Source organism: Monodon monoceros, unplaced genomic scaffold, assembly GCF_005190385.1.
Source record: "Monodon monoceros isolate NGI ecotype Baffin Bay Population unplaced genomic scaffold, NGI_Narwhal_1 Super_Scaffold_21, whole genome shotgun sequence".
Lineage (NCBI taxonomy): Eukaryota > Metazoa > Chordata > Mammalia > Artiodactyla > Monodontidae > Monodon > Monodon monoceros.
In genome coordinates this window covers 119,961,952-120,250,309 of record NW_021703778.1, presented here as the reverse complement: position 1 = coordinate 120,250,309, position 288,358 = coordinate 119,961,952, and the positions used below count along the sequence as shown (strand labels likewise).

The window sequence follows — 288,358 nt, the reverse complement described above, 5'->3', positions numbered from 1 at the left end:
TATCATTTCATCAAATAAATAACATTGTCATTCTTTCAACACAATTTTGTTTAACTGCCACAATAGACTTCAAATGATATCATATGGAAATTGTTCTGTCTTTTATGAAACAAACCAAAACCAAACAAACAAACAAATCATTAGTCTTTTATACAAACAAGGGAGAGAGTCCTGAGAATATAAACTAATAGCATAGGTCACACCTAAATGTATTCTTATTATCTTAGGCAGCTCCCTCAAGGATGAGACCTCTCCTCCATAAACCCAATAAAAACCCTCCTCATAACTGTTCTTCAGCCCCTACCCAAGTTCCAAGTAGCCACAAAGTAGAAAAAAGCCTGGACCAAATTCCTGGAATACTGCTTCCTCTTCCTCAGCAGAGTATGTCTCTCTGCTCCTTCAGGATTTGCCTGACACATCTCCCAAACCCTTTATCTGACCCCAACGCCTCCTTCCAACTTGGTTAGGTACGGCTCCATCTTAGCACTTACCACAGATTCATATATATCTGTGTGCTTGTCTTCCGCTCCACGAGAATGTGAGTTCCTTGAGGTCAATGACTGTATTTGAGTCTCTGTATTCCTAGTTCCAGCCACGCTGCCTGAAACATAATAAATGCTCAGTAAATGTTTGTTGACTGTAAGAACCAAGAATAAAAGAATAGAGCTTTTGAAAGATTAGCTTTTGAAAGATTAGTTGGGAACACCTGTTCTACCCATTAACTCCTTGAAAAACTGGATACATCACTACAAAATGTGGGCTTATCTTTAAGTTTCAATCATTTTGAACAACTCCCATAGCTTGGTTATCTCAGTTTCAAGGATGATCGTATGTGGCGAATTCCTTTAGTTCATTCAACAGTAATACCTGTCACATGCCTGGTCGGTCCAGATGAGCCAAGATGGTATAGAATGCTACCTACAGTTTTTCTTATGGAAGAAGCTAGCAGCAGGAATAGTTACCAATTAACAATTTATCTGTGAATTTCTCAAATCCTCTAAATCATTTTCTTGTCATCTTGGCTTCTAAACCCTTAAAGTCCTGAGAAGCTTACTAATGTAACATGCAGGCAAAATTATCATTTCTTCTCCTTAGTCATTCATGTTAATTAAAAGAATATGTTTCACAAATATTGTTTCCTGACTATTTGCTTGCAGTTAACCACATGGACCCTTACTTTGTTAAGCTCTTGAATGAGTTTGCAATTCAACCTCTGAGCACAAATCTACGTTCATGAAAATGGACAATGTTTATGCCCATGAAAATTGCATTCTGTTACTTTAATGAAAAAGGATAAATATATTATATATTGCCTTTGAGTAGGCTGCCTTTGTGTAGATTTTGTGTGTGTGTGTGTGTGTGTAGATTTTTGAAAAATTGGCAACTCTATAAAAAGTTGAATCTCGATGTTTCTGTCTTACAAACCTGTACAGTTCTTTGATCTCCAGTTTGAATCACTAAGGTAAGCTGCTCATGAGCTGAAACAGCAGGCGCCATCTCTCCATCTGCTGCACAGTGCCCAGGAGACGTCATGGGCCCAAGGAAGGTAAAAGACAGGAAGGAAAAGAACATTTCTGTTTGTTTTTTAACTTAAATGCCTGGAGCAAATCAAGCCTGAGTCTAGCTGCTAAGGGAAGAGACAGAATCCATCAGCATTTCCATGGGAAGAGGTGGGTCAGTTGCCCAGACACAGGAAGATACTGTGTGAGAGAGAGAAGGGAAATAAAATGGAGCACAAAGCAAGTCTAAATCAGTGGAATGATAAAAATTTTAAATGATAAGGTAATCATTAAGGACACCTCTTTTTAAAGGCTCTCTCTCCCTTCTTGTGCTGTAAAATCATTTTTCCTGAGAGTCTCTGCAAGTGGACCAAGAAAATATGTCCCAAAACAGTGAGAAAGCATTATATTCAATTTTATGTGATGTGAACACACCACTTGATGTGTGTGGTTCCTCCACCAGGTCATCACACCATGCAAAGTAAGAAATGAAATCCTAGGTGTCATGTGTCCAAATTAAAAAGAAATCAGTCTGCTGACTCTTTAAAGAAGGTTGACAAGCTCTCCAGACTGAAGGCTGTGGCCATTAGAACTGCACCTGTCTATTATTATGCCTTCTCTGTATTATTATTCTATTCTTAGCTGGCAGAGTTACTCTATCAACATGAAAGCATCAGTCAAACTTCTGACTGACCACAAGATCATTCACTAATTTGGACCCAAGGGGAGTTCTGTTAAAACTGCAGGATCTTCCTCCAAACAGTGCAAGTACACAGAGCCAAACTTGCTACCGCGGTAACCAGCGTACACAGCTTGTTATTTTTAATTACATCCCCTCCATAGTTAGGTCTCTCCTTTGGAACAGTGGATTATTATTCAGCAACTTCTGAACAAGCAGGGTGTGCACTGGAGCCAAGAGAGTTCTCGATGCCTCCCCTGTTAGACTTGCTAATCAATTCACTGTGGCTAAAATGAAAGTCAAGGTATACAGTGGGTATTAGGATCTTAATTTTAGGCAAACAGCATTACCCACACAACACAACACAAATCTAAATACATGGAAGCTGAGAACTTACATCTCAAAGTTCATGGACAGTTAACAAACTGTACGTTCAAAGTGAATTCTAAATGTTTTTGACACGTTGTTGATTGACATCTGGAGAGCTTATGCACCTCTATCTTTTGCTTGTTTGTTTTTATGTTAGTTTTGTGTAGATTTAGAGCAGTGGCTCTCAATAGAGGGTCAATTTTATCTCCCAAGGGATATTTGACAATGTCCAGAGACATTTTTGGTTGGGGTGAGGTGGAGGGGTGTTACTGGCACCTGGCAGGTAGAGACCAGCAATGCTGCTAAACATCCTACAATGCACAAGACAGTCCCCAAAACAAAGAATTATCTGGTCCAAATTGTCAATGGTGTCATGGTTGAGAAAACGATGGAAAGAGAAATAAGAGGGAGAGAGAAATATTTTTTTTAATTTTTTAAAAATAAATATCCATTTAGTGCATGTTCATAGTTTTAAAAGCTAAATAGCACTAATAAAACTTCTCATGAAAATTAGCCATTATCTGCACTACTTCTTCCCCTTTTGAGTTTCCTTTCCCAAACAAAGGAAATCATTATTCATTATTCATCTGGCTACCCTTTATTTCTGAAGAATATACTTACATCAATAGTTGTTATTTAGGCAAGTTTAGATATTGTTATTGACACTTTATTTTGCAATGGAAGAATTTAGCACTCTTTCAACACCTCACTCCTTCACTAATTTATTCATTCTTCTCTAATTTATTCTTTTTTTTCTGTTTCCCATTTCTCTGTGGAAGGTTTTCCTGTCTTTATTTCCAACCTTTTTATTAAACTTTAATTTCAGCTATTGCACTATAATTTTTATTCCCAAAGGCTTTTTCTTGATCTCTTTTTAAATAACAACCTGTTTTTGTTTCATGGATAAAATATCTCCTCACATTCCCCTAAGGTTAGAACTATATTTTTTTAATTTTCTGTTGCTCACTGCTTTGTTTCTGTTTCCTCTAAGATCATTTTTTTGTTTGTTATGGTCCCTCTTTTTAATGTAAGAACATTTACTTAAATATTTGGTGCTCTTTGCTGCACATTCATGTTTAAAAGTGAGAAACTAAAAGACATATATGCATGGTAGGTCTTGTCCACTGGGGACTTCATGGGGTACAATCTGGTGGCAGTTGGCCATACTGATGATAGTTCCAGCTGCTGGTATGTGTATTAATCAGGATCAGCTATGCCTAAAAAACACCCCAAGTTTCCACTGCTCAACACACTGGAGCCATGTGTCCACTATAGGTCAGGTGGTCTCTAGGGTAGCTGTGCTCCTCGTGGTAGCTCAGCCAACTAGGCTGCTTCCAGGTTGCAGTTCCTCAATGCCAACATACAGTTTCCAAGGTCACCACTGAAGAGTGATCCATATCACTTCCCTTCATAGCCCATTGGCCAGAAACAGTCACCTGACTCCATATAACTGCAAGTGGGTGGGGAGCATATGATTATTTTGTGAGGGGCCTTTCAGCTTCTCCATTGATCTGACTCACATGTGCAGATTTTAAAAATGAGCAAAGCATGCAGAAATGGGTTTTAAATATTAGAAATGTTTAGAACATTCAAGAGGAATATATCTGCCTTCACTCTCACCTAATTTGACAATTCTTTGCTTTTTTTTTTGTTCCCTTAGGGTTGGAATTGCTCAGGAGAGGGGAGAAAGGAGAAGAAGTTCATTTTGTCTCTTCATTTGTATCTCTATACATGGAATTACCTTTAGAAATTCAAATCAATACAGAAATGTGATTAATGTGGCTGTGACATCAAATGGATCGTTAAGGAAAGGGAAACAATGTTTTTACATTTTCAGACATATATTTTTATACCTCAATCACTACATTTATAAAATTCACTACCTTTAAGATGGAAGAATAGACATTTACTATAGTTATGTATTTCCTCTTAACAAATCACCCCAAACTTAGTGTCTGTGATGGCTAATTTAATGTGTCAACTTGAGTGGGCCATGAAGAGCCCAGATATTTGGTTAAACATTATTCTGAGTATGTTTAACATAATTCTGAGTATGTCTGTGAGAGTGTTTCTTGATGAGATTAACATTTGAATCTGTAGACTGAATAAAGCAGATTGCCCTCCTCGGTGTGGGAGGGCCTCATCCAATCCATTGAAGGTTTGAATAGAGCAAAAAGGAAGAGTAAAGAAAAATTTGCTTTCTCTGCCTGACTGTCTTTGAGTTCAGACATCTAACTTCTCCAGCCTTCAGAATCCAACTTTTAGACTAGATTTCCTACTTGTGGCCTCTCTGTGCACCTGAATGCACTTCCTCACAGCCTGGTTCCAAGAGCAAACATTCCAAGAGAACAAGACAGAAGTGTGCTATGTTTTTATGACCTAATTTCACAGTCATCTAGTCTCACATAATAGCATCTACCTTTGTGGTCAAGGCCACAAAGTCCAACCCAGTTCCAAAGGTGGAGGACGTAAACTCCGTCTCTTGATAGGGGAGTGACAACATTCTAGGAAAGCATGTGAGATGAGAGGTATTGTTGCCTAAGATAGAGAAACAAGTGTTTACCATCATAGTCCTGCCTAACAACTCAGACAAGAACTTTACTAATGAACAGACTTTATTATCATTTACACAGTCTCACCATATCCTGCTGAGTGGAATATTTGAAGGTCTAGGATTCCAGAAATCAAAACCCAGCCATTTAGCAGAAATACAAAGCCAAAACTCATCGGAAAAGTGAGCAGTAGCATGTAATACTCAAAAGGTGGCAATGTTATCCATCGTCTCACTCTGGCAGTGATGAGGAGAGGAAGGAAGAGACAAATCTGTGTGTGTGCCAAGTATAGATATGATCTATTTTACCAAAGGAAGATCTACTTTTTCCATTTCCTCCAATGTCTAAAGGTCACCAGGAGAATAATATAAGGAACAGGATTTCACAAACAGATCCTTGAGTGGAATTTAGTTGCCAAATTCATTCATTAAATTAATTTTTTAACGTGAGTTTCTACAACATAGCCATAAATATAACAGAAACAAGAGACTTCTACTACAGTAGGTAAGACAGCAATTCATTGTAGTAAGTGCTATGTGGATAAGCATGGGGGCTCCTCAGGACAGGTATTTAGCTGGCTGCTGATAATCATCATCTATTCTGACTGGGTTGTTCTCTGTTTTGATTGCTTGGTGCCCATACCACCGCAGGTGATAAATATTTTCAATAGCACCACTGGTGCTATTGTAACAAGTGAGAGGGGCACCTAACTGAGTGTCCAGACTGTTCAGGGAAATACAAGTAATACACTAGAGCTGTAGCCTAGAATGCAAAGTGAAGAATGGGGATAAGGAGACTGGAGAAATAAACTATGATCAGCTCCTAAGGGTCTTCTTGGGAAGACCTCTATATGGGGGTAAATGGGGAGCTATTGAAGGGATCTTAATCAAGAGAGCAAGCCGATCAGATTGGCCTTTTGAAAATATTATTCTATCTGCCTGTGAAAAATGGAGGGGCAAGATGGTAAGAAGATACTAGAAAGAAATTTCAGAATCAAGGGAAGAGAAAAGCAAAGTTAAATATGATGAGGATGGAGGAAATTAGACAAATTTCAGATATTAAGAAGGTGGAATCTAAAGAATTTTGTGATTGATGTGAAGGAGAGAGGAAGGTGGGGGAGGTCAGTTTTCAAGGATGACCTTCAGATTTCTGATTTGGCGACTAGGATAGCTGCTGCCACAGGTACAACCCTGGCTGACCTATGGCCACCGGCCACTGCGAGGCAGAAAAACAGCAGTGGCAGCTCAACTCCAGCTGAGACATCCAAGGATGACAGGAAATCATCAGGATGGTGCTCAGGTCTGGCTTGGATGGGGAAGGGAAACCAAGAAGTTTAGGCAGGCGGGCAGGATATTGTTCCCTCTTCCCCTCCACATACACCCTGCCATATACAAAAACATGAATATTACACTTACTGTAAGAGGGAAGTGTTGGGTAAAAGACATGGAGGTTTCTTTAGGGGGACTTGTGTAGATGGGACCAAAATGTGGAGAGACTGAGCCCAGTTGGAAAGAGCACCAAAATCACCAGAAAGAATAGAACCTAGGTCCTGGACATTATATCCTCCCTCAAGGAATACTTTACTAGTCCTTCTATGCCAAGAAAATTGTACTCAGTGGAGCAAGATTTAAAGAGAGGCAATAGGCTAGCATGTCCTGACCAGGAAATTAAAATTTTTATAGCTCCATTCCTTTCAGCAATTGAAACCTCCTGAAATTAAAAACTCTCAGCTGGGGTTGTGGAAGTTCAACCATAATAGAGTCTTCAGGGAAGAGCTTACAGAAAAGTATTGTCTCAGGTCTTAGAGCAACATCAATAATGAGGTTCCTGTGTGGCAGTTGCTTGTTCAGGAATTGTTTCCTCTGGGCTGTCTCTAAGTTCTAGAGCCATCCAAAATGCACTTACATCATCATGGAACAGCATCTGATATTCTCTCTAATTCTGCAAGTTTCCCTTGAAATTATCTGATTTGCAAGCCTTTTTCTTAAGTAATTCTTGGTTATATCCCAGTTCCAAGTCTATTTAATATCTAAAAAATCTTCCCAGGGATTTTGCTATTTTTAGAAGAGGTCATTCTGAAGCATTGTTTCAAAGTCTCTCCAAAATTTCTGCTTAAGTCATTCACCAGATATTTCCTTCCAGTATCACTTTAAATAACCTATACAGATTGTGTTTAATGTCTTTTTCATAGCTTTTGAGCAAGTACCATTACAATTTATCAAAACATCCCTCTTCAGAGACAACTTGGGCGTTTTGTGTGTCTTGATTACCTAAGATGTGTCTCAATTTTGAACAAGAAAGTTTAATATTCCAAAAGCAAGACACTCTATCTAAGGTATTAAAATGTAAAGTGTGTCTAAGAACATGTTATTGTTTCACAGAATTGTAAAACTAACAGTGTCTAGTACCCCAACCACTTCTTCTCAACCTCTCCTCTGATTTCAGCTGTGTATGAGGGGTCTCCATGGGTGGCTTGGACTTCACACTGACAGTATCTTACCTCAAACATGTGCTATACATCTTGGCTTTCTGCTCCCTGGAAGCTCAGTTCAAAAGCTTATGTGTACAGCTCAGAAGTGCAGGGTAGGGGAGTTTCCTGGTGGTCCAGTAGTTAGGACTTGGTGCTTTCACTGCCATGGCCCGGGTTCAATCCCTGGTCGGGGAACTAAGATCCCGCAAGGTGCAAGGTGCAGCATAAAAGGAAAGAAAGAAAAAAAAAAAGAAAGGAAGGGAAGAAGGAGAAATGAAAACAAAGGAGGAAGAAAAAAAAAGAAGTACAGGAAAGGAAGCACCCCCATGAGCAACCTCAGCCTGGTGGGAGATGGGGCTGTGGATAAATGTTCCCACCTCCCTTCCTTTGGCAGACAATTCTTGGAGGGAACCCAAACTAAGACAGCTATTCTCTAGTGAAACCCATTCATTTTAATGATGAGGAAACATCTTGTACAAAAGTACAATATTTAGTCACAACAGAAACTAGATCTCAAATCTCCTGGCTCTCAGAACGGGGCATTTTATTTTATTGCCTAGGGCCCCATCGAATGTCAAATAGTATGAGACAATGAGTCCTGACTTATGGTGGAATAGACCTTCAGGGCAGCTGGCACTCAGAAGGGACTGCCGTCAGTGAGCCCTGGTGCAGGCAGGGAAGGCTTCATAGAAACAGAAATTAAGTTGGGCCTTAAATAATTGCATAGGCATGTGTGGGACACTTCAAGAAAAGGCAAAGATGAATGAAAGTTTTAAAGTCAAAATGTGTGTATTCTTAGGACCTTTTTTAGGTTAGCCTCACAAATTGCATTGAGGTATAGAGGAAATGTTAAATAGGTAAGATGGTGCCAGGTTATAAAACTTTGCAAGGCAAGCAAGGGAATTTAAAAATCAGCTAATCAAATCCTTTAGTTTCACACTTGAAATGTTAAGACATCTGCCCACCAACACTGAACTAGGAACAGGTAAAGGTAGAGGCTGATCCAGAACCCCTGTCTCTATACTTTTAAATCCTGCAGCTCTTTCTTCACTGTCCCACTCCATCAAAGTTAGCTTGTCACATCTAAAAGCTGAGGATACTTTTTGTATCCTTTGTAATGTGAACTCATGGGATAAATCCAAACTCCTAAGCCTAGTTTATTAGACTCTTTGCCAACTGGACACTGTTTAGCCCTCTTGCCTTACTAAATTCACTCAGCCCATACCCTATATTCCCGAAGTAGTCCTCATGGTCACTTAACACCCTCAGAAAAATTCCTTCCTCCCTTGAGGTTGTGCCATTCTGTTTTGCCACATCATTCCTCTCCTTCTTGCTCTCATTTACTTAACTTCAGCTGATTCACCCTCATTGATTGAGAACTATGACCTGGGCTCCCAGGTTCTTTTTACTTCCAATCTTCCTGAGATCCTGTACAACATTAATACCCATGCAGAAGACCTATATAATACCATGACTTCACATCTTCATGACCTCCTGGATTTCAAGTATCTTCTACCCACTTTAACCCCAGCCTGGACGTTGTCATCAACCAGAACTGCATAATCTTTGAAATCTTAAATTACAAACTCATATTCTTCCTTCTCTTTCACTGTCTTCTCATACTTATTTATTCATTCAACAACATTCAATTCAATACCTACATGTGCCAGGTATTGAGTGGGACACTGCAGAAACAATGATGAATAAGACACGGTTCTTGTCCTCACAAAGCTGGTAGCCTGGTGAGAGCAACTAGCCAAGAAATTAGTAGAAAGAGCTATGAGAGAGGAAGTACAGGATACTATGATGGTTTATATGGGGGACACCCAACCCAGACTTGGGAGCTACTGGCTTCTCAGGAAATAATATTTAGGGTAGGCCTTCACCAAGGCTCTTCAGAAGTTCCATCTCTCCATTTTATCTTCAATTTATCACCACACTCCATGGCTTTACTTCCTTCCCTCACTAACCTAAACTCCATAATACAATCTTTTAACTAGCCTTTAAAAGAGCTAATCTTTTAGCTCTTTTCCTAGAGCTCTCAATATACTAGTCCCTTAGTATATTTCTCCCATAGCCACTCTGCAAAACTCAAAAATCAGCCTTCTCTGACCTTATACCTGGGATGCTGAGACCTTCTAGAGGAAAAACACACAAATATGCAGAATGAATGCACTATACTCTGTCTCTGATCTCTGCTGGGTTCCTATTCACATGACCTTTATCCTACTCAGATCCTCTCTGGTTCCAACATCAAGTATTTCAGTAATTCACTGTTTCACTAATGCTGCCATCACACATATGCCAAATCCTAACAACTCACTGCAAACTTCATCTTCTATAACCTCTTTGGAGCACTTAGACACTTGGGACTTCTCCCATCTTCTTTAAACTCTCTTTTAATTTTATTTCAATGACATCACTCTCTGATGGTTCTCTGACTGTATGCTTAACCATTCCATCTTAATATTCTGTTAAGCTTTTACTCTTCTAGCCATTCTTAAAATATTGGTATATTTCACAGTTATATCCTTGGTCCTCATTTCTTCTCCTTTGACATACTGCCAGAGAGACTTCATCTGCTTTTATAACTGATTGATTACATATCTGGATCTTCAACCAAGGCATTGTCCTGAACTCCAGTCCAACAGCTACAGATGTCTCTGCTTGATTCAACATGTGTAAAACTAAGCTTAACTATCCTTATTATTTCTCCCCAATCCAATATTACCTGTTTTTTTTCCTCTCATATCCACTCTCTTTCAATCTGCAATCAGCAACTGCCCAACCGATAAAGACAAATCTAGGAATTATTGTATATTTTTCCCTCTTTCCCTCACTCCCACATTCAATGAGAACCAAATCCTATTTATTCTACTCCCAAAACATTTCTTCTTCTCCATTCCCTGAAAAACAATCATGTCATTCTCTATACCTTAGTCACACATAATTACTGGATAATGCCTCCAAATCCAGGCTATTTTATATCTCCATAGCTTTTCTTAGTTTGTTTTATTATCTGGAATGCCCATCCCTTCTTTTTTCTATACTCATTTATCAGGACTCAGGGAGTGTCATCTCCTCAGTTAATCTTTCCTTAAGCATCCACTGACTCCCCATACCCACCAAAACTTTATCCCCCTACTGAGTCCCACATATATCCTTAACAAAACACCTATAATACACTACTTATTTAGGCCACTGTTTTCAATGCATAACCATTCTATTAAACCAAAAGCTCCCTCTGGAAAGAGACCATTTCTGAATTTGCCTTGTATGCCTAGGACCTAGCACAATGCCTGACTCAGTAAATGTTTGTTGAATGAATGAATGAATTAGTTAATTAATTAATTCAGAACAATGTGAAGTTCCTATAATAAATCATTTTGTGCAGCAAAGTAGACATTGAGATCATGGGCTTTGTAGTCACACAAACATAGGATTAGGTTCTCAGTTTAACAATGTGTAAGTTGTTTGTTCTTGGCAAGTTAGCCTCTCAAAATTTCAGTTTCCCATCTATAAAACAGGGATAACACTACTACCTCATCCACTTCTTGTGAGGATTAAATGGGGAAATGTATGAAAAGAACCCAGGAGTCAACTGACATAGAAAGGACTTAATACATGCTGGTCATTATTATTATTATCCTATCCTTTTGTCCATACTGTTCCCTCTGCCTGCACTCTCCTCCCCAGGATACCCTTCCTTTATTTTTTAACCTAGCTAGCATCTTCTCTTGTTGTAAAAGTCAAGTAGGCTATTGTCTCCTCTAGAAGTCTTCCCAGAATGCCCCCACTCCATGTGATTTAGGTGGTATTCTTCTTTTTCATCTTTCTCAAAGCACCTTATACTATCTCTCCCACAATACACATCATACACAGCAAGTGTCTGTTTGCTTGCCCAACTCTTGCATTAGACCATGAGATTGATAAGAACAGGAACTGTGCATTTTACCCCCAGAACCTAGCAGTGTACATACAGATACTTTGTACTCAATAAATGATCACCGAAAGAAGAAATGATTCCTATTAAAATACCATGAACACAGTGGCCACGCAAATATTTCTTGATGACTTGATGGGGTCAAATGTGCAATATAATGTTACTTGGAATAGATTAAATCAATTCCAGATTAATTTAAATGATGCCACCTATTACAGAAAGAAATTGGATGGTCAGCTATGATATTTCATTTCAGTCTATATGGGGATATTGTGTGTAGCACATGGTATCAAGACCCCTTATGAACAAGCTCTCGTTTGGATATATTTGCAGCTCTACCTTACAGCTAAGTTCTAAAAGTAACCAGAGGAGCCTAACTCAACATAAGCTTTATTAGAATAAAGCTTAATAGTAAACTCTTTCAGTACCTAAGGCTAGGTACTGAAAGAGTACCTAGCTTTCTAGGCTTTTTAAAATTTTTAAATGTTTATTGCTTTATTTTCTAGTCTTCTTAAAACAAGTGAATTAAGACTGTGACTACAATGAAACTTGCAGAAAACAGCAAATTTTAGTTAATGTAATTTAAGGTTTGATTTCTATTTGATGAAAAATAATTCTTCCTTGAAAACAGCATGGAATCCTAAGATAATGGCTTAAAATATTTATTTATATTTGGGAAGGCAGACAGACTCTTAATCATGGCATGGCTTAATTATAGCAGCATAAGCATAATTAGCACTGTTGTAATATATTACTAATTTATAAGATGAATGACCTTTCTCCGGTTTTCATAATAGAAAGAGTTCTACATATTATCATATGAATACTTGGTTTAAATTATTTTTCTTCTGTATCTTGTCCACTAAATATTAAAAAATTTATTTCTTTTCTATACATTAAGTTAATATCTCAAAGTTGAGAGTAGAAAAGCCAAGAACACCAACCTATTAGTCATTTTAATTTGCACTATTCATTTGGCATCAACTTTCATTATCTATTTATTCACCAATTTTTAAATTTGTTTCAAATAGTTATCAATACTTGTTATCCTTGTCATTTATATATGAGCAGAAATCAGCATTATGGATTTATGCCTAAGGTAAGGTGAGGTGTAGTGAGAGGAGAGGAGAAATGCCTTGAAGATTATACAAGTTAATGACTAAAAAGGTACTTCAGAGTTAATTCAAATTCTTCAGAAGAAAGTATCATTTGGTATTACTATAACAATGCCTTGCTTTTATTTTTAGGCTTAACATTTAAAATTTATTTTTAAAGTAGCATAATTTTCTTTTAGCCATCATGCTTTAGAAAAGAGACCATGAAAGGAAAATATCACTATTTTTAATGTCACTTACTTCCAATAGTTTTTTTCCCTTCATTACTTTGCCATTCACTATAGATTATATTCCAGTAATAAACTCTAGGCCTGACATACATAGTTGGAGAAAGACGGCTATTTTAAGTTCCTTTTTCAATATGATTTTTTTCCACAAATTCTAGGCATTTTTTTTTTCCTTTTAAAAAGACAGAGCTCGGGGAAGAAGAATTTGCCAATGTTGATCAGAGACCAGAAAGTCTTTACAAAACTAAATAAAGGGTTAAAACAAATTTCAGGATTATCTATATTCCAGTATATCCAAGCAAAGTGGGTTTAAGGAGTTTGAATTTGCCTGAAAGTTGACTCAGTCTTTCCAACTCACTTTCAAATTGTAGGGGCCAATATATAATGGAAGAGTTTATATATTCAAACCTTGAGAAATTAAGCATGTAAGTCTGGGGTTCTGAGGTCATTTTCTGAAAACAGAAGTGTGATCCCCTCATTCTGGTGGAGTGTTCATTGCCAGTCTGCCTCACTTCAGAACTGCTCATCAGTTTCACATCAGCTCTGCAGATAAACCTGATATACAGGCTCATCACAGATGTCTCTCAGATCAGCATTAATGAGACATTTGCCTGTGCCAGGAATTCAAGAATCCAGTCTCCATGACTCAGTGCTGAAATAATTTGCTACCATGGAGATACCTGGAGAATCAAAGGAGAAAAACTGATTAAGAAATTCCATTTGAGATAAATTACAGAAATTATAAAATTGACAGATATTAACCTAATTAGATAGTTTCTTTGATTTTTTTCCTAGAGTAATATGCCATGACCTAGGCTAACTCTTCTGAATATTCTCATGATAGAGTAATACCCACCATTTATTGTAAAAAAAAAATGTAATTTCATCTTGAGGTACAAATATCAATTAAATATTTTCATTTGAAGACAAATTGAAATCTGTATTGTTATTGATCTTTTACTTAATCTCCTCCTAGACAATCTCATGGCTTCTTCTTAACAGTAACACTCTCAGAGGCATCAGTTATAACAACGAAGTCTAGCTTACATGTGTGAGGAAGAACATAGCTTAAAGTTGACATAGTCATATCATTGACCTTGAGTTGCTCCTAAAGAAAATGAATTGGCTTACTGAGGCAGTCAAGTGGAAAGCAAAAAACCATCATTTTCTAAAGGTTTTCAAGGTAGAAATCCACAGGGACAATCTTCGTCAGTGTCTAAGGCTTAATTAACTGTCTTAGTTCACTATGATTAATGATTTTTAAAACTCTGGGGCACCAAGTTTCTTGTATATTGTATTATATAAACCTTTAAGTGGGATGTCCTTCAAATGAACATCATAACCTACACACAAACCACATCAGAAACTGCAACAGATAATTATGCATTATGTCACTCTGTTAGTATGAAAGACACTTCCAGGTGAGGGCCCTCATTCATTTAAATAGAGATGTCAATTTCTCACCCAAAATACATATCTCATCACACAGATAATTTTCCTTTATCAATAAATGACTCTCCATTCTTCCTGTTTCCACAAGTGAAGTAACTACGTCACTTGGAAAGCCCACTAATGATTCATTTTTGTCAAACTCAGATTCAAGTCATACTATTTAAAAACCTCTTTATTTCTTAACTGCTAGTGACTAGAAAATATGAAGTTGAAGAAATGAATATGAATGCATATGGAATGTCAAATCTCTACATATTCTTTTGCTGTATGCAGGACTCTCACTGTTGTGGCCTCTCCCGTTGCGGAGCACAGGCTCTGGACGTGCAGGCTCAGCGGCCATGGCTCACGGGCCCAGCCGCTCCACGGCATGTGGGATCTTCCCAGACCGGGGCACGAACCCGTATCCCCTGCATCGGCAGGCAGACTCTCAACCACTGCGCCACCAGGGAAGCCCTCTGCATATTCTTAAAGATAATAAAGTTCAAGTTCCAACATACAATGCAAATTACATAAAATTTGGTGGACTGCTATTATCTAAAGTGGATAGGACAAAGTCTTCTGTCTTTAATCGAAAGTAGGATCAATCACAAGATTTTGCCACAAAACCTGTGAAACTGGTAGAAAAATTGTATTAAAATGTCATAGTCTTTCTCTGTGGGATGGAGAGGATGAGAACCTAAAACTTTCTTCAGACTTCAGTAGAGTCTTCAAAGAGATGCCAACAGTGACCACACTGTGGTGAACCACTTGGTCTGCCACTTTAGTCTCATTTACTCTCAAAGAGTAATTTTTTAGGTCCACAAGCACTGGGGAAAAGCAAACATGCCTCATGCTTCCAGGTTCTCCTAAGTATGTCAGTATTACACGACTCAAACTCTAGGACTTACTTATCCTCTCATGCTTTAAGATAAAGTCATATCATGACAAGCAACCAAAATTAGTCAGGCACCAAAGCATTACCCCACTGATACTACTGCCTTAAAGGATTTGTTCCAAAAGCATACACTAACTTTAGAGAGAAAGGGTTGTGTCCCACTTAGGTCACAACTGGTATGATGTGTATATCAGATGATCATAAGAAGCCTTCAGAAGTTACTAAGATTGAAAAACAAAGACAGGGGAATATTTTAAAGGAAATAAAACCCTCATTCCACCAACCTCCTTCCCTTAACAAACTTAAATAACTCTAGCTAGTGAAATAATTATAAATTATAACACAATTTTGATGAGTCAAGTAATTTAAATAGAAATTACCTCCTCTCTGAAGTTTGTGCATTTCATTCTGGATACAGAATTCATCATTTGAATTATTTTTCTTCTTCCAGAGTGAAATAACAAATTTAATTTTACATGTTTAAGATAGCTTAAAAATATCACAAGAGGCCTTTATTCATGGAAAATGAAATTGTTTCACAGAATACATTGGATGGTCATTAGTTTTTTCCCTACATTTCTTTTCCATGTTAAGCTTACTTGATAATGTAGCTCAGCTCTTAGTAATGCAAAATTTCTTTGATGTCAATTAAAAAAGACACAAATGAATTCACTGGGGAAAGAAATGAATACATATACACATGATCTTTAGGGTGTTGATAGGTGGTCATTAATCATTCTAGGAAGATTAAAACAGTACGGCTCCCAGTAAAAATCTGCAACATTTTCTTTAGCATAAGGTCTGTGGCAGATGAAAAATCCATTCAATTTCTGTCCTTGTTAATAAAATGCATGAATTATACTTCTGAAATCTTTATAGCTAAATCTTTAGTGACTGATTTTCTGTACTGTACATAAAGAGAAAATGTACAGAAGTGGAGCCTTGAGAGTAGATGACCTTGAGGAGTTTATTCATTGGATTATCTCACTCTTTAAGAGTATCATTTTGAAGAAAGTTAAAGGTCCATGTTAAATAAATGTCTCTCCCTTTGTGTAAAAACCTATATGGCAAAAACGCTTATGTTAATAAAATAATATAATCCCCATACAATACAAGATGTAAGGGACAGTTACTTTATACATTTTATTAGCTGGTAAAAGATACAAATGGAGATTATCATTCTTGAATTTGTTAGCTATTTCTAGGTTAAAAAAATACAACAAAACTCAGTGGCTTATAACAACAATCATGTATTATTATAGTTCACATGTCTGTGAGTTTCCTAGAAGTTAGCTCAACTCAGCTGGGCTCATCTATGCATCTGCTGTGCATGATTCATGCAACTAGAGGTTGTCTATGGACTCTGCTCTAGGTTGGCCTTGTCTGAGGCAATTTAACTAGTGCAACTCTGCTCCAATTGTCTCTGATCCTCCTCCAAGGACCAGCAGGTGAGGCTGGGCATGTTCTTCTCATAGTGGTGGCAAAATTACTAGAGAATGACTGAAACACCCAAGCACTTTTTCAATCCCTTGTTTATATCATGATTTCTAGAGTCCCATTAACCAAAGCAAGTAATATAACCAAACACAGATTCAATGGAAAGGGAAATATATTCTGTCGCTTGATGGAAGGAGTGATAAACTCAAGTGGCAAAGAGCGTGGCTAACAAGGAAAGATGAGGAATGGGGGCCATTAAAGCAATCTACCACACAATTGATAAGAGCCATGGACAATAAATGGGATTAATATGAAATCTACAAAGCAAACTAGCAAACATTTAGAAAATACTGAAAATTAGGCAAATTTCTTTTTTGCCTGATCATAAGAGCTACACCACGCCTTATAACCTCTGAAGTATATACCCCTCATTACGTTACTTCAGAGAGTAACCAACAACCCCTGGAATGTAAATTCTGATTAGGGTACCTCTGATGTTAACTAACAGCCCCTTAGCTATAAAACAAAATTAACTTACAACATGTACCGCACAGTTTGTACAGAAATATTTTAAAGTAAATTACAGACAATACAAGATATAAGGAACAATCTTCAAAATAAAGTCTGGCAGAATAATTGTATAACATTCAATAAATCCCTCCTAATACTGCTCTTTTTCATCTTTCAATACTCAGAGTCTCAATTTTTAAGACTGGCTCTTATGCTGTATGATTCTATTTTGTTCATTTCACAAACTCTTCAAACTACTGATAAGTGCCATCTTCATTTCTTCAGTGTCCCTCAGTTCCTTAAAATCTTGCTTCTACAGTCTGAAACTGATATCTAAGATCCATTCTTTTTTTTTTTTTTTTTTTTGGCTGCGTCAGGTCTTAGTTGCGGCATGCCGGATCTTCATTGAGGCATTCGGGATCTTTTGTTGCAGTGGGCAGGCTTCTCTCTAGTTGTAGCGTGTGGGTTTTTTCTCTTCTCTAGTTGTGGCACACAGGCTGCAGGGCACATGGGCTCTCTAGTTGAGGCACGTGAGCTCAGTAGTTTTGGCATGTGGGCTTAGCTGCCCTGCAGCATGAGGGATCTTAGTTCCCTGAGCAGGGATCAAACCCACATTCCCTGCATTGTAAGGTGGATTCTTTACCACTGGACCACCCAGGAAGTCCCATAAGATACATTCTTAATTCTCAAACAGAAATCTCTCTGCGCCATTTGATATTGTTGATCACCATCTCTTTTTCAACACTATCTCCTACAGACTTCTAACGGGCTCTAATGGCTCTTAAACTAGCTCCTCTATCTTTACCCATGCAGACCTCAGCACATTTGCACCTTTGGTGCAAATTTGGAGAATTTTTCTCCAAATTCACTTTCATGGAGAGTTCATCTGTCTCCTCAAAGCTTCAATTATCACCACAATGTTGAAGACCACTAACTTTGTCTCTCCCACACTGACTGCAATTAAACTTCAACCCCATGTCTTCAAAACATCTTCTTTTCTCTTGAATCCTTCCCACCAAATTAGCTACCATCAAGTCCTTTGCTGTCCTTTCCAACTCTGCCAATTCTCATTGCTCTTTACTGTTTTAATAGTTTTTCTCTTTCTCTGTCAACACAATCATTTGACAAGTATTTGCTGAATACTCACTACATGTCAAGTACTGCTCAAGAGGCTAGAGATACAGCAATCACAATTAATAAGATCAATAAGATAGACAACTTCTCAAGTTTGAATTCCCTCCTTCACTGAGATTTTCCAGTTCCTACATTTCTTTCAAAGTGCCTTCTCATGTCCAGAAAGCTATCCTATTCAAATTCCACACCCCAGTGGTTTTTAAACTCATTCCCATTTTTCCTGTATACAATCTGTACCTATCATCTAGTCCTTGAGTTGCATGACTTTTATAGCTGATGCACACATATATAGTTTATTTGTATATATGTATACATATTTAATATATACATTATATAACATAATATGTATAAAGGAATATGGAAAATTTCCCAACTATTTTGTAAGTTTCTTAATGGGTGACATATTTCCAGCTAATGTTCCTAGCATGCAGTAAGAACATTAAAATATTTAAGGAATGAATCATTGAGAATACTATAAGAAAGAGAATATCCATTTGTTCATAAATGGAAGAAAGGAAAAACATCAACTTAATTCTCTATAATAATAATAATAATAGGTAACTCTTATTGAATGCTTATTTGTGCCAAACACCACTGTAAGAGCTTTACACACAGTTAATCCTCAAGGAAAAAAATCCTATGAGAGAGGTACTATTATTACCACCATGCTTAATATGATAAAACTGAGGCAGAGAAAAGTTAAACAACTCTTCAAGGCCAGTAAATGGTGGGGTCAGAATTCAAATCCAAGCAAATTTGATTCCAAATTCAGTACTTTCATCTACACTGTTATACTGTCTTTCATGATTCTGAATCTACAGATTTAGATTTTTGGCATTATCAAATGCTTCTGTCCTGATAACCTTCATAAGTGTCTGCATATTAATGTCAGAGTGAAAGCTCCAACTGTCAATAGAAGAGAAAAATCCCTAATAAGCTCATGAACTACACTTCTGTTAATATAACAGATTTACATAAGGTGACTACAATTTTTCATCTAAATCAAGACACTTTTGGGAGTAGAGGGGTGCTGTATTTATTATATATTGCTACCTAACAAATTATCCCAAAAGCTAGTAGCTTAAAACAACAAATACTTGTTATCACACACTTTCCCACAGTCATAAATCCAAGAGAGGCTTCACTAGGTGTTTCTGTCTCAGGATCTCTCATGAAGTTGCAGTCAAGACATAGGCCCAGACTGTAGTCATCTAAAAGGTTGTCTGGGCAGGAGGATAGGCTTCCAAAACTCCAAATGGCTGTTGGCAGGAAGTTTCAGTTCCCCACATGACCCTTTCCATTAAGGCTGCTCCTGAGAAGGCATCAGGCTTCCCTAAGGGTGAATGATCAGAGAGACAGAGAAGGAAAGAGAGAAAGAGAAAGAGAGAGAATCTAACCTCAGAAGTGACATACAATCACTTCTGCCTCAATTCTACTGGTTAGACAGACCAACTTTGGTGCAATGTGGTAGGGGATTACACAAGAGTGTGAATACTTGGAGGCAGGGATCATTTGGTACCATCTTAGAGGATGGCAACCACAGGTGTTATTAATAATTAAGCCAGGCCAAGAGACATAAATGAGGATGGCCCTTGACAAATCAAGGTTTATGGTCACCCTAACTTTACTCTGTCTTGATTTACATTAATTATATCAGGAAGCAATTTTCTATCTATAAAATTATTTAGTTCTATTATTAAGCCCCTGAAACCCCATAATATCAATAACTGCCACAACCCTGTTCTCACTCCCACCAAATCCCTCTCATGACATTGCTGTGGAAGCCACCAGTAGTCAACAACCAATAGCTTCTCAACCAGCTCTCTTTTCTACTGAAATACTGGATTGTTGCTCCTCTCAGTCCCTCACAATGTCACCCAGGCCCCCAAACATCCATATATGTTTCTTCAACAATCTGGTTGATTCATAAATAATAAGAGCTTCAGGGACCCTGCACAACATTAATAATATTGAAAATAAAGTACTTTATAATTTAAACAGGTCTTGATAAGACAAATCCTGAAATTATAACCATGATATTTTCTATAACAGATCAATCTACTGGGAGAGGAAAGCACTGAAATCACAACAGAATTTGCTAATAATTATTGGTACTGCCTACCCTGAGCATTTTCCTTCAACAGTTAACTCGGCCATTGTGCTATCTTAATAACTTTCAGTGAACTTGGCCCTGGAGCTAAAGTCAACTCTAACTCACCTTCTGAATCTTTAAAAACAAGAACTAAAGCAAAGGGAACATAAAAATAATAGTGAGTGGCACTGTATTATTATTCATTAGAACTAAGTTAAGTAAACCAATCAGGTCAGAAAACAATTTTTTCCTTCCAATAACCATTAGAATAAAGGCAACAAAAATTTAAATTTGTGCACATTAGAACTATTTGGGAGGAACTCAAACTATTCTTTTCCACCCTGTGCATATTACATAAGACTATTTATTCAGAAGTGAGCCCATTAAAGCTGGAGAACGTGGTGGCTGTCTGAAATATAGCAATAAATATCATCATATCAAAGTCAGAGTCATAATTTGGGAGCCCAGCTTAAAACCAGAGATTCCATTCATAATTCAGTGCCATTGATATGTTGATAAGCTGAAAAGATAGAATGATTGAGAGAGAGAGAGAGAGAAAACAAGCAGAGACTATATCTCCTTCCTCCTAATTGTTTTTTTCACCCTCCTGACCAGGAAAGTCAGGAACTGACTATGTGAAGAATGAAAATGACTGTAAACTTCCCATGAAAGTCAAGCAAAAAACAATGAGCCAGGAGAAATGGAAATAAAGCATTTCATGTCTATCATGATTCATTACTTACATTTATCCAATTTCCAGACCATCTTGACAAGCCCTGTTAGTAAGGATAAAGGAAAGTAACTCTTTGACCAGGGTACATTAAATCGTTCTCCTTCCTCCTTTCAGCTGTGTTGGAGAAACAAGTTGGTTGCAATTTTCTGATTTTTTTCCCCTGTTGATAATATATGTTCCCATCATTTGTAAGCCCAGGTCCTTTTCCTCATTTCAGTTTTAAAACAAACCTCCTGCCAGTTGAAGCCTTGCTAAAGGCTGGGTAATTCCTCTAGGCAATAGAATATCTCATTAGTTACCTGAATGTTGTTTTCCTTAGTGGAGTCCTGTCAGCTAAATTTTTTTCTTGCTCATCTATTCCCCTCCAGTTCAGGGACCACTGTCAGCTTACACTAAGTTAAGTCAATTTACTCTGAAATTTTTCTAGCTGTGATTTGGGAATATTCATTCAGTTGCACAGAACACCTGCCATGAATCACATTTACATGTGTCTTTAATCTTAAACCTTTAAGCATCTGCTAGAGTTACTTCTGCTTCTCTCTTGTTTGCAACACACACACACACACTCACTCACACTCACACACACACTCACACACATACATACACACACAAACATGTTATTTAATGGAGAAGTAAATTATAAACCTTCTCTTTGTCTAGAAAAGTATATAGATATTTCCATGCCAAGAAAATGTTTTGTTTCTTTATAAACTGCATAAAAGAAAAGAGTATTCAATCCTATTTGAAAGAAACTGCAACTAACATTATTCCTTAGATTGTGTTTTCTAATCAAACTGAAAGAGTTACTTTTCTAGTCTGTTCTTAATTGCTCAGTTTTTCTGTCTAGGTTTCCTGGACTTTATAATAATATAGCTTGTTCCTAGACTGAATTTCTGATTATGGGCACAAGTCCAATAAAATTAGCTGCTGCCCATCAAACATAGTCCACTTTGCTCCTCACTCCTGGCTATCACCAGCTATATAGAATTGAAACCTGGGCATATCAACATAGAGAGGGTGCCTTGTACTTTTGCATTTCCTTCCCACATGCACATTACAACTATTCGATTCATATGACAAATATGTATGGAGTACCTGATATATGTCGCACAGTAAAAAGACAAAGAGACAATGTCCTTTCTCACCAGGCAAATAAAATTTTGGGAATTTTCAGTTTATTTTCTTTTCAAGCTTAACCCAGTGGTTTTCAAACTATTTTAGCTGGATTGTCATTTTCAAAAATCTAATATTACTTAATATATACAACAGATATAAACTGAAAAGCTGGGTTAGCAGCAGGCTCAGTGGAGAGCAGCCATCTGGAGCCCTGACACTCAGCCTTCAAAGCAGACAATGAAGCACCTCTGAGAATCCTGCAGCCTCGTAGAGCACCTTTAAATCCAGGGACATAGCCAATTCACTTATTTTTCAGGTTATAAGATGTGACTTAGAGGCACTGTATGAGTTGCCCAAAGTCATCAGCCAGCCAGAGGCATACCCAAAACTATCCGTGTCTCCTGATATGCAGGTTCCAGGTTCTTTCGAGGGAGCCATAACCACTTCTTGCTTTAAGTAATGTAGATACTTTGTCAGAAATATTTCTTCTAAGGCTTGCTGAATTCTTAAGACAGATTTGATTACATCCTAGAAGCAAAAAAGAAAAAGCCTCCAGAATTGCTCATCTCTGATGTTAGACCTTAAAAATTGATTTTTAAAAGTCTTCTCTCCCATAAAGCAGATGAATGAGAAGAAGGTAGTTCACCAGCCCCTCACAAGTCAGGGCACTAACCACTATAGCTCAGAGGAAAGAAAAGATTTATTCACCTTCGAATCACTGGAAGAAATTCCTATTACTAATGCCTCTCCTAGCAAATAGCAATCCTACATACCTCCAGGAAAATAAAAAATGTAAAGGGAAACACTGTTGCATGCTCAAGGCTGCTAGCCATCCCAGCCTATTTCTCTTCTTCTGTTGCTTTACCCTTTGTATCATTGCCTCTAGATGCTTCCTCACATGCTCTTTCAATACTTAGGGTGAAGTTATGATGTCACAACATTTGCCCCCACTTGCCCATGTCATGTACCCCACTGCTAATAATGCATTCCCATTGTTAAGAATACAGTGGCAGCTACAGCACAGTGGTCAGAACAGGAAAAGTGCCTCCCATTACATCATTGTTCATTTTTTTTTTACAGTAAGAATTTGTCATTTTATTATTGTAATATTTAAAATATTTTATCCTGAGTATTTTTATCTGCTGTCAAACTTCCTATCATTGTACTTAAAATTAATATAACAATTCAACGTGTTCCATGGGATAAATGAAGTATGCTGTTATTAAAATAATTAGATTGAACTCTATTTTATCATTTCTCATACTGGATGATTATGCAGTATTTCTTTTTTTTTTTTTTTTTTACATCTTTATTGGAGTATAATTGCTTTACAATGGTGTGTTAGTTTCTGCTTTATAACAAAGTGAATCAGTTATACATATACATATGTTCCCATATCTCTTCCCTCTTGAGTCTCCCTCCCTCCCACCTTCCCTATCCCACGCCTCTAGGTGGTCACAAAGCACCGAGTTGATCTCCCTGAGCTATGCAGCTGCTTCCCACTAGCTATCTATTTTACGTTTGGTAGTGTATATATGTCCATGCCACTCTCTCACTTTGTCACAGCTTACCCTTCCCCCTCCCCATATCCTCAAGTCCATTCTCTAGTAGGTCTGTGTCTTTATTCCTGTCTTACCCCTAGGTTCTTCATGACATTTTTTTTTCTTAGATTCCATATATATGTGTTAGCATACGGTATTTGTCTCTCTCTTTCTGACTTACTTCACTCTGTATGACAGACTCTAGGTCCATCCACCTCACTACAAATAACTCAATTTCTTTTCTTTTTATGGCTGAGTAATATTCCATTGTATATATGTGCCACATCTTCTTTATCCATTCATCCGATGATGGAAACTTAGGTTGTTTCCATCTCCGGGCTATTGTAAATAGAGCTGCAATGAACATTTTGGTACATGACTCTTTTTGAATTATGGTTTTCTCAGGGTATATGCCCAGTAGTGGGATTGCTGGGTCATATGGTAGTTCTATTTGTAGTTTTCTAAGGAACCTCCATACTGTTCTCCATAGTGGCTGAACCAATTCACATTCCCACCAGCAGTGCAAGAGTGTTCCCTTTTCTCCACACCCTCTCCAGCATTTATTGTTTGTACATTTTTTGATGATGCCCATTCTGACTGGTGTGAGATGATATCTCATTGTAGTTTTGATTTGCATTCCTCTAATGATTAATGATGTTGAGCATTCTTTCATGTGTCTGTTGGCACTCTGTATATCTTCTTTGGAGAAATGTCTATTTAGGTCTTCTGCCCATTTTTGGATTGGGTTGTTTGTTTTTTTGTCATTGAGCTGCATGAACTGCTTGTAAATTTTGGAGATTAATCCTTTGTCAGTTGCTTAATTTGCAAATATTTTCTCCCATTCTGAGGGTTGTCTTTACGTCTTGTTTATGGTTTCCTTTGCTGTGCAAAAGCTTTGAAGTTTCATTAGGTCCCATTTGTTTATTTTTGTTTTTATTTCCATTTCTCTAGGAGGTGGGTCAAAAAGGTTCTTGCTGTGATTTATGTCATAGAGTGTTCTGCCTATGTTTTCCTCTAAGAGTTTGATAGTTTCTGGCCTTACATTTAGGTCTTTAATCCATTTTGAGCTTATTTTTGTGTGTGGTGTTAGGGAGTGTTCTAATCTCATACTCTTAAATGTACCTGTCCAGTTTTCCCAGCACCACTTATTGAAGAGGCTGTCCTTTCTCCACTGTACATTCCTGCCTCCTTTATCAAAGATAAGGTGACCATATGTGTGTGGGTTTACCTCTGGGCTTTCTATCCTGTTCCATTGATCTATCTTTCTGTTTTTGTGCCAGTACCATACTGTCTTGATTACTGTAGCTTTGTAGTATAGTCTTAAGTCAGGGAGCCTGATATCTCCAGCTCCACTTTTTGTTCTCAAGATTGCTTTGGCTATTCGGGGTCTTTTGTGTTTCCATACAAATTGTGAAATTTTTTGTTCTAGTTCTGTGAAAAATGCCAGTGGTACTTTGATAGGGATTGCATTGAATCTGTAGATTGCTTTGGGTAGTAAAGTCATTTTCACAATGTTGATTCTTCCAATCCAAGAACATGGTATATCTCTCCATCTATTGGTAACATCTTTAATTTCTTTCATCAGTGTCTTATAATTTTCTTCATACAGGTCTTTTGTCTCCTTAGGTAGGTTTATTCCTAGATATTTTATTCTTTTTGTTGCAATGGTAAATGGGAGTGTTTTCTTGATTTCACTTTCAGATTTTTCATCATTAGTGTATAGGAATGCCAGAGATTTCTGTGCATTAATTTTGTATCCTACTACTTTACCAAATTCATTGATTAGCTCTAGTAGTTTTCTGGTAGCATCTTTAGGATTCTCTATGTATAGTTTCATGTCATCTGCAAACAGTGACAGGTTTACTTCTTCTTTTCCAATTTGGATTCCTTTTATTTCCTTTTCTTCTCTGATTGCTGTGGCTAAAACTTCCAAAACTATGTTGAATAAGAGTGGTGACGGCTTCACTGGTGGTGCGGTGGTTGAGAATCTGCCTGCCAATGCAGGGGACACAGGTTCGAGCCCTGGTCTGGGAGGACTGGGAGGATCCCACATGCCACGGGGCAACTGGGCCCGTCAGCCACAATTACTGAGCCTGCGCGTCTAGAGCCTGTGCTCCGCAACACGAGAGGCCGCGATAGTGAGAGGCCCACGCACCGCGATGAAGAGTGGCCCCCACATGCCGCAACTAGACAAAGCCCTGGCACAGAAACGAAAACCCAACACAGCCAAAAATAAATAAATAAACAAAATGATGGAGGAATTAGGTTTAAAAAAAAAAAAAAAAAGAGTGGTGAGAGTGGGCAACCTTCTCTTGTTCCTGATCTTAGAGGAAATGCTTTCAGTTTTTCACCATTGAGGACGATATTGGCTGTGGGTTTGTCATATATGGCCTTTATTATGTTGAGGAACGTTCCCTCTATGCTTACTTTCTGGAGGTTTTTTTATCATAAATGGGTATTGAATTTTGTCGAAAGCTTTCTCTGCATCTATTGAGATGACCATATGATTTTTCTCCTTCAATTTGTTAATATAATGTATCACATTGATTGATATGTGTATATTGAAGAATCCTTACATTCCTGGAAAAAAACCCCACTTGATCATGGTGTATGATCCTCTTAATGTGCTGTTGGATTCTGTTTGCTAGTATTTTGTTGAGAATTTTTGCATCTATGTTCATCAGTGATATTGGCCTGTAGTTTTCTTTCTTTGTGACAACCTTGTCTGGTTTTGGTATCAGGGTGATGGTGGCCTCGTAGAATGAGTTTTGGGAGTGTTCCTGTCTCTGCTATATTTTGGAAGAGTTTGAGAAGGATAGGTGTTAGCTCCTCTCTAAATGTTTGATAGAATTCGTCTGTGAGGCCATATGGTCCTGGGCTTTTGTTTGTTGGAAGATTTTTAATCACAGTTTCAATTTCAGTGCTTGTGATTGGTCTGTTCATATTTTCTATTTCTTCCTGATTCAGTTTCGGCAGGTTGTGCATTTCTAAGAATTTGTCCATTTCTTCCAGGTTGTCCATTTTATTGGCATAGAGTTGCTTGTAGTAATCTCTCATGATCTTTTGTATTTCTGCAGTGTCAGTTGTTACTTCTCCTTTTTCATTTCTAATTCTATTGATTTGAGTCTTCTTTTTTTCTTGATGAGTCTGGCTAATGGTTTATCAATTTCATTTATCTTCTCAAAGAACCAGCTTTTAGTTTTATTGATCTTTGCTATCATTTCCTTCATTTCTTTTTCATTTATTTCTGATCTGATCTTTATGATTTCTTTCCTTCTGCTAACTTTGGGGTTTTTTTGTTCTTCTTTCTCTAATTGCTATAGGTGCAAGGTTAGGTTGTTTATTCGAGATGTTTCCTGTTTCTTAAGGTAGGATTGTATTGCTATAAACTTCCCTCTTAGAACTGCTTTTGTTGCATCCCATAGGTTTTGGGTCGTCATGTCTCCATTGTCATTTGTGCCTAGGTATTTTTTGATTTCCTCTTTGATTTCTTCAGTGATCAGTTCGTTATTAAGTAGTGTATTGTTTAGCCTCCATGTGTTTGTGTTTTTTACAGATCTTTCCCTGTAATTGATATCGAGTCTCATAGCGTTGTGGTCAGAAAAGATACTTGACACAATTTCAGATTTCTTAAATTTACCAAGGCTTGATTTGTGACCCAAGATATGATCTATCCTGGAGAATGTTCCATGAGCACTTGAGAAAAATGTGCATTCTGTTGTTTTGGGATGGAATGTCCTATAAATATCAATAAAGTCCATCTTGTTTAATGTATCATTTAAAGCTTGTGTTTCCTTATTTATTTTCATTTTGGATGATATGTCCATTGGTGAAAGTGGGGTGTTAAAGTCCCCTACTATGAATGTCAATTTCCCCTTTTATGGCTGTTAGTATTTGCCTTATGTATTGAGGTGCTCCTCTGTTGGGTGCATAAATATTTACAATTGTTATATCTTCTTCTTGGATCGATCCCTTGATCATTATGTAATGTCCTTCTTTGTCTCTTGTAAAAGTCTTTATTTTGTTGTAAGAGTGTTTATTTTAAAGTCTATTTTGTCTGACATGAGAATTGCTACTCTAGCTTTCTTTTGGTTTCCATTTGCATGGTATGTCTTTTTCCATACCCTCACTTTCAGTCTGTATGTGTCTGTAGGTCTGAAGTGGGTCTCTTGTAGACAGCATATATATGGGTCTTGTTTTTGTATCCATTCAGCCAGTCTGTGTCTTTTGGTGGGAGCATTTAATCCATTTACATTTAAGGTAATTATCAATATGTATGTTCCTATTCCCATTTTCTTAATTGTTTTGGGTTTGTTATTGTAGGTCTTTTACTTCTCTTGTGTTTCTTGCCTAAAGAAGATCCTTTAGCATCTGTTGTAAAGCTGGTTTGGTGGTGCTGAACTCTCTCAGCTTTTGCTTATCTGTAAAGGTTTTAATTTCTGCATCAAATCTGAATGAGATCCTTGCTGGGTAGAGTAGTCTTGGTTGTAGGTTTTTCTCCTTCATCACTTTAAATATGTCCTGCCACTCCCTTCTGTCTTGCAGTTTCTGCTGAAAGATCAGCTGTTAACCTTATGGGGATTCCCTTGTGTGTTATTTGTTGTATTTCTCTTGCTGCTTTTAATATGTTTTCTTTGTATTTAATTTTTGACAGTTTGATTAATATGTGTCTTGGCGTGTTTCTCCTTGAATTATCCTGTATGGGACTCTCTGTGCTTTCTGGACTTGATTAACTATTTCCTTTCCCATATTAGGGAAGTTTTCAACTATAATCTCTTCAAATATTTTCTCAGTCCCTTTCTTTTTCTCTTCTTCTTCTGGGACCCCTATAATTTGAATGTTGGTGTGTTTATTGTTGTCCCAGAGGTCTCTGAGACTGTCCTCAGTTCTTTTCATTGTTTTTTCTTTATTCTGCTCTGCAGTAGTTATTTCCACTATTTTATCTTCCAGGTCACTTATCCATTCTTCTGCCTCAGTTATTCTGCTATTGATCCCTTCTAGAGTATTTTTAATATCATTTAGTGTGTTGTTCATCATTGCTTGTTTCATCTTTAGTTCTTCTAGGTCCTTGTTAAATGCTTCTTGCATTTTCTCTATTCTATTTCCAAGAATTTGGATATCTTTACTATCATTATTCTGAATTTTTTTTCAGGTACACTGCCTATTTCCTCTTCATTTGTTAGGTCTGGTGGGTTTTTATCTTGCTCTTTCATCTGCTGTGTGTTTTTCTGTCTTCTCATTTTGCTTATCTTACTGTGTTTGGGGTCTCCTTTTTGCAAGCTGCAGGTTCGTAGTTCCCGTTGTTTTTGGTGTCTGTCCCCAGTGGCTAAAGTTGGTTCAGTGCATTGTGTAGGCTTCCTGGTAGAGGGGACTAGTGCCTGTGTTCTTGTGGATGAGGGTGGATCTTGTCTCTCTGGTGGGCAGGTCCACGTCTGGTGGTGTGTTTTGGGGTGTCTGTGGACTTATTATGATTTTAGGCAACCTCTCTGCTAATGGGTGGGGTTGTGTTCCTGTCTTGCTAGTTGTTTGGCATAGGGTGTCCAGCTGTGTAGCTTGCTTGTCATTGGGTGAAGCTGGGTGTTGGTGTTGAGATGGAGATCTCTGGGAGATTTTTGCTGTTTGATATTACATGGAGCCGGGAGGTCTCTTGTGGACCAGTGTCCTGAAGTTGGCTCTCCCACCTCAGAGGCACAGCACTGAGCCCTGGCTGGAGCACCAAGAGCCTTTCATCCACACAGCCAGGTTCGTGGGGAGTTTCTCGCCTTTTGGCGAGGTCTGAGGTCTTCTGCCAGCGTTCAGTAGGTGTCTGTAGGAGTTGTTACACGTGTAGATGTATTTCTGATGTATCTGTGGGGAGGAAGTGACCTCCGCGTCTTACTCTTCCGCCATCTTCCCCCTCTCTTCCTATGCAGTATTTCGGCTAGTGTGGGAGGGCCTCCTGCAGAGGCGGGGGTGGCTGTGCCTCACCGTGAGGACAAGCCATTGTTCATTATTGATCACTGCTATACCTGTACCTGAACTACTCTAAAAAGTAATTTGGGCTGGCTTCATCTCTAGCTCTTAATCACAATAAAACATCCTTTCTCACCTAATCATTTAGTATATATTCATAGCCAGGAGTCTAGCCCTTTTTTTAAAAAGTTAATTCCAATCCTTTATTTAAAATAAAAGCATTAACTGTTACCCCATGCTATGCTGGTAAAACATTAAATCCAAGCTCCCGAGGTACACTGCTTTTATACTGCAGGTATTGAAATGTGACCCTTACCATTACAGATTGACTAAAAGTGAAATTTTATGGCATCCCAACATGCAGTCTGCTTTTAAAGATTAAAAAAAAATGAAGAGTGAAGAATAATGAACTACAAAAGGCAGTTGAAACTATCAAAAAGTGCTTAATTTAAAAAGCATTTCCCATAGCAGTGGTTCAAGATGTTGATGCTCATAGCAAAATTAGTTTACAACTCACCTGCATTAAAATCGCTAAGTATTCAATTATTACCATATATACTGTTTAAAGAGGTCAAATAGCTTTCAGGATAATTGCTTTCTTTTTGTTTTTAATATACACTTAATTCCTTGAAACTGCTGATCAAGTATATCAACAGATTTCTCCAGTAAAGAGCTTGGTTTTATGATAGAGAGCCAACATATTTTGGAAAATTTTCCAAGCATATTCAGAAGTCATGTACCTTAATACCCATTGATTTATTATCCTTGTTGCACAATTATCTGATGTAAGGAATAGCCTGTTCGTTTTCATATTTGTATAAAATAAATCATAACATCATTTATCATAAAAGTGTCCTCTATATTAATGACTTCGGTTTTTAACTGAATACTTAATTTTTCATGATTTTGCTACCCTTACTGGTTTAACCTCATATACATACAAATTAGGTCTCTCTAACTGTTTTTGATATAGAAAAAGAAGATATGCAATGTTTCATGTAAACAATTTTAAAATAGACCCAAACTATGTTATTATGTAAAGTAGCCTTACAATAAGATAAAAAGAATACATAGTCATTCAAATGCTTTGAAAATACTATAGGCCTTTTTCAAACAAGGATATGTCCTAAGACCTTCATGAATCCCAAATTTGTGAATATACTAAAGCATATCATTTCCTTCATAAAATTCAATGAAGTACAACTGAAGATTTTAGGTGATTACTTTAGACTCTTAATGATTCCATAAATATAAGACTGGAGTCATTTGTAAAACTATTAAAATGAATTCTGCCTCTAAAATAAACTCAGTACTACATTACATCATGTAATTACTATAATAATGTGACACAAAATTAACTGAGTCTCTACATTCTTATAGCTTAAATTGGGCCTTGCCCAGGCATGCATAGCCAAGTGCTTGTGTGGGAGATGAAATCCACTTGCCAGGCTGAGTATTAGACATAGAGCTGCATCAGGCCAGCATCACCTTAGTGGAAAAGGATATTTTTTCTAATTTTCACAAAGGCTCTATAAATTCTACTGTTGATCCTTCTTCTCCTACTAACACTGGACAAGCCAAAGTTCAGTAATAAATCACATAGTTAGAGCCTAGATTATCTTTCTTAGTCTATCTGTTAGCATTATTGCTTACAAGGAAACACCAAGTACCTGGAATCCTGGCCTGAGGGAAGATGACTGCTGTCTGGTTTACTCCTGTACAAGGATTCAGAACAACCTAGACAGACAGAGCATGGATTGTTCATCCTCCATGCCCCAAGGAAGGATGGGTGAGTCACTCTATATAGTACCAGGTAACACAGCTCACTGACCTGCACTGAAGAGGATGGCAGAACTAGAACAGTGCTGGTATATTCTCTGGGATGGAGTTTCCCAAAAAGATAATGCTAACTGTAGGCCATTTTATATTTGATCTATTTTAGAAATCACCAGGGGTGAAGCAGTGAGGAGATCGGGGGAGAGAGTCTTTGCAGGTCCCCAAGAGAACTTTGGGGGAGATATTCAAATAATGAAACTAAATGAGTTTTCCCCAGGGCAGGAAAAGAAGAAAGGCTCAGCATCCAGGTGCCCAAAGCACAAAGGTTCTTCTGTAAGCTTTGCCCATGGTACTGGCCAAAAACATAAAGGATTGGAAGGCAGAGAACCAGGAGTCTTTTTGCAAGTTTTGGCCATGGTAATAGCCAGGATAGCTGCAGAATTAGAACAAGTGTAGAAAATCTGAAATGTAATGAGGCTGGGACATATAATCCCTGTGCACTCTTGGCCCAAACCATTTTGACAGCAGTAATGAAAAAGCAACAGCTAACCCTGCTGAAGAGGGAACTGTGCCAAACCTCAAGGAGATCACGGAGGACAAAATGAGAAGGAGCTTCAGGGGACGCTTAGGAGAGCTTTTCTGAGCTCTTTCTGCTCAGAGGAGAGGGTGACTGTTATCACTTTGGGTACTGGGATGATGGGGCAGATCTCCAGGTAAGGTACCCAGGGGTTTCCAAGTACCCCTGGCCACCAGTCCAAGGTTGATAAATCATTATTCCAGGGAAAATGATGTCACAAATATTAGAAACCTAGACAGAAACTTGAGGCAGATTACTTGAGGAGTGATCCCCCGGTTCTGCGTTCAGTCCTTGATGAAGGAGGAATGGGAGAAGAGAGAGGCTAAGGAGGCAAGCAAAATTTTCTGATTTTTTTCAGGTAACTCCGCCCTCAGAGACAAATGGGAGAAATCTACGTAAATTGTCAGAGATACAGAGGCCCAAAGAAGCACTGAATAAATGTCAAATGTTTCAAATGGAGGAAGTATAATTAAAGCTTTAAACAAAAGGTAACTATTTTACTGATGTTTTCTAAGCATAAATGAAGTTTCCAGGTAAATGTTTTTATCTAGGAGCAACTCTGTATTAAAAATGCAGGCACTGATATTTAAGAAAGATAGACAAGATGAGAAGGCAGAAGGCTATGTACCAGATGAAGGAACAAGATAAAAACCCAGAAAAATAACTAAATGAAGTAGAGATAGGCAACCTTCCAGAAAAAGAATTCAGAATAATGATAGTGAAGATGATCCAGGACCTCGGAAAAAGAATGGAGGCAAAGATGTAGAAGATGCAAGAAATGTTTAACAAAGACCTAGAAGAATTAAAGAACAAACAAAAAGAGATGAACAATACAATAAATGAAATTAAAACTACACTAGAAGGAATCAATAGCAGAATAACTGAGGCAGAAGAACGGATAAGTGACATGGAAGACAGAATGGTGGAATTCACTGCTGCAGAACAGAATAAAGAAAAAAGAATGAAAAGAAATGAAGACAGCCTAAGAGACCTCTGGGACAACATTAAACACAGCAACATTCATATTATAGGGGTCCCAGAAGGAGAAGAGAGAGAGAAAGGACCTGAGAAAATATTTGAAGAAATTATAGTCGAAAGCTTCCCTAACATGGGAAAGGAAATAGCCCCCAAGTCCAGGAAGCACAAAGAGTCCCATATAGGATAAACCAAAGGAGAAACACACTGAGACACATAATAATCAAATTGACAAAAATTAAAGACAAAGAAAAATTCTTGAAAGCAGCAAAGGAAAAATGACAAATAACATACAAGGGAACTCCCATAAGGTTAATGCTTGATTCTCAGCAGAAACTCTACAAGCCAGAAGAGAGTGGCATGACATATTTAAAGTGATGAAAGGGAAGAACCTACAACCAAGATCACTCTACCCGGGAAAGATCTCATTCACATTTGATGGAGAAATCAAAAGCTTTACAGAGAAGCAAAAGCTAAGAGAATTCAGCACCACCAAACCAGCTTTACAACAAACGCTAAAGGAACTTCTCTAAGTGTGAAACACAAGAGAAGAAAAGACCTACAAAAAAAAAACCCAAAACAATTAAGAAAATGGTCAAAGGAACATACATATTGATAATTACCTTAAACATGAATGGATTAAATGCTCCAACCAAAAGACACAGGCTCGCTGAATGGATACAGAAACAAGATCCATATATATGCTGTCTACAAAAGACACACTTCAGACCTAGGGACACATAAAGACTGAAAGTGAGGGGATGGAAAAAGATATTCCATGCAAACAGAAATCAAAAGAAAGCTGAAGTAGCAATACCCACATCATATAAAATAGACTTTAAAATAAAGAATGTTACAAGAGACAAGGAAGGACACTACATAATGATCAAGGGATCAATCCAAGAAGAAGATATAACAATTATAAATATCTATGCGCCCAACATAGGAGCATGTCAACACATAAGGCAACTGCTAAGAGCTATAAAAGGAAATCGACAGTAACACAATAATAGTGTGGGACTTTAACACCTCACTTACACCAATGGACAGATATCCAAACAGAAAATTAATAAGGAAACAGAAGCTTTAAATAACATAATAGACCAGATAGATTTAATTGATATTTATAGGACATTCCATACAAAAACAGTAGATTACACCTTCTTCTCAAGTGCGCACGGAACATTCTCCAGGAGAGATCACATCCTGGGTCACAAATCAAGCCTCAGTAAATTTAAGAAAACTGAAATCATATCAAGCACCTTTTCAGACCACAATGCTATGAGATTAGAAATCAATTACAGGGAAAAAAACCGTAAAACACAAACAATGCTATGAGATTAGAAGACAATGCTATGAGATTAGAAATCAATCAGAGGGAAAAAAACGTAAAAGCACAAACACATGGAGGCTAAACAATACGTTACTAAATAACCAACAGATCGCTGAAGAAATCAAAGAGGAAATCAAAAAATACCTACAGACAAATGACAGTGAAAACACGATGATCCAAAGCCTATGGGATGCAGAAAAGCACTTCTAGAGGGAAGTTTATAGCAATAAAATCCTACCTCAATAAATGACAAACGTCTCAAATAAACAATCTAACCTTACACCTAAAGGAACTAGAGAAAGAAGAACAAACAAAACCCAAAATTAGTAGAAGGAAAGAAATCATAAAGATCAGAACAGAAATAAATGAAATAGAAACAAAGAAAACAATAGCAAAGATCAATAAAACTAAAAGCTGGTTCTTTGAGAAGATAAACAAAATTGATAAACCATTAGCCAGACTCATTAAGAAAAAAAGGGAGAAGACTCAAATCAATAGAATTAGAAATGAAAAAGGAGAAGTAACAACTGACACTGCAGAAATACAAAAGATCATGAGAGATTACTAAAAGCAACTCTATGCCAATAAAATGGACAACCTGGAAGAAATGGACAAATTCTTAGAAAGGCACAACCTGCCAAGACTGAATCAGGAAGAAATAGAAAATAGGAACAGACCAATCACAAGTAATGAAATTGAAACTGTGATTAAAAATATTCCAACAAACAAAAGTCCAGCACCAGATGGCTTCACAGGTGAATTCTATCAAACATTTAGAAAAGAACTAACACCCACCCTTCTCAAACTCTTCCAAAAAATTGCAGAGGAAGGAACACTCCCAAACTCATTCTATGAGGCCACCATCACCCTGATACCAAAACCAGATAAAGATACTACAAAAAAAGAAAATTACAGACCAAAATCACTGATGAATATAGAAGCAAAAATCCTCAACAAAATACTAGCAAACAGAATCCAACAACACATTAAAAGGATCATACACCATGACCAAGTGGGATTTATCCCAGGATTCTTCAATATATGCAAATCAATGAGATACACCATATTAACAAATTGAAGAATAAGAACCATATGATCATCTCAATAGATGCAGAAAAAGCTTTTGACAATATTCAACACCCACTTATGATAAAAACTCTCCAGAAAGTGGGCATAGAGGAACCTACCTCAACATAATAAAGGCCGTATATGACAAACCCACAGCAAACATCATTCTCAATGGTGAAAAACTCAAAGCATTTCCTCTAAGATCAGGAACAAGACAAGGATGTCCACTCTCACCACTATTATTCAACATAGTTTTGGAAGTCCTAGGCACAGCAATCAGAGAAGAAAAAGAAATAAAAGGAATACAAATTGGGAAATAAGTAAAACTGTCACTGTTTGCAGATGACATGATACCATACATAGATAATCCTAAAGATGCCACCAGAAAACTACTAGAGCTAATCAATGAATTTGGTAAAGTTGCTGGATACAAAACTAATGCCCTGAAATCTCTTGCATTCCTTTACACTAATGATGAAAAATCTGAAAGAGAAATTAAGGAAACACTCCCATTTACCACTGCAACAAAAAGAATAAAATACCTAGGAATAAACCTACCTAGGGAGACAAAAGACCTGTATGCAGAAAACTATAAGACACTGATGGAAGAAATTAAAGATGATACCAACAAATGGAGAGATATACCATGTTCCTGGATTGGAAGAATCAATACTGTGAAAATGACTCTACTACCCAAAGCAATCTACAGATTCAATGCAATCCCTATCAAATTACCAACAGCAGTTTTTACAGAACAAGAACAAAAAAATCTTAAAATTTGTATGGAGGCACAAAACACCCCCAATAGCCAAAGCAGTCTTGAGAGAAAAAAACGGAGCTGGAGGAATCAGACTCCCTGACTTGTAGACTATACTACAAAGCTTCCGTAATCAAGACAATATGGTACTAGCACAAAAACAGAAATATAGATGAATGGAACAGGATAGAAAGCCCAGAGATAAACCCATGCACCTACGGTCAACTAATCTATGACAAAGGAGGCAAAGATATACAGTGGAGAAAAGACAGTCTCTTCAGTAAGTGGTGCTGGGAAAACTGGACAGCTACATGTAAAAGAATGAAATTAGAACACTCCCTAACACCATACACAAAATAAACTCAAAATGGATTAGGGACCTAAATGTAAGACTGGACACTATAAAACTCTTAGAGGAAAACATAGGAAGAACACTCTTTGACATAAATCACAGCAAAATCTTTTTTGAGCCACCTCCTAGAGTAATGGAAATAAAAACAAAAATAAACAAATGGGACCTAATGAAACTTAAAAGCTTTTGCAAAGAAAAGGAAACTACAAACAAGATGAAAAGACAACCCTCAGAATCGGAGAAAATATTTGCAAATGAATCAATGGACAACGGATTAATCTCCAAAATATACAAACAGCTCATGCAGCTCAATATTAAAAAACATACAACCTAATCGAAAAATGGGCAGAAGACCTAAATAGACATCTCTCCAAAGAAGACATACAGATGGCCAAGAAGCACATGAAAAACTCCTCAACATCACTAATTATTAGAGAAATGCAAATCAAAACTACAATGAGGTATCACCTCACACCAGTTAGAATGGGCATCATCAGAAAATCTACAAACAACAAATGCTAGAGAGGGTGTGGAGAAAAGGGAACCCTCTTGCACTGTTGGTGGGAATGTAAATTGATACAGCCACTATGGAGAACAGTATGGAGGTTCTTTAAAAAACTAAAAGTAGAATTACCATATGTCCTAGCAATCCCACTACCGGGCATATACCCAGAGAAAACCATAATTCAAAAATACACACGCACCCCAATGTTCATTCAGCACCATTTACAATAGCCAGGACATGGAACCAACCTAAATGCCCATCGACAGATGAATGGGTAAAGAAGTTGTGGTACATATATACAATGGAATATTACTCAGCCATGAAACGGAACGAAATTGGGTCATTTGTAGAGACATGGATGGATCTAGACACTGTCATACAGAGTGAAGTAAGTCAGAAAGAGAAAAACAAATATCGTATATTAACGCATATATGTGGAACCTAGAAAAATGGTACAGTTGAACCAGTTTGCAGGGCCGAAATTGAGACACGGATGTAGAGAACAAACATATGGACCTCAATGGGGGAAAGTGGCGTGGGGCGGGGGGTGGTGGTGTGATGAATTGGGAGATTGGGATTGACATGTATATACTAATAAGAGCCTGCTGTACAAAAAAATAAATAAAATAAATTTCCAAAAAAAATGCAGGCACCAAATCTTTCTCCCTTAGTCTCTGAGATTGCACTGAAAACCAACTGGTTTATATGTGTCCAGAGATTCCAATATTTGCTTCACTGGGAATATATCTTTCCTTTGATGAAATCAGAAACAAGCTTTTTGAAATTTCTGCTTGGAATAGAGATATGTGGTATATATGGGGCCTGACCAAATCGACTGTTTAGATATTTGGTCAAGGTTTACGGAACAGTGAAGATCTCTACATTTAATTATTTCCAGGATGGTTCACTTTCCCATGTATACTGAATTGTAATGGGCTTGAGCAAATTAAATTGTTGGTAAAAATATGATTGATTTAAATTACTAACATTTCTCTTTCAGGGATAAAGTGTTTTGACCTAGACCTGAATTACACACAACAGAAAGAGATAAGAAGGATATAATTTGACAGTAATATGCCCAGAACCAGGATTTGCAAAATGTTCTTCCAGAAGCTAAGACACTACCTCCACAGCCCTTCTTTAACAAAGAGTGATTTGTTAAGAAGGATTACAGTTGTCCCTCAGTATCAGTGGGGGATTGGTTTCTGGACTCCTTGTGGACACCAAAATCTGTGGATGCTCAAGTCTCTCATATAAAATGATGTAGTACTTGCATATAACCTACCTACAACCTCCTGTATACTTTAAATCATCTCTAGACTACTTGAAATACCTAATACAATGTAAATACTATGTAAATAGTTGTAAATATAATGTAAATGCTATGTAAATAGTTGCCTGCACAGGGACTAAATTCAGGTTTGGCTTTTTGAAACTTTCTAAAATTCTTTTTCTTTCTTGAATGTTTTTGATCCGTGGTTGGTTGAATCCGAAGAGTCAACCAGGTTGGCGGAACCCAGGGATATGTAGGACCAACAGTACAGTTAACACATCGGAAAGGTTTTCTACTTGGAACTCTTTAGTATGAAAATTTTTTAATATAAATTAAGGATAAAAGATGTAATAAAAGTGAAAAGGCAAAACTTTTTACTGCTGAGATTTTTTTTACCCTGTCCTTCAAACTTAAAATGGAATAAAAACATTGTTATATTTGACTCTTTCATCCTTTAAATATTATTTTCTTTTTTTTCACTGAGTGACTATGCAATTACCACAGAATACAACATTGAGGATATGACATTTTTAGTTAAAATTATATGCATATATGTATATTTTATATTATATATAATATGTTTTATAAAGAAAATAAATTTGAATAATAGAGTACAAATAGAAAAAAACTGGGAAAAGATATTAAGTAAAACTTGAAAGCCAGTGTTTGTCTTATTTTACCTCTCATTATTATCTTTTATTCAGTGTGCAGGGGCTCTGTGAAACTGGGTGGTGAAAGACCATTCTACACAGTCTCCTGTGTTTCTTGTAAGCAAGGGCGCTGACAGCTTTTGCTATGGACTACCTTTTCAAGGATGCTTGTATAAGAAACATGCTGTCCAGTAAAATAAAGAGATCTCCTTCTAGGGCAAAGTTTGGGCAGGTTTGCTTATAGTTCTTTACAAAAGATTCAGGTTTCTAAACTCACATTCCTCAGCCCTGATACAAACCACTGTCTATGTAGCATCCATGTAGGCCCATCTCCATGTAACCCCTGTGGGATTTGGGGGGTAAGGGGAACTGAGGGGAACATGAAGCTCATGCTGACAGCTGTGCTATAAGTAACAATGTCCTTTGTATCTGACTCAGGAAACCTGTGCCTTCTGCCAGCATTGCTAAAACTGTGCAGGCTAACCTGTGAGCTTGCAAACAAGGTAAAACGCTTAAAGCCTGCACAGTTCTTGATACTGGACACACTATAATTTGGGGATTCTCTTGTACTCACCTGGAGAGAAGTTGGAATTTTTTATTATTTTCGTTATTTCAGAAAGCTTAGACTTGAATGATGCTGACAAAATGTCCTTGGAACCACTTCCAGGATGCTGGAGCCAAGACTCAAAAGTGAAGAAAGAAAAGAAAATGGAGACTTCAAAGCTTAAAGAGCAATACAGTAATTTAAACTTATGAGTTGAAGGGCCAAGAAGTAATATACTATATATTAAAATTAGCTGACAAGGGAAAAAGCAGTAGTTCATAAAAGGAAAGAAATAAATAATAAGCTCTTAAACTTAGTAAGAGCTGAGATAAATTGGACCCATTTATCTCCAGTCACATATGTGATCTCTTTTCTTTGAACCTCACTCTTTGTCTCATTGGGCACTGGTTTCTCTCTTTGTGATCTGACATTCCTTCTAGGCTCACAACCTTACCTAGGGACTTGAACTGCCAGCAAGAGCTCTTAAGATGTCACAAGGTCAGTAGACTTTCTTTGCCTGTTTGGTTAATGTGTATTTCATTTGTTTTGACATGACCTTGATTTCTGAGCTATCAAAGAAAACTATAGAATGTGATGGTTAAAAACAGAGACACAGAGAGTGAGAGACAGAGAAAGAGGACAGATTCATCAAGTCTACACCTCTCATTATAAAGATAAGGGAAGTAAGATCTAGAGAAATTAAAGTATATTATTCAAGTTGATATTGCTGTTATTTGAAACTCATTATGACAATCCAAGAATCCATATCATAGAGCTCTCTGAAACAGGGGAAAGCAAGATATCACTTCCAATGTCTTTATTTAACAGTATCACTGAATTATTTTTGCAAATATTTCTTTTTTCTAATATTGTCTTCAGAGTGAAGTTGCTTACATTTCAGCTACGGAAATGCTGTTTAAGATCTTTGAGATTTGAAATGTTTTTGAAAGAGTTTTTGTTTATGGAATTATTTATTCTAATAATGAACATTGTAAAATGGTAAGTTTCAAATAGTTCTTAAACTGTGCTAAAAATTGTAAGAAAATTTTAAAGGTTGCCATTGGGTCAAGAAGGATCAGTCCTTTAAAACAATGCCAGGTTATTGTTTGAATCAGCCCCATGATTGCTCTCACATCCCAATCTCCCTGAACCTTGAGAACTTTAGGTGTTTTCTGATTCTCTTCTGGTCTACAGTTTTCAGTACATCACAGCATCTACTTATGCTCTTCAAGGTCACTTTATTTTCCCATTCACCGTCTTACCTCCAAGATCACAAAATAAAACTATCGCTCATGCAGTAATTTGCAGGGCTGATACTTTGCACCAATGACTGTTAACAAAGCCAGGTCAAATGCCTTTCCTAGCTTCTCTTCTTTCTATTCTTTTTCTGTCAATGTCTTTTGTTGGATGCTTCTGACTAAATCTACCAACTATCCAACCTTAGCTCAAAATCCAACCTATTCAATTGTTTATTCTGCAGTAATACCTCCACTTTAACTTACTCAACGCCTCCTGCCTTAAGAGCAGCTATCACTAGTGAATTAAGATGCACCCCAATGTTCATTGCAGCACTATTTATAATAGCCAGGACATGGAAGCAACTTAAATGTCCATCAACAGAGGAATGGATAAAGATGTGGTACATATATGCAATGGAATATTACTCAGCCATAAAAAAGAACAAAATAATGCCATTTTCAGCAACATGGATATACCTAGAGATTGTCATACTGAGTAAAGTAAGTCAGACACAGAAAGACAAGTATCATATGATATTGCTTATATGTGGGATCTCAAAAAAGGGTGCAAATGAAGTTATTTACAAAACAGAAGTAGAGTCACAGTGTAGAAAACAAACTTATGGGTACCAGGGGATAAGAGGAGGAGGGATAAATTGGGAGATTGGGATTGACATATACACACTACTATATATAAAATAGGTAACAATAGGAACATACTGTATAGCACAGGGAACTCTATTCCATACTCCATAACAGCCTATATGGGAAAATAATCTTAAAAAAGAGTGGATATATGTATATGTATAACTGATTCACTTTGCCATACACCTGAAACTAACACAACATTGTAAATCAACTATACTCCTCTAAAACTTTTTTTACAAAAAGATATCAGGACACCAACAGCAGTTTAGTTCTTTGTCCTCTCAAGGTTATTTTGGAAACTGAATTCACTTGAAGACAAGTAGGCATCCTCTTACAATCTCTTCACTTTCTTAGGCCTTTAGATTCCTCCTTCAAATATTTGTTCTATCCTTACCAGTTACAACATCATTTTCCTCACAGAGAAGATAGAAGCAAAATTGGATTTGTGAATTCTTTTTCTTTTTCATCCATCAGCTTTCCCATCAGTCCTTGGGAAAGACATGTCAGTTCTTTGACTTTCTTACACCTTATGTTTCTAAAAAGCTTTTTTAGCTTCATCATACTTTTTTTTTACAAGACTCAACTTATTTGAAGATACAGTCCTTCCAATTCTATTCTTAAATGTCTGAAACAGTCTCACATTCATCCTCAGTCATGTGCTCTTCTTTCTCTTTTGTTCATGGCTTTTCAAATCTGAGCTCATTAGAGAATCCTCAGTGTATCAGTGCTGATTTCTTTGGGTCCTTCTTCCTCTTCTTCCTCATTTGTTATCATGTGGCAAGAATTGCCTCCTTGATAATATTCTAAACCTTTAGCTCATTTCTCTTTCAGGGGTTCATGCCATGTAATTATGCCTATTTTTTTCCTCTCAACTTTGTAAAGTCTTGCTTCCTAAAATCTAGGCTGTTTTCATGCCCAGTCTTCCTCTTACTGGTTATCATTAACTTTTCAGTCACTGTAGTCACAGACAATTGGCTTAGCGAGAGAAAAATCTGGATTGTAATCTCATGGTTTATTCATATCATAATTTGATCATGGAGACCAGTTCTATAACTTCTCTGAGCCGCAATTTTGTCATTTGAAAAGTAAAGCTAATATTCTAATACCTACCTCATAAAATTACTGGGAGAATTAGCAAAAATATATATAGTGTATATGAAGTGACTACAATGTTGCTTGTTAAATATCCTCCCTTACTCATCACCAGAAATTTTCTATTGTTGATCAGAATTAAGTTCCCACTAGCAGATCTCTTAATTAGTTAAAGTTATCAGTAAAGCCAGTCAAGAACATGTCAAATGTCAAAACATGTCAAATGTCCTTAGTTTAGAGGTTTAGAATATTTTTAATAGCTGAAAGTGCCCATCACTACCACAGGTTGCCTTTATGGATGGTTTCTGTGATCTGATCATACACACCATCCATTTGGCATTGTGATAGATCGATAGTAAAATTTTACTATAATATTATTTCTCTTCTTTTTTTTCATAGATCTTGTCATGGGTGTATTTGTAATTGCTTGCAGAATATTTTTCCTCCTCTTCCTAATAGTCTATTATTTTAATTACATATTCTGTTACCTGACTATATTTAAGTCCTGAGTTTCAAATCACCAATGCTTATAATTTATAGCAGGCCCTCCAAATACACAGTTTTTCTGTATCCCCAGCTCTCTGCGGATCCAACCAACCACAGATTGTGTAGTACTGTAGTATTTACTATTGAAAAAAAATCAGAGGTTTCCCTGGTGGTCCAGTTGTAAAGAATCCACCTTCCAATACAGGGGACACGGGTTCGATCCCTGGTCGGGGAACTAAGACCCCACATGCCACAACTACTGAGCTCGCGTGCTTCAACTAGAGAGTCCATGTACCACAAACTACAGAGCCCACTCGCCCTGGAGCCCATGTGCCACAACTAGAGAGAGAGAAAAAACCCACACACCACAACTAGAGAGAAGCCCATGCACCACAACGAAAAGATCCCCCATGCCGCAACTAAGACCCAACGCAGCCAAAAAAAGAAAAAATAGGAAAAAAATCAGCACGTAAATGGACCCACGCAGTTCAAACCCATGTTTTTCAAGAGTCAACTGTATTTTAATCCATAGGACATATATACAACTCCTATTCATGATATGCGTATGCAGCTATTTACCTCCCCATTCATTTCTCTTTCTATGTATCAATATTAAGTAGGAATAAGTCTATAAATTAACAACCGAGCTCCTAATTCCTTCTGCTTCTATATGGTTAGATATTATACAAAGGGGAAATTTTACTTTTATAATCAGGAAAATGTACAAATTGTATTTACATTTTAACTCTAAGGACTTTAGAGAAGTAATCCCCTTAGAAAAGCAAAAAAGCTTTGCTAGAAAGCAAAAACAAAATCCTGTCCAGTTGAAAGTTCATGATTTATCTTTGTACAGCTACTCATAAATCAGCAAAATATCAATACCTGCAGGAACAGTGGCTGATTATCATTTTATGTTAATATACAAAGAATAATAAGAATGATAATTGGTAATATACCTACTGTATAGGTCTCATTATCTCCAATCCTCACTCAACCCCAAATGGTGGATATCATTCCCCTCATTTTCAGCTGAGGAAACTGAGACTCAGGGACATAAAGGGACTTACCAGTTGTTGCTCAACCAGTTATACACAGAGCCAAGATTTGAACCAGGTTTGTCTAACTTATACTCTCTCCAGAATGTCACCATGCCTATCTGTGTATTGAAATGTAATATAAGATCTTCTCTGACTACTACAGACCCATCTTTTATGAGGCTACCAAGAAGTTTCATATAAAAAATATCAAGAATCAGAATGGACAAGCTTCTCAAGTGCCATACTAGAAGCTAAAGGTCAGTGGCACAATGCCAAAAATTATTTCCAATGATTTATTACTTCCTAAAATTATTTGCTAGAATTCTACAGCAGCCAAACTTTCAGTTAGATGTGAAGATAGAGCATATTTTTAACCCTTTGTGTGCATCTTCTTAAGAAGATGATATATATGGAATACTTGATATGTTTGAACATGTTTAGAGGAGATAAAGTTATAAGTACAAAGAAAACAAAACAAAACCAAAAATGACAATTATTAACCTCAAGGAAAACAAAAAGTTGTGTATTCATGTCTACTGCATGGTTTATCTTTCAATAGCATACACAAGGTCACAGCAATGTAAACACCAAATTTTGAACTAGCCAAAATTACAATATAGCTCTATGGAGAGGATGAGGGAAAAGAAGTGTATGAGAGTATATGTACACACTAGTTAATGTGTGTTGGGGGTAGGGTTTTTTGGTTTTTGTGGGGTTTTTTGGCCACACCACGCAGCTTGTGGGATCTTAGTTCCCTGACCAGGGATCGACCTGGGCCCTCTGCAGTGAAAGCATGGAGTCCTAACCACTGGACCACCAGAGACTTGGGTATTTTTTAAAAAACAAAATCCTTCATTTAAATAGCTATCATCTTTCATAGGAGGGCGTCAATAGATAATGCCTAAAACTGAAAAATTGAGAAGTAACAAAATAAGCTTATTTGGAGAAAAATGATAGAAATAAAATGGTTAAATTGTTGAAAATGGTTGCCTATGAAAGTGGTTGAGAAGCAAGAAGATAGGGGAGTGTGCTCTTTTTTGATGCAAGGCTTGGTTTACTGTTTGACTTTTTAAACTGTGTGATTAAAAACAAAACTGAAACTAATAGGAAGGAAGGAAGGAAGGGAGGAAGGAAGGGAGGGAGGAAGGAAGGGAGGAGAGAAGGAAGGAAGGCGGAAGGAAAGGGAGAAAGAAAGAAGTAGTTGCTCTTGCTCTCAAGGTATCCATGATTTAATGGAAGACATCAAATGGTAATTGGTTTAGTAGTATTAGAGGCATGTACAAGATGTTTGGGGAGAACATAAGAAGATTCGATCATTCTTCTTCTTCGGGCAGAAACACATGGTGAGAGGCGGCACGTATATTAGGTCTTCTTTGGTTAGAACGTTATAATTTTTTATTAGTGATTTTCCAGTCAGAATAAGAGGGAAGATATTCTAAACTAGCCAGGGAAGAACAGCATTAGCAAAGGCATTGAAACATGAAAGTATTTTCAATTCTCAGGAACTCTGTGTCATTACTATAGCTGGGGCTGCTATGTAATCCAAATAAATGGCAGGTGATGGGGTTAGAGAGTTTATTTGAGTGTAGATTGCAAAAAGCCTTATATATCAATTTATAGAAAAATATTATTAAAGTCACAAATCCAAGTATGTATGGTGAATGACATCGCCATCTATCTAGTGGCTTAGTCTATAACTCAGGAGTCATCCTTGACATTTCCCTGTCTCTCAATCCACATTTCTCATCTATTGCCAACTGGCACTCCCTCTGAGTGGGTAAAGCTTTGTGGGCAAGTGGAGATGGGAGCTGATGTGCAGTGCATTATCTACACAACTGTAGGGGGCAGCCTTGTCCACCTTAGTCCAAATGCAAACCCTCTCCTACCTAAACACTCACAAGAACTTCCTCACTAGCTTTGAAGGATGACTCCTTCTCTTTCATTCTCCACTGCCACACAGAGTGATCTCATCAAAATGCAAATCTTACCATGTCAACCTTCCTACTTAAAATACTATTGTGACTTTTCATTTCTCTTAAGATAAAGACCAATATCCTTAATATGATCTTCAAAGTTCTGCAGGGTCAGATCTGAGCATGATCTCTACCATGTCCCCTCATGATATGGATCTCTGTCCTCCATCCACAATGGCCTTCTTCCAGTAATTTTAATCTTACATATGTCCTCAACCATTGGTCCTTTGCATGTAAAGCTCCCTCATCCTTGAACACTCTCTTTCAGTACTTCCCACCATTCCCATCACCATTTTCACATCTGCCTAATTAATTTCTACTCATTCTTCAGATGTGTGCCCTCAGGCACCAGGTACATATTTGTGGCACTGATTATGACTGTAATTTTAAATTCACTTATAAGATTATTTGACTAAAGACTATTTCTCTTCTTGACTATAAGTTTAAAGTGAACAAGATACGTATTTGTTTAATTCATAAATTAATACATATTTGTTTAATTCATAAATTAATAAATAGCATGCTTACTGAAATCTAAAAGAATTTTGTGAAGGCTTTAGAGAACAATAGATAAATTTTTCTTACACAGCAACAATTTCAGGGAAAAGAAAAATGGCTCTCCAATGCCATGAATGCAAACTAAAGGGACAAGCTGTTCTGAAATAATGTCAATATAAGAAACACAAGAAAATACACAAATAAACATAAGATATAATTGGAAGTGAGCTCTGAAATGGAACACTTAAGATTTTATGTCATCTAAGAAATGCAGCAGATTTTTACCATACTATAGGTGACCTACCATTAATACTCTCTGATTTTTATTTTTGTTTTTTAAATATCAGCCCCATGCTGAGAACAGACTCTGAGGAGGTTGATTAAAATACAAAACTTATTCAATAAGTAGTTTCCTCTTCCATTTTCTTCTGAGTAAAAAGAAGTGTCGTTCTCACAAAGCTTCTAGCCATCAGTCAGCAGGCCAGATAATCCATCTGTTTTTTTAATTAAACAGACTGAACACTGCTTCATTTGAATTGGACACTCTCCAATCTTTCTAAAGTTTTCCTATCCACAGAACAGCTTATCTATTAAAAGAAATCCATGAATGATACCTCCTTTTTCACTCTTTTACCAAAATTAGACACAATGATTTGCCAATATATTTATTTCCTTAACCCATTTTCAACCAGATGCTATCTCCAGAAAAACAATGAATAATGTTTTAATTTAACTAACTATGGGTATTATGTCTTCCATTTTTAGCTGAGTAGCAAGAACAAAGTTACAAAGTTATCAGTAAATAGCAGGAAAATTCCTTTATTCTATTAACAATAAGTCATGTAACAGCTGTCATGTTCATAAAGGAATTAATTGCCCACCTTCACTCATCCATTTGTACAAAAAAGGTTTATATTAATGTCAGGCACTCTACTTAACTAGGGGAAAAAGATGAAATAACTTCCCTGCCTTCAAGGAGCTCAGAGTCTAGTCAAGGAGAAAGAAAATTAATACAGATTGACAGGTGCCAGGGCAGATTTCAGTCATGCCAGACAAAAGAAAAGAGTTGTCTTAACAAAGGAGGAGATAAGGGCAATTTAGGCTGAGGAAACTGCATGAATCTTTGAAAACTAAAGAGCTATAGAAACTGTAAAAGATGAAAGTAAAGGCTGAAAAACTAAGTAGGATTTATGTAAAAAAAAAATTGTATATCATGCTGGAGTTTGGATTTTATCCTGAAATTGAAGAGAAAGGATCATAAGAAAACCTGTGACATCAAATTTCTCATTTAGAAAAATTATCTTTGCAGCTATATGGAAGATGAACTTGAAGGGAGAAAAACTTTCCATACAGTCTTAAAACAGTGGCTCCTAAAATAGAAGACAGTTTCATATTACCATTAAAATAAAAAGGGTAATATTCCACTTAAGCTCACTATCTAGATGTTTGAAATGCTCTTCCTTGCTATACAAATAATTTGCTATAGAAACTTAATAACCCAAGCTCTTTAAAGATTGAAAACTTAATCTGAAAATTATCAACAGTTAAAATCTAACTTTATTTTTGTGTGAACAAGACTGCCTTAACATTCCCTTTAGTAGGTTTCTTCCTGAACTTAGACCCCTGACCTCTCTTTTTCTTAAGAGTATTTACTTTAGGATACTTGAAATTGAAATTTTTTTCTCTGCCCCTTTGAGCTATCTTCTCCCAGCCTCTTGCCAGTTTTATAACCCAGGAACTGTCTTTCTGAAGGATCTGAGAGCCACCCTTTGAAAAGTAATCATCGAGAAAGATAGTACGCCTATCTCCTAGACTCTAAGGGAGGGTAGCCTAACTTCGAAAAGTACCAATTAACAGACAAAAATGGCCTAATCATAGTGACCAACTTCTACTCAAATGTCCCCAGGACTTCTCCACTAGCTCACCCTCAATGCTTAAAAATGCTTAAAAAACTCTCCTGGTGGATAATGGTGCCATCCACAGAGATTAGAAACATAATAGGGGTAGAAAGTTTGGAAGGAAGATCTTGAATAGGGTTTTGAGATATTTTAATGTAAGATAACTGTATAAGAAACAAATAGAGATAATGTGGTTGTTGGGTTTGAGTTAAGAGAGACTTGCAGCCTGGCAATATAGATTTGAGGGTCAGCAACATATAGGTAATTCTTAAAGCCATGATAATGCTGAATAGCACCCGAAAGAATGTGTAGAATGAGAAAAGATGGATGACAAAGCTTTGAGGATTACCTAAAGAATGATAAAGATTGGTCAAAGGAGACTGAGAAGGAGCAAGACAGAGAAACTGGATAAAAAATGGAAGAGTGATGTTTCAGAGCAACTAGGGGAAGAGAGATTTTTCAGAAAGGAGTGAGTGGGACAATGGGTCAACAGTGTCAAATGTTACTGATAGGTCAAGTAAAAATAAAAAGAACTGAAAAATGTCCATTGGATTCAGCAACAAGGAAGTCAGGACATTGACAAGAGTAGTTTAATGAAATGAAAGGATGCTATCTGGCAAGAGATGGAGAAGTGAATGCAAGTGAGGGAACAGTAGCAGGAAATGTAGGCAATAGTTTTTCAAGAGTTTCAGATATAAAGAGGAGAAAAAGGAAGAAAAAAAGGCAAGATTAGAAGAAGTTGTACATTACAGGGAGGTTTTATTGGATATGATTGTTTAGTTGTTTGGTTAGTTTTTTATTGGTGGTGGTTTCGTTTGTTTTAAATGGGAGAAAATTGAATATGTTTAAATGCTTATGGAAAGGTATGGTAGCCAGCCACCAAGATGATCCAAATAATTCCTGCATCCTGATATTCATATAGAGTCTTCCACATACACATTGAATAGTACAGATCTGTGTAAGTAATAGGAGAGTATGGAAATACTGGTGTGTGACTCCTAAAACTAAATGATAAAAGACACTGTGACTTTGCCTTGCTCTCTTGAATCACTAGCTCTGGAAGAAGCCAGATGTCATGTTTTGAGGACACTCAAGCAGCCCTATGGAGAGGTCCATGTGGCAAGGAACACTCATCCTTCTTATAGCTGGCAAGGAACTGAGGCCTCCTGCCAATAGCCACGTAAGTGAGCCATCTTAGAATAGATTTTTCCAGCCCCAATCAAGCTTTCATTTGACTGTCAACTGAGGCTGACATCTTGACTGCAACCTCATGAGAAATTCTGAGCCAAAATCATTGCATTTAGCCACTCCCAGATTCCTGACCGACAATAACTGTGTGATAATAAATGTATGTTGTTTTAAGCTGGCAAACTGTTAAGTGACAACAGATCACTAATACAGAACTAATACAGAAGGTTATAGTATTAAACAGGAGAGGTTTAAAAATATAAAAGAAGGAAGAGATCATTGATATGCAAGATATAGAGGTAGAAGACAGTGTTTCCTACGTGAAAAGACCAGCTTCACATAGGAGAAATGATGCCTCTTTCACTTCACAGGAAGGAAATAAAAGGACGGCTATATGAACTCAAGCTGTTGGTCAGTGGCAGGGAATGAGGAAGCATGCATCTGATGTTCTCAGTTTTCTCTGATAAGAAGAAAATGAGGTTATCTGTTAAGAGTGATGAACAGGTAGGGAAGTTTAAAGTTTGAAAAGGATAGGAAATTTTATGTAGCTGCTGTGGAGAATTGAAAAGAGGTGACTAGGGGAATATAGAAGGATTTCTCAAAAGCATTGAGAGCCCAGCTGCTGTCAAAGATCATGAATTTTTTATGTAACCAATCTGTGAATTTTATCCAAAATAAAGGTGAGCTACAGGAGTACCTTTTGGCAAAGTCTCACAGGGCAGCTTTGGATCACAGTTCAAATTGAGATAAAGTTGCCTGTTCTATGGTCTAATCACAGCTTGATGTTTAAAAATGGCAGGTGTGATTGAAGAGAAGTCCAGTGCTTTACATTTGAAAGAGATGGGAAAACTGCGTGGCTAAGGAAATTAATCAAACCCCCCAACCACTGTTGTACAGACCTATGGCTATTTAAATAGCTTTTTTAAAAGGTCAACCAATCTTATAGTATAGGAAATTATTAGAAATATTTTCTGGGTATTGTTAATGATTTATTATTCCTCACTTTTCCATATAAATACCTTTCCCTTCTCTTCTAGCCTTTTCTATTCCTTTAATATGCAATTATTAATAGAGTCTAAAGGAACTCTCTAAAATATAAGCCAAAATTACCTCCCTTCATGCTTACATGTGATAAACTGCATTCTTCAGATTTGGCCCATCAGATATGTTTTACCCATTGAACAAAACATATACATAAACTTAATCTAACAAATAATTTGAGAAATAATTGCTATGATTTAACCTACAAAGTAAACTTTTCTCCCTAAAAAAAATACCTCATTGGAATTCAAATAGCAGAGTCATAGTATACAAACCAACTTCATTCTAACTAGTTCTAGTTTGCCTCTTTAGATACTTTTTTTAAATCCCAAGATAAACCAGGCTTAGAAACATTTATACAATCCCACCATGTATTAGGCGACCAATAAGCCATGATACCCTAAATATGAATGCAGCTCCCGTGTATTAATCATATTCATTAAAGGATAAAATATTTCATACAAATAAAAGTTTTTAGGCCGCAAGGTATAAAATGCAATATTTTCCAGCCATGACTATTTTTAAAGAGGCATATTTCTGAAAATACCTTGGGCTTCATTTCAGTAAACAATAACACACACTAATGCAAACAGATACACTGCCAAGTCATTATTCTCATACTTATTAAGGCAAATAGGCAGCACCACAGACAAACCTGAAGCACTGTAAATAATGAGAGTGTTAAACTGAACCTAATGAATGATTCATAAAACCTAATTCTTCCAGTTTATTTGGCACTTCTCTCACAGCCAGCTGAAACAATGCAGAATGATTACAAAGATGTATCATCTGTACTGCTAGGGCATACGCCTTATCTATTAAGCTAGCTCATTTATTTAAAAAATCATCATCATCTCATGGCTACTTTGCATTCTAAATGTTTGCTTTTGTAGGATAACGTGATGCAAATGTGCCTTTCTGGAGTTTAAAAATGAGATAATGTCCAGAGGATGTCTGCTTCACACTTGAGACCTGATTTACGGGTGAAGTGGAGCTTCAAGAGTAAAATGGCACAGACTGTGACTCTCCGAGGCACTGTATTGCATTCCTGGTCCAGCATTTTACTAACATGAAGGACTAGAATATCATCAAAAGGATCCTGGAGCTAAGTAAGCTGAAACACTGGTTCTATTTCTGGATCTGCCATGGCTTGATTTGACCTCAGTCATGTAAAAAAACTTCAGACGTCTAGACTCTCTTCCCTTACTTTATCACATTAGAGTATGGACTGGAATAACTGTGAGGTTCCTTCCATTCTTCATATTCAGCAATCTACATCACCAACAAACTGATATACCAGCTTCCAACCATATTCTACTAGATTATAAGAATCACGAAGGCAGAACTAGGTCTGCTTTGTTCACCAGTGTATCCTCAGCACCTAGCACAGTGCCTGACCCATCGGAGTATTTCAATAAATACTTATTAAATAAACAAATGGGCCTATTCCAATTGAGAAACACAGTATTAATCATAAGTTTGTTTCCTCCTTCACCCAATATTTGATACAGCAAAAGTTTGGGATAGCCAAAGCCCCAAATTATTGACAGCAGCTAAAGATAAGAGAATTATTACATTCAGCAGCAAACACAGCATTTGGTTTTCTCACCAAACTACCGGAGCAACATATTTTCCAAAGTCTATTATGGAGTAATGATTGGAATATGTTTTTCTATTACTCAGTGTAGCTAGGTTTAGGACTAGCATTCTGATTAATCAATGGGCTATCATTTTCTATAGTAATCCTATTGTAAAGGAAAAAAACCTCTCCCTCCCCCAATACACACATATAAACACATATGCACATTTAAGCCTATATCTCTCCTCAAAACACAGACTCAAAGATTATACACACTAAGGAGAGATTTAAAGTAGATACCATGGAAGATTCTAGGAGGGAATATTCTGTAGCTTCTACCAACTTCTTGCTTTCCACAGTCTATCTTGTGTTTTATATCCATTGTTTGATTCAATCTCTGTCTTATGGAATTTGGGCATTGCATCAACAGTTGAGGACTAGCACTCTGTTCCCTCCCTGAGGATTCCTTCCTGACTTAGGACAGAGTAGAAGAAAGAAGCATTTTAAGTTTTGGATTCCAATATATCTGAAATTTATTCAAGCATACTATTGTAACCATTCAAAATATGAAAGACATTTTATATCTAATAAGCCTCTGTAACAGATGCTTTGTACTATATTGTGCTTTGTACAATAATGATACAGTATGAAAAACTATACTGTAAGCCATAAAGTAGAGCAGATAACCCCAGAACAATTTAATAAAGTAATTTTAGTGACCCTTATAATATTTAGATACTCAATATTTATTCTCCCATTCTCCCATTTAGTAATAGAAATGTGGTTTCAGAAATTTAAGCTCGGATTTGCCAATGGTTGGTTCAAGAATGAGTATGTAGTATAATTATTATCAGTTAGACACAAGAAGAGAAATGCTAGAAATTTCTAGAAATATTATTCTTTCTTTCCAAGGCAGTGGCAAGAAACTGGTATCTCTCTATAGCTGGACATGAATAAGAAAACATGTAGCCCAGATTTCAGTCAGTTAAAATCACAAACGGAACCAGCCTTAGTTTGAAGTCCAACAGTACTGGTAGCATAATGGAAAAACAGAAAGAGCCTAGGTCCATGATGACATTAATGAGCACTAAAGCAGTTAAATCTATAGCCTACTCTACTTCTGGATTTTCTTTTATTTGAGATAATAAATGTTCTTATTGTTTACATTAGTTAAGTTAGGGCTTCTGTTAATTGCAGCCCAAAGAATCCTGTCTGATACACTTAGTTATCTATTTGTGGAGACCATCTACTATGTAATTTTTTTTTATTGGAGTAAAATTGCTTTACAATGTTGTGTTAGTTTCTGCTGTACAATGAAGTGAATCAGCTATATGATTCCTATACCTATACCTATACCTATTCCTATACCTATATCCCCTCCCTCTTGGACCTTCCTCCCCAACTCCCCCGCCCCCCATTTATGTCATCACAGAACACCGAGCTGAGCTCCCTGTGCTATACAGCAGGTCCTCACTAGCTATCTATTTTACACATGGTAGTGTATTTATGTCAAACCTAATTAAGGTGATTTAAGACAATTTTAAAAAAACAAACAGACTTTGAAGTCCTAGTATTGGAAGTCCACACAGTATTGGTAGTCCTAGCCAGAGCAAGTAGGCAAGAAAAAGAAATAAAAGACATTCAAATTGGAACGGAAGAAGTAAAACTGTCACTATTTGCAGATGACATGATACTATATATAGAAAACCCTAAAGACTCCACCAAAAACCTTTTAGAACTAAGAAACAAATTCAGTAAATTTGCAGAATACAAAATCAGTCTACAGAAATCTGTGGCATTTCTATACACTAATAATGAAATATAAGTAAGAGAAAATAATAAAACAATCCCTTTACAGTTGCACCAAAAAGAATAAAATACTTAGAAATAAGTTTAACCAATGAGGTGAAAGATCTGTACACTAAAAACTATAAGACCCTGAAGAAAGAAATTGAAGAAGACATAAATAAAAGACCTTCCATTCTAATGAATTGGAAAAATTAATATTGTTAAAATGTTCATACTATCTAAAGAAAATGACAAATTCAATGCAATCCCAGTCAAAATTCCAATGGCATTTTTCACAGAACTAGAACAAATAATTCTAAAATGTGTGTAAAACCACAAAAGATCCCAGATAGCCAAGTCAATCTAGGAAAAGAAGAACAAAGCTAGAGGCATCACATTCTCTGTTTACAAACTTTACTACAAAGCTATAATGACCAAAACAGCATGGTATTAGCATAAAAACAGATACAAAGATCAATGGTATAGAGAATAGAGAGCCCAGAACTAAAAGCACACATTTATGAACAATTTACAACAAAAGAGCCAAGAACATTCAGTAGAGAAAGGACAGTCTCTTCAATAAATGGCACTGTGAAAACTGGGTTGCCATATGCAAAAGAATGAAACTGGATCACTGTTGTACACCATTCACAAAAACTAACTCGAAATGGCTTAAACACTTGAATGTAAAACCTGAAACCATAAAATTCCTAGAAGAAAACCTGGTCTCCTTGACATCAGTCTTAGTGATGTTTTGTGGCTTTGACTCCAAAGGCAAGGGAAACAAAATAAAAAATAAACAAGTGGAAGTACATCAAACTAAAAAACTTCTGCACAGCAAAGGAAACCATCATCAATGAAACAAAAAGACAACCTACTGAATGGGAGAAGATATTTGCAAATGATATATCCAATAAGCCATTAATATCCCAAATATATAAAGAATTCACATAATTCAACAAAAAAAATCAATTAAAATATGGACAGAGGATTTGAATAGTCATTTTTCCAAGAAAACACGAAAAGTTGTTCAGCATCACTAATTACTAGGGAAATTCAAATCAAGATTGCAATGAGAGGGACTTCCCTGGTGGCACAGTGGTTAAGACTCCACGCTCCCAATGCAGGGGGCCTGGGTTTGATCCCTGGTCAGGGAACTAGATCCCACATGCATGCTGCAACCAAGAGTTCACATGCCACAACTAAGGAGCCAGTGAGTCACAACTAAGGAACCCATGAGCCACAACTAAGGAGACCACTGGCTGCAACTAAGGAGCACACGTGTCACAACTAAGGAGCAGGCAAGCCGCAACTAAGGAGCCTGCAAACGGCAACTAAGGAGCTTGCCTGCTGCAACTAAGACCCAGTGCAACCAAATAAATAAATAAATAAAATTGCAATGAGATATCACCTCACACCTATTAGAATGACTATTATCAAAAAAGACAAGAAATAAGTGTTGGCAAGGATGTGGAGAAAAGGGAACCCTCGGGCACTGTTGATGGGAATGTAAATTGGTGCAGCCACTATGGAAAATAGTATGGAGATTCCTCAAAAAATTAAGAATAGAACTACCATATGATCCAGCTATTGCATTTCTGGGTATATATCCAAAGAATACAAAAACACTAATTCAAAAAGATATATGTACTCCTGTGTTCATTGCAGCATTACTTACAATAGTAAGGATATGGAAACAACATAAGTGTTCACTGATGGATAAATGGACAAAGAAGATGTGGTATATATACACAGGCATACCTCATTTTATTGCACTTCATTGTCCCTCACATATATTGCGCTTTTTATAAATTGAAGGCTTGTGGCAACTGTGCATCGAGCAAGTCTATCAGTGACATTTTTCCAACAGTATTTGCTCCCTTCATGTCTCTGTGTCACATGAAATCTTACTACTTGCAACAACATGGATAAACCTTGAGGGTACTATGTTAAGTGAAATAAGTCAGACAGAGAAAGACAAATACCATGTGATTTCACTCATATGTGAAATTTAAAAAACAAACAAACTCATAGATATAGAGAACAAATTGGTGATTGCCAGAGGGGAAGGGGGTGGGAATGGGCAAGTAAGTAAAGGGGGTCAATTGTATGGCAATGTTGTACACCTGAAACTTATAAAATGTTATACACCAATTTATATCAATTGAAAAATAATTATACACAATAGCCCACTCTAAGAACATAGTATACTGAGCAAATATTTCCTATTTGATTTATCAAGTTTTTTATTTGATTGTTCACAAGGCACTTTTTTAGAAAAGTTAAGAATTAAAGGCATCCTAGGAATAAAACTTTATGTTAGTCTGTCACTGTGGAAAGAACTTTATGGAAGTAACAGATAGAAAAGTCCTTTCTGATTTGTCCCTTTGCCAAGGCATGAGTTTCTTACAATATATTTTCTCATTAAAATTATACAAAGGGTCTCAATCCTGAGGTTTTAGTGAATAAGCTGACTTCTAACTGGGATTGAAATGAGATTATTTTCCCCCCCTGAGGAATAGTACTACAAATGTGATCAAGTGAATTACTGAGGGATTTCAACCTCCTCTATAAGACTCCTAGTCTGTTCCAGGGTGATAATTTAATGTTGTGTATATTTAAGAGTAAACTGGAAACTCAAAAGAGAAATTAAGTTCAACAGAAAGAGTAGCTTAATGCTCTCAGCTTCCCGCCACAGCCATGGACTGATATAGATTCTGTGTGGAAGCAGACTTTCTAAAAGATCATTCCAATTATAAGGTCCATAAAAACAACCTCAATAATCTAACTTGGCCTCACTTCCCTAACACATATCAATCACACAGCAGTAGTCAAGCACCACAGTTTCTTACAATATATTTATTCTTCCATGTTTCTGTTTGTGAAATCTCCTTTCTTTGGGATAACTCCCTCTCCCCCCATCTCTTCCACCCTTTTCTCCTCTCCTTCCTCTCCTCTGTTCTTCTCTCACCTCTTCCCTAATTCTCCATTTCTCTTTCCCTCCAAATTCCCATGCACCATTTCAGGTCTAATTCAAGTCTGACCTTCTGCAGGAAGCCCTCCCTGAGCATTTCTCGCCTCTGAATTCCTATGAAGGAAAGTCTGCTGCATAGGATTCTAACATGTCCTGATTTAATGAGGAAAATACTATAATGAAGAGCATAGTCTTCAAGAAAAAACAGAATTCAAAGCTCAACTTTGACACTCAGTAGCAGACCCTCAATAAAATAGTACCGATTATTATTAATAACAATAACAATGAACAAATATTAAAACTTGATTCTGCTATTTAGTAATTTTATGATCTGAGCAAGACATTTAACTTATTAGAACCACAGTTTCCCTGTCTGTAAAATGAATAACATCTGCCCCACTAACCTCATAAAATTGTGAGAATTGAAATGAGGTCATGTGTGTGATAGTGCTTGTAACAATTATACAAATATCTACATGATAGAGTCTAAGAGAGCTATTAAATATATTCATTAAAAGATTATTAATAATGGGGAATGCTTATGTTGTAATATCAAATGGACAGAAAAAAAAGACACAATTGTTCAACAATATGATTAAAAACTACATTAAAGTGTATTTTTAAAAAGATTCTAAGGAAACATACCAAATCATTAAAAGTTTTCAGGGCAGGGACTAGGGTGAAGCAAGTGAGGTACCTAGGGCACAAAATGTAAGGAGGCACTCCCTTACCTCCTGTAAGTGAAATGTCAGCCTCCTTACATTTTGTGCCCAAGATAATATTTTGGATACCCAGATAAAGTTGCAATGCTGGGGCAACACTGATGGGGCAACAGCAAATAGGAAAGAGCAAACACTTCTCCCCACCTCCTGCCTTCCAATCTCCCTCTAGCACCTCTGCATCCTCCAGCAGATCCTAACAACTGAGGGTGGTTAGGCAGTCCCAGTCCCAGCATTACCAATCATAGAGGATCAATTTGGGGCTGAAAAACAATGGCTAAATAATTGGCACACCAATTAACTTAAACTTCCAATAGGAAGGCTATGTCTTAATTGCTTTCTTGTAATCAAATAGTTTCTAATGATAAATTCTGACAAAGGGCAAAGTCCTAACTCCCAGCTAGAAGAGAGCACAGAGCAAAGACAGGGGCCTCTAATGGATTTTAAGGCAGTCAGAGGGCTTGCCTTGAGCTAGAAGCAGAGACTGCCTAGAATTTTTCTAGTCAATATATGATTTCATGGACCTAGAATGATCAATTTTCCAAAGAAATAACTCAATGACAATACAGTTAGCATAATATTGTGGTTGATAGCATGAGTACTAAAGCCAGATCTCCAAGTTTCAACTCCCAGCTCCACCATTTACGGGCCTAGTGACTTAAGGCAAATTACATAATTTCTTTGCGCTTTAGTTTTCTCAACAATAAGACAAATATAATAATAGCACTTACCTGATAGTGCTACTGTGAAAATTAAATGATTTAATCTACATACAGTGATTAGAGCAGTGCATGGAACATAGTAAATGTTTAATAAATCTTGGCCACTATTGGTAGTTAATGATTAAAATTCTTTCTTTGGTTTAAAAAAGCATAAATGCCTCTGGGGATAACACTGTAATCTATGATTAGTTATTTATATTAAAGTGTAAATAAAAGATCTGAGGGCAGATTTGGAAGAAAACATGAGTAATCAGGAGTGGAAATTTAGGAAAACATGAGAGTACTAGCTTTGTAAAAAATAAATGGTAGAAAGAATACATGGTAAAGTCCACGATATTTTGTGCTTGGTTTTACCCTCACATAATGTCTGACATACAACAAATCTTGCTAATCATTTGCAGAATAAATTACTTGAATGAATTTAATTATTAAGGAAAATTAAAAGTAAACAATGTAATTGACATTTCTGCTTCAGTTTAATCTAGAAGGAAGTTGTTCAATGCTTGAGGTGAGTCCCTAATAGCTACTATATATCATTGTAGGTTGACTGGTTTAAATGTGGAATATAAGGACCTAATATTCCTTCTCTCCCTTCCACTAAATCAAATAGTAGGTATTTAGAGGAAATCTAATAGTTACCTAGAGCTATGCAAAGAATAAAAATTAAATAAAAGGTGCTCTCAGGAAATTCACTGTAGGAGACACAATTCATAATCATGAATTAGAGATTATCATCAGAGAGCATATAGCAAAGAACTAAAATGTCTTAAATAAAGAGTAAATGCCATAGAAGTTTAGAGGTAGAAGAAACAAATCATCTACCTTACTGAGGCTACAAGGACCCATCTCTCCTGCCCCATACAACACTCCCCTGTAGCAATGGCTCCAAAGGTCATGGGGCAACATAGATTAAGTCAGAGGTAATCTGGCAAAATCTGAGATTTTATTGGCAACATAGCATACTTCATACCATGGAGATCAAAGATATAGCCTGACACAGACACAGAGAGAAACTTTCATGAAGATCTTCTAACTCCCCACATTACGATAACTTTATAAGTTTTCCCAATGCCCCCTCCTTTCACTATAACACCAACATCCATGTAACATGGAGAGGGGAGGAGAAGGAGGAGAAGAGGGAGTTTTGTCAGGAAAGAAAACTTACTGTCTTTTCTCCAAGAGGTTTCTAAACCTATCTGGCTCAATGGCTGTATCTTATTCTTTGATCTTTCAAATAGGCCATGATGAGACTCCTTGATCTCACAAGACAAGCCTCACAAATCTTAAATGTATAGATAGTGAAGGAAATCAGTCTTCACCATTCCCACCTTAGTTAGCCTTGTTTTCAGAGGAAACCATAACTGATCATAGGAAAATGAGCCTCAAGATCTCAGCTAACTGGTTTTAAATTAGTAAAGTATTTTTCAAACTGCTTTGCAACTATTTAGTGGATCATGAAAGTTGTTTGTTAAATTACATGATATATTTGTATTTAGGCTTACATGTATTGGGTCATGATATACAATTATATGAATCACAAGTCAAAATATTTGAAAAACACTGGTCTAATCTATAACAGGGAAAGTGATGAACAAAGAAAACCCACCATATTGACACCTAACCATAGTCACAAAATTTTCAGGAAACAAGTAGAGGAGATCATCTGATCTTCCAGGCCTCTTTATAATATCAGAACATTGTCAATTATTAATATGATAGTTCAACTTGCCTTGTCTCATAGAAGGAGCTGGAGAAAACTCCAGACTTATATGTTGGGTTCACTCTCCCACACCATTTACTAATGTAATGGTTGTCATTTTCCCAGATCTGTAAATAAAAGAATATGTCTATGGGTGCTGATGAGTTTATGTGTGTCTATGTACAAAATATGTAGGTGTAGAAGTTATGTATCTATGTACAGAATGTGTAAGTGTAAAATGGTATTTCTTGTTAATATGGGCAATACTGGATCTGTCCATAATGAAGTTTGTTAAGGAGACTTTATCTGGTGGAACACATGCAGCATAGGCATGTGGGGGAGGATGCCCTAAAGAAACAAGCTACAAGTTATGATGAGCAGTCTGTAAGCACTGGATAAAAGGCCGGCAGCCAGGTGCCCAATAGGATAGCTGACAAGGAATACTGACCAATGTATGTGTGAAATGGCTTCCTCGTTCATTCCTATTCTGCTGTTTCTTGCTTACACACCCTAGAAAGGTCAACCCCACTGGTGCCCAAACTGCCCTGAATATTAATCCAGGAAAAGGTGGAGCAGTTGCCTTCACTGCCACTTCTGCTCATTATTTTACCTTTTGTCTTTCTCCCTTCTTTTAGATGATGTGTATTATATGTCATATACATATATGCTAAAATGACAAATTCATAAAATTGTTTGCTACATTTTCAGTCTGTATATATATTCAAATAGCATCTTCATAAAAAAATCATTTTCTCATCCACACATTTTTCATCCACACAAACTCTAAATCTAAAGGAAATGGAAATGCTAAGGGAAGCATACAGAACTTCCCACAGAGCAGAATAAATCGATTTCACTTTAGTCTCACCTTTTTATCCCCAAATGTGGTCATTACACTACCTGGAACTGACATAAATAGGAGAAAGAAATGCATGAGGGAGGAGAGGCTGGGTGGAATAGTATTAAATACAATTTTCATAGCTCTTAGCAATTTTACAAAAGCACTTACATATACATCATAACATTTAATTCAGACTATATTTTGGCTCTGTAGACAATATTATTTGTCTTCATTTTTCAAATAAGGAATGGAGGCTCAGAAATGTAAAAACAAAGCCAAGATTCAAACACAGTCCATCAGATCCTTCCATTTACACACTGCTTCTCTACTGCCTCAAGACGTTTGGAGCTTGTTCAAAATGGATGAATTGAAATCCTTAAAAAATAAAAATTTAAAAAATGTATAGGCTATATATCCTTTCAATCCCCCATTTGACTTTACCTATAATTCTACATAATGTTACAAAGGCCTCATTAATATCTGCTCTGGTCACAGGTCTCTGCTAACTACTAATTATCATCTTCCATAGCCATCCAAAGCAGTAGTAATAACTGTCTAGAACAGGGCCAATACTCTACTTTCCCCTGTTCTCAGCAGCAAACCTAATTTCTATATATGAACCTAACAATTAACTAGATATAATATTCAAAATTCAGCGTCAAGGGACTTCCCTGGCGGTCCAGTGATTAAGACTTCGCCTTCCAGTGCAGGAGCTGCAGGTTAGATCCCTGGTCAGGGAGCTAAGATCACACACGCCTCACAGCCAAAAAACCAAAACATAAATCAGAAGCAATATTGTAACAAATTCAATTAAGACTTTAAAAATGGTCCACATCAAAAAAAAAAAGGAAACTTTAAAAAAATTCAGGGTCAAAATCAGGAAAATTTTTCATGTTTATTCTATCTATAAATATAAATACAGGGTAACCAAAGAACCCAAGTTAGGGTTGCCCTAAGACAATCCTCCTACTTACATGAGTTTATTTACTAGGAAAATCGGTGTAGATGTGAAAAGAAACAGCTTCCCCAGCAACTCAATCTTTCCCAATCTCCTATGTCCAAGAATGTGAAGGAAAAATGTTAAGCTATTGAAAGAAGATCACTTTGATGAATATGGCATTTTACTTAAAAAATTATTGAACATCTCTAATGTGTATGCAAGGCTGTGCCTGTCACATCACCACAAAAATAGTGATAGTGGTAGAGCTTCAGAGATTCTGTGGTCCAAGCTCCTGGCAAATGGACAATAAATGTTCTTTGATATCTTGTCCTGATGCTCCCTTTTTTTCTCACTCTCTTGCTTTCTTACCCATAATAACAGGCTATAAATCTGACTGAGAATAAAAGTTCCTATTTGGGACCACTCATATGCACAGTGTCACAAAAAGAACAACTCCGAATCACCCCCTTGCCCTGATTTAACAGGTAACATCTCCAAAGGGTTTTTTAATTATGTTCAGTTATCCCATTTGGGGGGCATGGGAGGTTTGTTTGTGTCTTTGTTGTTGTTGTTTGCTTTGATTTTTGTTTATTTGGTTGGTTTTGTTATTGTTTAGTTTTTTTTTATTTACAAATGGAACGCTATACAATAGAGTTTAGTAATAGAAACAAATTCCCAAGAATGACATATGAGATTACATACACACAAAATATTACAAATTCAAATTAATCAAGATCTAAAAGGAAAAACATAAAAGAGACATCAGAGAGTAAAATATACTTATTATAATTAATAAAGTCTTTATTTTTTCTTTCTTACCATATTGATATTTTCTGTCATATTAGGGATTATTCATCCTGTGATACTATTTAGTCTTTAACAAACAGAAATACTATTGTTTGAAAGCAGTTTTTATTGTGCATTCCAAACAAATTTTCTATTCTAATCATTTTAAATGAACTCATAACACAATACTTAAAGTTATCCTGTGGTAAATATTTTTGCAAAGTGAATATTTAGCAAGGTATGAAGTTGAAATTTCATATATTGGATTTCATGTTGACTGTGTTCATAACTGACGGGTCATTTTGAAGTTCCATATTCACAACCAGTTGCTACACTACAAATAGGGTGGACTGTGTGTCCATAAACATTTCATATTAAATTGACCGAAAACACCACATAACTGTCTTGATCCATCTCATTATTGCTCATTCCAAGTGGCCCAGTAATGCGTTACAGATGCAACAAGGACTTCAACAACTCAGTATCTGCTTCTTACAGATAGTATTCCTCACAAGAAAATAAAAACTGACAACTTAAGTTGGTGTGAAAAGGCACAACCTAATGGTCTGAAATACTGCTCTTTCTTTCTGACCTCAATCTATCATCCAAAAACATTATGTTACCATAAGTGAACCAAGACTGAGATTTATGCATATTGAAAATTGCTTCTCATTTCTGGAACAGCACATGCCATAATGATGTGCATGCAAACTTCTCTGATTTAAAAGGCTCAACTTAGAGAGTAACTCTCATCAGGCTTAGGTAAAGTTAGATTCTAACCCATCCACACCTTATTAACTGAAAGTCTCAAAAAAAACCAGCCACTTGTTTTCTTTCTTGATTCTTTCCAGAGAGGGAATGAGAGATAATAAAAGGAAAAGGGAATGGGCTATTAATCTCTCCCTTGACGATGTTCCTCAGTGGTCTAGAGAGAGGCTGATTTTTATGCCTTAAATTCTGCTTTCCCGGGGCTGAAGGGAAAGCAAAGAGAATGAGAGAATGAGAGAGAGCATTTCATGAGAAGAAGGGAAAATTCAGAATTCCTCAGAAGCTTTCCTACTTCTCTAGGTCAAGTACAGATTAATACAAAGTGATCTTAAATTAGAAAGGGAAGAAATCTAGTGTTGGAGAAAAGACAGAAAGAGAGACCCTAACACCAAAAGAGAATACTCCTCCATCATTCAGCTCCTCTTAAGGCCATGGCACATGCAAAGCCCGCTGGGCCAGCAATGAAGCAACATCCCAGAGTCGCATCTGCAAGGGGAGCTCAGGCCCTGATTTGTGCCTGACCTTGCCTCAGTGCTGCAACTGTTTGTCTCCCAGTCTGAAGTGAGCTGGGCTGATATGTTTTACTAAGTAGCAGTCCCACTTCTTCAAATGAGAAAAATCTGGCATTTGGTGCCTAAATCACAGACACCAGATTAATGACAAACATCTTCTCTCTGCTCTGCAGGCGTTGCATACACTGCAATAATTCCATAAGAGCTTTTCAATCTCTCTCTTTCAGTAAGACATAATTATAAATTTAACAAACAATTATAATCAAATAAATCAGACTCTCAAACTTTTTGTTCAAATAAGGAATCCAGTAGGTTTTATGTTTTCTCTCTCAGCGTATGAGAGGTGAAGGAAGTAGCAATAATTCCTTCTGACGTCATTTTCAAGCTTTTCAATTTTCAAGTATTTTTACCTTTCAGAAAACAGAAATGTTGGTTTAAATATTATCTTCAGAACAACAAATTCTTATGTAAGATTAACAACATAATTACAGACTTTTTAGAGGTTTACTTTCCAGAACAGAGCAACAATGCATGAAATTCAGACATTTTACAAGACTCCTTTGTTAGAAATAAAATTTGCAAGGATAGTTTTATGGCAAAAACAAAATTCTGTGCATGTTTCTGCAGATATAGAGGAAGAGGGAATATTTTATCCTTCTTATCTTGCTGAGATTTTCATCAGCTGTTAGAAGTCCCTACAGTTTTATTGCTAGTATACCAGAATTTCATTAATTAGCATCAAGAGAAAAATAAAGACTAGGGTGAGAAGCTCAAAACTTACAAAATGGAAAAGGGAAAGGACCATATAAGATTATTAATAAGTGAAAATTGGGGCATGTAATATTTTGCATCCTCATCTGGCAACTCGGTAATATTATAGTTAGAAAAATAAAATAATAATAATTTCTCATATAAAGGGGACCCTCTTACATGGGAGAATTACGATAATTTGCATGGATATCTTAAGCTTCAAAAGTCTGACTTAACCACAGAATCTGAAGTTAACATATTAACACTAGACATCTTTTGTAAAAAAGTTGGGAAAAATATATAATGCCCTCATCTGAAATATAAATGAATGTTTAATTCCTTAAAGGGATTCTGAGTTATATAAAAGGAATTTGAGGATTAGTATGCAATTCTGAGGATCAAGGCCCTTTCTAGAAGCATAAAATATTCAATTAACTATCCTGTAGAATTTTTAATTGTGACACTGAAATGCTAAGCAGAGCATTAACATCTATTATTCTTTATGAATTAGTATTTTCCAGGACTACACACAACGTTGGTTTACAAAACACGTTAGGGCGCTATTTAAGGTTTTGGTTACATTTCTCAATCCATGTGGAAGGCTAGTATTTAATTCTTACTAAGCTATCTTTCATAACCAATGAAGCATTGTTTCAAACCAAGAAAACATTACATATGCTTAATTGTAAAGGGGGAGTATTTTTTAATATATTAGGACAACTTCTTACAAAACTTAAAAATCATTAAGATATTCCAAATTCCCAATGCTGTGCTATAAAAAACTATTACCATAATGTGCTTCCTGGCTCATTTGTTTCCTTCACAACAAAAACAACAGGTCCTCTACCCGACTGCCAGAGGACAAGCCAGTTCTTCATAAAAGTGTAATCAGCATAAATTCAGTGTAACTCCAAGATAATGAATATAATAGGTTTGAACTTATATATAGCTGCCATCAATCGGCAGCATCTGCTTGGAGCATTGTATTAAGAATTACCAATAAAAGATAGTTTCACACCAAGGAAAAGTTATATTTGCTTAATGAAAGAGCAGAGTATTTTTAATATATTATAACAACTAATTACATAATTTCAAAATCAATACGATTCTCCAAATCTAAGTCTGGACTCAGGGAAAAAGAGTTATCAATTAATACTCTCTACTTAATGGCCCAGAATGGGGTAATAGCCATGTTTCCATTCGCAGTATAGCTAAGTATGTGCTGTTATATAGGTAATATTTCCTGTTGATGAACATTTTTGCTTCACTTAGTTTACCTTCGTGTGAATAGGAAAATCTATCCACAAATGTAAACAAACAACTGTGAGCAAATCTGCAGAAAATTACTAAATCAGCTTTGGTCCAGGATATTCCAATTCAACCTGCCAATAAAACCTGCCAAGAAGGTTCAGCTGACTGACAAATCATCACAATATACGATTATATTTTAAAATAAATACATATGTATAAACATTAGGTCAAAATGTTGTACATATTGAAAAATAATGTGTGTGTTCCTTTCTGAAATGTGTGAGGGAAGCTGGAGATCACTTGCATTAAGTTAGTTTTTGAACAGTGGTGATTTTTCAAGAAATGAAATAAACATTCAAAAGAGATCAGCCATAAGCTCCACATTGTACCACCCTACTGCCAACTTCTTTAGTTTAAAAATAGGTATGATTTTAGAAAAGCAAGCATGCAGAAGAGAACATAATTTTTATAACAACTTTAAAAACAGAGCTCATCTGCTAAACTCATATTAAGTTCATTAGATTTAGAAAAAAGATGTTTTCCAACAGTTCAAATTGAACCCTGTTCAATATTTATCTTCAGCTACAAAGAATGTATCAAAATATGCATTTTGTTTCCATTAAAGTAGCACAGTTAATTACAGCATCCAGTAAGACATGAAAGATTAAGCTATGTTCCCACAAAAATCTACATAAACAAAAACTCACATACCATGTTTAACTTATCAACTGAAAGTTATTGCTAATTCTGAGGCCACATCCAGTATAATACAGGGGTTTTATTACAATACAATGCTACCACCCCCAGTTTGGCTAATATGCATTTTCTTTTCAACTTTTCTTATGTTGTAACATCTTTTTTTGGTATATGAGCAGAACATTTCTACTATCACCTACAAATCTATATTTTCTTTATGAATGGCCCTATGAAGTACTTATTATAAAGAAAGTGGTCTAAGGAAATTTTTATGCAATGCTTTTCACTAAATTACTATTTTGAAGAGAAGAAAATTCTTGTATATTAGCATTAGAATAGATATTATCTAAGAATCATAGAATCTTAAGGTTGGAAGGCTGCTTAGAGCAGTGGTTGTCAACGTTTTTGCCACTAAGGACCCCTTTTTAATTTTATCTAATATATCTCATGTTTGAAAGTTTTCCTATATCCAAAAAAATGCATTTAGAGAAGTGATTAATTTTCCCACTCTTAGTAAATATATGGAGCTATAAACCCCCACTTTCCAGTGGGCTTTAGGAAAACTGAACATAGCTCATGGGCCAGTGTGAGCACGACATGCTGATAAAGGGTGTGATTTCTGGAACCAGATGTCTAGGTTCAATCCTAGGTCCACTGCTTACTAGTTGTTATCTGTGCTTGTTTCCTTAATAGTATAATGGAAATAATAAGAGTAACTATGTCATAGGAGTAAACACTAACACACGTAAAGCCCTTAGAACAATGCCTGGCAGGTAGTAACTGCTCATTCATTTTTATGTTGATATTACCACTGTAATCCCTGAGAAGGGAACTATTTTTGGAATTTATTAGTCTAAAATCAATCCAAGTATCCTTTTCTATAGTAATCTTGACAGACAACCAGCCATCCCCTTCTTGAACAAGACCTACCAACAGAGAATGTGTCAGCTATCTATTACAACAATAATAGTGCATAACAAACCACCTAAAAATAGTGACTTAAAACTATAAGAATTTATTTAGCTCACAGTAAACAACTGGGACAGCAATTTAGTCTGGGCTTGTCTGAGCAGTCTTGGACTTAGTTGTATTCAACTCAGATGTCTGGTTGTCAGCTGGCCCTCAGCTAATTTAGGAAGCCTCAACTGGATGACTAGGATGACTCACTCTGCCTATGTGTATCTCATTCTCCAACAGTCGAGCCCAAGCATGTGCTCATGGTGCTGGCAAAGGTGCAGGAGAAAACAAACCCAGTGTGCAAGCCTATTTCAATCTTCTGCTGTGTAATGTCTGCTAACATCCCATTGGCCAAGCAAGTCACGTGGTTCAGCCCAGGGTTAGGGGGCAGGGAAGATTAACCTTCCCACAGTGGGAGGAACTGCTAAGTTACATGGCAAAGGATGTGGATACAGGGAGTAGTGAAAAGTTACGTCATCACTGCTATCATACACAGGGAGTTAACTAGGTCAAAAGTCAGTCCTTTGCAATTTATCAGACAGTTATACTTGGGGCTGAGCCAAAACTTCCCTCTCTTTAACTTCTCTTATTTGTTCTAGTTAATTCTCCAGAGCTACAACTATGTAAGTCTAATCATTCTTCCACATGACATTAAGTACCATTAAAATATTAGATTAGGTTCCTCATAAATCATCTTTTGCAGGCTAAAAAAACCCTACCATTCAGTTCCTTCTATTGTATTTCATATCATTTGAAAAATGATATTGCTTATACCATCAATATTCCCCTTTAAATCATAGTACTTTCTAGGTGTCAGATATGGTCTTATGTTACTTCCATTATTCTCATCATTCTCATTTTAAATACATCTATTGTTTCATTTTTAAAAGCATAGGGTTTTTTAGCTGCCATATCACACTGTAAACTCACACTAAGCTTGCAGGCAAATAAAATCCCCTGGTGTTTTGCATGAACTGTTGTTAAGGGAAGATCCTCTTACTACAAATTTTCCACAGACTGACCTTAAAACACCTTCTTGAGTATATGCGTTAGTTGGCAAAAAAATCAGTACAGCATCATCATGATTTTCTTGTTGCCAATTTGAATTGTTTGAATTGTTGCATGTTTATAAACTCACTTATCAGTCTATCCCAAATGCTGACCCCTAGTCAACTGCCTACCATATACTGCCAAAGCACTTACCATGGTGTGCTGTGAATTATTTTTCTATATTTCTGTTCCCATAAGAATATAAGCTCCAATAGGCAGGAATTACATCTTATTCATCTCCATCGCCAGTACCTAGTCTAAGATCTCATACATGGCATTTTGTTGAATGAGTGAATGAATGGAAGACATTCTACACCACCCTGCATCATCACCCTCCTCTTCACCTCAACCCCAGCCTGCCACATAGGCTGACTCTTGGCAACAATCGCATAGGCGAGAGTTGGACTTGGTGCAGTCTCTTAGTGCTTTCTCCTCCTGGCACTATTTCTCCCTAACTCCAAGCCCCTATTTTGTGTCCCACTATTGACTGGCACCTCAATCTCCTTTAAGATGTGTATTCACAACAGTACAAAGCATTAAACATAGAATATCTTCCACAAGATCCCTGACAAGTAGTTGACAAGTCTCTGTGTAAACACTTGAATTTTTAGTGATGGCAGACTTTCTCCTAAAGCAACACCTCCATTTTCAGATAATTCTTTAACCAAAGTATCCCTCTCTCTCCAACACTCTCTTGTACTTCTAGGTCTGCCTCTGAGGCTTCCCAAAATAAATTTAATTCTTCTACATGACAGTCTTTCAGCTACGTAAAGGTAGAATCGAGTCCATCTAAGTTTTTCTCCTGCGTTATGTACATTTTTCATTCCCTCAACTATACCTTGTATGATGTAGTTTTAGCTCACACTTCTCTCAATATACTCCTGTTTGTCAAAGTCATTTTCAAAATATGACACCCAGAACTAAATACAATCCACCAGATGTGAGCAATTTACAAGGTAGGGAGGGTATTATTTCCTTGTGATAGGACCAATGATTACTAGTTTGTTTTGTTTTGTTTTTCTGCAACTACATTACACTGTCAACTTATTTTAAGCTTACTGTCAACAACACCCCTAACGTTTTGTTGTCCTTTTTTTTGCTTAAGTGCAGCACTTTACATTGAGTGTTAGGAAATTTCATTTTCTTAGACTTAACCTTCCATCTCCCATTCCAACTAGTCAGGATCATTTAGATTTTAATTCTATCTTTTGACATATTAGCTGTCTCCCAGCTTCATCATTTGCCAGTTTAATGAGTATGTCATTTTAATAAAATAATTCTAAAATATTGAATCTAACATTTTAAAAGGCACATTACCAGAGATATACCTTAGGCACTATTTGAGCACAGCCTTCAAGCCAGTTACAAATCCAATCTCTGTGTTTTTAATGTACCATGCCTTGAAAGCATGTTTGTATTTTAGTATAAAACCTTTAAAAAACCAAAAGCCTACAAGGCCAATAGAAATTAATTATTAATGATGAAATTTTAGAGTTGGAGGAGAAAGTTTTCTACTGGGAGAGTTCTATTTTAGTTGTCTGTCTATTCATAAGCCTATACTAGCTAATATCATCCTTGCCAAGGTTGTTGATCCTTCTTTTCACAATGGTAGTTGAATTGTGAAGATTTATTAAAAGTATTGCCATGAGTGAAACTGATTTGGGGGAGATATCACCTAATGATTTTTTTTAAACATAAACTCTAGTGCATGTTATTTCTCATGCTAACATCTGTGGTGAGCAGCTCCACACAAAAAATCCCTAAGGGTTCCAGGTAATCATGCCGGCTATAACAATACAACATCAAAATGATTTCCTCATGTAAAATCTGGAAGAAGAGCTTACAGATACTAGGCTTGGTTCGTGGCATACACAGGTTGCTATGATCATCGTCTAAATTCATTTTGGATTCAGCAATTTTATTTCCATTTTTACAACTCTCTTAGTCACTGAATCTTCCCTACAATCTACAACCCTGACTCAGTGAAAACGAGGTGAATCACAAGCTATACTTGTTTTATTTTTAGTGCGAAGCATAATCTTGAGGGAGTTGCAGATGTTCAGAAACAAAATAAAACCTTGTAAGGCCAAAATAACACTCCTTTACATCATAGAGTGTCTCCCATTGCCTGAATTTTAATACATGTCAACAGAGAGGGGGCAGCGTGACACTTTCAGGAGAAACTCTGTACTCTGCACTTTTCTGATGCCTTTTTCAGTGTGACAAAAGGCACAAATGGCAAACGAAGAAACACCACATTCATGAGCCAGGTGAGGAGTCTACCACACAATTTCATTTCCATTACTCATAGGCTGTCTGTGAGATGCATGGGGGAAAAGAAAACCAGAGTGTCTCTTTTCCAGACAAAACAAACCCTCTTATCAGAGATGACAAAAATGTGCTAAAATTATGCTAAATTAAAGCATGTCAAAAAATGCATTCCAAAAAATACTCTAAAGCTATTTTTAAAGTGCAAGCTACCTACTTGGGTAACAAAATGTTTGCCAATAATTATTTCTACTTTAGCTATCTTCTATTTGCCAGACTGTGGTAAGAATTGAATATAAATTAAACCTGAACTTAAAATATTACTGTACAGTTCAAGTGGTTTTCTTCCCTTCAAGTGAATTTCATATGGATGAAATCACATAATATCAGGCTTTATTTTTACATCACAATGAATGTTTATTTGTAGGTACCCTGAGACAACTATAGCTCAGTAAAAGGTTTTTCTTTACCTTGGGAAAGTATGTAACTACATGGGCCCAATAAGTGATGGGGACTGACCCCCAAAAAAGACAGCCTCAGCTGCCAGAGAGTGACATCATCTCAAGACACTGTGGGAGGAAAAAAAGAAATCACTCAGTAAAATTAACTTTAGTGTAACTTATAAAGCAAACACAATACTCAGAAGAAAATGGTTCATTTTTAATTTAAATGGCATACTATATCAGTAACATTTCCGGAGCTACCTGTTGGATTCATGGCTCATCTGCAAGATATGATCAAATAGAAAAGTTTTTAATTGTAAATATTCATTATATAATTACAGGAATAAGATATTTGGGTATTTTTACCTGTATCATAGCGCCTTACTACTCAAAGTGTGATTTGTAGACCAGTAGCAAATGGCTTCAGCCAGTGGCTTCAGCTAGAAGCTTGTTAAAAATGCAGAATCTTGGACCCCACCGCTACCTCCTGAATCAGAATCTGCATCTTAAACAGATGCCCAGGTGATTACCATGCACATTAAAGTTTCAGAAACACTGTCACAGTAGACTTTAAAAGTCTCTTCTAGCTCTGATCTCCCACAACCAGAACCCGATACTCCCATTTAAATATTATAACTGGAACATATTAATAATAAATGTGTTGTTGAGTCCTGCATTCTTTTTAAATTAACTGGAATAAAAATTTTTAGGAAGTTGTCAAATAATGAGTAACTGATTGTAGTGACAAGAATGAGGGTTACATGAAAACTGTAGTTGACCAGGGAAAACAAATCTGATGGATGTAACATTCAGTGTGCTTCGTACTTGTAAGTCGCAAAGGATGCTACTAAATAAGATCAAATGAAGCAGCTATACTGAAATCAAAGAATCACATCAAAGACAAAGGCAAGAAGAAAATCATACTGTCAAATGCAAAGTTTCATTTGAAATAGGAAGCAGAATTTTTATGCAGATTTTTGTGGAAATTATGGTGGGATAGAAAATTATGAGATAGGTCTTACTAACATCCCTCCCTTTTGTGTTCTGCCTCAACCTGCCTGTATGTTGTAGGGAGAACCCTGTGTCCCAGTCTCTGGGAAAAACTGCTCCTAAACAACCTCAAATAATTGACCACTTCAGGATTTTGTACAAACGTCTTTAATTCTTCTCTATACTATTGCCAGAGTGATTTTTTTAGTGCAAAAAAAATTATTTCCCAGATTAAACTCTTCAGTGGTCCAAACCACTTAGCAATTACACAGATCCCTTCATGAGAGGCTCATGACTTTCCAGGCCCATATCCTGCCACTTCCACATGCCCCACCACACAGCCATTCCACACTGCCAACTCAAATCACTGAGCCTTTATACTGTTCCCCCTTCCTCAAAAAGTCATTGCTCTTGCTTTCCTCTAATCTTCTGGATGCTCATCCTCCACGTCTCAGATTTCAGTGGATAACTCTTTCCTCTGTTCTACCAGTGTAGCAGCACTTAATATGTTGTACTTGAATTTATTGACATCTTCTTTTCTTCCACTAGGCTAATAAGTTCCTTGAGCACAGAAATGCTTTACTCATCTTTGTAACCCCAGTACCTAGTACACTGCCAGGCACTAGGTGTGTGTCTCCATTCCTGGGTCCTCTATTTTGATGAGACCTTGGTGAAGCTTTTTTTTTTTTTCAGAAACAACCTAAATGTCCATTGACAGATGAATGGATAAAGAAAATGTGGTATATATATATATATATATATATATATATACACACACACACTCACACACACAAATGGAATATTACTCAGCCATAAAAAATAACAAAATAATGTCATTTGCAGGAACATGGATGGTCCTAGAGATTATCATACTAAGTGAAGTCATACAAATATATGATATCACTTATATGTGGAATCTAAAAAAATGATAGAAATGAACTTATTTACAAAATAGAAATGGACTCACAGACATAGAAAACAAACTAATGGTTACCAAAGGGGAAAGGGGGAGGGTGAGAGAGGGAAAAATTAGGACTTTGGGATTAACAGATACATGCTACTATATATAAAATAGATAAATAAGGACCTACTGTATAGCACAGGGAACTATAATAGAAAAGAATCTGAAAAAGAATATATATATATTCTATATATATACATATATATGCATATATATGGACATGTATATATATAACTGAATCACTTTGCTGCACACCTGAAACACTGTAAATCAACTATACTTCAAACAAAAACAAAAAGATGTATTGGTTAGGAGAATAGGCTCTGGATCAAACTGTCTAGGCTTAATCCTAGACAATTTATCTTGGGCTAATAATTGCTTAATCTCTCTAAGCCTCAGTTTCCCAGTCTCTAAAATGAGACTAATAAAAACACCTAATCTCATTGCTGGGGTAGGGGGAAGTAAATGAAACAAAGTATGAAAGATACATATGAGGCATTTAATGTTTGTCAAATGAATGAATGAATATATATTCTCCAAACAAAACATTTAAACATCACAACATATTTTCCATTTCAGTTTGAATAAGTTGATTCTACATTTGACTAAATTCGTGAATCAGGGTCTTTGTCATTTTTTGATACAAGTGCCTCTGTCTTGTGCAAAGACTAGATTTGAAATAGCAGCAATTTTTTAGCTTGATGAAACTGAGAAATTGAAAGAGAATGCTTGCCATCTAGTGGAAACCTGTTAAATTCTAGTGTTGCTTCTGAGTTCTGGTAAACTCTTGGTTTCAGGTGAATTGTTCATTCTACATCTTTTGTGAGAAACTTCCTTCATATATTTGCTTGCATAGATTTATAGGGGGAAAATGCTCTGTGGTAGAGCAAAATAATGATGATGAGCATCAGCAGCAGCAACATAAGTCTCAAACTATCCTTTGATCAAACAGGATCTGCTTTATAAGATAACATTATGTATATTACAGTATTTTTAAGTCAGGCTTGAAAGAAAATTCCAGGAAATAATCAACAATAGAAAAGACTCATACTTGTTTAAGCAGTTACCAGCATTTCTTCCACAGTCCTCATGTAGAAGAGCCAAGAATATAAGTAGATTTATGCTCCCAGGTTTCTATCTGGTTTTAAGGCCCAGTTTTTCTGTAAGTAGTCTCCATTTTTTTCTTTCTGCACTTATCTTTTTGTGAATGAAAGTCTGAACATAAAGTGCCAACTGATTTTGTCTTTTGAGAAATCACTTCCTTTTACTATCAAAACATACCCTAAATAATTCTTTTTTCTTAACAGATATCATATTTAATAAGTATTTCTTGGTTTGAGTTTAACAGTACTCCTTTAATCACCATAGAGATAAAACCCTGAAGTAGCCAAGTCTTATGAAACTAACTCACATCTCAAGAAACAAATTACACTTGTAGGATCATGAGCTGTGGCAATGATGTACAGTTCTTGGGTCAAAAGTGTAACTAATCTACATGTTGAATAAGGTTCCTTCTCTCTAAAAATGAAAAAACTTGACAAAGTTATGGGTGATAATTCTTAAAAGAGGCAAGTAAGTGGATTCCATAAAACTATTTGAAAGGTTAATAGTTTTAAAATATAATGAGGCAGGAGCTATGGTTAGGAGGGAAAAAAAAAGTGCCAGTGAGACAGGTAGAAATGTATTTGTGCAAAGCATAGGGTAGACAATGGTTCCCAGGACCATGTATCTTTCAGCATGACCTTTAAGTGAGGCTATTTTTTACTTTCATCTACATACTGAACTGACTTATCCATAAACCAAGCTTGAGCTTTTTAGTTACCCTTCAGGTAGTCATAGAGAATCCCACAAAGAATCATAGGCATGAGATAAGGGAAGGGCACTGATATCACTACGCCATGGGGGGTCTATGATACCTACTCATGAAGCATGTTTATGCCATCTGGTCATGCTTATACTTACTCCCAAATGTACCACTTCCATCTTGCAATGTACTGTTGCTGGGCCTGTCTGACCTTATCATTTGGGGAGTCTGACAGGGCTCAGTTCTAGACAGAAAGTCACTTGATGCTCCATGGCCAGGCATCCTGCCTCCACCAGGGACCTGGGCATATCAAAAGGCACATAATTCTCCACTGAAAATGGCATGGCTTTGCTCCAGAACTCAAAGGGCTTACATTATGATTTTCCCACTGGGGCCTGCCACAAACTCCATGCAGCATCTTTTCTCACCAACACCTTTAACATCATACAGTCTGCCCAATTGTATGACCCAAGTGGCAGGGCTGCTTGCACCACAGCCTGGACCTGTTGCTGAACTCTTTCTTACTCTAGATCCCAATTAAAGTTGTTAGCCTTTTATGTATATGGGCCAGAGAAGTATTCCTAGGTATAGAATTATGCTGCCTCCAGAACTCAAGAGCCCACCAGGTACTGTGCTTTCTTCGTAATATAAAGATGCAATAATTTGTCTTTTACTTTGGAAGAGATATCCAGGCATACCACTGATCAAGGATCTCTAAAATATTTACAAATGTGGCAGGCATTTGAATCTTCATAGAATTTGTCTCCCACATTCCCGCACCATGTCTTATCAATGCCCCCACTGTGCTATTTCTTGCAAATCCAATCCAATCAACATCATGTCATCAAAGTAATTAATTAAAGTTGTATAGTTCAGAATGTCAGAATGGTCCATATCTTCTCAGACTATATTATGACAGAAGGCAAGAGACTTAAAACGGCCCTGGATAGGGACATCCCTGGTGCCTCAGTGGTTAAGAATCCGCCTGCCAATGCAGGGGACATGGGTTCGAGCCCTAGTCCGGGAACATCCCACATGCTGCAGAGCGACTAAGCCCGTACACCACAACTACTGAGCCTGCGTGCCACAACTACTGAAGCCTGCATGCCTAGAGCCCACGCTCCACAACAAGAGAAGCCACAGCAATGAGAAGCCCATGCACCACAAGGAAGAGTAGCCCCCACTTGCCGCAACTAGAGAAAGCTGTGCGCAGCAACAAAGACCCAATGCAGCAAAAAATAAATAACTAAATAAATTTATTTTTTAAAAAGACTGCCCTGGACAAACCTATAAATGGATATTATTATCCATTCCATATGAATATAAACAGTTTAATTTTTTTCTGGTTTTTTTCCTGGGTAAAAGGAAATATTTTGCATCACCTTTCTCCTTTGGCTGAATGGATGTTTCTTAGTTCTGTTCCTCATTACGCCTGGTCAAAGAGTCATTAATTCTGTGTTATGTAAGTCCCCCTATGTGTGTATCACACTTGCTAATACTACTCAGACCCAATTATCATTCAAAATATGTCAGTTAATCACAAGAGGGACCATCTGAGATTAGGAATAAAATAGGTCAAGTGTATAACTACCAGAAGAAAAGAAAACTCAAAAATATTTCCTCTACTGAAATTATTACTATGAGATACCTCAAGATCTTGAAACTCGCAAAGAAATGTTTCAAGTCCAAACATGACTTTGACTTTTATAAAAAGTATCTTATTTAATTATCACAACAACTCTACCAAGTAGGTATTAACATCCCTAATTTATAAATGAGGAAACAATTTTTCTATTTTGCCATGCCGCACAGCTTGAGGGATCTCAAATCCCCGACCATGGATTGAACCCGGGCCATGGCAGTGAAAGCCTGGAACTCTAACCACTAGACCACCAGGGAACTCCCAACAATTTTTCTTTTTGGCAATATGCTATTGTTTTATTCTTTGCTTTGGAAATTTCCTCATATTTTAGTGCTTTAAATTCTCAAATAAACCCATTAATTTATATAGTTACTGAATTACTTTAAGAAGACAGAATAATTCTTCTTGCTGTCGAACATAAATTAAAAATACAGAACAGTCCAGGGAACGCAAAGAAAACACGACAACATTTCTGGAAACATTAACAAATATCTTAAGTGTTCAGTATACATTTGACATTAGAATTACAGAGAAATTGTACAATATCAATGTTGTAAAAATGTAAAGGATGTCTATGTGTGTCTTGATTCTTTTATGTTTTTCTTTTTAAAAAATTTTTTTCACACATAGATTTCACAGTCAGAGCCTAGATATTAGTGCATGGTTGTTCTCTAATTTCCCAGGGAAATTTACTCCTTACATGGTTCCCTCTAACATAGCATAATCTAACACTAATCATAATTGTGGGTCTCCAAATTAATTTTTTCCTTGAAGTGGTTTTGTTTTATTTTTTAATACCCCTTCACCCATTTGTCCCACCTCTTCAGCCCCTACCTCTGGCAACCAGCAATCTGTTCTCCGTATCTATGAGCTTGGGTTTTTGAGGGGAGCGGGAGGGTGAGGAGGGAGTTTAGATTTCATGTATAAGAGAGATCACATGGTATTTGCCTTTCTCTGACTTATTTCACTCAGCATAATACCCTCAAGCTTTATCCATGATGTCTCAAATGGCAAGATTTCATTCTATCTATGGCTGAATAATATTCCATCATATATATTTGTGAGTGTGTGTGTGTGTGTGTGTGTGTGCACACACATGTGCATAATCACAGTTTCTTTATCCATCTATCCATCAGTGGACACAACTCATTTCCATGTCTTGGCTATTATAAATAACACTGCAATGAACATCGAGTTGCATATATGTTTTTGAGTTAGTGTTTTCATTTTCTTTGGATAAATATCCAGCAGTGGAATAGTCAGATCATATGATGGTCCTATTTACTTTTTTAAAATTTTTTGAGGACCCTCCATACTGTTTTCCATACTGGTTACTCCAATTTCCCACTAACAGTGCATAAGGGTTCCCTTTTCTCTACATCCTTTCCAACACTTGTTATTTCTTGTCTTTTGATAATAGCCATTCTAGTAGGTATGAGGTGATAACTCACTGTGGTTTTGATTTGCATTTCCCAGATAATTAGTAATGTTGAACATCTTTTCACGTACCTGCTAGCCATTTGAATGTCATCATTGGAAAAACATCTGCTTCAGATAGCCTGCCCATTTTTTTAACAGGTTCTTTTTTTTTACTAGTAAGTTGTATTGTATGAGTTCTTTGTACATTTTTACTATTAACCACTTATCAGATAAGTAACTTGCAAATATTTTCTCCCATTCAGTAGGTTGCTTTTTCATTCTGATGATGGTTTCCTTTGATATGCAGAAGCTTTTTAATTTGATGTATTTCCACTTGTTTATTTTTGCTTTAGTTGTCTTTGCTTTTGTTGTCAGATTCAGAAAATCATCACCATGACCTATGTCAGGGAGCTTACAGCCTATGTTTACTTCCAGAATTTTTATGGTTTCAGGTCTTAGGTTTAAGTCTTTAATTCAATTTGTGTTTATTTTTGTATGTCGTGTAAGATAGTGGTCCAGATTGATTCTTTTGCATGTGTCTGTCCAGTTTTCACAACTCCATTTATTAAACAGACTGTCCTTTCCCCATTGGATATTCTTGGCTCCTTTGTCATAAATTAATTAAACATATATGCACGGGTTTATTTCTGGGGTCTCTATTCTGTTCCATTAATCTATGTTTGTGGTTTCTATGGCAATACCACACTGCTTTAATTACTATAGCCTTGTAATATAGGTTGAAATCAGAGAGCATGATTCCTCCAGCTTTGTTCTGCTTTCTCAAGGTTGTTTTGGCTATTCTGGATCTTTGGTGGTTCCATACAAATTTTAGGATCATCTGTTTTGTTTCTGTGAAGAGTGCCATCAGAATTTTGATAGGACCTGCAATGAATCTGTAGGCTGCTTTGGGTAGTGTGCATCTTTTAACAATAGTAATTCTTCCAATCCATGACCAGAAAATATTTTTCCGTTTATTTGTGTCTTCTTCAATTTCTTACATTAATGTCTTATACTTTTCAGTATTCAGGTCTTTCACCTCCTTGGTTAAATTTATTCCTAGATATTTCATTCTTTTTGATGCAATTATAAATGGGATTGTTTTCTTAATTTCTCTTTCTTTCATTTGCATTTTATTTTATTTTTTTATACAGCAGGTTCTTATTAATTATCTATTTTATATATATTAGGGTATTCCCAAACTCTCAATTCATCCCACCACCACCACCCCCCCACTGCTTTCCTCCCTCGGTATCCATATATTTGTTCTCTACATCTGTGTCTCTATTTCTGCCTTGCAAACTGGTTCATCTGTACCATTTTTCTAGATTCCACACATATGCGTTAATATACGATATTTGTTTTTCTCCTTCTGACTTACTTCACTCTGTATGACAGTCTCTAGGTCCATCCACGTCTCTGCAAATGACCCAATTTCGTTCCATTTTATGGCTGAGTAATATTCCATTGTATATATGTACCACTACTTCTTTATCCATTCATCTGTCGATGGGCATTTGGGTTGCTTCCATGTCCTGGCTACTGTAAACAGTGCTGCAATGAACATTGGGGTGCATGTGTATTTTTGAATTATGGTTTTCTCTGGGTATTTGCCCACTAGTGGGATTGCTGGGTCATATGGTAATTCTATTTTTAGATTTTTAAGGACCCTCCATACTGTTCTCCATAGTGGCTGTATCAATTTACATTCCCACCAACAGTGCAAGAGGGTCCCCTTTTCACCACACCCTCTCCAGCATTTGTTGTTACTAGATTTTCTGATGATGCCCATTCTAACTGGTGGGAGGTGAAACCTCATTGTAGTTTTGATTCGCATTTCTCTAGTAATTAGTGATGTTGAGCAGCTTTTCATGTGCCTCTTGGCCATCTGTATGTCTTCTTTGGAGAAATGTCTATTAAGGTCTTCTTGACATTTTTGGATTGGGTTGTTTGCTTTTTTAATATTGAGCTGCATGAGCTCTTTATACATTTTGGAGATTAATCTTTTGTAAGCTGCTTCATTTGCAAATGTTTTCTCCCATTCTGAGGGTTGTCTCTGTGTCTTGTTTATAGCTTCCTTTGCTTTGCAAAAGCTTGTAAGTTTCATTAGGTCCCATTTGTTTATTTTTGTTTTTATTTCCATTACTCTAGGAGGTGGCTCAAAAAGATCTTGCTGTGATTATGTCAAAGAGTGTTCTTCCTATGTTTTCCTCTAAGAGTTTTATAGTGTCCGATCTTATATTTAGGTCTTTAATCCATTTTGAGTTTATTTTGTGTATGGTGTTAGGGAGTGTTTTAATTTCATTCTTTTACATATGGCTGTCCAGTTTTCCCAGCACCACTATTGAAGAGACTGTCTTTTCTCCATTGTATATCCTTGCTTCCTTTGTCATAGATTAGTTGACCATAGGTGCGTGGGTTTATCTCTGGGCTTTCTATCCTGTTCCATTGACCTATATTTCTGTTTTTGTGCCTTTACCATATTGTCTTGATTACTGTAGCTTTGGAGTATAGTCTGAAGTCAGGGAGTCTGATTCCTTCAGCTCCATTTTTTTCCCTCAAGATTGCTTTGGCTATTCAGGCTCTTTTGTGTCTCCATGCAAATTTTAAGATTTTTTTGTTCTAGTTCTGTAAAAAAATGCCATTGGTAATTTGATAGGGATCGCATTGATCTATCCATTGAGGTAAGTGGGGTATTAAAATCACCTACTATTATTGTATTGCTATCTATTTATCGCTTCAGGTCTGTTAATATTGGCTTTATATATTAGCAAACATTATAAGAACTGTTTATTATTCTCTTTCCTAATTGGAATAGAAAAGAATGCATTTTCCAACTCAATGGCCACTCACCACATACCTGAGGCCAAACTAATCTATTCTAGCAAAGGTTCTTCATCAAGCACATGAAATTATCTTTATACTTATAGTACACTTTAAGCCAAAACATACTCACTATTTCAACTTTGGACAATAGTTGTCTCTGGCTTTTATTTTGCAAGGGAAGAAAAACATCTGCAGAAGAAAATCCCCAGAACTCAGCTGAAATAAATTTTACTTTTGTTCTTTTCTCAACTCCCAAGGTTAGATAATCATAAACAAAACCTAAGGAAATTCCTTCTACAAATACTCTTTTTAAGATGACTCAGGTTAAAAAACATGCAGTAGGTGAAAAGTGGGGAGAGGCTTTAAAAAGTAAAACAGCAAAAGATAAGATGTATTTAAACATTTTTTTAAACTGCACAAGGGCACTGAAATGGCTGAGTGGGACTGTGTTGAACAATTATTTGGGCATGCATAGATATGACAGTCATTGATATTCTAATCTAAACTATTGGACAGACATAAACCATTTCAAAGAAAAGAATTCCCTGACTTTTTAAAGCCCTCCAAAAGAAAATACCTGTAAGTTTCATGTCATCTGTCAGGAAGCTTCTTTTTTTAATAAGGGTGTCCACTCCTTCTGTCACTAGGAAAGTGTATACTGACCTGTCTGAGTCCATTCCCAGAGTATAAGCCTTAGCAGGAAACAGAAGGGGCACTCAGCTGAGGTTTGAAGATATTTTAATAAAGAAACTATCTACACATGTGTGAAAAGAGTTAAGCGATTCAATAGGCATGTTGAATACTCTGGGACTGTTACCACTTCTAGGCCTGAAGGGACAGGCTGGAGCTGGAATGATGGAGGAATTGAGAAAATGGAAACCTGTACTTGTAGAACTGCAGCCACAGCCAGAACACAGCTCCAAGGCAGCGATGGAGAGAAGGAAGGGATATCCTGATCTCTCCTCTCTCCCTCCTCTTACCCTTCAACCCCTTGCTGGTGCTTCCCATTGCCCAAACCAACTGGAAGCAAGAGGACAAGAAAGTCTAGGAAATGCAGTTTATCTGGATCCATCCCCAGGGACAAAGACTAGGGTGGAGAAGTGTGGAAAATAAACCTGGGAAAGGGGAGCAGGGAAAACAGAAAATAACCAACCCAGCACTCAAATACCTTACCTAGTAATGGCTAATTGTAGCAAGTATAAAATGACCCATGTCCTGTTCTTCTTAAAAGGTGTCCCTGAGGAGTATCATCTCCAAGGTTCAATGATGCACATGTCCCAATATTGAGTTGCCATCTCTCACCAGAGCAGAAACAAACTAAGTCTCTAACAGCATTCTGACATCCTTTGATTACATTACTCAACTACCTACTTGCCGCATCTACTCTGCTTCAAAGGGACAAGTCACAACCAACTTTTTTCTGAATCTCTCCATTGCTTTGAACATTAGGTTTTAACTAGATACTCTATTGTAAGCTATAATATTTTATGACAAAGTAGTTATATCAGTTTGGGGAAACTAAATATTTTAGGGTGGGAACTAAATCCAACTCACATGTGAAAACATTAACCAGAGATAAATGTGTATGGATGCCACAAAAATATAGCATGAATTAAAAGCATCAGTTCTTAAAAACCACTTTTACCAAAAATAAGCATTCACGTCATTTGAAACAAAAGAGCAAAGGAAAATCAAAAGAGCTATTTGATAGGGAAATGACTCAAATAAACATACTTTAAGACATATACATTATATGGAAAAGAATATGAAAAAGAATATATATATATGTATAACTGAATTACTTTGTTGTACAGCAGAAACTAACACAACACTGTAAATCAACTATATCTCAATTTTAAAAAGGCATATACATTATATAAAATAATGGGAGTTTTCTTTCCATATTCAAAAAATGGCACAAAAATGTAGTTATTGCCATTTAAGCTACATTACCCGTTTGAATTATTTTACTCTTCACATAATAATCACTGAAATAGTACATTCTGTAGGACACTTTTGTTGACAAATTAACAACTGAAATTATCATTAATTTTGCAAGTATGAAGTACCTGATGGACTTGGGTCCTAGGACAAGCACATTATACTATTATTTGCTTTCAGAAGGCTCCCTGTGAGAGCCCTGTTTGCAGAAAGTGCCACATCATGGTTAAGAGCATGAACTCTGGAAATAGATGCCCAGCTCTGCCAGTTGTGTGTCCTTAGGCAAGGATACTTAACTTCTCTGTACCTCAATTTCCCCATCTATAAAATGGGTAAATAACTGCCTCATGGGAGGTTGTGAAGACTAAATGAGTTAATTCATGTAAAGTGCTTTCAGCAGTGTTGTGAATAAATACACAACACATATTAGCTATTGTTATCATAGTTACCCTCTCCCTCATGTTTAAGACTACTCCTTGGAAGAGCTAAGTGATTATCAGGGAACAGGATCTCTTTTTGCCATATTCTCATTTCTTTATCCTACAAATTAACCCTACTCTCAATACAAGCATCGATTTCAAAGGAGAGCACAAATATTACTAAACAGAAACATTGATTCTATCAGGAACTGCAGCTGGGCTACAATAAGCAGACATAAAAAAGTTTAAGCATACAAGGACTTGTTCTTTCCTGTAAGGATACAGAGCTGTTATGGTGACTCCACAAAAAGCATCAGGCATCCTGCTCAATTCTATCATCTCAACCATCCTCAGTGAAAGGCTTTCACCCTCAAAGTCACCTCATGAACTAGGATGACTGCTGAGCTCTAGCTATCACATTCACATTCCAAACAGCAGAAAAGGCAAATGAGTCCTCTCCCAACCAAACCAGTTCCCACTGAGAAACTTCCCAGAGGTCCCACACATCACTTCCATTGAACTTAGTCAGTTGGTCACATCTAGCTGCAAATAAGTCTGGAAATATAATATTTTAGCTGGGTGTATTGCTCCTCTGAAAAAAATTGGGATTCTATTTCCTTGCTTCAAGGATTCAGACTGTGAGATCCAGTTTCTCTTATTAGAAAGACAGGCAGACAGATAGAAATAGCTCTCAAAAATATATCAGTGATGACTCTATAGATAAAGAGTTGATGACAGTAATGCTACATAATACTCAATTTGCTTATTTGGTTGTTAGACATGTAACAAAGATGAAAAGGGAGAGTAAACTACAAAGTTTAAAACAAGAACATCTTTCTTTTAATTTCATGTACATGTTAGGTGAAGGAGGTTTTATGACCTAAAAAAGTCAAAATTTTCTTTTTTATAGTGCATGAACAAAAGGAACCTAAAAAACAAGATCTACCCTTTAGAAAATCATAGAATTATAGTTGAAAAGGAACTTAAGGTTACCTGGTACACATACCATTCTGGTATTTTATCCTCATGATATCACCTTCTCCAAGTGACCTGGCCTATATTTGAACTTATGTGAGAACTTAATGTTTCTTGAGGCAATGCACTCCATTCTTAGAAAATTCTGACTTTGAACATTTTTTCTTATGTTTAGCCAATATCTCTCTATAGCTTCCATTCACTAGTTTTAATACCAACCCTAGGGGCCATGCATAGCCTTGGAGCTATACAAATACTTTTCTACAATGTACCATGTGCCCCTGAATCTCTTTTTCAGTAGACTTTGATAATAAGTTCTTATTCCTTATCTTTTTGTTTCAAAATTGGAATAACTTTGTTTTGCTCAGTATAAAATATATTCTCACTGTAAAAAAATTTTTTTAATATAGATTATATAAAGCAAAATTCTCCTTCCTAATCCCACCTCCTTGAAATAACCATAATTAACATTTTAATGTATACAACAGACACAACTGGCTTAGCTGTGCAGTTCACAACTATTGCCTCAGTGGCCATGTCCATATTACTGTTTCTTATAGAAGCAGTCCACTCCCCTGACAACAGGCTGGCCAATCATAGAATATCACCCTCATATTAACACTACTTGGTCAAAAAATGTGAGCGTATGACACAAGACTAATCAGAATCTTGCCCTGAGATTTTCACAATGGGAAGCTGAGAAAGAGGAATCTCTTTTGCCACACTGGTTTTAGAGTTGTACCATTTGTATCTGTAGAAGTAGCTGGCAGCCATGTTTCTCACAACATGGAGGAATCCTGTCTGCAGTAAGAGAGAATGAAGCCAAAACAAGATAGAGAGAGAAAGAGATGAAAAAGTAAAAAAAAAGGGCTGGCAGTGTTCAGCCTCCACAATCTAGTCTCTGAATTCCCTAAAATTTCTTTGGTTCTGGAAGCATTTTTTTTTTTAGTGTGAGCTACCTCAGTCATTTCAACAAATCTCCTTTTCTACCTAAACTAATTTGACTAGATTTGGCACCAAAGGAGTTCTTGGCTAATTCAAAGAATATCCTTTCAGGCATCAAAAATATAGTCAAATAAGTGGGGCTATAGTATAATTACTGTCCTTTACCTTGTTTTGCTTCTTAACTTTAAAATAGTCATGGACTAGGACTTCCCTGGAGGTCCAGTGGTTAAGACTCCATGCTTCCAATGCAGGGGGCACGGGTTCGATCCCTGGTTGGGGTACTAAGATCCCGCATGTCACATGGTGCAGCTAAAAAAAAAATTAAAAATTAAATAGTCATGGTCTTCCTTCTATGGAAGACCTTCCTTCTACTGCTACATGTCTTAGCAGTTTTAATGGCTGTATAAGCATTCATTTGCATAAGGTACCATTTTTTATTTAATCAATCACATTGAAAAAAATTTAGATAATTTTTCATTTCATTAGTACAAATAATACTGTGCTTATCCTTATATATATATTTTATTTCATACTTGCATGATTATTTATTTAGAATAAATTACTAAAAGTTGGATTGTTGGTTCAAAATATATGTACATTTAAAACTTTAATAGTTATCAAATTTCCCTCTAGAAAAGTTATAAACATTTCTATTTCTAGCAACTATGTAGTCAAGGGTCTACCACTACACACCCTCACCAGCACTGGACATAATCACAATTTAATCTTTATCTATATGATAGTCAAATGTGCTGTCTCATTGCTGTTTTTATTTTCACTTATTTAATTGTTAGGAAAATTGAGCATTTTTTCACTTTGACCATTTATATTTATACTTCTTTCTCTTTGTTTTTTTTTCTTCCTATTCTTCCTCTTCCTCCACCTCTTTCTTTGAGGAAAGATGAGGCCCAGATCAGGGCAGGGATATCAATCACTGCATTTATTCTAAATACTCCTGAAATTTAGAATAATGCTGCCAAATATTATATGTGGGGTTTTTTCCTCCAGTTTTATTGAGATTTTTATTTGACATACAGTACTATATAAGTTTAAGGTGTACAGAACAATGATTTGACTTATAACATGACATAAGTTTAGTGAACATCCATCATCTCATATAGATACAAAAGAAAAGAAAAATATATTTTTTCTTATGATGAGAACTCAGGATTTACTCTCTTAACAACTTTCATATATAACATACAGCAATTTTTATTATATTAATCATGTTGTACGTTATATTCCTAGTACTTATTTATCTCATAACTGGAAGTTTGTACCTTTTGACCACCTTCACCCAGTTCCCTCTCCTCCTACCTCGTCTACAGTAACCACAATTTGATTTCTTTTTCTATAAGTTTGTTTGTATTTTGAAGTATAAATGACCTACCTACAATACTATGTTAGTTCCTGGTGCACAACATAGTGATTAGATATTCCTATACATTACAAAATGATCACCATGATAAGTCTAGTTACCATCTGTCAACATATGAAGATATTACATTATTATTGACTATATTTTCCAGGCTGTACATTACATTCCTGTGGCTTATTTATATTATAACTGTAAATTTGTACCTCTTAATCTCCCTCACCTATTTCACTCATCTTCTCCTATCCCCCTCCCCTCTGGCAACCACCTGTTTGTTCTCTGTATCTGTGACTCTGTTTCTGTCTTGTTATGTCTGTTCATTTATCTTGTTTTCTAGATTCCACAAATAAGTGAAATCATACAGTATTTGTCTTTCTCTATCTGACTTAATTCACTTATCACATAATACCCTCTAGGTCTACCCATGTTGTCACAAATGGCAAGAAACTGAAGATGACACAGACAAATTTAAAGATATATCGTGTTCATGGATTGGAAGAATTAATATTAGTAAAATGGCCATAATCCCCAAAGTAATCTACAGATTCAATGCAATCCCTATCAAAATACCAGTGACATTTTTCATGGTATTAGAACAAATAATCTTAAAATTTGTACAGAAACACAACCCCGAATAGCCAAAACAATCTTAAGAAAGAGGAATAAGCTGGAGGTATCATATGCCCTGACTTTAAACTATACTACAAATCTACAACATTCAAAACTGTATGGTGCTGGCACAAAAACAGACACATACCTCAACAGTTTCCAGTCCAAAGAGCAAAATCAACTGGATGCTCCACATCAGGGACCAGAAGGAATCCAGAGAACTTGGCATCTCAGTCAGGACTTGTATCCCCTCCTTCTCTTGAAAATGGAAAGAAAGAAAAAGAAATAGGAAAAACAGAGAATTCACTAGAAAAACTAAGCAAAAAGCAGAAGTTCAGAGCACGATTTTATTGAAGATAATAAGGAGAATGTAAGCTCCCCAACCCCCACCTCCCTCCCCATGCCAAAATCCTTGGATTTCCTGAAGTTAAACAATAGAGTATAGACTAATTTTATTTGACTGTTAAACAAAAGGGTAACCCCAGGAGGCTGGTGATAATATTTGAGAATATTTAGGATACACATGTTACCTTTATGCCACTTTTCTATCTTATAGTTCTGCAGTTGGTTATTGTTTTGAGGAACTCAAATATAAAACCTTATTTCTACGCCAGTAAGACCCATAACTATCCCATTTAAATTCTATTTGGTTTATTTAGCTCATTATTCAAGCTTTTAGAAGATATTTTGGATCCTAATTTTATCGTATAATATACTCTCTACCCTAGAGTCATAGTGATGGCACATTTGATTAGCCTTTCTTTATCATTCTCATCAAAATATTTAATAAAAATGTTGTTAAGTCTCACAAGGTTGTGGAAGAAAGAGCTGTCAAAATAACCACTAGTGGGTATCATTCAGACAGTTGTTATTTTAGAAATTATACACATATCACCCCATGTTCTTAAATTTAAGAAGTTCTTGTCAAATGCCCATTAATACTGCTCTAGCATTTTCTTGATCTTCCTGATGAGTCACCCCATCAATTTAAAGATGTTTGAAATTTGTCTGAGAATTTTCTCTGCAGATAATGACTAACAGAAAGGAATCCTGAGCCAGGATTATTTTCCCTGTCAGCATGATGGTTCTAAACCACTTTACAGACTAAGATATCATTTAAAATGATATCTTCTTGATCCCAAATAGCCAAAGCAATCTTGAAAAGAAGAACACAGCTGGAGGCATCACACTCCCTGACTTCAAACTATATTACATAGTTATAGTAATCAAAACAGTAGGTATTGGCATAAAAACAGACACATAGATCAATGGAACAGAAGAGAGAACCCAGAAATAAACCTACATACATACAGTAAATTAATTTACAGACAGTCTCTTCAATAAATGGTATTGGGAAAACTGGACAGCCACATACAAAAGAATGAAACTGGACCACTGTCTTACACCATACACAACAATTAACTCAAGTGGATTAAAGACCTGAAACCATAAAACTCCTAGAAGAAAACAAAGGCAGTAGCTCCTTGACATCAGTTTTGGTGATGATTTTTTTAATTTGACACCAAAAGCAAAGGCAACAAAAGCAAAAGTAAACAAGTAGGATTACATCAAACTAAAAAGCTTCTGCACAGCAAAGGAAACCATCAACAAAATAAAAAGGTAACCTACAGTAAAAAAGCAACCAATCCAAAAATGGTCAGAGGATCTTAACAGGCATTTTTTCAAAGAAGACATACAACTGGCCAACAGGCAACAAGATGCTCAATATGCCTAATAATCAGGGAAATGCAAATGAAAACCACAATGAGATATCACCTTACACCTGTTAGAATGAATGACACTTATCAAAAAGACAAAAAATAACAAGTGTTGGTAAAGATGTGGAGAAAGGGAACCCTGTGCACTGTTGATAGAAATGTGAATTGGTGCAACCACTATAGAAAGCAGTATAGAGATACCTCAAAACATTAAAAATAGAACTACCATCTGATCCAGCAATTCCACGGCTGGGTATTTAACCAAAGAAAAATAGACTAACTCGAAAAGATATTTGTACCCCCATGTTCACTGCAGCATTATTTACAATAGCCAAGACATGGAAACAACCTAAGTGTCCATTGATGGATGAATGGATAAAGAAATTGTGGTATATATATATATATATATATATATATATATATATATATATACAATAGAATATTATTCAGGCTTAAAAAGAATGAAATTTTGCCATTTGTGACAACATGGATGGAGCTGAAGGGCATTATGCTAAGTGAAGTAAATCAGAGAGAGACACATATACGTTATGATCTCACTTGTATGTGGAATCTAAAAGAAAAAAACAAAAGAATAAAAGAAAAAAAAAGCTCACAGATAGAGGACAGATTGGCGGTTGCCAGAGGCAAGGCTTTGGGGATGGGCAGATGGGCAAAGGGAGTCACAAGGTACAAACTTCTGGATATAAAGTAAATAATTCATGGGTATGTAAAGTACAGCATGGCAACTATACATAACAATACTGTAGTGTGTATTTGAAAGTTGCTGAGAGTAAATCTTAAAAGATCTTATCACAAGAAAAAAAATCAGTAGCTACGTATGGTGACAGATTTAACCTAGACCTATTGTCGTGATCATTTTGTAATATATACAAATGTCGAATCATTATGTTGTACACCTGAAACTAATATAATATTGTAAGTCAATTATACCTCAATAAAATAAATTTATTTATAAACTTACCATTAAGTAAATCATATTAAAAACAAAAAACACACAGAGAAATTATATCTTCTTAAAAATGCTCAGCAATGCTTCCTCTTGCTTATCTCTAAGTTCATCTAGATATTTAGTCTCACAAGACCAGAACAGGTCATACTTGGAGCCAAAAGTATGCAAGGACAGCAAGCGAGCAGGGCAGTATCAGGCATTCTCCTTATGTAGGAGTACTCAAAGCAATCCACCAGCCCAGGTGCTTGTCTTCCCCCAAATAACAGCTCAAGTGGAAGAGAATGAGACCCATATGGACATGTGCAATAGTCATTCTGGATTAGAAGGCCCATGTCCCAGATAGGAACTAACATTCATGAGCATAGCTTCCAGATCCGCACCCCCAAAAGATATACTGAGTTATTTAGGAAAGCCCAAAGTTTTGGCTTCACACCAGGAACCTTCCTGGCCTAGCAAAATTACCCCAATCAGGGTCATTTTTGCCATAAACAATATTGCTAATTAGACAGTTGACATTCTACTTTATCAGGATTCCAGAGAAACATAATTAGAAAGTTAACCCAAGGTCACATTTGCCCACAAAGAAAGAGAAAAGGTTTTGCTAACCTTTACACATTCTTTCTACAAAGCCTTTCCCAACTTCCTATTTAAAATACCTATGGGAGAATTCCCTGGCAATCCAGTGGCTAAGGCTCAGCGCTCTCACTGCCAGGGCCCTTGGTTCAATCCCTGGTCGGGGAAATAGGATCCTGCAAGCTGCACAGAACAGCCTAGACAAATAAATAAATAAATACCTATGAAATGACCAAAAAAAGACCAAAACTCATCAATACCAAAAACGAAGACTGACAGGTATTTCAATGCTGGAGTCTGAAAGACATCATACTTACTATGAGAGAGAGAGAACTTTGATGGAAAAAAGCACTTAAATTCTGCTTCATGAAACAGACTGCCTGAAAAGGAGTTAGAATATAATGCATACTTTACCACTGTCTGTTTCTGAAGTCAGGGATACAGGGTCTCCACCAACCAGAAATTTAGAAATTCATTCCTTTTTTTAAAAGGGCCAATCCATGAATTGACTCTCTCTTCCTTACTGTTGGGAGGCAATTTTCAGTGGTCTCCTTTATTTCTGCATGTGTTGTAAAGAAGCATTGACAGCTTTTGCTCCAGACTATCTTTTCAAAGATATTTGTATGGAAAACAGTTTAGAAAGACAGAAATGATGTCTCCCTCTAAAGCAGAAGGCAGATTTGTTTCCTGACTAGGATAGTAAAAATAATGTTTTTAGTGAAATGTTTTAGTGAAAACTGACCTAGTGGACAGGGAATGTCAGACACCGAACCTGCAGGGGGAAGGAAGCTAATGAGAAGGAAGCTAATGAGAAGGAAGCTGATTTGAATTGCAAATCCCAGAAGGTTTCAGGAATTAGAGGCTGCAGGTACATTTGAAGGCAAAGTGTGGAGTTGAGCTGAAAACAGGAGAAATGGTTGAAAGTCTATATTTTAACAAAATAGTTTCCTAGACCTCCTCCCCAGCCTAAGACTTGGGAATACCTATCAAAGCTAAGAGATTAGCTACCATCTGAAAACAGGAGATTAATTGAACATTTTCAAAATGAAAGGTGACATCCCTAGCCCTCTTGCCCCGTTCCTCTCACAGAACACTAGCAGACAGGTTCCCCTCTGCGCTGATTGTTCTCTGTTATGTTCTCCTGATCCTTTACCATTCTCTGCCCTACCCTGGGAGGATAACCTCTATGGACTGCTTCACCTTGGCTTCCTTAGACTTTGGCTTTCTTTTGGAATCAGCCAATGAGAAGAACCAGCAGAAGAAAAAAAGGTGGAAGGAGAGAGGAGTTGGGCTATTTATTCTACATCCCCCACCCCCACGCTTTTTTGGCAGTGGCCACATTCCGCTGCTTTCAGACATTGTAACTGTTGGATGCACTCTCACACAGAGTTACAGATCTCTCCCAGCTCCAAAATGCTGTTCCTTCCCCTTGCCCCTTTAGGTCTAGGGGGGATAAACGCTTCTACCTGTTTTTTAGTCCTTGGGTTTTTCACCATCCCTTGATGGTTATGTTGATAAATATTCCCCTTATTAAATTCTCTTCAAGGGACCCTTCTATTATTCTCTTCCATTACCCCATTGAGTGATGCATCTGCTTCTTACAGGCCCAAACAGATACATACCCCACAGAAATTTTGCAGGATGCCTCTACTGGACCTGAACTACCCCAAGATAAGACCTACAGATGTTTGTTCGTACACAAAAGGAAACAATATGAACTAATGCCCAGAGCCTGACAAAACTCAGTGTGTTCCAGGAGGTATAAGTGTTACTAGTTGTTATGTGTGAAATGAGGAGTGATTAGAGAGGAGGCTTAAAAGCAGACAAATGCCATCTCACAGGGTACCTTTTAAGACACATCAAGGATCTTGGACTTTACCCTGTAGGCTCTTCGGCGATATTAAAGGATTTCAAATTTGAGTTTCAGATCAATCAAGCTGCAGGCAATATGAAGGAAAATTCTGAGATGGGCAAGGCTGTAAAATGGGAAACATGATAGAGACAAATAACTGCAATAGTTTCAGTGAAAAATATTGAAGGCTATAACTCAAACAGTGGCAGAAGAATGTAGGAAATGGACAGGAGATTAGTGGCCATTTGGAACTGGGAGCCAGAAAAATAAAATGAAGGGGAGGGGGGAAATCTAGAATGGCTTTAGGCTCTGATTTAGCAGTGGATAAACAGTCTTTCAGTGTGATGAAGAGCAGAGGAGAAGAGAGTTTAAGATTGAGAGTTACTGAGGGGAAGCCTGGGGTGAAGGTAAGGAGGGGGATACAGAAGGGTGAGGGGAAGCAGACTGATGTAGTTCTATTATGGATATGTTGAATTTAAAATACCTGTGGGAAATCTAAGTGAAATCTAGTCACAGGGAAAAAGCCTCCCTTCAACCCATTGAACCTGGTCAGTGTGGAGGACACTAGACTCAGTTTGCCTCTCTCCTTAACCCTGGAATCCAGATCCAAAACCACAGAAAAAAAGGCAGATAAAATTGCCCTTAACCTTAAAGCAGCAGGCATGACCAGAATAAAAGGCTCCCAGTCCAGCCACCTATTTAACCACAAGATGGCATGAGAGATAAGCTAAGCAGAGCCCTAGTCAGACCTTCCTTCAATGCGCAAAGCTGTCACTAATGGTGTGGTACATTTTGTTTGTTTCTGTTAGCAAGGAACAGATGAAATTCCGTCATCCCTAATATATTTCCTAGGAATAATATCAGCATGGGGAGGAGATGGAAGGAGCAGGACTAGAGTTAGACAGATTTGGAGCATTTCCCCAAAGACCGGGAAGGGGCTGGGATATTGTGGTTTCCTTTGAGTGGCAGGGATCTTCAGGTGACAGAATGAGGCCAAGATGTTTTCAAGACAGCCACTATTTAGAGAATGAGATATCTGACAGACTACAGTTGGAAGCAAGGATTGGGGAAATCAAACCATCCTCTATTTACTTCATCATAATTTGAGACTCTTTAATAAACTGGCTCCATTTCTGTCTTTGACTTCAAGCAGGCTTCAGTTTAGTTTCTGTACCTATTAGTATGAACTGACAAAGAGGAACACAATACAGCTTATCAAGTCACATCATATTAAATCATAGACACCTCATTTCACTTTTAGCTATACTAAAATATTAATACTAGTTATAACAGGTATTATAGACATAGTTACTAACTGTTAATACCATCAGGCCTCTCATGTTACCCCAACCTCAGCCTACAACCAGCTAGACTATCCATATGAATAACTATTTCCTAAACTTCGGAGTCACCTAGGAATGCCCCCATCTCTGATACTCTAATATCTCACATGCTTACCACCCAGCCTTCCAGTTCTCTTATTTGCTTAACTCCTATTGTCTTCAAGCTCCTATTGTCTGTGGACCTCTCTAACTCTCCCAATAGCCCTCTTACCTTTATTTTTAATCCCATCCAACTAAAACAAAAAACATAGTCTATCATTTCAACAACTCTCCTATCAAAAAACATAACTCCTTTGTGTTATTATCATTCTGCTATATACCCACTCCAAAATAATCCCAGCCCTGGATTAATATTTTCTCTTACAAAATGTGTTATAGAAACAGAAATTGCCAATCCTGCAAACTGGTGTTACTTAAATCTTGACTCCAACTTTAGCTTGATTCTCAATACATTCCAGCAATCTCTCTGTTCTCTCAAGTCAGTTCTCTCATATTTTCCATTAACATCTGTTCCAAAATTTAACCACTCTTCTCACAGAGGAATTATATTGAAGATTAAACACTTCTATACCTCCTAGCTCTTTTAGCCAATGATCTCTTTTCCTACAACAAAGACAAAAATATAGGCCATGAGAAGGTTTTAACTTTAAGACTATTCCCTACCTAAAAAATCCCTCACACCTCTACCAACTGTTCTTTCCTTCCTTCCAGCTAGTTATTCTAAAAATAATATCCCTCCACTTGTACAAGGCTAATAATTCACCAACCTTTGCTCCAAGAAAATAATAATAATAGTAATAATAATAATCCCACCTAAGTCAAAGTCAAGTCTCTCCAACCCTGGGGGCGCTGTGGATTTTCCTGAGCCCCAAATGTTCCACTTAGGGTTCTCTCTCCTCCCCTTTACACATTTCTCAGCAAGGAGGGGAGGGGAGAAATGTCTCTGTGTCTATTTTCAGGCACTCTCTTCCCAATCATTCCCTAACCTACTATAACTGAGCTTCTGCCCTACTAAATCTGTTGTCCTAAGGCCTCATTGTTAAATCTAAAGAGTGCATTTTAATCCTTACCACATTTGTCTTTTGGGCAGCATTTGACATTAGAGAAAATGGTTCAAAATCACAAATCTATAATAATAAAAACTTCATTTACTGAGTACTTAATATATGCCAGACTCTGTGCTAAGTGTTTTACATATATCATTTTATTTAATCCTCACAATTATTATATTTCATAAATGAGGAAATGGAGATAAAGTAACTTGCCAACAGATACAGAGAGTTAGAGAAGGAACGGGGACTTGATATCAAAAGACAAAGACAAAAACAGAATCTTGAAAGCTGTGAAATGAGAGATTTGTCACATACAAGAGATTCTCAATAATATTAACATCTGATTTCTCATGAAAAACTATGGAGACCAGAAAGCAGTGGAATGCCATATTCAGAGAGGAAAAAGACTGTTTAAGAATTCTATATCTGGCAAAACTATCTTTCAAAAATGAAGGGGAAAGTTAGACATTCCCAGGTAAACAAAAGCTGAGGGAGTTTGTCACTAGCAGATCTGCTCTATAAGGAATGCTAAAGGGAGTCCTTCAGGCTGAAATGAAGGGACACTAGATAGCAACTTGAAGCAAGAAGAAATCAAGAACTCAGACAAATGTAACAACAAAGGTGAATATAAAAGCCAGTATTATTGTATTTTTGGTTTTTAGGTCTTTTTTCCCTATATGATTTAAAAGACAAATGCATAAAACTATAATTATAAATCTATGATAATGGGCATATGGTGTTAAATGATATAATTTGTGACAATAACAACATAAAAGAGGGGACAGAGCTTTATAGAAGCAGAATTGTGTATGCTACTGAAGCTAATTCATTAACAATTCAAATTAGATTGTTATATATTTAGGTGGAAACAACCTAAATGTCAATGGAGAAATGGATAAACAGAATGTGATATATATTGAACATATACAATGGAATATTACTCAGCCATAAAAAGGAATGAAATACTGAAACATGATACAATGTGTATGAACCTCAAAAAAATTATGCTGAGCGAAGGAAACCAGACACAAGTGGTCACATATTGTATGATTCCATTTATATGAAATATCCAGAATAGGTACATTTATAGAGACAGAGGGGGTGGGGAGAATAGGGAATGACATTGGTATGGGATTCCCTTTGAGGGGTAATAAAAATTTTTTGTAGGTGGTAGTTGTACACATTCTGAATGTACTAAATGCCATTAGATTGTATAATTTAAAATGGTTAGTTTTTTTTAATGGTTAATTCTAAGTTATGTGAATTTTGTCTTAATTTTTTAAAAAGAAAAAACAATCTCTAATCATACAGAAACATGAAAATATTCACATTGTCCTATAATTATACACCAACACTAAAAAACAGGATATATAAAAGGAAAATATCAGCATGCATTGCACACAGTAAGGGTAAGTAATGTTCCAAAAACTTTTTTTAGTTATATGTATTTTTATATTTATTAGGTTACAATGTAAAACATATTTCTTACTGTGGGTTGCAGCAAAAAAAATTGAAAGCCATTGAAAATAAATTCTGGGACTTCCCTAGTGGTCCAGTGGCTAAGACTCCATGCTCCCAATGCAGGGGGCCCAGGTTCAATCCCTGGTCAGGGAACTAGATCCCACGTGCCACAACTAAGAGTTTGCATGGTGCAACTAATGATCCCGCATGCTGAGGACACCTTCAAGATGGTGGAGGAGTAACACGTGGAGATCAACTTCCTCCCCACAAATACATCAGAAATACATCTACATGAGGAACAACTCCTACAGAACAGCTACTGAACGCTGGCAGAAGACCTCAGACTTCCCAAAAGGCAAGAAACTCCCCACATACCTGGGTAGGGCACAATAAAAAAAAGAGAGACAAAATAATAGGGACGGGACCTGCACCCCTGGGACGGAGCTGTGAGGGCGGAAAAGTTTCCACACACTAGGAAGCCCCTTCACTGGCTGAGACAGGAGGTGGCGGGGGGAAGCTTCGGAGCCACGGAGGAGAGCGCAGCAACAGGGGTGCAAAGGGCAAAGTGGAGAGATTCCCGCACAGAGGATCGGTGCAGGCAGGCACTCACCAGCCAGACAGGCTTGTCTGCTCACCCACCAGGGCAGGTGGGGGCTGGGAGCTGAGGGGTCAGATCCCAGGAAGAGATAGGTTGGCTGCATGAACACAGCCTGAAGGGGACTAGTGCCCCACAGCTAGCCGGGAGGGAATCCGGGAAAAAGTCTGGACCTGCCTAAGAGGCAAGAGACCATTGTTTCGGGTGCATTAGGAGAGGAGCTTCAGAGCACTTCCTAAACGAGCTCCAGAGACTGGCGCAAGCCGCAGCTATCAGCGCTGACAACAGAGAACGGCATGAGATTCTAAGGCTGCTCCTACAACCACCAAGAAGCCTGTGTGCGAGCACAGGTCACTATCCCCACCTCCCCTCCCAGGAGCCTGTTCAGCCCACCACTGCCAGGGTCCCGTGATCCTGAATTCCAAGATTACTCTACCCAGCAAGGATCTAAATCAGATTCGACAGAGAAATTAAAACCTTTACAGACAAGCAAAAGCTAAGAGAATTCAGCACCACCAAACCAGCTTTACAAAAAATGCTAAAGGAACTTCTCTGGGCAGGAAATACAAGAGAAGGAAAAGACCTAGAATAACAAACCGAAATAATTAACAAAATGGTAATAGGAACATACATATTGATAATTACCTTAAATGTAAATGGATTAAATGTTCCCACCAAAAGACACAGACTGGCTGAATTGATACAAAAACAAGACCCATATATATGCTGTCTATAAGAGACCCACTTCAGACCTAGGGAAACATACAGACTGAAAGTGAGGGGATGGAAAAAAATATTCCATGCAAATGGAAATCAAAAGAAAGTTGGAGTAGCAATTCTCATATCAGGCAAAATAGACTTTAAAATAAAGACTATTACAAGAGACAAAGAAGGACACTACATAATGATCAAGGGATCAATCCAAGAAGAAGATACAACAATTGTAAATATTTATGCACCCAACATAGTAGCACCTCAGAACATAAGGCAAATGTTAGCAGTCATAAAAGGAGAAATCGGCAGTAACACAATCATAGTAGGGGACTTTAACACCCCACTTTCATGAATGGACAGATCATCCAAAACGAAAAGAAATAAGGAAACACAAGCTTTAAATGATACATTAAACAAGATGGACTTAATTGATATTTATAGGACATTCCATCCAAAAACAACAGAATACACTTTCTTCTCAAGTGCTCATGGAACATTCTCCAGGATACATTGTATCTTGGGTTACAAACCAAGCCTTGGTAAATTTAAGAAAATTGAAATAGTATCAGGTATCTTTTCGGACCACAACGCTACGAGACTAGATATCAATTACAGGAAAAATTCTGTAAAAAATACAAACACATGGAGCCTAAACAATACACTACTTGATAACCAAGAGATCACTGAAGAAATCAAAGAGGAAGTCAAAAAATACATAGAAACAAATGACAATGAAAACACGATGACCCAAAACCTATGGGATGCAGCAAAAGCAGTTCTAAGAAGGGAGTTTAGAGCAATACAAACTTACCTCAAGAAACAAGAAACATCTCAAATAAACAACCAAAACTTACACCTAAAGCAAGTAGACAAAGAAGAACAATAAAACACCCAAGTTAGCAGGAGGAAAGAAATCATAAAGATCAGATCAGAAATAAATGAAAAAGAAATGAAGGAAACAAGAGCAAAGCTCAATAAAACTAAAAGCTGGTTCTTTGAGAAGATAAACAAAATTGATAAACCATTAGCCAGACTCATCAAGAGAAAAAGGGAGAAGACTCAAATCAATAGAATTAGAAATGAAAAAGGAAAAGTAACAACTGACACTGCAGAAATACAAAGGATCATGAGAGATTACTATAAGCAACTCTATGCCAATAAAATGGACAACCTGGAAGAAATGGACAAATTCTTAGAAAAGCACAACCTTCTGAGAATGAGCCAGGAAGAAATAGAAAATATAAACAGAGCAATCACAAGCACTGAAATTGAGACTGTGATTAAAAATCTTCCAACAAACAAAAGCCCAGGACCAGATGGCTTCACAGGCTAATTCTATCAAACATTTAGAGAAGAGCTAACACCTATCCTGCTGAAAATCTTCCAAAATATAGCAGAGGGAGGAACACTCCCAAACTCATTTACGAGGTCACCATTACCCTGATACCAAAATCAGACAAAGATGTCACAAAGAAAGAAAACTACAGGCCAATATCACTAATGAACGTTGATGCAAAAATCCTCAACAAAATACTACCATGCAGAATCCAACAGCACATTAAAAGGATCATACACCATGATCAAGTGGGGTTTATCCCAGGAATGCAAGGATTCTTCAATATATGCAAATCAATCAATGTGATACACCATATTAACAACTTGAAGGAGAAAAACTATATGATCACCTCAATAGATGCAGAAAAAGATTTTGACAAAATTCAACACCAATTTATGATAAAAAAAAAACTCCAGAAAACAGGTATAGAGGGAACTTTCCTCAACATAATAAAGGCCATATATGACAAACCCACAGCCAGCATCATTCTCAATGGTGAAAAACTGAAACCACTCCCACTAAGATCAGGAACAAGACAAGGTTGCCCACTCTCACCACTATTATTCAACATAGTTTTGGAAGTTTTAGCCACAGCAATCAGAGAAGAACCAGAAATAAAAGGAATTCAAATTGGAAAAAAAGAAGTAAAGCTGTCACTGTGTGCAGATGACATGACATTATACACAGAGAATCCTAAAGATGCTACCAGAAAACTACTAGAGCTAATCATGGAATTGGGTAAAGTACCAGGACACAAAATTAATGCACAGAAATCTGTTGCATTCCTATATACAAATGATGAAAAATCTGAAAGAGAAATTAAGGAAACACTCCCATTTACCATTGCAACAAAAAGAATAAAATATCTAGGAATAAACCTACCTAAGGAGACAAAAGAACTGTAGGCAGAAAACTAAAAGAAACTGAAGAAAGAAATTAAAGATGATACAAACAGATGGAGAGATATACCATGTTCTTGGATTGGAAGAATCAACATTGTGAAAATGACTATACCACCCAAAGCAATCTACAGATTCAATGCAATCCCTATCAATCTACCACTGGCATTTTTCACAGAACTAGAACAAACAATTTTTATGGAAACACAAAACACCCCGAATAGCCAAAGCAAACTTGAGAAAGAAAAACGGAGTTGGAGGAATCAGGCTCCCAGCTTCAGACTATACTATAAAGCTACGGTAATCAAGACAGTATGGTACTGGCACAAAAACAGCAATATAGATCAATGGAACTGAATAGAAAGCCCAGAGATAAACCCACGCACGTATGGTCACCTTTTTTTGATAAAGGAGGCAAGAATATACAATGGAGAAAAGACAATCTCTTCAATAAGTGGTGCTGGGAAAACAGGACAGCTACATGTAAAAGAATGAAATTAGAACACTCCCTAACACCACACACAAAAATAAACTCAAAATGGATTAAAGACCTAAATGTAAGGCCAGACACTATCAAACTCAGAGGAAAACACAGGCAGAACACTCTATGACATAAATCACAGCAAGATCCTTTGTGACCCACCTCCTAGAGAAATGGAAATAAAAATAAACAAATGGGACCTAATGAAACTTAAAAGCTTTTGCACAGCAAAGGAAACCATAAACAAGACCAAAAGACAACCCTCAGAATGAGAGAAAATATTTGCAAATGAAGCAACTGACAAAGGTTTAATCTCCAAAATTTACAAGCAGCTCATGCAACTCAATATCAGAAAACAAACAACCCAATCCAAAAATGGCAAGAAGACCTCAATAGACATTTCTCCAAAGAAGATATACAGATTGCCAACAAAAACATGAAAGAATGCTCAACATCACTAATCATTAGAGAAATGCAAAGCAAAACTACAATAAGGTATCACCTCACGCCCGTTAGAATGGGCATCATCAAAAAATGTACAAACAATAAATGCTGGAGAGGGTTTGGAGAAAAGGGAACCTTCTTGCCGTGTTGGCGGGAATGTAAATTGATACAGCCACTATGGAGAACAGTATGGAGGTTCCTTAAAAAACTAAAAATAAAACTACCATACAACCCAGGAATCCCACTACTGGGCATATACCTTGAGAAAACCATTATTCAAAAAGAGTCATGTACCACAATGTTCATTGCAGCTGTATTTACAGTAGCCAGGACATGGAAGTAACCTAAGTGTCCATCAACAGATGAATGGATAAAGAAGATATGGCACGTATATACAATGGAATATTACTCAGCCATAAAAAGAAAAGAAATTGAGTTATTTGTAGTGAGGTGGATAGACCTAGAGTCTGTCATACAGAGTGAAGTAAGTCAGAAAGAGAAAAACAAATACCATATGCTAACACATATATACGGAATCTAAAAAAAAAAAAAAAAAAGGGTTCTGAAGAAACTAGGGGCAGGACAGGAATAAAGATGCAGACACAGAGAATGGACTTGAGGACATGGGGAGAGGGAAGAGTAAGTTGGGATGTAGTGATAGAGTGGCCTGGACTTATAAATACCACAAAATGTAAAATAGATAGCTAGTGGGAAGTAGCCGCATAGCACAGGGAGATCAGCTCAGTGCTTTGTGACCACCTAGAGGGGTGGGATAGGGAGGGTGGGAGGGAGATGCAAGAGGGAGGAAATATGGGGATATATGTATATGTATAGCTGATTGTTATAAAGCAGAAACCAACACACCATTGTAAAGCAGTTACAGTCCAATAAAGATGTTAAAGAAAAAAAAACAGAAAAAAAAAACCAAAAAAAAAAGATGCTACAATTAAGACCTGGCACAGCCAAATAAATAAATATGTTTTTTAAAAAAAGAAAAGAAACTTCTGTTATGACCTTTTAATTATCCTCCTATGATAGGCATGGAAGTGTGCAATTCTAATCTCCTTTTATGAAAGAGTGTCATTGCTATATGATGCGTACAGCTATCTGACAGACTTTAACTGCATGGACTTCAGGATCTAATAAAGCCTTTGACTTCAATAAATGGTGCTGAGAAAACTGGACAGCCACATACGAAAGAGTGAAATTGGGAGTCCTAGCCACAGCAATAGAAAAGAAAAAGAAATAAAAGGAATCCAAATTGGAAAAGAAGTAAAACTGTCACTGTTTGCAGAAACATGATACTACACACAGAACTCCTAAAGAGGCTACCAGGAAAATACTAGAGCTCATCGATGAATTCAGTAAAGTTGCAGAATACAAAATTAATACACAGAAGTCTGTTGCATGTCTATACACTGACAACAAAATATCAGAAAGAGAAATTAAGAAAACAATCTCATCCACCATCACAACAAAAAGAATAAAATACCTAGGAATAAACCTACCTAAGGAGGCAAAAGACCTGTATGCAGAAAACTATAAGATACTGATGAAAGAAATCAAAGATGACACAAACAGATGGAGGATATACCATGTTCTTGGATTGCAAGAATCAATATTGTGAAAATGACTCTATTAACCAAAGCAATCTACAGATTCAGTGCAATCCCTATCAAATTACCAATGGCATTTTTCACAGAACTAAAACAAAAAATTTTACAATTTGTATGGAAACACAAAAGACCCCGAATAGTCAAAGTAATCTTGAGAAAGAAAAACAGAGATGGAGGAATCAGGCTCCTGACTTCAGACTATACTAGAAAGCTACAGTAATCAAGACAGTATGGTACTGGCACACAAAACAGAAATATAGATCAATGGAACAGGCTAGAAAACCCAGAGATAAACCCACACACCTATGGTCAACTAATCTATGACAAAGGAGGCAAAAATATACAATGGAGAAAAGACAGCCTCTTCAATAAGTCATGCTGGTGAAACTGGACAGCTACACGTAAAAGAATGAAATTAGAACACTCCCTAACACCATACACAAAAATAAACTCAAAATGGATTAAAGACCTAAATGCAAGCTGGATACTATAAAACTCTTAGAGGAAAATATAGGCAGAACACTCTGTGACATAAATCACAGCAGGATCTTTTTCGACCCACCTCCTAGAGTAATAAGAATAAAAACAAAAATAAACAAATGGGACCTAATGAAACTTAAAAGCTTTTGCACAGCAAAGGAGACCATAAATGAGACAAAAAGACAACCTTCAGAACAGAAGAAAATATTTGCCAATGAAGCAACTTACCTAAATAGACACTACTCCAAAGAAGACATATGGATGGCCAACAAACACATGAGAAGATGCTCAACATCACTAATTATTAGAGAAATGCAAATCAAAACTACAATGAGGTATCACCTCACACCAGTTAGAATGGCCATCATCAAAAAGTCTACAAACAATAAATGCTGGAGAGGGTGTGGAGAAAGAGGAACTCTCCTACATTGTTGGAGGAAATGTAAATTGGTACAGCCAATATAGAGAACAGTATGGGGGTTCCTTAAAGAACTAAAAATAGAGTTAGTATATGGTCCTGCAATCCCACTGCTGGGCATATATCCAGAGAAAACCATAATCTGAAAAGGTACATGCACCTCAATGTTCATTGCAGCACTATTTACAATAGCCAAGACATGGAAGCAACAAAAATGTCCATTCACAGATGAATGGATGAAGAAGATGTGGCATATGTATATACGATGAAATATTGCTCAGCCATAAAAAAGAATGAAATAATGCCACTTTCAGAAACATGGATGGATCTAGAGATTATCACACTAAGTGAAGTAAGCCAGACAGTGAAAGACATATATCATATGATATTGCTTATATGTGGAATTTTAAAAAAGATATAAATGAACTTATATATGAAACAGAAATAGACCCACAGACATAGAAAACAAACTTATGGTTACCAAAGGTGAAGGGGGGAGGGCTAAATTAGGAGTTTGGAATTAACATATACATACGACTATATATAAAGTAGATAACCAACAAGGACCTACTGTATAGCACAGGGAACTATACTGAATATTTTGTAAAAACCAATAAGGGCAAAGAATCTGAATAATCTTATATAATATATAAGAATATATATATATATATTTACAAATATATATATGTCTGAATCACTTTGCTATACACCTAAAACTAACACACACACACTCACACACACACACACACACGAAATCGGACCACTATCTTACACCATATACAACAATTAACTCAAAATGGTGAAAGACCTGAAAAGAATGGTTAAAGAACATAAAACCTGGGCTTCCCTGGTGGCGCAGTGGTTGAGAGTCCGCCTGCCGATGCAGGGGACACGGGTTCGTGCCCTGGTCCGGGAAGATCCCACATGCCGCGGAGCGGCTGAGCCCATGGGCCATGGCTACTGAGCCTGCGTGCAACGGGAGAGGCCACAACAGTGAGAGGCCCGCGAACCGCAAAAAAAAGGAAAAAAAACATAAAGCCTGAAACCATAAAACTTCTAAAAGAAAACATAGGCAGTAAGCTCCTTGACATCGTTCTTGATAATGATTTTTTGGATTTGACACCAAAAGCAAAGGCAACAAAAGGAAAAATAAATGAGTGGGACTAGATCAAACTAAAACTAAAAAGCTTTTGCGCAGCAAAGGAAACAATAAACAAAATGAAAAAGCAACCTACAGAATGGGAGAAAATACTTGTAAATCATAAACCTGATAAGGGGTTAACATCCAAAATATATGAAGAACTTATAGCTCAATAGCAAAACAAATATGATTTTAAAATCGGCAGGGAAACTGAATAGTCATTTTTCTAAAGAAGACATACAAATTGCCGATAGGTATAGGAAAAGGTGCCCAACATCACTAATCCTTAGGGAAATGCAAATCGAAACCACAGTGAGCTACCACCTCACACCTGTTAGAAATGTTGTCATGGGACTTCCCTGGCGGTCCAATGGTTAAGACTCTGAGCTTCCATTGCTGGGGGCTCGGGTTTGGTCCCTGGTCAGGGAATTAAGATCCCACAAGCGGCACACCAGAGGTAAGTGTTGAGAAGGATATGGAGAAAGGACAACTCTTGTGCGCACCTGGAGGGAATGTAAATTGGTGCAGCAACTATAGAAAACAGTATGGAGATTCCTCAAAAAATTAAAAATAGAACTACTATATAATCAAGCAATTCCACTGTTGGGTATTTAACCAAATAAAAAAAGACTAAGGTATTTGTACCCCCATGTTCACTGCAGCATTATTTACAAAACGCAAGACATGGAAAGAACCTAAGTGTCCACTGATGGATGAATGGATAAAGAAAATGTGGTGTGTGTATATACATATATATATATATATAAAATGGAATATTATTCAGCTGTAAAAGAGAAGGAAATCTTGCCTTTGCAACAACATGCATGGAGCTGGAGAGCATTATGCTAAGTGAAATAGGTCAGACAGAGAAAGAAAAATACTGTATGATCTCACAATTAATAGTGAAATTAAACAACAACAACTAAACTCATAGATACAAAGAATAGATTGGTGGTTGCCAGAGGTGTGGGTTGGGGTTGGACAGGTGGAAGAAGGTGGTCAAAACGTATAAACTTTCTGTTATAAAATAAAGAAGTCTTGTGGGTATAATTTACAACATTATGACTACAGTTAAAAATACTGAACTGTATATTTGAAAGTTGCTAAAAGGGTAGATCTTAGAAAAAAATTAACTAAAAAAAGGTTGCTAAAAGGGTCGATCTTATAAGTTCTCATCACAAGAAAAACAAAATTGTATCTATGTGTAAGAATGGTTGTTAACTAGACACAGTGTGGTGATCATTTCACAATACATACATATTCAAATCATTTTGTTGTATACTTGAAACTAATATAATGTTATATGTCAATTATATCTCAGCTAAAAAAAAAATTTTAAGCCTTTAAGCCAAGGCATGTTCTTCCCATCTCCAGCATGATGGATTTCAGGGCCTGCCTACTTCTGCCCACTGCGGGAGTCCTCTGATGGGCTACCCCCAAACTCCATACTTCATTAGCCAACACTCTGTCAATTTGTATTGCAATCTTTGGCTCCCTCTGACCAATTCTGCTTCCTTCTCCCTTTTTCTTTCACAAATGTCTGATTTGCATCAAAGCCTGAAGATTTACCAGGCCCAATTCTTTCTCCACCCCTTAAAACTTTCACAGGCCTTATCTCCCAATAAATCTCTTATACTCCTAACTGCATCTCACCATCAGCTTCCTGCAGGACCCAAACTGATACATCTTCATAGCACTTATTACAATTTGTAATGGTATGTTTATATATGTTTGTGTGTTTGTATACTGTCTCTATCACAAAATAATCTCCTTGGCAGGCTTTTCTACTGAAGGGTCATCCTCTAAAAAGCCTCGATAACCTCACTGTTGACTCCATCCTCATCCCTCCTCTAAGTCCAGAAAGGGCGTAGTGGTTGCACAGTTGTGCCTTACATTGGCAACACAGCTGAGAGAGTGAGAGGCGACTAAAATCCTAATTCAGGGCTACATTTTCCAAACGTAGGATTTCTCAACCTTGGCATTATTGACATTTTAGATTTGATAATTCTTTGTAGTGGAAGAGCTGTCCTGTGCATTATAGGATGTTTCGTAGCATTCCTGTCCTCTACTCACCAGCTGGCAGTGGCACCCTTCTTAGTTGTGACATTTATATTTCCAGACATTGCCAAATGTCCCCTGGGGTGCAAAATCATCCCTGGTTGAGAACCACTGACCTTGAGGAAAGAGCATCTTTTTTATAATTCTCCTCAAAATGCTATATGGTCAATTAGTATGGAACTTACCATTGTCCTAGGAATATTCTTCCAGGCTAAGCAGACCCAGATCTCTTGGCAGCAACTCCCACACAACATGAGGATTCCAGTCTTCTCCTGCTATGTCTGTCTTCTGGACCCTAAGTAAGCCTGTATGTGTTCCCAGGAGTTACAGATTTAGGGCAGGTTATCCCAGGTGCCTGGCTGTGACGATAAGAAGCTCGTCTGCTCGTCACCTGGCAGACACAGACTTAGAGGGTCCATCCAGGGCAGCATGTTGCTGTCCCATTGGACAGATGAACATTGTCCCTTGGCCTGTATGCCTTCTCATTGCACTTTTTATCCACAAACTGTTATCCAGTTTTCCTTGGAAAATTATTAGTCACCTTTATGTAAATTCCTGTTGCTGTTCACCCTGGAGCATGCTAGATCCTAGTCATTTCTCACATGAGAAGTGGCTAATTAAAAAATTAAAGTCTGTAATTCTGAGGGTCTGCCGTTAATATTTCAAGGTTCCTGTTTTGGCTGAAGGTGTGAGCCATGGCTATCTCCATCATCAGGAACAGAAATCTTTCATACCTCTATTTCAGATACTTTGAAGTATGAATGCCTGTCTTTTCAAAGTCTCTCTATCCCACAAAATGCATTTTATAGACGACACTAAACATATATTTTAAGTCTGGTTTTTCCCATAAATTTGGTGCAAATCCATGTCCAGCCATTTTCTCATTATGCTGCACAGACAGAAACTTCATTTGATCTATGATTTGCTTCCCACTTCCCACCCCCAACTGGTTTATTTTCCTTACTTGCATTCATTTGATGTTTTAAACTTATATTTTAGATTCTGAATATTCGGTGACCACAAGACTTAGTGGATACAAGATTTAGAAGAGGGAATCGCAAAAGTCACTTTAAAAAAATTAATCCATTACAACCATTTCAGTCCAGTCTTAACGGACAAATGCGATACATGACTCTAGGATGTTGAGAATTTTCTTGGATGAGGCAAAAAATAAACTCTCCTGTCCTAAATGCTGACTTGGTGGGGGAGGGGGGCGGAGTCCATGAACAGAAGATGCAGGATTGGAGCTGGAAGGGATTTAAGGCTGAAAACACTAGTTACTCCTCTGGCTCCTCCTCCGCCAAGACTGAAACAAGGTACCCTACACAATGCTTCCAGCCAGCAACCGTGTCGTGCCGGGGCGCTGAGGCGAAGGATACACAGTACTCCGCGGTGGTTAGTCAGAGCAGAGCATCACTGGGAGTAGCCTAAGGCAGGGATAAATCTAAACGCGACTGTCACGAACTGCATCGCAACCCAGAGTAGTATTCGAGACAATCAGGTTTAAAAAAAAAAAAAATCACACTTCCTGGGGGAATAGCTCAAACTAAACATCCCATTGCGAGTATAACTTTGAATTCAGTCCATTATCCCCTAAGAACAAAACGTTCCTTCTCGGCCTCAGATATCTGACGGTCTGAGGAAACTAAAAAGCTCTCTCAAACGTATTCAGCAAGCCGTTTCCTCACACTAGGAAGGTAGCCCTAACCAAAAGCTGTTAGCTTTCACACATACAGCAGGAGGGTAGCCGGGAAGGGCCAAGCTTCTTAAACTGCAGTAGTGCGGGAGCGCGCAGTCGACGTCTGACGTACGCCTTCCTGCCGCAGAGCATTTCGGGAGGAGCGACGGAACGTGGGGCTGGCGCCCCTCTGAAGAAAAAACGAGTCCGAGAACGACTATAGGTGCGTGCTCAGTACCCGGTGCAGCTTGGGGTTGCCCAGTTTTTATGGAAACAGCATTGCTCACGCGGAGCGGGGACCACCCCCGTTTTCCTGAGTCCTAGTGAGACGCACGGTGACGCAGTTCCTGGGCGCGCCAATCCCGGGCTGGCTGGGAGGGCGGGCTCTTCAGATTTGAATTCCCAAGCAGTTTAGGGGTTAGGGAACCTCACCGAGGAAGTGAGCGTCACCTGGGGCTAGGCCGCTGCGAGCTGGGGCCGACTCGGGCCAGAGGCGAGAGTCTTGGGGCGCCCAGGTCCCCCTCTCCCCAGCACGAAGCCGAGCCCAGACTGCAGCCGTCTTGCCATTATAGGCCCTTCGTCCAAGGTACGGCCGCCCCGCCCCTCTTCCCTCGCCTCCTGCCTCCGGTCCTTTCTGGCGCCGCGAGTCTCAGCGCTTCAGCATTCTGGGCTCTCTCGGACTTCTGTACATTTCTGGCTTTGGCTGTAGTATCACAACTACTCATTCATTCGGGGTGTATTTGTTGCGTGTCTACTGTAGTTATCGAGAGTAGACTACTTTCCTTCAGATTCGTTTCGATGGTGAGCGCTCCAGGCTTTTCTTCTAAAATCACTTATAGAAAAAAAAATTTTTTTTTAAGATTACCAGGTAGGAGAATTGTGTGCGTCACTGCCCGATTCTTCACCTTGGAACCCAGCATCCACAGAGCTAAAGAAACAATTGATCCATCCAGCTTCTGTTTTCTTCTGATTAAATTACATATTAGTTGCAAATATTTTCAGATGTAAGTAAAATTATTTAGGTAGTGGGAGGCCCCTTCATCAAAGATAAACGCTGCACTTCAAAGGTAAACGCTGTTTACAATTTGGTATACTCACAGGTTTTTTGCCCTATGCTTTATGCTCCTGGATGTGTTTGTTTATTTTTGACTTTTTTTTTTTTACAGAAATTCAATTGTACGTCCTGTTTTGTTGCTTTTTTAATTTAGTCTAGTTACTTTCTATGTCAGTATATGCGTGTGTGTGTATATCCTTTTATTGAATACATAGAATTCAGTTGTATGGATGTAGCAGAATTTTGTCCCATATTTATAGACATCTAGATTGTTTCTAGTTAGCCTGGTACTTCAGTGAACAGTAGAATTTTGTCCCATCTTGGTAGACATCTAGATTCTTTATAATTAGCTCAGTACTTAAGTGAACATCCTTGTATAGGGCCTGTTTAAGAACTTGGGCTTTGAAATCAGATAGACTGAGGTCCTGCTCTTAACCATTGTAAATGGGACCTTGGACTGGTCATTTAACGACTCAATGCCTTAGGTTCATCATCTTCAAAATGGGAATAATGACAGTATTTAACTCTTAAGAATTGCTGTAAGGTTAAGTAGTATCTGATGTATATGCAGTAGATGTTGACTATTATTACCACATATATATTTGCATTCTTATGTAGATGTTTCTATAAGAAAAATAATTTTAAGTAGAATTTCTTGCCCATTGGCATGCAAACCTATATTTTGAAATTAATCTTTACCAATCTGATAATCATAAGAAGTCTCACTGTTTTAATTTGCAGCTCTTCATTTATTAGTAAAATGGAGTGTCATTTTGACTCATTTATTGGCCTTTTGTATTCCATTAATTGCCATAAATGTCCTTTGGCCATTTTTTGTGTTGATCATTTCTTTAAATTGATTCATTTGGTTTCTTTGAATGTTATCTATATTGGCCCTCAGTGTGTCATGTGCTGCATTTTTCCCCCCAAATGTATCATTTGCCAGTTAACTTAGTGTTCCTCTCATTTTTTTCCCAACTCTTGTCTCCCAGTTTTGGTTAGTGTGCCTTTGATCCATTCCATTATAATTATTATTAATATTACTACAACAGTAAATTCCTAGAACTTTTCATGTCTTCTTAGGAAGAAGAGTAAAAATTACTTTCAGTATCATATCCATGATAACAGTTGTTTAGCCTGCCTTTTACATACTATAAATGCTCATAGCTAGCTTTTTTTATATAATGGTTTTCCCATGTCTGAGTATTTATTTTGAATAAATAGCCATTTTTTCCTAGTACATCAGAATTTGTCAGTTTTCAGAATAAATTATAAGTATTAGATTTTCCAATAGTTTTAAGCAGTTAATGAAGGCACAAGCATACCATTTTAGAATTCACCTTCTCTTCTTCAGTCCTAGAGTCTGAGCATCATGATTTATTTTCTTTGTTTTGCTTTTCTGTTAACTAGGAAGAGAATGGGGCTTCAGGTGTTTATTGAGTGGCCTCTACCCAGTGGCTTTTTGTTTTTCTTCTTTATCTATTATGCAAAGCCTCTATGGTCAGAGAAAATCGTGGGTGATTTTTTTTATATATATATATATCCTTCTCTTTTCCACCAACCGCACTGAAACCTGGCAACTATTGGCAACTCTTTTCGCTTCTATTGAGTTGCTCTTTATCACATAAATAAGAAAGAGGTGCTTCTCTTTCTTATTTAAAGAGGAACTTTCTGCATCTTTTGGGGAGGGTGAGTGGAATTTGAGGATTTTCAGAATCTTGACTACACACCTCTCAATCCTACTACATGTTTGAATTGAGAAGGAAGAAGTTGGGCAACATGAAAGAGAGGAGTTGCGTGCTGGTTCTTGGAGACTTTCACTGTGACTGTAATTATCTGCCTTTAGATGAACAGTTCTGCGTGTGTACAGTAGTCCCCCCCGCCCCCCCCCCGTTACCTGCATTTCACTTTCCTCGGCCCACAGTTTCAGTTACCTTCAGTCAACTGCAGTCTGAATATATTAAATGAAAAATTCCAAAAATAAACAATTCATAAGTTTTAAATTGCATGCTTTTCTTAATAGCATGATGAAATCTCACACTGTCCCGCTAGGGATGTTAATCATCCCTTTGTCCAGCATATCCTACCCATTAGTCACTTAGCAGCCCTCTCGGTTATCAGATGGACTGTCGTCGAGGTATCATAGTGTTTGTGTTCAAGTAACCCTAATTTTACTTAATAATTGCCCCAAAACACAAGAGTAGTGGTGCTGGCAATTTGGATATGCCAAAGAGAAGCTGTAAATTGGTTCCTTTAAGTGAAAAGTTGAAAGCTCCTGACTTAATGAGGAAAAAAAAATTGTATGCTGAGGTTGTTAAGGTCTGGGTGAAAACCGAATCTTCTATTTGTAAAATTGTGAAGAAGGAAAAAGAAATGCATGCAGATTTTGCTATTGCACCCCAAACTGCAAAAGTTTACAGCCACAGTGCATGATAAATGCTTAGTTAAGTTGGAAAGGCATTAAATTTGTGCAATAAGATATTTTGAGTGAGAGAGATGACATTCACATAACTTTTATTACTTTTTATTATTTTTTATTTATTTTTGCTGTGCCGCGTGGCCTGTGGGATCCTAGCTCCCCAACCAAGATCGACCCCGTGCCCTGCGGCATTGGAAGTGCGGAGTCTTAACCACTGGACCGCCAGGGAAGTCCCTATTACAGTATATTGTTATAATTGTTTTATTTTATTCTTTGCCTAATTTACAAATTAAACCTTATCATACATATGTACATAAAGGAAAAAACATAGTGTATATATAGGGTTTGGCACTATCCACAGGTTCAGGCATCCACTGGGGGTCTTATAATGTATCCACCCCTGGGAGAAGTGGGGTGGGGGGGGGAGGACTGTTGTGCTACAGATTGGGCCTGTTCTTAGTTCTGCTAGTTTATTTGCAGTTTATACTTCCTGCTGAGCATTTCATTAGGTTCTAAGGAATTGAGATTGTGTAAACCTGCACATACTTTGCCTTCTTTCCATGCAATTGTCCCAGTTTATTCATTTTTGTTTTGAGAGCTTAGAGAGAATGGCTAGTGAGTATTACAACTCTCAGCACAGCGTTCCTGTCACTACCACATTGCCAAATGCATAAATATATACATTAATACATTTTGCTGAATTCAGTGGTTTTTGTGTCATTCCCAGGATAACCCTTTTTTGTCAGCTCTTGTTATCGAGGAATATTTCCTTCTTTTTTTCTCTTATAAACTGTTGGATAAAATGGTAATTCGTATATGACTTTTTAACTTGCATATTTGTTTCTTACAGAAGTTACTGTAGATAAAGATACTTGATGTCTTGGGTCTGATTGCATTTGTATTTTCTGAAGTAGGCTTTTTATGTTTATATGATGTCAAAGACTGGTTGGAATAGTTATAAATTCAGTGATCAGAGATGCTATAAATCTAGATTTTCAAGTTCTGAGCTCCTCAGGTTGAAATATTTTGTTAATTTACCAGCTGTTACAGAATGTAACTGTATGGTTCATCACCTAGAATCTTAATTTCTAGGTGTGGGAAATAAAATTTATATGTAAGAAGCAAGCTAAAACAAGTCTAAGACCATGTATGCCCAAGTGCATGGTTTCCTCTAAAAATTCTAAGTAGCGGTAAGTGTTCAGAAAATTGGAATGTATATAATTTACTTTTGATTTGAGGTTTTTTTAAAACAAAAACCTCACAATTAAAATGTTCTGCAGCATAACAAAATCAGGATTGGAGATTATTTAACTTAAATTTTGAATGGATTTTTAGCCTTCATTAGGATATATCATTGTAGCTGCTGCCTTAAAATTTAAGTGCCTAAAAGGAAAAACCATATTGGTGAAATTTGATCTTTTATAACTTAATGTAGTGCCATATGCAAATGTCAGTTAATGGTTTTTGATGCAAATATTAGATTGGAACTTCCAGGACTTGAGGTTCAAATAAATTTCCAAAACAGATATTCAAAATTCAGCCCCTAGAGCGATTAAGTAGAAGACTTGGTGAAAGCTGGTTTTTCGTAGAGAAGTAAATTTAAAAGCCAAACTGTTTATCATTGAAAAATAGTAAAATGAGGCTTTAACAAAAATATAAAATCTTCGTCTGATTTGTGAGCTATAGATTATCCAGTGTTGTTATGAACCGATTAAACCTTTTAATTAGTACAATGTTGTTACGGAAAGCAAATAAACTTAACTTTTTCTGTACCAAAGCATGGTAAAGGTTGATTTCACATTGAACTACAGGTTCTTCTGGCCCCTTGCTGAAGGTCTATCCTGAAAATTGTGTTTAAGTGAATATTCTGTTAGAGGAAATTTGTTGCTACTGTTTATCAAGATGATTGCAACACCTTTGAAACATCCAGGAATTCACTTGTCTTCAGAGACATCTTCTCAGAGGAGAAATATGCCCATGCATGCAGTCTTTTTTGACAGCATTCCTTCAGGCACACTTACTCCTGTAAAAGATTTGGCGAAATATCAGAAGTCCTCTTTAAAATGGAATGACCATAAAAAGAGTCAGTTCCTAGGAATAACAGTTTTTAATAATAAAAATATATTTCAATCTACCATGCTAGCAGAGGCCACCACCTCTAACAGTTCTCTTGATATCAGTGCTATAAAACCCAACAAGGATGGATTAAAAAATAAAGCAAGCTATGAATCACCAGGAAAAATATTTCAAAGAATGAAAGAAAAAGTACTACATAACAAGCAAGAACAAGCATCAAGAAACAGTTTGTTGGAACCACCAAAAAATGAAAGTAATAAAATTTTCACTCCTAACGGAGCTGAGGAAGGAGTATTACGGCATACCTACCTCTGTGAAGGAAAGGAAAACAACAAATCGTTCCAGCCAGAAGACAGTTCACTAAGAGGTTAGTTTTATTACGTGTTGGTTTAAAAAGTGTTTATTGTGTCTGATAGTGTTTTAGGCACTCGGGCAGGATAGAGCAGTGAACAAAATGAACAAAAATCTCTGCCCTCATGAAGCTAGCTTACATTCAGTTGCTGGGAGACAGATCACCAAATAAGTATTTTTTAGGGTATAATAGAAGAAAAATGCTCTGGAAAGAAAAAGAGTAAGCTTGATGGGGAGAGTTGGAGGAGGTTGTAATTTTCAGTGGGGTGGTCAATGTTTCAATAAGGTAGCATTTGAGCCAAAAATTGAAGGAGGCACTAGATACAGATATCTTGGGAACTGAATGGGGAAGGATGATCCTTCGGCTGGTACAAATGCCCTGAAATAGAAGCATGTGGACTAGCTGTGAGATTATCATGGGTGAGTGGACAGAGCTGGGAAGGAGTGGATAAATAGAGGGTCAGATAATGCAGGGCCTTATAGGTGAATGTTAGAGTTTGGGCTTTTATTGTGAACAAATTAAGGAGCCACTGGAGAGTTTTGAGCAGAGGAATGACACGATCTGACTTATATTTTTAAATTTGAAATAGTTAATGAAGTAATTCAGTTGAGAGAGGGTGTTGGCTTGGTCAGGTGGTAGCAGTGAAGATAATAAGGAGTGGCTGAATTCCAGATATATTTTGAAGGAAGAGCCAATAGCATTAGCTTAGAGATTGGATGTGGAATATAAGAGGTATAAAGGGTGATTTGTTTATTTGGTTTTGTTTTTTTTTTGCTCGAGCAACTGGAACGATTTAACTGAGGTGAGGCAGACAGAGGTGGAGTGGGGTTGGGGGCTCAGCAATTATGTTTTTTGTCATGTCAATTTTGATATGTCTGTTAAAAATTGAAGTGTAGTTGTGAATTAGGCTTTTGAAAAAAAGTAGTTGGAATTTAGGGAAGTGGTCCAGGTGTGAAAAATACATTTGAGAGTCATTAGCACCTAAATGGTATTTAAAGCTATGAGATTAGATGGGATCATCAGGGAGTAAGTGTACACAGAAAAAACATTCAAGGATGAGTCCTGGGGCACCCTGAAATTTAGAAGTTAGAAGAAAGAGTAGGAAGTACTGAAGGCCACTGAGAAGATGAGGAAGAAGAAAAACCCAAGAAAACAAAATGCTTTTGAGGAAGTTGTCATTAGCTGTGTCTAATGCTGCTAATCAGTCAAGAAAGATGAAGGCTGAGATTTGACTATTGGATTTAGCAACGTGGAAATCATTGATGACTGATGTGGGCAGTTTTGGTGGAGTGATAGGAGCAAAAACGTGATTCAGGAGGGTTCAAGAGAGAGTGTGAGGAGAGAAATTGATGATGGTGAACATAGTTCTTTTTGAGGGGAGCAGAGAAATATGGGAAGTATGGTTTAAGAAGATCTTGTTGTTTTTAATGATTGGTGAAATAACATCATCTTGGTGTGCTTTTGGGAATGATCCACTAGGGAAGGAAAACTGAGATTTGTAGTATGATATTCTTGAGTAGTTGAGAGGGAATAGAATCTAAAAGTGGATGTTTGGCCTTTGCTAGGAACATAAACAACATCAAACAAGAAGGTAGGCAGTGTTATGTGACTTCAGAAATAATCTGAAATACGAAGCCAAGTCATCAGTTGAGAGTGAGAATGGGAAGCAGGTATTGAAGTTTGAGGAGGTTTGAATAGTGTAGGAGAGCGAAAGAGTAAATGGCCTAGGCCTGATTTCCTGGGCAATGTTAAGGACTTACTTGAGATTTGTGGGCATGAATTTAGATAAGACCAATCAGTATGGTTGTGAGTTTTCCTCTAGCTGCGTAGGTGCTGGTGGGGAATAGGAAGGGGGTTGGATTTTATCAGGACTGTAATTTTGCCAAATACAGGCATCCTTGTTTATTGCAGTTCACTTTATTGCTCTTCACAGATATTGCGGTCTTTATAAATTGAAGGTTTGTGGCAATCCTGTGTTGTCAGATAATGGTTACCATTTTTAAACAGTAAAGTTGCTATAAAAAAAATTGTGTCTTTAGCAATAATTTTTTAAATTAAGTTATGTACATTTTTTTCTTAGACATAAGACTGTTGCACTCTTAATAGACTACAATATAATATAAATATAACTTTCATATGCATTGGGAAATAAAATTCACATGACTCACTTTATTGTGATACTCACTTTATTGCAGTGGTCTGGAACTCAACCCACAATATTTCCGAGGTATGCCTGTAGGATGATGTGAAAAAAGGACAAAGGAGTTGGGGTGTGTGTGCAAGGGGGTGGTCACAATTGGCCATGAAATTTAAGTTGGTTAGACAGAGAAAAGAAGACCTGAAGGAGGTGAAGAAGTGTGAAGAAGTGTAGGTCTTGTTGGGATAGTCAGTGAACTTGAGAGAATGATCTGGAAAGATATAAGGTGATCAGAAATTGGGACACTTGAAATTGAGATTTTAATGAGTTGCAATAATTGATAAAGATACTTTACATGCATTATTTCTTTTGATTCTTTGAGCAAACACTATGGTTACATGCTTATTTAATAGTCTCGGAGTTGGAGCTTTTAAATATGTCGCATCTGCTCTGTGTCTCACAGGTAATAAGTGATGGGCTGAGAATTAAATACAGGTATCTATTAGAAAGCCCATGCTCTTAACTACTGTACGATAGATTGTGGGTATATTGTTGCATTTCAAAGACAGTGATATATTTTGACACAAAAAGCAGAGTTTTCTAAGGGAGTTTAGGATAGAGGTGGGGGAGTATACAAAATAATCTCATGCAGTCTAGGAAAAAAGGGAGAAGCAAATGAAATAATGTATATTAAAGCATGTTTTATATGTAAAGTGGAATTAGAGAGAAGTAACTGACTACTTTGAGAATCTGATGAATCTTTCCCCAGAAAATGCACATATATACAAACACAGATTTTGTATATATTTTCAGAGATCTTTTGGAGAGTCTCTGCATGGATCCTTGGACTCTCAAATAAACGGCCCAAGTTCTATATAGCATGTTATTTATATTTGATTAAATTACCTACTCATCTTTACTACATTGCTTTTTCATTTCTAGTAGAAAGAATTAAAGAAATAGAAACTTATCCTTCTTTTATGACACATCATTATAATCTTTATATTAAGGTTTCTAAGGCCAAAGCGGCATACTTATTAAAGTATAATCACTACTAATTTTTTCAAGTGTAATATTTAAAATTAAACATATAGGGCTTCCCTGGTGGTGCAGTGGTTGAGAGTCCACCTGCCAAAGCAGGGGACGTGGGTTCGTGCCCCGGTCCAGGAAGATGCCACATGCCGCGGAGTGGCTGGGCCCGTGAGCCATGGCCGCTGAGCCTGCCTGTCCGGAGCCTGTGCTCTGCAACGGGAGAGGCCACAGCAGTGAGAGACCCGCGTACCGCCAAAAAAAAAAAAAAAAAAAAAAAAAAAATTAAGCATATAAAATAATTCAGTTTTTCCTTCTCTGGTACAAATTAAGTCGATTACCTTCCCCTTTTTGTGTGAAAGAAATTCATTTCTGTGTTCAAGAAACAAAACTAACCATCTAGGATGTAAAGCAGAATAAAATGTAAATAATACTATTAGTTCCTATTTTTCTAGTTGATAAGCCTACCAGATTTGTGCCTTTGAAGACCTGCTAAAGAGATGTCAAAGAAGTATAAATTATGGTTTAGTCTGCTACTGAATCTCAACATTTTGATTTTTAAAGTATAAGTTACAACTTTTCAACTGTTCTTCCACATTTTAGAAATTTCCAGCAACCAGAAGCAAAATCAGAATTTTCAAGGCTGGATGGCACTTCATATATAACCTTAACACTGATTTGTGGCAGAAACAGAATGTTATTCCAGATGTCTAGGCTTCTAAGTTCAGTAGTATACTTTTGTCTAGAGTTGGCAAGTAATGTGGAGAAGTTTTAAAAAATTTTTTTCTCAGCATAATGTAGGTATAGATAATCTGTTGAAGGCATGAGACAATAATAAAGGGAAAAAACTTAATGTAACTGTCATATATTCCGTAAGTATACACTATTGGTTGGATCATTACTGAACCTAAGTCTATTCCAGGATTTTTTTTAAGGCAGTTTTTTCTTCTCAGTGACTAATACAACTCAACTTCTTTCTTTTAAAAAAAAACAACAAAAGACGCAGCCTCGGTCCAAGAAGTTCCTTCAGAATCATCAAATAATATTTTCCTGTCAGTCAAGCAAAAGATTCAATATCAGCAGGAAAAGAAGGCACCTCTGTGCAATTTAACTTATGGTAAAGTGCTTTTTGTTTTGTTTTGTTTGTTATTTCAATGTATAGCTAAATGTGCTAGATAAAATTATTTCCCCTGTGTAGGCAACAAGCATTGACTGGATAAAAGATTGAGTTGTAAAAGCCAGCTGCACTCAGGGAAAGACTGGGCAGGAGGGTGGAACATTTCTAACCTGAAGACTTTTTAATATAAACAGTTTTACAAAACAAATGAACAAACATAACAAAACAGAAACAGACCTATAGATATACAGAACAAACTGGTAGTTGCTTGGGGCGGGGGATATGAGTGAAATAGATGAGGGAGATCAGTAATACAGACTCCCAGTTATACAATAAATAAGTCACGGGGATTTCATGTACGGCATAGGGAATGTGGCCAATCATATTGTAATAACTTTGCATGGTGACAGATGGTAACAAGTTATTTTGGTGATCCTATGTTATGTGTTATTTGTAATGTGTAAAAATACTGAATCCTTATGTTATATACCCTGAAACTAATATTTAAGTCAATTATACTTCAGTTTTAAAAAGGAAAAAAATATTAGAAGTTTTCAGTTGTTCTGTTGCTCTCTTTTAATTTCATATTATCCTTCTATAAATTTTGTTTGGTTTTGTGTTTTTTGCAGAGCTTCCAATTCTGAACCAAGAACATGAAAATGATTCAGCTGCAGGAGTCTCAAACAAGGCATTAACTAGAGCTCAGTTGGCTAGACAAGTTCTTCACTCTAAGGAGAATACAGTTGCAACCACTAAGTCCAAAAAGGACACATTTGTTTTAGAAGGCACTGATTCTACCTGTGAAAAATCCCAAAATACCACCATTGAGACTCTCTGTGTTCCTTTTAAAAACGGCAGTCAATTAATGGTTTCTGATGATAGTAAGATTACAACAGAAGGCACTTCAAAACAGGAAATTAAGGAAGGAAATGAGAAAACAATGCCCAGGGAGACTGATCTTCCAGGTTCCATGAATGATACATGTAAAATTGTGCTTGCAACTCCAAGATTTCATATAGGAATACCTCAGAGATCCAAAAGCAATGCCTGGAAACTTTCTCCAAGTACATGCCAAACTATCACTAATGGAGTTAAAAAAAATAAGGTAGGAAAACTTTTAAGGCAGATGTATATTTGTTTTTACCCCCATTCTTCAAGAGCATGAGCTCTTTTGCTTTCTCATTAACAGTATCTTCATTTTGGAGTTTTGATATTATTTAGTGTAGAGGCAGTGTGGCCTAGTGAAAAGAACAGTGGATTAAAAGTAAGACCTAGGCATTAACTCTTACTTTGCTCTATTACTAGTACAGTCTTCAACTCCCTTTGGGGATGAACAGTGAGGTATTCTTCTTAAATTTTATTTTTCCTGATTCTTGGGCTTCTATTAACAGAGCAATTAAAAGAAGAGTTACAGCATCTGAAGATTTGAGAAGTTTTTCTGTTGTAATACAGAGGGATCAATGAAAGACTTTAGACTATCAAACTATGTTATATTAGGATAAGTTCTCTGAAGGAAGTATAATAGAAATTCAAGTTCAAGGAGGAAGATACAATGTACACTTTCCAATTGGTAAAGGTTTGAGCCTTTATTTTTAAAAGGATGATTTGTAGGTATCAGACTGAGATGATATTTGAATTCTGTCTAAATTTTTTTTTTAATTTATTTTATTTATTTATTTTCGGCTACTTTGGGTCTTCATTGCTGTGCGACGGCTTTCTCTAGTTGAGGTGAGAGGGAACTACTCTTCTTTGTGGTGCACGTGCTTCTCATTGTGGTGGCTTCTCTTGTTGCAGAGCACGGGCTCTAGGCACGCAGGCTTCAGTAGTTGTGGCACACAGGCTCAGTATTTGTGGCTTGCGGGCTCTAGAGCACAGGCTCAGTAGTTGTGGCGCATGGACTTAGTTGCTTTGCGGCATGTGGGATCTTCCCAGACCAGGGCTCTAACCTGTGTCCCCTGCATTGGCAGGCAGATTCTTAACCACTGTGCCACCAGGGAAGTCCCTGTCTACATTTTTAAGAGTGATATAACAGTTACAGTTTCGTATCTCAGTGTATTTATTGGAAATTGCATTATTTGCAAATGTTTAGACTTACGAGGAAAAGTTTTAGATGTTGTCTTAAAAATATGAGGTGGATTAAGTAAAAGATTTAAAGACATCTGTTCTAAGAGACCCTACAGTATTAATTCCATCATCTCTATAGTACTGTTTACCTCAGCTACTACACAAAGTCCAAGCCTCCCAGGTCTCTATACAGTTCTGTACATGCCTTAGTCTGACCCAGTCTCTCACTCATCTTTAACTCTCCCAACATTACATTGCTCTCTTGAACTCGAGTTACAGCATTAGCAAAATGTTATATTCTCAATCTTCTATGAACATTTCTTAACTTTGCTCTAACTAAAATTATGGCTGTTTCTCTTAAATGGTGGCTCTTTTTTCTCCCATATCCCATATTCTGTTGGACCTAGAGATGATATAATGTGCGTTCCTCTTGTTCCTCATCCTTGTTGCAGGTCATTTTTCCTTCCTTCTCTCTAAAACCACTCCTTCCCCCTCCCTAACTTTTGAAGCATGTGTCATAAGTCTTTACCACTCCCTCTGTCCTTTTGTAGTCATCTATAGTGCAACCTCCTAGTCATGAGCTTGCATCCTGTTGAAGGGTTTTGACACCTGTTACTTTTTCCTCTGCTACTCCTTCTGTCGTCAACTCTTGTGACATCAATATCCATGTAGATAATCTATCCAGCCTCCTTGAATTCTTGATTTTCAGAGACGTTCTCCCTACCAATACCCTCAACTCTAGTCATACCCATCCCTTGTCTTTGCCAGTCCATGCACCAGCTCCTCACTTTCAAGCATCCCACTCTCACTATTAAATCCTGTGTGCTCAGATCATTCTACCTCTAGTACTTTTCCCCCATCCCCACCATCAATACTCCACCCCACTAAGACAACCTTCAGTTCATCAAATCTTTTCTGTCCTCATTTCTCTTACCTTACATAGAGTCCATGGTCCATCATTATAATCATCCCCTTGACTAAACTCAGTTCTGTTTATTGCTTTTCCTTCTGTCTTCCTCTGGCAAAATTGTAACCCTGGTTAAATTTTACTTTTTTTTTTTTTTGCTACACATCTGTACCTGAGAAGTAGAAGATGACTGGAACAAAATGTACAATGATGTTGACTAGTCTCATTTTAAAATTGACAACAAACCTTAAATGGGCTCTCAGTATTGCCCATCAGTCCTGCTAGATTTCACTTGTCAATCCACCCCACGCTCTGACTTTCCTAGAGGAGTATGCCACTCTTATTCTCTCTTAAAACCTCCAAACCTTCTCTTTCCTCCTCATTCTCAGTTCATTGAGAACCTCATATTCCCATCACCAAATCTATCAGTCTGTTTGCTGCTATATCCACATATTCTGTGTTTCCTTCTGTTAAAATGGATGAACAGTTTGTGTTCCTTTTCAAGGCCAGTTCATTTCCTCCTACCACCTAAAGGATTTTGTCCTTCTTCCCTCAAATTTTTCCTCTCTTCTGCATCATTCCCATTAGTATATAAACATGCTAAAACATGACCTGTGTTTTTTAAAAAATATGAAGAAAAAGTCTACCTTCCTTTTACTCCATATCCCACTCCAGCTACCACCCCTTTTTTTGTTTGCTTGTTACAGCAAAACACCTTGAACGAGGTATATGTATTCACAGTGATCATTTCTTCTTATCTCATTCCCTATTGAACAAGTTCCACTTTGGACATTCATATTCACTACGCCATGAAAATTGCTTTTTTCAGGTTCACCAATGATTTCCATATCATTAAATCCAATGATTATTCTTATTCCTTATTCTGTCACTCATGGGGGAGGTTAACACAGTGAATCAGAACATCCTTCTCAAAATTTTGTATTGCTTTTTTGCTTAGGTTCTAGGAACTCTCTCCTAATTTTCTGCTACCTCATTGGGCATTCTCACTCCCCTTTGCTACTTTCTCCTGTAACAACCTGTAAATGTTGGATTCCGTAGAATCCTAGAAACTGATTCTCTCTAGACTATTATTATCCAGTGCCATAGCTTTAAATTCCATTTCTCTGCTGATAGCTGCCAAATATATATCTCCAGCCCAGAACATTCTTGTAAACCCTACTCACATATGCAATTATCTGTACAGCTTCTCTATTGATACCTAATAGGCATCTCAAATTTAACATTGTGTCCCATATTGGTACATAGTAATACCATTTCACCAAATACTTAGGTAAAAATTTTAGGTTCATTTTGGGCTTTTTTTTCTCTCTCTCTCTCTTTCTCTGTCTCTCTGTCTCTGTCTCTCTCTCTCATACTGCACATCTAAACTGTGAAGAAATCCTGTTGTCTCTGCTGTCCTGAATCTGACCACTCCTTATTGCTCAACCACTGCCTCCTAGTCCAAGGCACAGTAATCTCTTGGATTACTACAGTAGCCTTATAGTCTCCCTGTTTCCACTGTTGCCTCTCTCCCCTTCAGTCTGTTTTCTAAATAGAGGCCAGAATCTTTATATATAGGCCAATTTCTACCCAGCAGCCCCTTAATAGAATATTAAATCATGTCACTCCTCTGCTCAAAATCCTCTAGTAACTTCTCACCTCAAGAGAAATCACTGGGACTTCCCTGGTGGTCCAGTGATTAAGACTCCACAGCACGTTCATTGGCTGTGAGTGGGGGATGGGGGGCGCATGGGTTCGATCCCTGGTTGGGGAACTAAGATACCGCATGCCGCGTGGCGGCCAAAAAGAGAGAGAAAACACTAAACCTTTACCATAGCTTGTAGGACTCTACATAATTCAATCCTGGAGATATCCAGCCTCATCTCATCTCTCTTGCTTACTCTTTTCAAGCTACTGTGCCCTCCTTGCTACCTACTTAGGGCCTTTGTACTTGTTCCCTCTACCTGGAAGAATTACTCCCAGATATCCATATGGCTCATTCCTTACTTCATTCAGTTCTCTGTTCCAAGACCTTCCCTGACTATCCTGTCTAAAAAAAAATCCTCCATTTATACTTATTTTTAATATTATCACTGCCTGACATTTTATTATTTATTTGTCCATTTATTTGAATATCACCACCACCACTCTGCTTGTTTCCAGCCCCCTCACCAACCCTCACCACCACCACACATACAACACAAATGTTGGCTCTAAAGAGGGTGGCCTTTTTATTCTGTTTCTGGATGAATCCCATGCCTAAACCAGTGCATGGAGCATAGTAGAGCTCAACAAATGTTTGATGAATGAATATTTGATTTTTTTCTTAAATAATTTATTTTTGGCTGCATTGCATCTTCATTGCTGTGCGCGGGAGTTCTATAGTTGCAGCGAGCGGGGGTTATTCTTCATTGCAGTGCACAGGCTTCTCATTGCAGTGGCTTCTCTTATTGCGGAGCACAGGCTCTAGGCATGCGGGCTGCAGTAGTTGTGGCTCCCGGACTCTAGAGCACAGGCTCAGTAGTCGTGGTGCCCTGGCTTAGTTGCTCCACGGCATGTGGGATCTTCCTGGAGAAGGGATCAAACCCATGTCCCCTGCATTGGCAGGCAGATTCTTAACCGCTGCGACACCAGGGAAGTTCCGATTTTTTCTTTATTTTTTTAACAACATAGTTTGTTTTGTTTTGTTTTTTGTTTTTTGTTTTATTTTGGCTGTGCGGGGTCTTAGTTGCAGCATGTGGGATCTTTAGTTGCTGCGTGAGGACTTCTTAGTTGCGGCATACGGACTCTTAGTTGCAGCATGCATGCGGGATCTAGTTCCCCATGGGGCCCCCTGCATTGGGAGCACAGAGTCTTACTCACTGGACCACCAGGGAAGTCCCTTGGTATTTTATGTAAGCAGTATGATACAGGATCATGGAGCCAGAGTTCCTAGATTTGTAACCCATCTGTGCTACTAACTAGCTCTGTGTGATATGGGCAGGTTATTGAACTAGACTTTACAGAGTTTCTTTATCTATGAAATGAAGATAATTGCACCTGCCTCCTAGTGTTATGAGAATAACATGAGTCAGTGTATCTTAGATGCTTGGAACACTGCCTACTGTTAGCTTTTATTGTTAATACCATCTCCATCTGATAGATTCTTTGATATATCTTATAGTTCCAAATGCAGAAGTAGGAAAAAAAAATTTTATTGCCTCTTTCCCAAGTCCTACCTACCTGTAATTTTTTAAATGAATACCCTTCTATTTTAGTTTCCTGACTCAGCATAAAACTACCACAGAATAGTTTGTCTTTATATGTAAGTTTATAATTTTATATATAAAATAAATGGCGACTCAAAGTATGACTTTTATGGATGTATTTGTCATCAGAAATAGTTCATTATTAGATTGTTACACAATAAAAGCAATAATTTCATAACACAGTTGTTCACAGAAATCTTCCTTTATAGTAATGTAGGATTTTACTTGTCCTAAAATAAAGAATTCTCTGAGCTGTTCAGTTGTTTGCTTTGGAATAGAATACTAAATATAGATTACTAGCAGTCACCTTTATAGGAAATTGAATGCAACTCCAAATCAACTTTGCAAAAAAACAAAAAAGCTCTAATTATATAAGGGTAAGAGTGATGGTGAAATGTATATTACACAACTGTTTTTTTCTCCAAGTTATTGGGTCTTTTGTGAGTTTGGGTATTTTAATGGATACCTTAGGATTTTAGGTGTTTTTTTCCCCCTAGTGGTTAAGGGTATTTGACATAAGAATATTTAAAGTATAATTGATTCTGGATTGTAGAGCAAACTCTGCAGTACAACCTCAGTTCAGTCTCTCTCCATTCATCTTTTTTTTAAAAATTAATTTATTTATATTTTGGTTTTGGCTGCATTGTGTCTTCGTTGCTGTGCACAGGCTTTCTCTACTTGTGGAGAGCAGGGGCTACTCTTTGCTGCAGTGCGCAGGCTTCTCATTGCGGTGGCTAGCTTCTTGTTGCGGAGCACAGGCTCTAGGTGTGCGGCCTTCAGTAGTTGTGGCACGCAGGCTCAGTAGTTGTGGCTCCCGGGCTCTAGAGCACAGGCTCAGTAGTTGTGTCTTAGTTGCTCTGTGGCATGTGGGATCTTCCCGGACCAGGGCTTGAACCCATGTCCCCACACTGACAGGCAGATTCTTAACCACTGTACCACCAGGGAAGTCCTCCATTCATCTTTTGTTCAATTATGTATAGGAGTTTTTACCTTATTGCTATTTAAAATAGAATGTGATTCTTACGTAGATGAACACTAAGGACTCATTTGGATTACTCGTCTAAGTTTTTTTTTTTAATTTAATGTAAATTGATTTTGTAATGCATATGCTACAAGTAATACAAAAAATAACATACTTCATTTTATGCTTAATTAGGTAGTCCAGCTACAGGAATGGATGATTAAAGTCATCAATGATAACACTGCTATATGTGTAGAAGGAAAATTGACGTAAGTGTAACTTTTCGGTATTCTTTTAATAAAATTTGTGATAAGATATACTTGTGTGTAAGAGCTTAAAAGGAGATGCATGACAGATTGCATCTTGGTACAAAACAAAGACTTTCTAATGAGGTTACAAACTGATGGCAGTAAAGTAAAATGAGTATGACCATTGTGATTGTAACCAGCTTTCTTGCTTTTGTCTGTTAACTCAAATTATTTTTAAAATAGTGACAGCTCCAATTTGTATACACAGTGCTTTATTTTTTTCAGAGGTTCTAATAAGTGAACTGGTATTATCTGCTTAATTATATATGATTAGTTAATATTACTACATGCATTTCAGTCCAGATTCTCACATCTAAATTGGGACAACCAGATATAAATTACTGATCCAGAAAAGAAATCAAAATATATAACACTTTGCCATACAGCTACATATTAAGTAATCATTGGCACTTTCTGGTTCTCCCTAAAGCGAAAGCATCATCTGGTAAGTGGGCTTTGCCTAGTTCTGCTACTCTGTTAGCACAATTTCCTATTCTTCAAAACCAATTTTCTTAGTAGTTAAAAAAAAATTGTAATAAAAGGTTGTAATAAAACAATACAGTGTATCACTGTTCAGGATACTTACCTGCAAGTTTATAAGTTAAGTGTATAAAATCTGTCTTGCTCACTTTATTTCTGCCTGCCTTGCACCCGTTTCCTTAATATCCAGAGGCAGCATTGATTGCCCTTGTTGGAATCCCATTACTGTTCTTTACTGGCTGTATGAGTTGGGCAAATTACTTATCCTCTTTCAGTCTCATTTTCTTCAGTTGCATGATGACAATAATAGTATGACCTACCTTTTGGGTTATTTTGAGGATTAAATGAGTTAATATTTATAAGACTTTGAGAACAGTACTTTTAGAGTACTATTTAAATATTTGTTAAATAAAATAAATAAAGATAGAAAGAACAGAAGACGAGAATGTTGTGTTAAAGTATAATATATGAATTTAATTCCATTTGACCAAACTAAAGAACTTAACTTTCTTACTTATTACATTTATATTTAGAATGTTTCTTATTAGTTATCTAATGAATCAAAGAATGTTCAACATTTATCTAATACATCTTCATACTTTGTTTTTTTCTATTTTATATTTATTCTTAGTTTCACGTAAGGAAGTATGAAGAGTAGATTTGTGGGTCAGTGATTTGATACTGCAGTTTGTTTTTTCCCAATTTGAACCTCTTTTTGGTACTTTCCAAAGAGGAAGGTAAAGACATTTGGCTATGTAGTGAGGGGAAAAAACACAAGATTAGAATAATCCAAACCATATAACTGCGTGAAAGCTAACACAGTATAGTCCCTGAGGAGAGGGACAGGGAATCATCCTTTGGAAGCTGAGCATCAGTTGTTAGCACCAGATGAAGAAGGCTCTGCTTTCTTGCTAATGATATATTTTATACTAGGGGTATAGTTTGGCCACAATACAGTTTCTTGGTACTCTGAGGATCACATTAGCCAAGAGGTTGAGTTCTGTTGCAATGTTTGGCCCTCAAATGTTTTGTAACTAGATTAATAGTATTGTAGCTGGAGGGCAAATTTATTACTTTCTGTTATAAATTTACATGCTTATATATGTACATTGTGACTCTTGGTAAAATGTGAATGTTTTGGTTTTAACTAAGCTATTTTTTCTCCTAGAGACATCACTAACATATATTGGCACAGTAATGCAATTATAGAACGGATTAAGCACAACAAACTTAGGACTTTATCAGGCAACATGTATATATTAAAAGGAATGATAGACCGGATTTCCATGAAAGAAGCAGGTAAAAACTGTCATTACTAATTGATGAATTAGTTTACTAAGTGAAACAATTAACCATATATCTAACAGTGATATACATTTTTTTGCTTTTTACTAGGTGTTTTAAAATTATATATCAAAACTAAAAATTAAAAATAAAATTGCCAACATTATGTAAAACTGTTCTGTATGTTGATCCTTTCCTCTGGTTTAATCACTCTTATTGACGTTTTAAGTCCAGTAATTTAAAAAACATTCAAGTCAAATGTTCCTTGTTTGTGAGAAATTGTAAGAATAAATTATAAGAATATAATTTAGCTCCCCAATTCCTCTCTTTGTTGAACCTGCCCGGTACAACCCCAGTCCTGATACAATCTAATTTTCTGCCTATGCCTTGTACACAGCTAAAGTGACTGAAGAAAAACACATCTGAGTAGTCCACCTTAAATTTATGATTACCAGCAACAAGTTGTGGTCACTTAGTGCCCCTTGGTATCCTACCACAGCTCCCTAATCCATTCACTCTCCCATCATCCTTGATAACTATTTCATATTTTTACACATCTCCTACCTCCCTCTCTCATCTGGGTGGGTAGGGGAGCAAGAAGAGGACTTGAGCAATAGGAACAATCAAAAGAAAACCTCTCTGTCACATTTGCTCACCTGCTTGTATCTGTACCTGCTTTTATTGTGGACAAACTTTTCATGTTCCTGTCTGTGTCCACCTATTTATGCTTCAGCTCCTATCCTCTTTTACTCAAGGATATTACTCCAGTAATTCTCCTTCCTCCTATCAAAAAACAAAAAGAAAAACAAAAAACCCTCTTTTGAGTAAGAAATCAGGGTTGTTAGAATGCATTTGTATTTAAGAGATCATCAACTTAAAATAATTATATATATATATACTATATATATATATATATATATATACTATGTAATATATATACATATACACACACGCTATATATAAACCTCATGGTAACCACAAACCAAAAATCTGTAATAGATACACAAAAAAAGAGAAAGGAATCCAAATATAACACTAAAGATAGCCATCAAAAGAAGAAAGGAGGGCTTCCCTGGTGGCACAGTGGTTAAGAGTCCGCCTGCCGATGCAGGGGACGTGGGTTCATGCCCTGGTCTGGGAAGATCCCACATGCCACGGAGCGCCTGGGCCCGTGAGCCATGGCCGCTGAACCTGCATGTCCGGAGCCTGTGCTCCGCAACGGGAGAGGCCACAACAGTGAGAGGCCCGTGTACCGCAAAAAAAAAAAATAAGAAGAAAGGAACCAAAAACTATAAACACAACCAGAAAAACTGCTAACGCAACCAGAAAACAATTAACAAAATGGCAGTAACTACTTTAAATGTCACTTTAAGTGCAAATGGACTAAATGGTCCCAATCAAAAGATATAGAGTGGCTGAATAGATAGAAACACAAGGCCCATATATATGCTGCCTACAAGAGACTCACTTCAGATCTAAAGACACATGCAGATAGAAAGTAAGGGGATGGAAAAAGGTATTCCATGCAAATGGAAATGAAAAGAAAGCCAAGTTAGCGATACTTATATCAGACAAAACAATTCGAAACAAAGTTTGTAACAACACAAAAAAGGACATTACATAATGGTAAAGGGAGCAATCCAAAAAAAAGATATAACAATTGTAAATATATATGCACCCAACATAGGAACACCTAAATACATGAAGAACAAAGCTAGAGGCACCACACTCCCTGACTTCAAACTATACTGCTAAGCTACAGAAATCAAGACAGTATGATACTGGCACCAAAACAGCCACATAGATCAACTAAACAGATTAGAGGCCCCAGAAATGAACCCATGCTTATTTGGTCAATTAATTTATGACAAAGGAGGTAAGAATATAATGGGGAAATGACAGCCTCTTCAATAAATGATGCTGGGAAAACTGGATATCTACATGCAAATGAATCAAACTAGACTACTTTCTCATACCATGTACAAAAATAAACCCAAAATGGATTAAAGACTTAAATGTAAGACCTGAAACCATAAAACTCCTAGAAGAAAACACAGGCAGTAAACTCGTTGACATATGCCTTAGTATTTTTCTGGATCTGTCTCCTCAGGCAAGGGCAACAAAAGCAAAAAATAAACAGATGGGACTACCTCAAACTAAAAAACTTCTGTACAGCAAAAGAAACTGTCAACAAAATAAGGCCACCTACTGAATAGGAGGAGATATTTGCGAACTATATTACTGATAAGGGATTAATACCCAAAATATACAAAGAACTCATACAGCTCAATATCACAAGAAGAAACAACCCTTTTCCCAAAAAAGACATACAGACGGCCAACAGATATGAAAAGATGCTTAACATCACTAATCATCAGGGAATCGCTAATCAAAACGATAATGCGATATCACCTCATGCCTGTGAGAATGGCTATTATCCAAAAGACAAGAAATAACATGCGTTGGTGAGGATGTGGAGAAAAGGGAACCCTTATGCAGTGTTGGTGGGAAAGTAAATTCCTTACAGCCACTAGGAAAAACAGTATGGGAGTTCCTCAAAAAATTAAAAGTATAACTACCATATGATCCAGCAATCCAGTTCTGGGTATTTTTCCAAAGAAAACAAAAGCGCTAGTTGAAAAGACAAATGCACCCCTATGTTCATTGCAGCATTATTTACAATAGCCAAGATACAGAAACAGCTTAAGTGTCCATAGATGGATGAGTGGATAAAGAAGATGTGGTGGGACTTCCCTGGTGGCGCAGTGGCAAAGAATCCGCCTGCCAGTGCAGGGGACACAGGTTCGAGCCCCGGTCCGGGAAGATCCCACATGCTGCGGAGCAACTAAGCCCGTGCACCACAACTACTGAACCTACGCTCTAGAGCCTGTGAGCCACAACTACTGAGCCCACATGCCACAACTACTGAAGCCCACGTGCCTAGAGCCCGTGCTCTGAACAAGAGAAGCCACTGTAATGAAAAGCCCACCTGCCACAACAAAGAGTAGCCCCCGCTCGCTGCAACTAGAGAAAACCCGTGTGCAGCAATGAAGACCCAACACAGCCAAAAATAAATAAATTCATTAAAATAAAAAAAGATGGGTGTATATATATATATATATATATGTACATATATATATGTACATATATATATACACACACAAAAGAATATTGTTCAGCCATAAAAAAGAATGAAATCTTGCTATTGTGACAACATGGCTGGACCTAGAAGGTAATAAATTTTAAGTGAAATAGAGAAAAACAAATAACACATGATTTCACTTGTATGTGTAATCTAAAAAATAAAACAAATAAACAAACAGAAACAGACTCATAAAGAGAACAGATGCTTGCCAGAAGGGAGGGAGGTCAGGGAATGAGTGAAATAGGTAAGGGAGGTTAAAAGATACAAACTTCCAGTTACAAAATGAGTCACAGTGATGACATGTACAGCATGGGGAAAGGACATATAATCACAGTATTCTAATAGGTTCTGCAGTGAACAATATTCACATTGTTATAATGATGCAAACAATCTTTGATATAATTAAAATTATTGTAAAAATGTGGGGAGAGGGTGAGGAAGGAGAGGTGCAGATGCTAAATCTTCATCTCATAACATTTATAAATTTTAAAATTGCTTTTTTCTTTTTATTGTATCTATATGAGATGCTAGATGTTAACTAAACATATTGTGGTAATCATTTGACAATATGTGTAAATCAAACCGTCATACTGTACACCTTAAGTTTATAGTAATGTATGCCAATTATTTCTCAGTAAAACTGGGAGGGGGGGGCCCTCTTTTAACCACACTTCTTTCAGCCACTGTTGCTCTCATTTACAGCAAAACAGCTCAGACGATTTGTTATACTTAGATCTAATTCCTCTTGAATTCTTTCTCATTTTTTCTTGAATTCTCTTTAATCACGCATTAATCCTCAATTCTTCACCAAAACAGCCCTTATCAAAGTCACTGGTGGCCCCCACATTGCTAAATCCAGTGTACACTTGACACAGTTAATCACACCTACCTTCTTGAAACACTTTCTTTACTTGGCTTCTGGAATACCATATTTTCATACTGCCTCATTCCCTGTTCCTCTTAGTTTCTTTGCTTATTTTTCTTTCTTCTTTGCCTCTGAATGATGGGATAGACTACGGCTCTTTCTATACTCAGTGCTGTGCTGATTTCTTTTAGGCTTAAATCTCATTCATATTTTGACAAATGCCAAATTTTATCTGTAACGAAGAATAGTCCCTGAGCCACTCAACTCATTTTCTGTCTGCTTATTTGACATCTCCACTAGGATGTCTACAGATGTCTCAGTTAATATGTCTAAAACCTGGTCTTCTCCCTTAAATCTATATAGCCTACAGTCTTCCTCTCTTTCCATGGTTCCAGTGGCTAGCCAGTTTCCTCAGTTTCTCTCACACTCACATCTAGTATGTCAGTACATCCTACTGGCATTATCTCCATGATATATCCAGAACCCAGGCCTCTGCTGCACCGCTGTGGTCTGGACGTTCCTCATCTTTTGTCTGAATCATTGCTGTAACCTCCTAACTGGTGTCATTGTTTCTCCCTATGTACTTCCACAGATTGTTCTCAAAATAGCAGCTAATTCAGTCCTGTTAAAGTAAGTCAAATTCTGTGACTCCTCCGCTCAGAATTTTTCTATAGCTTCCCATCTCACCCAAAGTAAAACACTCGGTTTATAAAATGACCCCAAGGCTTTATAATCTCCCCCAACTACCTCTGTTACCTATCTGAGTAGCCTCTCCTTACTCCACTTCAACTACACTGATTTCTTTGTCATTCTACAAACAGGCCGGGCACACTCTTGCTTCATACCCTTTCACTTTGTTCCCTCTGCTTCCACTGCTTTAACCCTATATTGCCACATTGCTCACTCCTTCGTGTCCTAGGCCTTTACTCAAATGATGCTATTTCTGTGAGAATGTCTCTGTCCTTTTTTGAAAAGCTGCCTGCCCCCTTTCTCCTCTTTTAGAATGAACACACTGGTATCCCTATTCCCCTTAACTGCATAATTTTCTCCATAGCATCGATGACCATCTAACAAACGAGGTGTTTTACTTATTGGTTTGCTTTCTGTTTAGAAGCCAGTTTTCATTAAGGCAGGGATTTTTGTTTGTTTTGTTAACTGCTGAATCCTCAGTTATCTATGACAGTGCCTGGCACATAGTAAGCAATAAATATATATTTTTAAATTATTTAATGAATTAATGACATCACTTTAAAATCTAGTAATTTTTGTTTGTTTATCATTAAATAGGTTACCCAAATTATCTCATAAGGAAATTTATGTTTGGATTTCCAGAAAAATGGAAAGAGTACATTGATAATTTTTTAGAACAGTTAAGGTAAAGTACCTTCTAACTTTTTAAAAAACAACTTTATTAACGTATACTTTACATTTGATAAACTGTATCTTTTAGGAATAAAATTTGATGAGCTTTTTACAGATGTATATACTCATGTAACCAATGTAAAGTGGTTTTAATTTGTATTTTTGGAAATGCCAGTTTTGAAGCTGTCTTTGATCATAGACTTTGAGAAGGCAGTAACACTTTACTAGAACTTCTGTAATATGGAATAAATCTAAAAGGAAAATAAAACCTTTGATGTATTTCAAGGAGTCATCCACAATCACTTACCCTTTAAGAGGCATTTAGCTGTTAAACATGAGTCCGAAGTTCTTGATCTTTTTTTTTTTTAATAATTTTATTTTATTTGGCCACACCACATGGCGTGTGGGATCTTAGTTCCCTGACCAGGGGTCATACCCATGTACCCTGCATTGGAGCGTGGAGTCATAACCACTGGACCTCCAGGGAAGTCTGGTCTTTTTTTGCAGTACGCGGGCCTCTCACTGTTGTGGCCTCTCCCATTGCGGAGCACAGGCTCCAGGCACTGGATGCGCAGGCTCAGCGGCCATGGCTCACGGACCCAGCCGATCCGCGGCATGTGGGATCTTCCCAGACCGGGGCACGAACCCGTGTCCTCTCCATCGGCAGGCGGACTATCAACCACTGCGCCACCAGGAAAGCCCTGGTCCTTTTTTAATTCATTCATTCCCTCAGTAGTTACTAAGTGTCATTTGCTTAGCAGACACTGTATCAGCCTTGGGAAAACAAAGAAGAATTTGATTACTTTTTTTTTTTAAATCTTGGTTTGTTTGTTTGTTTTCTTTGTACTCTTTTTTTTTTTAATTTTTGGCTGCGCTGGGTTTTCATCGCTGTGCGTGGGCTTTCTCTAGTTGCAGGGAGCGGGGGCTACTCTTCGTTAAGGTGCGTGGGTTTCTCATTGTGGTGGCTTCTCTAGTCGCGGCGCATGGGCTCTAGGCACATGGGCTTCAGTAGTTGCAGCATGCAGCCTCAGTAGTTGCGGCATGCGGGCCGTAGAGTGCACGGGCTTCAGTAGTTGTGGCCTGCAGGCTCAGTAGTTGCAGCTTGTGGGCTCAGTAGTTGTGGTTCACGGACTTAGTTGCTGTGCGGCATGTGGGAGCTTCCCAGACCAGGGATCGAACCTGTGTCCCTTGCCTTGGCAGGTGGATTCTTAACCATTGGACCATGAGGGAAGTCTGAATTTGATTAATTCTTGCCCTTAAAAACTCATAGGGGATAGGTTGTGTAAGTTGACTAATCATGTCACAATGTAATAAGGTATAACTGGGGCTGGCAGTTTTTTTCTGTAAAGGGGCAGATAGTATTTTCATGGGTATGTTGCCTCTATCACAGCTACTCGACGCTGCCTTTGTAGTGGAAAAGCAACATAGATAGTACTGAAAAGCGAGAGAGAGGCATGGACATATATACACTACCAAACGTAAAATAGATAGCTAGTGGGAAGCAGCCGCATAGCACAGGGAGATCAGCTCGGTGCTTTGTGACCACCTAGAGGGGTGGGATAGGGAGGGTGAGAGGGAGGGAGATGCAAGAGGGAAGAGATATGGGAACATATGTATATGTATAACTGATTCACTTTGTTATAAAGCAGAAACTAACACACCATTGTAAAGCAATTATACTCCAATAAAGATGTAAAAAAAAAAAAGAATGAATGTGGCTGTGTTTCAATAAACTTTACAAGAACAGACAACTGGCAGAATTTGTCCTGTAATTTTCTTATAATATCAGCTTAAGTGGGAAATACAAGAGCATAGATAAGAAGAACTTAAGAGGTCATTAAGATGTTATACTTAAGTTGTTTGTGGGAGGAAAAGGGTAGAAACCATGAAAGCTTAAATAATGTAAGATTAAAGGTAATATGCTGGGGAAAAAAGCTTTATCTGAGGGAGTTTCATTGATTATTTATGGGTTTCGTTTTTTGTTTTTGTTTTTTGAGAACCAATATTAGAGGAAAAATACTATACTTGTTTTTAGGTCTTGTGAAAAGAAAGGAGGAAAGGCCAGACAAAAACAGAAGACTGAAAGGGTTGTTCCTGACATTCGAAAATCAATGAAAAATGATGCAGGGGAAAAAAAAACAGAAGTCCTCCAAAGAGCCACTGCCACTTATGACCTTGATTGTGATCATTTGGGTATGTTTGCTCTTTTCTTCTCTGTTGGTATAGTGGTAAATTTTTACCTGAGCTCCACACTGTTTAATTGTTTACAGTGAATTTAGTATTGAGTTCTTGATTTATACTGCCCTAAAATTCCTGGGTTTTTTTCACTGCTTAAGAGGAGAAACTGCAATGTAGACTGCCTGTAGTCAGCATTCAGCTTACTTCATTAAATTATACCTTTTAATTAGAATACCAAGAACACTGATCAACATAACAATGAAAAATGATTGTTCTTTCAGTTTTCTAGACGCAAGGTATTTAGGCTGCCAGCTTACCTCAGACCTATATTACAGATACCTATATTTTTGTACTAACTATTATTCCTGTTAATAGACAAAACCAGTTTGCTTTCATGGAGGTAATGGCATGTCTTTTTGAATGACCGTTGCTATGAAGGTAGCTGGCAGAACTGTTCTGTGTCAACTCTACCAAAACTATAATCTGCCTCACATCCACCCAACCCCAAGCTGAAAAAAAGTATTTATAGTCCTTTCTAGATAATATAATGAGTAAAATTCCTAGACTCTGTTGTATAAATTTATGCCAATTCTACCTTGATCTTACAATGAAGAGTTTTACAGAACTTCAAGAGTTCAGGACTGCTTCTGCCAGAAACATAGCACCATACTGGATATAAATGTACCTGTATGTCACTCCCCACCCCACCATACCCTATTTCCTGTCCCCCACCCCCACTGAAACTATGCTAATCCTTTGTAGTACAGAGAAAGGAATAAATATGCGGATGACTGCTTCATACAGCTAGCAAAAATTCACTCCTTAACTGTTGATCCAGTTCCTTCTCAATCCTTCATTTTATCAAAAGTCATCCTATTTCTCGCGAATTAGGCATACTGCTTGTTGTCTTTGCTAGACCTCTTCAGTATTCTGGAGTCCTGGGGCTACAGCACCTGCTATATACTTTTTTACTCTGAAATTTAAAAGATCCCTAAAAGTATATCTAACTTTGAATTATTTATTAGGCTTCTTTAGTCTTAGGTCTTATCATCTCTCTACCCCCACTCCTTCCTTTCACTTATAGTACTGTTTTTCAGGAATTTGAGTCAAATTGTGAGTATTATTGGTAAAGTATTTGAGAATACAAATGTAAAAGACTAAAGTTTGATAATTTACATGCCAGCTGTGTCCAAAGGAAAATCATTCAACGAACATTTTTAAAGCATCTTCCATGAACTTTGATCTATGTTAGCTGTTAGGAACTTAGAGATGAATAAAATGAGATGCTTTTCCTTGAGAAGCTCAGTTTAGGGGAAGATATTACTGTATTCTGTTTTGGACGTATCATTTTTCCAGTGTGATTCATTAGATCATTGTTTTGTGAAACTATTAAGACAGTGAGTGTCTTCTTGTCACATACATTATTTTGAGTGGTGGTATTTGATGCTGTTATTGTTTGTATTATCATTATCATTACACTTTCCATGAGAAAAACCACTGAAATATAAAAAAACCCACATCTAACATTAAACAACTGAGGTTATGCAAAGGTGCCAACCAATGATAATTTAAGATGATATAATTGTGTGTGTGTATTTTAATGATTTACCTAATGTTTTGTATATTTAGTTCTGTAATCTATGTATTATAGTATTGCTCTTAAAGTACTTTATATATCTCTGTTATTATACTTAACAGTATATTGTAAATGATTATAATATCAGCCTTCCTCACCATACTGTAATAATCTCAAGAGCAAGGAGTACCATCCATTGTGCATCTTCAAGTACAGACTTCTATGAACTTAATACCATAATTTAGTTTTGTGTAAGTGTGGATTTTCAGAGTAATTTCATTGAAATCCTGCCTACCAGAATTTAAAGAACCTTTTCTCTACACATTAGCAAGTTTAAAATTTCATATTGAGTTAAATCCATCAGCTTAATAGCACTTATTCCTATCTTATTTCTTCTAGTTGAAAAGAAATGAAAGTGAGGAACATTTATAAGTGTTTAAAGAAGTAGAGAGGAAACAATACTAACACTACTAACTTCATACAGCTTAGGTTGAAGTATCCAGAATGGTCTGAATCTTTATTCAAATTATTTAATAAAATGAATAAAAATATTCAGAATAAAAAGGTTTTGTTCAAAATTAGAAAGTTCAAAATTTTCACATTTCCAGTTGAACATTTGAATCATGTTTATATGAGGAATTAGAAGAAAACTTTTCCTTCATAATATGAAGATACATGATTCCATTGAGAAATCATGTAGAAACTTTCCTGATTACTTTTGTCTAGTGCCACTTCTCCATGAACTATAATTTAGAGGCTTCTTTTTTCCCCAGCATTCAGTATTACCCATCAGTCTTTCATTTTGTCATTCATCTTGTAAAATGGCACATAATATGTGTAGGTTGTTGGAGTACTTCACTACGATGATTGGTGTGATGATTTACAATTTGTATATATTTATAATTGTATAATTTAAAGCTAAAATTAGTTTGGCTTCTGGTTTCCTAAGTTTCAAATTGGAGAGTTTCTCTCATTTTAATTTGCTTTCTTTAACCAGTGACACAGTATAATAAAGATTCCCAAGTTCTGCTTTGGTTGTTAGCCCATGATGCTTCATGGAGTTTTGGGGGATTCAGCAAAAATGTATCTCTGTGACCACCGCTGGGGATGCATATGGGGCCATGCAGATGGAGTTCCATGTTTTCCTAACTCTCCTAAACTAGGATAGCTTCTGTTCCATATATTACATACCTAGTAAGGTTTTAGCAACCCTAGTGGTTTTCCTTATGTCTTCTTAATATTTTACTTCCAAATTTAACAAATATTTAGCATCTCCGATGTATGTGAAAGACTGTACTAACTCCAGCAAAAAAAAATCAAAAATGAAGACGAAATTCTTACCATTAAGAATTTTTTTCAGTTGAAAGATAAGTATGTTAATTATAATGCAGGGCACATTGTCAAACATGGTATTATTTGAAAGTATTCTGGAAATTTGAAGGAGAGTTTTCATTCAGTTGAGGGAATCAAGACAAAGTTTGTGGATAGGTGGGTTAGAAAACAGAAATAAAGAAGGTTATAGAAGAGAATTGAAGCAGGTGGTAAGTGAAGGAAACTTTCCAAGTAGAGTGAATGACATTAATGAAAGTTGAGAAGCAGTGGATTAACAGACATAAAATACCATTCAGATTTGGGTACAGTGAGTGATAGAGCTATATTGAAGACCAGGCAGAGGAACTGTGTACACTAAGTAGACTGTGAGACGTCATGGACAGATTGGTATAAAAATTAGTATATGTTTACAATTGAAGGGGCAGTGATCTGAACAGACCAGTGCTTCAGGAAGATTAATTTGGCGATAGTGTTTAAAATGGAGTTTGTGGGGAAAGAAACAGTATATTTTGTTTGGGAAATATTTTTTCTATATTTTGTTTGTAGCTAATTTGAAATTTTGATCTTTGGTTTTGTCTTATGAAATTAAAGAGAGAACTGAAGAATCCAAAGTATCCGTTGATATTCTAACATCAAGGGAACAGTTTTTCTCAGACGAAGAAAGAAAATATATGGCTGTTAATCAGAAGAAACCTTATATTTTAGTAACACCACTCAAATCTAAAAAAATTATAGAGCAAAAATGCATGAATTATAATCTGTCCTTTGGCACCATTAAAGCAGTAACAGATTTTGCAGCGCGAAAGCATCAGAAAGAAAGTAAATCAAACTTAAATGAACCTACAAGTCCGATCAGCAAACCCACAAAGACTTTAGAAAGTACATTTGAGTATAGTGTGGGTCATAAAAATAAAAACAAGGAAGATTGTAGTGAATGTGATTTACTCACTGTCAACCAGAAAATAAAAATACCTAGTCCTAAAAAGGAACAAACAGTCACCTCTGACTTTAAGAAAAATACAAGGTTATCAAAATTGAAGAAAACTGAAAATCAAGTAACTGTGTCATTTTACAAGCATCAGTCCTCATCAGATTTGTCTAATGAAGAGAGTGAAAAAGGAAAGGAATTTAGAAGGAAAGCTGGGGTTGTTAAGAAAACCAGAGCAAGAAATACCAAAGAAATAGTGGTTCACTTGAGAAAAAGCACAAGGAAAACAAGGACAATCCCAGTGATGTCTGAATCTGAAACTGAAGAGAGTGAAAATGAACTTCATATGAAACAAAAGAAAGCTAGATGTTCTGCTAAAGAAAATCTTCAGAAATCTGATATTAGCAATGAGCTTCCAGCTATTGAGACAATGGGATCTGGCAAGACAAACAGGTATTCCTTAGCATGTTTACCTGGTTTAATTCAGGATGAGGAATGGAATAAGAAAGAATTACAGAAACTTCGTTGGTAAGTAGTCAGATTTGACTCTGAAATATCTAGAGGGGCCACAAAACAGTTTACAACATAAAAACTCCAATAATGGGCTGATTTAATGACTTCTGTTTGTTAATATGGAAGATGTCATCCAAAAACAGATGGAGAGAAATTGAAATTTATATAGGGAGTAGAGGGAGAGTACAGATAACTTCTAACTAGGTTCTTTATGGCCATCTATAGCCTGCATGTGAGGAAAGTGAGTGACCCTCTTTTCTTTTCATTCCCATTTAATATTTCAAGAGAGTCCCCTCCCCCTCCCCCCTAAAAAAGGGTAACTATGTGAGGGGACAGATGTGTTCATTAATTTGATTGTGGTAATCATTTCACAATGTATATGTATGTCAAATGATCACATGTACACTTTAAATATATACAGGTTTTTTTGTCAATTATACCTCAGTAAAGCAGGGGTAAACCATTTCAACACAGACAAATGCAGCTCTCTCACTTAGCTTCACATTTTAAGGAATATTTTATAAGTAAATTTACTATTATAAAACCTTAAATTTGAATCCAAATTTGTAGATTATTTAGTACAGTCTTTTCCCCCTCATTTATAGAAGAGAAATTAGTCTCAAAAATTCAGTGATTTGTCCAAGGTTTCTTAATTAGTGCTGCTTGATAAATCAGGTATGATGAGAATTGGATTTAGCTACATAGACTTGAAAAGCAGTTTCAGTAGTGTGGTAGTTAGTATTGGAAGCCAGATCATAGTTGAGAGATGAAGAGTGAATGAGACAGTAAAGACAACCTAGATGGATGACACAATAAATTTGGCAATGATAGGGAACAGAAGAATGCATAGTCATAGAAGACAGTGTGAAGATAAGGGAACATGTATGTTTAGTTGCTTGCTTGCTTGTTTGTAAGGTGACTCATGCCAGGGTATAATGGTATGTTCTTGGAAATGATCTAGTAGAAAGAAAGGAAGATATGATTGATAAAAGAGGGAAGGATAACATAGAAACCCGCCACATTCAGTGTTCCATTCTCTTGTGTACCCCCAACTTTATAACATTTGGAATTCATTTTCAAATCTACCTTCTCTTCCTAAGGCATCTTTGTGCCACTGTACTCTTCCTTTCTCGATTTCCTAAATTTTCCTTCTCTATCTTATTTTCAGGCAGAGAAGGTTTTCTTATTCTTCAGACTTCTTGGTTTTGGCTGTTTGCTTTCTAGCAGTAGTGTATTCCTCAGTGATCTTTTCATTCCAAAGTTCTACTTTTCCTTTTTGCAAAGGGACTTCCAAATCTGTGCCTCTGGTCTTGAATTCTTGTACTTAGGTTTGTATTTCCCTTTGCCTGCTGGACATCTCTACATAAATCTCACCTACAGCTAACTTAATATGTCAAAAACCAAACTTATTTTCCCCTGCCTGTCCACTTTGCCTGACATTCCTGTTTCTGAATATGTAATTTTTCTAGTCAACTAGGTTTAAACTCTTTATTATTATTGATTTTTAATCTAATTTTTTAAATCTAATTTTTTTTAAAATTAAGAAGCTACCAGCTATACTTAGGCAATATTGTGGGTTCAATTCTGGACTACTGGAAGAAGGTGAATATCTCAACAAAGAAAGTCACATTAATTTTTTGGTTTCCTGGTGCATATGAAAATATGTTTACACTCTACTGTAGTCTCTTAAGTGTGCAATAGCATCATGTCAAAAACACCAGTGTATATACCTTAGTTAAAAAAAATAATTTATTGCTTAAAAATGCTAATCATTTGAGTCCTCAGCAAGTTGTAATCCTTTTGCTGTTGGAGGGTCTTGCCTTGATATTGATAGCATTTTACCCACAGTAGAACTTCTTTCAAAATTGGAGTCGGTCCTCTTAAACCCTGCTGCTGCTTTATCAGCTAAGTTTATGTAATATTCTAAATCCTTTGTTGTCATTTCAACAGTCTTCACAGCATCTTCACCAGGAGTAGATTTCATCTCATAAAATCACTTTCTTTGCTCATCCATAAGAAGCAGTTCCTCATAAGTTCAAGTTTTATCATGAGATTGTAGCAATTCAGCCACATCTTTAGGCTCCACTTCTAATTCTAGTTCTCGCTATTTCCACTACATCTGCAGTGACTTCTTCCACTGAAGTCTTTAACTCCTCCAAGTCATTCATGAGGGTTGGAATCAACTTCTTCCAAACTCCTGTGAATGTTGATATTTTAATAGACCTCTTCCCATGAATCACGAATATTCTTAATGGCATTTTAATGGTGAATCCTTTCCAGAAGGTTTTCAATTTACTTTGATCCATCAGAGGAATCACTATCTGTGGCAGCTCTAGCCTTAGGAAATATATTTCTTAAATAATAAGACTTGAAAATCAAAATTACTCCTTGATTCATAAGCTGCAGAATGGATGTTATGTTAGCAGGCTGAAAACAACATAAATCTTGTACATCTCCATCAGAGCTTTTGGGTGACCAGGTACACTGTAAATGAGCAGTAATATTTTGAAAAGAATCTTTCTTTCTGAACAGTAGCTCTACACAGTGGTCTTAAAATGATTCAGTAAACATTGTTGTAAGTAGATGTGCTGACCTCCAGGCTTTGTTCCATTTATAGAGCACAGGTAGAGGAGATTTAGCATAATCTACCTAAGGACCCTAGAATTTTCAGAATGGTAAATAAGCATTGGCTTCAACTTCAAGTCCCCTGCTACATGAGCCTGTATCAAGAGAGTCAGCCTGTCATTTGAAGCCAGCCATTGACTTTTCCTCCTTAGCCAGAAAAGTCATAGATGGCATCTTCTTCCAATAGAAGACTGTTTTGTCTGCATTGAAAATCTGTTGTGTAGTGTAGCCACCTTCATTGATGATCTTAGCTAGAGCTTCTGGATAACTTGCTGCAGCTTTTACATTAGCACTTGCTGCTTCACTTTGTACTTTTATGGAGACACTTCTTTCATTAAACCTCATGAGCCAACCTCTGCTAGCTTCAGACTTTTCATCTGAAGCTTCCTCACCTCTCTCACCCTTCATAGAATTAAAGAAAGTTAGGACCTTGCTCTAGATTAGACTTTGGCTTAAAAGAATCTTGTGACTGGTTTGATCTTCTATCCAGATCACTAAACTTTCTCCATATCAGCAATAAGGCTATTTGTTATCATTTGTGTGTTCACTAGAGTAGCACTTTTAATTTCCTTAAAGTACTTTTTCCTTTGGATTCACAACTTTACTGTTTGGCACAAGAGGCCTAGCTTTCAGCCTGTGTCAGCTCTTGACATGCCTTCCTCACTAAGCTTAATCATTTCTAGCTTTTGATTTAAAGTGAGAGACTTGCAACTCTTCCTTTCACTTGAACATTTAGAGGCCATGGTAGGCTTATTAATTGGCCTAATTTCAATACTCTTGCGTCCTCAGAGAATAAGGAGGCTCAAGGAGAGAGAGAGAGATGGGAATGGCTGGTCAGTGGAGCAGTCAGAACACACAACATTTATCAATTAAATTCACTGTCTTATATTTGCACAGTTCATGGCACCCCAAACAATACAAGAGTAGCATCATAGATCACGTAACAAATATAATAATGATGAAAAAGTGTGAAATATTGTGAGAATTACCAAATGTGACAGAGTCATGAAGTGAGCAAATGCTGTTGGAAATATGGCACCAATAGTCTTGCTTGACACAGGGTTGCCACAAACCTTCAGTCTGTAAAAAACACAGTAAAGCAAAGGGCAATAAAACAAGATATGCCTGTACAGCCTTTTTCTTAACACTACTCTTTTTTTCAGACCTTTAATGCCTTTTGCCTGAACTGTGTAAGTAGCCTTGTGTTTTTACTTTATTCTGTTCATCTGAGTAATCTGTTTTGTACAACTCCAGATTAGTCTTAATGTGTAGTTGTGGTTCTGACACATCAAAAACCTTCACTTGCATTCTTGCTCAAATTCAAATTATATAAAGATTTCTTCTGCCTTGCACTGAGAGTAATAGTTGACCTCAGTTATCCCTTCCAGCTGTATCCCCCATTATTTCCTTTAATAAAAGTTGTCAACCTTTGCTGTATGTTCAGATCATGCAAGGAGATTTTTAAGTGCCTGGACTACAGAAATGCCAGTTCCCAGTAAGATGAGTACGCATACTCCGCTCTGTTTCTTATATGCAGCTGTAACACCTGGACAGAATTCTTGGAACAGCTTTTTGTTGACTCAGGAAGATAAATAATAACAGGTTGATTGAGGGAGACTAGAATTTTAAGAACCACCAAACTGGAAGTGAATTTCCAGTTTTTCCTCTAGATATTCCCCCAAGCTAAACTCAAGGCCACCTAAAACCAGGAAGGGGGCATTGAGGCAAGACAAAGAGAGTTCAAAGAGAAGCCCTTCAGTTATGGCTTGAACAGGAAGGGGGATTACTAACACTCAGAAACAGTAGAGGAAATCTCTCAGTTGTTTCTTTTTCTTTTCTCCTTTCTCTTACAACCCAGTACCCATACAATGCAGCAGGAGCAAGCATCACAGCATCAGTTGGGGCCCACACATACCTAAAACTCTGAAAGTGCGGAACCTTCCTCTCCAGTTCGGGTAGAGGTCTCAAAAGGGTGGGGCAAACCATTTTGCAATTTTCTCTTTCTGTCCTCTGCTTGGCCCTGAGAAAGATACAATTTTATAAAGTGTGCAGCAGAGCTGGGTAACTAAAACCCCAGGTTTCTGCCAGAGAATCAAAAATGGGAACCCTAGGGAACCAAAGACTGCAGAGAGGGAGGACCTAGGGAAAGCAACCCTATAAAGTTGTTTATGAACTTTTAGGCTCACCCTTGAGTTGCCCATTTGTGGATCTGATCCTAAACAGCATACCCAAGACTTTGAGAACTGAACTAAATGGTAGACCACCATGCAGTTTCCAGGCCAGCCACCCAGTGTCCAACATGCAGTATATCCTAATAACACTGCAAAGCTTTAAAAATGGAACTGACACTGAAACTGCAACCACAGAAGACTGACTGGAATTTATAGCTCAGGTTACAGCCAGGTTGGTTGCCTGCTAAAACAAAAATATTAATATTCTCTATAAAATATATATAAGACCCAGAGTTTTGTCATTCAAAATGTCTAGGAAATAATCCAAAATTACTTAGCATACAAAGAACCAGGAAAATTTCAACTCTTATGGAAAAAATAATAAACAGATGCGAATGCTGGGATTGACACAGATGTTGGAATTATCTGACAAGATTCTGAAGCAGGTATATAAAAATGCTTCAGGAACTAAAAGCAAACATTCTTGAACAGAAATTTATAATGTCTCAGCAAGAAATAGAAAATGTAAATAAGGATCAAATGGAAATTTTAGAACTGAAAAATAAGATAAAAACTCACTGGATAGGCTCAATAGCAGAATGAGATGAGAGAGCAAAGAGGCAGTCAGTATCAGGAATGGAGGAATAGGAAGACAGATGGCAACTCTGGGTAAATACAGTAGACTTCTCTTGAGTTCTTGTAAATGTTTAGCGGTTTAAGGCAAATATTGCATTGCATGATGGAGTTCTTCAGTGTTTATAAATGTGATACAGAAGACAAGTGAGGAAGAGGCTTATATGATGGTAAGATTTTACTTGAAGCAGTAAGATACTGATTCTAAGTTGACTGTTCAGTATGTATATAGTAAACCCCAGAGCAGCCACTAAAAAACTACACATACCTTCAAACATATAATAGATAAATTAAAATACTAAAAAAAAAAGGCAGAAAAAGGAAATAGAAAACAGGAGGAACAAAGAAAAACAATTACATTAATTATGTTAATAATATAAATTACATTAATTATGTTAATAATATAAATACCATTTAAAAGATTGTTAGAATGAATTTAAAAACATGATCCCACTGTGTTGTATAAAGGAAACTCACTTCAAATAGGACATAGGTAAGTTAAAAGTGAAAGGATAGATACATACCATGCAAATTCAATAAATAGCTGGAGTGGCTATACTAATACTAATCAAAGATTTCAGTATGAAGAAAATATTGAGAATAAAGACGGACATTACAAAATGATAGAAGTGCCATTTCACCAGGAAGACTTAACAATCCTAAATGTGTATGCACCTGAGAACAAAACCTCAAAATACATGAATCAAAATCTGACAAAACTAAAAGGAAAGTACTGAACTGAAAAGAGTCAAATCCACAATCATAGTTGGAGACTTCAGTATTCTTCTCTTGGTAATTGATGGCAGTAGTAGACAGATAATTAGTAAGGGTATACAAGAACTGAATGAACAACACCATCAGCCAACTGTGCTAGCTGACATTTTGGAATAGTGTACCCAACAGGGAAAAAACACATTATTTCTAAGGATAGGTGGATTATTCACTAAGAAAGAACATTTACTAGGTCATAAAATAAATCTTAACGAATTGAGTATAACTGAAGTTATATAAAGGGTGTTCTCTGGCCATAACTGAATTAAACTACAAGTCCGTAAAAGAAAACAAAAAATTCCAAGTGGTTGAAAAATAAATAACACACCTATAAATAATCTATGGGTCAAAGAGGAAGTCTCAAGGGAAGATATTCTGAACTGAACAACAAAGAAAATATATCAAAATTTGCAGTGTGAGCCCAGAAGTTCATAAACAATGTTACAGTTTGGTTTTACGTAGCTCATTTCTCTGCCTGATTTTCATGATACTTTCTTCATAAATGAAATTGTGGTATGATCTTATAGTGATTGGACTACTGAGTAATAAAAAGGAAGAACTATTGATACTTGTAACCACTTGAATGAATTTCAGAGGTATTATGCTGAGTGAAAAATGCCAGCCCAAAAGGTTACATACTATATGATTCCATTTATGTCATGTTCTGGAGAAGACAGAACTAAAAAGAAAGAAAATGGATCAGGGATTTCCAGTGGTTATAGTGGTGGACCACAGAGGGGTAGCACTGGGAGTTTTTTTTCAGTCTGATGGAACTGTTCCATCTGTTGTGTTATATATCTGTTAAGATTCATAGAACCATACCCAAAAAGACAATTTTACTTAAACTGTTTAAAAAGTGCCTAGACTGCATACTATTAAAATATTCAGATATGGCAGGTTTGGGTTTGGGTTTTATGCTTCTCTAGTTTTTTACAGCCTTGACCTGCAGCTATTTCTTTGAAATTTCCTGTTCTATAAATATGAACTATTTATCATTCCCTAACCATATGTAGTTCTTCCTTGTCTTCATTTCTTTGCCAATATTATGGCCTTATTTTCACCTGTTATATTTTTATCCATCCTTCAAATTTTATCTCACATGTCACCTCCTCCCTGTAACATTCCTTGTTATCACCTATTCCTACTTTCCACTCAGATGTAATGCCTCTTTCTTACAAACAACGTAAAGCAATTCTAATGCTGATTTCAAAGCAAAATAATCACATGAGGAGCTTTTGGAAAATGCAAAGGATTGCTGCTCCAGACCTACTGTATTGAAATCTTCAGGGATGGAGTCTATGAATCTGTTCGCTTATTTTACTTGCTTGCTTGCATTTTGCTATAAGCTCCTTAAGTGATTCTTGGTTGCAGCCCACTGTTTTGTACCCCCCCCATCATGCTTATAACCTAGTAGGGTAGACAGATACTTAGCAAATAATCCCTGTAAGAAGCTTATGACAGTATTTATCAGGGAAATCTGACTTAGTTTAGGCAGATACTAGAACTAAGATTTGAAGGTTAAATAAGAAGTATTTAGGCCAAAGATTCATGATAAGTACGTTTTAAAGTAAAACAGTGTATGTAAAAGTAGAAAGTAAGAGAGCATATTTAAAAATACTAAAGGCCAAAATGACTGGCATACAGAAAGTGAGGGAAGAGCTGTAGAGGATGAGAATAGACAGGCAAGGAAGAACATAGATCATATTTAGGTTTTTATGCTTAAAAATGACGAAGTGATTTTTAAGTAGGACTGGAGTGATATGATTACATTTGCCTTTTTAAATTATCTGGGATTAACTAGAGAAGATGTGTTCATTACAGACTAATTTCTTATTAAGTGCATTAAGTATTTTTATTATGACAAAATAGTCCTTTTAGGCAATCCTAGACTTGAATGTTAGCTATGTACACAGATAGGGAAGCTTGAGCCCCCTCCCTATAGTTCTCTGCTTTAGAACAAATGTGGAATGATTAGTTATGCAAGAGTAGAACATTTGTTAAGTGTTCAATGCCCATAAGTATTTGTTCTCCTTTTATGCATCGAGTGGTATTCTGTAGTTAGATCATATCTGTTCACAAAAGTTGATTCTTAAATTTTCATGAATTTTACAAATTAAATGTTTCATGATCATTATTAAAAATTAAATTATATAAACTAAAGGTTAAATAAATTTATTAGAAACAAACTAAAACTCTAAACTCATCACTTCCTAATTATTTTACTATATTTTATTATCTGTGCTCTTGAGGTTCTTTACATCTGTCATATCTGTGTAGTGGAAATTCTTTATAATTGTGTGCTGTTGCACATTTCTTACTCCATGTTGGTAACTTGAAATCATCCACGATAGGAGTATTTACAACATCGAAATTGACAAACACTACAAATTGGGGCTTTTTAACCCCAGAGAACTAGTTGTAAAAAATTTACCAGCATAACACTGCATAGGTTAACTGGTGAGTTAAATAGATCTTTTCTGGCAGAACTATCAGCCTAACCACAATATATAATATCTCTTGGAGGGGGAGGGCAGTAATATGTATACCAGGTTCTAAATACAGTAAGTCCCCTACATCTGAACCTTCAAGTTGTGAACTTCTGAAGATGCGAACATGTGTTCACATGTCCAGTCACATAAGTTAGTTCACATGTCTAGTGTATACTGTCACGTGTGTGCATCCTTTACAAGTAGTTGTGCTTTTGTGTGCTTTACTGTACAATATTGTATCGAGTACAGTAGTACAGTATCTTTATTTCAAGCCCAGGATGTCCGGATGCAAGCATAAAAGCAGTGGTGATGTAGCTGGTACTACTGTACTTTTCAAGGTACTTTAGTGTAAGAGTAAAAATGTTTTTATTTTTTGTGTTTGTTTTTAATGTATTATTTGTGTGAAAAGTAATATAAGCGTATTACAGTATAGCACTATATAGCCAATTGTGTTAGTTGGATACCTAGGCTAACTTTGTTGGACTTACCGACAAATTGGACTTAAAAATGCAGTCTCGGAACGAAATTCATTCATATGTAGGGGACTTACTGTAATCATTTGCAATGAGATTTTAGAATGAAACTCGTTTGTTAAATTGGGGAACTACCTTATATTGACTTAGTTTTTTTCTATTTCAATTTTCATTTCCCTCAGTTAAGTATTATATCTAAAATATTGTGTTCTATAAATTATAATAGAATGAAAGCAAGCGTAACACTTTTTAATAAGAGTTTGTAACATGGAATATATAGAAACTAGGAGCTTGTCTTCCAATATAGTTAGCACCAGTAAGATTTGTGCAGCAGTGTACAAAAGTTAGTCATGCTAGAGTCCCCCCAAAGATCTAATCACTGATTAGTTGGACTTAGGAAAAAAATGTTGAAAGATTGGGCATGGTTTTTCAGGTTTAATAGACTACAACAAAATAGAAGGCATCTACTAGATATGTACACTTACATCTTTGTATTTTAAGCATTAGAGTAGGTTATTCAGTGGAGAGAATACTATCTTCTTCCTAAATAGTTATCTAGAATGAGTTTGATAAAATTCCTTCAGCTCAGTAATTCTCCTTGATTTAGTAGTATGCCTTCAGAAGGTTATTTTTTTATTGAGTTGAATTGCTTGTTCTTTAACTGTTTTTGGTCTTCGATAGTGCTTTTGCATCTCTTCCAAAGCACAAACCTGGTTTCTGGTCAGAGGTGGCTATGGCTGTAGGTTCTCGATCTGCTCATGAATGCCAGAGGAAATACATGGAAGATCCCCGAGGAAAAAGATCTCAGAAACATGTCACCAAGAAAAAGCCAGTCAACCCCAAAGGTAACCTTTGTAGGAAATAGTTTTTTCCTAGTTCTCAGTATCGATTTCTTTTTTTGAATTTTATTTATTTTTTTATACAGCAGGTTCTTATTAGTCATCCATTTTATACACATCAGTGTATACATGTCAATCCCAATCTCCCAATTCATCACACCACCACCCCCACCTGACACTGCTTTCCCCCCTTGGTGTCCATACGTTTGTTCTCTACATCTGTGTCTCAATTTCTGCCCTGCAAACCGGTTCATCTATACCATTTTTCTAGGTTACACATACATGTGTTAATATGCGATATTTGTTTTTCTCTTTCTGACTTACTTCACTCTGTATGACAGTCTGTAGATTCATCCACGTCTCTACAAATGACCCAATTTCATTCCTTTTTATGGCTGAGTAATATTCCATTGTATATATGTACCACATCTTCATTAATCATTTGTCTGTCGAGGGGCATTTAGGTTGCTTCCATGACCTGGCTATTGTAAATAGTGCTGCAGTGAACATTGGGATGCATGTGTCTTTTTGAATTATGGTTTCCTCTGGGTAACCCAGTAGTGGGATTGCTGGGTCATGTGGTAATTCTATTTTTCATTTTTTAAAATTTTTTAAGGAACCTCCATACTGTTCTCCATAGTGGCTGTGTCAATTTACATTCCTACCAACAGTGCAAGAGGGTTCCCTTTTCTCCACACCCTCTCCAGCATTTGTTTGTAGATTTTCTGATGATGACCATTTTAACTGGTGTGAGGTAATAACTCATTGTAGTTTTGATTTGCATTTCTCTAATAATTAGTGATGTTGAGGAGCTTTTCATGTGCTTCTTGGCCATCTGTATGTCTTCTTTGGAGAAATGTCTATTTAGGTCTTCTGCCCATTTTTGGATTGGGTTGTTTGTTTCTTTAATATTGAGCTGCATGAGCTGTTTATATATTTTGGGGATTAATCCTTTGTCCGTTGGTTCGTTTGCAAATATATTTCCCATTCTGAGGGTTCTCTTTTCGTCTTGTTTGTAGTTTCCTTTACTTTGCAAAAGCTTTTAAGTTTCATTAGGTCCCATTTGTTTATTTTTGTTTTTATTTCCATTACTCTAAGAGGTGGATCAAAAACATCTTGCTGTGATTTATGTCAGAGAGTGTTCTTCCTATGTTTTCCTCTGAGAGTTTTATAGTGTCTGGTCTTACATTTAGGTCTTTAATCTATTTTGAGTTTATTTTTATGTATGGTGTTAGGTAGTGTTCTAATTTCATTCTTTTACATGTAGCTGTCCAGTTTTCCCAGCACCACTTATTGAAGAGGCTGTCTTTTCTCCATTGTATATCCTTTACCTCCTTTGTCATAGATTAGTTGACCATAGCTGCGTGGGTTTATCTCTGTGCTTTCTGTCCTGTTCCATTGATCTACATTTCTGTTTTTGTGCTAGTACCATATTGTCTTGATTACTGTAGCTTTGTAGTATAGTCTGAAGTCAGGGAGTCTGATTCCTCCAGCTCCGTTTTTTCCCCTCAAGACTGCTTTGGCTATTGGGGGTCTTGTGCCTCCATACAAATTTTAAGATTTTTTTGTTGTAGTTCTGTGAAAAATGCCATTGGTAATTTGATAGGCATTGCATTGAATCTGTAGATTGCTTTGGGTAGTTAAGTCATTTTCACAATATTGATTCTTCCAATCCAAGAACATGCTATATCTCTCCATCTGTTTGTATCATCTTTAATTTATTTCATCAGTGTCTTATACTTTTCTGCATACAGGCCTTTTGTCTCCCTAACTAGGTTTATTCCTCGGTATTTTATTCTTTTTGTTGCAGTGGTAAATGGGAGTGTTTCCTTAATTTCTCTTTCAGATTTTTCATCATTAGTGTACGGGAATGCAAGAGATTTCTGTGTATTAATTTTGTATCCTGCAACTTTACCAAATTCATTGATTAGCTCTAGTAGTTTTCTGGTGGCATCTTTAGGATTCTCTATGTATAGGATCATGTCATCTGCAAACAGTGACAGTTTTACTTCTTCTTTTCCAATTTGTATTCCTTTTATTTCTTTTTCTTCTCTGATGGCCGTGGCTAGGACTTCCAAAACTATGTTGAATAATAGTGGCGAGAGTGGACATCCTTGTCTTGTTCCTGATCTTAGAGGAAATGCTTTCAGTTTTTCACCATTGAGAATGATGTTTGCTGTGGGTTTGTCACATAGCCTTTATTATGTTGAGGTAGGTTCCCTCTATGCCCACTTTCTGGAAAGTTTTTATCATAAATTGGTGTTGAATTTTGTCAAAAGCTTTTTTTCTGCATCTATTGAAATGATCATATGGTTTTTATTCTTCAGTTTGTTAGTATGGTGTATCACATTGATTTGCGTATATTGAAGAATCCTTGCATCCCTGGGATAAATCCCACTTGATCATGGTGTATGATCCTTTTAATGTGTTGTTGGATCCTGTTTGCTAGTATTTTGTTGAGGACTTTTGCATTTATATTCATCAGTGATATTGGTCTGTAATTTTCTTATTTTGTAGTATCTTTGTCTGGTTTTGGTATCAGGGTGATGGTGGCCTCATAGAATGAGTTTGGGAGTGTTCCTCCCTCTGCAATTTTTTGGAAGAGTCTGAGAAGGATGGGTGTTAGCTCTTCTCTAAATGTTTGATAGAATTCACCTGTGAAGCCATCTGGTCCTGGACTTTTGTTTGTTGGAAGATTTTTAATCACAGTTTCAATTTCATTACTTGTGATTGGTCTGTTCATATTTTCTGTTTCTTCCTGGTTTAGTCTTAGAAGGTTATACCTTTCTAAGAATTTGTCCATTTCTTCCAGGTGGTCCATTTTATTGACATAGAGTTGCTTGTAGTAGTCTCTTAGGATGCTTTATATTTCTGCAGTGTCTGTTGTAACTTCTCCTTTTTCATTTCTAGTTTTATTGATTTGAGTCCTCTCCTTTTTCTTGATGAGTCCGGCTAATGGTTTATCAATTTTGTTTATCTTCTCAAAGAACCAGCTTTTAGAGTTATTGATCTTTGTTGTTTTCTTTGTTTCTATTTCATTTATTTCTGCTCTGATCTTTATGATTTCTTTCCTTCTGCTAACTTTGGGTTTTGTTTGTTCTTCTTTCTCTAGTTCCTTTAGGTGTAAGGTTAGATTGTTTGAGATTTTTCTTGTTTCTTCAGGTAGGCTTGTATAGCTATAAATAAAACTTCCCTCTTAGAACTGCTTTTGCTGCATCCCATAGGTTTTGGATCATTGTGTTTTCATTATCATTTGTCTCTAGGTATTTTTTGATTTCCTCTTTGATTTCTTCAGTGATCTCTTGGTTATTTAGTAACGTATTGTTTAGTCTCATCATGTGTTTGTGTTTTTTACGTTTTTTTCCCTGTAATTGATTTCTAATCTCGTAGCATTGTGGTCAGAAAAGATGCTTGATATGAGTTCAATTTTCTTAAATTTACTGAGGCTTGATTTGTGACCCAAAATGTGATCTATCCTGGAGAATGTTCCGTGCACACTTGAGAAGAAAGTGTAACCTGCTTTTGGATGGAATGTCCTATAAATGTCAATTAAATCTGTCTGGTCTATTGTGTTTTAAAGTTTGTATTTCCTTATTAATTTTCTGTTTGGATGATCTGTCCATTGGTGTAAGTGAGGTGTTAACATCCCCCACTATTATTTTGTTACTGTCGATTTCCTCTTTGAAAGCTGTTAGCAGTTGCCTTATGTATTGAGGTGCTCCTATGTTGGGTGCATATATATTTATAATTGTTATATCTTCTTCTTGGATTGATTCCTTGATCATTATGTAGTGTACTTCCTTGTCTCTTGTAACATTCTTTATTTTAAAGTCTGTTTTATCTGATATGAGTATTGCTACTTCAGCTTTCTTTTGATTTCCATTTGCATGGAATATCTTTTTCCATCCCCTCACTTTCAGTCTGAATGTGTCCCTTGGTCTGAAGTGGGTCTCTTGTAGACAGCATATATATGGGTCTTGTTTTTGTATCCATTCAGCAAGCCTGTGTCTTTTGGTTGGAGCATTTAATGCATTCATGTTTAAGGTAATTATTGATATGTATGTTCCTTTTACCATTTTCTTAATTGTTTTGGGTTTGTTTTTGTAGGTCCTTTTCTTCTCTTGTGTTTCCTGCCTAGAGAAGTTCCTTTAGCATTTTTTGTAGAGCTGGTTTGGTAGTGCTGAATTCTCTTAGCTTTGGCTTGTCTGTAAAGCTTTTGATTTCTCCATCAAATCTGAATGAGATCCTTGCCCGGTAGAGTAATCTTGGTTGTAGGTTCTTCCCTTTCATCACTTTAAGTATATCATGCCACTCCCTTCTGGCTTGTAGAGTTTCTGCTGAGAAATCAGCTGTTAACCTTATGGGAGTTCCCTTGTATGTTATTTGTAGTTTTTCCCTTGCTGTATTCAATTCTTCTTTGTCTTTAATTTTTGCCAATTTGATTACTTTGTGTCTCGGCGTGTTTCTCCTTGGGTTTATCCTGTATGGGACTCTCTCCACTTCCTGGACTTGGGTGGCTCTTTCCTTTCCCATGTTAGGGAAGTTTTCGACTGTAATCTCTTCAAATATTTTCTTGGGTCCTCTCTTTCTCTCTCCTCCTTCTGAGATCCCTATAATTCCAATGTTGTTGAGTTTAATGTTGTCCCACAGGTCTCTTAGGCTGTCTTCATTTTTCCTCATGCTTTTTTCTTTATTCTGTTCCATGACAGTGAATTCCACCATTCTGTCTGCCAGGTCACTTATCCGTTCTTCTGCCTCAGTTATTCTGCTATTGATTCCTTTTAGTGTATTTTTCATTTCAGTTATTGTGTTGTTCATCTCTGTTTGTTTGTTCTTTAATTCTTATAGATCTTTGTTAAACATTTCTTGCGTCTTCTACATCTTTGCCGCCATTCTTTTTCCGAGGTCCTGGATCATCTTCACTATCGTTTTTCTGAATTCTTTTTCTGGAAGGTTGCCTATCTCCACTTCATTTAGTTGTTTTTCTAAGGTTTTATCTTGTTCCTTCATCTGGTACATAGCCCTCTGCCTTTTCATCTTGTCTATCTGTGAATGTGGTTTTTGTTCCACAGGCTGCAGGATTGTAGTTCTTGCTTCTCCTGTCTGCCCTCTGGTGGATGAGGCTATCTAAAAGGCTTATGCAAGTTTCCTGATCAGTATCAATTTCTGATCACTCATTAGATGTATTTTCTATTTATCCATGTGTTTTATTATAGGTATTTTTTGTAGTTTTTAAAATTTTAAAGCTAGGAAGAACTCCAAGGATCATCTGTTTAATTTTTAAGTCTGACCTAGCTACTTACTTACATCAATAGTAGCCTTAGCAGCCTTGTGCTTTGAGTTTGTTCTAGGAAATCTGCAGTTGGATCCAGAGATTTCAATAACTGGATTATTGTTCTAAGGGTTTAAGTTAATTTGAGGCCACTTGGGTAGGGCCCCCTAGTAATTCATAAGAAAACTCAGAATAAATTTAGTTTTTATAGTCCCTAGTTGTACACACTCCTGGCCAGGGTTTCTGCCAGAGAAGTCCTATACCAGGCTTTAGGGAATATTCAGTATCCCTGTCCTAATTCAATAAGGTTTATATTTCAGCAAAATCAATAAGTTAGGTAGTCAGCGAGAGAAGTGTGAGAGGTAACCTTTCTCACAGGTAAAGAACCTTTTCAACCTCACGCTACCTAATCCTAATATAATTTCTTCCTGAGTAGTCTTGTAATCTAATCACATTGCGCAGATCCCAGTGTAGAAAGAATCATTTGTTATATTAGAAGCTTGGAAATATCAACAACAGAGACTGAGTTTATTTAATGTAAATACACAATTCAGAATTTGCAAAGGCTGTTCACTTTATAGAGCAGTTAGTATAAATGACTAAATCCTTATCAAAATGTTTTGCTGACTCTTAAGGCAAGATCAGTGATTCTGATAAGAAGCAAACTATTAAGATAACTGCCAAAGTGGGAACTCTTAAAAGGAAGCAGCAGATGAGGGATTTTCTGGAACAGTTGCCAAAAGATGACCATGATGATTTTTTCAGTACAACACCTTTGCAGCATCAAAGAGTACTGGTAAGCATCTTAAATGTATGAAATCATTGTTTTCTTTATACTGACTTTTATATCTTTCATTTTATGTATGGTTAGTGTTCATCCCTAATATTTAGGCCAAGGATTGATAGCCCTCACTGATATGCCAAAGTATAGTATAGTAAAGTATAGTGTAGTATAAGAAGCATTCTGATTCCATTCTCATCAGTGGCCAGAGTCTCCCCTTCAGTGGGGTTCAGAAGTAATGGTTGTAGAACCAAATAGAAAATCCAGAGATAGACCAAACATATATATTTAAAATTCATATGCAGTGAGGCAAACTTAAAAAGGGGGGGTGATAAGAAAAGATTATTACCTACTGCATAGTAAATTGGGAGGAGGGATTAAGTGACAGCATAAGATTGACAGATTTGAATGTGTACAAGAATTTTTGTAGTATGAAAAATCACAAAACTAAAAACTTCAGTGACTGGGATAAAATATTTGCAACAGATAAAGACAATAATATGTATAATATGAAGAACTCATTCAGATGTTACTGGAATAATAAAAAGTATCAAGCTCACAGGAAAAAAGTAGGCAAGAAAAATTTTAAAGGCTGAATGAACACTTAGGGGCATTTTAACTAGCTATCAAAGGAAAACAAAGTAAATTATATACCTTCTAAATTACAGAATCTTTTAAAAAATAAGTTAAAATATTCACTAACAAAAAGCAGTAGGCATGTTGATATAGTCATATGTCAGTGTATACATAATTGAATCTTATCTTTTGGAAAGCATATGAGAGCCATAAAGATTATATCTATTCATGGGAGTTTATCCTAAGAAATTCAAAAGAAGGCAAAAACCTTCACAAAGATACCCCTTGTACATTTATCTTCACAGCAAAAAGCTGAAAACAATCTGTATATCCAGTAAGGATGTACTTCATAAACACAGTTAAATATAGTGCAAATATTAAGTGCAAATCTGAGACTTTGTAGACTCTAAATATAAAATGTTAAGAATATTAAGATTAAAGTAATGCAAAAATGGATGTATATAGACAACTGGACTGTTAAGCATAAAAGCTGAGATTTGTTTTAGTGAGCTACACTTAAGGGTAATTTTTTCATCTACCCATTTCACAATGTGGTTAAATCATCTCCAATTTTAAAAGGCTACACGGTGCTTTAAGAATTTAGTAATAACATCATTATCTGGGCTCTCTTTTTGCCTACACAGGTTATGAAGGGAGGTATTTTAAGGGAGCCATCTGAGAATCATACTGTGTTCTTTGCACAAAAACCATGGTCCTTTAGGCATTGTACCCTTTGTATTATTCCCCCATCATTTCAGGTTCTATATTTGTTTTGGCCTAAATGCAACAGTAGCAACATTTTGAAAGCAATAGAAATAGAAAGCAGTGAATTAGTTCATTCTCTGTGGCAGAAGTCCACTGTTTCTAAGGTTTTAATATAAAGGTAAGTAAAATCTTAATTAAGGATTGAATTGCTGTTTATTGGAAATATATGCACACAAAAAGTTTAATACTGCTTGACTGTCTATTTAGTACCAAGCATAATAGTAAATCAATTACAGTTTTGTTTTGTTCTGTCTACACAGAGGTCAGCATACTTGGTGCATAGGCCAAATCTGGCATATCACCTTTTTTTGTAAACAATATTTTATTGTAACACAGACATGTTAGCTATGGCTGCTTTCCTGCTTCAGCAGCAGAGCTGAGTAGTTGGAATAGAGACTGTATGGACCACAAAACCCTAAAATATTTTCTGTCTGACTCTTTACAGAAAACATTTGCTGACCCTGGTCTACACAGTGCTAGAAATATGTGTCCATTATCTCTGTTTTACACAACAGAAACTAAGTTTTTTAGAGGCCAAGCCTCTGTTCTCTACCTACTAATATTTTTAGTTACTCAGTTGTGAAATTATAAGACAGAAAACAACTTATCATCCCCCCAAAAAAACAATTTGTGATAATGAGGAATTCCGTTTTTAGGAGTGCCTGTCAGTAATATATATTTGCTTTCTAGTTACCAAGTTTCCGGGACAGTCAAGAAGAGGATGATATTCTGCCAAATATGGACAGAAATCCAACAACTCCATCATCGGTTATCTTTCCACTGGCAAAAACTCCTCAGTGTCAGCATGTCAGTCCTGGCATGCTAGCCTCTATAAATAGGTAAGTATTTGTGCATATGATACTGTAATTCTCTGCATCAACTTTTAATATTCCATGAGTTGAAGAGAGTAGATGTCAGTAATGAAAGGAGTCATCATTATTTTTTAAAAATCATGAAAGAATAGTTCCTAGAAGTCAAGGATGGACAGTTTCCACAAGGAGGGATGTTATTCAATAGTGTCAGTACACAAGTGACACTTTACATTAGATTCCAAATGGGTCAAAGTTTTGCCTGTAAAGAATTAAACTATAAAATATACCTTAAAAACACCTTAGAGAATTATTTTATACCTCAGAAGAACCAGAAGCCACTAACAAAAAGTACGATAAAGTCAACCATACAGAAAATAAAACATTTTACCTGGTACCAACCACCATAAACAATCAAAAAACAAATGACAGTCTGAGAAAAGAATCTGTGGAACTCATCACAGGAAAAAGGCTAATTTCTCTGTTATAACACTCCTACAAATAAACAAGAAAAGGAAAGCCATTCTCATGCATTACTAGTGAGAAGGTAAATTAGTTCAGTCTCTGCAGGCAGTAATTTGTTGATATCTATCAAAATTATAAATGCATATGCTCTTTGACTTAGCAGTCCTACTTCGAGAACTGTGAATGTACAACTAATTCATTGCAGTATTGTTTATAATGACAAAAGACTGGAAACAAATGTCCATCAATTAGGGACTAATCAAATAAATTCTGATATATTATGTAGCCATAGACATTAATGAAGAAATTCTTTATGTACTTATGGTAAAATGTCCAAGATATATTAAATGCAAAAAGTTAGATGTGGTTAATTATGTGTTACAATTTGTGTAAATCGGGACTGTGTGTGTGTATATACTTGTGATTGCTTTTATGTGATTAAATATAAAACAATTGCTTTTATGTGATTTAAATATATTGCTTTTATGTGATTAAAATCACATAATTACTTTTATGTGATTAAATATCTCTGAAGGGATACATAAACAACTGAAAACATTGGTGATCCTTAGGGAGAATAACTAAGATAGCTTGGGACAAATAAGAGGAATACTTTTTTGAATTTCACACGATTTGAATATAAGCATTATTTTTTAATATAAATAAATAAAATTAAGAAAACATGGGTGGCCAACAGTCATATAACACAGAGAAAAAAACGGAAAATGGTAAAAATGAGGCCTGAAAATAGGCTATTCATTTGGCAATTAAGCAGGCCAGTGCTGATCTTAAGAGCAATTTCCATGGGGTGTGAGAGATAGAAGCCAGATGATCATGACTGAAAAAAAAAAAAGCACTTAGTACTCTCATGAAGCTTAGTGGAATTTTAATTTGCATTTATTCAGCAAAAACATAATTTTTCCCTAGCAATTCACAAATTATTTTTAATTTAGTATTTAGTGCAGGTGTAAGTATATTGAGCATATAATTTTTTTAATTTTTTAAAATTTATTTTATTAAAGTATAGTTGATTTACAATGTTAATTTCTACTGTACAGCAAAGTGATTCAGTTATACATATATATATTCTTTTTCACATTCTTTTCCATTATGGTTTATCACAGGATATTGAATATAGTTCCCGGTGCTATACAGTAAGACTTTGTTGTTTATCCATTCTATATATAATAGTTTGCATCTGCTAATCCCAAACTCCCAATCCATCTCTCCTGCACCCCCTCTCCCCTTTGGCAACCACAAGTCTGTTTTCTATGTCTGTGAGTCTGTTTCTGTTTGGTAGATAGGTTCATTTGTGTCATATTTTAGATTCCACATATAAGTGATATCATATGGTATTTGTCTTTCTCTTTCTGACTTAACTCCACTCTGTATGACAGTCTCTAGGTCCATCCATATTTCTGCAGATGGCATTATTTCATTCTTTTTCATGGCTGAGTAGTGTTCCATTGTGTATATGTACCATATCTTCATCATTCATCTGTTGATGGACATTTAGGTTACTTCCATGTCTTGGCTATTGTGAATAATACTGCAATGAACACAGGGGTGCATGTTATCTTTTTGAATTATAGTTTTGTCTGGATATATGCCCAGGAGTGGGATTGCTGGATCATATGGCAACTCTATTTTTAGTTTCTTGAGGAACCTCCATACTGTTCTCCATAGTGGCTGCACCAATTTACATTCCCACCAACAGTGCAAGAGGGTTCCCTTTTCTCCAAACCCTCTTCAGCGTTTATTGTTTGTAGATTTTTTGATGATGGCCATTCTGATTGGTGTGAGGTGATACCTCACTGTAGTTTTGATTTGCATTTCTTTAATAATTAGTGATGTTGAGCATCTTTTCATGTGTTTGTTGGCCATCTATATGTCTTCCTTGGAGAAATGTCTATTTAGGTCTTCTGCCCATTTTTCGATTGGGTTGTTTGTTTTTTTGTGGTTGAGTTGTATGAGCTGTTTGTATATTTTGGAAATTAAGCCCTTGTTGGCCACATCATTTGCAAATATTTTCTCCCAGTCTGTAGGCTGTCTTTTCATTTTGTTTATGGTTCCCTTTGCTCTACAAAAGCTTGTAAGTTTGATTAAGTCCCATTTATTTATTTTTGGCTTTTATTTCTATTGTTTTGGGAGACTGATCTAAGAAAACATTGGTATCATTTATGTCAATGTTTTTGCCTATGTTCTCTTCTAGGAGTTTTATGGTGTCATGTCTTATATTTAAGAGTTTAAGCCATATCGAGTTTACTTTTGTGTATGGTGTGAGGGTGTGTTCTAACTTCATTGATTTACATGTAGCTGTCCAACTTTCTCAACACCACTTGCTGAAGAGACTTTTTTCCATTGTATATTCTTGCCTCCTTTGTTGAAGATTAATTGACCAGAGGTGTGTGGGTTTATTTCTGGGAAGCATATAATTTTGGACACAGTTTTTGGTAAGCACTTTGGCCAAATCATTAGCTTTAAAATAGTCATCCCTTTGGCCCTTGAATTTTATTTCTGAGGAAATATGAGGTTTGGGCAAGTATGTATGCACATTTGTATGAACAGAGATGTTCACCACAAAACAATACTGAAAATTTGGAAATGACCTAAATGTCCAACAGTAAGGAAAGTCAAGAAATGAGGATTTGTTGGACTTCCCTGGTGGCGCAGTGGTTAAGAATCTGCCTACCAATGCAGGGGACACGGGTTCGAGCCCTGACCCGGGAAGATCCCACATGCTGTGGGGCAACTAAGCCTGTGTGCCACAACTACTGAGCCCATGCTCTAGAGCCCGCGAGCCACAACTACTGAAGCCTGTGCGCCTACAGCCCCTGCTCCGCAACAGGAGAAGCCACCGCAATGAGAAGCCCGTGCACCCCAACAAAAAGTACCCCGCTCACCACAACTAGAGAAAGCCGGCATGCAGCAACGAAGACCCAACGCAGCCAAAAATAAAAAAAATAAATTTTAAAAATAAAGAAATTAGGATTTGTCCATATAATAGAATAATATATAACAATTTAAAATGATGCCTTCAAGAATTTTTAATGACATAATGTTCAGTGGATAATTTTTAAAAGCTAAGAAATAAAACTACATACAGTATGATCCCAGTTTACATAACATGTATTCATAAGAGAAAGGAAATTTCTTGACCAAAAATATCACCAGCCATTATCTCTATATTGTAGAATTACACTGATACAGGTTGTCACGTTATTTTTTTATATGTATCACTTTTACAATTAAGGAAAATGGCTTTTTTTTTTCTTACAGAGCATATGGTGGGCTCATTTATACCAAGAATATATTTCCTAAAACTTCTTTATTTTTAAAATATGAGTTTCCTAGACCTCTTCAATCTCTTGACTTCACCAACTCTAGCAGTTAGTTTCCTTCTCATAACAATATTAAGTAACAAAACAGTTTTTTTTATTAATCCCCAAGTCTCTGGTTTGTTCAGGACAACAGACCCATGAGATGCTGATCCTGAGCCACTGGCTAGGCTTATTCACCTGCTATGCAGGAGAGTTTGTGGTTCACATTAATATCTTAATATGTCACACATTTACACATTTCTACACGTCATACCTTTAAGGTTGCTCCCAAATAGTCATAAAGGAAAGGATAGTCAATCATATAGGATCTTGAAGCCAAAAGAGAGAATTAGAATTGGTGTTCAGCTGGATTTACTGTCATAAGTAATTGTTGGGGAAATTGAGAACGACATTACATGTGGCTTCAGTTTTCATCTGTAAATTATGAGTCAAACTTATTTGCAAAGAATGAGAAGGGAGAGAAGTAAGGTAAAAAGAAATGAAAAAAAGTCTTAGTTGGTGTGGGGGATATAAGAAAGATGTAACTATGTAGAAATAAAAGGCTTATGAGCTGAACTGAAGACTAAACACAGTTGGAAGCCATAAATTAATTGAGGGCTTTCATCACCAGACTTATCCTTAAAATGATCAACTTTTAAGATTCAATCTGGAGAGGGAAGGAAGACATGAATAAGAGAAAGGAGTGAAAGGTATAACAAAAGCGAATCAAGGGACAAGAAGTCTGTGAGTTTTAGAAAAGACAGGCACCAAGATAGAGAGTGGAAAGAGCACAAATGGGACAAAAGACAATGGTTAAACCATCATTTCCCAAAACAGTCTTAGATTGAAGCATTTTGTCTATTTCCATTGGTACATGATTGCCTTTTTAAAAATGGAAAAGAAAATGTACTTTTAAAATATTGAAACATTTTAAATTCATTTTGTCAGTTGCTGTTCAACCTGTGGATAAAAGTATGGTAGTTAATGTTGACCTGTTATTTTATATTTAAACAGGGCTGACTGTGATAAATATGTTTTTCGTATGCAAAAAACCCATAAAAGTAAAGGTGGCACTGTCTGGGGCAATATCAAGAAAAAAACAGTAAGTATTTTTATTCACCATTCATTTATTCAACACATACCTATTGAACAACTATAATATATGGCAAATTGTTATAGTTATGTTATATAACAGTCCCTGCCTTCAAGTTGCTTACAGCCTAATACAAGTAAATTATGAGGCTATGAGTGAGGTAAGTACCTAAGTGCTGTAGGATTATGGATGGCAGCTCATAGACTGAAGCATTTGAGCAAGGTGAGAATTTTCATTTGAGGAGTCTGGCAGGGTGGAAAGAACACATATAGGTTAGAGACATTTCACACAAGACAAAAGCATATCTATTCAATGATTGGGGAATAATCCACACTAATTGAGTTGTGATTGTCATAGAATAAGAAATTTCATTAAATCCTCTGCAGGTTCAAAATGGTTTCAAATTTTTTCAGATTCAGCTACTTGATTTTATGTGTGTGTGTATGTCAATAACAGAAAAAATTTTAACTCAAAATCTAATTACAGAAAAAATTTTAACTCAGAATTGTCTTACAGTGATCTGTATCCCTTTGAGAAAAGATTAGGAGAATCCTCTTGAATTAATTTTTAAATTTTTAATTTCTGATTTTAATCTGAATAATTTATATCCAGATAAAACTATAAGTATTCTGGAAAAGCTAATTCACCTCAAATTTCCTCAAAGTAAATAGCCATTCTTAGAGAATGATAATTTATGGATGGAGGTAAAATGGGAGACTACCTTATTCCCTGAGGGTATATTCCTTCTGACCAGGTTATGGCCATCTTTCTCCCTCACCCACACTGAAATATTTATATTGCACACCTGCTATAGTTCCTCTCAGAGAGTCTCTAAACTTAACATTAGGATTACCTAATCAGACCTAATCTTTGTAGGCTTTATTTGTCCACAGGAAATGGTAGATACCTCTGGGATCCTTGGTTTAAAATCAGTCTGGAGACTAAATTCTTCAAAAGAAACCTCTACTCCATAACTGAAGGTGTGGGCAGACGCCCTCTCAGTGTTTCTCAGATTTTCTTTTTCCAGTCCACTCCTTACAAGAATTGAAATTTTGGTTTCATTTGTAGCCAGTGAGTATGTGAGGATAGAAAGAACAAAGGATTTAGTATTAAAACTTCTGATTTCAAGGTCTGACTCCATACCAGCTTTATGACAAGGCAAGCTACTTGAGCTTTCTAATCTCATTTTATTCATATGTGGTATGAAGTGGGGATCATGATGATATTGTATCATTTAGGATCTCTGTTGCCTTATTGATTTTCTGTCTCGAAGATATGTCCATTGATGTGAGTGAGGTGTTAAAGTCTCTTACTATTATTGTATTCCCATCAGTTTCTCTCTTTATATCTGTTAGTATTTGTTTTATGTCTCTGGGTGCTTCTATATTGGGTGCATATATATTGACAAGTGTAATATCCTCTTCTTGTATTGATCATTTTATCATTTTATAGTGTCCTTCTTTATCTTTCTTCGTTTTAAAGTCTGTTTTGTCTGATAATGAGTACTGCGGCCTCTGCTTTCCTGTCATTCCCGTTTCCATGAAATATCTTTTTCCATCCCCTCACTTTCAATCTATTTGTGTTCTTTGCCCTAAAGTGGGTCTCTTTGTAGGCAGCATATTGTAAGTTCTTGGTTTTTTATCCGATCTGCCACTCTGTGTCTTTTTATTGGAACATTTAGTGCATTGACATTTAAGGTAATTATTGATAGATATGAATTTATTGCTGTTTAAACCTTGTTTTTCTATTGATTTTATATTTCTTCTTTGTCTCTTTTTCTTTTTGCAGTTTGATGGTTTTCTTTATCCTTGTGTTCTTTTTGGTTTTTGTGCATCTATTGTATGTTTTTGATTTGTGGTTACTGTTTTTCAAGTATGTTAACCCCTTCCTATCTACTTGCTTTAGACTGGTAGTCATATAGGCTCAAACACATTCTAGAAAAAAAAAATGTACATTTTCTTACTCTCCTCCCCCACATTTTTATTATTTTGATGTCTTCTTTTACATCTTCATGTTAATCCTTTTGCTGTTCATTGTGGTTATCATCACTTTCACAGAAATTTTTTGATTTTTTTTTTTTTAGTCTGTGTCCTGGCTTATTTAATTGATTTACTTTCCAATTGTGATTTTCTCTTTCCTATAGATTCTTGCTTCTTTTCTATTTAGAGAAGACCTTTTAGGATAGGCCTTCCTTTAGGATAGGTGTACTCTTAGTTTTTGCTTGTCTGAGCAATTCTTTATCTCTCCTTCTATTCTAAATGATAATCTTGCTGGGTAGAGTATCCTAGGTTGCAGGGGTTTCCCTTTCAGGACTTTATATCCTGCCATTCCCTTCTGGCCTGCAATGTTTATGTAGAGAAATCAGCTGATTGCCTTATGAGGGTTTCCTTATAATTAAATCTTTGTTTTTCTCTTGCTGCCTTCAGAATCCTCTAACTTTTGCCATTTTAATTATGTCTTGGTGTAGGTCTGTTTGGGTTCATCTTGTTTGGGACCCTCTGTGCTTCCTGTACCTGGATATCTGTTTCCTTCTTTAGGTTTGGGAAGTTTTCAACCATAATTTCTTCAGATACATTTCAATCCCCTTTTTTCTTTCTTCTCCTTCTGGGATCCCTGTTATGTGTAGATTGGCATGCTTTATATTATCCCATAGGTCTCTTCTGTTGGTTTCATTTTTCTTTTCATTTGGCTCTCTGCTGTTCTAATTGGGTGATTTCTCTTATTCTTTCAGATGACTTCTTTGTTCCTCTGCATTATTCATTCTGTTATTCATTGCCTTTAGCTCAGCTTTCATCTCGGCAAATAAGTTTTGCAATTCTTCTTAGTTCCTCTTTATAGTTTATAGTTTCTTTTTACAGTAATCTTCATTTCTATCAATAGCCCTTCTTAATTCCTTCAGTATTTTCATTATTTCCTTTCTGAACTCAGTGTCTGTTAGACTGAAGAGGTCTGTTTTGTTCTTTCAGGAGAATTCTCTTGATCTTTTAATTGGGAGTGGTTCCACTACTTCTTCATTTTACTTTTATTTCTCTGACTCTGTGAGCTTAGGAGAAATAATTATTTACTGTGGCCTTGAAGGGCTGTTTTTATGTGGGAGCATCCCTTTGTAGCCTGCATAAGTCTAATATTTTTGGTGCATGGGCTGTTTCTAGTAGGGATGCCTGCTGCATTTTCCTTCAGTGTGTGCTGGCCGGGGTCCCTTTCATAGGGGGTATGACTCGTGTGGTGACTAGAGCCTGCACTGGATATTGAGCAGGGTCTCTTCTTTGCTCTCTGGTTGTCACAGCCCTGTTGGGGGCAGCATCTGCTCCCCAGTTGTTGGAATAGAAGCCCCTAGATCCGTTTCTGAGCTGCAGTGTGAGGTAGGTGAAACTGGAGCTCTCCCACTGAGAGAAGAGCCACTGAGTATTCCATTGCTCAAGCTGTCCACTGGGGGGTACGCTCTGTGTGTCACCTGTGCAAGCCCACAAAGTACACTGTCACTGGCACTGCCCTTGGTCCCGCCTCCACCGTGGGAATGCAGGTAGTCGGCTGTGGTGTCCCTCAGACACTGTGTTCACAAAGCCGCCAGCGCAGATCCACTAAAGTTAGGTACCAGGACCACAGCAGTCACATACCTGGACCCACCATGGGAGCTATGGAAGCAGCCCAGACCCCAGCCCTGCCTCTGCATGCAGTCACACACAAAGCCTACAGCTGCGAGGCTAGTCCCATCCCAGCCACAGGAGCACCCATTGTCCTGCTCCCAGAGCCCAAGAAAGAGGATGCTATGGCAGGCCCCGCCCCTCTCTTCCTTCATGCACCCCACCCCTTAGCAACAGTGATTGGCTTCTGTGGCGGCCTGGGCTTCTTCCACATACACCCTCGGTTGAGGCCCTATAACTACTCACCAGCCCCTTCAGGCTGTCTCCGTTTAGCCAACCCCAGTACTCTCCCCAGGTGTGTCCTCTGAAGCCCAAGTTTCAGCAACCAGTCATCCCATTGTTCCCTCCCACACCACACACACACACACACACACACACACACACACACCCCACACACACCCCCACCCCCCCCCAACAGGCGACCATCTCAGGCTGGGGATTGCAGTGAGGTAGCACAGATCCTCTGTGCTAGTCTCTCTCTGTTCTGCCTGCCACCAGCTGGCTTCTGTGCTCTCCCTTTCTGTCCCAGCTGATCTTCCCACCAGTTAAGGGGTTCCCCAGGGTGCGGGAACGTTTCCCCTTTTCCAGCTCCCTCCCAGTGCCGTAGGTCTCATCCCAATTCCTTTATTTTTTCTTTCATCCTACTGGGTTATATGGAGATATTTCTTGCACTTCTGGGTGTCTGATATCTTTTGTCAGTGTTCAGTAAGCTATCCTGAGAAAATGCTCCCCATGTAGATGTATTTTTGATGTATTTGTGGGAAGAGGTGAGTTTCATGTCCTTCCATTCTCCCATCTTGGTTCCTCCTTTTGATCATGATGATACTGGTTTATCTCATTGAATGATTTTTGAGGGCTAAATGTTGTAATAGTGTTTTGACTCATTTCACAGGAAAAAATACATTTCCATGGCAATCTATGAACACGAGTTTGTATATCTAAAGTTTCTTTCAATAATACTTATCCTTAGTACAGTGGGTATACTCTGTCATATTTTTTCTGGTCTATTCATTTTCATTTTTTAAAGATAGCCATGGCCAGTAGTTTAAAAAGCACTGATGTATATATAAACATGCATTATATACTTAAAACTTGCCATATAAATTATTATTTTAGCCAAGAATTTAAAGTACAGAGAATTCAAATTTTGCTAGTGTAATGGAATAAGTACTCAGTAGATTTTGGCAACTTTCAGAGGCTATCCTTTAACCACTGTAGCATTAGTTTGTAATGTTTTATTGGGATAAAGCATGCTTGAATTTTGTCTACATGTGAAGCAGGCTTCAGAGGAGGCATCACTTAGCTAATATGAACTCTCTTGTAGATTGAAAGTGATTTTTCAACTCCACCATCAAGAAGAAAAACCCCATTTAACAAAGGTAATATACTTACATCTTTCTTTTGTAGCTCTGTTCTATTATAGGGTAGTCTCTTTATTAACATAGTATTAAAATTAATTGCTCACAAGTGGGCAGATCTACCAATTGGTTTCCTGTTATTTTCAATTTCATTGAAATTGTTTTTAGAAATATATTAATCTTTTTATTAAACTTCTCTTTACAGAATTAGCAGAAAACTCTGGTATTGGAAAACTTTTCACTAATGCTATGGAGTCTTTAGAGGAAGAAGAGAAAGATTCTTATTTTTCGAACTCTGATTCTGCATAGTAAAAATGAGAACACTTCCAGGATGTTTATCAAGAAGCAGATAGTGTATCTGTATCTTCATTTGAAGGATGTAATTTTTTTTTTATAATGTAGCTTCATATGAAATTGCAGACTCTTTTTCATAGGTTTCATGTGTTATATATAGATGTCTCTCATAAGCATCTTAGTCTGTTTAAGAAAATCATGTTCCATACAGATTTTTTTAGAAGCATTCAAGAAAATGTTGCTATCCTTAAGGGGAGAGGTGGGGGAGAATTAAAAAATAGATTGTATTGGTAGCTACTGAGTTCATGAAAACTTTAGGTTACCAGTTGTCACCACTTGGTATAAAAGCCAGAGTTGATCTAATGTTTCAGTTATCAGTACATGTTGTTTAAACCATTTGACAAGCTTTCTCCTGATTGTTTTTCTTAAAACTTGTGATTGGCACATTCATGAAACCTATGTAAATTTAATTTATTGCTTTTTCAGTATTTTTATTAGGTAGAATAAGAGAACAGATTTTGTTGTATTCTTAAGCAGACATGGCGTAAATTTGGTCTCAATATTTAAAAGACTGGATTAGACAAACATTCAGGTTATAGCTCTTTTACTGTAAGGAGTCAAGTTACTATGTCATGTCATAGTAAACACTGTTTTCCTTTCAGACAGCTTCTTTAGAAATAAACTTCTTTTAGCATATTATGCCATTATGCTTTAAAATTTGACATAGGGCTTCCCTGGTGGCGCGGTGGTTGAGAATCTGCCTGCTAATGCAGGGGACACGGGTTCGAGCCTTGGTCTGGGAGGATCCCACATGCCGCGGAACGACTGGGCGCGTGAGCCACGGGCACTGAGCCTGCGTGTCTGGAGCCTGTGCTCCGCAGCAGGGGATGCCGCGATAGTGAGAGGCGCACGCACTGTGATGAAGAGTGGCCCCCACTTGCCACAAACTAGAGAAAGCCCTCGCACAGAGAGGAAGACCCAACACAGCAAAAATAAATAAATTAATTAATAAACTCGTACTCCCAACATCTTCTTTTAAAAAAAAAATTTGACAGAATTTTTTTCCCTCTGGTTATAGTACGCATTTACCCACTCTTTCTCTCCAGGTAGGTTGTTCAAATAAAGTAAATTTGCTTTTATAATATTCATGTTTTGGTTGGTTTTTCCAATTACTGGATCATAGAAAAAATGCATTTTGTTTGTTAATGGTTCAGTTCATTTCCTTGAAAAATACCAGAACTGTTAGAAAAAGTATACTTTCTTGTTTCTTAAGAATTATTTAGTCAGTAATAATCAGCAGCTAAAGAACTACAGGATTTGTAGAAACACAAGATTTAAGAAGAATAGTGCAAGCAAACAGATCACTCTCCTTTAAACTACCATGATAGTTTCTGCCACAGAGATTTTTGATAGATGAAGGATGAAACAAATGAAAGGGTTATTTTAGAGTAGCTCTAAAAAATTCTGTTGTAGAACTCTAAGTTGCCAATATTTGGTGTAATACCATGCTGCTTGATGTTAGTGGATAGTGTTTTAAGAATTAGAAGGTATTCACAACATTGTAAATCAACTATACTCCAATAAAAATTTTTTTAAAAATTAGAAGGTAGTTAAATTCTGTAATACGAAACAAAAAGATAATTTTTGAAATAGCATATACTTGACACAAACCACAACGTACCCGCACTCCCCATATTCCATGTGTCCTATCAAAACTATTGTATCCCACCTTCCAGGTACCTGGTTATTCCCGTTTCTTTCCATTGGGTCATTAGATAAACTAGTAAGGTTTAAGGTAACCTCCAAAGGAGACTTAAAAGTGGAAAAGAAAGACTTGAAGGGCTCAAAGACAGTAAGACGGATCAATAAACTATAGGGTTCATAGTTAAGTGCAACCTGTGAAGAGTATAGAAAGAGGCCGTTGCAGCTTAAATATGGATAGAGGTCTCTACACAGCAAGCATAAATAAATGAAATCCTCTAGGTTATGTCCCTCAAACCATATCAATTTATGAAATATTTTGTCTGTTGGGTGAACACACAGAATCTGAAGACATTGGTGTCTGCATGAGATGTGCTGCAAGGAGGTCATCAGTCCAGGGCAATGTGAGGTTGTTGAGGGACTGCATGCTTCTGGTGTGCAGCCAGGGCACAGAGCACCAGATGTCCCCTACCCAATGCACCACTGATACCATGTAACAGGAGTGAGTAGCAGCAAAAAAAACAGCACACTGGAACCAGAAAAAGAAGTCCCTTTCCTCCTTCTACTTGACAAAGCTCAAATCATGCTCACTAGGGAGAAATGCTCAAAAAGTCCAGTCCATTATAATGGAGTGAGATACTGAAGGATGAATTTGAACCTGAGAGAGAACAAATTGAGAACTGCACATGAGCCAATAATTTATAGAACTTCTTTTCTTTCTGGCTTTGACAGAATTATTAAACAGCAGAAATAAGAGATTAACTGCTTTAGTAGAATTCAGAATTTATACTATCCCAAAGGAGCTAAGTTCACCATCAGAGCAACTTTTTTAGTGAAAGAAAACTATCTAGTTCCTGGGTTCTTGTTCTAGATTTCCCAGTCTAAACTTGAGTAAGTCACTTGTTTCTGGGCCTCACGTTTATCATCTGATAAGAAAGGAACAAGAAAAGCAATTTGAATTAGATCAGCTTTGAAGTCCATGCCAAGTCTAAGTGAAACCCTCTGCTGTGAGGTTGGTTCAACTACCCAACAATTAGTAGCATAACAGACACAGTGTTATGGGTCACGATGAAAGTCCACATTCCATAGCTCATCTATACTGAAATTTTCCAACTCCAAGATATCACTTCTTTGAATATGGTACTTCAACCAAAAAAAGTAGTATAGATCAGAATTCATACTACTAGGATTAGACTGTTAACTAGGATTCAGTTAAATTTTCTACTTTCCTAGTTACTGGGGCATTATCTCACAATACACCTACCACCCACATCTATTCAATATAGTTGATATATGAGAAAAATTGTTTATGACCATTAAGCTGGCAGCAGACACATCAACCTATAATGCTAACAAATGACAATGATAGCACTATAATCTTTGGGAAAATTCTAAAATATATCTTTCACTCTAGCTTTTACTTAATAGTACCTTCAATAAGCTTTTCGTTCAATAAAAAAGTTTTATTATCTAAACAAAATGATTATTAAACATCAGATTTTTTTAAATCATTTATATATTCTATATAAATAAAAATGTACACAGTGTAAAATAACAGATATGGACATATTAATATATTTTAAACTGATAATCACAAACCACAGCAATGATTATTGAAGTGCATTTAGTATTGTGAGGGTTCTTTGATAACCCACCCTGAGCAGTCTGATCATGCATCAGATTTAAAACTACCTTTGTTAAGATCATTTGGCAACATTTGCATGTCAAATATATAGTGAATATATCTATAGATCTCCTCAGCTTTTTGATGAGTTACTTGTGCATACATGGAGATTTCCTGAGGTGAGCTGAAAAATAAACAAAAACATTATACTAAAACTTCTGACTTATAAAATTCAATATTCTTGCTTAAAGAATACCAAACATAAAATCCTTTAAGAAAATCATTTTTTCCCAAGTTTTCTACATTCAGTTGATTATGTCTTAGCATTAGTTTAAATAAAACAAAAGCCTATTCCCTATATTTAAAATCATTTATAATAATAATTTCAACATCTTATTTGAGCCTTTAGTTTAACCTATTTTCTAAAGCCTTCGTTTGATTTTCAAGCAATAAAATCATTAGAGCCTACTAAAATTTTCAACTTGAACATTTTTCTAGTTACAGAACTAACCAGCCCAGAAATGTGAGACTGCAAGATCAAATTAAGTGCTGTCTGTCTCCCCACAGGGCTCTAAGCTACTCAAAGACAATGCCTACGTTTTTTTTTTTCCTTCCATTAATGTCCTCAGCTTAATGCAGTGACTGATACATGTTGACAAGCAAAGTCTTTACCGAAAGAATCTAACAGGCACTATACCTCTTTATTTTTAAAAATATTAAAATTCCTATGGGGGCTTCCCTGGTGGTGCAGTGGTTGAGAGTCCACCTGCCGATGCAGGGGACACGGGTTTGTGTCCCAGTCCGGGAAGATCCCACATGCCGCGGAGCAACTAAGCCCGTGTGCCACGACTACTGAGCCTGCGCGTCCGGAGCCTGTGCTCCGCAACGGGAGAGGCCACACCAGTGAGAGGCCCGCGTACCGCAAAAAAAGAAAAAAAAAATTCCTATGAAATGCCTTCAAGGATGATTTTAAAGTAACCATTTAAAAATATTAAATCAGGGACTTCCCTGGTGGTGCAGTGAATAGGACTCCGTGCTCCCAATGCAGGGGACCCGGGTTCGATCCCTGGTCAGGGAACTAGATCCCACATGCATGCCACAACTAAGAATTCACATGCCACAACTAAGGAGCTCACATGCTGCAACTAAGGAGCCCATGTGCTGCAACTAAGGAGCCCACCTACCATAACTAAGACCCTGCGCAACCAAATAAATAAATATTAAAACACATACCTATTTGTCATCTTTTTCACAGATGAAAACTGGTGACACATATTCAGTGCAGCTATATAAGTTATATTGGGAATACTGAGATAAAATTGAAGTGCCTCACATTTATTACTGTTCACCACTGTTGAAACATGAATACCAACATTCTTTCTTTGTTCCACTAAAGACAATTCCTTTAGCAAATCTGCAGTTTCTTCTTGGCAGGAACTGAAAAGAATTCGGATTCCAGCACCAGTTAAGGTCGTCAGCAGGCTGTCATAGATCTTTGTTCTCCTAAACATCCTGGATGTGTCTCCTAAATATTTTACATTTAGGAAAATGCAAACCTTAGTAAGTTACATTAAGTAGGACCATTAATACTATATATTATTAAAATCCCAAGATCTACATCATTAAGCAAACTAGTGCCACATTATGCTAATGAGAAACCCTACCGCTGAAAATTTCAAGTGATCCTCAAATAGAAAATAAGGAGAACGGTCTTTATGAGTGTCTTAAATTGGAATCTACAGAAGAAGGTGAGTAGGCAGGGGAGAGTTTATATTCCTAGATAATTCATTCCTAAAGGCCAAGACCATATTACTTATCTCTAAAATTCATAATGGTAGCATTGCCGAAGGGTTCATTAAGTATTACTTCTAACTGATATAAAATTATCATGTATTTATTCCAAGAGTACCTCAATACCCTGCATACCCATTATAACTTTAACTCCTGCCTATTAATTTACTTTCCTACTTTTCCCATTCATTTTCTTTCCATGTTCCACCTACATCCTTTTTTTGGCATTCTTCCTTAAGCCAAAAAAAAGATGTTTTTCCATAACTTTTGCCATATTACTTTCCTTTTTATTCCAAATCTATTTCCTTTATAAAGGATATGTGAGTAAAGAGTAACTTATAGAATTTTAACGCTAGAAAGACCCAAAAGATCACTTAATCTAAAGCCCTCACTTGTCAAATTAAAAAAGAAAAAAAAATTTGGGTTACTGAAAGAATGACTTATCCAAGGTCACATGGTTCAGTAGTGACAGTGGCGATGAAAAGTACGTTGCTCAAATTGAACCAGTGTTTTATGTAAACTACATTATTTTCTTTTACATAATGACTGTATAATCCTTGAATTCTTCCATAGCGGCTTTCAGCTGCATGATTTCACTTAATCCTCATAACACCCCGGGATGAGTAGGAAAAGTATATTATTAACTCCTCAGAGGGGGTGATTTGTCAATGCAGTATCACATAGCTATAGAGACACCAGAACTCAGTGCATCTTCTGATCCCATATCCTATGATCTTTTCACTATTCTCAGGGGCTCCCCATTACAATTAAACATTACCCATAAAAATGCCCTAACTGAAGCTCCAAGCCTGCATTTTTTAATATATCCTAAGCATCCATTTTAGTGACCCATTGAGAACTCAACATATTCAAAGTTAAACCTCTCTTTGTCCCTCAAATCTGCTGTTTCTCTGATATTCATAATTTCAATGAACAGCACCACTACCTAACTGCCCAGTAATCAAGAGATTGTTCAGCTCAATAGTAATTCTTGATTGCTCCCACTTACTCCTGCTACCTCCTGATTTCACTTCCCTCCTGATTCCTCCTTTCCCCCACTGCTGCCTTATTTAGGGCCCCTCACCCTTTCTGGGGCTCCCAGAAAAAGACTTATGATTGGTTCACTTGCCTTCAATTTCTCACCCTTCGATTCTCACAAGCTGCATTTAAACACAATGACTAATGAAAAACATTATGGCATTATGTAAATATGAAATGACATTCATGAGTCAGGTATTTAAATTTTAAGAGCTTCCCACATCCTGACAGTAGGATAATGAACCAAATAATAGGTTCCTTTACAGCCTTATAAACAAAACCATTTAAAAATACAAACCTGTTTTTTCTCTGTCCTTTTCCACAATCACACATATTCTTTCAAACATGCTCTGTAGGTACTGGATCTGGTCAATGAGCTTGTTCTTATTGGTACTATTTAACATCTCAGATTGAGACCTCCTTTCCACCACCATGCGGTTACTCACAATATAATCACAACCATTAAGAGGACAAACCTCTACCTGTAAGCCATGAACTGCTCTTAGGGAAGAAATTACTTCTGAACCAGAAGTGATTTCACGACTGTCTACAAGAATACAAGTTCTTTGGCCTTCCTGTGGAAGTCTAAGAGAAGCATGTGTGCCAGCCAAGCGTGCTCGTGAGTTGGAACAGTAGGCCACTGAAGTGCCAGAATCCTCCAGAGCACTAGTATCCTGAAAATCAGAAAACATCAATCACGATCAGTTATATGGATGTTAGCGCCATAAACTTCTAACCCCTAGGCTGATTTTTCTTATTGATACTTTTTTTTATTCCTTCAACATCAGCAAAGTGACTATGTAGATGAAGGACCAAGCTACCACTTAACACCTTGTAGGATGGCTAGAATTTTTAAAAAAGGAAAATGTGTTGATGAGGATGTGAAAAAACTGGAATGTACATTGCTGGTGGGAATGAAAAATGGTGAGGCCACTGTGGGGAGAGTTCTCAAAATTAAAGAATTACCATATGGCCCAGGAATTCCACTCCTAGGTAACATACCCATAATAATTGAAACCAGAGACTCAGATACTTGTATGCCAGTGTTGATTAATTTTGGAAAATCCTCAGCCATGCTTGTTCAACTATATCTTCTACTTGCTCTCTTTTCTCCTTAATTCCAATTACATGTATCTTAGGCTACTGCTTACAGTCCCACAGCTCCTGGATGCTCCATTCTGTTTTTTCACTCTTTCTTTATATTTCTGATTGGGTAATTTTATTGACCTAGCTTTAAGTTTGTTGGTTCTTTCCATGGCTGCATTGAGTCTACTGATGGGCCTATTGCAGACACTCTTCATCTCTTTTACCATGTTTTCCATTTCTAGCATTTCCACTTTATTGTTCTTTATATATTCCATTTCTTGGATGATATTCCCTTTCTGTTCATGCATTGTTTGTTTGACTTTTCCACTAGAGCCTTTAACATGTTAATCATGGTTATTCTAAATTCCCTGTCTGATAGTTCCAATGTCTGGGTCATATCTGAGTCTCGTTCTTGAGAATGTGTTTTTTTCTTCCTTCTATGTATCTTGTAACTTTTGGTTACAAAAAGTTTGGTTGAAAGCCAAACATCTTGTGTAGGAGAGTAGTGATTGAGGTAAATATGAGCCCTACCAAAGTACAGAAATAGCTTTGGACCCATGACAAAACATCACAAAGTCCTTTCAAACTGAGCTGAGGTCTGGGCTCATTTGCCAGGTGATTTTTCTAAATATTCTAACTTTTCTTTGTAAACCTGTGCCTCAGAGAGTTTTTCTCCCCATACTCTTGTCTCTCTCTCAGCAGTAGATTGCTTTTATTTCTCACTTACTGCTTGCTAGCCTGGTTGGAGGGAGTGCTAGGAGTGTGGGGACAGGCGGGGGGAGGGGGGTTTCTATTGTCCTGGTTCAGCCTGTCTTGGGCAGGAATTGTGTCCCTGGATCTCAGAGATGGGAACTTCTCAATGATCCTCCCCCTCTCCCTGCCCCCAGTGGTTAGAGATCTCTAATGCTCTGGGCCCAAGATGTTTTCCTGCCCCTTTCTCAGATGTAGAGCATTTCTCTCTTATTCCTTTCCTCCATCTGCAAAGGGTCTTCACCTAAGCCCTGGAGGCTGTAGGGTTTGCTGTTCTTCCCCCAGTAGTTTAATGCTTTTTGTTCCATAGGGGAAATAGGGGAGAAGGAACTAGATGGGGTTTGGTGCCTTTTCCACAGTAGCTTCTGGTCACTTCCCCAAGGCCTGCACTGGGAAGGAAGTTTTCTCTGATTCTCAGTCTTTCTTGTGACCATCTGATGACTCTGTGGAAAAGAGCCCACGAGTGGTTATGAATTACCCTTCTCTCTGCAACTCCCAGGGGTTCTAAACGCTCATGCTATCCCGTTGCCTTTTGCAATTCATTAATGTTTTAGCTGAATTCTTCTTGCCAGATTATACAGTGCCCAGTGACTGTCCCAAATCAGCAAGTCTCTCCTTGGAGGCACTTGTCTCCTTAGATATCAGGCTAATTGGCTGTCCTGCAACCTCAGATCCAAATAAACTTATGATTTTGTAGATTATCTGGTTTTTTGGCTGTTGTTACAAGGATGGGAGCAATGTTCTTTCCAGCTTTCTGTATTCTAAGCTAAAGAGGAAGTCCTAATCACTCAGAATAATCTTTAAAATATATTTAATATTCAATTTTTTAAGAAAAGGAATAAATGTCATGAAGGAAGAAATGAACACTAAAGAACCAAAAGAAAATATTGGAAATATTTCGTTATCTTGGAGTACAAAATGGCTTTTTAAACATGACACTGATGTCAGAAACTATAAAGAAAAAAATTGGAACTGTATAAAAAAGTTAAATTTTCCTGTGGCAAAACCCACTATTAAACAAAACAAAGGCAAATGACAAACAAGGAATACTGTCTGCAATACACATGACAAAATAAGTATTAACATTTTTAGTATCTAACAGTTTTTGACAGGATATTTAGTCTATTTTCTGTCTTCTCAAATTTATCTCAAATTCCTTCCCCTCCTAATCTGAAGAAGAATCATACTATATGTATAGTATTAGATAGTAGAGGAAAAGTTAAAACACATTTCTGTTAAAACTCTATCCTTTTTCACAGTCCTCAAAATATTACTAGCCTATATCTATTTTTTTTAGTTACAGCATGGCAAAGTAGAAATGTAGAGAGTGCTTACTGGTTTTGAAAGTAATGTGCAAGTATTACCTACCCTGACCCTTGGGATTACTATCTTTCTAATACAGCTGAGAATACCGAGGCTCAGGGAAATTAAGTACTTTGCTCTTCTCCAATCTATTTATAAGACTTAATCTAGTCAATTTTATCTAATTATGCCTTCCAGAAATAACTTTGTGCAAAAAAGGCCTGGAGATAATTTACAACTAGAAATGCCAATTTGAGGGCCATTGTGCGGACACTGGAGCATGTTGCTAAGGTGGAATGGGCTGAAACACCTGGAATAAAAGAGAAATCTAAGTCTAGGTCTAGGGATTCCTATTACTATGACTTTAATCCCTATTTTAGCAAAACTACTGCAACTATGAACTCTTAAAAACTGAAAATGATTTTAGGGATTACTTTATCAATAGTAACCATTCTGGAAGGAAAGAAATTCAAAGGAAGGAAATCAGCTGGTACCCCTAAACTCCTCACCCCAATAAGTAGATGAGAGTTACATACCAGAAGCCTTCAGAGGGGGAAAGAAAAAATCTGGAGAAACTAGTTCTGAGCTTTAATTTCTGTTAATTTTACCTTGTAGAAAGCCCATTTCCTATATCCTTTTTATAAAATTAGCAGGTTTCCTTACAGAAAACTATTAACACATTTTAAAAATAAGCATCCTACAAATCAGCTATAAAATTTAGTGTGCTGGTTTCTTGTCTGAAGAATTTTATCACTTGCTAATTTTTCTTTGACCTAGTTATTTAACACAAAAGAAAGAAAAACAAACCAAAGAAAACGTTTTGGTAAACATATGAAGGCTTTTTTTCTCTAATCTGATTCATACCTTCAACTGAATTGGAAATTTTCTACAGTCTTTCTGTGAATCAACAGTAGTGAATGATGATGAGGTAGGTTCAATTTTAGTACGGCTCTGAGGTTTGAAGTCTGAGACATCGGAAACTGTAACCTTTAAATTAAGCGGTGTCTGTTGTCTCTGGTTTGGCGACTGATTAACAACTGGATTAGAGTGGTCCCTGGACTGCAATGAAGACACAGAAGGCACTAAATTCAAACAGTGGTTTTGTTGTTCACTCTTGGTAACTGCACTTGGATTAATCACAGTGCTGGATTCCTGTTTATCATTTACATTGTTTTCCTCCTCACTTGAATCATCTGGTAAAATAATTCTGAATAATTTTTTTTTTGAAGATGCACAGTTTTGTCTCATCTTCATTTGTTTTAGCTTTACTGCACGTCGGGTTTTATATTTTTTACTCCTACTTGCAAAGCAATCTTCAGTTATTAGGTTAAAATCAACACAGACTTCTTCACTTGATTGGCTTTTGCAAGACTCCTCTTCATCAACACAAAAACTGTCTTCTAAATAGGTTTCATCTTGCTCAGGAATCTACAATACAAATACAAAATAAGAATATTATAAATTTCATAAAATCAGCATGTTCTAACATATTCTTTTAAGTTCATGGTATCTTTCTGAATATTTATTTCACTTACTTTATTAAGTCAGTCACTTGCTCACTAACATATATCGAGCATATTCTTTTTTTCTTCCAGTTTTATTGAGATATAATTGACATACAACACTGTATAAGTCTAAGGTGTACAGCATAATGATTTGACTTATTACATCATGAAATAAGTTTAGTGAACATCCATTATCTCACACAGATACAAAATTAAAGAAATAGAAAAAAAATTTTTCCTTGTGGTGAGAGCTCTTAGGATTTACTCTCTTGACAATTTTCATATTTAACCTACAGCAGTGTTAATTATGTTTATCATGTTGTACATTACATCCCAAGTACTTATTTATCTTATAACTGGAAGTTTGTACATTTTGACTACCATCATCCAATTCTCCTTCCCCCTACACCACTCCCCTGCCTCTGGTAACCATAAATTTGGTCTCTTTTTGTATGAGTTAGTTTGTTTGTTTTTGAAGTATAATTAATGTACAATACAATGTTAGTTCCTGTTACATAACATACATTTCAAAATGATCACCAGGATAAGTCTAGTTACAATGTGTACAAAGATATTACATAATTATTGACTATATTCCCCACACTGTACATTTTATACCTATGACATTTATTTTGCAACTGGAAATTTGTACCTCTTAATCTCCCTCACCTATTTCTCTCCTCCCCCAACTCCCCACTGGCAACCACCTGTTTGTTCTCTGTGTCTATGATTGTTTCTTTTTTATGTTGGTTCATTTGTTTTTCAGATTCCACATATAAGTGAAATCATACAGTATTTGTCTTTCTCTGTCTGACTTCTTTCACTTAGTGTAATGCCCTCTAGGTCCATCCATGTTGTCACAAATGGCAAAATTTCATTCTTTTCTATGGCTGAGTAATATTCCATTTTATATATATACCACATCTCTTTCTGATTATATTCTTTATGGAAGAAAATGAGGAGTTTGGGAATAAAAAAAGAATGATTTACCCTCTAGAAATTTACAGTCTAGTGCAAGTAGCAAGAAAAATAAACAGTAATTTATAAACAATGTGATAAATGCTATATAATAAACACAATGAAAGTACAGAGATAAGAATGACCATATTTCCAAGGTGAATATGGCAAGTTATAAACAAATAAGGCTAATATGAAATTGTTATCCATAAATGAAAAATAATCTACGGTTTTTAGGATATACCATTTTTATGAAAAACTTAATTTTCAAGAGAAATATGACAACATAGAAGAATTAAAATTTTAACTAGTAGATGATAAAGTTCTATTCACTTCCTTTAAGTATTCTCCTAAATGGAAAACAATTTAAGAGTATATTCTAGGGCTTCCCTGGTGGCACGGTGGTTGAGAATCCGCCTGCCAATGCAGGGGACATGGGTTCGAGCCCTGGTCCAGGAAGATCCCACATGCCGCGGAGCAACTAAGCCCGTGTGCCACAACTACTGAGCCCACGAGCCACAACTCCTGAAGCCCATATGCCTAGAGCCCGTGCTCCACAAGAGAAGCCACCACGAGAAGCCAGCGCACCGCAACAAAGAGTAGCTCCCGCTCGCCGCAACTAGAGAAAGCCCACATGCAGCAATGAAGACCCAATGCAGCCAAAAAACAAATTTAAAAAAAAAAAGTATATTCTAATTAGTTCAAGTTAACAAAAGGATAATTTGATCAAATTAGTACTAAAAGGGATTTTGAGAATTCATTTAGCCCACCTTCCTTACTCAGGGTAGAAATTATTGCAAATAGTTCTGATGGTCCAATTTTAGAAACAAAATGAAAGCTTCATTAATGGGGATATATTTCAACACCACCACCAGGAAATTCTCCACTATATTTCTATAGTTCATACCTGTGAGAAAATGTTTATGTTGTTATGTTTCTTATGGACCATTTTGTACCGATTGTTCATCAGTGGACTTCGCACAGATTTCATGTAAATAGCTCTCATTTCAGAATCTGTGTAGAGATTAAAAAAAATTTCAAATAGCAAAATTATTTAAATGAAAACTAACAAAGTATTTAACTTTGACCTATCCCAAATTCACATGATTCAAAACTTGTGGAACTATTTTACACAAAAGATATTTAATATATATTGAAACATGTCTAAAAATAATTATTCAAAAATGCAAAGTTAGGAGTTTTGCCTTTGACAGACCATCTAGTTGGGTGATCATGGACAACTTATTTAAGCTCTCTGCCTTAGCTATCTCTCTTCTCTGATAACGAAGATTAGGAGAGTGCCTTTTCATGAGAAATAAATGTACACAAAGACCTTAGAACTGTATCTCATTTATAGAAAGCATTCTATAAAACTAAAACATAAAAAATCCAGGCAAAAAAACCCTATACTTAAAAACATCAAAAGCCACAACCAATAGTAAGTATGTTTCATAATTTTCAGTCAAGCAAAAACTAGGAAACACAGGTTTTTATTTATGCCTACCTTTTTTTTTTAAGGTTGTAATCAGAAATCAACTTTAATTTTTGTCTCTCATTTCCCCTTACATATTTTTGGAGTGATTAAATTAATTAACGGGTTATTTTGAGGGATAACATTGCTAATTTAATGACTATCATGCTTGGGACAAGATGTATAAGCTTTTCTTTGAATAATATTCCCTTATCTCCATTCCATAGCTAGCTTCAACTATTAGATATTCTCCTGACTTAACTACCCACTTCTTACTCATGATAAATCCCTACAAAATTTAGTGAGATCTTTATTTCCAGTTTACTGTTTAAAAGGACTCAATCAAGGAGCTTTCAGAGATATTTTTTCGTTTGTTTTATAGATTTTTTTTTGGTATAATGCATATACAATAAAATTCATCCTCTTTAGGGTATAGTTCTGAGTCTTGACAAATGCATAGTTATGGCAACCACTATTCTATTTGCTGTTGCTATAGTTTTACCTTTTCCAGAATGTCATATAAATCAAAGTATATAGTATGTAACCTTTTGAATCTGGCTTTTTCCACAAAGCATAATTCATGTGAGATTCATAGGCCTATCATTTTTTAAAGTTATATAGCAAAGAGTACCTAAGAAATGAGGCTTAAAAAAAAAAAAAGGTAATGTGGATTTTGAGATTTTCTTAAAAAAAAAAAAACTTTGAAATCCTACATTTCAAACATACTGTTTCTAAATGGAGTTTCAGATCTCCCTACTCTCCATCCCAGCTGCTCCACCTTCAACCTTCCCAATTGCAGCAACTAAAGTCCTTCCTGCTGCTCAAGCCCACTGACTCCCTCTTTTTCTCTCTAATCCATCAGAAAATCCCATCAGCTGTACATAGCCAGAATCCAATCTTTCTCACCCTCTCACTGCCCCCACCTTGGTAGAAGCCACTAACATTCCTTGATTAGATTACTGCGATGGCCTCCTAAATGGTCTCTTTTTCCACCTTTGCTCCCAAATAGGCTGTTCTCAACACAGAAGCTAGAGCTATACTACTTAATATGGGCTGGCTGCTCATTCATTACTCTCTGATCTCACTTCCGACTACTCCCCTTCTCACTCATTCAATTCCAGTCACAATGCTGTTCCCTTGAACAAGCCAGGCACACTCCTGCTTCAGGGCCTTCACATTGGTTGTCATCTTTGCATCAACATTCTCCCACCAGATTATACAATACTACAGACCTGCAAAAGAAACCTTATTCTGCAAATCATATCAGTATCGGCGACATGGTACCGATAATTTTGTATTTAAAGCCTTTTTTCTTTAAAGTCACGGACCTTGGGAAACTTTGCTGTTTCAAATCATATCAGGCACTGCAGGAGCAGAATAATGGCAAGATTTGTGAAGGATAAGAATACAGAAGAGCCCACCACAATCTTTCCCATTTCTATTAAAGCCAATCTGAATCATCTGCTCTTAATATATTGTATAGAAGACCTGCTCAAGCATTGTTTGGGGAGACTGTTTTCTAAAAGTAGATCTCCCTTACCTTAGCAAATTTAATAAATTTAGCTTTGTGTCTCAGCTGGTTTTAAATTTAGCTTTGTGTCACACTGCTGGATTCCTCATCTCCTTCTAGTCTTTGATTAAATGTCACCTTCTCAATGTGGGCTACCCCTAATTACCTTACTTAAATTTGCAGCTTATCTGTTAATACCCCTAACTGCTGCCACTCCAAATCTTCATCTTACTCAACTCTTTTTGTTTTTCTGTAAAGTTTTCATCTTACACTAAATAATTTAGTTATTATGTATATTGCTTGTCTTCTTCCATTCAAATGTAAGCTTCATAAGAGAAGGGGGTTTTGTCCATTTCGCTCACAGATGCAGCTTTCTCAAGAACCTTACATAGTACTGGGCACATAGTAGGCACTAAATACTTGTTTAAATGAACATCTGACATTGAGCCAACTAGGTCATTCTGGAGAGACATAATCAAATTAGCAGAAGCCTATAAACAATCAACTCTCACATAAAGCAAATATTAACAGAATTTGAATGAAAATGACCAAGTATTTTACACATGACAAATTTAATTCCCTTTAAAGTCAAAGTTCTTTGGAAACTGACTAGAATATTTAAGTATAACCACATTAAAGGCATTGAAAATCAAAAGAAAAAGAAGCATCATTATATCACTTACCATTTATAGCCTGTGACAGTTGAGTCTCATCATTTAAAAAGTCAAGTAATGAGGAATCCTGTTCATTTTCTGACTCATCATTTTCATCTGATGAAACACATTCTGCATCTTCTTGGGAAAGTTCTGCTTCATCATCTAAAAACTTCCTAGCTACAAGCTAAGATAAATGAGAAAAAAGGAAGATGCCTTGAAGAAAATCATTTTATTTCTTCAAATAATTGGAAACAGTTCTGGAAAATGGATTTCTTGCCAGTGCTTTTAAGATCAAAAATAATAAAAACAGAAAACTGCAAGAAGAAATAATAAAGTAGTATACCTATTTAAAATTTCTTCTTTTAATTCTGTTATGAATAAAATAAAGTACAAGTCAGCATATCAGCTTGCTGAATGTTTCTTAATAAGCACAAAGTCTTCTGAGTCTTTCAGCTAATTAATTTTTTCCAGGAAAAATACAGTACCACAGAAAGACTGATCAGACAAAAATGTGCTGAGAATTCTTTTCCAAGAATGTGAATATTGGATAGAGATAAGAAAAACAATATAATTATTACAAAAGCAAATATTCTAAAACTCAGATTTGTCTCTATATTTTCTTCAATTTGAATATTAAATCCTCAATACACTAAAGTTTCTTCATTTAGTCATTCAAAATAACACAACACTGCAAGATAGTTTCAAAACACAAAGAGAAACTAAAATACCACACCTTAAGATTTTAATTCCAATACAAAAAGTAAAATTTGTGTCAAAATATTTTTTAATTTGGGGATTTTTTCCTGTAAGAAATTATAGAGAAAAATCTACTTCTATGTAAAATCTACTGTTCTTTACTAATTAAAAAATATATAGTATATTTATATAAAAATAAGAAACGGAAAAAAGTTTACCTTTGGGTGACTCAGTCTCTTTTGGACTTTGATGCCTCTTTTATTATGATCCTTGAAGTCTGCTGATTGTGGATCTCGTTTGCTAAAATTCTCACTCTCATCGCTAGATGATAAATCTAACTAAAATTCAATAAAATTCTTACATGAGAAAATATAATTGGAGTGTTGTATCTTAATGTGTTTCTCAAGGGTTATTGCTTCTGTTTTCATTTTTCCTTTTTAAATAGTTGACCTAACATTTTCTTGTTAGAAAAATAAAATGCTCTTACAACTCAGAGCCATGTTATAAATACACAATACTTAAGAATTTAAAAGTTAGGTAATTCTAAGTACTAAAATAATAAATTAGGTAATATAAATAATACTAGTATAGTATTCATTTAATTTTGTATGAAATTGAATGTATCTGATGAAAACTTGTGTTTTTAGTTTAACTCTTTCCTTTAGAAGACCCTGAAGGGCTTCACAAAAAAAAATTAAGTCTGTAAATACAGCTATCAAAATTAGTCCAAACATACATGAGTCCTTTCAAACTAAGAAACCAATATAACAACAAATTTTGACTATGAAACCTACTATAATATCTCTTACAGAATAATATAAAACCAATCAAAAGAATCAAAAGAAATTTATCAAAATAATTTCAATTAACAGGAATAATTTTAGGTTAAAGTAGATTGAGCATCAGGATTATCAATATTTTAATTCACTTATAGTAAGTCAATCAGACATTCTAGTTCAAGTAGCAAGTTAAAGCAATTTTTCTAATGAAGTTTTATATGAGTATACAAAGTTAATATGGACTGACTGCATTTTCAATTAATTTTGCACAAATTATACTAGTTTGTATTAGAGAATTAAAACACACAAGATTTCCTAATCTCAAAATTTAGCTATCAGCTATAAACTGATGACAAATGAATACTATTAGCCTTAAGACCTGCCCCCCGACCCAGATTTCACATTCTCATAGTTGTCAATGTCTTGTCAATGCCTGCCAGACACTGTCACTTTACTATCCCACATGAACTTCAAACATTTTCAACACTGAACTTACCACTCTTTCTTGTTTTCTCTAAAGATGTGACACATCTGCCAACTAGCCCAAGCCAAAACCAGAGAGTCATCGTGGACTCCTTCTTTTCCTTCTTTCAAGCCCATTCAGTAAGCAAATGAAAGAATAAGGCCTTCCAAAAACTCACCCAGATTTTTCTCCAATTTTACTTCCTGGTACTTTTTGTCTTTACAATCCAACCACAAGAGATGCTGTTTCCCCACTTTGTGTCCTTCTTTAAGCTTTTGGGGAATGCCTTCCTTTCTCCCTTCTCTTCCCTAACTGCCACAGATGCTTTAGGATTTAAGTAAGGTGTTATCTTCAAGAAGCTTGCCAGAACTCCCAAGGTCTAGGTTAAGGGTTTATCTTTTCTTATCACTTAACTTAAAAAATTATATGGAAATTATCCGCTTACTATCTATCCTTCCTATTAGATTGCAGGCTTAACAATACGAGGAAATAATCTTTACGGTATACCCAACATCTTACACAGTAGATATAAAGTAGGTATTTAATCTGAATTGCTGGAGTGTACTGACAAAAATAGGAATAGTTTTTTGAAGGAGTTTAAAATTAAAATAGAAATTCCAGTCACATAGGATTTACTATCTATTTTTCTGTTAAACATATACCCATAAGATCAAACATACCTATGGTCATCTATACAGATATTTCTCTTGTAATATTTATTTCAAAAGGAATTACTATACATTATTTGTTATTTACTTACTCTGTTTGGAGGAACCCTGCGCTTTTTGACAGCATGAAGTGGAGAATCAACTTCGCTATTTTTCTGATTCTAGATAAAGTAGATAAATAAAGTAAAAAGTTAAAAAAAATAGTTTTAAGGGGAACAAAAGGACTTCCCTGGCAGTCCCGTGGTTAAGACTCCATGCTTCCAAGGCCGGGGGTGTGGGTTCGATACCTGGTTGGGGAACTAAGATCCCACATGCCATGCGGCATGGCCAAAAAAAAAATAAGAGGAACAAAACATTTTATGTGATCATGTTATTGTGATTATTGAATGACTCACCTCAGGGGACTCCAAAACATTTCCTTTTGTCTTTTTACTTTTTCTTCGGAAAATCTCATCATCTTCACTTTCACTGCTTGTTAACTGTTCATCTATAACTTATTAAAAAATAATGAATCTGGTCAACAGATTTAAGTTTATCCAACCACAACTATCTATTTTATTTATGGGTCCAATAAGAATTGTTTCTGGCAACCTCAACATTTATTCACTCTCAAACAAGATAGTTCTTTAGAAATTTGGCCCAAAAATCAGCATGGGAAAAAACAGAAAAATAAAAACAATGCCAGTGAAGAAATTAAGACATGATAACTCTTGGTAATAAACATATATTTAACTCAGGTTCAGTTTTACAAATTAACTGAAAAAAGTCCAGAAGAGTGCAAAATACAATTTTATTAGTCTTATTCGTTCTAGAATTCATCTCTAAAATCTACTATAGTCTTTCTGCCCTTTGTGTCTTATTCTCTTTCTAGTTGAAGGCTACAAAACAATATATGAAAAGATTTTTTTTAATGTATGTATGTACATATGTGTACATATACATATTTGTGAGTAAGTGTAAAATAAAAATTGGTAGTCACCCAAATGTTGTAATTGGAACAAGACATTCGTGGGTAGAAAGAATGTTAAAAAACAAAAAACTCATGTGAAATCAAATCCTTCAAGTTTTCAGATACTTAAAGTTCTATTTCTGTACTTGCATAAAATTTTGACAGAAGACACCTTCTATGTGTTTTTATGAAACCTTCTATAAAAGCCCTGTGGTTGTTTTAAGATATGTTCATAAATCCTCTGATATGCCTGCTTTTCAAGAGTTGGATCATAATTCTTCTACCCTTGAGGGTGGGCCACACTTGGTCACTTGCTTCTAACAGAAGAATATAATGGAAGTGAAGGTGTGTTACTTCAGAGTCTAGGTCATAAGAGGTCTCATCCTTGCTCTCTTTCTGGACTCATTCACTCTGGAGGAAGCCAAATGCTATATAATAAGAATAGAGGAAGTAACCCAATGGAGAGGCAAACATGGCAAGAAACTGAGGCCTCTTAACCAATGGCAATGTAATCCTCCAAGCTTATTCAAGCCTTCAGATAACTGTAGCCCTGGCCAACGTCTTGACTGCAACCTCATAAAATATCCGTAGTCAGAACTCTGAGCTAAAGAGTCCAAAGAAACGGTGAAATAATATATGCTGTCCAAAGGAACAGTGAAATAATATATGTTGTTTTAAGTCATTAAGTTGTGGAGGAAATCTGTTATGCAGCAAGAGATAAATGACACAGATTTTGGTACCTGGAAATAGGGAATTACCATACCAAAACCCAAAACTGTGGACATAAATTTAGAACTAGAGAGTGGGCAGAAGCTGAAAGGATTTTTGAGGAAAGTTTTAGTGAAAGCTTGAAGAGCCTCAAAGGAATTGTTTGTAGGAAGATTAATGGCCATTTAGGAGGCCATGGGTGAGGGCTTAGAAAGAAGTAAGAAAAACCTTATTAGAAATTATAGGAAAGAGGATCCTTAATGTAGTGCCAGAAAGTTTAGCAACATTGTGGTAACACAGAAAGTAGAAAATGTACCTAATGGGACTTCCCTGGCAGTCCAGTGGTTAAGACTTCGCCTTCCAATGCAGGGGGTTCAGGTTCGATCCCTGGTCTGGGAGCTAAGATCCCACATGCCTCGTGGCCAAAAAAAAAAAAAAACCCAAAATGAAAATATACCTAATGAATGAGGTGATCTAAGTAAGGAGATTTCCAGACAAAATGTTTAAGGTATTACCTATGCTTCTTCCTGTTTAAGTAAAATGTGAAAGGAGAGAGAGGAACTAAAGAAAGTACTGTTAAACAGGAAACAGTTGAGACTTGCTGGTTTTGAAGATTAACAGCTTCTCCAGCTGGCAAACAATATTAAATTAAGAAATGTTCCAGGCAAAGATCTAATCTAGAAGACTGCTAAGAAGCTATTGTGCAAATGGTGCTGAAGGTGTAACTGTAAATGCTTTAAGATCTCAGAAAGATCAAAGGTGGTACCTTAGAGTACCATTCAGTCAGATAAAACGCCCTCCAAACATTTTAAAGATGTCTCTTACATTTCCTCTCAAACAACAGGCCTTCTAAGAAGATTAGGGAACTATCTCTAGACATCTTTGGCTTTGGAGAAGCCAAAGGTAGAGAAGGACTTACCTCCAAAAGATTTGTGGGCACAGCTAGTGTCTAATGGAATGAACCTCAAATAAGATTCACAAGAGATCCACAAAGATTTATGAGAATTATAAGCGACGAAACACAGCCAGCTACAACTAAAAGGGGCAGAGACAGTACAAAATGAAAAGAGGCCTTTGGATCCCCAAATTTTCACTAAAAGGAAGCAGGCTGAGAAAACTCCACAGATGCTGCCTGTTACAAAATTGAACCGAGCATCCAGAGTACAAAGCCAAGAACCATGGAGAATTATTAGCAGGCTTTGAGTACTAATCAAGAAACTTCCAATCTCAGCTCTGCTAGATTTTAGAATTGCTATGGACCAGAGATTCCTGTGTGCCTCCCATCACCCTCCCCCACTTTCAAATAAGCCATCTTGGAAGCAGATTCTACATGCCCAGTCAAGTGTTCAGATGAGTGCAACCCCAAGTGAAATCTTGACTATAACCCTAAGAGAAAGCCAGAACCACCCAGTTAAGCAACTCTCAAATTCCTAAACTACAGAAACTGTGAGATGTTATTTTAAGCCACTAATTTAAGGGGAGTAATTTTTTACACAACAATAAAAAACTAATACAAACTCACAGAGTAAATTTCTCCTCACACTCTATACTAATAAAACATCTACCCAGACAGATAAACTTGAATAAATTCTTTTTGTAGATGATCACTATATAATTCAACTCATTTTCCTTTTTTCATTATCTTCTATGGAAGCCACAGTTAAATGCAGGGCTCAGCTACAATAAGCAAATCATTCCAGGAGGCTTTCCTTTTAACTGCTTTAGTGGTGTTTTAATCAACTATTATTGTATACATATATAACATGGCATATTATCCTAAGTCTTCTATTTCAGTTAAGTGGAATAATAAATACTAAGTAAATATTCCCTAATAAATTGTTCCTTAATGTATATGTATTCAGAATTATATTGCCCATGGTTAGTAGTTAAGTACAATGCTAGAAAAAAAGTTTTAATGCAAATATGACACAAGGAAAAATTATCTCACCCATTAACACAGACTTAATATAAAGGTGTTAAAGCAAATACTAAAGGATCACAGGCAACATACTTAGTAAAAATACACATGTCAGAGTACCTCCAGAACTATGCAGAACAGTCAGTTTTTAAACAACAACTGTATTTCCAGAACTTATTTTAAATAAGTTTTTATCTTAAATAAAACATTCATTAATCATGCCCTTGATGCTAATGAGAACAGATAAGAAAAAGATTTACAAAGGAAATTCTCATTTTACCCTACAACTATTCTTTTTCCTCAGCCATAAAGAATAAAATTCATAAATGGCCTGCTATAATAATCTACACACAAACTAGAGTTGGGTTCTATAACAGGATCTAAAGGATACTTAAATCATTTTAATACTAAACATCTATTTTCTGGGTTTTCTGTAGAATTAGATCACAGAAATCCAAAGATTCCTATAGATCTGCTATGGTCTCATCTCAATCTTCCAAATACAGTCTTATTTCTAAATTTTGCTATATAAATCCTCTACTTTATACTATCCCACCAAAATCTTACACTTCCTGCTTTCCCTTTGTTTTCACCATTTTATAACATCCAAATTCCCTCCTGATTATTTTCAGCATATCCAAATCATGAATATTCCTGAGGAGCCAAAATGGAAACCTTCCTTTGAAGTCAACATTTCCAATCTAATCCAGTTCAAAATGTTTTCATCTTCTGAACCTCCTAGATGTCTGCCATCTTATTATTCACTTGGTAGTTATTTCCATGTTTTACTGGTATCTTTTCAAATGTATATGTCACACATCTGTTTGTGTTTTACAATAAAGGGCTAGAGCCAAATCTTACACTTCTACACTTCACAGTGCCTAGCAAAATACCTTTCCTATGGCATACATGCCATAAGTATATGCAGATAAAATAAATACTGGATCAGTAAGCATCAACTTAAGAAATATACAGTACATCGATTACCTAATTCAATACACCATATACTGAGAAACTACATTTGAAAAATTATAGAATATGATCCAAAGTAATCATTCTAGAAAGATTTGTATTTTATAAAGATGGAATCTTACCTTTAGCAGAACGGCAGGATTGATGCAGATTGATTTGCTCCCTGCTGTTAGCCTTTTCTATAGAAAGTCCCAAATCATCAAAAGTTGAATTCAATGTTTCTTTGAAACTTTGTAGATTTATTTTTCCCTTATTGGAATCTGACTTCCTAGCCATTTCTATTCTCTTCTTAGAAAATGAGTTTGGCATGTTTGATTGAGAAAGTGGTGTACTCATAACTTTCTCTCTTACTGGCAATGAAAATTGAGAATAACCAGGAGACATAAATTCTTTATTTTTTGTTGCATTCATTGGAAAACATGCAAAAGTTGGACTCCGCTTATCTTCACTTGATGGGTTAGTAATGGTTACACTCGTAGAACTATCAACATGGTCTCTTGATATTACTGCTTGATTTGAAACATAATTCACATCATTTATCTCCTTAATGTCTAAACACCCTCCAGATAGATCATCTAAAATTTTATTCTTATTTGTATCTGATGCATGTTCTAGTATTTCATCATCAGTATCTGGACTACAAAATCCTAAATCAAAGGTAACAGAAAATAAATCCTTAGAGCAGTCAAAACCATATTCATCATTCTTCAGTTTTTCCTCATGTACACCTCTCAAATCTTCATGAGATTTCCAACTATTCGTATCACCGATAATTTGATCTTGGGGTTCAGAATTATTGCCTATCAAAAGTTCATCAGAAATTAAGAACTGAGAGCCCAGTGCCATTTCACTTAGAGAAGTTTTGTCTGACACACATAAAGATTTGCATTTACTGTTCAAGGGAGGAAGGTTCACATCATTACACTCTGTATTAACATCCTCAAATAATAGCAAACTCTCATCCTGATCAGTATGCAATATTGGGAGGCCACTGTTATCAACATCATGATTCTTTTCTTCAACAAAATACTTTGGAGGGCCAGCGTTTATTTGAATATGATGGTTGGATACTAAATGTTCATTTTTAATATCTTTATTATAGTAACAGAAGCTTGGTTCAGCAGAAATCTTATCATTAATTGTACCATAAAGGCAACTTTTTTCAGAAGGATGAGTAATAAATTTAAGTGAACTCAATTCTAAATTCTGTTGAGAATTTATAGTTGAATGTGACATCAAACAGGTGGATTTGTCATTTTGTAAACACTCTGTGTAGGGTACAGAAAGCAAGTTCTCAAGTGCAGAACCCTTAGAAATTTCATATTCCAAATTTGAGAGTGCACTAAGAGGTGGAGGAGAATGAGATAAAAATCTCTCTACATTAGCTAGCACCTCTTTTGTTAATGAATGACAATTATAAAATTTGTCATCTGTTCTAGCTATATAAAGCTCATCCTCAAATGGAAAAAATAAGCTAGATGAAAGAGACTTCTCATCACTGAAACTGTTATAACCAGAATCTAAAAAATTTCCAGTAAATGAACTAGTAGATTTATTTGTAAACTGACAATCTGCTAATAATCCACATGACCGATTACCTACATTTTCACTGATAGCACATGTGGCAGCAACTTCATCTGTATCTGATACTCTTTTATCATTTAGTAGGTCTACCTGAAAAATATTTTTAGCAGTAGAACTGCCATCAGTATCTAAAGGCCCCATAACAACCTCCTTATGTTCTTTTGTAGGTTGATCTTTTTTCAGTTCTTTGGAAGCTTTTTTTTTTAGAGAAGCAATTTCAGTTGGTTTGATACGAATTTGTTTAAAAATTTCAGCACATTCTTCATCAGATTCCTTCATTGAGAGTGATTTGCCTTGATTTATGTTCTTTGTAAATGAAGATTTCTTGTTACTAGTAAAGATGCCATTGGCAAAAGGATTATATTCATTCCTGGGAGTACTAGATGTTGAGCTAACATCTTCCATTTGTAAATAAGATTTAATTTCCAATTCATAGCTGCATTCTCCCTATAAAGAAGGAAAATGAAAAAGTCACAGGAAAACAAAACAAAAAAACAATTCTAAAGATAAGTTTTACTCTGCTAAAATATTTTCTAAACAATATTACATTATTCAAATAATTTTTTATACCTTAAAAACTTATTCCAAGTCAAACAAAATAGAAATGACACTACTGTGAAATTATCATAAATTATCTTTTATCAGTTAATATTTTTGTATTCCCAGTACCAAGTACATGAGAGACCCATGATAACTATTTGGAGAAAGTACAAATTAATACATAGAATATGATTATAAATACTTTTTTCACTTCTGACATTTAATTGAACAATTATTCTAATTTTCTAAAAGTAGATATTTAAGAAATTAATATATATAAATGAAAAACACACATATGTATGTTAAATTTACTCTCTTGATGAAGGTAAACTAGGAACAGCTTTTGAAACATCTGAAATAATGGTACCTGTATGTCTTCTAGGCTGTAAGCTAGAATATACTGTTTTTAACAAATTTCCCAAGAACACTTCTAGTGAATTTCCAAGTCTTACTTATCTCTAAATCTAAAACTACAGTCCCCACCATCCCTGACGCATCCTTCCCTCTTGCCCATGAATGCCACTTTAGTCAGGATTCTTCTACTCTTCAGGGACTTAAGCAATTAATTCTCCACTTTTTGAATAATAAATACAGTAAATATTAATGTGAAAATGTCTGTCTCCCTGCTAGCATATACGCTCCCTATAGAATATTTTATCTGACTTCTTCACCAATGTAGCCACAGGGCCTAGAACAAACCATGCCATGTAGAAGGCACTAAATAAATGTGTTACTTTGATGCACAGGCTTTGCTGGGATCCAAAAATAATTACTTTATTTACATGTATTCATGAACAACAGCTAATAAAAATAGCAGCTACAATCTACTGAGTAATTACTATGTGCCAGTTTCTATTCTAATTGCTTTATGTGTATTAAGCCACTTAATCCTCACAACAATCTTATGAAGAAAGTATTATCATTATCCCCATTTTACAGATAAAACTGAGGCACAAAGAGGTTAAGTAACTTACAGATGCACAATTAGTAAGAGGTAAAGTTGGGCTTCTAACCCAGGCATTTTCGATTTCACACTCATAATACATTCATCATTCTGACTCTCTCAAGGAAGAATAATCAGGAAACTGCTCAAGAAATCACTAAATCTCTCAACTACCACCAGGATAAAAGAGACATACCAAATAACCTATATGATATAGAACATTTATGCAGATCCCAATCTAACAATAATCCTAAATTAGCTTTGCAAACAGTTTATATAAATCATTAAATGGGAATTCCCTGGAGGTCTATTGGTTAGGACTCAATGCTTTCACTGCTGGGGCCCAGGTTCAACCCCTGGTCAGGGAATTAAGATCCTGCAAGCCATGCAGCATGGCCAAAAAAAAATTTTAAATAAAAGAAAATTTTTTTAAATCATTAAATATATTAAAATTTTACTCTGGTCTATCAATATTCACAGATGACATTCTTCGAACTAGGTCTACTTCTCCTAAGACAGAAAACTAGTTCCTCACTGAGATCACAAGAAGCTATATAGAAAAAACAAAAATAGTCTAGCTATGATTATTTATAATAAATACTTGTTTCTTATAATAAAGACTTCAAATTAAGAAGAATAAAGATTAAGTATTCTAGTTTCACTGGCATACAAGCAAGAGAAAGTTACAGTAGAACCCTACCTCTTCATGTCTCATTCCTTCTATCATTTGCATAATGTTTACGAAATGGCGACATCGATCTGAATGGTTGACTTGATATGTAGGTAAAGGATGATCCTGCCACAGTCTCCATTCAGAGAGAGAGAGTTGATGAATTCCAGTGGTTGGTTCTTGAGTCTTGATTAATGATAATTTAACATAATAAAAACACACATACTCAGATTTCACACACTGATTAAAAAAATACTTAATATACAGATAGCCTACCATAAATAATTTTAGGTATTTTATACTAAATTTAGGTATTTTCAACTAAAATCTCAGGAGAAAAAAGAAAATAATTTTATAAAGTACAAAGATGTCCTTTTAAACACATTTTTAAAATAACTGTTACATGTATTGCTTTTAAAATTAGAAAGAAAACAATAAATGTCATTAAAAATGAAATACACAAATAAATAAATGTTATATGAGTTACTAGTTCGCCATATTCCTGTTTATATAGTCCCATGTTAAGAGCAAATATTTAAGAAAATGTGTGGCTTCAAAATTACTATTATGCTAGATTTATATTCTATAATCTAATAAAGAGGCAGTCATAATCTCTCAGTGATACTGATCCCAATTCTTCATGCCTACTGCCATTTCTCACTTTCCCTGTTAGTGAATAAAATACAAATTCTCAAGAGCCATATATTTCTAGCCCTATAAATCTTCCCAAAGGAATCTTCCTTGAGGTTGTTTTTCTAGTTCTCTAGGTTCATATGTAACCTTTGCTCAATTCTCTTGACTTTCATTAAGTTCATCAATAATTTGTTCATAGTAAACAAAATAAACAAGTCTAAGATCCAATTTAAAGTTTTACTGTAATTTCAAAACAAAAATTGAAAACAAGTTTGTACAAAGATGCTCATGACAGCCTAATTTTATATTAGTAATATACTGAAAATAATTCTAAAACATGACAGGGAAAGAGCCAAATTATGGTATATTGCAGAGCAACATAACAATCATATAAATTACACCTACACAGACATGTTCATATGCAGAAAGTAATAAGAAAAGTCAGAACTTATGTAAATATATTACAGTCATGTAAAAATATATATACAATAAGGAATACAAGAAAATTAGTAGTTTTACCAAATTAGACTTTAATATTCTTTTTTACACTGCTTACATTCTTAATTTTTACATAAGTTGACATTCTGATCATGAACATTCATTCTCTTTACTTCCAAAGCTATTGCACAGTCGCTATAAAAAGCATCTGAAAACATGTTCAACTTACTGGTCTGTTCTCCTCATTCTGTAAAGATAGAAACTGAATTTGAGGCAATGTTATTTCCTTAATTTCATCAGTGTCTCTTAATCTATATCGTCTGTTCCATAATTTAAATTCTTCTTCTGATAAGAACCAATCATTCTTTGAATTACTCTGCCTCATTCCTATAAGTTTAAAAAATAATTGAAAAGAGGTTTAAAAAAATCTGCCAGGCAAACACAAAATATATGACATCAACTCAAACGCTCTACCTGTTTTTGTCTACTCATCTCTGCTAAACCACTGATTCTATACCTTAAAATTAGTGTTCTTCATATAAACACTCTGGTTATCACTTCCTGCTTCTACATATCTCCTAAACTTCTCTCACCTCTTTGAAAGTACTAGTGCACCCTTCCATCTAGAGCTAACCTTTGGTAATGACTTTATTAGCAAAACATCACCAGGCAGCTAGGCTCTCAGTCCTGGTTTCCTTTGGACTCTCTCCATTTTGTTGTCTAAGACCTGGCAGGAAACAGATAACTCACAGATGAAAACTAGTATCATGATTCTAGCATAACATTATCGGAAAAGTTATCTGAAACTGGTGTGGGGGTGGGGGAGATGCCAAGACTAAAGTCTTAAATGGGGCGGGGGGGGGGGGGTTGAAAGGGGATAGGAAAGACCTACTGCTTTAAAAAATGACATAATAATATACTTCTTAAAAAGTGTATCATAAATTAACCTTTTTTTAATTTCCATAATCTTTATGAAGGAAAACAATCACCAACATGGAAAGGATAAAAAATACAAACTTATAACTCTGGTCCCAATACAGATGAGGGCAGAAAAAAAAAATCAGAAAGACTACTGAATTAGGAATCAGGAAGCTTCTGTCTTAGCTAGTCCCAAATATTATATAGAAAGCTTTTATAAAATAAGGGGTTTGAACTAGGTGATCTCTCAGGTCCCTTTCAGATTTAGCAATCTGAGGCACTAAGGCTTTTGAAGTAGAAAGGTATTCCATTCTCCTAGTCACTTTAAATAAACTCAGGCCTCTAAGCCCAAATGAATTATATACTAATACATAGACGATGACATTCATACACACTATCTTGGCAAGATGAATCACTGACACTTGAAAAATCAGAGAAAACGGAAGAAAAAAAGCACAGAAAAATGAACATGAGCTAACATTATCTCAATTTTTAAAAAAGGACAGGTTCTAGACTTTTACCATCCATCCCTAGTAACATTTTATAAACAATCATTAAACATATGGTTAACATTTATAAAAATAAAATGATCACTAAGAAAAATGTATGCCAACCTAATCAAGTTTTTTAATAAATTCAAGAGAATTCAAAATACATACTATCTTTTCATTTTAACCCAAAATTTAGCAAAGTCTTGTAAAATGACAGGTATATTCCTATTAAGTGGATTTGCATTAGGTTTAATAGGCATATCCAAAAAGCACTGATTAATGGCTCTGAGTTAAGGGAAAGAACATTAACAAATTTAAGTGAGTAAGTCCAAAGCAGGTGCCTAGGAGGGAAAGAACTTTGAAACTTCATGGTAATGAAAACCAGTAGAACAATCAGTTGAACAAATCTGAGAGGTACTGTCTTCAAATACATAAAGAACTGCCACCTACGTAAACCAAAGATCAAATCCACTCTTTGTGTCTAGAAGCTGTTGGCAAAGAAAGTCGCCTGCCATTTCAGTAAACAAAGGATGATGGGGCCATCAAGCCATCAGCCACTGCAGCTGCCCCCAAGGGGGTTTCAGCATGGAGAAAAACAGGATACTGGCCCCAGATAGTTAAGATGTATATCAAAGGTATAATTTTAATGAGCCCAAACTCTTGCATCTTCCCATACATAAAAAAGCACTAAAATCATTAACTTGAGACGTCTGGTTTTTGTGATTAGCAGTAATCTTTTGATGCTCAACTACTAGGGTTCTTTTTCAGCAAAAACTCCTATATATCCTGGCTCCTCCTATACCTCTTTGGACCAGTCCCTCAGAGCTGTCTGAGAGGCTGCCTTCCTGGGCTACAGTCCTCAGTAATACCCCAAATAAAACATAATTCTCAACTTTTACATTGTGCATTCTTTTTCAGTTGGCAAAGCCAAAACTAAATCAATGAGCAAAAGGTACAAAGCCAGATTTTTTTTTTCAACATAGGGACTTCTTCTATATGGACTATTCAACAATGGAATGAACCCTCATAAAAGAATACGATTTCCATTAACAAAGATGTTCAAGTTGAGGCTGGATATACATTTAACAAGAATGCTACAGAAAACATCCCTACCTTGGTAAGTAATTGGACCAGATGACCCCCAAGATTTCTTCCAAATCTTAGAATATAATTACATGATTTTATGATTCTTTAAAAGCTTACCTTAAAGATTAAATAAAATTTTTTTAAAAAGTTTTTGTTTCTCATTTTTATAGTGCTAACAGTTCCAGATATTTTCTTGATATCACCAAAATCTGAGAGCTAGCACTCTCATTACTATGCTCCCTGGCACCAAAGTATTTTTTTCTTACTGATTCAATATCACCAACAACTTAGTCTAATTTCACCACTATGTGGTGTAACAATAAATTGAAAAAAAAGCGGGGGGGGGGAATTTCCCTGATGGTCCAGTGGTTAAGAATCCGCCTTCCAATGCAGGGGATGCGGGTTCAATCCCTAGTTGGGGAACTAAGATCCCACATGCCGCAGGGCAACTAAGCCTGCACACTGCAACTACTGAGCCCGTGTGCTCTAGAGCCCGCATGCCACAACTAGAGAGAAGCCTTCACGCTGCAACGAAAGATCCCACATGCCACAACTAAGACTCTGTGCAACCAAATAAATAAATAAATAAAATTTTTTTAAAAAAAAAGAAAGAATATTTTTTCCTTTGTAGAGATGGAAATAAACAATTCCCCCTCCCTTTTTCTGGGAGCAATTCCAGATACCTAATGTTCCTAAATCCTTTATTTAACCCTTTGATATTTATGCAAATCGTTGTAAAGGCAAAGCAAGCCTCTAGCCAGCTTTCCAACCAGAAATGATTTTCTTAAGGACCTAGGAGCCATCTCTTTGAAATGTAAACATCAAGGAAGATAGTGTCCCTATCTCCCATACACCTGCAGAGTTTAGCCTTGGCACCTTTCTCTGAGTTGTCCTTATCTATTTGTCATAGAGACAGAGAAGTTTTATTATTTCTTTGGATAAAGGCAACTAGCTAACACAAATGGCTACCTCAATTACCAGGTGAATTTGGAATGAATTATGAAAGAACATATAGCAAATGGTGCTGTCCTCTTATATGAGGACAAGTTACTGTTAATCTTAAGAAAATGATGTAAAGGACTGACTGCTTGGATGAATAGGGTAGAATTTCATTCTGTCTTTGTATTATCTCAGTGGATTCCTTAAAATGCGCACTGTAATTGGCTTAATGCTTATTCAATAATAAAACTATTTTCTTTCTTTTCCACAATTTGTAAAGAGGATTCTCTGGGCTGGTAAGATATTTTTAATTTTCCCAACACTGAGTTTCTTTCATTCTGTACTGCCAGTGTCTCCTTCCCTTTGCCACATTAATCATCTCTTATCCTTCTCAAAGTGAACATCTATAACAGCCTAGAATGTATGCTGAGTTTCTCATAGAAGAAAAATATCAATATATGACCTGCTAATGAACAACAGGAAGACAAATGCATGTTTCAAATGTGAAAAATTTTATTTACCCTTCCTAGAGGAAAAGATAGATGACTTTCGCTGCAAGTTCCGAGAAGGCTTGTCTGGTTCATAGACACCATGCGTGATGAACATCTTATGTAAGTGTGGATTGATTCCATCAGGAACCATTCGTGGACTTCCTTGGTAAAAATGAAGGACCTGCCTATTACCTGAAATAGCTTTATAAATACTTCTTTTGTTACACTGACTTTGATTATAAGTCTGCAAAAACAAATAAACATCAAATCACATTATTTCTATAATAATCACCAAGCCATGACAAGTAGTTATTATATTAGTCTGAGTTTATTCTAAACAGTAAACTCTGATCCACTTAAATACTTGAAGAATGGAATATCTGTTGTCTTAAATTTGAAGCCTATTTAATTAACTCTTGATGAAAATCATTTCAAAATTATTATAAAAGCTTAACTTAGTAACTATATTGTACAAAGGAAATCTGTCTTTTATTTAGTATCTTGCTATTTTTGATTAAGGCTGATGTTTATATATAAGTGTAAATTGCTTTTTAAAAAAATACTATTCTCTTATTTCAGCTTTTACTTCATCTCTCTACGTGTCAATTTTCTTTACTGTATACAACAAGAAAAGCACTAGTACTGCCCTTACAGGGTTGTTGACAGGATTTAAACAAAATAATGCATTTGAAACATTTGCAACACTGTCCAGCACAGAGTAGGTACTCACCAAATGTGGGCCATTATGACTACTTAACAGATAAGAAAACTAACACCTGATATCTAAACTAACAACTAACAACTCACTTAAGGCAAGTGAGTTGCCAAGGTAATACAATTAGTTAGAATCCAATTCCACTCAGTGATAATACATAGACTTTTAAAAGCTGCCAGACATTTCATTTATTGGAATCATTTTATAGATAAACTGGATGTTACATAAGAATATGCTATAATCACATGAAAAGTATTGGGGGGAAAAATTCATTTTTCAGGATGATTTTTAAAGGGTTTATAAAACATTTTAAATCAATTTTTTAAAACTATCACAATTAATGAAAAAATCTTTAATGTAAAACTATTTACTTAGACACAGAAATAGTCCCACTCAGTTACAAAAGTTAGTTAATACTTTAGTGTACATACACAAAATAATATTATGTATTGATACAACATCATATTTAGGAAGACCTGTTACCCAAGATTACAACAAAGTATGAATATCATTCAAGTCCCTTATCACTTAGAATAGGCATCAGCAAACTTTTCCATAAAGGGCCAGAAAGTAAATATTTAAGGCTTTGCAGGCTACCCATTATCCCTGGTGCATATTCTTGTCGGTTGGTTGGTTGGTTGATTGATTTAGGCAATTCTTTAAAATATAAATAAAACCATTCTCAGCTCACTGTAGTTAAAAAACAAAAAACAACTAAACACAAAAAGCAGGCCTTAGAAGCACAGGGAAATAGTAACACAAAGTAATACATATTGATTTTTGTATCTGTGTGTCTCTAAATTAATACTGAAGTACAAAAATGTGTTTCTTTATATAGATAAAAATATTAAGACTGAATCCAGTCAAAAATTCTCCTAATTACAAGAAAAGAACAGGCAGAATCTAATACAAAGGAAAACAGAAATCAATCACAATTACCTACAGATTGTTTGGACTTTGTTAACAGATTGATACTTGTCTTTAGGCTCTGTTTCTCAAATTTCGATTGTCAAATTACGTTTCCACATGTCTACTTACCCGTTCTTCTCGTCCTTCAGCAAGGATAACAACAATCCTGCCTTGACGTTTGCGGCCAGTTCTACCCATTCGTTGCACAAGACGAATTGGGCTCTTCTGGGCATCAAAACATATTATAAGATCAACTTCTCCTATATCCAAACCTTCTTCACCAACACAAGTAGAAACCAATGTATTGTAACCACCACTACGAAATTGTTTCACTACCTAAAATTAAAATGATTTAAAAATAACTAGATGCAAGTATAAGAGAGTTGTAGATCAAAACATACTTTTTCCATTTGTCCCTGAAATCAGATTCAAAATCAGCACCCAAAGTACTATCGAATAGGAAAAGAAGCGACAAATGGCAATATAAGCCAAAAGACATTGTGGTAAAATGCAAAGGGCAGTCCCAATTTCTTTGCTTTAATAACGGTTATGATTCCAAAAGGTTTTGCTAACAATTTACACATGAATGAGAAACCACAGATACTATTTTTAGCATCACTAAAAGGGGTGTAAAGCAGATAAGTGGCCCAGAGCAATTACTGTTATTTATCATGTCCTAGACCTAAATTTATTGTTAGTAAATTTAACAATAATAGTACGTTTAATAATTAAACTATTGTTAAAGTAAGATTGTTTTATTACTTCTAGAATTCATATTTTAAATAGAAACAGAATCATGGACATAGAGAACAGACTGGTGGTTGCCAAGGGGGAGGGGGCTGGGGGAGGGATGGAGTGGGAGGTTGGGGTTAGCAGATGTAAGCTTTTATATGTAGAATGGATCAACAACAAGGTCCTACTGTACAGCACAGAGAACTATATTCAGTATCCTAGGATAAATCATAATGGAAAAGAATATATAAAAAAGGAATGCATATATATATATATATATAACTGAATCACCTTGCTGTACAGCAATTAACACAACATTGTAAATCAACTATACTTCAATAAAAAAAATTTTAATTAAAAAAATAGAATTCATGTTTTACCTTTTATACTGTCATTCCAGTGAAGGGTAGCAGAATATGCCACCCCAAAATATGACTGTAGGAGTTTAGAACATGCTGCCCCAACCTATGCTGCTTTAGTATATTGATTATTTTGAGCTATAGGCACTCGAAAAACAGCAAATGCGGGGAGAGGCTTTCTCTGAACTCCCCTTATCTGTCTAAAAGCAGATCCTCCAGAAGGAACTCAATTGTCATAAATCCCCTCCCCAGGAGTTTCACAACCAGGGAAAATTGACTCAACAAGACACTGAAAGTCCACACTACACCCAGACAAACTTTATCACAAACTATCATACCTCCCATCTTTTCTTTTAGGGCTCCATTCATCTTCCCTAAAAATCATTTACTCTCCCCTGTGCACCCCCCTTCTCTTTCCCCATAAGATGATATTTAAATCTGTATTCTAAGCCACTTCAGGGAGTTACTCATTTTTCCCTCAGTATCTCCTATGCATACATGAGGTATACATGTTAATAAGCTTCTGTTTGTTTTTCTCTTGTTAATCTTTTACTACAGAGGTCTCAGCTAAGAACTCGTAAGGGTAGAGGAAAAAAATTTTTTCTCTCCTTCACAAGGATTTCTCTCTGATCAAGTTAATGAAACCACATTAGCATGACAATGAGTTAATGAAAAAGTCAACAAATATTTTGAAGTTTCCTTAAGCCTTATAAACTTAGTTCTCAACTGCTCTGAGCCTCAGTTTCCTCATTTACATACACACACACACACATATATATACACACATAAATGTTGCAGGTTTATGGATGGTGGAATAGTAGTAGTGGTGGTAATTAAATAAGATCATGGTCAATAGATAGAGAATAGAAACAAAAATTAAATGATGGTATTCCAGAGGAATCAGTCATGCTTTTGACTAATACCTTTATAAATGCCTATTAAAATGTAAGAATGCCTGAACAAAATGACTAGTATGAAGGACAGTTATCAGACCTCATATCTAAAAAGTAAATTTCAGGAGAAAATATTAGGGGAGTATACACAAAAAGGAAATATGAACTCTATCAAAATATAGAAATAGGCTTCCCTGGTGGCGTAGTGGTTGAGAGTCCGCCTGCCGATGCAGGGGACACGGCTTCGTGCCCCGGTCCGGGAAGATCCCACATGCCGCGGAGCGGCTGGGCCCATGAGCCACGGCCGCTGAGCCTGCGCTTCCAGAGGCTGTGCTCCGCATCGGGAGAGGCCACAACAGTGAGAGGCCCGCGTACCACAAAGAAAAAAAAAAAAAAGTATAGAAATAGCTATGGACCCATGACAAAAGACCATAAAGTCGTTTCAAGCTCAAACATTCTACTATTCTATAAGTAATAATAATCATCAGCATTTAAACCTAGGTCTCTCTGACTCTAAAAAGCTATTATCTTAATCCTTAAGCTAGTTCTTTTGTTTAAAACAACCACTTTAAAAGTAGGATAATAAATATAAATTTATCATGTTAAATCCTCTTAGAAACCTTTCCAGTAACACTAGTCAAAGAGTTTTCCTTCAATATGGAAAAACAGAATACAGGGAGAACCAGTGATCATAATTAAAAGTTAAGAATAATTCATTTCCCTTTGTAATCTGTAATGACATTAAGCCAAGGAAAGACTGACCTAACATTACCTGTATGTAACTTAAAACAGATGTCCTTTTTGTCCTGATCAAAAAAAAGCCCAGAGCTAGAGTTGTAAAAAAAATTATTCTTTAATATAAATAATTAATAGATTAATAAAGGATTTCAAAGAACTTTCTTTTTAGTAGCAGGTACAAGCTAACTTGTTATTTATTTGCCTAGGATTGATATTAATTTCCCTAGAGTTTGAAAAATAAATATGAACCAGAAGTTGTTTAATCAAAGAAAGGAATAAGTGATTAAGTAATTTCCACCAGGACTTCTTATAATCTACTGATCCTACCATTTTTTTGCTGTTTACACTACACTCTAGCTTACAACCCACTCCCTTACTTCTCTCTCCTCCAATATTCCTACCTAAACTGCAACACTGATTATATCCCACTTTCCACTGGGTCTGTATTTACACAGTTGAATGTGGCTGAAGGAAAACACCAACCATACTGACTGGTTACACTTTAAACTCATAATATCTCACCTTGAGTGAGCCCTTAGTGCTATCTGAAAATAATCTTATATTTCCCTAATCCATTCAGTCTCCCCATTCTCCTCCTCACTCCTCTCTCATCAAACTTCCAACATTTCCTCCCCATCCTCACTCTCAGTTGGTCACATGACAAAAACTGAGCAATCAAAAAAGACTTTCCGGGCTTCCCTGGTGGCGCAGTGGTTGAGAGCCCACCTGCCGATGCAGGGGACACAGGTTCGTGCCCCGGTCTGGGAAGGTCCCACATGTCGCGGAGCGGCTGGGCCCGTGAGCCATGGCCGCTAAGCCTGCGCTTCCGGAGCCTGCGCTCCGCAACGGGAGAGGCCACAGCGGTGAGAGGCCCGCATACCGCAAAAAAAAAAAAGACTTTCCGCAAGGTATCACTGCCACATCTACATACCCACCTCTACCTGTGCCTGCATAGTTTACCTTCCCCTCCTATTGTTTTGGACAAACTATCCGTGTTCTTAACTGAGGTCACCCCCCATAGTTTTATACTAGACCCCATCCTTTTCCCTTAGCTACTCAAAGATCATTCCAGCAATACTCTTCTCTCTGCTCTGTCATCAATTTTTCTTTCTCAACTGGTCATTCCTATCAGCATATAAGCATACTATTATGTATCTCAACATAAAACAAACAAACAAAAAACTACTTCCATCTCTGTGCTCCTTTTAGTAATAATCCTTGAAAGACTTGTATACTTGCTATCTCCAGCTCTTCTCAGTGGTGGCTTGTCCCACCATTCCACTGAAAATGTTCTTTTCAAGGTCATTTGCCTTCTCCTCTCTTATTCCAATAGTCAATTCCCAGTTATCATCTTATATGACCCACCAGCAGCATTTATACATTTAATCACTTCCTCCTCCAGGAGATACCACACTCTCCTGGTCTTTCTCCCATTTCACTAGCCACTTATTCTGATTCCCCAGGACTCAGTCTTTGGACATCTTCTATGTCTTCATTCAATCCAGTCTCATCTACATGATGATGATTCCCAAATATATATTTCCATGAACCCATGAAGTCAAGACATATATTCAATTGTTTACTTAACATCGCTACTTGATGTTTAAAACAGTGTAACTCAAAGTACAATCCATGAAGTATTTATTACTGGTGCCGGTATTGGTTCACAAACTGTTTACTACCAGCTGACAAGACTACAAAAACTAAGAGTAAGAGTTTAGAAACTTGACAGAGTATTCCCCATCTGTTGACTCTAAAAAAAAATTTAGACGTGAACTTTGTTTTTCATTAAGCTTATTTTTCTAGTAATTCATTTTTGTTGTAATGTTCAAAGGTATCTGTCTGTGATGTATTGAATGGAAATAAACTGGTCCTCCATCAGTTTTGACAGTTTGAAAACCACTAATCTCATAGGCATGCCAAAGTTAATTTGTCCAAAACCAAGCTAATATTCTCTACAAAACCTGCCTTTCCTGCAGTCTTATCCACCTTAGTTAATAGCCACTCTTTTCAGTTGCTCAGGCCAAAAACCTTGGAGTCAGCCTTCACACTCCTTTATCTCATAACCCACTCTAATTTGTCAATAAGTCCTGTCAGCTTGACCTTCAAAATATATCCAGAATCCAATCATTTCTCACAACCTGCTACCACCCTAGTCCAGGCCACCATCATCTTTAGCTTGAATTATTCTAGTAAGTCTTCCAGTTGGTCTTCCTATTTCCACCCTTAGCCCCTATAGTTTATTCTTAAGACAGCAGCCAGTGTGATTCTTTTAAAATATCAATCAGGACATGACCCTCCTCTTCTCCAAATTCTCCAAGGTCTTCTTCTCACTTTATTCAGAGTAAAAGCCAAAGTCATTAAAATGGAAATGTAAGGTCCTAAAGAATCTGGCCCCCAACTTCCTCTGTGACTTCATCACTTGTTTCTAGATAAATGAATAATTCAATTACAACTATCTGCTTGAAAGCTTATTTCAGAATAAAACTGCTGTTATGAAAGCAATTATGTATAGGAGTAATAAAAAGGATTGTTACCCTGGCCTACATAAAAATATTATTGATAAAAGTGAATAAAAGACAAAGTGAATAAAATCTATAAGGTTTCTTATGGTACCTGACAAACCCAGGAAATATGACTCTGGGTAATAATGAAGTTGGCCAGAGACCAGGTTGGGGACTATGGGTATTTCAAAATGCTTGACCTCCTAGGTAGAAATTCACTTCATTTTTCACACAGATATTACTAATCACTAACGTGATTATTAACGTTAGTAATAATCATCCACTAGATGCCTGAACCCTTTAGAGTACTTATTAGACTCGAGATAGGGAAAAGTGTTACATTCAGACTCAGGAAAACCTCCTAGACTCTCTCCACCAGTTCCAGTTTGCTTAAACAGACTCTTTTGAGTACAGTGGGGACTGGTATAAGAAGTATTTAATAATAGGAGTCCTCATCTATTAATGTTGACAGAATCAAGAAAGGATCTTTCAAAATGAATTAGACATTAAAGACATACCTACTCAAGTGTAGACCTATAGCTAACCTGAAAAAACCTGTATACAGTTTATAAAAATCTATTTATAGTCTAGGGCTTCCCTGGTGGCGCAGTGGTTGAGAGTCTGCCTGCCAATGCAGGGGACACGGGTTCGTGCCCCATTCCGGGAAGATCCCACATGCCGCGGAGAGGCTAGGCCCGTGAGCCATGGCCGATGGGCCTGCGCGTCCAGAGCCTGTGCTCCGCAACGGGAGAGGCCACAACAGTGAGAGGCCCACGTACCACAAAAAAAAAAAAAGAAAAAATCTATAGTCTAAAATATCCCCCAAAACATCATAGCACTCAAAAATTTATGACGAATATTCAGAGCATACAGCCACCTTAAATGCCACCATGGTTTCCTCTGACCATATTTTTAAGTTAAGATTTTTAGATAACAGAAGAAAGTGTAAGCTTATTATTTGTTTGGAATAAATAACTAAAGTGACTTAAGATAAATAAATAGTAAACACTTCTTGAAGGCTCTACAGTACGATTTCACTTAATGCTTACAATAGCTCTACAGGGTATGTTTACAGATAAGGAAAACTGAGGCACAGGAAGTAAAGAAACTTATAAGTGGAAGAACCAGGATTCCAACCTACATAATATGAATCCAGAGCCTTTCTGTTTAACCATTATACTTTTTTAAAATATTTCAAAATCCAAAAAAACCCACTTTTTTTGGTCTTTCAAAATATGCCTAGTTTTATTTATACATTTACTACAAAATTATCTTTAAGATGTAGCCAACTGACCAGTGAGTTAAAACAAAAAGGCGTAAGTGCAAAGCTAATCAATTTTATTTTTATATTCATCATTTCCAAAAATAATTACCTCCAGTTGCTCCTTCTGGGTAAAACCCTTCATGCTTTTCCCTGAGGCATGGCCAACAAAAGTCATTACTCTAATAATTGGCTGATGCTGTAAAAGCATTTCTGCAATTTCTTGAACACTATCTCGAAATGAAGAGAAGATCATAACTCTGGTCTCGTCACATTTCTTGTCAGATGTCTTTTGAGCTATGTAACAAAAATACTTTAATTACAACTCTTATAAAAGCATTTAGATGAGAACTAATTCAAAAGACAAACCTGAAACTATATACTAGTGAGTGACAATTCTTTCAAAAAAATAATTTAAGGCATCTTAAATCTTTGCTGGTTTTCCTCCTACCTTTTCTAGTAATCTTAATAAACCTGGCTCCTTATCTCTCATTGGCTGTCATAAAATAAAAACCTAAACCAAATAAAAATTACCTTTTGACCAGTCCTTCAATTCATGCGTGATGCCTGTTATTCCCCTTTACCTTCTAAATCAGAAGCACAGGACTGCAGAGCTCTCACTGATTTTGTATATCTTCCCTTTCCTTTCTGCTCACTAAAGGCACTGTCTTAATCCAGGCCATGGTATTCTGTCTCCAAATTATTGATATGTTCAAATTCTCCAAGGAAACTGCAGAATATACCCAACAGTCAATCACACAGCTGCTCCCAGTGTCTCTGTGCTTGGGAGGAGTAGAATGCATAAATAAAAACATGATTTTGAGGCTGGACCACTTAGTCTCTGGGTGATGTGTGACCATGGTAGTCATTTAATCTCTTTAAACTTTAGTTTCTTAATATCTAAAATGGATTGAGGTGATGATTAAATGAAACAGTAAATATAAAGTATGTAGACTTGCATATAGCAATTGGTTAATAATTGAAAGTTGTATGGAGTTTTTTGTTGTTTGCTTTCTTTTGTTTTTTAACCTTGCATGGGTCTTTGACAATCCTTTTTTTTTTTTTTAACATCTTTATTGGGGTATAATTGCTTTACAATGGTGTGTTAGTTTCTGCTTTATAACAAAGTGAATCAGTTATACATATATATATGTTCCCACAACTCTTCCCTCTTGCGTCTCCCTCCCTCCCACCCTCCCTATCCCACCCCTCCAGGTGGTCACAAAGCACCGAGCTGATCTCCCTGTGCTATGCGGCTGCTTCCCACTAGCTATCTACCTTACTACGTTTGTTAGTGTGTATATGTCCATGACTCTCTCTCGCCCTGTCACAGCTGACCCTTCCCCCTCCCCATATCCTCAAGTCCGTTCTCCAGTAGGTCTGCGTCTTTATTCCTGTCTTACCCCTAGGTTCTTCATGACATTTTTTCTTTCTTAAATTCCATATATATGTGTTAGCATACGGTATTTGTCTTTTTCTTTCTGACTTACTTCACTCTGTATGATAGACTCTAGGTCTATCCACCTCATTACAAATAGCTCAATTTCGTTTCTTTTTATGGCTGAGTAATATTCCATTGTATATATGTGCCACATCTTCTTTATCCATTCATCCGATGATGGACACTTAGGTTGTTTCCATCTCCTGGCTATTGTAAATAGAGCTGCAATGAACATTTTGGTACATGACTCTTTTTGAATGATGGTTTTCTCAGGGTATACGCCCAGTAGTGGGATTGCTGGGTCATATGGTAGTTCTATTTGTAGTTTTCTGAGGAACCTCCATACTGTTCTCCATAGTGGCTGAACCAATTCACATTCCCACCAGCAGTGCAAGAGTGTTCCCTTTTCTCCACACCCTCTCCAGCACTTATTGTTTCTAGATTTTTTGATGATGGCCATTCTGACTGGTGTGAGATGATATCTCATTGTAGTTTTCATTTGCATTTCTCTAATGATTAATGATGTTGAGCATTCTTTCATGTGTTTGTTGGCAGTCTGTATATCTTCTTTGGAGAAATGTCTATTTAGGTATTCTGCCCATTTTTGGATTGGGTTGTTTGTTTTTTTGTTATTGAGCTGTATGAGCTGCTTGTAAATTTTGGAGATTAATCCTTTGTCAGTTGCTTCATTTGCAAATATTTTCTCCCATTCTGAGGGTTGTCTTTTGGTCTTGTTTATGGTTTCCTTTGCTGTGCAAAAGCTTTTAAGTTTCATTAGGTCCCATTTGTTTATTTTTGTTTTTATTTCCATTACTCTAGGAGGTGGGTCAGAAAGGATCTTGCTGTGATTTATGTCATAGAGTGTTCTGCCTATGTTTTCCTCTAAGAGTTTGATAGTTTCTGGCCTTACATTTAGGTCTTTAATCCATTTTGAGCTTATTTTTGTGTATGGTGTTAGGGAGAGATCTAATCTCATACTTTTACATGTACCTGTCCAGTTTTCCCAGCACCACTTATTGAAGAGGCTGTCCTTTCTCCACTGTGCATTCCTGCCACCTTTATCAAAGATAAGGTGTCCATATGTGCGTGGGTTTATCTCTGGGCTTTCTATCCTGTTCCATTGATCTATCTTTCTGTTTTTGTGCCAGTACCATACTGTCTTGATTACTGTAGCTTTGTAGTATAGTCTGAAGTCAGGGAGCCTGATTCCTCCAGCTCCTTTTTTCGTTCTCAAGAGTGCTTTGGCTATTCGGAGTCTTTTGTGTTTCCATACAAATTGTGAAATTTTTTGTTCTAGTTCTGTGAAAAATGCCAGTGGTAGTTTGATAGGGATTGCATTGAATCTATAGATTGCTTTGGGTAGTAGAGTCATTTTCACAATGTTGATTCTTCCAATCCAAGAACATGGTATATCTCTCCATCTATTTGTATCATCTTTAATTTCTTTCATCAGTGTCTTATAATTTTCTGCATACAGGTCTTTTGTCTCCTTAGGTAGGTTTATTCCTAGATATTTTATTCTTTTTGTTGCAATGGTAAATGGGAGTGTTTTCTTGATTTCACTTTCAGATTTTTCATCATTAGTATATAGGAATGCCAGAGATTTCTGTGCATTAATTTTGTATCCTGCTACTTTACCAAATTCATTGATTAGCTCTAGTAGTTTTCTGGTAGCATCTTTAGGATTCTCTATGTATAGTATCATGTCAACTGCAAACAGTGACAGCTTTACTTCTTCTTTTCCGATTTGGATTCCTTTTATTTCCTTTTCTTCTCTGATTGCTGTGGCTAAAACTTCCAAAACTATGTTGAATAAGAGTGGTGAGAGTGGGCAACCTTGTCTTGTTCCTGATCTTAGTGGAAATGCTTTCAGTTTTTCACCATTGAGGATGATGTTTGCTGTGGGCTTGTCATATATGGCCTTTATTATGTTGAGGAAAGTTCCCTCGATGCCTACTTTCTGCAGGGTTTTTACCATAAATGGGTGTTGAATTTTGTGAAAAGCTTTCTCTGCATCTATTGAGATGATCATATGGTTTTTCTCCTTCAATTTGTTAATATGGTTTATCACCTTGATAGATTTGCGTATATTGAAGAATCCTTGCATTCCTGGAATAAACCCCACTTGATCATGGTGTATGATCCTTTTAATGTGCTGTTGGATTCTGTTTGCTAGTATTTTGTTGAGGATTTTTGCATCTATGTTCATCAGTGATATTGGCCTGTAGTTTTCTTTCTTTGTGACATCCTTGTCTGGTTTTGGTCTCAAGGTGATGGTGGCCTCGTAGAAGGAAGTTGGGAGTGTTCCTCCCTCTGCTATATTTTGGAAGAGTTTGAGAAGGATAGGTGTTAGCTCTTCTCTAAATGTTTGATAGAATTCACCTGTGAAGCCATCTGGTCCTGGGCTTTTGTTTGTTGGAAGATTTTTAATCACAGTTTCAACTTCAGTGCTTGTGATTGGTCTGTTCATATTTTCTATTTCTTCCTGATTCAGTCTTGGCAGGTTGTGCATTTCTAAGAATTTGTCCATTTCTTCCAGGTTGTCCATTTTATTGGCATAGAGTTGCTTGTAGTAATCTCTCATGATCTTTTGTATTTCTGCAGTGTCAGTTGTTACTTCTTTTTCATTTCTAATTCTATTGATTTGAGTCTTCTCCCTTTTTTTCTTGATGAGTCTGGCTAGTGGTTTATCTATTTTGTTTATCTTCTCAAAGAACCAGCTTTTAGTTTTATTGATCTTTGCTATTGTTTCCTTCATTTCTTTTTCATTTATTTCTGATAATCCTTCTTTCTTAAACATGATTTATATTATGTTAATCATCATGTGTGTGCCAGAGACTACACTAAGCATTTTATATTATGAACTCATTTAGTCTTGATAACAACCTTATGAATTAAATGACTTAATAAAGTTAATGTATAATACATAAGGAAAAAGAAGCAGCTGCTGTTGCAAGGAAAATTATTCCAGATAAACCTCCTTTGAATCAGCATAGCATCAAGACTCTACATCTGACCAACTGCAGATCAATAGCTACTTTCAGTGCAAAGCCTATCTCCTTCAATAGGCCGCAGCCTGCCTTTCTATTTTCATTCCATTAAAGCTGCTCTACCAAAGTCATCAATAACTCTATATTACCAAACTCAGTGGATGCTTTTTAGTTCATCTGACCACACCTCTCAGTAGTATTTAACACAATCCACTCCTTCCTATTGAAATAGTCTCTTCCCTCAGCATCTCTGATAATTCACTTGCCTGGTTTCTTTCTCAATCTTCTTTGTGGCATTTTCCCCTCTGAACTCTAAATGTTGGTATTCTGCAGTACTAATTCCCGGCCCTCTGTCCCTAAACTGTATTCCTGGTGATATGATCACATCCATTCTTGAAACTTTTAATATTGCCTTTATGCTGATAACTCTAAAATTTATTTATATATATGTAAATAGATAAAAATATCCCAGACCATTCTTCTGAGACCCAGATTCACTTATCCAATGCCTACACATCTCAACTTAGATGTCTCAAAAGCATCCTAATACATTTGCTCTTTCTTCTCCATGTTGTTAGTTTTCTCTTTGTTCATACAGTCATCTGCAAACACACACACACACACACACACACACACACACACACACACACACACACTCATAATGATTTTTTTTCTCATACTCTATGTCCAATCCATTAATAAACACTGTTGGCTCCAACTTCAAAATATATCTAGAATCTATAACCACTTCTCAGAACCACCTTGCTGCTTGGTACTACTATCTTGGTATAAACTATCATCATCTGTTATCATCTTAGACTATTACAATAGCCTCATAATTGGCCAACGTCTACGAGAGTGATCTTTTAAAAATATAAGTCAGATCACGTCACTCTGCTGCTCCGAATGCCTCTGTAATAGTTTCACAAATCACAAGCATGCACAGAATAAAATCCAAAGTCCTGACATGGCCTACAAACCCTACATGACCTGGCCCCTGGCTGTCTCTCCAACCTCTGCCTACACCACTCATCCTCATTACACTACTCCAGCCAAATTGGTTTGTTTACTGATCCTTAATCTTACCAAGCACCCTACTGCTTCAGGGCCTTTGAATCTGCTATTCTCTCTGCCAGGAATGATCCTCCTACAGAAATCCACAAGGCTTGCTCCCTTACTTCCATCAGGTAACAGCTCAAACATCACCCTACAAAGAGGTCTGCTCTAAAACCATATATAAAATAGCCTCCTTCATGACTCTCTATTTTCTCACCTAGCTTACTTTTCCCTATCATTATATTATACATTGTTTTATTATCTGCTTCCCTTATACTGCCCCAGGTTGACTTTTCTTTTTCACATAATACCCTATTCTTAACATTTCCACCATTCCCCTAGTGCCTACACTCCCAAAATTTCTCAGAGCTTTTTTATATTCATTATCCAGAATAATTAAAAGCTCATCTTCTCCATAAGAAATGTTAGCACAAACTAATGAGTCAGAGTTTTAGCTTTCTCAATAACTTTGCCTTGCCTTGAGTCTATTAAATACGACCTACCATTCCATGACTTGAAGTGTTCAACTACAATTTCTTCTAACTTCTTTAATTTTGGATGACTATAGCAGAACGTTTTATCTTCATCTCCTGTAAAAAGACAAAACACAAAAAATTTTTCTGTATTTTTCCATATTCGATTACATTAATGTATTTTAATTACCCTTTCAAATGGATTCGTTAAAACTTATTTCTTTTTATTTAAACAGTAAGTAGCATCTGGATAGCACAAACCTTACTGTAAAATAAACTGAATTTTTATGAAAATTTCATTCTGAGAAAGACTCCAAATGAAAATCAGCAGCAAAGAGAAGGGAAAAATTCACATTTAGTTAAGCTATAAATTAGTTTTTGGTAGTTCTGAGAATTTTCACTACCAGTAACAACTACTACTAACTTCTATTATATATTTAAAGTTTATGAACTGCTTGAATATACATTTTTCCTAAGTTGAAGAATAAGATCTTTTAGCATTTAACAGGTCTATTGCTACAGAAATATAAGTAGATATAAATAGACATGTGGATCAATGGAGCATAATTTTAAAATTAACCTTGATAAAGAGGAAACAATACAAAAATTTAAAAGAAAAACCAGACCTTTTTTGATAGCAGAAATGCCACTTGCTGAAGTACTACGTGTATGTGCAAACATGCACTCTAGATGATTATAGAGTTTCATGAAGTCCTCATTTCGGCTAAGTTCTTTTTTTGCCCGAGTCATTCCTTCAGAAATTAAGAAAATATTTTTCCAATAAATTTAATAGCAAAACTAATCAAATGTATCATTTATTTAAAAGAAATTAAACTATAGCAATGAATGCAAGTTTTTCAAATTTAAAAATAAAAACCAGCAACTTTTTCCAGTTCCACATTCACATATGTAATAATGAATGGCTTCTTTTCTTCCAGCAATTTATCAAAAGCAAAGAAACATGGGCTGGCACCTTGATCTTGGACTTCCCAGCCTCCAGAACTGTGAGAAATACATGTCCATAGTTTAAGAAAAAGAAGAAGAAGAAGAAGAAGAAAAAGAAAGGAAGGAAGGAGGGAAGGAAGGAAGAAAAAAGAAAGAAAGAAAGAATTTGTTACATAACTATTTCACTGCTTTTTATTTTATTTATTTATTTATTTATTAAGCTGTGCTGGGTCTTAGTTGCAGCATGTGGGATCTAGTTCCCTGACCAGGGATCAAACCCGGGCCCCCTGCACTGGGGAGGACCACCAAGGAAATCCACTGGACACACAAGGAAGTCCCCTTCACTGCTTTTTAAAATAAAGCACCTTAAGTAATCCAAACGGCTCAATACATATCATTAACCAAAATAATACACGTCAGCACTTTTAAAAATAATTTCATATAATTTACCTTTAGTTCCATCCATAATTCCACAAAGGAAGAAATATAATGATCTCATTCCCATTTGCTGCAATAATTCATAACCATGATATAAACTAATACAAATAGCAAATTCTCCCTCGATTATGCCTTGTTGCAGTCCCTAGAAAAAACAAGCATGTATCAAATTTACCCAGAGGAAGAAATGAAGATACATGTTCCATGCAGAACTTATTGGTTCTACTGAATGTCCTAAGATGTTGCTATGGAAAGGTGTCAATGTACTTTCCATATACAATCTGCCCCTTTATTTAATTCAACATGAAACTTACATTTTAAAGAGAATAAATGAACGGGGGGATATTTATCATATGCTGTTTTTCTTTGCAGGTAAATTATTAGCAGTATATAGATTTATTTGGTCTTTCAAAACAATTTAATAAGCACCTACTATTTGCCGAGCACTGAGCTAGACATTTGGGATACAAGGGAAAATAAAAGAGATACGGGCCTATCCTCACAAATGTTTCTGACATCAGGACAAATATTTAATCAAACTGTTTAACACTAACATTTAACACCAGGTATACATGCCACAGTAACATCTGACAGGGAGCACCAGACACCGTTATAAGCACACTACTTATACAAACTTATTTAATCTTAACACCTAGGAGGTAGGTACTATTGTTATGCCCATTTTACACATGTGGAAGCTCATGTAGGTGATAAGTAGCAGAGCCAGTATTTGAACCTAGGAAATTTGGGCCAGTGTGCTTGTGCTTTTAACCACTACTCTCAAGGAAAAGTAAAGTACATATTCCTTTTGTAGGAGCATACAGTCAGTATATCTATACAATAAAATACCTTTAAAAGACCATTGAGAATATATTTTAATTATTTTCCTTTATTAGAGATGCAGACTATTATTTAATACCTTACACTTTTAGTAGCATTAATATGAGTTACACTCATTTTAAATGTTTCCAGGATAGTGATAAATGCCTTAAAATGGCACACTAGGGCTTCCCTGGTGGCGCACTGGTTGAGAGTCCGCCTGCCGATGCTGGGGACGCGGGTTCGTGCCCCGGTCCGGGAGGATCCCACATGCCGCAGAGCGGCTAGGCCCGTGAGCCATGGTCGCTGAGCCTGCGCGTCCGGAGCCTGTGCTCCGCAACGGGAGAGGCCACAGCGGTGAGAGGCCCGCATACCGCAAAAAAAAAAAAAAAAAAATGGCACGCTAATTACCTAAAACGGTAAAACAACGTCTCTGTAAAACATAAACTCTCATCAGTGAGATCAAATTCAACAGGTTTAGATTTATGATTTAAAATTTTAATGAACCTTTAACTCCTAGCAGAAACTTTAAACATTTTATTAAAGTCTAGTATAATACACTGCAATTTCACAGAAAATTCCCTTTGTGGTTTCCCAGACACTATAGAATAAAGTCCATATTTCTAGTATAACATTTAAAGCACTCCCAGGTGGTCACAACCTAGATCATATCTGACTCCCTCAATCCTTTACCTCAGGCAAATTGGTTTTCTCACTGTCTCCTTTATACCTTCATTCAATTGCCTCTGTCCTTTTGCACATGCATTCCCTCTCAGTTCCAAGAATGACTCAGTGCCTTTTCATGCTTGTGAGCATCTCTTTTGACTCTGGACCTAACTTGATGGATATGTTCCTATCCACCTATTTTTTTCCTATAAAGATTAAAAATACAAAGCTTACTGTGATGCTTAATCCAACCTCGGTATGGAGATTTAAGACTAAATGCTATGGGTCTAAAAGTTAGTTAAAATCTACCCTCTTATGACCCTTTTACTTTGCAAAACAGAAGTGAACTAAAAGACCAATTTTTAATTAAAAGTTATAAGATAAATTTATCTTAATTCACATCATTAAACTGTATTCCTGCTAGATCTTTTTCATATTTTTATAAACTATATAAACCACCTCTGAATTCTTGATGAGCTAATATATACCAAAAAATAATCATTATTTACATTTCATCCTGGTTCTAAGTAAAAATGTAGTCTATCAGCAAAATTTATTTTAAAATACCTACCACAATATTTGGAGATGGGTTTTTCCTAAATTGATCTCTTGCCAGAATTATCTGGTATTTTGTTAGATTGGGAATATCCCTTCTCATCAAAACATTCCTCCGAATCAAAGAACTTGCAAGTGCTTCCAAAATCTGCAAATTTCAAAGAAATTTAGTTTAAGTTTATTTTAAAATCCTTTTACAAATACATTTCCTCACATACTAAAATAGTTTTATATATTAAATTATATATTAAATAAAGTTTGTCTTAAAATGAATTTTTAAGTAAACACAGAAGAGATGATAAAGTTTTAAAGTACTTGACAATTATCCTCAGATAATCCATGTGAGAGTCAGCACAAGCAATTATTAGATTCAGCGATAATACAAGAACATATGTGTTGGGCTTTCCTGGTGGCGCAACAGTTAAGAATCCGCCTGCCAATGCAGGGGACATGGGTTCAAGCCCTGGTCTGGGAAGATCCCACATGCCACGGAACAACTAAGCCCATGCGCCACAACTACTGAGCCTGCGCTCTAGAGCCGCGAGCCACAACTACTGAGCCCGTGGGCCTAGGGCCTGTGATCTGCAACAAGAGAAGCCACCACAATGAGAAGCCGGTGCACTGCAACGAAGAGTAGCCCTTGCTCGCCACAACCAGAGAAAAAGCCCGTGCACGGCAATGAAGACCCAATGCAGCCAAAAATAAAATAAATAAATTTATTTTAAAAAAAAAACAGAAAACGAACATATGTGTTTATCTGTTTATTTCTTAACTCTCCTCCTCTCCCTCCAAACTAAGCACAATGAAAGGAGGGCCTTGATTTGCTCTGTTGCATCTTCAATGCCTAGAACAAGTCTAGCACATAGGTAAATATTTGTAGAGTGATGACTAAATCAAAATTCCTTGAGTACATTTAATTTCATTCACTGATTCATTCTCTCAAAAATATTCATTAAGCGACTTCCCTGGTGGTCCAGTGATTAAGAATCTGCCTTCCAATGCAGGGGACGCGGGTTCGATCCCTGGTTGAGGAACTAGGATCCCACATGCCACAGGGAAACTAAGTCTGCATGCCGCAACTACTAAGCCCACATGCTCTGGAGCCTGCGTGCCACAACTAGAGAGCCCGCGCTGCAACTAGAGAAACCCACGTGCCATAATGAAAGATCTTGCATGCCGCAACAAAGATCCCGCGTGCCACAACTAAGACTTGACATAGCCAAATAAATAAATAAATAGATATTTTTTAAAATATATTCATTAAGTATATACTACATATCAAGCATCATTCCTGATGCTGGGGATATTGTGGCTGAGACAAATGAAGTTTCTATTTTCCTAAAGTTTACGTTCAATAGACGGAAGAAAGGAGTAAAGAAGTGAACAAAGAAAATAGAGAATTTTGATTATGATAATGCATTTAAGAACCTACAACACAGTAATGCTTTGTAGAGTCTTTGATGGGAAGGGGGTCACTATCATATAAGTGGACAAAGAGGGTTTCTTTCTTTCTTTCCTTCTTCCCTTCCTCTCTTTCTTCCTTTCTTTTTTTTTGGGGGGTGGGGAGAGGAGCAGCAATTGTGCTCTGCCCAGGCACCCCCTGCCTCATCTGTCATCCAGCCCCAGGATGCAGAGGAGCGGGCCCTTGGATTGTGACCTTGCCAGCGCCCTTCCACCTCCAAGCAGCCGGTTTCCCACACTAAGGTTCCTGGCTGGGGATGGACCGCTCTGGGCCAGGGCTGCCTCTGGTACCAAGCAGCAGGAGAGACGGTGGCCCGGGTTGGGCAAGCAACGGAGCCTACTGCTGCATGGGTGACAGCAGGGCGCTCTCAGGGGAGAACTGGGCATGCAGGCTCCCACAGTTCTCCACGTGTTCATGCCACCAAAGATGGTTTCTTTTAAGAGGTAATACTTGACATCTGAATGATAAATTATGCCTAGCCTGAGAAGTTCTGAAGACAGAGCATTCCAGGTAGAGGAAACAGCAGACAAAAGGTCCTGAGCTTGATGCCACAGTGAAGGTAAAAAGCGACCTCCAGATGAAGACTTACTACAGCAATATGTAATTTGCCTAAGTTTTATTTCCTAAAATATATCTATTTTAGTACATTTCAATCTTTCCTCTCTTCTAGCTTTGCTGATCAGCTTTGCTGACCACATGTGCCTAAAGAAGCACTCTAAAAGAAATCAGTAAAGTTAGGGCTTCCCTGGTGGCGCAGTGGTTGAGAGTCCGCCTGCCGATGCAGGGGACACGGGTTCGTGCCCTGGTCCGGGAAGATCCCACATGCCACGGAGCAACTAAGCCCATGTGCCACAACTACTGAGCCTGCACTCTAGAGCCCACGAGCCACAGCTGCTGAAGCCCGCACGCCTAGAGCCCGTGCTCCACAACAAAAGAAGCCACTGCAATGAGAAGCCCGCGCACCGCAACGGAGACTGGCCCCCGCTCGCTGCAACTAGAGAAAGCCCGCGTGCAGCAACGAAGACCCAACACAACCAATCAATCAATAATGTGTCAAGACATTGCCAAATGCCACCAAGTGGGCAAGATAGTCCCCAGTTGAGAAACACTGCTGTACAAGGGATCAGGGAGGAATATATTGAAAATATATTTCCTTACAAAGAAAGTTCTGGTTGAATCTGGATACATGTTTTGGGTGTGTTCACTATGTGAAAATTCACTGTGCTGCACACTTACATTTAATGTACTATGCTGTTCATATGTTTGGGGGGGCTGGTTATACGGCAATTAAAAGGTTTACTTAAGAAAATACAAAACTAAATTGGCTTTAGAAACGGTCCATCATTTTGTATTTCCTCTTTAACTAATAGTTTGCCAGTACATATAAAACATGGCGCTCATACTGAAAAATTGTCATTTCAAAGAATTTTTTACCATATTAATTATATAAATGATTATAACTACACATTCTCACAGTCCGATTCTGTTAAGTAAAATAATTACATTATCAGTTCATTTATTAAAACACTGAATTATGATAAAAATGGCTTACCTGTATATATGCCTTTTGGATAGCTCCAAGTTCTTCACCAAGAGGAACAACAAGCTTTTCAACTCGTCTTTCATGAGAGTATGGCAAAATATCTGGAGAATCTTCAGAACGAATCTCTATCTGCCCAATTAGTAGATTAGTAATAACCTGTTGCACAGCCTACAGAAAATCAATTAAGTATGATTATATATTATATTACTTACTAAATTTTTTAGTTTGCCACTAACAAAAATAAAATAGCAATAAGTTTTTGAAAAAAAATTAGAAATTTATATCATTAAATATTTTTTAAAACTACAAATTATAGCACATCAGGAGTGGCACAATAGGGGAAAATGCTTTTGAAACATCTTTCTTGCATGCCAAGCATCCAAGAGATAAAATGTCCAACAAGTTCCTCAAATGTATTTTGTGCTTTCCAATGGTAGTGTTATATCTTGTCAATATTTATACAGACTCAGACAAAATAGAAGTTTCTAATTAGCAAACCAAATCCCCAAAACATTATATAACAGTCAATTTTAGAGCCAGAACTAAAACCCAGATTTCCTGATTCCCTGGCAAATACTTTTTTCCACTGATTTTTAATGGGGAAAACAGAGAAGTCCTGTTACTACTAAAGGATACAAATGTACCTTGGAAATACTTTACAAACTGACTTGTTAAGAAACTGAGGGCATAGGTCCTACGCTAAATCTATTATTAATAAATGAATGGAGGGAATTCCCTGGCAGTCCAGTGGTTAAGACTCCACACTTTCATTGCCAAGGGTGCGGGTTTGATCCCTGGCCGGGAGCTAAGACACCACAAGTTGCAGGTGTGGCCAAAAATAAAAATAAATAAATTAGTGGAATATTTTCCATTTAAATCAATATATATGCTGTGAATATATTTCTGGAGCTAAATTTCATTCACCAAAAGCTTATAAAGGAACTTAATTGTAAAAATAGGGAATTTAAGAAAAAACAAAAAACCTGTTGGTATAAACAACTGCTGTACCATTAGACCACAGTACTACTGGGTGTGATGAAAAAAAAGAAAGGAAGGGAGAGATGGATGGATGGATGGAGGGAAGGATGAAGAAAGAATCCTGAAAGTATCCAGAAATTAAGAACTCTTTTTTTTTAAACTAGTAAAGCCTCATGGGCTTAGTTTCAGATAAAAAATACTCTAGGGCAAGAATCACATCTTAGTCACTTTTGTATTCCTAACACTTAGTATAATGCCTAATACAGTAGTACACTATAGTTACTGAATGTCCACATACATTCAAACTCTAGAGTAAATATATGACCATTTTATAAAATTGACTAAGACTTCAGTATTTTTTTTTCCTTTGGCCGCACAGCATGTGGGATCTTAGTTCCCCGACCAGGGATTGAACCCGTGCCCCCTGCGTTGGTAGCACAGAGTCTTAACCACTGGACCGCCAGGGAAGTCCCAGACTTTAGTATTTTTAATCATTCATTCATTCAAGAAATATTTGAGTAACTCCCACATGCCAGGTATTGAATTGGTGATAGAGGCATAACCAAGATAGACATGATCCCTACATTCATGTCGGTACTATTTTAGTGGAGCAAAAATACAACAAATAAATGAATAAGCAAAAGAATGACAGATTGTGATAGATATTAAGAAGAAAATAACAAGATAGGAAGAGTTGACTTTTCATAGATTAAGAGTGAATTTTTCTGAAGAGGTAGTATTTAAGCAGAGACTTGATGACTAAAAACAATCAAGCATGTTTAAAAAAGGTTGGGCAGAAATGATAGGATAGAAATTTCTAAAACTAATCGAGGCTATGGACAGAAGGAAAAAAGTCTATGGCTTGGCAGAATTGAAAGCTACCTTTGAAATTATCCAGAACCTAACACAGAAGACCATTCAGAGCTACTAAATCAGAATGTCATGGGATAAGCCTCAAAATCTGCATGGGATAGGGCTCAAAACTTTTTACCATCCTCTGAGCTCCCTAGAGAAATGGTGGATTCCACAGCGGGGACTGGAAAAACACTAAATGATCATAAAATATCTTGTGATACCAGTAAGTTAGGAAGTGTTCAAAACAAACACACGAACAAAAAAAAGTGCATTCTAAAGGACACAGGAGCCATCTTCAAGGCACTCTCAATGGCCCAATCTAGAACAATCAAAATTATTAATGATAGTAGCCAATAAAAAATATATATATCCATATATATCCATATATATGGATATATATATATATATCCATTAGTCCATATTGATGTAAAGACCTGAATTAAAAATAAATGAGGAGGGGCTTCCCTGGTGGCGCAGTGGTTGAGAGTCCACCTGCCGATGCAGGGGACACGGGTTCGTGCCCCAGTCCGGGAAGATCCCACATGCCGCGGAGCAGCTGGGCCCATGAGCCATGGCCGCTGAGCCTGCGTGTCCGGAGCCTGTGCTCCGCAGCGGGAGAGGCCACAACAGTGAGAGGCCCGCGTACAACAAAAATAAATAAATTAATTAATTAAATAAATGAGGAGAGAAGACAGCTTTTCACAACAGAAGAATTCAAATTTTGAAATGTAAAAGAAATGAGGGAAAGAGGAAATAATGATTCGGCAAACAGCACAGAAATAATTGTTGCAAGCAAGAACCATCATTGGATGCTAAAACAGAATATTTACATAGTCTCATAGTATCTCCCCCACAACAGACTTAATTGAAAAGGGAAAAACAGTAGTTTTACAATAGAGAAACCAGAAAGTTATCATCTGAACCAAGTCAAAATTAACAGCAACAGTAATAAGACAAATCATCATGTATTCTCGGATACAATGCACTAAGAAAGGTACAACATCACTTCAGGGGTATTCTTGCCCAAAATGCATACAGAACCTCACTCCAATCATAAGAAAACATCAGACAATCCCAAATTGAGGGATATTCTACAAAATAACTGGCACCTACTCTTCAAAAGCATCAAGGTCATGGAAGACAAGAAAAGAATGAGGACTGTCACAGACTGGAAGGTACTGAGGAGACGTGACAACTAAATGCAATGTGGGATCATAGAATGGACCCCAGAGCAGAAAAGGACCCCGGTGGGAAAACTGGCAATAGTCAAATAAGATTTGCAGATCAGTTACTAGTATTGTACCAATGTTAATTTCCTGGCTTTGATAATTTTACTATGGTTATGTAATATGTTAACAGGGGAAGCTGAGTGAAGGATATACAGACTTTAATTTTTGCAAATTTTCTGGAAGTCTAAAGTCATTTCAAAATAAAACAGTAAAAATTTAAAAAACAGCTTTAGGTGATTCTTTGGCACACTGAAGTCTGAAGACTCTAATGTAGATAATCTCTTACAACCACAGAAGAAAAGGTAGGCATCTTATATGAAATGCTGTACTCCTGATGTTAAACTAAATACTAGAATGGAAAACTGATCTGGTCACATACAAAAGTTCTTATTTTCTTAAACATTAATAAATTTTACTTACCTTTATATCACTACCTGGTGTGGCACTAAGAGCCAAGATTCTAAAGTGATTTGTATATTTGACTAGTTCTCTTACAACCTTAAAAAAAAAAAAACAATTCTTTAATTTCATCTGCCCAATACAAAAATAAAAATGATTCTGTTAAACAAGCTGGTATATCTGATCCACTATCATCATTCCTTATTTAGAGTACTGATGGGCTAGCAGATGGAACTATCTTTAGTTATGTTATCTGAAGAGCAAATGATTTAGGTTTATACTCTATCCCAATCAAAAATACTTTAGGGGGCTTCCCTGGTGGCACAGTGGTTGAGAGTCCGCCTGCCGATGCAAGGGACACGGGTTCGTGTCCCGGTCCGGGAGGATCCCACATGCCGCGGAGCGGCTGGTCCAATGAGCCATGGCCGCTGAGCCTGCGCATCCAGAGCCTGTGCTCTGCAACGGGAGAGGCCACAACAGTGAGAGGCCCGCGTACCGCAAAATAAATAATAATAATAATAAAATAATAAAACACTTTAGGGTTTCTTCTATACATAAAGCTACAACATCAAGGCCTATACTGAGGCAAATCAAAATATTCAAAGGGCTAATTCAAGAGCAAATGGTAGAAAAAGATCAAGTTTATTCTCCATTGCTTGGGCCACAGTCTAGGCTTACAGCTATATCCATATGCACACTTGCCAGATTAAGATAAATCATAACACAAAAATAGAAAAAAAATTAAATACAGGGACTTTCCTGGTGGCGCAGCGGTTAAGAATCAGCCTGCCAACGCAGGGAACACGGGTTCGACCCCTGGTCCGGGAAGATCCCTCATGCCGCGGAGCAACTAAGCCCATGAGCCACAGCTACTGAGCCTGTGCTCTAGAGCCTGCGAGCCACAACTACTGAGCCCACGTGCCACAATTACTGAAGCCTGCACACTTGGAGCCCGCAACACCTAGAGCCCACACACCTTGTGCTCCGCAACAAGAGAAGCCACTGCAATGAGAAGCCCTCACACCACAATGAAGAGTAGCCCCTGCTCGCCGCAACTAGAGAAAGCCCACATGCAGCAATGAAGACCCAACACAGCCAAAAATAATTAATTAATTTAAAAAAATGAAATACAAATGTGAAATTAGATTTGAAATGAAAAAAGTTTGTTTTAGGAAAGATTTTAAAGAAGTTAGATTTCATGTGGAAGGCTCACAATTTTTAAATTAAGTTTATTCATAAAAAAATAAGGCTAATTTGGGGTAATTTTTAAAATCTAAATTCCATTTTAAATCCTAAAACATTTTCCAAGGGGCACAAAAGCATCTCTCTAGGCTTTACAGTTTGAATTCAACACCCACTTCTGGCATAATCAATACTGGATAATTTGCCAGATTCCTATATGCCCCAATACAAGGAAAAAGGACCCCTAAGTAAACTGAGTCACAGGAACAGCTCTTACTATCCCATAGTTCCACATTAGAGGTAGGAAACTAAAAGCAGATTATTTTTTTTAAATTGAAGTATAGTTGATTTACAATACTGTCTTAGTTTCAGGTGTACAGCATAGTGATTCAGTATTTTCGCATATTATATATTATAGATTATTACAAGATAATGGGCATAATTCCCAGTGCTCTACAGTAAATCGTTGTTGCTTACCTATTTTACATATAGTTGTTTGTATCTGTTAATCCCATACCCTAATTTGTCCCTCCACCCTTTCCTCTTCCCTTTGGTAACTACAAGTTTGTGCTCTATGTCTGTGAGTCTGTTTCTGTTTTGTATATACATTCATTTGTGTTATCTTTTTAGATTCCACATATAAGTGATATCATATAGTATTTGTACTTCTCTGATTTATTTCACTGAGTGGCAAATGACAATATTTCACTCTTTTTTATGGCTAATATTCCAGTGTGTGTCTGTGTGTCATATATATATATATATATATATATATGTGCCACATTTTTTTAATCCAACCATCTGTTGATGCACATTTGGGTTGCTTCCATGTCTTGCTATTGCAAATGGTACTAAAACTAGATTATCTTAAAACTGCTCTGATTTCAACCCATGTCAAAGATGAATTCAATGAGACTCAAACTGAATATTGATCAATACTCAAAAAATATTATTTATGGAGTTTTTTAAAACACGATACAGAATACATTTAAAGATAGAACATTATAGGAAATTCCCTGGCAGTCCAGTGGTTAGGACTCTGCGCTTTCACTGCCAAGGGCCCAGGTTTAATCCCTGGTCAGGGCACTAAGATCCCACAAGCCACAAGCCATGAGGCACCGCCAAAAAAAAACCAGAACATTATACTTAATGGAGACTTAAGAACAATTGTCCTAATTAAAAACTGATACAAGACAAAATGTCCCTGATACATTACTTTTTTTCCAGGAGGGATTCTCAAGCATTTTATAGAAGTGGTGTTGTGTTTGTAACCCAGGAAGCTACATTCTTCAACAAGCTGTGTGCCTGTTGGAAACTGTATCTGGAATATTCAGTGTAGTATAAATTCTTAGTGCTATTTATATATTAAAGAAGTCAGTCATGTCTCATTGTACTCAGTGAAAGCATAGCCTTGTAGTTTAAAAAAAAAATCACCTAATGTGTAGAAATTTTTTGAAAATAAAGTTGCTAAGGGGAGTTCTCTGGTGCCTAGTGGTTAGAATTCTGGGCTTTCACTGCCATGGCCTGGCTTCAATCCCTGGTCGGGGGACTGAGATCCTGCAAGGCGTGCAGCACAGACAAAAGAAAAAAAAAAAAAAAAAAAGTTGCTAAATATAAGCTAAATGTACAAAATGAATTCCACAGAATTAGAATAAAATTTTTAAAATGATCCTTTCAAGCAGAAACTTTAACACACTGGGTATTAATTTAACTTGGAAAAATATATCCATTTCCTGACTGAGATCAACTCTAGATAACAATTCTCAAGAAGATAATACAGAGATATAATAATACTTAAAAGTCCCCAAGGAAACTGCTTAATAAAATCACAAACTGGCAGTGAAATTCATCTCTTTGCACTAAATGAAATAAACTTTCCCTCTACTCTTACTCTATACCCTCTCCCTATTATCACCACCTATTATTGTTTTAACTACCTACCACTATATGGTAGTGGATCACTGCCTCAACGAGACTCTCATCATCTACATCTGACACTAATAGTCTTGTTTAAATTTAAAAACAAACAACAGCAGAGACTGATTTGAATGGATGAAGGAAAGTATTTCCTATCACCATCTGTTGAGATAATAGATATAAGGCTTTTCATAATAATACCATCAGTAACTTCCATCATTAATAATTATTCCCCAAAATGCTCTTCATCAATATATTTACACTATAAAATACTTTTTAACAAAATTACCTGGCAATAAGCATAATTTCCAAGAGCTTTATGAGCTTCATCAATAACTAGACACTTTATTTCAGCAGCAGGGCAAGCTCCTCTAGAAAGATCGTTTACCATGACTTGAGGTGTAAGAAAATGGACTCTTTTACTGCCCCATATTTCCTTCCTGGTGAAAGCTTGAGTAGATCCTGTAAATAAAAGTGACATTGTACATTCTAAACTCCTGACTGTTATCTGTAAAATATAAATAACCTGGCCTATTTTCAGAATGCATTCCTGCTTTGGTAATGTGCTTTCAAGATGATAATTGGACAAATCATGGGAATGCATTTTAAAGATTTGTTGGGGTCCAAATGTCAATGCTGGCTTTTACCGAAAACCACGACTAGACTGCCATTAAAGAATTCCTACAAAATGACATAATATTTGAAAAGAACAAAGTTCTTCAACTGGGAAATCCTTCTGCGGAAGAAACTCATGTTCACTTACCGATGGGGTATACACACATAATCACTTCAAAATTCTTTGACAAGATACAGGAATTCTCTGAAGATTGAATAAAGCAACCCTATTCATTAGAGCTGGACTTGCTACAAGTAGATGATGTTTCAAGGGAGAAGACGTAAAATAAGCATATTGTGATCTGGGGACTATTCCACACGGGTCAGGAATTCCTTTAACGCTATTTCCCAGAACGCATACTTTTCCCTGGGTCCCAGCTCTTAATTTCAAATTAGCCCATTCTAAGATACCTGTCATTTCGGCCATGTGGGACTGCGGGATACCCATCACCCGGTAGCAAGCCTCGATCTGCTGTGTCACCAAAGGTTTCGTGGGGGCCATGAAGACAACCTTGCCGGAGGGGAACCAGCGGTAGAAATTGTACATGACTACGGCGGCAATAAAGGTCTTTCCCAAGCCGGTAGGCAGACACACCAGCGTGTTGCAGAACAGAGCGGTCCTGGCGATGTGCAGCTGGTAGTCCCGCACCGGGCAATTAGTAGGGTAAATCCACAGGGCGCCCGCTGAGGTGCAGAACCCGCCATTCTCTAGACTCAGCTGCTGCTCTGCTTCGTACACCGCGACCAACAACACATCATCGTCCGACTCGGGCTGCGCCTCTGCCGCTTCCGCCGCCTCTGGTGCCTGTGCCGCTGCAGGAAAACTCGACCCGGAGATGCCAGGGCTCTGACGCCGCTCAGGTCCAGAGCTGCAACTCGGAGCCCCAGTGGATCGGGAGACTCTTGAGCCCCACGTCTGAAAAAGCGTTCTTTGCCGCCCGCTCATTAGGCCGAAGACCACCGAAGGCTTCTCGCAGACGCCAGCAGCTGTTGCAGCTCAACAGCCTCCCTTCCAAACCCCATCGGTTATCTTCGCATAAAAAACACTAGAACTAGAAGGCGGGGTTGAGGCCTGTTAATCCAGTTGAAAGTGCCGCCACTGAGTTTGCGTGGGGAAAATGATTGGCTGGCTTCCCGGAAACCCCGTGGCCCTCTAGGAGACGCATGCGCGTTGTTATGGAGCCGCCGCAAATTTGGTCCCCTTGTCAATTTCTTATCGACTCTAAAGTTGGGTTCCGTTTCTAATGACGAGGTGTCCGGGCATCATTGCGAAATTGATGCCTCTTAAAATGATACAATAAATAAACTTGAGGTCCAGAAACAATGGATACCCTTTTTTTTTTTTAACTTAACGTTACTGAGAGTCTAACTTGCCTTATTCCTTGTGGTTGGCCATGTTTTTAAATCGGAAGATGAGGTGAAAAACAAACATGTTTAGATAAAATTAAATAACGTGTCTTATTTCTCTATCCAGGCTGAGAAAACAAAATGCCAGGTCTCTTTTTCAGGAGTGGCAACCCATTATCTTATTTTTTTGCGGTACGCGGGCCTCTCCCGTTGCGGAGCACAGGCTCCGGACGCGCAGGCTCAGCGGCCATGGCTGACGGGCCCAGCCGCTCCGCGGCATGTGGGATCTTCCCAGACCGGGGCACGAACCCGTGTCCCCTGCATCGGCAGCGGACTCTCAACCACTGCGCCACCAGGGAAGCCCCATTATCTTAATATTTCGTATTGTTAAAAGGGAAGTGAATGGTTTGGTTCTGATATTCGTTGGAAAATCCTAAGGAAAAAAAAGCAAGGCGTCCTGATGCTCCACCATTACATCTTCATAAATGATATAGAGCAGTAAGCGTCGGGGTGATATTCTTCTCTAGCGATAGCATTCTACCTCAGACTTGGATACAATTCCCGGCTTCTCCCCTCTAAAAGTGGCGACCTCGAGTAACCTCTGTAGATTTGTTTCTTCCTGTATTGAGGAAAAGTACACACATATCACGAGGTTGTTTGGACCACTAATAATGTCACCCCCTCATCGCCACCATCAGCAAGAGCCATCCTGTGTGTAGCCACTTTACATTGTTTTATATGGTCAAGTGTCTGGACTTGCTTTTAGACATGCTGTTTATAATATGTTTGTATTTGGGAGGGGGAAGGGAACCGGTTGTATTTTAGTTTGAGTTTTAAAAGGAAAGTGGTGGAATATAGGTTGCTCTGATGGACAAGGACTGAGCCAAGTCAGATGTGAATCTTTAGGCTAGAACTAGATAAAATGAGATTAGATGTCTGAATGCTTTTGTTTCCTTTAAACAGATTAAAGACTTTAAATGCATAGCATTTTGTCGGTAATAAACAAGTGTGGGTAATGGCTGGTAAACAATCACTACTATCGGAGGTCGTCGCCTCACAAGGGTTCCAATTAAAAGAAGCTGACAGCTTGCGGCTTTCTGCGTAGTCCGCTGCCGGGGCCACATCGGCCGGTTTTCCCCCGGACTCAACAAAGAGGCCCGCGGAGCACAGCCTTGACGTCACTCAAACACTGGCCCCAATCCTGCTGGGTAGCGCCGTGACCCCGCCCGCTTGAGCTCCGAGCAGGGTCCGCGCCACGCCTCTGGGGTGGAGCGATGCCGAACCCAGGCGGGCTGGCTCAGTAAAGCGGAGGCAGCGGGGGAAGATGGCGGCGGCCGTTCCACAGCGGGCCTGGACCGTGGAGCAGCTGCGCAGCGAGCAGCTCCCTAAGAAGGACATTATCAAGTTTCTGCAGGATCACGGTTCAGATTCGGTACTGGAGGCGGCGGGGCGGCCGGGCTGGTGCGGCTGAGGGACACTTCACCCCCCCGTAGATGCCCGTACATTCCGTATTCCTCGGTGCCCCCGCCCTCGCTCTCCAGCGGCCGGTGGCCTGGAAGGCCGGAGAGGTCCCGCGTGCGCTCCCGAGCCACGCTCCCGCCCCTCGGGCCGGCCCTACTTGGGCAGGTGGAGCAACTTTACCTCTTGCGGCACGCAGCAGTAGCAGATTTAGAACCTCATTGAGATGCTTGAGTGAGGTGGAGGCTGTGTAAAAAAGGAACCCAGTAGATTTTGGGGGTTGAGACGGGGGGCCGAGGACTGGAGGCTTGCGCGAGATAGATCCCTGGCGAGGAGTGTGGGCTGTTAGGGAAATGAGAAGGGATGTGAAGATTTCGGTGGGAACGATGGTGCGATTTGCTTTTCTCATCAATTACCAAGCACTGAACACTAATAATTGTGATTTTTTAACAGTCTCGCTGTTTAACTTTTAAAATATCGATCCTTTAAATGACCTTTTCACCTGTATATTTAGGGGAGTTACATGAGTATTTCGGGTACAGTGGTCTCCCATTGTTATAAACAAACCAAGAAATCTATTTGGCATTCTTCCTACTTTTACGCCCTGCATTTTTCAGCACAGTCTCCATCTTAACCACTCTTCGTAGTCACAAGTTATTTTTGTCAGACGGCTTCTTTTCCTTTGGAAATTAATATAATTCATATCTCCTTAAATTGCAGAACGACTGTACAGTTTGTGTGCCCGCAGCATCTCCCACTTATCAGAAATAGCAGTGGTCTAAATGTGGTTTATCTACGATTTTTAACTTAATTTCCAATAATCTCCCTCCTGAATAATAATTCTGACATCAGCAAATACTTATACAACATCTACAGCAAGAACCGTACTCAGTGTTTGGGGATACAAGTGTGAAAATGAAAGACCATGCCTCAGAGACACCATTTTATACCATTTTACTATTTTAGTGGAATTATTTTCTCTTAAGCCAATCCACTTTTCACTGAAACAATAGAGTAGATATATCATTTATTAACGTGTAATGCCTCAAAACTGTACTATATTCATCAAATTCTTATAAAACAAATCATCCCAAGGTGGAATCTAATGTAAAACTGGCCCACGTTGGACAATTTCAAGAGACTTGGCTTGTCAAAATACTAAGATACTAATACTAATATACTAATCTTTTACATGCATATTTTACAGTGTTCATTCACATGTAAACCTATATTTGACAGTCACTATTTTATTGATCATAAGATATCATGGAGATATTTATATTTTGGATATCTTTCTGAAAACTTGCTAAAGAAATCACAACAGTGCTAAAGTAACTGCTTCTATTTAATCAAAATAGCCTTTCCCATGAGCCTTTATCATTTAGAACATTTCTCTCTAAGCGTTAGAGAGAAAACTGCAATAGTGATAGGTTCAGAAAAACTGCTTTATTGTAAGGTTAGAAGGTTAGAAAGATTAAAAGATGCCAGAGGACAACTTTGGGAAGGTAACAAAATGAGGAATCAAGCAAGGACCACAAGGTAGAAAAGGAAGAATAAAGTAAGGAAAACATGTACATGATTTTGAGATGAAGGAACATGATTTTGATGATTTGATATTTCAGTAGTAGTATTTCAGTATTCATCTGACAGTTTAGTCTTATATCTGAGAGAAATGGAATTCTACTGTTAGAGTTATTAAATACATTATTAATCAAGTAGGTAATATGTATTGAGTTCTTACTGTGTGACTGGAAATGGTTTATTACATTTACCCTTATAAGAAGCCTCTGACATAAGATGCTGTTATTAATCTTTCACTGTGATGCAGAAACTGAGTCTTTAGGAAAGCTTAGTCCCTTGTCTAAAATCAGACAGCTAGGATTTTAACCCAGATGGTCTGACACCACAGTCTATACATTTGAACACTATATATCCAGCATTGTGTAACAGTGTTTCTGGGTGTGCCAAGAATGGGTTACAGATACGTCAAGATAGAAATACCCAACATGGCTAGAGGCTCCCAGCGCACGGGCCAAGTAACATCCTGCCAGGAGCAGCTTTGCCCAGTTACCAAAATGTGCTTGCTGTGTAAGTGTGCTCTTCCGTGAGCTCCATGATGGGAAAAGGGTTAGTACACATCAGTGTAACCACTATGCAATGTTACAGTTCTAATCTTTAAGTATTTCTTATAATTACCCAATATGGTCTTTTTTAATATTCCTTAAATCTTATTTTTGTTATGAAGTAGAGTATAAAATGTAATGTTTCATTTCTTTTATCAATAGTATGATTGAAAACATAATTTCTAACTCAAAAGTTCATTTTCTAATTTTAGACCCTTTCTTACATGAGGGAAATTATTTTGACTAACCAGCTTTTTTCTTTATAGTTTCTTGCAGAACATAAGTTATTAGGAAACATTAAAAATGTGGCCAAGACAGCTAACAAGGACCATTTGGTTACAGCCTATAACCATCTTTTTGAAAGTAAGGTGAGTATTGTTACATTTTATTACCAAAATATCATTTTAGATATTTTATTCCCAAAAAGAAGCTTTAAATGCATTTATTTGCAGAATATGTTGACATTTTTCCACCTGTACTTTTTCTTAACTATAATCATAAATGGACTGTCAAATTTAGCATGGCTAATCTGTAATATGGCAGGATGTTTTGATATTTTGAAAGGGAACAGATTTTTAAGGACACTGAAAAGTCACAAATCTAAAGTAAGTTGCATTTCATTAATGTATTTAAGCTCTTGGTTAGACCTAGGCTGAGCCTTTAGAAAAGCAAATTTTAAGAAATTCTCCAATATATGTTAACTATGAAATGACCACCTTCCACAAAAAAAAAGAGAATCTTTATTAAGGAATTGATTGAATACTATTCATATCTCTGAGTCTGAATTGGTCTTTCTAAAGGTTACGGGTCTCATTACAGAATTTATTTTGTGAGATAGTTTGAGATTCATAATTTGTTGATTAAAATGCTTAATATAATATTCTTCCTTTGTTCTTAGCCAGACATGAATATGATAAACAGACCATTTTCCTTACAGCGTTTCAAGGGTACTGAAAGTATAAGCAAAGTGTCTGAGCAGGTGAAAAATGTGAAGCTTAATGAAGATAAACCCAAAGAAACCAAGTCTGAAGAGACTCTGGATGAGGTATGTATAGAATGTATTCTTACTTGATTTCGCATGTGAATTTGAGAAAAAGTATTTGCTTTACAGCACTGACTTCTCATAATAAGGGGTGGCCATTTTCAGTGAGCCAAACACTAATATGGAGTGGGTTATCTCCCTTGGGTGTACTCAATAAGGAAAAAAGAACCAGTGCTTTACAGTTAGTAAGCCTTTCCTGTGAAATACCTCTAGTTTTTTTTTTTTTAAAAAACATGTTCTCACTCATAGGGCCAAATCAGTACATTGTTTTTTTGTTTGTTTTAATTAATCAATTAATTTATTATTGGCTGCATTGGGTCTTCGTTGCTGCGCGTGGGCTTTCTCTAGTTGCTGTGAGTGGGGGCTACTCTGCCTTGTGGTGCGCGGGCTTCTCATTGCGGTGGCTTCTCTTGTCGCGGAGCATGGGCTCTAGGCACATGGGCTCAGTAGGTGTGGCTCGTGGGCTCTGGAGCGCAGGCTCAGTAGTTGTGGTGTACGGGCTTCGTTGCTCCACGGGATGCGGGATCTTCCCAGACCAGGGCTCGAACCCGTGTCCCCTGCCTTGGCAGGCAGATTCTTAACCACTGTGCCACCAGAGAAGCCCTAGCTTTGTATTTTATGTTGCCTCTATGTCTGGCCAGAACTTCTGAGCTTTCAAAGCTATTTTAAGGGCCTATTCTATAGCCAAGTTGGACTGAGTGAAAGAAACTGCCTTTTGATTATTTTTAGCTTTTTCTGATGTACGTGGTGTCCTAGGCAATATAAATAGTTAATTCGGGCCTGGCTGCGGGGTGTGGGTTCATCTGTCTCATCTTTCCCAGCCCAGGTTTTGTACCAAGGTTTGAAGAGCTAGATAAAACTATTTCTGAAATTGGGAGATTGGGATTGACATACATACACTAATATGTATAAAATGGATAACTAATAAGAACCTGCTGTATAAAAAAATAAATGAAATAAAATTCAAAAATATAAAACATTTTTCCACCAGTGTCTCCATTAAAAAAACAAAACAAAACTATTTCTGTAAATGGACAGCCTTAGTAGAGCTAAGGACAGCTCTTTGAAAAGCCTCAGTAGAGCTAAACTGATTATTATCTTGCCACTTTTGATAATATCTTGCTAACAACTAAGCTCACTCATTCCTAGCAGTGTTAGTATCAGTGACAATAATAATAATAATTTGATAAATGTTTTATATAGTGGGCAAATATTGAGCAGCTACTAAGGTAAATAGAGGTATAATTATTAGAAGGGTTACAAAAGCAGTTGGCAACATAGTTCATCTTCCAGAAAGAGTATTCCAGAAAACTAGAATAAGGGACGTATGAGGTAGCAGATAATATATCAAGAGATTAAGAAAATGAGCATTACAAATAAAAGTAAAAGCTGTAAGGGCTGGAGGCAGTTTAGAGAGATTTCGTGAGAGTCCTAAACTATATCGTTTTCTTTAAGACGTCTTTTCATTTCATTTAACTGGTCAGTGTGAGCCCTCTTTTTTATGTACTCATTGTCTTCCTGCCTAGATTCTGTAACTTCTTGACCAGTACTTTGCTGGTCCCTGCTGTCTGCTTTCTCTGTTCATGCTTCAGGACTGCAGAGCAAGTACTGTGAAGAAAAATAATCATCAAAATTTTTACTGGGCTTTGTATAAATTAAAGCTTAATATCAGACAAGCATGGTTTCTAGTTTCACTGCTACTCAGCAGCTTTCATAACTATCCCTCGCTCAATTCCCCATCCACATAAACTACTTGACATTTTTCCAGAAGTTCTCAACCTTCCCTTATTCCTTTCTCATTATATACTCTTGTGTTCTATTTTACCAAAATATTAACATACATAGTTGTAACCATTCTCTTCTTCCCAGTTTAAAAGTTCTCTGATCTTTGGTTTTCTTTTTCCTTTTCATGTCTCCCTCAGATCTAAGGCTCTCAAACATCTTCTTTTTCACATCTTCATCCATTCCTTTTTGATTCTCAAGCATTCCAAGGCCTCAGACCTGGAGTGTGGGAAAAGTCACTAATCTGCCTTCATTCTCTTTCATCATCATTCAGCCCCAAAATGGCTGTTCTAGTAAGTTTTCTAAAATATTTTGCAAACTGCACCCTACTCAAAAATCTTCAGTAACTCTATACTGTCTAGAGCTGCACTGTCCAATACAGTAGTCACTAGCCATACGTGGCTGCTGAGCACTTTGTGGCCACTCCGAATTAAAATGTGCCTTAAGTATAAAATATGCAGTTTCAAAGTTTTAATGATTTTTTTAAAATGTAAAATATCTCAACATTTTTATATTGATTACATGTTGAAATGATATTAATGCAGCAACTAGACAAGTTAAAATTACATTTGTGACTCATTGTTTTTCTATTGGATTGCATTTTTGGCATTCAAAACCTTCCAGTATCTGGCCCCTGCCCAGCTCCATATTTACTACTTCTATAGAAATATTCTTCTTTGGTCACAGATGTCTGCCCATTGTCTACTAAACTGTCCATACTTTTATTTCTTGCTTAGTGTGTCTCTCCTCTCAGCTTCCCTATTTGTCAGTTCTCTGTCCCCTTCAAGACCCAGGTCATCGGCTCATCGCTTCCTTTGAAACTTTTACCATCCCAGACTTTACATAACTGCCAAAAATTTCTGTAGCACATGGTTATATTATTTACCTCTACCTTATTCATCTTAATGCAGAGAACCTTGTCTAATAGCTGTTACTAGACTTTAAATAAATCAGTCATAGTCAATATATTTATTACCTATTATGTATTAAATAGTGGTGAGGAAAGTTTTCAAGTATGAATGAATATTGGACAGGAGAGAAAGTATAAGTTAGGTCAGGAACTCATACTCAGACGTCAGAAGTGACTGTAAAAGTACTCAAGCCAAAAACTTTGAGATTCATCCTTCATAACTTCTTTACATATAATCATCACCAAAGTCTGTTGATTCTGCATATATATATCACAAAACTGCTCATCTTCTGTCATCCTCAATGTTGGCACCCCAGCATAGACCTAGACTACTATACCAACCTCTTCCTATCAAGTCTCCCTACTTCCACTTTTGATTCCCTATCCATTCCTCAACTAGGTCAAACTGATCTGTTTAGAACACAAATCTGATTTTGTAACTTCTTTGTTTAAAACTGGTAATTGGCTGCTCAGTGACCTAAAGATAAAAACCCAGATTCTTAACATGTGTTATGTCTTTCCAGCCTCATCTCATACCATTCTCTTTCTTTCTTACCTTGCAGACTACTATTTTCATGCTCTTCCCTGCTATGAAAATGCTATTCTCTGTTGTAAACCTTCCCCTACTGAGTGACCTTCTTTTGTCCTTCAAGATACAGTGTAAACATTACTTCAGAGAACCCTCTCCCAGCCTATAGCCTATACTGGAGTACGTCACTGTGTCCTTCTCATGTTGGCACCCTGTGCTTCCTCTTTAGGTCTCCTAACACACACCTATATTCTGTTAGAGGGAGGGCCAGAACCACGTCTGCCAGCTCAGCTGTGTATCTCTAGTTCCTGACATATAGAACATGCTCAAATATTTCTTGAATTGAGAATAATTATGTAATATACAGTTGACCATTGAACAACATGGGTTTGCATGGGTCCTTTATAATATGCAGATATTTTCCAGCAGTAAATACTGCAGTACTCCATGACCCTCAATCCTTAGTTGGTTGAATCTGTGGACGCAGAACCATGGGTACGGAGGAATCATGTAGAGGGCCAACTATAAGTTATACATGAATTTTGGACTGCAGGAAGGGTTGGCACCCCTAACACCCCAAGTGTTCAAGGGTCAACGCTACTGTCATTTTTAGAGGCTATGCCGTGATCTACTTAATTGCAGCTATGATGTTACTCTCAAAAGTTCCTTTATCTGTGTCTAGAAGTTTCTAGCTCAGACCCAATCTCAGGAATGTAGTTCTTTTCCTCACTCTGGACTAAGAAATTGCTGCAAAGCCAGGAAATTACCTAAAAGCCAGGTCCGTTCAAGCACATTAACTCCAGGATAGCTTGGGACTGATCTGACCTCCCACCATGAAGCAATCAGGTTCTTGCAATGAAACCCAAAATGAGATCCACCATTTTACAAAGTGTGTTTTATAGGTCCTAGAAGTTCCATGTTGTTTTCATGTGTCATCAAAAGCTGTACCTTGTGTCTCCTACTTGAAGATTCAGTGTATATTAGCTAATGCGTAATTAGCTCTGAGAAGTTATGCAAAAGAGGCATGTTTAACTTGAATGCAGCATTTCCCAAACTTATATTAGGCCCTTTTCTTCCAACAATGCCAAGGAATGGGTGATCCATAAAAGACACTTTGTGAAACACTGAAATTGAGGCCCCAAGTAGGCAGATTGCGCCTTCACTGTTAAGACTGAGATATAGCCACCAATTTATTGTGTTTGCATTATACTAAGACCTCTAATGTAGGTAACACAACATGCCCAAGCAACGTGGTACAACAAAGGGGAAAATAATGGAATGACATTGGTGTTTTGTTTTTTTGTTTTGTTTTTTTTTTTTTTATTTTTGGTTGTGTTGGGTCTTCGTTTCTGTGCGAGGGCTTTCTCTAGTTGCGGAGAGCAGGGGCCACTCTTCATCGCGGTGCGTGGGCCTCTCACTGTCGCGGCCTTCTCTTGTTGCGGAGCACAGGCTCCAGACACGCAGGCTCAGTAGCTGTGGTGCACGGGCTTAGTTTCTCCGCGGCATGTGGGACCTTCCCAGACCAGGGCTCGAACCCATGTCCCCTGCATTGGCAGGCAGATTCTCAGCCACTGCACCACCAGGGAAGCCCGACATTAAGTTTTAAAATGTGGCTATTATTTGCTAATCGTACCTTATCCACTCAATAGTTATCTGTAATTTCTTTAATAAAGTCTTGATATTCTGATATTCTCACATAATATATGTATATTGTCATCCTCATTTTGTGGCTTTTAAATGTTTTAAGTTAAAATTATTTTCAAATTTGGGATATATGTTAACAGTTTTTGTCAAGTCAACTATATTCCTTAAAAATCATTTATTTTTCTGATAGAAAAGGATAGAGAAAACATAATTCCAACACCTAGAAATGAATGTTTAACATTTCAGAATATTTTTGAATATTTTCTCTGTGTATATTTATTGAAAAGTTGAGATTTTACTGTAGAACTTTCTACTGATTTGTCTTGTAATCTTATAAGAATTTTTCCACATTACTAAAAACTATTATATTACCATAAATATGTGGTTTTATTTTGCCATTATGTATAATAGTGTATGGAATAACTGCATAAAGATTTTTTCCTAAGTTTCAAATTACTTCTTGAGTATATATCTGTATAAAGAGAATTATCATACTTTTAACATTTTAAAATTGCATTCCAAAGAGATGGCACCAGTTTACACTACTAGCAGTAGACTTCTAAAGTAACGTCTCACTAAAACAAGCTTGGAATGGGTAAGGAAGAAAGTTAATGCTTACTTTTATAATACACTTTGTATTCAAGCTATAGATGTGACTTTCTTCTGACTTAGGGAGGCAGCCTAGCTTTAGCTGAAAGTTCTAATCCTTAAGACTCTGAATTGCATAGGGCTTTATACCCTATCCAGGCCTCACTACTTTCTCTATAAAAGATGGGGAAAGAACTGCCAGGTTGCTGTATGGTTAAATGAATGGACATAACAAAATCACTAGTATTAATACCTGACATTCCATATGTGCTTGAGAGAGAGTAAAGTAGTTAAGGCTTGGGCTTTATAACCAGGCTGCCTGGTTTCCAATCCTCCACAGCCACTTTGGAGCTCTAGGACCTTAAACAAGTTACTTATCCACTCTATCCTTTTGTTTCCTTATCTGTAAAACAGGGATAATAATAGTACCTACCTCATAAGGGAGAGTTAGTTTCTGTAAAACATTTGGAATGTTCTGTAGTATAAAATTCTATGTATTCTTAAGTTTACCTAAGAAATTCTTTTGATTCTCATAGATTCCTCACTAATGATTAGATTAACCCTTAGCTTTAAAAAAAAAAAAAATACCCTGATAATCCTGCTTTGTTCTAGGAAATATGCCTCTTATGGTAATTTCTATAGATAATTCCATTCATTGTGTGAACTTATTTTCAATTCAAGTCCAGGAACAGATGCAATATTACTTGTATTTATTCTAATTGGATATAATTTAAATATTTAGTAATGCCAATTATTGGTGCTAACACAACTCAAATCTTTGAAAAGATGTCACAATGATTTAATGCCTTATAATTTTATAGGAATTAAAATGTAATGATATTTCTAACCTCGGAAAATAACTGGATTCATTTTATGGTTTGATGAATAATTACTCTTGTCAAAAGAACATTGGTTTCCAAAGAAGCTGGAAGTTATTTGAAATTATAGGTGTGCTAGTTACTATTCTCATCACAGACTTGAAATGAGATAGTGAGTTTTTTAACTCAGTGGTGAACCAGAGGCAAAATAGTTTGTTACCAAATCTGTGAAATTCTTGTGACTGGACTTAGGTCACAGTTGGCTGTATAAGTATTCTCTTTGTCATCCTTCTAAAAAAAAGGACATGAATTAACAACTCTATGTGTGTGTTTCTGTTTCTAGGGTCCACCAAAATATACAAAATCTGTTCTTAAAAAAGGAGATAAAACCAACTTTCCCAAAAAGGGAGATATTGTTCACTGCTGGTATACAGGAACACTACAGGATGGGACTGTTTTTGATACTAATATTCAAACGAGTAAGTCTGAATGTAACCTTATCTCTTTGGCTTTAGGGCATGCCAAATATTTGTGTTGGCGGTACCTTTTTCTTGGCTGTCATTTTTTTTCCGGAAGTCTTTTACACCTGTTATTTACTTGTAAAAGGTTTTCAGTTCACTACTTGGCTGGGTGTAAATGAAGACCTTTTGGTCATTGAATAGCAAAAAATAAGGAAGCTTAGTCTAAACTTTGTTAATGCCCCAAATTCCGGCTTTTGTATTTTAATATAAAAGGCAGAATAGTGTTATTTTAATGGTGTAAATATAGGTCCTTTCCGTCTCCCTCCTTTAGACCATAATTATTTTTACATCCAGAATTTTCTTGATGAATTACTTGGCTTTCTGAATTTTTATTTCTTTTCAGATGCATAGCATGGTAAGTTCTGAAGTCAATTTAAAGACTTAAATCACTGTGTTTTTCAATTGGAACTTAACTTCATTATTAATTATAAAGAAAATCTGTTTTACAGGTTCGAAGAAGAAGAAAAATGCCAAGCCTTTAAGTTTTAAGGTTGGGATAGGCAAAGTTATCAGAGGAGTAAGTAAAAACTGGCCATGAACCAGTAATATTCTGGCACACGCTACTTGTGGTATGGTAACATAAAGAATTAGGTTTGAGAATAGGATGAAAATAATCTTTCGAGTCTCACAAATCAAGTGTTATCATTGCTAACTGATCTGGCACAAATTACATTCTCTGGATCGCAGACAGTACAGCCTACCTCAAGGTTGCTAAAAGATTAAGTGGGGGACTTCCCTGGTGGCACAATGGTTAAGAACCCACCTGCCAATGCAGGGGACAAGGGTTCGAGCCCTGGTCCGGGAAGATCCCACGTGCCGTGGAGCAACTAAGCCCATGCGCCACAACTACTAAGCCCGTGTGCCACAACTACTGAAGGCCGCGTGCCTAGAGCCCGTGCTGCACAACGAGAAGCCCCCGCACCGCAACAAAGAGTAGCCCCTGCTCGCTGCAACTAGAAAGCCCGCGCACAGCAACAAAGACCCAATGCAACCAAAAATAAATTTTTTTTAAAAGAAAGATTAAATAGGTATAACTTAAAGCACATAATAGAGACTCAAATATTATTTCCTTCCATGCCTGCCCCTTTTATTATTTTTTTCTTTGTAAAGTAATTGCTAGAATGTTTGGCTTTCTAAATTTGATTCTTATAAAATGTTAAATAGCTGTTGTACCACTTATACATGATTCAGAAAGGTAAAATATCTGTTCCACTGAAGTACTGATAGAAACTTCTAGGAGTCTTTCCTGTGGCCCTCTCACCTCTCACAATTTAGGCTCAAACACCAAAAATATCTTTCAAATGTTAAGTATGCCTTTACCCACCCTTACATGTGAGAGATAACAGAAGGAAACTCTGAAAAAAGGGGAAGTTAGGCTTAAGCTGTACTGACCATTGCAGTGTACAGTACAAAAGGAGATGAAACAGTAGGATGCCAAATATTAATAACCAAAATGCCTATTTAAATGCAGTTATGAGGACCCTAAATGTGTTATTCTTTGTACTGTGGTAAGACCTAAAATATTGTTCAATCATATCCAGAGCCCAAAATAGAATATAAAACATCTTGAAGCTAAAGGTTTAGTTGAAAATCACTTTTAACTGCTATCTGATTATACCAAGTTGATATATCAGGTTGAGCTATTTTTGTTTCTGTATAACTAAAATGTTTACTGGTAAATTTGTTCTAGTCAACCATACTCTTAAGTTCCAGTATGTGACAGATCTCTATCATTTGAGCTTTATGTAATTTGTTACATTTCAACAGAGTATATGGTATTAGTAATATATTCTGTATCCTTGCATCATATTGTTTTTGGTAATTTGGCTTTAAGATCCAAATTTGTACAAAATGACATTATATCATTTTGAAAAGTTCAAGTATTTACACTAGAAAATTGTTTAATGTGTCCTTAACTTTTTTCATTGAGGAAATAAAGGACAGATTTAGAGACTCTCACCCAAGGACATTACCTTAGGACATGAAATCCTGTAACAGAATGCTTTGTATGTAATCTTGCCTTTCTTCTGGCTTTGCATGCTTTTGTAAAGTATCATTAGTTTTGATTTTATGTTCTTGCCTTTAGTGGGATGAAGCACTCTTGACTATGAGTAAAGGAGAAAAGGCTCGACTGGAGATTGAACCAGAATGGGCTTATGGAAAGAAAGGACAGCCTGATGCTAAGTATCCTTTTTTCCTCTGTAATTAAAAGAAAAATCATTAAGAAAGATCACTTGAAGGTATGTAAATGCTGTCTAGGTTAACCTCTAGGTCAGAGATCCTGTCCAGACCAGTCTTCCTGATATTTAGATGCTTTTGTGTCAACACCTCCAATATACACAATATTTTCTACTGTTACAAAGTATTCTAACTTGAGCTGGAGTCATTTTTCTTCCTATAAGCTCTTAATTTTCAAGACCTAAACTGAGGTTTAAGTTTCCATCTTTGAAAAGCTACTATTAATGTTTGAAGGGTTTATTTAAAGGAGTTAAGATGCTCAATACAAACAACTGTAGCAAACTGTAGGATTCAGATATGGCTCATGGTAATTTTATGCTTCCATATGATTTCAGGCAATTAACTGGGTACTCAAAGCTTAGAAATGGAACACGTTGGGGATCACCAGTTGTGAAATGAAGGAGACCACAGGTCCAACATCATAGTGTACGCATTTGTGATTACAACTAGTGACAGTACTTTTCTGATAGGCCCAATTTGTGAACATTAAAAAAAAAAAGAAGAGCCATGACTCCAGTCTATTATGACTCCAGTCTATTCTATTAAGTAGGAAGGTAGTTTAGTTGTTGGTTCCATTCCCAGAGAACTAGTTGGACCAGTTAGAGTAAGTTTGGGGATAAAAAAAATTGGAAGTCCTTTCTAGTCTTATCAATTACAGTTACTTGGGAATATAATAGCCGCCTTCTTCTCAGCCTATCAAAATCCCGTGACCAACTGCAGCTCCCTCTCGTGAAGTATCTCAAGACCAGTCAGATAAAAATCAGTTATCTGAATTCAACATCTGAAAATTCACAGCAAATATCAGGTAGTACCTCATATGAACTTTGATTTAATGTAGTACCTCATATGAACTTTGATTTAATGTAACATATACAGTCAGCTAGATTGAAATCACTTGGGGCAGGGGTGGAGCATACTAAGTAGCAGTCTTCATCGAGTAGTGGCTAACTTGGCAGTACTAGAGAGGCATCCAGGTAAGGAAGATCCTAGTTCAAGCTGAATTTATCTAGTCAGCCTTTATTGACAGGTTATGACCTCCATTCACAAAAATACTTTTAGGAACCTCTAGGTTCCTATGTACTAGCCCCTGAGTCAACTATAAAGCCCTCCCTTTGGAGTTAATTACCAGTATCCAATATACATAATTCTAATTTTATTTATTTTTATAAATTTGTTTATTTCTGGCTGCGTTGGGTCTTCGTTGCTGTGCGTGGGGTTTCTCAAGTTGCCACAAGCAGGGGCTGCTGTTCGTTGTGGTGGGGGCTCTACGTCATGAGCTGTAGACGCGTGGGCTTCAGTAGTTGTGGTGCATGGGCTCAGCAGTTGTGGCTCACAGGCTCAATAGTTGTGGTGCACAGGCGTAGCTGCTCCGCAACATGTGGGATCTTCCCAGACCAGGGCTCCAACCCGTGTCCCCTGCATTGGCAGGCGGATTCTTAAGCACTGCACCACCAGAGAAGTCCCATAATTCTAATTTACAGTAAGGGGAATAAGGGGAGAGGCAAGTTTTATCTAATTTACCTTGACTTCTTCAACAGAATTCCACCAAATGCAAAACTTATTTTTGAAGTGGAATTAGTGGATATTGACTGAAATAGTAAAGGCATCAGCAACAATAAAATACAGCCTTGAAGAAACTTAGGTGTCTCATTAGAACTGGTTACTATTTTAAGGGAAGAGTCAACTGGAAAATTCAAGAAGTTAAGTTAGAACTTGTTTACTTGAGCCCCAACTTCTAAGAAATGTAATCCATTATAAATCCTTGAAGTTTAAAATATTTTACTACAGCTGTGTAGAATATCACTTAAAGAGAACTGACTTGCCTTTTACCTCATGTTGTAAACTAAAAGGCTCAATAAAAATTTATCCTACGTCTTGATTTGTGTTGTGTAAATATATTCATGTTCTGATTAGGTCAACCAGTACTAAGACTTCGTCAAATCTGGCAGTAACAGTAAAATTGTCTGGACAGCTTTGCCAGAGACAATCATCTTAAAATCTTTAAATATTTGTGTGTAAGGAAGGCAAAAGCATAGAGATTGAGAGGAAGCAAAAGGCTAAAAGGTCTAATAAATTGTCAACAATAGATGAATTCAAGAAAAGTATACTTCAAAACCAATAAACCACTAATACTGGTGAATATAAAGTTAATATTATTAGGTGACTTCCCCCCCTCAATAAATTCGTAACAATTATTGGATGAGTCTTCAGTTTTATTACAAAAACGAAGATGATCAGTTTGATCAAAATGAAAGCTTGCTCACAAGTTTTAACGTGAATATTCCAAATACAAAGTCTCCTGAAACAAGTTTTGATATGATTTTCATTTTTTTTAAAGGGATGCAAACATTCCATTTCCTCATTTATAATCTATTCCAAGACAATATTTTAATAAGTATCTTCTGCTGTTTGATCCAAATTCACAATGATAATTGAACCACACAGACAATATCTTGTCAGCAAAGGTTAAAAAGCCATTTTTTTTTTTTAAGGAGGAGGTAAATCCTTAATAACCAGCCCTTATGTATTTTCAGAACCTTGTACTACACTGACATGATTTGCAGTCAGTTTTTTTTCCCTACCCTTAAGGCTACAAAACTCTATTGCAAATGCATTGCAAAAGAATTCTAGACCACTTAATGCAAAAATCAAAAAAATAGTTCTCCAATAAAAAGTAAATTTTATAAATGGTAGGAAATAGTATCTGTGGTAAGCTACTAAGTGACATTTTCCCCTATTACTGAACAAATCATGTTACACAGAAACAGGGAAGACAAGTTATCAAATACAACAAGCTTATGCTATGTTTACATCCCTCATTAAAAAAAAATAATTTCAAACTTTTCACACACTCCATCTGATATTTAATTTTCCCATCAGGTTGGAGGGGGAGGATAATACTGTCCATAATTCCAAGGATTCTGATAATTGTACTGAAAGGAAAAAGCAAACATGTTAGCATACAAGAACTATGGCTGAGTTCTATATATAAAAATGTAATTAAAGCAGGTATATTTAAGAAAACAAGCATGTGTTCACTGCTGAAATTTCCAAGTCTTAACCAGAAGACAATGTATTATACAATCTGCAACCGAAGCAAAGAGTTGTTTTTTCTAAAGGAAAAAAAAAGACTATCCTCATTTATGCATTTCTAATAACATCTATTAACAAAAAATTCAATTATAATTATGTAAACTCACTTGATACCAGGCACTATAATTATATGCAGCTTGATTTGCCTGTAAATCACCATCAATCATCTGCGTAGATGATGAAGTTGTATCTTCTGTGTGTGCTTTCTTTTCCTCTGGTTCTTCTGATCTAAATCAAAGGTCAAAATGGAAACTTTCAGAATTCCCACAGATAAGTACTTTTAACAAATGGATAAGTGTCACCTGTGTACGTTCATCTAAAGTTCTTGACCACTCTGTTTTATATGATTTCAAATCATGAAAATAAATTACCACAACATAAAGGTGATAATTATCTTTAAAGGGATTTCCACAATGAAATGTCTTCTTTTAAGCATCCCTTTCTGATTCAGCAGGAAGTTACATACCCGTTTTCTGCTTTCCTTTTTAAAGAATCCTGTTCTTTTAGGAGTGTTTGATGTTCATCGTAAGCATTCAGAAGCCTGAGAGGGAAGGAAAAACAATCCTTTGGAATAGACAAAAGCCAAACTTAAATTTTTAAAGTGTTTAAGTTATTTCCACTTAGGGAAACAAAAGCATGTTGCAATGAACATCCTTTTGGAAAAAAAAAAATGATCCAGCAGGCAAAACTGCCCCCAGCTACCTTTTCTACGTTATCTGCTTTGGCAAACCGCTGCCTTGCACTTTCCTTCTCAGTCCACGTGGTTCAAATGAGGCTTCAGAGATACAGGCCTAGCCAATTACCTTACTACGTATCTCTGACCAATGACTGGTTTAGAGGTGATCATGTGACTCAAACCAGGATGTCAGTAAGTCCCAGGATTTTTGACTGAGCTACTGAAAAAGTGCCTGTTCTCTGTACTACAGTGGGCTAAAGCTGATGGGATACTGGCCAAGAGCTACCTGTTTTTATTATTTGTAACACCTGGGGAGAGCCCGACTAAGGAGCTATCACACAACAAAGACAGTGACCTTGACAATATGTTTTCGTCCAATGCAACGAGTCCTGACAGTTACATAATTTGTATACTTTTGAGATCTAACTTAACAATGCTTCTTAAAGACACCTGCCACCAGTTAAGATAAAGTGTAAACTTTGGCCATGTGATAAATTGAATTAGAACTAAAATAAAACTACAGTATAATTAGTTATCATTGATTAAAAAGATAATTTTTAATAAAAAAATGTGATATGTATTATAGGTCTCACCTGGAACTTAGAACTTCAAAAACAATGTCACCTGAAGCCAAACTGACTTTAAAATCATAATGATTTTGTTTTCCTTTTACCATTTTCTTTTTCTTTTTGAGCGTGGAATCCTAACCACTGGACAACCAGGAAATGCCCTCCTTTTACCACTTTCTTAAATATTTTTTAGAAAGACAAAGATGGCCTTATTTTTTAAGGAATCAGAAACCTGAACACAGATAATTAACATTTCTGTGGAAATGACCTTGATGTTTACATGCATGTTCAACTTCCCTGGACAGCCTGCATATGTACACATTTAATAACAATTAACAGTAACACTGGTCCCAAAATATTCCAGGGGCAAAAACTGTCAATAATCTCTGGTTCAGTGTTTACTCAACATAAAGGACTTTAAAATGGACTAATTTCCTTAAGACCTTTAACAACTCATGGGTTGGCAACAAGAGACTCAATATTCATATGAGAAAATCTGAAAACTGAGGAATACAAAATATTAAGTGAGAGCTAGGATTTAATCCTATATTTGTCTGAATGAACATTAATCCTTACCAATTCATTACACTGCTACCTAAATTTCTAAGCAACTCATTGATTTTCCATATCACTCCCTTTTTAAATTTCAAATACAACAATCTTAGACCTGATACTCAGACCCTCCATAACTATATTTACAAGGGCCTAACTGGCATCCTTGTGTCGGACCTCAGATTTGTCTGTATATTACTGCCAAATTTAAATATGTCATTTAACCTAATTCAAAACTCTAATAGCTTCCTACTGTCAACCGTGTACATGTGCTCAGAACTCAGTCTAGCTTTTAAGACACAGCACATTTAGCATCAAGCTTTTACCGCTTCATAAAACCCTCCAATCAAGCAGATATTCTTTTTACATGAACTTTAATTTGCTTCCACCATTTTATCCTCTCCTTAGCTTATCTGAATCCAGTAATAACTAAATGAAGCCCCACCTCCTCTATGAAAGATGCCAAATACATTCTGTTCCAGAGAGATCAAAGCCTTCTTAACAGTTATATGCTACCTCACATATTATGTACAGCCTCTCTAGTCACCATACCATCCAACTAGACTAAAAGCTAGAATTACATATGCCATTTCTTTTGTATACTTTCTTCAGTACAAAACAAAAGGAAGACACATACAGCACATGAGGTGGTTAAGAACACAGGCTCCGAAGTAGGTTCTAATTCCAGCTGCACAATGTAATAGCTAAGTGACCTTGGAAAAACTGCCTAATCTCTCTTTAAGCCTCTCTTTGTCTATTAAAAGACCAGTACCTCCTCCCCTGTTAGACTGTTAATGTACTTTACATTAGGTAATTATAAAACTTTTAATGTGCCAAGCACATATATACAGTTGTATTAAAATGTAACTCATATTAAACGTTTTTCAGTTTAATTAAAATCTTACTCAGCCATCAAAAATGTATACACACTTGCCTAACAGGAATTGGGGTATTTCCTTACTAGAACCAGGTAAGAAAGGAATGGCAGCAATGCTCTAATCAATATTTCTACTCTTCTATTTTGCAGATTTAAATTTTAAACTTGTCCTTTTCCCCACCCTCATCTTTTAGCCTTTTATAATGCATGAAGATGAGGTCATTAAGGCATGATCTGTAAAACCACACCCATCCTCTTCTCTAATCTGAGATGGCATTCCTATTCCAGAAAACCCCATCTACCTTTGGTGGTCTATATATTAAATGTTTCTGTGTTTCAGGGTTCAATCCTTCACCCATTTCCTTTTTCACAGAATTCCTGCCTCCTGCTTTCTCTCATCTACTCATTGTTTAAATCACCACGCTAAAATTCTGAAAATAATTTTGAAGGAAAGACAAACCATATGTCCTCTCATTAAGCACACAGACATCTGCAAAACTGAATTTACCCCCACATATACCCAAGGAAAAATAAACCTAGGAAACATTTAAAATTTAACATTATTTTGTACTCATTATCAAATTCCCATCCAAAATTATCAGTGCTCTATTACTATTCAGATAGATAATAATATATAATTAAGATCTTACTTATTAACATCTGAACCAAAATCTTCAAGAAATTCCACTTTTCTCTGAGAAAATGTAATTCTCATTTTCATAGGTAATGAACCATGTATAGCTTTGTCAAAACAATTTAGGATATTTTCTTCATTTTGTTTGAGGTCACCACTATATTCCATTTCAAGTAAATTGAGGTATAACTTTGTGTTCTCCTGTGTAAAAAGCAGTACCAATTAATCATATTTCTAAGATATTTTGGTTAGACCACAGATATTTTAAATGCCTTAATTTTTATGTCTCAACTTGAAAAATTCAATATTGAAAATTGTATTAAAATGTAATTCATGTTAAATTTTTTCAGCATACATCTAATAAACAGGTAAAAAACTAATAAGTACATTGGTAGGTAGAGACATCATCCTAGCATCTCCTAAACTATGCAAGTTGTTAAATGCCAATAAATTAAAACCCTATATCCTGTCTTGGGTTTAATGTAGCTTGACCTACCATAACAAATATGAAGTAAAACATAAAAAAATGATCTCTACAGTTCCCAGTAATCTAAATCTTCACAACCATAGATAATCTTCCTCACTGCAGCTGGAAGCAAACCTCTTATAAACCTGTGTCTTAAACAGACCTGTCATTACCCGAAAATCTAAAAAATGAGAAATTTCCTAGACACTATCTTTTGACATCAGTTGATATATAAAAGGAAATACTTTAGAAAAGGAGAATAATCTCACTGCTACATTTGTTACAATGTAGGCAACTGCCATATTTATGTTTATAAAGTGTTCTCAGGCCCTCTACTTAATAATCAATAAACTTGCCGTAAAATTTCTAAATGTGGAGAAAATAGAAAATCCAATAATGTTAATTTTCTCAACCTTTTAATGATAATTTGAAAATTTTTTAAAAGAATGGCAACATCAGTTTAGAGGGACTGTTGTCTTCATTTAGTAATGAAATATATTACATACAGACCAAACCTTTCATCATAGTTGCCAAAATGAAAAACAACAACAAAAAAGACTATTTTTTATGGAAGATATTCTAAAAAACACAAATACATACTTTGTCTCTTTCAATAGCTTCCAAAAGCACCTTTCTTGATTTTGGAAGGTTTTTTTGTATTTTGAAAAGATGTCGGGCTAGTTTGATAGCATAAAATGATGATTCATTATTTGATTTGGCATTTTTAATAGCTTCCTGAAGCAAACGTTCAGCTTCTTCCATATTTCCAAGCCGTCGTTCTAAACTTACTCTTCTCAAACGAACCATTGCCAATCCTAGAACACATTCTTCAAATGTTCTCAAGATATTCCTGGCTTCATTAATATTACCTAGAAATAGTAATTAAATGTTTATGCTTTTGTTTAAACTTATGAAATAGCCTTTATGCCAGGTATTGGCAAATAACAGCCCACAGGCTAAATCCAGCCCTCTGGCTATTTTTTTTTTTTGAAATGGAAAACAGCCATGTTCATTTTTTTATGTTATTGTCTATGGCTATTTTGGAGCTACAATGGCAGAGTTGTTAGGAAAGAGACCATATGGCCTGCAAAGCCTAAAACATTTACTATCTGGCCCTTTATAGAAAAAGTTTACCTGACCTCTGCTTTACACCATCTCTCAAGACTCAATTCCTATAACTTTATCCTAAAGTAACTTAAATCCCAAAATATCAACTGAATGTCCTCATTCTTACCCTGCTGTTCCTCAAAAGCTGCCCAAAGCATATGCACCATGGGTTTCTTTGGGAGATGAATTGTGCAAGCTCTGCTGAAGACATGCCTCACTCCTTCAATGCTATGATTTTCCATATACTTGGCATACTACATACAGAAACAGAGGAAATACTGAATAATTTACAGTTGAACAAGCCATTAAATATGTGACAGAACGATAAAATTCTATTTTTAAACCCATTCAGCACCTTTATTGAACCACTAGACTAGTTTCTGTAAGGAAGGACGAAGAGAGGCAACGAGGTTGGCATATGCAGCAGTCAAATCTGGTTGCAAGCAGACCATCTCCTAATGCAACAGATATAGTTATATGAACAACATTCAACAGAAGTACAAAAAAGGTTAGTCACTAGATCAATGTTTATAATATATTCAAGTTTCAGAGCATATAATTTTCTTACCTTAATCCAAAACTCCTCATAGAGGGCACATGATATGACACATCTTTCAAAGAGAACCACAACTCGTTCATGAGTCCCATTTTCAATTTCAAATTCTAAGTATTCTTTCCAGTTTTTCAGTTGTGCCTTTTCCAATGGTTTCACATGAAAATAAGGTCTTTTAATCTGTAATAAAAGCATGACATGACAATGAAAGTAAACCAGTACCAACACCAAAATATGTATGACTACAGTAATACAAATTATTTAAATTATAAATATAATAATGAACCAAAAAATTTTAATCACCATATCTCATGAGTAAAAAAACTTCTAAAATTAAAATCCCTTTAATTACTTAGGCTTTATAAATTGAAGAAACAGAATGTATTTTCCACTTACCCTGTCATTTTAATAGAACTACACAATTTTATGTTCAGAAAACTGTATTCTTTGCTGACTATTTTAGAATTGAACAATTATACCACAGTAACAGAAAGCAGATCAGTGTCCATCCAAAGATGAATGGATAAAGATGATGTGGTATATATACACCAATGGAATACTACTCAGCCATAAAAAAGAACGAAATAATGCAATTTGCAGCAACATAGATGCAACTAGAGATTATCATACTAAGTGAAGTTGGTAAGAAGGAGAAAGACAAATACCATTTGGTATCACTTATATGTGGAATCTAAAAAATAAACTAGTGAATGTAACAACAAAAAAAAAGGAAAGTAGATCAGTGGTTGCCCGGGGTAGGAGTGCAGTGTAGGTTATTGACTGAAAAGGGGTTCTGAGGTGACAGAGTAGTTCTATACCCTGATTGTTGTGGTGATCACAATGCATATACATTTGTCAAAACTCATTTTACGAGCCAGTCACAAAAAACCACATACTACATGATTCCATTCATGTGAAAAGCCAGAAGAGGGAAACCTATAGGAACAGAAAGTAGATTAGCAGTACCTTAGGGCTGGGAGTTGGGGGCAGTAAGCAGATGAGGGAGTAGAGGGGTGAAAGCTTAAGAGTAAGGGATTTCTTTTCGGGATGATGAAAAGGTCCTAAAATTAACATTAATTAAATGTTCTAAAATTAACTGTATGTACCTATCTGTGAATATACTAAGAACTACTGAACTGTACACTTTAAATGGGTGAACTATATATGGCATGCGAATTACATCTCAATAAAGATGTTTAAAAAAAACAAAGAATTAGAATTCTGAAAAAATAAAAACACCTCATTTTACTGTACCTAAAATAGGTACATTTTGTTGTACATAAAACTCAATGAAATTGATTTTAAAAATTGAACTGTAATAAAATAGTTCAGATTAAAGATAATTTGCAATTCATGTAAGTCTGAATTCAATGTTTCTAAAATTGATAATGGAAAATGATAAAATAATGGAAAATTGATAATGGAACCCATAAGTAGGACAAATACCTCATTACTTAATAAGCAAAAATAAAAGGCAGAGACATCACTCAAAACTAAAAGAAAAATACATTACTCCTATCTGTATTTTGAAGCATATAATGACAATAACAAAAAAGTAAGCACTTACACCTTCTTCAAATGTCCATCTTTTACTAACTTCATGCTCATTATAATTAAACATTTCTTGATGAATTTCAATGATTCTATGTCTCATGTTTTCTATTTCAGTAATTAGCTAGGGAAGAAAAAAAATTTTAATCACACAAGTTATATACTAAAATTTTAAATATCACTGCTTACATTTAAGTATTATCCGCCCATACTATAGTCTTAGAATAGTGATGGGTTTTTAACCATTATCAATTATGTGCAAAGTACAATTAACAATACTGAAATCTGTAGAAGTATTTCCTAATAAACTACTTTCTCATATGCCTTTTTAAAAACAAAAAACAGAGCTAGTACATCACAACATAGGCCAAATAATCCTTCTAAGCTAACATAGTTTTTCAGGTGTCTCATAGTAAAACACATTATCTACTCTAAATCAAACAAGCTAAAGAATTCCCACCTGCCTTAATTAGAAATTGATTTTATATGAGCTACAAGTCATACCACACATGCAGTCAAGGGACATAAAGTTTAGTTTCTCATGCACTGAAAGATTTTTTTTAATAAGTCTGGTTACCTTTGCTGGATCAGTTATGTCTTCAATTCCTGATGGTAGATCATCACCAGGAGGACCATCATCACCACTATGCCCATTTACAGAAGCTAATTCCCTTCGCAGCTGAATAAACTGTTCACCAGTTAGAAGATCTCTAGGTAAGTTATTCTGTATATGTTCTTTAAATCTAAAGGAAAACAATAAAAATACAAGCTCTATATATGAAGTATAATTTTAGATCCCACATTACATTTCTACTACACATTACTCTTTCAAAGGAACTCTGATTTAAAGAAGCAAAAACACCACACCTTTTCTCCTTTTCTACAGTAACAACCTACCACTTGATAAAACAGTCTACAGACATCTTCATTTCCTTCCTGCCTTTGCAATGGAATGAAGAAGGCGTGGACAAGTCATACATTGAAATCCTACTTCTGTCCATTACTAATTATTTGACTTACAGGAAGTTTTTCCCGTCTCTAAATCTTGGTTTTCTCATCTGTCAAGTGACTGTAAAATTAAATACAGCAATCCATGTTTAAATTATAAATGATTACTTATAAATGATCAACAAATTTTGCAGTTCCTTCCTCACCTCCCAATTACTCCTGAATTCACATGTCTGTGCCAAACACTCCAATGAAATTGCCCTAATTAAAGTCACCAAGTACCTCTTACATGCAAAATTAAATGGATACTTGTTTTATAGTACAGCATCTATCCTAATAATGTCCTCAGTACTTAAGGCTGTTAACTAACCTTCCTTTTAGAATCTTCTTCACCCTGGGCTCTGAGTTACCACTTTCTTGGTTTTCCTCCAAGTCTCTGACTGCTCCTTGATTCCAGCCTGCCCCCAAATGCTAGTATGCCCAATGATTCCACTCTGCATTTTGTTCTCATCTATTTTTATATACTTTCTGTCCAATCTTATTAATACAGCTTGAAATAATAAGCATACTATGACTTTAAAACTCTAACTTAAGCCCAAACCTTTTCCCTAAATTTCAGATTAGTATATACAACTGCCAACGCTCTGCATAAAGAAATATAGATTTTAAGCAAAGAGTGTTTTGAAAAACATGTCATTTATCTACACACTAGTTTTTATATATATATATATATATATATATATATACAAATTTTAATCAAAAACACCAAGTTGAAGAGCTAAAGTATCTACACCATCTCAATTTGGAACCTTATATACAACGTGTCTATAAGTGTGTCACTTTCATCCACAAATCAACACCCTCACCATTTCTAATCTTTTTTAAAAATTATTATTTATTTAGGCTGCACAGGGTCTTAGTTGCAGCACACGGGATCTTTGTTGCGGCATGTGGGAACTTCAGTCGCGGCATGTCAACTTCTTAGTTGCAGCATGTGGGATCTTTAGTTGCAGCATGTGGGCTTCATAGTTGCAGCATGCAGACTTCTTAGTTGTGGCATACGGACACTTAGTTGCAGCATGTGAACTCTTAGTTGCGGCACACATGTGTGATCTAGTTCCCAGACCATGGATCGAACCCAGGCCCCCTGCATCAGGAGCGTGGAGTCTTACCCGCTGGACCACCAGGGAAGTCCCAACATTTCTAATCTTGAATCTTGATATTGTCAACCATTAAGTTGCCGAATCTCTTCCACCTACCTTATCTCTTACATTCCACTGGATATTAGGTCCAATTTAGTCTACCTTCTAAATATGACTTCATGCCCTCCTCACTACTCAGCTACATAAACATAAACCAGTCTTCCAGCCTCTGGTCCCACAGCTTCTAACCCCACCTCAATATTGCTATCAAAAATGTTATCAAGGGCTTCCCTGGTGGCGCAGTGGTTAAGAATCTGCCTGCTAATGCAGGGGACACGGGTTTGAGCCCTGGTCTGGGAAGATCCCACATGCCGCAGAGCAACTAGGCCCGTGAGCCACAACTACTGAGCCTGCGCGTCTGGAGCCAGTGCTCCACAACGAGAGAGGCCGCAACAGCAAGAGGCCCGCGCACCGCGATGAAGAGTGGCCCCCGCTTGCCACAACTAGAGAAAGCGCTCGCACAGAAACGAAGACCCAACACAGCCAAAAAAGTTATTAAAAAGTACACATGAAAAATAAAATAGTAAACAGGATCATATCCCACCCTCATGCCAAAATCACTTCAATGTTTACCCTGCATTCAGGTTAAAATCCAATCTCCTTGAAGTCTTTCATATTCTGACCTAGCCTCTGACCCAGACCTACCTCTTCAACCTAATTATCAGACATGGTTGTACGTGTACCATATGCTCCAACCTTATGGATTTTTTCCCCAAGTTTCTTAAAATTGATTTAGGTTACTGACACCTGGATTTTTATGGATTTTAAGACTTTCACAGGGACTTCCCTGGCAGTCCAAGGGTTAAGACTCTGTGCTCCCAATGCAGAGGGCACAGGTTCAATCCCTGGTAGGGGAACTAAGATCCTGCATGCCGCATGGCATGGCCAGAAAAAAAAAAAGACTTTCACAAACATATGTAAATAACACTGGAAACTAATTTTAAATTTTGCAAAATCAGTGAATACAGAGGCTTAACTTCACCTATTTTATCACCAGGAAGACAAAAATACAGATTGCCTTGTTTAAAAAAACTTTAAATGAGGAAGTAACTCTCACATGTGTAGTATGAAAATGAATAGATTTAATACTCAAATAAATATTAAAATTAAAAATTGTCAAGACATAAATAAGAATCTTGAAATAAGGTAAAACTGAAAAATAACTACTTATAGAACATAAATTTAAAATAACTGGACTTCCCTGGTGGCACAGTGGTTAAGAATCCTCCTGCCAATGCAGGGGACACAGGTTCGAGCCCTGGTCCGGGAAGATCCCACATGCCGCAGAGCAACTAAGCCCCTGTGCCACAAGTACTGAGCCTGCGCTCTACGGCCCGCAAGCCACCACTACTGAGCCTGGGTGCCTAGAGCCCATGCTCCACAACAAGAGAAGCCACCGCAGTGAGAAGCCCGCGTGCCACAAAAAAGAGTAGCCCCTGCTCGCCACAACTAGAGAAAGTCCGTGCGCAGCAACAAAGACCCAACACAGCCAAAAAATAAATTAAAAAATAAAATACAATAAAAATAAATAAAATAATCGCCACATTATATATATAAACTTCTTTCATATGGTGATAAAATATGCATAATACTAAACAGTAATATTCCATTAGCTTTTTCTACTATAAAGCTAATATATTCAATATAGAATGGCTGAGTGCCTAATACTGGGTTGGCCAAAAAGTTCGTTAGGGGTTTTCCGTAAAGGAAAATACCTGTTCCTAGGTATTAAGGCCAAAAAGAATTAAAAATCCTCAGAAAATGACAGACATGTGAGGATACAAGAGACATAAATTCAAAACAGTGTTATCAGTGCTAAGATAAATGAAATAAATGTAGGTAGAGTGCTGGCACAAAAGACAAAACAGACACTTCCATTTAGGTGAACTGGAAAAAGTGTCACGGAGAAAACATTAAGCTGTATGGGTCTTAAGGAATATGAGTTCACCAGACAAATGGTAAGTGGAAAAGGTATTACAGTCATAAAAAGCATAAAACATCACTGCCCTTTGGGAAATTATCAGTACTCAGGTTATGTCTAGAGTTTAAGAACTACCAGGGACTGGGCCTGAGGAATTAGATCATATCACAAAAGTACTCATGCTAAGGAGGATTTTAAATTAGATATATTCTTAGAGATAATGTTCAGTGTATATCCAATATACAAGCCTACACAACAGAAATATTTCTAATACAGCACTTAGCTCCTTTAGCACATGCTTCCTCTTCTACACTTTTGAGCAACTTGAGGGCCAAGTCAATGCATACATATCTTCTTTGGGCCTTTATTCCTACAACTTAACTGCATATCATCTGGTACATGGCAAGCGCTAAATAACTGACTTTAAATAGGAGAAGTATATTTGGCAAAAGAAAACATTTCAGCAGTTCTCAAAGCAATTAGTCATGTGAATTAGTTTACTTATATAAACTATAAGATTTACTTATACCAACACTACTTCTGAGTTTGCTATACTCATAAGAAAAGTGTGTCTCATTACATTAAGTGAAAAAGAGTAGATTAAAAAGCAGTATGTGTAATGCAATCCACTAATCTCTATTATACTCATACATGCATTTTTAAAAGCCCAGTGAAATATTAAAAAAAAAAAACTACACCAAGAACTTTGGGGCCACACTGTCTAGGTTCCAATCAGCTTCCAACCACTTACTAATTCTGTGACCTTTTGCAAATACTTTAATCTTTCTTTGCCTCTACTTCCATAAAATATAAATAATAGTACCTATACCTATACCTGGTTAATTGTGACGATTAAATGAGTTATAAGGCACTCAGAATACTGTCTGTATAACTGTTTCCTAGTCATATTTTTTCTTACCAACAATAAAATTATTATAATCATATATTTTACCTATACTTTAGACCCTAGAAGAACTGGTTTATGAAAGGAACCCACTTTGTCCCAGAAAACTTTTTAAATCTTTTTTAAAGGCTTTTAAAAAAACATTAAAAATATTTTAACTTTTTAAATTCAGTCAACAAATATTCACCAAGCGTCTCCACATGCCAACCCTTGTGTTAATAATCTCTTTCAGCAAGTGTCTCCCTAGGTCATTATACCCTAGAAACCTGCCCACCTCCTCTATCTCATGAAAAACAGAGATGGTATATTCAGGTCCACATGCTTTCTGTGTCTAACCTGGGTCTACATAGCTTAGCAAATTGATCCACAGTTCTGTACAAACGTTTCATAAAGTTTTCTAATTTGTTAGTAAAGAAAAATTTAGAAAATCACTTACTTAATAACTACCTAAAGTTTACAGGCTCTACCACAATACTAGTTATAAAAATTATGACAGAAATATGGCAGTTATAGCAAACATTTATCAACACAGTCCTCATAACTTTCTTGTTCAGAAAGACTAAGTCCGTATTAGTGGGAGCCTTATTAATGGGATACTTTGAATATATCAGGAACACGGAAATCACAGTACACAGAACTAGTTGTTTTAACAGCACTCATTAAAATGAAATGATACGAGTCATAACAGATTATCATAGTAGAAAATTAAACTGAAATTATTTTTGATTGTTTGAATATAAACAGGACTTACTACATAAAATACATTCTTTGCTCTTTTGGATATAAGATGTTACGTGAATCACAAGAATGGACCTTTAGTAAATCATTATGTTTTAAATAAGCATCTATTACGTGCCATGTACTGTGTTAACCATGAAGAATAAACTTAGATTCTTTTCTCTCATTCCTTCACTACTCTGAAATATCTTAGACAAAAGGCAGGATTTCTATCGTTTCCTCACCTATAAAACAGATAAAAAGAACCTTCTGTCTAAAACCAGTAAAGTTCCTAAACATTTTATAAGCTATACTGAAAATGTCAAAATCTAAAACTGTATATAACTTGCGATTATCGAGCAATAAAATTTATTCCTGTTTGCGTCTAACAGAATCTTACATTTCAAGAGAATAAGTATCCTCATTATTGGAAATTAATTACCTGAGTAATCACAAAAAAATGTTAACAACCTGATTTTTCCACTCACCTCTGAAAATGATGACTGTACAGCTGTGTTGGAATACCAAGAATACGATCATATATAGCTGTAACTTCTCTCAGGTTTCCCTGTTCATTTTCCCAGTTTATATACATTTCCCAGAGTCTGTCAGATCGGAAATCTGTTCCTGCAGCTAGAACAGCATGCTCAAAAGTTCTGAAAAATTAAATTACCTCTTAAGTTATCTTTCCAAGATAAAATCACTTTAAAAATATTATTTCTACACTTTGCAATATATACAAATATCAAATCATTGTCATACTCCTGAAACTAATAAAATATTTCTAAATTTTAGAAGATAATGCTAAATTCAAAATTATATTCAACTTTATACAAGTAGAGATTAAAAGGAAGAAGGAATAGTAGAAAAGTGTATGACAGTTGCTTAAAAAAAAGGGAAAACGTAAAGGGAATAGGTAAATGTAATTTTATGTAACTGTATATTGTTTTATATGATATAAATTTGCAATGCAAATTACACAGCAAACATATAAGAGTAACACAGTAGACACTAAAATATTCGTTAAACTTGAAATGTCTGTTGAATAGATTCCTTTAGGACAAAAGACAGACAAAATTTATCTCCCTTTAAGAAATAATTTTCTGGCAAAACAACTCTCCAACAAGGGGTCCAGCTGCCTTGTCAGGTAATGAGAAATATACATATATTCTAAAACTCTCAAAATTCTCTCCTAATTCTAAAATTCCACAGTTACACTTTACTACAAAATCATTTATTTTAAAATACTTAGCTCATTTGAAGAGATTTCTGTAAGCAATTTTAATCACTGGATTTGATATCCCAATGGGATAAAATTTTAGGTACGTTTTCAAAATAAATATTAGAATCAAGAGGGATTTTTAACAGTATAAACTACACTACCTAAATTAATCTATAACTTTAACTGAATGCCAATCAAAGCTCTAAGAAATTTTGGATGGAAGAGAAAAAAATTCTAACATTCATCTAGCATACAAAGATGCAAAACATTTTTGTAAAAGTACAAAGCAGCAGGCATTTTCCTGAAAGGTATCAAAAGAAACTAGAAAGCTACAAAAATTAAAAGTATGGCACTGGCCTGGTATCGGAAAAATGGATTAACAGTTCCCAAGAAAACAAAATAGATCTATATATATGTGAAAATTTAGTATATGACAAAGTATTTTAAATCAATGCACACAAAATTTTTTTTAATTTAAAAAATAAAAAAATAATAAATCATTGCAGAAAAGATGGACTATTCCAAATGGAAAAAATAAAAGGTTAATCTCTGACTTGCAAAAGACGCAAACTAAGGTTAATCTGTTTCACAAAAGACACAAGCTAAATGTCAGATAAGTGAACTATAAAAAAAAGCCTATAAAAAGAATTAGAAAAAAATTCAAGATTTATGTATTCTTGGCAAGATAGGCACAAAACTCAGAAACCAATAAAAGATTACAAATTGAACCACAGTAAGAAAAAAACAAAAACAAAAACCTCTATATGATAAAGATACCCTAAACAAAGATGTGCCAAAACCGGGGGAAATATGTTTAATACACATAAGGGATTGAGAGAACATGCACGCGCATGCGCGCGCGTGTGTGTGGTACGTGCACACACGTGTATGTTTGTTTGAGATTTTCAAGAGAGTTAAAATACATGTTATTCCTCTGCAGAATCCCAAAGTGATTCAGGAAATTAACGCACCAGACACTAAGAAAACTGGAAGTAGCTGGAAGAGGAAGGATGACAGGTAATGAACAAAATGTTTAGACGAAGGTTTGCTTAATGAATGGTAAGAGGCCTTGAACCCACTTTCCTGCTCAGCTATGGGATTTCAGAAGCTAGGTATATGCTCCCCAGGCAGATCAGATGATCCTTCAACGAAGAAACTGCTTGGTATAGGAATAAGATATAAAGATTCCAACACTGGGAGTCCCCCAACAAAAACCTGAGTAGCCACCTGATCATGCACCGTGAAGCCCTTTATTCCAGCTAACAATGTAGTACAGAACTTCCATTCAGTTTATTAGTATTGAATCTTTAACATGAGCAGAAATCCAGAGATCAAACGTATCAGAAATGAAAACAAGCAAACAAACAAAAAAGAGAAAACAGCGCTGAGGGCAGAGAAAAATTTCAACTATCCTTAATACGCTCAAAGAAATGTTAAAAAGATATGCAGCCAGGGACTTCTCTGGTGGTCCAGTGGTAAAGAATCCACCTTCCAATGCAGGGGACGCGGGTTCAATCCCAGGTCAGGGAACTAAGATCCCACATGCCGCGGGGCTACTAAGCCAGCACCTCAACAAGAGAGCCCATGTGCCTCAAACTACAGAGCCCATGCACTCTGGAGCCCACGTGCCACAACTACAGAGCTCATGCGCCCTGGAGCCTGAGCTCCACAACTAGAGAGAAGGCTGTGCACCACAACAAAGAGCCCGCGTGCCGCAACAGAAGATTCCACAAGCCTCAATGAAGACCCCGCGTGCCAGAACTAAGACCAGACACAGCCATAAATAAAATTAAATAAATAAATAAATAAATAAATAGGACTTCCCTGGTGGTGCAGTGGTTAAGACTCCACGCTCCCACGCAGGGGGCCCGGGCTCGATCCCTGGTCCAGGAACTAGATCCCACACGCATGCCACAGCTAAGAGTTCGCATGCCACAACTAAGACCTGACACAACCAAAATAAAATAATTATTTAAAATAATAATAAATATTTTTAAAAGTAAAAAATTTGGATATTAAAATAGAAAGATATGCAGCCATATAACAAGAATAGGAGGCTATAAGAAAAGGAATATTCAAAGAAGAGGAAAGATTCTTAGATACTAAAAATCTTATGGCAGCTATTAAAAATCCAATACAAGGTTCAAGGAAATACCTCAAAAAGTCAAACAAATCCTAGGAGATTGAGAAAAAGGAAAAAGGTAAGAAAATTAAATGATTAAAACAGAAGGTCCAATATCCAACTATTGAAAACAACAGAGAAAACCAAGAGAAAGAAATTATCGAAATAAGAATGTACACAATAATAACATTTCTAAGACTAGAAAGATGTGCTTTAAAGCATCCCAGATTGAAAAGGCCCACTAAGTAAGCACAATTAACTAGAAAAAGAAAGTCCACACCAAAGCATTACAATTGCAGTTACAATAAAGAGAACATTTTAAAAGCTTCCATGAAGAAAAACAAGTCACATAAAGAGAATTCAAAAGAATGATATTAATACTTCTCAAAAGCAGCACCGGAAGATAGATGGAGAAATGCCTTCAAAGCCCTAAGGAAAAATTACTTTCACCTCAAAATTCTACACCCCACTGGACCATCAATTGTTTCAGACATAAAGATTCAAAAAAATTTTTTTCATTCCAAGCATCCTTTAACAGGAAGTTATGGGATGTACTCCTCTAAAAGGCAGGCATGAACCAAGAAAGAGTAGGATCTAACAAGCTCTAATAAATAGAGCTTGATACCCAGGAAAAAGGTCAAGACATCTCCTAGAACCATGATAATGAGGAAATCCAAAAACCGCTGTACAACAGAATCAGAATACAGCAACCAGTCCAGATTACAGAAGAGGAGGTTCCAGGAGGGCTATCTCCAAGAAGAGGAAAAAAAATGGAATTTACATTTCTCAGAACATAATTCTTTTTTTGTAATCTTCAGATTAAGTAGACTAACACTAGATACATATATTTTTTAGTTTCAAAAAATAACTTATATAGCATTTGTACGTTGTGGAAAGTCAGTATTAGTACTGACTACTGAAAGTAGCTGTTGGAGGGGGTAGAAAATTTTATATGTTTAAAGAAAGCCAGGCAAATGGAAAAAAGGGGGGAGGGAAGGAAAGGGGTAATTACAGGAAAAACAAAAAGCTATGAAACCTATCCATACTGGAAAGATGAGGAATGGGAAGACAGGGTATAAGTGAACTAAAAATTCTCATCTACCATAACAGAATGATAATGTCTATAGGTAGTGAGAGAGAAGCAGAAAGCAGTAGAGTGCTACTGTTTTAAACATGTTGGAAAATATCAGAAGAAACGGCTAAAATATTTAAAGAGAGGTGGAGGAAATCACTTTTTGTTACAAGCAGTTTAACATTAACTTTTTAAATTACATGTACATATCAATAAATTGATGAAAATAAAAACCAAAAACACATTTTAAATTCCTATAATCAGTAACAAAGACAATCCAAAGTAAAATGAGCAAATGTCATGAACAAGCAATGTAAAAATGCCTTATATAGACAGCATTTGAAAAGATGGTAAACCAGGATGACCAACCTACAGATATGTGAACTAAGATAATGAAATACTACTGGAGGTTAAAGAAAAAAACATGGCATGACTATGGGAAAATGACTACCCTCATACACTGTGGGAGTTTAAAATTGCTACCACTTTTAAAAGAACATATGACAAAACATAGCTGCGATTCCCTTTGACAGAAGTTACATTTCTAGAGTGTTCTACATAAACATTGACTTGTAAACAGATGTTCACTGAAGCACTAATGATTTCCTATAAATAAGAATTTGGTCAAATAAAATATACTACCTTGATACTATAAAACACTCTTGCAATGGTTAAAAAAATGGTAGGGAGAATTTCTAAAACATTCTGTTAATTTTTTTAAGAAATCAAACAAAAATATGTGTAATATGTATACACACATATATGTACATCTATGTTTATCTGAAAGAACACACCCCAAGTAATTAACCATGAGAGGAGAGGGATTGGGGACATAAGAAAAGGGGGTGTGGAATGGTGGAGGACTTTATTATGTACATTTTTTAATAATCATGCATAAGTTTACTATGTGTATCATTTTTTTTAATAGTGAAAAAGAAAGTTAAACTTTTAGTTCAGCATTCTTGAGTAGTTCTATTATCAATATCAGAATACTTGACTTATTTATATCTTTAAATACATTTAAGTATCAGTGTTTCACATACCCTCTTATTGTACTGTTTGTCTCAGGATCACCAGGGTCCAATGTTTCTTTTAAGAAGTTTATATAATGTATCCAAAGGTCAACACTAAGAGGTATTGCCTGAAGCCCCCGGCGATACACCTAAGAAGAAAACAACAAACTGTACTTCAAATATTTAATTATTTCTTAACAGAGAGGCAACACTGTGTTATCCGGTGAACCTTAGAAATACTAATTACTGGAATTTTGTTTAAATAATCTACCATTACCATTTGGGTGGAGGTTGGATAGAACATGGCAATGTTCTGATCCCCACGTGCAGAGTCTTGATCTTCAAAGCGCAGCAGTCCCTGCATTCTGACCGGGTTGTGTGGGCAGGCTTTGGGTTACAGACCATAGGGCACAGACCCATTAGAGCATCAATGACAGCGTCTGACCAAAAATGCAATAAGACGTAGCAAATGTGACTAGCAAACCAACTATATTGTTTGGAAAATGAGAAATAAATGTAAGTGAGAGAAAAGCCCTGCCCTACTTGTTAAGCTGCAGTGTAATACAGAGGCTTGCACTGCAAAGCTTGACAAACTGTAGAGGTTTAACGCACCTGCCAACAAAGAGAGAAAATATTAGCTACAAATGCCACAAGAGTGACAAATGCAAATAAAATACCCTATAAAATTGTTTGACCATAAATCGTAGGTACTGCCAGCCAAAAAAAGTCTCTGTTTTGTTATTATTTGGCTTACAGTACCTAATGGAGATAACTTTATTCAGTAATGTACGCACCTCATCTGATTGTTTAATGTTGTCATGCCGCTTTTCGAGGTCTGCATACTTTTTCCAATAACCATAGCAATACGGATAGTGTATGAAAAATTTGTCAAACGCTTTCCTGGCAGCCATCAAGTGATTCTGATGAAAATAAAACAAGGTGTTTAAACATCTTGGAAATTTTTGTCACAAAAACTATTATTCCTTTCAAATGTACAGGCATACCTCAGAGATATTGCGGGTTAAGTTCCAGACCACTGTAATAAAGCGTATTATCGCAATAAAGCAGGTCACACAAATTTTCTGGTTTCCAAGTGCACACAAAAATTCTGTTTACACTATACTGTAGTCTATTATGTGTGCAATAGCATTATGTCTAAAAGAACAATGTACATACCTTAATTTAAAAATACTTTATTGCTAAAAAAATGCCAAAATAATTACAATAGTAACATCAAATACCATTGATCACAGATGACCATAACATAATAATGAAAAAGTTTGAAATACTGCAAGAAATACCAAAAATGTGACAGAGACAGGAAATGAGCAAATATTGTTGGAAAAATGGCATCAACAGACTTGCTCGACGCAGGATTGCCACAAACCTTCAATTTGTAAAAAACGCAGTATCTGTGCAGCTCAATAAAGTGAAGCGCAATAAGACGAGGTATGCCTGTTATTATCTCAAAATAAACGGCAGGCTTAAAAACCACACACACAGCAGCCCTTTTTCCTACAATGCAATCTTACCCTTTGAAACAGAAGGAACTAATTCTGTCAAACAGCAAAGTAATTTTTTTATTTCAGCAATTTTATACACACATACATACACACACCAATTATTACAAACATTAGACTTTGATTCTAATACTTTCCATAATGTACAAATGCTATGCAAGTTATTTTTGAAGCTAAAAAAATATTATCTAAAATGTTCTTCAACTTAATCTGAAAATTATAAAAGAGGCAACTTTAATCACAAAACAATAAGGCCTAGTCTGATATTACTTGATTTTTCTGTCCCCTCTAATCCCATTTAAATAGTTACTAACCTCCTGTTCTACATACTGAAGCAAATATACCCAGCCTGTAAAATCCTGAGGATTACTTTCTACAGTTTTCCAAAACTTTTCATATTCTGGAGGGAAATTTGCTTCTGTTTCTGTCACTGGAAGGTCCACAGTATTTGCTATTTCATTTTCTTCCGTAGTTGTATTCACATTAGGAGATCCATCAGGTGACTGTTCCATTTCTGTAACATTCATAATCTCAGTACTGAAATCAGTAGACTGATCTACCACTACCTCTGAACTGTTGCCTGTGCTGCCATTATTGGAATTTCTGTACTCATCCATGTGAGAATTCTGCATGGCTGTTTATTTTTTCTTCAGTTAATGATCTGTGGAAACATAAAGAGAAACATCTTCCAAATGTTTATTTGGCATCATCAAAACCACCTTTTAAAAGCCCAAGTTAGCTATTAAAGGAATATATTAATTTGATTCTTGAGCTCTTCTGTAAGTCATAATCAGGTTTATTAGTTTTTATATTACAAATTAAATTCTGTAACAAATTTTCCAAACTTCTGCCAGTTTATTGTTGACTGAGTAAAAACTAGCTCCTTCATCTATAAAACAGTGAGTATTGAGCCTGCTCCCTAAAGAAGCAATCATATCTAGAATTCAGTGCTCCTTAGCTAGCTAAGAATCTAAATTTTAATATCTGAATGCTATCTTGCTACCAATCCTGAAAAACAGCAATATCTTTAATATCTGTTCTGGAGGCTTTAGCTAACAAAACAAATTCTGGTCATGGATATAAATGTTTCAGAGGGAAATTCATAACTTAGCTCAGGATAGATTTTTAAGAAGGTTATACTGTTGAAATATATCTATAAATTTTAAATCCTAGCAGCTAGGTTTGATTTTATTATAGAAGATACACATTAAGGTTTTAAAATTAAAGAGTGATTTTTAAAGTAAGTGTTATTAAAAACATAGTTATAAAAGAAATAATAAAAAAATAAAAACATAGTTATAAGGGAATTCCCTGGCAGTCCAGTGATTAGGACTCAGTGCTCTCATTGCTGGGGCCCCGGGTTCAATCCCTGGTCAGAGAACTTAGGTCCCACAAGCCACGCAGCCAAAAAATAAAAAATCGTAGGGCTTCCCTGGTGGCGCAGTGGTTGAGAATCTGCCTGCCAATGCAGGGGACACGGGTTCGAGCCCTGGTCTGGGAAGATCCCACATGCCACAGAGCAACTAGGCCTGTGTGCCACAACTACTGAGCCTGCGCATCTGGAGCTTGTGCTCCGCAACAAGAGAGGCCGCGACAGTGAGAGGCCCGCGCACCGCGATGAAGAGTGGCCCCCGCTCGCTGCAACTAGAGAAAGCCCACGTACAGAAAAGAAGACCCAACACAGCCAAAAATAAATAAATTTTTTAAAAAAATCATTAAAAAAATATTTATGAAAGTTTTACCATCTGGATAGTTACTTCATAAAATCTTTTAAATTAAGTCATCTTATGGTTAAGGCCATAAAATAATAAGGAATTATTCTTTTATCCTGTAAGGTAATACTACAATATATTTTCACAATTCACTTCATCTCTTCCACTAACAGTTTAAATGGAAACTGAATCATTAAATTATAGAGCATGTCTTCTTTTTAAATTAGGGATTATTCTCAAAACTAAACAGACCATAAAACTGATTTACTCCTAAAATATACTCAGAATACATAATTAGTTAATATTGCATAATATAATGTAAAAAAGGATTAAGACTAAAGGAATTCAAAGAAAGAAGTGCAAGTGGCCAATAAACATATGAAAGGACTGAATCTTTATTAATAAAGATGTAAATTAAAACAATGAGATTATCAAATTGGCAACAAGTAAAAAGATATTTCTGGAGGACAGTCGCACAAAATATACCAAATGGCAATTGTGCATATTTTATGTTATGTAAATAATCAGATAAAAAACATTTATTAGTTTAAAAGCATTCACTAGAACACTATTATAGCAAAAAAAGAGGGTAGTATTAAGAACACTGCTTTAGTAGGTGGCATATTTGTACAATGGAATAATAATAATTTAAAAGGAAATATGTGCACCTGTCTTGATATAGAAAGATAACCACTACATATATATTATATGCATGCTACACACAGATCTGTAAGGATTTATATCAAATAAAATACACTAACAATATTAGTTGGTGTTAATGGCTGTTCTCCCCATATAACTGGGCTGACGCTTTCTTCTTTTGGCTTATCTGCAATTATTTAACTGAAGTTAAAAAAAAAAAAAAGAGGTATTTTGTTTCATTTGTTTTGTTTTTAAGAAAAACGAGCTGCAGATATGACATGCCAGTGGTTGGCTGGATACAAATTTTTTTTTTTTTTGCAATTTTATGCCTACTTTAAAAATCTGGGTTTCTCTATAGTCTACACAACCTAGCTCCACATTATTGTCACCTAGTAAGCTATTTTTTTTAAAAATACATATTCATTGGCCCCAACGCCAATGATTCTGAGTTCTAGGCTCAGGCCCAGAAAGTTGTACTTCTACCATGTTCTCTGAATGATTCAGAGGAACAGAAACTTATTCATGGGTAAACTCTGAACAATGGAACTGTTGCATCAAAGATCTGTGTATATTAAATTTGGGAATACGCTGACAACTTATCTTTAAAAAAGTTGTACCAGCTGTGTGACAAGACAATTTTAGCTGACTATCCAACATTCCCTCTCACCATCTTCTCTCACCATCTTCCTAACAGAACATTGTTTTGGTTCAGAGCAGCAATATACCTAACCCCATGTAAGGATTATGAGTCTGAAAAGCACATCTGCTGCAGAGCTCTGGAAACAATTTTGCTTTTCTGATAAAAGGGACAGTCAACAAATAGTGTAGGCTCTACCACTTTCTTCTTACTTTGAATGTGAACATATCTGAAACAACTTGTATTCACAAAGCAGTCAAAAGAACTGGCCAAGAAAATTAAGAAATGCCAGCCCTGACATCAAGCTGCTAATAACACAATGCCAGCTGTGTAAGAAAATAAGTCCCTATTTGCTTAAACTAGTATCAATACATGAGTTTTTCTATTACTTGCAGAAAAATGCATTCCTAACTAACCCACTAATGAGACATGGACATGAGAATGTCCATTTTTCCATCTCCTCTTGTCAGCACTAGGTATCATGAAACAATTTTTGCTCATCTGATTAAAAAAAGGAAAAAAGAGAGTAGTACCTCATTTTGATTTGCATTTCTTTAACTACAAGGATGTTGAATTTCTATTTCCTTTTTCCCCTTAAATACTATTTCACATCCTTTGTCTATATTTTCTTTTTTTTAATTTATTTACTTGTTTATTTATTTATCTATTTTTGGATGAGTTGGGTCTTTGTTGCTGCACGTGGGCTTTCTCTAGTTGCGGCGCGTGGGGGCTACTCTTCGTTGTGGTGCGCGGGCTTCTCTTGTGGCGGATCACGGGCTCTAGGCGTGCAGGCTTCAGTAGTTGTAGCTCGTGGGCTCTAGAGCGCAGGCTCAGTAGTTGTGGCGCATGGGCTTAGTTGCTCCGCGGCATGTGGGATCTTCCTGGACCTGGGCTTGAACCCGTGTCCCCTGCATTGGCAGGCGATTCTTAACCACTGTGCCACCAGGGAAGCCCTGTCTATATTTTCTACTGCATTTTTTATGAATGGTTTGCAAAAGCTCTCTGTAAACTAGAAAATGACACACATTGTAAAACATTTTTGAGTTAGTCTACTTACTAGTTTTAGGTTTTTTCTGTGTGTATGGAAGGCATCTTTTAAATTGTCATGTAGATTTGATATCCAGATTTTAAAATATGTCCACTATTTCAAAATGCAGTATGAAGCAAATTTTTTCCCAAGAAAGGATAAATTTAAAATGTTAAATCAAGTGAACTTTGAGGCTGAATGCCACTGGAAGAATTAGTTATAACCAGGTAAAAATCTGAGGAATATTTTTTAAAAAGGAGAAGAAGAGGGAAAGGAGAAGAAGGAAAGTGGGGGAAGGTCAGGTGGGGACAAAAAAGTTTTCAATACTTGATGCATATCCAGCACTATACTACATTCCTTATAGAGAATACATAGGTGTAAGATAAGGTCCTCACTCTAAGGCTTATTAACTATTAGTAGTTGGAGAGCGATTAAAAAAACATGCAAAACAATTAGAGAGACAAAATTCAAATGAAACAAAGTCAAAGTTTAGAAAACTCAACTGAACATTATAGGCATCTAGCAAACCTTCATGAAATATAGAATTTGGTCTTCACTTTGAAAAACTACAGATTTTGGAACAATAGAGAAATAATGATAAATTATTCCAAAATAGCGAATAGCCCACTTGACTTGACAGAACAACCCTTCTTATTAACAGTAGACAAGAAGATGGAAATTAGGACTGGTTCCAAGACAAGAAGGAAATAAGACTGACCAGAATGAAGAGGGTCTGCATTGGGGAAGTGAAATGAAAGTAAGCAGCGTGGAGAGCAAGAGGAATCTGAGAAGAAATAATACAACCAAATCTAGTTGGTACACGATAAAGGACAATCCCAAAGTATCAATATTAGACTACCAGAAAAAATAGTTCCCTTCTACTTGAATGACTGATTATTGTCATAAACTTTTCCGGGTTTACCAGTTGAGACCCTAGGAAAAGGCGCAGAAGCTTTTCAACTTATTTTGGTCTCTTTTGCCCCCTCCTTTAAAGAAAAGACACATTTGACGACTAATCTTCCAGATACAAATTAGTCATTATTTTGTATCTTTTTATTTCAAAGCATACTGTCAAAAAAACAAACGGAAAGTTGTTACATTGATTCATTTACTACCGGTTCTATTCTAACTGCATACTTAAGTGGGACATAAGGGTTTCTTCTGGAATCAGCAAATTTACCACACCCCTGCATCTTCAGAAATGATCAATTACTCCACACCCTGCAATTAAAGTGTTATAAAAAGAGTTAAGGGGCTTCCCCGGTGGCACAGTGGTTGAGAGTCCGCCTGCCGATGCAGGGGACACGGGTTCGTGCCCCGGTCCGGGAAGATCCCACATGCCGCGGAGTGGCTGGGCCCGTGAGCCACGGCCGCTGAAACTGTGCATCCGGAGCCTGTGCTCCACAACGGGAGAGGCCACAACAGTGAAAGGCCCGCGTACCGCAAAAAAAAAAAAAAAAAAAGAGTCAACGCCAGCCTTACCCTTAGGGAGATCATTTTTCTGATTACTTAAAAAAATCACATGGCCAAAAGAAAAATACACTAAAGTTATTTTTAATAAGTTATTCTAACATATACTTCATAGTGTGGCAATTACTAGTACCAGTTTATTCTTAACAACAACCAATAACTTCCAACTAGCAATATAAAATGGCAAAGGGGTAAAAAAACAACTATCAAAAGGAAGAAGACAACAGTGTGGTATTGGCATAAAGACAACAGACCAATAGAACAGAAAGCCCAGAAATAAATGTTGGACAAGGGTCCAAAAATCACTCAATGGAGAAAGGACCGTCTCTTTAACAAATGGTGCTAGGAAAACTGGATATTCACATGCAAAAGAATGAAGCTGAATCCTTATCTTACAGCATACACAAAAGTTAACCCAAAATGGATTAAAAACCTAAACGTAAAACCTAAAACTATAAAACTCCTAGAAGAAAACATACGGGAAAAGCTTCATGATATTGGACTTGGCAATGATTTCTTGGCTATGACACCAAAAGCACAGGCAAAAAAAGCAAAAATAGACAAATGGGGCTACATCAAACTAAAACTTTCATGCATCAAAGGACACAATCAACACAGTTAAAAGGCAAATAGCAGAAGAGGAGGAAGTATTTGCAAATCTTATGTCTGATTAGTAGTTAATATATAGAATACATAAAGAACTCCCATAACTGAACAACACTCAATTAAAAAATAAAAAAACGACTTAGACATTTCTCCAAAGATGATAAACAAATGGCCAACAAGCACATGAAAAGATGCTCAACATCACTAATTATCACAGAAATACAAATCAAATTCACAATGAGATATCACATCAACACCGATTAGGATGGCTACTATCAAAAAACCCCAGAAAATAACAAGTTTTGTCAAGGATGAGGTGAAATTGGAACCTTTGTACACTAACTGTGGGATTGTAAAATGGCACAGAAAACCAAATGGAGTATCCTCAAAATATTAAAAATAGAGCTACCATATAACCCAAAAATCCCAGGGACTTCCCTGGTGGTCCGTCCAGTGGTTAAGACTCCGCGCTCCCAATGCAGGGGGCCCAGGTTCAATCCCTGGTCAGGGAACTACATCCTGCATGTGACAACTAAAAGATCCCGCAAGCCTCAATGAAGATCCCACACACAGCCATGAAGATCCCACGTGCTGCAACTAAAACCCAGCACAGCCAAAATAAATAAATATTAAAAACAAAAACAAAAATCCCACTTGAGTATATATCCAAACTAACTGAAAGCCAGGTTTCAAAGAGCTATCTGTATACCCATGTTCATAGCCGCACTATCCACAACCACCAAAGGAGCAACCCAAATGTCCACCAACAGATGAAGAAGTAAATAAAATGCGATATATACATACAATGGAATATCATCAGTCTTTAAAATGAAGGAAATCTTGTCATACACTACATGGATGAACCTTGAGGACATTACGCTAAGTGAAATAAACCAGTCGCAAAAAAGACAAGTACTACATGATTCTATCTAGAGTCGTCCAATTCATAGAAAGAGAAAGCTAAATGGTGGGTATGAGGGTATGAGGGAGTAGAGAGAGGGGGAAAAAAGGAGTTGTTTTAATGGGTATAGTTTCAGATTTGTAAGATGAAAAAGTTCTGGAAATCTGTTAAACCACGTTAATATATGCAACACTACTGAACTGTACACTTAAAAATGGTTAAGAAGGGACTCCCCTGGCGGTCCAGTGGTTAAGATGCTGCACTTCCACTGGAGGGGGCACGGGTTTGATCCCTGGTCGGGGGGGCGGGGCGGGGGGACTAAGATCCTACATGCTGCGCAGCATGGCAAAAAAAAAAAGATTAAGGTAAATTTTATGTGTTTTTACCACAATAAAGCTTTTTTTTTTAAAGGAAGAAGACAGCTAAGCTATAACTAAATTAGAAAAGGCAAAATACAAAAGACTAGGAATTAGAATTTCCAGATCTTTCTTTCACCATAAGAAGACAAAGTATAGTGTGGTAAATATTAGAAAGAACAAAGGGGTAGAGGAGGGTCCTACTTCTCTCCCTTAATAGCATGAGATTCTAGGTCAGTCTTACTTTTCTCACTTCCAAATAAGACTAGTAATACTTGTATTATCTGCTTCACAAGGTTGTTGAAAACTTTGGATGAGATAAAAGCATGTGAAAGTCTTAAAAACTATAAATTCACATAAATGAAGATACCACTGCAAACAATTAATTCCCTGGAAATTGTTATTCAAACTTAAGGTGTTATACTTTAAAATTAATAACGAAAATAAAAGTAAACTTTACAATGCATTTAGAATTTGTTTTGCAGAGGTTTTAAGAGGAGGAAGAAAAAAATCTGTTGACTTTAACTTCAAAAAACTGGTAATCAACACAGCGTTTATCTGAGGGCATTATTTTATTTCTTGACTTTTCCATTTTAGATCTTTTTTGCTATTAGAGAAGATATGGGTTATTATACCAAACATACATGCACAGCTTTCCTCTCATGTGCTCCCAATACAGTTCTATCAGGTTGGGCTTGAATCAATATTCAAGTTTACATTATTATGACCATGTAAACATTTTTTTCAAGCTATCTTGTAAACTATAATTACATTTCCTTGCTTCTCTTTCTTTAAATATTTCATTTTCAGATGTTTCGTTGCCTTTGAAAAATGACCCCACATCCTTGAGGTCTTATAAAGGTCCTTCAAAAGCAACTGTCACTCATACTTATCAATTCTATTTTCCCTTCTGGAGCCATCCTTTCTGAAACCATCTAACCTTCTGCAACAGTTTAGACTGGCTTGTCCTGTCTAGGTTTGTCTCTTCATTTTGATCCAAGGAATTCCTTTCACTTGTCCCCTTGGTTGAATCTCATTTATAATAAAATCTTTTTCTTTGTTGATTTACTCCCTTTTGTAGAGAATCATTTCTGTAACTCTGAAAAAGGGTATGTAGGGTGAAAAAAAGACTTTCCAATTCTAAAATCCTCATAACTGAATGACAGATTGTGAGTTTAAAATTCTAGAATGAAAATAATTTTTTCTTAAAAGTTTTGAAGGAATTTATTGTTTCCTAGCATCTGACGTTGCTGTCGAGAACATCTGATGTCTTTTTACTTCTTATCCTCGACATGTAACCTTTTTTCCTCCACAGAAGCTTTTAGTTTCTGTTTATCCCAGGTGTTCTGAAATTGCATAATGATGTGCCCTAAGGTGAGTCTTTTCCATTCATTCTGCAAGGCATTCATTTGGAAGGCCTATTTTAATCTATTTACATCATTCAGTTCTTATGTTCTGTATCTATTATTTATTTGATAATTTCCTCCTACTGATTTTCTCTTTGTTGAATTCACACTGCTCAGGTGTTGGACCTCCCGGATTGATCCTCTACTTTTCTTACCTTTCCCCACATTTTTCTTCTAACCCTTTGATTCATTCTACTCTGCCATAACCCTTTTACTGGCTTTTTAATGTGAGTCAATTTTTTTTTTTTTTTTTTTTTTTTTGCGGTATGCAGGCCTCTCACTGTTGCGGCCTCTCCCCTTGCGGAGCACAGGCTCCGGACGCACAGGCTCAGCGGCCATGGCTCATGGGCCCAGCCACTCCACGGCATGTGGGATCTTCCCGGAGTGGGGCACAAACCCGTGTCCCCTGCATCGGCAGGTGGACTCTCAACCACTGCGCCACCAGGGAAGCCCTGTGAGTCAAATTTTTAACTTACATTTTTTATTCTCTGAGTAATCAATATTCCTTTTTCACTGCCGTATCTCCTGCTATCTCTCTATAATTTACTTTAAATTTTCTTCTGTTCTCAGCACTATCTGTCTCTTCTGAGTGTCTTTTGACTATTTATTTTGTTCTCTCAAGTACAGTGATCTTCAAACTTCTGTTCAAGAATAAGTGTGAGGCGTTACAAAACAAATTAGAGGCTGGATAAAGCTTGGCAACTGGTGGGCCTCAGTGCAGGATGGCATTCTTTTTTTTTTTTTTTTTTTTTTCGGCCACATCATGCAGCTTGCAGGATCTTAGCTCCCAGACCAGGAATGAAACCCATGACCTTAGCCATGAAAGTACAGAGTCCTAACGACTGGGAATGCCCAATGATGGCATTCTTTGAGGGGGGAACCCACTAAATGTCAGTGCTCTACATTATTTCCCCTGGGTTAAGTTTTCCCAAAGAAGAATGTTTCAACTTAAGTAAGGCAACAAGCATTCTGGGAGCAAAGAAGACAAACAGGGCTGGTGATTTCACCATTCAATATATAAACTTTCATTCAACTTCCCATTTTCACTAAGACCCTTCACCCCTGCCCCACCTCCCAACAGCTGTGTTAACTTCTCTGCTTTTGCCCTCTTCAAATAACGAACATCCAGTTTTTTGCTGGCTATACTAGATGGAGAAGGAAAATCTAGGGTCTAAACTACTCTAGACTTTTAACAAATCTTACAATTTTTAGTTGCATTCAGCACTCCTATCTTCAGACGCCCTTGGAACCTGAAATTCCTGAGCCTTTCTGGGATTTTGTGGGAATATCCATCTTGTTTCTTATTAACTTCCCTCTCTGCAGGCACAGAGCTGAACCCAAAAAAGTGAAAACCTAAGTTAATCAGTTAAAACTGGTCCATCTGCTTTCTTCCAAAACGTTGAATTCTCATCTGTTGATACCTCCTCTTCTGTTCTTTGTCTTTTTGGGTTTATACTATTTTATTTATTTTTTACTTTATCTGATTTATATTTTTCGTTTATTTTACTGAATTTAGGTATACAAATTACTCTATGCTGAACCCCTTTTATTTAGTATTTTTAAAAATCTCTAACCAATATCATTTCCTAGTGTAATAATATTCATTCAACAGATATTTAATGAGCTAATTCTGTGTGTCAGACACTACTATTCTAAGCACTGGAAATTTAGCTGTGAACGAAACAAAGTCCCTGCTCTCAAGGAGCGGACGTTCCAGTGGGGAGATAGAGACTTTTTTAAATCTAACTATATTTCTAATATGTATGTGGTACCAAGTGCTAAGAACAAAATAAAAGAGAGGATGAGGTAGTAAGAAAGCCAGTCATGCAGCTGTCTGGAGGAAGAAAATGACAGGCAGCAGAAAGAGCAAGTTCTGAGATAAGTAAGTGCCTTGCCTGGCATGTTCACAGAAAAATAGATCAGCAAGAAGGGCAGTATGGCTGGATTTGCTTAAATATTCCTCAATTTGACTTGAGTTCTTTCTAAGATTTGGCTTTACTAAGTATATCACAGTAAACTCCCTCATGTAAATGCCTATTTGTAAAAAGCAATTTCCTTTGGGTTATATTCTCAAAATTCAGTATGTAGCATAAACCATAAAGTTAAGCACAGTTTTGACCTATGTTTAAAAGAAAATATTCTAGAATTTCTCCTTAAGAAATAATGATGAATCTACAGGCAAATTATTAGAAGTATTAGACTTACAAAGTTATTGGCTAAAAGAGAAATAAGTAAGAATAAGTAACATTTCTATCATTAGAAATAATTTTTAAAGGCCATATGAAAGAATTAATCATGAACAACCATGTTCTACTGCAGTATTTTTCCTAAGAAAATAACCATTTGTTGGTACACTATGTAGTCCAGCCCATATTACTCCAATGAAAATACTAATTTCTCATATTGACCTAGCTGCCACAACCAACGGTGGGTCAGGCTTTATCCTCCTAGATCTCCATTAATGCCCTATTTCCTTCTTAAAATTCTTTATACCTCCAAGAAGTAAATCTATTATGTTACCATTCTCCCAATCCCCTCACCTCTTCTATTCTTTATTATTTTTTTAAATTTCTATTTTATATTGGAGTATAGTTGATTTACAACGTGTATGTTAGTTTCAGATGTACAGCAAAGTGATTTAGTTATATATACATATATCTATTCTTTTTCAGATTCTTTTCCCATATAGGTTATCACAAAGTATTGAGTAGTTTCCATGTGCTGTACAGTAGGTGCTGTTGATTATCTATTTTACATATGTAGTGTGTATATGTTAACCCCAACCTTCTAATTTACCCCTTCCCCCCCACCTTTCCTCTTTGGTAACCAAAAGTTTGTTTTCTATGTCTGTGAGTCTATTTCTGCTTTGTAAATAAGTTCATTTGTATCATTTTTTAGATTCCATATATAAGACATATCATATATTTGTCTTTCTCTGTCTGACTGACTTCACTTAGTATGATAATCTCTAGGTCTAGGCATGTTGCTGCAAATGGCATTATTTCATTCTTTTTTATGGCTGAGTAATATTCCACTGATATGTACAACATCATCTTTAACCATTCGTCTGTCCATGGACATTTAGGTTACTTCCATGTGTTGGCTATTGTAAACAGTGCTGCAATGAACACTGGGATGCATGTATCTTTTCAAATTATGGTTTTCTCCAGATACATGCCCAGGAGTGCTTTTGCTGGATCATATGGCAGCTCTATTTATAGTTTTTTAAGGCACCTCCATATTGCTCTCCATAGTGGCTGTGCCAATTTACATTCCCACCAACAGTGTCGGACAGTTCCCTTTTCTCCACACCCTCTCCAGCATTTATTTTCTGTAGACTTTTTGATGATGGCCATTCTGACCAGTGTTGAGGTGATACCTCACTGTAGTTTTGAGTTGCATTTCTCTAATAATTAGCAATGTTGAGCATCTTTTCACGTGCTTTTTGGCCACCTGCATGTCTTCTTTGGAGAAAAGATCTTCTGCCCATTTTTTTTGACTGGGTTGTTTGTTTTTCTAATATTGAGCTGCATGAGCTGTTTGTATATTTTGGAGATTAATACCTTGTTGGCCACATTGTTTGCAAATATTTTCTCCCATTCTGTGGGCTGTCTTTGTGTTTTATTTACAGTTTCCTTTGCTGTGCAAAAGCTTTTAAGTTTAATTTCCTTTGCTGTGCAAAAGCTTTTAAGTTTAATTAGGTCCCAATTGTTTATTTTTGTTTTTATTTTCCTTATTTTAGGAGGTGGATCCAAAAAGATATTGCTGCAATTCATCCTGAAAAGTGCTGTTCTGCCTATGTTTTCCTCTAAGAGTTTTCCCTCACCTCTTGTATAATCTTCCCTCCCTTTTGCTCTCAAAGTATTTGTTCTGTACCCCTATTATGGCACTCCTATAAAAGTTGAAATACATAACCATTTTTTGTCTTTTGCTCTCTAAGTATTTTTTCTGCACCTCTATTATAGCACTCTTATAAGAGCTACATTATTTGTCCTCCTCCTTACCTTGGTCACAATGGATGAAGTATCTCTGCTGCTACAAAAGGTCAAACCCTGAACTCATGACTTGGATCACTTCTCCCACCCATCTTCTCAAGAATGTTGCTTCTTAAATTATCTTCACTCTCTCCTTATCAGTTTCTCTCAGTATATTAGATTACTTCCATTAGCCTTCAAACATGTAAAAATATCTCTCATCTTTTATATAATAATTTATAATATACATACTATAATTTAGTTTAAAAACAACCAAAGGACAATCATAAGCTATGTTAAGGATTTGGATTTTGTTCCAAATACAACGGGAAGACAATGAAGTTGTCTACTTCTACACCCTCCATTTACTCGTAAATTTGAATTCTTCTTTATCACGACTCTGAAATTCCCCCAAGATCACAATCTCCTTGTTTATAAATCCAACTGGACATGTTCTGATTCATCTTTCTGATCTGCTCATCATAGCATCCAACAGTAATGATCAGACTTCCTCCCTGAAAGGCTCTCTCTTCTTGCCCTTTACTGACATATCACAGTCACCTAGTTTTGTTGTGTCTTCCAGTTCAGCTCATTTCAGCTTCAAGGCCTTAGTGTATGCAGTTTCTTCTACCTGGAATGCTCTCCCACCCCTGTACCCCACCCCCACACTCCCACTCAGAGCCTTCAACCTAACTGAAGCCCACTCATTAATCTGGGCACATTTAAACATCCCTTCCAGAAAAGTATTCCCATACCCTCCAAATTAGTTAGGTTCCCCCAATGATGCTTCCATAGCATCCTTTTTCCCCATAGCACACATCACATTTGTGATACTCATTCAATGTCTATCTTCCTTTGTCTCAAATTCCCTGAGAGTAAGAACCAGGTCTACAAATACGTAGAGATACAGTACACACACAGGCCTAGTACACACTTAATTCATTGTATGATAAACAAAAAGCATCACAGGCCTTACCCTCCACCCAGAGTCCTAAACCTAGTTTATTACTTTCATAATCAATTGGAAAGTTGTATAATAAAGTGCTTGGGCTTTAGAGCCTGATAGAACTGAATTAAAGATCTGGCCCAGTTTCTCATTAGGGAACTTTGAGCAAGTTACTTAACCTCTCTAAACCTCATCCACAAATAATCACACATACCTTGCTATAAAGATTAACTATCCTCTTCTTTTATACTGCTACTGTTACAATTTAAATAATTATTCTCTCCCCCTTGAATAATGTTTTTCAAACATTATTCAGAATGCTTCAAACCAGCTTATTTTTTTTAAAAGGAAAAATACAGAGTAGAAAAAATACATCAGAGTGCAATGCACACGTTAAGGGCATACTGTTGAAATACACACAGAATTCAACTATTGGATTATTGGATTGAAATGTTACACGTACATCCTATTATGGGTTGCAGTCAAAAAATTTGAAAAACATTGCTACACTATTGCTACAGATAAATTAATATTATTAGAATATTAAATTCAGTGAGATAAGGGCCCTTGGTTTTGTTCACTACTATGTCCCTAGAACCTAAAACTGTCTAGTATAAAACAGCACATAAATATTTGTTGAAAGACTTGAATGATATATCTGGTCCCAATTTAACTTTTCAAACATATTAATCCTACAGTATTCCTTACTGTCATTTACAGAGGACAACACGTTCTCATGCCTGAGCCTGGGCTCATGCTATTCTCTCAGAATAACAAGTTTCCTCCTTTTCTCAACTCACTAAGCCACTCGATGCCCTTTTACTACTCTGTACTTTCTTATATAAAACCATACGAGAGGCATAAAGTCCACAAGTATAAAAGAAAACATGATATATTAAAAGTGAATATGCAGTACATGAAAAAATACAGTTCTACATCAAGTTCATACAGTTCAAGTTTTAGTTCAGTTATGACATACATCTGACTAACAATTCAGCATGCCATCTTAAAATTTAAAAGCTCTTTTGGAGGATGACTTAAATAACCCATACTCAATTAAAAATGAGAAGTCTGATCTATTACCTTCTTTTTTCTCTCTCTATAGGCATTTATGCTGACAGAGGTACTCAAAATCATACCACTGATTATTCTTTTCATAAAGAGGGCAACACATAAAAATCTTAAGTCATCACTAAGGAATGAAAGTCAGGAGTTTGAGTACTGCAATCAACTAGCTTTGCAATCCAGAAGTCACTCTGTGCCTCATCCACACATAAGCCAATTTGAAGACTCAAAGTGTTTAGAAGAAAAGAGGCTATCATAACCACTAGTTTTGAAAATTGTTTTCAGAGGCTGAGCAGAATGTTCACACACTGACCTTTTTAAAGTTTCCACGTATTAAGCACTTACTATGTTCCAGAAATTGGGCTTTATTTATTTACATAAATGTTTCTATCATCTTTGGTGTTTGGAAAAAAAAAAAACACCATTTGGCTGGAACTACTTTCTTCCCCCTTTGGCTACTTTTCAAAAAAAAAAATTAAAATCCTATGTTTTATGCAGAATTATTTGTTAGCATACCACAGAAGGTTCTGTTCTTTCTCTCTCTTCTTTTTTTTAGGTTATTACAAAATACTGAATGCAGTTCCCTGTGCTATACAGTAGGACCTTGTTTATCTATTTTATACATAGTAATTTGTATCTGCTAATCTTTCTCTTGAAAAAAAGCCACACACACTTTTTATCTTTCCCATATTCAACTACAAGTAAGTAAGTAAAAAGACTACCAAATACTCTGACACTAAAAAAATTCTGCTTTTCAATTCTCACTTCAAATATCTCTCACCACCTACTAATTAGCCATCTTTGGTAACCCCTAATTATTCCAGAGTTCACAATCTTAAAAACTTGTCTTCTTTAGTACAACTCCTTTCATTCACTTTATCCCTACCAGAGGCTGAAGAGTGGAAAATTCCAACTTTTGCAATTTTAGAATGAGGTTATAAAGGGGGGGTGGGGAGGGACACCTGACAGTAGTTGCTTGTTTTTTTTCAATCCACTTAAGCTCTCAAAGCCAAAAACACTTAAGTTCCAACATGAGTTTCATATTTCCCTGTATGAAACCTACTTTCTTAGGTTTCAACCTTTACAACTGTAAAAAGAAAAGTGTTACGTATTTCTGAACAGGGATCAGTTGCCAAATAACATGATGTCCTCAAAGAAAAGGCAACATGAATATTAAACTAAAATTTTAGTCGGCATAAATATAGTACATAATATGATACTTAATAACACATTAAGAGCAGTACTACTAATTAACTTAAAGATGTGATTTTTGGAACGAGAAAAACATCAGTGTTGGTCTCTGGCTACAAAAGGTAAACATTATTCTTTAATGTTTGGTTTTTCTGCTTCTACCCTATCCTGCCAAAAGCTTTAGCTGATCTTTGGGGTGCTGTGACTCAGGGTCCCAGAGTGTGGCTCTGGTCAGAACGCGAAACGCGCCCTACAAGGCGCCTCAAAGTTTAACACAATTTGTATTATATTCTCCCAATCCTCTGGGTCCCTTCCACTTCCAGCCGTCCCAGCCACAGTGATTCCGAACTCTCGGGAAAGCTTTAGACTTACCCCCAAACCTCTTCCTAAATCAAGGTGGCGGCCCACATTTCCCCTCCCGTCCTGAAGCACCGGCAGACAAACGTGGGGTCTAAGAAAAGAAACCTCGCACCGCTCCACCCAACAGGTGGGAAGGAGGAGGGATGGACAGCTGGGCCCCGAGGCCAACGCAGGCCTCAAACAGGGCGGGAGTGGGAGGCCGCAGCCCTAGCGCGGCCTGAAACAAGGCAGGCGCCTTGCTGCCCCGCGTACCACCCACGCCGGCCAATTCCAAGGCGCCCGCCCCAGCTGACCTGACGATGGATGCCACTCAATGCCATGAGCCGCAGTGTGGGCCAACCGAGCCGAAGAGGGCACTTCCACCGTCTCTGTCCCCACAAACACCGGAGCAGACGCCACCAGCGCCACGGCCGCCTCGTCGAGAGTGCGGCGCGCATGCGTCGGTGTCCCCGGAGGCGAGGAAGTCACGTGGGTGCGCAGCGCGCAGGCCTCGCCCTCCGCGGGATACGGCGGGGATCTGTCCTGCCCGGCCACGCCTCGCCCAGCCCCGCCCCGCCCCGCCCAGCCCAGCCCCGTCCCCGCCCTGCCGCCACGGAGGGCGGGGCCGCTGCTCCAATTCAGGTTTTCCTCCTCTACGGGAACTTGCAGAGCCGAAGGAGAGTGTTCAGGGCCTTCCGCACCCCTGATTTTAAACACAGACAGCGCCCCGCCCAGTCAAAGAAAAATACTGTTACTATTTTTGGGCAAACAACTGCCTAGGCTCCACGCCTCTACTTAAAAGTGGTCAGAAACTCAGCCTTAAACTCCTAAATCTCACGATGGTTTGGACTCTGGGTCCACCCAGGTTTCCTGAAGGTGAAACAATAGTGGAGTTAGGGGCTTGAGGAACTGATTATTAAAGGGATATGTAAAATTATTCCCTGGACAAATGAAGGCTGCATTATTTTGATAATCTTAGCAGTACTCTTCAGCTATACTCCCATCCTCAGTTTAAAAAAAAAAAATTTTTTTTTTTTTTCAAATCTGGCCTCTCTCCTGTTTATATTTCGAGGTTCCTGAATTCACCGACAATTTACCAGGCAATCGCTTGTTCAAGATTCAATAGTATCATAACTGGGCTGCAATTTCCTCCTCTGGAATCTGTCTGCTTCCAGAAATATTTCTCTGCAAGATGATGTTTTCTATTAACCTGTTAATCATAAATCCCCTCAACAGCTCCTTTGCTTCCAAATATCAAAACCAGTCTTATCTTTCACTTACATCAAACTGCATCTAGTTGCAGCTTTCCCTTTGCATTGCCTCTTCTACTCTTCAAGCTAACTTTTCTGAATTCTCTAACAGTGCAGCCATGCTTTTTACTGGTGTACCCAGTGACGTTTATGTTCACTATGGGAAGGAGCAGTTAAGGGTCTCTGATATATTGGGAAGGCATGCAGACTTGGCCACAAACACTGTCATTCAGTGGCTCTGAGTGCCACAGCTTTCACTCCTCTCCTGGTTCTTTTCAAACTTTCCTAAAGTAATCTCAAATTCTTCATCAGTAAATAAGATTATCTTTGAGATTCTCATCTCCTCTAAGAGCCATTTTCTAAAACTCTACCTGCTTCTTCAGCTTTATTCACTGTAGATTCATTGTTTCCCTTTATCTGCTTTTCTACATCTTAACCTTTCAAGCCAGTACTATTGCTTTCACGGTCCTGCTTAAAAACCTTCACTGGTTTCCCCCAATGCTTTTAAGAAAAACCTAAACATTTTAGCATTGAAAATATACTCCTTCGTAATAACACCAGCCCTCTTACTGGTTTCTGCCTTCCCATAAATTTACAAAACCCACTGTTCCCTTTTAAGTGTCTATGTCCCTTTTATGTGTCTCAACCTTTCAGTGTGTTTTCCTCTGTCTACAGTGCTTGCTCTCCTCACAGGTGAAAACTTAATTTTTTTTTTTTACTTGATGTAGCTTTAGTTGACTTTAAAAGAAATTGTATGTCACAATTATAAGCTTTGGGAAGAAAAAAAAGATATTATACCAAATAGTGCAGCTTACAGGGTGGCAAGTTCTAAAATACAGTATTTAAAGTCAGGTGATTCAGAAACAGAACAAAAAGTTGGGACAGATGGGAAAAGGTGTTGTTTATTAATGTAATGGATTTCTTCCATTTACCTCTCCAAATCAACTGTCCACCTTTCTCTATCTTGACCTTTGCTCCCTGGTTTCTGGTTGGGTCTGGCCAACACGGTCCTGGAAGAACAGAAGGGAGGAGTGAGGTCAGAGTATTTATTCCCCTAGCTCCTTCCATGCGGTCTCCGTATCACTTTCTTCTTCCAGATTCCAGGTTTCCCTAAACCATTGTAAATAGTCCCTTATTAACCACTTCTCAAATTACCCTGATGTTGATAAGCCATGTATTTCCTTCTGGGATTGTGACTGATAAAAGAGCAAAAAACTTCTTATACCCAGTGTTAGTCGCAGCTTCTTTCTGGGCTATTCAGTAAAGATTCCTGTTTATTCTGTTCAAAATGTAACATGCAATGAAAAAGCGCATAAAACACCACATGGCTCATTTATTACAGAACATATTTTCTCTAGGGAATGCTATTTGTTCATTTACATCATAAATAAATCCATCATTGAATAGTGGTGGCTCTTGTATTAGTTCAAAACATTTAGACTCCTGTATTTAGTGTTCTTTCTTACCGGTTAAAGCAAATAAAATTGTGGCTCTAGGAGATTTAAATCCAAACACAATATGGATATTGTCCCTCTCTACTATTATATGATCTGTGAGATTTAGTTCAAATGGTATCGCCTCAGTTCAGTCTTCCTGAGAGTTATTTGGATCCTACAATGCTCCAATTTGAATAATTTATTTTTTATTTTATTATTTATTTTGGCTGCGCCGGGTCTTCGTTGCACCATGCGGGATCGTTTAGTTGCGGTATGCGGGCTTCTTAGTTGCAGCATGCATGTGGGATCTAGTTCCCTGACCAAGGATTGAACCTGGGCCCCCTACATTGGGAGCCCATAGTCTTACCCACTGGACTGCCAGGGAAGTCCCCTGAATAATTTGTTAAATTGTTAATCTGTGTAATGTGTTCCCAGCTGTAGAAATGTCAAAATGAAAGAAAGAGGGAGATTTGCATTTTAATTTCCCCCACCTCAGCCCCAATTTCCCTATTCCAAGCCTTTTTTTTCTCTTGTCACAGGGCTATGAAACTGTATCTGTAATTGGTCATGACTTCCTATAGCAGGTCCTAGGGGATAAAAATCCAAATCCTTGCGTTTACCATTTTGTTCTTGTTCTTACCTCTACTTTTATCTGGAACCTCTCTGTCCTGCTCACTGTGACACATGGAAGATTGACTTCTTTCATCTTCTTAGTTTCTGATCTTTGCAGGTACTTAGAATGTGCTTTTCCTTTCTTTTCTCATTGTCGAATAACTCAGTCTTCAGAACTTATTTGAAATGTTGCTTCCTTGAAGATATCTTCTCTGATCCCACAAGCCTGGGTTATGATACTGTTATTTTGCCCATTAAAAATCATGATAACTACATTTTCATTATGGATTTTATCTTTACTAGACATGGAGTGTTGGATATAGTATGTTGCAAGATTGAAGTAAGGCTGTATGTTGTTATAAGTTAGGGACTAGGAAATTTCTACATTCTTCACAAATAATGCTGCAAAAAGAGAATAATGTGAATGCAAGAAGAGGATAGGGGTTATTCTTTCAGGGTGATTGAGTTTTCAGGCTTTAATAGCTAAATCAACTGGGGTACCAGGAACGGCTTGTGAAAGAGATTGCTGATATTTGCAAATATATATTGTGTGTGTATGTGTATGTGTATTGCTGTTTAGCTACTGTTTATGTATTCCATGTATATTCATACATATACTCTTTTTTTTTCTTTATTTTTGGCTGTGTTGGATCTTCGTTGCTGCACGCGGGCTCTCTCTAGTTGCAGCAAGCGGGGTCTACTCTTCGTTGTGGTGAATGGGCTTCTCATTGCGGTGGCTTCTCTTGTTGCAGAGCACAGGCTCTAGGCACGCGGGCTTCAGTAGTTGTGGCACGCGGTCTCAGCAGTTGTGGCTCACGGGCTCTAGAGCACAGGCTCAGTAGTTGTGGCGCATGGGCTTAGTTGCTCCGCGGCATGTGGGATCTTCCCGGACCAGGGCTCGAACCCATGTCCCCTGCATTGGCTGGTGGATTCTTAACCACCAGGGAAGCCCCATACTACTCTTTTAAGTATATTCATATTGATGTGTTAGGTATATATTTTGCTTTTTAAAGTTTTTTTTTTTTCTTCAGGTATCAGGTAATAATGTGCCCAACTCCAGGAGCTGAATCATAGTCAATACAAACCAACTGTGGTAATCCCATTCCTATTTGCCAATGACTGATTGAGGGATAGAAGGGGTGACCCAATTCTGGTCAACGAGACATAAAGAGAAATTGGCTGTTTCCATGGGTGAAGGAGAGAGAAACTAGTTTTAGACATTATTTGAGCCCTGAATCAAGCCAGCTTTGAAGCCAGAGACTTTGACTTCTGTTATAAGCATCAATAAAAATAATTTTCCCTTTTGCTCATGCCAGTTGGGTTTTTTCTTTCCTTTTCTCTTTCTTCTCTTCCCTTCCCTCCTTCCTCCTTCCTTTCTTTTTATCCTCTTGGCCATAGATTTAATAAATGTAAAGCTGTAATTTAAATTCAGAACTCTGCCGGGAAACCCCTGGCGGTCCAGTGGTTAGGACTCTTGTGCTTTCACTGCCGATGGCCCAGTTCGATCCCTAGTCGAGGAACTAAGATCCCACAGGCCTGGCGGCGCGGCCATAAATCAATCAATCAATAAATTCAGAACTGCCTTCAGAGTCAGTTCTCTCACAGGGGTCTGAAAGCATTACATTCCTCTTTTTTCCACCACCTGCTTCTCCTCCAGTGTTCTCCATTTCAGTTAATGGCATCAGCATTCACCAGTCTCTAGTGTGAGAAACTTCTTTAACTTTGACTCCTTTATGTTCCAAATCTAAGTATGTCATCAATTTAGTCAGTCCTGCCGTCAGAATACCTTTCAGATATATTCTTTCAATTCTCACTCCTGTTATACTATTCTTTAGACCTTTACTATCTAGAATCTGGCTCTGAGCCCTGGATAGTAAGTAGATCACTATACTCTTTCCTATTGAAACTTGCTAGAACCTCACAATCTTTTTCAACACATTGAACAGGCAGACGTTATCTATCCATTAGGCTGGGACATCCTATGAAATCCATTTGCCACAGGAGGCCTTTGGATCGGTGTTTCCATCCAACTATCCCTCTTCTACTAGTTAACTTTTAAAATACACCACCCCCACCCTTGAAAACATTGCTCCAGAATAAATTTCAAACGTATATAACATTTTACTCAAGTACTATTTATTCAGCACCCAGTATAGGCCAAGGCACCCAGTAAATGCATAGAGGTGAACAACTCATTCAAGACTGGTCATACCACACCATTGTCTTCATCTTACATAACATTGTCTCACACATTCCATATTTAATAAGAAAAAAAAAAAAGACTATTTGCTAAACCTACAATTCACTTTGAAATCTGTTCATCCCATTGTTGCCCAGAGAAGAGTTTAAGTATGAATATAGGTATTCTTTTACAGAACACATTATGAGACTTGAATTCATTCATGTTGATATAGTACTTAAATGATTTTGCCTTCGTTTGATGTATTTAACCTCATAACCAGCAATGAAATAAGTAGGGTTAGCTTATCTTGGCTCTAAAGATCTCTGTAGTGTTTCTGCCCATCTCTCCTCAACTTCATTTGCTGCTGGGAATAAGTTACCTTTGTACAGAATTTGAGGTTTACAAATGCTTTCTTATACATAATCCCATGTTAATTTTGTACCTCACACCAACTGCAGGATATATGTAAGGTTTAACAAGTAATAGTAAACCTGGGTTCCAAATCCATGCTTTCTGAATCAAAGTCTTATGCGCTTTACCTTCACAATTTCTTGCTTCCCTTTCTTCTCATCTCTCTTCTAGTCGTATCACTGTCTACCTCCCTTAGCACTTTGATATTCACTACTGTCTCTTTTTTGCCATGTTTTCTTCTCTTCATGTTACCCTTATTTTCAGATTCTCCTCAGATTACCATATTGTCATTTAAACTTTATTACACAGGCAATACATGTTGCTCATTTCTGAGAAAATAGAAATTGCAGAATAGTGTGCTGAAAATATTAAACTTCTTTACCCACAGATTACCACCATTAACATGTCGGTGTATATAATTCCAGTTGTTTTCTCTGTGTGTATATATTTAACAAACAGAGACACTGTATTTTGTAGTCAGGCTTTTTCCCTTTAACACATTGTGCACATGGCCCTGTGATTAAAATGATTAACATTTTTAGTAAATATATGCTATCAATTCCATTGGGTGAATATGCCATTTAAATTTTTTGTTGTTTATTTTTTAGTTGCAGTGCTGGTGGGGTTAGACTTTTATCACTATCACTGCTTGTAAAAAAAAAAAACAAATTCCTTTATTTCAATTTATTCAAGCCTTCAGCTTTTCTTAAGTTCTTTCCATCAGTGATGAGTCTCCAATTCTTTTTGATTTCTGGGTTGGTAACAGTTCTTGGCAACAGAATCCTAGACTTCTGAGTGCTCAATATCAAGAAGTTACTAATATAGAGAAAAAACTTTTAGGCGTGGGACTCTGTTACATTATGGCTATTTTCTTTATAATAAAAACACACAGATTGTGTGAAGTTTCCACATTATTAGTAGCGATATATTTACTGTACTTTTTTCAATGCAAAATTCAAACTATATATACTGAAAATAAGGGATGATTAAGCTTTAAATAACGTAGTGCTCTTCTTTGGCCTTTGAAATTTATATATTTCAATATATCCAACAATCAATCAATGCAAATTTACTAGGCACATTTGCAATGAAACAAGGGCAGTGGTAAAAATTAATAAAATTTAGAATCTGTAACTATTGTTTCAATAATGAATATCACAAAGGTTGAAGCAAAATTTAATAATGATTTCAGAGTTAAAACTGAAGTCAAAAGAATCTAAGCCAGGTGTTGGCAAACTATGCCAGAGGCCTGAGCCAAGAATTTATTTACATTTTTAAAGGGCTGTAAAAAAACAAAAACAAAAACGAATATGTCAGAATCTGTGGCTTACAAAGCCAAAAATATTTATTTCCTGGTCCTTTACAGAAAATGTTTGCCAATTTTGGACCTAAATTATAGGAACATAATAAAATACATTTAGAAGAAAAGGAATTTTAAAAGTATGTATTTAATTATAAAACAGTGTATATAAACAGAAAAAGTAGCCACATCTTTACTCTCCTTTCAGATTAGCTTCAAACTTTTTTTTTTTTGCTTTTTTCCTCAGAAATTGCAGATAATACAAAGAATCACAATTTAAAAAGTAGCCAAATATCAATACATTAGAAAACTAGTCAGTGACACAGAAGTGAAAAAGAATGAAGGTAGTTCACAATGGTAATAAAGTGATCTTAGAGTAAACTACAACATAGAATCACAGAATTTTAGAGCAAAATGGAACCTTAAAAATCAT

At 36.6% G+C, this 288,358-nt stretch overlaps 4 protein-coding genes and 1 non-coding gene across 10 annotated transcripts; 2 read left to right on the top strand and 3 right to left on the bottom strand.

Moving 5' to 3' along the window:
* The first annotated feature begins 108,257 nt into the window (after window positions 1–108,257).
* Window positions 108,258–168,486, top strand: MIS18BP1 (MIS18 binding protein 1). Of its 2 annotated transcripts, none has more exons than XM_029238826.1 (15): window positions 108,258–108,302; window positions 113,364–113,995; window positions 118,147–118,263; window positions 118,893–119,368; window positions 125,639–125,712; window positions 127,400–127,530; window positions 132,813–132,900; window positions 134,923–135,080; window positions 138,565–139,429; window positions 149,258–149,421; window positions 155,323–155,483; window positions 157,500–157,648; window positions 162,418–162,505; window positions 167,465–167,519; window positions 167,704–168,486. In XM_029238826.1, the coding sequence occupies exons 2-15, from the start codon at window positions 113,455–113,457 to the stop codon at window positions 167,805–167,807; spliced, it is 3,171 nt and encodes a 1,056-aa protein (XP_029094659.1). In that variant the 5' UTR covers window positions 108,258–108,302; window positions 113,364–113,454; the 3' UTR covers window positions 167,808–168,486. The 2 variants fall into 2 exon arrangements, with proteins under 2 accessions (XP_029094659.1, XP_029094658.1); XM_029238825.1 differs by lacking the exon at window positions 108,258–108,302 and adding an exon at window positions 108,506–108,665.
* Window positions 168,487–170,875: 2,389 nt separating this feature from the next.
* Window positions 170,876–227,788, bottom strand: FANCM (FA complementation group M). 4 transcript variants are annotated; one of them, XM_029238178.1, is made up of 24 exons: window positions 227,155–227,788; window positions 226,418–226,590; window positions 223,051–223,128; window positions 219,578–219,736; window positions 216,580–216,711; window positions 214,536–214,668; window positions 213,767–213,892; window positions 213,171–213,257; window positions 207,293–207,477; window positions 200,823–201,029; window positions 199,100–199,313; window positions 195,374–195,531; window positions 194,104–194,259; window positions 190,459–192,367; window positions 186,185–186,276; window positions 185,882–185,950; window positions 184,098–184,217; window positions 183,211–183,367; window positions 180,454–180,560; window positions 178,197–178,512; window positions 177,949–178,166; window positions 174,245–174,620; window positions 172,351–172,642; window positions 170,876–171,301 (listed from the first exon to the last, which is right to left on the bottom strand). In XM_029238178.1, exons 1-24 carry the CDS (start codon window positions 227,687–227,689, stop codon window positions 171,163–171,165), a joined length of 6,138 nt encoding a protein of 2,045 aa, XP_029094011.1. In that variant the 5' UTR covers window positions 227,690–227,788; the 3' UTR covers window positions 170,876–171,162. The 4 variants fall into 4 exon arrangements, with proteins under 4 accessions (XP_029094011.1, XP_029094009.1, XP_029094010.1 ...); XM_029238176.1 differs by having other exon boundaries at window positions 171,069–171,301; window positions 177,949–178,512; window positions 186,185–186,282; XM_029238177.1 differs by having other exon boundaries at window positions 171,069–171,301; window positions 177,949–178,512.
* Window positions 227,789–229,060: 1,272 nt separating this feature from the next.
* Window positions 229,061–243,622, top strand: FKBP3 (FKBP prolyl isomerase 3). The gene is made up of 7 exons (XM_029237810.1): window positions 229,061–229,522; window positions 231,938–232,039; window positions 232,609–232,716; window positions 239,328–239,463; window positions 239,955–240,022; window positions 241,592–241,689; window positions 243,282–243,622. Exons 1-7 carry the CDS (start codon window positions 229,415–229,417, stop codon window positions 243,334–243,336), a joined length of 675 nt encoding a protein of 224 aa, XP_029093643.1. The 5' UTR covers window positions 229,061–229,414; the 3' UTR covers window positions 243,337–243,622.
* A 312-nt stretch (window positions 243,623–243,934) lies between these two features.
* On the bottom strand, window positions 243,935–281,219 carry PRPF39 (pre-mRNA processing factor 39). 2 transcript variants are annotated; one of them, XM_029237809.1, is made up of 16 exons: window positions 281,049–281,157; window positions 264,777–265,123; window positions 263,737–263,862; window positions 263,486–263,554; window positions 263,220–263,382; window positions 262,973–263,091; window positions 258,002–258,169; window positions 252,399–252,564; window positions 251,838–251,945; window positions 250,286–250,450; window positions 249,845–249,971; window positions 249,211–249,479; window positions 248,161–248,345; window positions 245,303–245,377; window positions 244,944–245,064; window positions 243,935–244,676 (listed from the first exon to the last, which is right to left on the bottom strand). In XM_029237809.1, the coding sequence occupies exons 5-16, from the start codon at window positions 263,304–263,306 to the stop codon at window positions 244,620–244,622; spliced, it is 1,647 nt and encodes a 548-aa protein (XP_029093642.1). In that variant the 5' UTR covers window positions 263,307–263,382; window positions 263,486–263,554; window positions 263,737–263,862; window positions 264,777–265,123; window positions 281,049–281,157; the 3' UTR covers window positions 243,935–244,619. The 2 variants fall into 2 exon arrangements, with proteins under 2 accessions (XP_029093642.1, XP_029093641.1); XM_029237808.1 differs by lacking the exons at window positions 263,220–263,382; window positions 263,486–263,554 and having other exon boundaries at window positions 243,940–244,676; window positions 281,049–281,219.
* LOC114905438 lies at window positions 249,058–249,143 on the bottom strand. The gene has a single exon (XR_003796263.1). It is a non-coding gene; the product is annotated as a small nucleolar RNA SNORD127 (small nucleolar RNA).
* Window positions 281,220–288,358: the final 7,139 nt, after the last annotated feature.

Excerpts from the sequence above, each read along its gene's own strand:
- FKBP3 (XM_029237810.1), top strand. The coding sequence starts at position 229,415 with ATGGCGGCGGCCGTTCCACAGCGGGCCTGGACCGTGGAGCAGCTGCGC. Across the intron at positions 232,717-239,327 it reads CTGAAGAGACTCTGGATGAG|GGTCCACCAAAATATACAAA; the intron begins GTATGTATAGAA and ends TTCTGTTTCTAG. Across the intron at positions 241,690-243,281 it reads AAAGGACAGCCTGATGCTAA|AATTCCACCAAATGCAAAAC; the intron begins GTATCCTTTTTT and ends CTTCTTCAACAG.
- MIS18BP1 (XM_029238826.1), top strand. The coding sequence starts at position 113,455 with ATGATTGCAACACCTTTGAAACATCCAGGAATTCACTTGTCTTCAGAG. Across the intron at positions 149,422-155,322 it reads AAAGCCAGTCAACCCCAAAG|GCAAGATCAGTGATTCTGAT; the intron begins GTAACCTTTGTA and ends CTGACTCTTAAG. Across the intron at positions 157,649-162,417 it reads ATGCTAGCCTCTATAAATAG|GGCTGACTGTGATAAATATG; the intron begins GTAAGTATTTGT and ends ATATTTAAACAG.
- FANCM (XM_029238176.1), bottom strand. The coding sequence starts at position 227,689 with ATGAGCGGGCGGCAAAGAACGCTTTTTCAGACGTGGGGCTCAAGAGTC. Across the intron at positions 195,532-199,099 it reads TATCTTTTCCTCTAGGAAGG|GAATGAGGCAGAGTAATTCA; the intron begins GTAAATAAAATT and ends TTAAACTTATAG. Across the intron at positions 183,368-184,097 it reads AGAGACTGAGTCACCCAAAG|CTTGTAGCTAGGAAGTTTTT; the intron begins GTAAACTTTTTT and ends CATTTATCTTAG.
- PRPF39 (XM_029237808.1), bottom strand. The coding sequence starts at position 265,094 with ATGCAGAATTCTCACATGGATGAGTACAGAAATTCCAATAATGGCAGC. Across the intron at positions 245,378-248,160 it reads TTTGGTTCAGATGTTAATAA|GCTTCTGAATGCTTACGATG; the intron begins GTAAGATCTTAA and ends CTTCCCTCTCAG. Across the intron at positions 245,065-245,302 it reads AAAAGGAAAGCAGAAAACGG|ATCAGAAGAACCAGAGGAAA; the intron begins GTATGTAACTTC and ends CCTTTGATTTAG.